Source organism: Phyllostomus hastatus, unplaced genomic scaffold (assembly GCF_019186645.2).
Source record: "Phyllostomus hastatus isolate PE091 unplaced genomic scaffold, TTU_PhHast_1.1 phas_scaffold_28, whole genome shotgun sequence".
Classification (NCBI taxonomy): Eukaryota; Metazoa; Chordata; class Mammalia; order Chiroptera; family Phyllostomidae; genus Phyllostomus; species Phyllostomus hastatus.
Genome location: NW_025334022.1, coordinates 10,079,367 through 10,367,724, shown reverse-complemented (window position 1 = coordinate 10,367,724; position 288,358 = coordinate 10,079,367). Strand labels below are relative to the sequence as shown.

The 288,358-nt window shown below is 36.4% G+C and overlaps 1 protein-coding gene and 1 non-coding gene across 2 annotated transcripts; both read left to right on the top strand.

Moving 5' to 3' along the window:
* The first annotated feature begins 52,404 nt into the window (after positions 1-52,404).
* Positions 52,405-240,885, top strand: NRK (Nik related kinase). Its single transcript, XM_045817461.1, is given in 25 exon segments — positions 52,405-52,472; positions 59,497-59,562; positions 168,234-168,290; positions 169,790-169,861; positions 183,155-183,219; positions 183,814-184,949; positions 188,053-188,055; positions 189,302-189,411; positions 190,789-190,962; positions 190,964-191,003; positions 198,440-198,534; positions 199,554-199,918; positions 202,273-202,454; positions 202,457-202,608; positions 205,477-205,663; positions 215,367-215,455; positions 215,458-215,524; positions 217,599-217,742; positions 220,145-220,295; positions 224,214-224,320; positions 225,891-226,031; positions 226,319-226,470; positions 234,596-234,755; positions 238,236-238,375; positions 240,045-240,885. Coding segments are annotated over 25 exon segments (4,008 nt in total). The 5' UTR covers positions 52,405-52,415; the 3' UTR covers positions 240,141-240,885.
* A 28,229-nt stretch (positions 240,886-269,114) lies between these two features.
* On the top strand, positions 269,115-269,278 carry LOC123805272. The gene has a single exon (XR_006783297.1). It is a non-coding gene; the product is annotated as a U1 spliceosomal RNA (small nuclear RNA).
* Positions 269,279-288,358: the final 19,080 nt, after the last annotated feature.

The following is a 288,358-nucleotide window of genomic DNA, read 5'->3' as shown; positions in this document are numbered from 1 at the left end:
TAAGCCCAAAATGAGATAAAAGCACTACAAAGAAATAAAACTACAGGCCGGTATCACTGATGAACATAAACACTAAAATCCTCAACAAAATATTGGTAAAAAAAATCCAGCAATACATTAAAAATATCATACACCATGATCAAGTGGGATTCATCCCAGGAATGCAAGGTTGGATAGTCTTCCTAAAGCAATAAATGTAACACATCACTAAATGAAAGGAAAGACAAAAACCACATGGTCATATCAACAGTAGTGGAAAAAGCATTTGATAAGGTATATCACCCATTTATGATAAAAACAGTCAGCAAAGTAGGAATAGGGGGAGCATTCCTCAACATAATATAAGCCATATACAAAAAACCTACAGCCAACATCATACTCAATGGGCAAAAACTAAAAGGTTTTTCCTAAGATAAGTAACAAAACAAGGATGTCTGCTTTCACAACTTCTATTCAACATAGTACTGGAAGTCCTCGCAACAGATTAGACAAGAAAAAGGAGTACAAGGTATCCATATTGGAAAGGAGGAAACAAAACAGTTACAGTTTGCAGATGGCATGATAGTCTACATAGAAAACCTTATAGACTCCACCAGAAAACTACTCAACCTAATATGTGAATTTGGCAAAACAGCAGATATGAAGTCAATAATCAGAAATCAAAGGCATTTTTGTACACCAACAGTGAAATATCAGAAACAGAAATCAAGAAAAAAAACTCCCATTTGCTATAGCAACAGGAGAAAAAAATGTACCTAGGAATAAACCTTACCAAGGAGGTAAAACCCTGTACTCAGAAAACTACACAACACTGAAGACAGAAATCAAGGAAGACACAAACAAGTGGAAACATATACCGTGTTCATGGATTAGAAGAATTAACATAATCAAAATGTCCATACTATCCAAAACAATCTATAGATTCAACACAATCCCTATTGAAACAACAATCACATATTTCACAGATATACAACGAACATTTCAAAGATTGATATGGAACCATAAATGTCTCTCATTAGTCATGCCCATTTTGAGAAAGAAGAGCAAATTAGGAGGGATCACAATGCCTGATATCAAACTGTATTACAAAGCCACTGTACTCAAAATGTTTTGGTACTGGCATAAGCAGAGGCACATAGATCAATAGAATGGAATAGATAGCCCAGAAATAAGTCCATGCCTCCATGGTCAATTAATATTCTGCAAAGGGGGTAAGAGAATAAAATGGAGTAAAAATAGCCTCTTCAACAAATGGTGTTGAAAGATCTGGACAGCTATATATAAAAAAAAATGAAACTCAACCACCAGCATATACCATGCATATAAATAAACTCAAGATGGATGAAAGGCTAAAATATAAGTCATGACATCATAAAATTCCTAGAGGACAATCTAGGCAGGAAAATCTCATATATTCCATGCACCAATATTTTTCACAAATATATCCCCTAGAGCAAGGGACATAAAGGGAAAGAAAATGAAGAAATGGAACTTCATAAGAATAGAAAATCTTCTCTACAGGTAATGTAATCAGAAAGTTGAAAAGGGAACCAACTATATGGGAAAATATATTTGCCAATGACACCTCAGAGAAGGGTTTGATCAAATATATATAAAGAACTCACATGACTCCACTCCAGGAAGACAATCCAGTGTGGCAGTCTCATTATAATTATGGCTAAGGAAGGGGTCACAGCCCTCTGACTCCTCACCAGTTAGTGGGAGCCAACTCCTCCTTTAATGAGAGACCATCGGGTTTTGGCTGTTTCCCTCTGTGTTCCCCTCATTTGCTTGTCTGATCCCAGTCCTTAAAGTCCAATGAAGCTGCTGTACCATGCCCAGTGCTGCTCATTACGGCAGTTTTATAGATAACCTGGGATAACCTTGGACATGCTGTGTTTAGTGTGCAGAGCCACTAGTGTTGTTATCCTGGCCAATTTTTTTATTCAAAATAAATAAATAACAGCCCCCAAACTTGGCAAAGAACCTAAACAGATATTTCTCCAAGGAAGATATAAGGGACCCAGAGACATATAAAAGGGTGCTCAGCATTGCTAGCTACCAGAGAGATGCAAATTAAAACCACAATCAGATACAACTACACACTGATCAGAATGGCCATCATAACCAAATCACCAACAAGTGCTGGTGAGGTTGTGGTGAAAAGGGAACCCTAGTACACTGTTGGTAGGAATGCAGACTAGTGAAACCACTGTAGAAAACAGTATGGCTTTTCCTCAAAGAACTAAAAATGGAAATGCATTTTGACCCAGAAATTCCACTGCTGGGATTATACCCTAAGAACACTGAAACATCAATTCAAAAGAACCTATGCACCCCAATGTTCATAGCAGCACAATTTACAATAGCCAAGTGCTGGAAGCAACCTAAGTGCCCATCAGTAAATTAGTTGCTCAAAAAACTATGGTACTTTTACACAATGGAATTCTATGCAGCAGAAAGAAAAATGGAGCTCCTTCCCTTGGAGACAGCATGGATGGATCAGGAGAGCATTATGCTAAGTCAAACAAGCCAGACGATGAAAGACAAATACCATGTGATCTCACTTATAAGTGGAACTTAGGCAACAAAATAAACAAGGAATCAAAATATAACCAGAGACTTTTAAATAAAGAGCAAACTTACAGTAACCAGATGAGAAGGAAGAGAGAGATAATGGGGGGAAATAGAGGAATGGCCATCAAAGAACATGTATAAAGGACGCATGGACAAAGCCAAAGGGTATAGGTATGAATATGGGAGTCAGAGATAGGTGGTACGAAGGGACATGGTTTGGGGAAAATGAGAACAACTGTACTTGAATAACAACAAAAATTAAAAATTAAAAAACTGAAAAGGGGAAAAAAAGAAAAAAGTGAAGGCCCAAACTTCCAGTTATGAAATAAATGTTATAAAGATGTAATGTACAGTATATTGAAAATAGTAAATAATGTCATAATAACTTTTGTGTGGTGACAGGTATTTCCTAGAGTTATTGTGGTGATCACATCATCAGGTTATGCCAAATAATAATTATATTGTACACTTGAAACTAATATATTATGCCAAGTATAATTCATTGAATAATAAAGTTTTTAAAGAAATTTAAAATAAGAACAAATACATAAACTACAACAATGTGGAAACCATGAGACAGGCAATGTTTAATGCAACATAGTGCCATATAAGTAGGATTAGGCCACTTTTGAGAGCTCTTAATTGAGATCAGTAGGCAAAATCATTGGGTTATTCAACCTGGTTTCTCAGTTTGCTCCACATTCTCCAGAAAGAGTCAAGCCATTTGCTCCCTCATTTCTTTCCTATTTTGTGTCATATTCCTTTAATAACCCAGTTTCTTCTAGAGATAATCAGATAAATTCATTTAAGCTAAGGATTTAAAAGTTCAGGATGTTTTACCAACCCCCAGGTATATACATATGTTAGCAGGAGACATCAACAAACACACAAATGAAGCTATAAAATGATACTCTATGGTGGGGATTTCAGGCACTGATGCAGGCTGTCTAGAGAGCCACTAAGGAGCAGGGAGAGATTTCATCACATTTCTACTCACACCATGGAAGCCTACATATTAATCCTACAAATAGCAGAGAAATAGGGCCATTTTTTATTTAATAAGCTATACTATTAAACAAACTCAGTAATATAATAAAGTTAAAAGTGTTGTATTATTCAAGAACTTACAAATTAAATACTAATCAAGATGAGAGAGAGATATCTCCCAATACACATATCTCACGTCCTGACCCAAACAGCACATATAAGTAACATATTATTGGCACTTGTAGAGAAAGGAGGACACGAGTCTGGAATAATGAAATGATGAGTTGGCATCTTCTAGGTCAGATATCAGACCTAAATTCTCTGAACACAGGGGCAATGATGTTTTTGCACTACTTTTGTCAACCTATGCATACTCTAACACTTTCAAATACTCATTTCTCTATCATTTGGCATAGATAACTGAAAAAAATTGTCATGAATTTCTAGTTTTAAAATTTAGAAATAACAATGACAAAATTTCTTCATAAGAGGGCGTGATATTGAATCAAGGGTGAAACAATCAGGGAGACTTGAGAATTAAGGTAACTCCTTTACTCAAGAGAAGCCGAGAATTAACAAAAATGCAACAAATACATAATATCCACTTACATGAAACTGATCCTTAATGACATCTAATACAAAGCTAAGCTTCTCATTACACCTTTCAAGGCCAGCTATCTATCCGAGTGTAAATATGCAGGTATGATGGGGATAGCAGAACCCTTCATTTCCTCTTTGAATTGCTGCCATCACATTGCTAACATCTAAGTGTTCAAATAGTTCATATAGAAAGTAACATTGGCAGCAAAACAAAAACAATGAATGCAATGAATAAAAAGTTTAAAATCTCTAAATTAAAGTTGAAAATTTTAAAAATATAGAATCACAATTTTTCCATCAGAATGCCTGTACAAATATATTCAGATATGAGGGTGATATATATCAAAGATATATTTAGAAAATAATACAAACATATAATTGGTAAGCATTTTCCTTTCACTGCAAGTTATTTCATTCAGATCCTGTAATAATATAAATTTTGCATAATAATGCACTTGGCTCTTTGATGACAATGAAAGTTCATAATATGGATGATAGAAAACAAACATCTCTATGTCAGTGAAACTGCTTTAAATAAACCTGAAAACACTTTTTTGTCCTTTAGAAATCAATGAAATATGGTATTTGAGTTGATGAGCTTGAAGATTTCTTCTTGTGGAAAAGAAGGTTCTTTTAAAACACATTTAAAATATTTAAATATTATTACTTAAAATTTTATTTTAATTTATAAGTTTAATGATATGCTTAACATTTGAAAAATATTCACCAAAAGTAAACAAAAAGTTCTCATTAGTTAGGGTCCTCATTTCACTAAATGAAATTCTATTACAAGTCTAGGATATAGACAAAAGGAAGCCAAATCCTAGTCCTGGAAGGAAATCAATAAAAAGGAATTTCATAGCCAAACGGACTTGTGCAAATATGGTTAAGGATTTCTCCAAATAAAAATTCACTGCATGAGTGTGTATTTGTAAATATAACCAGAAAACATTGCATAACCAGTGTTACTTGAGAAAGAAAGTCATGATTTTATGAAATAGACTGAGCTTGGAGGTTAATCTAGTGAGGAAAACAAGATGTATAATCTCCAAAAAGGAAAATGGGATATGACATTGGTACTTTAATAGGTATTACATTGAATCCATAAATTTCTTTGGGTAGTGTGTGTGTGTGTGTGTGTGTGTGTGTGTGTGTGTGTATGTGTATCCATTTTGGGAAAACTAGAAATATTGCTTGAGTCTTGCTACTTGGCACAATTTAAATGGGTGATATATATTTTTTAGTTCATTTTTTAAAATTGTTGTTCAAGTACAGATTTCTGCCTTTCCCCCTAACACTAAGACAACACGCCAGTCCTCTCCACCTCACTCCCCTGTTTCTACCCCCTTGTTATTGTCCATGTATTCTTTATAATTATTCCTGCAAACCCTCCACCATTTTCCCCTGAAATTCCCTCCCCTTTCCCCTCTGGTCACTGTCAGCCTATTCTCAATTTCAGTGTCTTTGGTTAAATTTTGCTTGCTTAGTGGTTTTGTTGACTAGGTTCCTGTTAAAGGTGAGATCATATGGTATTTATGTTTCACTGCCTGACTTATTTTGCTTAGCATAATGCTTTCCAGATACATCTATGCTGTTGCAAAAGGTAGGAGCTCCTTCTTACTGTCTGCTGCATAGAATTTCATTGTGTAAATGTACCATAGTTTTTGATCCATTCATTTACTGATGGGCACTTGAGTTGCTTCCAGCACCTGGCTATTGTAAAATATGCTCCTATGAACATTGGACTGCATAGGTTCTTTTGGATTGTGTTTTTGGGGTTCTTAGAACATAATTTTAGCAGTGGAATTTCTGGGTCAAAAGGCAGATCCATTTTTAGATTTCTGAGGAAATCCCATACTGTTTTCCATAGTGGTTGCACCAGTGTGCAATCCCGCCAACAGTGCACGAGGTTTCCCTTTTCTCCATCTTTCCAACACTTGTTGTTTGTTGCTTTGTTTATGATGGCCATTCTGACTGGTGTGAGGTGGTATCTCATTGTGGTTTAATTTGCATCTCTCTGATGGCTAGTGATGCTGAGCACCTTTTCATTTGTCTCTGGACCCTCTGTGTGTCCACCTGGGAGAAGTGTCTGTTCAACTCTCTTACCCATTTTTTTAATTGGGTTGCTTGTCTTCTTAGAATGGATTGTGTAAGTTCTTTACATATTTTGAATATTAAACTCTTGTCTGAGGTATCATTGGCAAATATGTTTTCCCATATGGTTGGCTCTCTTTTTATTTTAATGCTGTTTTCTTTAGCCATGCAGAAGCTTTTTATTTTGATGAGATCCCATTTGTATATTCTCTGCTTTATGTCACTTGCTCTAGGAGACATATCAGTGAAAATACTGCTACGTGAAAGATCTGATATTTCCCTGCATATGTTCTCCTCTAGGACTTTAATGGTGTCACGGCTTATATTTAAATCGTTTACCCACCTTGAATTTATTTTTTGTCTATGGTGTAAGTTGGTGCTCAAGTTTCATTTTTTTGCATGTAGCTGTCCAGCTCTCCCAACACCATTTGTTGAAGAGGCTATTCTTATTCCACTTTATGCTGCTGCCTCCTCTGTTGAAAATTAGTTGACCGTAGAGACTAGGGTTTATGTCTGGGCTCTATGTTCTATTCCATTGGCCAATCTGTCTGTTTTTATGCCAGTACCAGGCTGTTTTGATTATGATGGCCTTATAATATAGTTTGGCATCAGGTATTGGGATCCCTCTTTGCTCTTCTTTCTCAAAATTGCAGCAGCCATTTGGGATTCATTATGGTTCCATATAAATTTTTGAAGTGTTTGTTTTATATCTGTGAAATATGCCATTGGTACTTTAATATGGATTGCATTCAATCTACAAATTGCTTTGGATAATATAGACATTTTGATTATGTTAATTCTTCTAATCCATGAACACGGTATATGTTTCCACTTTTTTGTGTCTTCCTTGATTTCTTTCTTCAGTGTTGTGTAGTTTTCTTAGTACAGGTCTTTTACCCCCTTGGCTAGGTTTATTACTAATTATTTTATTTTTCTTGTTGCTATATCAAATGAAATTGTTTCTTTTACTGATTTCTGCTTCTGATGTTTTATTGTTGTTATACAAAAATACCTTTGATTTCTGGATATTGACTTTGTATCCTGCTGTTTTGCCAAATTCATTTATTAGGTCGAGAACTTTTTTGGCAGAGTCCATAGGATTTTCTATGTACACTATCATGTCATCTACAAACAATGACAGTTTTGTTTCCTCCTTTCCAATTTGGATGCATTTTATTTCCTTTTCTTGTCTGATTGCTGTGGCTAAAACTTTCAATACTATGTGGGATAGAAATGGTGAATGTGGAATACCTTGCCTTGTTCCTGATCTTATGGGAAAGATTTTAGTTTTGTCCCACAGAGTATGATGTTGACTATAGGTCTCTCATATGTGGCCTTTAGTATGTTCAGGAATGCTCCTTCTATTCCCACTTTGCTGAGTGTTTTTATCATAAACTGGTGATATACCTTATCAAATGCTTTTTCCACATCTATTTGTATGATCATGTGATTTTTCTCTTTGCTTTTGTTTATGTAATATATTACATTTATTGATTTGCGAATATTGTACTATACTCACATCTCTGGGATAAATCCCACTTGGATATGGTATATGATTTATTTAATGCATTTCTGGATGTGTTTTGCCAATATTTTGTTGAGGATTTTAGAGTCTATGTTCATCAGTGGTCTTGGCCTTAAGTTTTATTTGTTACGTCTTTATCTAGTTTGGGGACTAGGATGATGCTGGCTTCATAAAAAGAGTTTGAGAGTTTTTCATCATTTTCAAATTTTTGGAATAGTCTGTGAAGGATAGGGGTTAGCTCTTCCTTAAATGCTTTGTACAACTCTCCTGTGAAACCATCTGGTCCAGAGCTTTTGTGTGTCAGGAGTTTTTTGATTACTGCTTCAATTTCATCTGCTGTTACTGCTCTTTTTAGGCTTTCTGCTTCTTCTTTATTTTTCTAGAAATTTGTCCATTTCATGTAGGTTTTCAAATTTCTTGGCATATAGCTCTTCATAGTAATTTCTTACATTTCTTTGTATTTCTGTGGTATCTGTTTTAATGTCTCCTCTTTCATTTCTGATTGTGTTTGTTTGGGTCCTCTCTCTTTTTTTCTTGATGAACCTTCCTAAAAGCTTGCCAATTTTGTTTATCTTTTCAAAGAACCAGCCCCTGGCTTTATTGATCCTTAGAATTGTGCTTTTAACCTCTATGTTGTTTCATTTGCTCTGATCTTGTTTATTTCCTTCCTTCTACTTGCTCTGGGGTGTTTTTATTATTTTCCTTTGAGTTCTTGTACTAACTAGCGTGTGGCTGTTTATTTGAAATGTGTCTATATTTGTTAGGTAGGCCTGGATCACTATGAACTTCCCTCTCAGGACTGCCTTTGCTGTATCCCAGAAGTTTTGGGTCATTCTGAGTTTATTTTTGTTTGTTTCCAGAAACTTTTTGATTTCTTCCTTGATGTCATTCCTGACCCATTCATTGTTTAATAGCATGCTATTCATTCTCCATGATTTGAATGTTTGGGTTTTTTTTCCCTTGTGGATGATTTCTAGTTTCAGTCCCTTGTGGTCATAGAAAATGCTTGATATGATTTCAATTTTGTGAATTTGTTGAGGCTTGTTCTATGTCCTATCATGTGGTCTGTCTTTGAAACTGTTCTATGTGCATTTGAAAAGAATGTGTATTTTGCATCTTTTGGATGAAAGGCTTTATATATATCAACTAAGTTCATTTGATCTAGGACATTGTTCAATGACATAATATCTTTGTTGATATTTTGTTTGGAAGATCTATCCATTTTTGACAGTGTCGTGGATATACTGTATGGAATATCCCCTACTATAATTGTGTTGCTGTCAATATCTTTCTTGAAGTCCTCCAAGATTTTCTTTATGTATTTGGGTGGTCCTATGTTGGGTGCATAGATATGTACAATGTTTATGTCTTCTTGATGGATTCTTCCCCTGATTATTGTAAAAGGAACTTCTGGGTCTCCCTTTATGGCCCTTTTTTTTTTGAAGTCTATTTGGTCTAATATGAGTATTGCTACCCCCACTCTTTCTTCCTGTCCATTTGCTTGGAAATTTTGTTCCTAGCCCTTGACTTTCAGTCTCTGTAGGTCTTTTGTCCTGAGGTGGGTCTCTTGTAGGCAGTATATGTGTGGGTCATGCTTTCTTATACATTCAGGTACTGTATGTCTTTTGACTGTAGCCTTTAATCCATTTACATTTAAGGTTATTAATGATAGGTATTTATTCATTGCCATTTTTTCATACCTCTGTTCCTCTCTCTCTCTCTCTCTCTCTCTCTCTCTCTCTCTCTCTCCCTTCCTTTCCTTAAAGCAGTCCCTTTAGAATCTCTTGCAGAGGTGGTTTGTTGAGGGTGTATTCTTTTAGACTTCTTTTGTCTGGGAAACTCCTTATTTGGCCTTTTATCTTGATTGAGAGCCTTGCTGCGTAAAGCAGCCTTGGTTGTAGACCTCTGGTTCTCATTACTTGGAATATTTCTTGCCATTTCCTTCTGTGTTGGAGTGTTTCCATTGAGAAGTCAGCTGTTAGCCTTATTGGGGTGCCCTTGTATGTTACTTCCTGTTTCTCCCTTGCTGCCTTTAAGATTCTGCCTTTGTCTTGAAATTTTGCCATTTTAATTATGATGTGTCTTGAGGTTGGCCTCTTTGGGTTCCTCTTGATTGGGACCCTCTGTGTTTCCTGGATTTATGTGACTTTTTCTCTCATTAAATTAGAGAAGTTTTCCATCATTACTTTTTTCAAACAGGTTTTCTATCCCTTTCTCTTCTTCTTCTCCTTTTGGTATCCCTATTATGCAGATATTATTACATTTCATATTGTCTTGCATTTCTCTTAATCCCTCTTCATTATTTCTGAGCCTCTTTTCTTTTTCTTGCTCTTTCTGTTTCTTTTTTCTACCTCATCCTCCACTTGCTGATCTGATGCTCTGCTTCATCAATCCTGCTTTTGATTCCTTCTACTGTGTTCTTCAGTTCAGAAATTGTATTCCTCATTTCCTACTGGCCCTTGTTTATGGCTTCTTTTTCCTTTATCATGTTGATATAGTTTGCAGCGAGTTCATTGTAGTTCTCCTGTATTTTTTTGTAATTCTCTGTGAGTTCATTGAGCTTCCTGATAACCATTGCTTTGAACTCAATATCTGATAGCTGACTTGCCTCTATTTTATTTAGCACTTTTCTTGAGGCTCCCTCCTTTTCTTTCATTTGGTTATTGTTTCTTTGTCTTCCCATTGTTTGTGAGACTCTTCTTGTTAGCCTCTGTTTCTTAAATTGATCTGTTCTGAATCCCTGGGTTCCTGGTGTAAACTTCTATGATAGAATACCTGTGAGATTCACTGGTGCAGTCTCCTTAATTTCCTGAGCTCGCTGGTCTTGGGCTTTCCTTTATGTTGGCTCTCTGTATGTCTTTGGGTTTTGATTGTTGTTGGGTCTTTGTTTGGTGTGTCTTTCCCTCCAGCTGTTTAACTGAGGGTTGCCCCATCCACCACATCTTGTATTCTGTTGTGCAGGTGTGCACAGGTTGTGTTGAAGCTGATTCTTCTGTGTGTGCAAGGTTTTGAGGTTTCTCTCACTCTTCTTCAGTTGTTTGTTGTGGGTAATTTCTCCACCATTTAGTTGTATTTCCAGATTGGTCTTGGATTGAGGTTAGTATGGCTTCCACTTCCTCCTTTACCTTCCTCTGTTGTTATCTTTGGTGGTTGTTTTGTTGGTTAGTTTCCTCTTCCAGAAGATTTACTAGTGTTCACAGGTCACACTTTGCAAGTTCTCTGGAGTAGCAAAATGAAAGTTGTCTCACTGTCTCACTTGTTGGGATGACCCCTCTTTGGATCTAACTCTGGTCTTCTCACAGCTCCAGGTTTTATTGTCTCATTTGTGGAAAAAGAAAAGAAAAAAAGGAAGGAAGGAATAAAATAGGATAGGAAGGAAGAAGGAACAAGAAAAGAGAAGGAGAGAAAGGAAGAAAGAATTTTTTAAAAAGAAGGGAGAAGTGTTGGGAACTGCCCTTCCTGGTATCAGAAGCTGTAACCCCTGCCAAGGCTAAGGCTGAGGAAACAACCTTGGACCGTAAGCCAGCAAGGAGACAAAAGCTTATCTCCCTGGCAGGAGCACCACTTCTGCTCCTTTTTTGTTTTTAAAATCAATTGTGGTTGTTAAGCCTGTGAAACCTACTATTTGCTGTTTTTGAATGCAATCACAAGAAAACATTTTCCATATACATCGCAAAGCACAAATAAGGATTAAAACAAGGATGCACCCAAGGGCTACCATAACCCAAACTTGTAAATTCTGTCCATCAAACCAGTTTTTAGGGTTCAGCCATTGTAGATTACTGTTGAGAGTCTGGAACACCTTTTGTTCAGTTAGGCATTTGATGTCACTGAGCTGCTGGTGGAGCTCAAGCTGGAGCTGATCAATTTGTCCTTTGAGATTGGTAGAAAATGCGCCCTGCAGGTGATGATGAATATCTGCCCAGGAATGTTGACTGGAATTCCACTTTAAAGGAGTGACTCATGGTTCGAGAAGTCTGGATTGAGGGAGTCCAATGGAGTAAAGGTGGGTTGCAGCCAGGGAAGCCTTGTCTATGATATGGCTTCACCTTCTTTGCCCGCAGCTCCAAAGGTCCTTCTGGAGAGTAGATACAAGTGAGAAGGAATTAAAAAGGAAAGAAAGGAAGGAAGGAAGGAAGACAGAATAAAAAAAGATTGAAGGAAAGAAAGGAAGGAGGAGTTTAAAAATTAAAAATAAAAGAAGAAGGAAGAAGGAAGAAGAAAAAATGAAGTAAGGAAAGAAGGAAGGAAGGAAGGAAGGAAGGAAGGAAGGAAGGAAGGAAGGAAGGAAGGAAGGAAGGAAGGAAGGAAGGAAGGAAGGAAAAGAAAGAATTGGGAAAAAAAGCCTTCTGCTGGCTTTAAACCGGTCAAACCAGTTCTCTTGATCTTCCTGGCTGCATCAAGCTGAAGAGGGATTGGCTTTGCTTTTCTCCCTTCCTGAGCCACACTCTTCACTGTTGTCCAGCTTCCAGCCCAGTTCCTCAGTGCCCTTCCGTGCCAAGCCTAGGCCTTCAGTCTACCAGTTAGTTACACTGTCCTTGAACTACACCAATTAGGGGCAACCCACACACCACCTTCTTGCTCTTTGCTGTCCTAGATGCTAGGGACTCTCAGTGTCCCTTCAGGGTAGTTCAGCCCCACCCCCCACCCTCACTGAGCCAAGTCTTTTCCAGAACTACTGACTCCTGAGCCCTGCAGTTCCCCTCTGTGGGGTGTTTTTGCCTTCCTCCTAGAGAGCCATTTGGCCCTGCAAGGCTCTGGGAACAGGGTCAAGGTGGGAGGTACTCCATCCCTGGTGCTTCGGCAGTGAGTGTGGACCAGCATTTGCAGGGCCTTGGATCAGGTGTGCACCATCCGCATGCTTCAGGCATGGGTGTGGGTGGGCAATGGCTGGGCCATGGATTGGGTGTGCATTGTCCCCAGTGCTTTGGGGGTAGGGGGTAGGGGGCCAGTGGCTGCTGCAGTGAATTCCCCAAACAGCCACTGCGTGCCTCTTTTTTCTCTTTTTCTTTTTGAAAAAGTCCTGCTATTCAAGCCCGCTGGTCCAAATAAGCACCTGGCCTCTCACACAGCCCGGCCTGGCTCTCTCCTATGAATCTTGCAGCAAACCTGTCATGCACCAGGCCTGGAGCCCTAGCCACACTTGTCCTTGTGCTGGTCCCAGGGACCTTATTGTCCTTAAGCACTCTCCTTACCATCCGATTTTTCAATGTCCTCTACAATTTTTGGTATCCAATCTGAATATACGCTGGGATAATGTTGGCTGCTTGCTCTGTTCCTCAGAATATTGGCTAGGTGTTTCACCCATGCACAGGGGGAAGTGGACTCTGCTCCAAGCTATCTTGCCACAATCTTCCTTCTGTATGATATTTTTGAATAAAGCACCAAGGAGTCCCATCTGGCTAAAAGTACTAAGGCAACAGAGGGTAAAATATGATTAACATATTAAGATCCCCCCTTCCAACTTGCCTCATCAGATAGGGAATAGTTTACAGAAGTTAGAAACAGGAAACTTGTGAAATTTCTTTTTGGAAGAATTTGTTTAAATAAACCCAGAAAATTGAGAGAAATAAGAGTTGTTAAAAATACCATCTTTTTTTAAAATTGGGTTGTTTATTTTTTTCTGAGTTTTGTAAGTTCTTTATAAATTTTGGATGTTAACTCTTCATCAAATGTATCAGTGAATGTGTTCTCCCATTTTGTGGGTTGTATTTGACTCTGTTGATGATTTCCTTTGCTGTGCAAAACTTTTTAGTTTGATGTAGTCCCATTTGATTATTTTTCTTTTGTTTCTTTTGCCTGGGGAGATATATCTGATAAAATATTTCAGCAATATGAGCAATATGTGAGATTTTGTTGCTTATGTTTTCTTCTAGGATTTTTATGGTTTTGAGTCTAATATTTAAGTCTGATACATTTTGACATTATTCTTATGTGTGTGTAAAAAAATAGGCAAAGCACCAGAATAGACACTTCTCTCAAAGAGGACATACAGATAGCCAACAGACATATGAAAAGATGCTCAATGTCACTAATCACTGGAGAAAGGCAAATTTAAATCACAATTACATATCATCTCACACCTGTCAGAATGACTATTATCAATACATTAACAAAAAACAAGTGCTGGCAAAGGTCTGGAGAAAGGGCCTTTTGCACTGTTGGTGGGAATGGAGACTGGTGCAGACAGTGTGGAAAGCAGTATGGAGATATCTCTAAAAATTAAAAATGGATCTGCCTTTTAATCCAGTGATCCCACTTCTGGGAATATATCCAAAGGAACCCAAAACACTAATTCTAAAGAACATAAGTACCCTTATGTTCCCTGCACCATTATTTACAATTGCCATGATATAAAAGCAGTATAAGTGTCCATCAATAGATAAGTGGATAAAACAATTATGGAACATTTACACAATGGAATTCTACTCTGCCCTGAAAAAGAAAAATGTTATCCTTTGAGACAGTATAGATGGACCTGGAGAACATTATGCTAAGTGAAATAAGCCTGTCAGAGAAAGACAAATACCATAGATTTCACTCACATGTAGAATCTAATGAACAAGGTGAACTAACAAGCAAAACAGGGATCAACTCAAAGATAGAGAGCATATGGCCTCTAGTGACAGGTGGGGGGGCTTAGGAAGTAGAGGGATTGAGCAAAAATGGGAATTACTCATGGACATGGACATTAGTGTGGTGATTGCTGGAGAGAGAGGTGTAAGAGGGATAAATGGTAATAAGAAGTCTACAATAAAGATTAAATTTAAAAAAAGAAAAAAAATGACCATCTCCTACAGTAAGAGTATTAACTTATATATATTAGGAACATTGTTCTTTCAGAAGATTCAGGAGGAGAAAAAGCTTATGTCTTCTCAATTTACTGATGCAAGACCAATATAATTTAAAATCACCAAATTCATGGCTGTGCCACATAATTCATAATCTAATATGTTATTTTGGGAATTGAGACTATTACATTCACCAGCAAACTGATCATGGCCTAATATAAAAAATCTGTAGGCCCCACAAATAAAGAAAAGTAGATTTTGATACACTTTTGGATTGCACAACTGAGCAATGTGTATTTACCTTCAAAGTTTGCTAACAAATCAGAGGCTAATAATGAGTAATATACAGATTTAAACACCTGCAGATATATGGTAGCAATTCTCTAGAGGAAAAGTCTTTTCTCCAAAAAAAATGTGATTTAGCAATAGGACTAGCTTAGATCATTCATGAATAAAATTAAAAACATCATCTTTTCACTCATTTATTAATAATATAAACTGAGAGACACTGGCTTGAAAGAGCTGTTCTTCATCATTCTAAGTAGTGAACCAAATGAAATAATAATCTTCTGTTACTCCTCACATACTTTCATTTCCCTTTGAAAATATTTTCCAGGATGACAGACACTTCTGACCAATGACCGCTAATAAGATACATGGTCTGAACTTATTTTAAGATAGTGGAAAGTTTTGTACTGAGCCACTCACATACTCTTTTCTTCCCTTCTTGTGATAAAAGTCATATCTACCCCACAGAGTTGACAATGGTTCATGTTGATGTCTACATTTCTGGAACATAGCAAAAACTAAAAGGCCCAAATGCAAACCACACCACAATTTTGATCTTATTAACCTTCCCCTTCCCATATTCATTCAGATAGCAGAGCATATAAAGTATAAAACCAAGCCCACAGGAATCTATATATAACTTTGTAATTTCCCTTGCCAGGCAGTAACTCTGGCCCAAATGCTGGTCTTCAAGGTATAGAATAGCTTGGAGAATCCTCCACATAATTAATCACTAGAGATTGTGGAAGATAAGCCAATGCCATTCTTAAGTAGTTTTCTGGCTTTCCAGGAATTCTTCTGACAAAAAAAAGTTCTTGAAAATATCCCGTTTTACTTCCTCCTGAATCTCCAATAACTCCATGACCTTTAAGCATCCTTTAGATGCTTAGAATAAACTACATTATACAATGACAAAATCATCAGAGTCCATGATCTGATGGGGTCTGTTCATTTTCCAGCTAATCTGGGAAGATTAATGATTCAGTCTTTAAACAAGTGAGCACTTATTATGTGACAGGCACTAAGCTAGGCACTGGTGAGCAAGACTTTCATTTTCATGGATCTTATTACCTCACTATTGAGAAATATAGTTCAAAAGAATAATGTTTAACAGGATCATAAAAATGACATTTCTTGGAATGTACTGCAATGTCTAAGAGCCTTTTAGGAAGGCTGCCTACTGTTGAAATCATTGACAATAGTATAACATTTCAATCAATCTTTTATTCCTTTTTATTGAATTTATTGGAGTGACACTGGTTAACAAAATTATACAGGTTTCAGGTGCACAATTTCACAACACATATCTATACATTGCATCATGTGTTCACCAACTCAATCAAGTCTCCTTCCATCACCATTTATCTTCCCTATACCCTCCTCAGTCTCCGCCCACACCCTCTCCCTGGCAATCACCCTGTTGTCCATATCCATATATTTTTTATCTTTTCTCTTTTTCTCAATACCCCTACCCACTCACCCAGCCCTCCAACCCTTCCTAACAACTGTCAGCCTGCTCTGTATCTATAAGTCTGTCACTATTTTGCTTGCTAATTCATTTTGTTCACTAGACTCCATATATGTGTGAAATCATACTTAAAAGTTACATATTTGTCATTTTTATGAAAGTCATTAATTGTATATATCCCTAATCTGTTGGAGGATAAATATATTATAGTACAAAATGATGGTACCAAGGGCAAACCTTTGGCATGGTATATGAAATAAAGAGCCAGGTTAAAACAAATAAAAGAATCCAGTGAATACGGGTTTGTTCAGTGAATGCCAGAATATTTAAATAAACATTTAGAAAAGGTTTACTCTGCACCAGATAAAATCAGTACATATGTGTTGCTGAATTGACAAATATTCCCCCAAAAAGCCTCAGAAGTATACACAAATGACTGACCCATATTGAGCTATTAAGTAGAAGTAGGGTGGTTGATGAAGTCCTACAATTATATAGTTGGAAGGTTATGTAACCTCTGAAATGCCATAAAATAAGGATTATCAAACTATGGCCCAACAAGCCAAATCTGGGACACCACTAGTTTTTATATGACCCATGAGCTAAGAATAGTTTTTATATTTTTTAATAGTTGAATAATCAAATGAAAAACAATACCTCCTGCCCTGTGAAAATTATGTGGGATTCAATTTCAGTATCTGCAAATAAAGTGTCAATTGAATACAGCCATTCCTATTTGCTTACGTATTGCTTATGTCTACTTTCATGCTACAATAACAGAATGAAATTTGTATTTGAAACAAAGACTGTGTGGTTTACAAAGCCAAAAATATTTACTACATAATTTCATTGAAAAAGTTTGTTGACCTCTTTCACAGACCATAATAGCTTTAAAGTTTCCCAGAATTAGGTTTAAGCACTCACTTTGCTTTATGCAAATTACTTAACCTCTATGAGCTTCAATTTTATTATGCAGAAACTGGAAATATTTAAAGCATCCTCATAGAATTAATATGAAATAATGAATTTAAAACATTTTCACAGTGTCTATTATGATTTAAACATTCAATATGCCAAAGCTATCTCAAATACTCTTATCTGAGCCAAAGACAAAATACTGGGCTGTATGGACAATGAAAGAACTCTAAGTAGCACTTCTGATTTTTTATTGAGATATCTGACCACAAGGCCCTAAGCTACAATCTGGAAAACCATCTAATCTTAGCTACACTTTCTCTTGCCCAAAATTAAGCATTGGTACCTTCTTTTTAGAAGGTGCAAGCTTCCACAATGAGCTCCAAGGAGATACATTACTGTAATGGTAACAATTCTTAGTGATAGGATAATTATCATGCTAGTCTAACCAGGTGCTATGCAAAAATATTGAATCTAAATTTTAATTGGCACATTGGCAGTTTCAGTTGAAACTCTTTTAATCAGTCTGTCAGATGGTTTAAGGTTATCAGACACTAAATAACAAGCTGAAACCAAGAATTCTGCATAGTTAAGTAAAATAAAATGAGTGATGTGCTTCAATATAATAATACTTTGCTATACTTTAACAATTTTCCCAACATTATCTATCCTTCTCATAGGCACATACTCTTGAAAGAAAAAAAATCAACATATTCATGATCTGATTCCACATGTAAGGCACTTAGAAGTTGCCACTCTATCCTAAAAAGAAGTAAAAACCTGAATAAACTGAAAAAAAAAAACAAGTCTTCTTGGATCCGTAAGAGAGGTAAAGACACAAAGAAAATTGCTGCCTCCATAATTGGAAATACAAGAAGGTAAATATAAAAAATTGTAGATTATAAGAAATAAGACTATGATCAGAAACTGCTGTGGGAATCAGGGCCAGGAGAGGTAAAATTGAACTGTAAGTGAGGAATTTTTTGAGGTTCAGAATGGACAAGGCTGAGAGTTACAAACTCCATGTTGCCTTGCTGGTGTGGCAAGGTGGTGTGAACATCTGTCTATGAACTGAAAGGTCATTGTTATGTGGACACTGGCAAGCAGTGTCTGCGGCATTGTGGCTGAGATGAGACAAATTCACATAGACTACCAAGTCCTGTGGAGGAAAATGGACTGCATGGCCACTCTCTCAAGGAGAGAGTGACTTGGAATGCCTCAGCCACTCTCTCAAGAGGAGAGTGTATCAACCCTTGCCTTGACAAGTTTTTATTGGCTTAATTTGCATAGGAATACAGGGCATATATGGAAAGCTCATCAATCATTGTCACCCAGTAATAATCAAATAGATAACATTCAAAGAACTCTGAGGGGCTATTTTGAGTCAGGGCCAAATAGCTAAAGGGCCATAAAACTTTGGGGAAACAAACTCATTTCATGCTTGGACCCTTATCATTTAAATTGAGTGACCAGAGGGGAAAGGGGAGGGAATTTCAGGGGAAAAGGGGAAGGATTTGCAGAACAAGTATAAAGGACACATGGACAATAACAAGGGGGGGGGGTGGAAATGGGAGGGAGGTAGGGAGGGCTGGGAGTGGGCTGGGATGGAGGTAAAATGCAGAAAACTGTCCTTGAAAAACAATTTAAAAATAAATTGAGGGTATTAGCAAAGCAGGTTTCACAGCATTTTATGTATTCTTTCTTAGGCCTGATTACCTAGGGAACCTGCCCTTTCCAGCACAGGGCCACACTCACCTCGAGCATTGTTTCAGCCTTAGCTCAAGCAGGCAAAGTAAGGCAGCGAAGAGATCAGGAGACTTAATTGTAGACAGAATGAGGACTCAGGCTATGTCAAAGCCAAGGAGTGAGGGCCCATCACCCCTTTTCTCCATAGCCCCCCAAGTCCTTCCCTGAGGGCCACTTTGTGACAGTGCCTGTCTTAGGTCATCCCTCCCTTGAGGAATCTTACCTATCATTGGCTAACCGGTCATGCACTGGGGGCCATACAGGGTAAAGTGGGCAGAGGCGGTGCTCCTTCCAGGGGGATAAGCTTCGCCTCCTTAGTGGTTTAGGGTCTCAAGTTCTCTCACTCAGTCTTAGCCATGGGGGATTACAGTTTCTGCAACCAGGTAGGGCAGTTCCCAACATCACTGGTTTGATTTCCAGTCAGGGCACAATGCCTGGGTTGTGGGCCAGGTCCCCATTTGGGGGTGTGCAAGAGGCAACCAGCTGATGTTTCTCTTCCACATCAATGTTTCTCTCCCTCTCTTTCTCCTACCCTCCCTCCTCTCTTTCTAAAAACAAAACTAATAAGTAAAATATTTTTTAAATCTCCAGGTTATGTCAGTCATATGGGGTTATTGTGAAATTTACTCCCAGGATCTTTATTATGTTCTCAGCTTCCAGCCTTGGAAGGGTAAAAGAAACCATTTTGAAATACACCAGGGCTCTCTGTCATTCTTCATAAGGCCCACTATCTTGGGAAACAAGCTAACCAGAGCCTAGCCTTCCAGGATATAATCAGAGCTTAAGTGACCTGGGGGAAGTAAAATCTCCAAATTCAGTCCACTCCAATCATAGTGTATTAACTAAGGAGGGGACCAAGCAAAAAAAATCACATGAAAACCTTAATAGATGCAGAAAACACATTTATCTAAAAAGTCATCACTGTAATTGACAAAATAACTGACAAAATCCAATAGCTATTCATAAAGAAACTCATAGAAAATGAGAAACAGATAAAAACTTCTTCAACTTGGTAAAGAATATCTACAGACAAAATCTACAGATAACCTCATACTCAAAGGTGAGAAACTAGAGGCTTTCCCAATAAGATCAGAAAGAAGTCAAATATGTACCATCTTACTACTACTTTTCAGCATCATACTGGAAGTCCTAATAAAAAAACAGGAAAAGTAAATAAAAATGATACATATTTAGAAGATAAAAAATAAAACTATCTTTATTGACTTCTAGTCAAAAAGCCTTGGCCAGATCCAGTAGGTAAACGCAACTACAGCAAATATTACAACTATAAAACAGTTATCACCCTGAATCATTAGAAAATTGAGCTGCAAGGAATTTAAGAACTCACATTAATTCATACAAGTAGGAGGGTTAGAGACACAGAGACATGAAGGCACAGAACAGGCAGTTCCACACTCACATGTGGTTGATAAAAATTAGGAGGGATATTTCAGGAAGGAGAGATCCCAGCCCCACACCAGGCCCCCAGGCCCAGGGTTCCAGTGCCAGGAAAATAAGTCCCTATAACATCTGACTCTAAAAACCGGTGAAGGTTGGGGAAGTGGAAGACACTGCAGGATTCTCAGGCATCTTCTCTTAAATGGTCCACAAGGACTTAGGACATAAACAAACTCACTCCCTCTGGGTTCCAACACCAGGGCAGCAGCTAGAAGGGCACCAGTGGCATACAGGGAGACACTGAAGTGTCTGGCATCAGGACAAGTGCCAGGGGACAGCTTCTTCCTGGACAAAACTCCAGAAGCCAGGCAACAGTCATTTTCCCTTTTCTGGGCCCTCCCACACACAAAGCCACAGAGTGGCACATCATATCTGATACTCCATTAATGTGGTTCACACAGGTTGCTCCACCCAGGCAGTTACCTAAGGCTCTGCCCTATCCTACTGATTGGTGTGATTTTTTACTTTAGACCATGTACTAAGACAAAAAGTCATATCAGTTCTACCAAATACACAGAAACAAAAACAGGAAGGCTGCAAAAATGGGTAGACAAAGAAATATGACCTAAATGAAAGAACAGAACAAAATTCCTGAAAAAGAACTAAACAAAATGTACATAAGGAATCTATGAGAGGCAGAGTTCAAAACACTGGCTATTAGGTTGCTCAAGAAATACATTGAGTATTTCAACAGCATAAAAAATACCCAATCAGAAATGAAGTTTACACTAAGTGAAACAAGAAAAAAATTACAAGCAAATTTTTATCCACCCTACCCAACAGGAGACTGAAAAAGCCAAGAATCAAATCAGTGATTTGGAACATATGGAAGCAAAACCATTCAATCAGAACAGTGAGAAGAAAAAAAGATCCCTCTCAAAACAAACAAACAAACAAACAAACAAACACACAAGAATAAGCTAAGGAGCCTCTGGGACAATTTTAAATGTAACAAAATTCAAAGCATATGGGTACCAGAAAGAGAAGAGGAAGAACAAAAAAAAATGAACATTTATTTGAAAAAACAATGAAAGGAAACTTCTCTAATTTGGTGAAGGAAATAAATATACAAGTCCAGGAAGCAAAGAGTCTCAAACAAGACGGATACAAAGAGACCATACCAAGACACATCATGATTAAAATGCCAATGGTTAAACATAAGGAGAGAATCTTAAAATCAGCAAGAGAAAAGCAGAGAGTTATCTACAAAGGAGTTCCCATAAGACTGTCAGCTGATTTTTTCAAAGGAAATGTTGCAGGCTAGAAGAGACTGACAAGAAGTATTCAAAGTAATGAAAATCAAGGACCTACAACCTAGATTACTCTATCTAGCAAAGCTATCATTTAGAATTGAAGGGCAGATTAAGTGCTTCCCAGACAAGGTAAAGGAGTAAAGGAGTAAGGTAAAGGAGTTCATCATTACCAAGCCATTATTATATAAATATTAAAGGGATTCATTTAAGAAAAAGAAGATAAAAACTATGAACATTAAAATGACCATAAATTTACAACTATCAACAATTGAATTAAAAAAAAAACAAACTGAGAAAGCACGCAGAACAGAAACAGAATCATAATATGGAGATTATTTGGATGGTTACCAGTTGAGAGGGAAGGAGGAGAATGGGGGAAAAGGTGCAAGGATTAAGAAGTCCAAATTGGTAGGTATGGTATAGGCAGGAGGATGTTAAGATCAGTGCAGGAAATGGAGTACACAAAGAACTGATATACATGATGCATGGACATGAACTAAGGGAGGAGGTGCTGGTGGAAAGGCAGGCAAAAGGAGAACATTAGGACAACTGTAGTAGCATAATCCTTAAAATATATTAAAAGCAAAAAAAAACATTTTATTTGCAGATGACATAATTGTCTACATAGAAAATGTAAAAAATCAACAGAACTTCAGAAACTAATAAACAATTATAACTAGGATGCACAGAAAAAGTTAATATAAAAAGTTAATCAATTTCTATGCACTCACAATGAACAAGTGCAATTTGGAATTTAAAACACAATATCACTTATATGAGGACTCAGAAAAATGAAATATTTAGTTATAAATCTAATAAAATATGTATAAGACCTATATGAGAAAAACTAAATAAATCTCATGAATATGTGTACAATGGAAAAAGAACTAAGTAAGTGGACAGATATTCTACTATCATGGATAGAAAGATCCATATTTTTAAGATGCCTATTCTTCTCAACATCATCTATATGTTCAATGAAATCCCAATGAAAATGCCTGCAAGTTATTTTATGAATATTGGCAAATTAATTCTAAAGTTTATATGCAGAGGCAAAACTCACAATAACCGATACAATATACATAGAGAAGAAAATTTTGAAAGACTGACATTACCAGACATTAACGCTTAGGATAAAACCACAGTAATCAAGGTTTTGAAGATGGCAGTGAGGTAGGTGGGAGCTGAACTCACTTGCTCATACACCCAACTGGGATACCTAGCTGACTTTCTGAAGAACAGAGTGAACAGCCAATGGAATCTCAGCTTACATGATGTTTGGAAGACTAAATTGCGGAGGACGTTGAAAAAACAGACATTAAGGAAACTGTGTTGGGATGGTAAGGTCACTGGGACCTGCACAGGGACCAAGGCTGCTGTGGTCCCTGGCCTGGCACCTGGTGCCAGGGTCGACAGCTTCCATAGGAGCTTTGGAGGAGAGCTGTATCTGCAATTGTAACTCTGCAGGTCCCTCCCCTACCACAGCAGGGAAGGTAGTCCCTCCCCAGGAGAGACCTGAATGATTGAAGTCACTACAGGGAATAAAGATACAGTGGGAGACACACAGAGGCAGTGTTTACCCACTGGGACTGTGGCCACCAGCTAAGACATTGCCAGAGCAATTGGGGAGCCAGGAGATACCTAGAGAAGGGAGAAGAGTTGACCTGTGTTAGACTCTGAACCAGATGGTCTCTGGACTTGTCAGAGAGTTGGGCTGTGTGAAAAGCCAGGCACTTGTTAAGAATGGTGGGCACGAACAAGAGGAATTTACTCAAGACAGGATCTCAGCCACTGTTTAAAGAACTGTCTCGCAGCAGCTGGGCAAGTGAAGAGGCAGTAGGAAGAGCACAATTGCTCCATATTAGAGCACCTCATGGACTAATCAAAGTGTGGCAGCAGGGGCTTAGCAGGGTAGCAGTCCCCAGAGAGACTTAATGTAATAGAGGAACTAAAATTCCCTGAGTGGACTTTGATAATGCATGTGCAGAACCCAGGTCAGCAAAGAAGAAGGAAGTTGAATGTGAGTTGCTCCTAATCACTGTGCCTCACAGGCAGCAAAATGTGCTGGATTAAAGGTGCCAGCCTCGAGTAGATGGATGGTTGGAGCCTGGCAGTGCTCTGAAGGCTGAACTTGGTGGCTGGGCACCTATTGTTACAGAACAGACCTGGGTGGTGATGGTGAACAACATACAATTACTGAAAGGACCCCCCTTTTTCTCCCGGGGTTCCCCCCATACTAGGTTTCCTTTGCCCACCGCCACAGGAAAGACATCTCTCAATGCCAGAGATTGGTGAAAAGGAAAGAAATTATTTATTTAAAAGCTATACAGACTTAAAGTAATGACTTAATGTCTTCATCAAGAATTCTAAAGAACAATACTAAAGTTCTTTAGAATACCCACAAATGCACACAGTCCTTTCTTCACCCCTTTGCCCAGTCCGGGGTACCGTATGTCAGGAAAAGAAGTAGAAGTCCATGATTCAGGCTCCCAGCACCATCAGCTGTGTTGCCCCCATGATCTCCAGTTAATCCAAAGCCATGTGACTCCTCATTGCCCACCAGCAAGAGTCCTTTTGCCCCTTTTCTTCCAGGCAAAGTCTCTCCTGCTTCCTAAGAAATGTGACAAAAGGGAGCACCCCAGAGCTGCATGGTCCTAGCTCTCACCTATGCCGTGGGGTCCCAACTCCTTTAAAGCTTCATGGTCCCAAGCTGGCATGGCTGCCGTACCTGGGTTTAAATCCCATCGCCAATTTTCTCCTACAGCTCCATTTCTGACTCCTCCCACAATCAGTTACACCTGCCAGCATTCATGTATTCTTCCAGCTTTACTGGGTTTCCATAGTAAGTCCAGGTAGGCATGGCCCCATGGCATGGAGGCAATCATCTCCAATCTCTCATGCAGGCACTGTAACTAGCGGGGAGTTGTTTCCCAGTTACATCCTGAGTTGAAGTCACTCCCATCCCCCCTGGCTCAAAGTATGGCCACAGCTACTCAACCTATCTATGAAATCAGTTAAAGGTTTATAGATATGTTAAATGGCCATGCCAGAGGTTAGCTGCAAAGCTGTTGCAATGCCAAACAGCTCTCAATGGCCCTGCTCCACGTGTCTCATCTCCTAGCTTAGACTGGTGAGGGTGAGAGCATCATGTATATATTTTTCTCTAATATTTCCTGAACACCCTGAGCTCTGGACCCCATTACAAATCCCTATTTGGGACCCCCCTATGGCTCTACCCCATTACACTATGAATATTGTAGCCCAGACCTAGCCCCCATCATCGCAAAACCAAAGGAAAGGAAAAAAGAGAAGCCCAGCACCACTCTGCCTGCAGCAATCATGAAGACCAGCAGAACTCACTTAGTGGGTTTAAGGAAAGAGGGAGCTTCCCCCCCACAAGTGTGAGACAATAATACCTGGAGCACTGAAAGGACCAAAGACAGATCCAGTGAGGAATCACAAGACTAATGCCAACAACTGAGAAATTGAGACAAATTTCACTTTGGTATCCTATACAACTTGCATTTTATTGTTTATTTTTATTATTATTATTTTGATATTTTATTTCTTTTATTTCTTACTTTTTATTTCTCTTCTTCCTGTTTAGTTTCTTTGCTTTGCCTGTTTTTTAAAGTTTTTTAAAGATTTTATTCATCCATTTTTAGAGAGGGAAGGGAGGGAGAAAGAGAGAGAGAGAGAAACATCAATGTGCAGTTGCTGGGGGCCATGGCCTGCAACCCAGGCATGTGCCCTGAGTGGGAATCGAACCTGCGGCACTTTGGTTCGCAGCCCGCACTCAATCCACTGAGCTATGCCAGCCAGGTGCTTGTTTGTTTAATTGAATTGTTTGACTGATTTTCCTTGTTCTCTCTTTCATATTGCATTTTAATTTTTCTTCTATCACTTCACTCATATTCCATTAACACACTACTGTCGGTCTTTTACTTTCTATTCTTTTTATTCAGATCATATATTTCTTGTCATATTACTATTATTCTAGTATTATTGTAAATAATTGTTGTTCCATATTATTATAAATACTACACAGCACCCCTCCGAGGTCTTGGCCTATTTCACTATCTTCCTGAGCTTTATTACTGTTGTGATTAACTCTATTCTCATGCACACAACACCTGGTCTCTATCCTTTACTCTCACTATATCTAACTATCTAACCTTTTCAAAAACACTCTGTTTTCTGGATTCAGCTCACATACCTTCTCCCCTCTTATAAGAGTGTTATCTCTTTTTCACCTTTTAGAAAAAGTGGCTAGTTGGATAAAACATCTCGGTAATTGCTATACTTCTCCAAAGGATTTCCTATCTGTTCTCTAATTGTTGGTGCTTTAAATGCCACAGAATACTCTCCCACTGTTTTAATCTATTTTGCTTTTGTCCTGCTACTAATCACAAACAAGGTAAGGTGGGACTTGTGAACACCAGTAAACCTGTGGAAGGAGACAACTGACCAACAAAGGAACCACCAATAGGTAAAACCCAAGTAAAAAAATAAAGCCCACACAAACAAAAGAAAGGGAAACCCTAAAGCATCCGAACAAGGAGATCAAAGAGAACACACCACTGAATCCCACAGAACTCCTACTATAGAAGTTCACCCTACAAAGACAGTTAGCAAAATACAGCATCAGGAAGTTCAGAAACAAACAAAGAGTCACCTACATTAGGAAGAACCTGCAATCAAAAGGAATGTAAGTCTCCCCACAAAAAGAGCTAAATATAATGGATGCAAGCAAACTAACAGATATAGAATTAAAAAAAATGGTTTTAAGGATGTTCAAGGAACTCGCAGACAACTACAAGGAACTGACTGAAAACTATAACAGTATGAAAAAGGAAATAGATACTATAAACAAGAATGAGGAAGAAATGAAGAATACAACTTTTGAAATAAAAAGCACACTAGAAGGAATGACAGTCAGGCTGGATGAAGCAGAGGACCGAATTAGTGAGGTGGAAGACAAGGTAGAAAGAAACACCCAGGTAGATTAGGTGCATGAAAAAAGACTAAAAAATATGAAGATTGCTTAAGAGAATTACAAGACAACATGAAATGTAACAACATTCGAATTATAGAAATAATAGAGGGAATGAAAAGGATCAAGGGATAGAAACCCTGTTTGAAGAAAAAAAATACAGAAAACTTTCCAAACATAGACAGAGGAAAAACCAGGCAAGTTTGGGAAGTACACAGACTCCCAGTCAAGTAGAACCCAAAGAAGTCTACTCTAAGACACATCATAATTAAAATGCTAAGTTTTAAAGACAAAGAGAGAATCTTAAAAGCAGCAAGGAGAAAACTAGAAGTAACGTACAAGGAAGCTCTAAAAGGACTAGCAGTTGATTTCTCAACAGACACAATACAGGCCAGGATAAAATAGCAAAAAAAAAAAAATATTCCCAGTAATGAAAAGCAAAGGCCTGCAATAAAGTCTCCTCTACCCAGCAAGGCTCTCAATTAAAATGTAAGATGAAATAAGGAGCTTCACAGACAAAAGGAGGCTGAAAGAAAACACCTCCACCAAACCAGCACTGCAAGAAATGTTAAACAGACTGCCATAAGAAAAGGAAAAGAGTGAGAGAAAGAAACATAGGCATAAAGGGGGAAAATGGATAAATACTTATCAATAATAACTTCAAAGTCAATGCATTAAATACTCCATCAAAAGACATAAGGTAGCTCAATGGATAAGAAAAAATGACCTGCACATATGCTGCCTACAATAGACCCACCTCAGAACAAAAGGACTACAAAGGCTGAAAGTGAAGGGATGGAAAAACTATTCTAAGCAAATGGACAAGTAAAAACAGCTGCAAGTAGCAATACTTGTATCAATATTTATATCAGATCAAATAGACTTCAAAACAAGATCCATAAAGAGACACTGAAGGACACTTCATAATACTCCAGGGAAGAATTCATCAAGAAAACATGTCAACATATATTCATTCAACATAAGAGCACTGGAAATATAAGGAAAATATTGGAGGACTTCAAGAAAGATATTCAAAATTTTAGTTTTATATGTTGCATATATGAATATTTATATAATTAGGATATACATACACAGTATATGCCTTGGAAAGAACGATTCTTGAGAGCAAGAACCATCTTATATTTACCTTTTTTTTTTTACGGTTCCTTCATAATCACTTTTTTAAATGTATTTTATTGATTATGCTATTACAGTTGTCCCATTTCCCCCCTTCTCTCCCCTCCACCCTGTACCCCCACTCCCACCCACGCCCCCCCTTTAGTTCATGTCCATGTGTCATACTTATGAGTTCTTTAGCTTCTACATTTCCCATACTATTCTTGCCCTCCCCCATATCTATTTTCAACCTACATTCTATGCTACTTATTCTCTATACCTTTTCCCCCTCTCTCCTCCTCCCACCCCCCTGCTGCTAGCCCTCCATGTGCCCTCCATTTCTGTGGTTCTGTTCCTGTTCTACTTGTTTACTTAGTTTCTTTTGGTTTTGCTTTAGGTGTAGTTGTTAATAATTGTGAGTTTGCTGACCTTTTACTATACATGTTTTTTCTGTATCTTTTTTTCTTAGATAAGTCCCTTTAACATTTCATAAAATAAGGGCTTGGTGATGATGAACTCCTTTAACTTGACCTTATCTGAGAAGCACTTTATCTGCCCTTCTGTTCTAAATGAGAGCTTTGCTGGATAGAGCAATCTGGGATGTAGGTCCTTGTCTTTCATGACTTGGAATATTTCTTTCCAGCCACTTCTTGCCTGTAAGGTCTCTTTTGAGAAATCAGCTGACAGTCTGATGGGAACTCCTTTGTAGGTTACTGTCCTCTTATCTCTTGCTGCTTCTAGGATTCTCTCCTTCATTTTTACCTTGGCTAATGTAATTATGATGTGCCTTGGTGTGTTTCTTCTTGGGTCCAACTTCTTTGGGGCTCTCTGAGCTTCTCGGATTTCTTGGAAGACTGTTCCCTTTGCCAGATTGGGGAAGTTTTCTCCTTTATTATTTGTTCAAATATGTGCTCAATCTGTTGCTTTTCTCCTTCCCATTCTGGTACCCCTATAATTTGGATGTTGGAACGTTTAAAGGTGTCCTGATGCTCTTAAGCTTTTCCTCAATTTTTTGAATTCTTATTTCATCATGCTTTCCTGCTTGGTTGATTCTATCTTCCTTCTGGTCCACTGTATTGTTTTGAGACTCAGATTCCTTCCTTTCACTATTGGCTCTCCTCCGCGTATCTTCCTGCATCTCTTTTATGGTAACCTGCATCCTTTCATCTAAATTGCGCCCAAAATCAACCAATTCCGTGAGCTTTCTGATCACCAGTGTTTTGAACTGTGCATCTGATAGATTGGCTATTTCTTGGTCGCTCAAAAGGATGAGTCCTGGGGGACTGATCTGTTCTGTTGGAAACATGTCTTTTGTCTTTCCCTGTCTCTCCTTTTTTTTTTCCCTGATCTGGTCGCTCTTGTTACGGTGGGGGGTGGAGCCTTAGGGGTTCACCGGGGCTGGGCACCCTAGTCGCTAGATTGTGACGTTATACGTGGGGGCGGGGGCGGGAGCGGGAGCAGGAGGGAACAATGGCGGTAGTTCCGTTCTCCTGGGCTCAGACCCTTCTTTGGGATCCTGGGCTGCGAGCTCTGCCCTGGTCCACAATCGCTGCCTCACTGGGTCCGCCAGCCGCAGCTTGCGTACTCAGGGATCACCGCTGCGTTCTTGCGCCCCGATGGCTGTTGCGCCGATTTCGGGCCAAATTTTCCCCGACCTCCGCGTGCCGCCGACCCGTGCCAGCCCCACACCCGCCCGGCTCGTCGTCTCCTACCAGTCTGGATATACAGGTCTACTTCAACTTCTTGGCTGTCCGACTTTCATTCAGATAAATCCTCTATCAGTTCTGAGTGATATTCTGTAAATTATTGTTGTTCTAATCTTGGTTGTGGGAGGAGGTACAGTGCGTCCACCCATTCCTCCATCTTGCCAGACTACCTTTTTAAAAATCACCCCCTGAATCTATCTTATCCCTGGTAACTTATCCTCAATAACTACCTAGAGAGCTCTTTGAAAAAAATAAAATAAAATAAAATGTCATATAGACAACAACACACTTATACTAGGGGATTTTCACACTCCACTGTCAAAAATGAATAGATATTCCAAAAAAAATATCAATAAGGATATTGAAGCATTGAAGAATGCTCTACATCAAAAGGACTTTACAAATATATATAGAACCTTTTATTCCAAAGAAGCAAAATAGACATTTCCCTCAAATGCACATGGAACATTTTCAAAGATAGACCACATGGTAGGACACAAAACAAGCCTCCAGAATTTCAAGAAAATTAGGACTTCCGGCAAGATGGAGGTATAGGTGGACGCACTGTACCTCCACACACAACCAAGATTAGAACAACAATTTAGAGGCAGAATAACACCCAGAACTGACAGAATTTATCTGAATGGAAGTCGGACAGCCAAGAAGTTGAAACAGACCCGTTCATCCAGACCGGTAGGAGGGGCGGAGATAAGCAGCCAGCTTGGGTCGTGGTGCGCAAAGAACAGGGAGAACTGGGTGCATAAGGCATCTGGGAGAGTGTAAGGCATCTGGGGTGTGCAAGATCGTAGCGGGTGGACCCTGAGTACACAAGCGGCAGCTGGCGGACCCAGTGAGGTGGTGATTGTGGACCAGGGCAGAGTGCACAACCCAGGTTCCCAGAGAAGGGACTGAGGTCCCAGGAGAATGGTGCTATAGCCATTGTTCCCTCCCGCCCCTGCCCCCACATACAACGTTACAATCTAGCAACTAGGGTGCCTAGCCCTGGTGAACACGTAAGGCTCCACCCCTCACTGTAACAGGAGCGACCAGACCAAAGAGAGAGAGAGAGAGAGAGAGAGAGAGAGAGAGAGAGAGAGAGATGTCTCAAACAGAAGAACAGATCAATGCCCCAGGACTCATCGTTTTGAGCAACCAAGAGATAGCCAATCTATCAGATGCACAGTTCAAAACACTGGTGATCAGGAAGCTCACAGAATTGGTTGGTTTTGGGTGCAAATTAGATGAAAAAAATGCAGGTTACCATAAAAGAGATGAAGGAAGATGCATGGAGAACCAATAGTGATGGGAAGGAAACTGGGAGTCAAAACAATAGAGTGGACCAGAGGGAAGAAAAAAACAACCAAACAGGAAAGAATGGAGAAATAAGAATTCAAAAAAAAAATGAGGAGAAGCTTAGGAACCTCCAGGACATCTTTAAATGTTCCAACATCCAAATGATAGGGGTACCAAAAGGGGAAGAAGAAAAGCAACAGATTGAACACATATTTGAACAAATAATAAAGGAGAACTTCCCCAATCTGGCAAAGGAAATAGACTTCCAGGAAATCCAGGAAGCTCAGAGAGCCTCAAAGAAGTTGGACCCAAGAAGAAACACAGCAAGGCACATCATAATTACATTAGCCAAGGTGAAAATGAAGGAGAGAATCCTAGAAGCAGCAAGAGATAAGGAGACAGTCACCTACAAAGGAGTTCCCATCAGACTGTCAGCTGATTTCTCAAAAGAGACCTTACAAGCAAAAAGGGGCTGGAAAGAAATATTCCAAGTCATGAAAGGCAAGGACCTATATCCCAGATTACTCTATCCAGCAAAGCTCTCATTTAGAACAGAAGGGCAGATAAAGTGCTTCTCAGATAAGGTCAAGTTAAAGGAGTTCATCATCACCAAGCCCTTATTTTGTGAAATGTTAAAGGGACTTGTCTAAGAAAAAGAAGATGATCAAAATTATGAATAGTAAAATGACAACAAACTTAGAGCTATCAACAACCGAACCTAAAACAAAAACAAAAACAAACTAAGCAAACAAATAGGACAGGGACAGCATTGCAGTAATGGCCATCACATGGAAGGTTATTAGTGGGGAGGTGGACTGGGAGAACTTGGGAAAGGTACAGGAAATTAGAAGCAAAAATTGTAGGTATAAAATAGGTAGGGGGCAGTAATGAATAGTATAGGAAATGGAGAAACCAAAGACCTTATATGTAGTACTCACGGACATAAACTAAGGTGGAGGGGATGCTGATGGGAAGAGGGTGCAGGGCAGAGGGGAATGAAAGGGGAGAAATGGGACAGCTGTAATAGTATAATCAATAAAATATATTTAAAAGAAAAGATTGATACAACAATAACTCAAATATCAATTACAAGTGAGTAAATATTAATAAAGATGGTACAGGAATACAGATATTATAATAAAGGGAAAAATATGAGATAACTAATGGAAAGAAAGATGATTTTGAGAGGGAAGGAGGACAAATAGTAAGAGTGGGGAATAAAAACAAGGAGTAAAAAGAGAAAAATAAAATTTAAAAAATAAGAAAGAGAAGAATGAAGGCAAAATGGAGTAAGAGAAAGGAGAGTAAAATATATTTGAATTAAAATAAAAATAAAATAATAAAAATATATAAAAATAAAATAAAATAATAAAAATAGTGAAATAATAAGAACAAAACTAAAGATAACAATATTAAAAAGCTATGTAGGAGAAAAGAATAACACAAATAATGAAAAAGAATGAGGTAGAACTTGTCTCAGCAGAGTGGAGTGTTTGCCTAATGTCTTCTCCTTCTGGATCTGTCTCTAATAATGGCAGCTGATGTCCCAGTCTAGCTTTAGGAAGCCTTTTTGAGGCTACAAGCAATCTATAGTCTGTGGCTATCTCCTTCAAGCTTGGCTGTCCCTTGCTGTTCTACCCTGATGGCTTTTTACTAGCACAAGGCCCAGGGGTAATTCATCTATCTCACAGCACCATAGTACCACCTCCACCTGCCTCCAGAGGGGGACTCTGGTGTAATCAGGAGGGCAGGATCCTGGATTATTCCCCACATTTGGGAGGTGCTGTTCAATCTTCTGGTAAAATGATGGGTATGTTTCCTCGCCTCTATGCCACACGTCTTTGTCTGTCCCAGATTATTTCCAACGATGTATAGTTTCTGATGAATTAGTTGTTTGTTTCATGTGAAGGGGCGTTCTGTATGAAATGGTCAGTTCTTTCTTCCTTGGTGCTGATGGCTGCTATGTGAGAGCCATGGTTGGGAAGGACCCTGAATAACTCTTGCTGCACCAATTTGTAATCTCTCTGCTCTGCTGTTTTCAGTGGAATAGGGCCAGAGGAAGAGCCAGCATAGCATCTGATAATAATTCATAAAGGGATCCATTGGAAATTCTCTTTCAACACCATGCAACCAGGAGGGTTGTTTTTGAGCCTGGCTTTACTGTTCTGTGGAGTTTGCAATCCTGCACATTGGAGTGGGGCACACCTTCCCCTTTCCAGTGATTTGTACTCCATGGTGTGTGTGCCTTGCCTGGCTACAAAGAATCTCAGGCACTTAGTTCTTATCCATCCAGCTCCTAGTTCAGGTGTTGCAGCTATTTACTGTGTGTATGCTGCCTGAGTCCCCCAGACTCTGTATGTCTTCCCAAGTTGCTCCTGGTTATGGCTGAGGTTCTCTGTGTGGGACTGGATCACCATGCTCTGGGAAGGACAGGAACTAGCTATTAAGCTGCATTTCCTATTCTTTGTTACCTCTTTTGCTGCAGAACCCTAATGCAGGTTATTTCAACATCAACTTATAAAATCTCTTAGCAGACCAAGAAAAGTTTCCTCTGTACTCCTTCACTTCAAAAGTTCACATAAGCTAAGATTCTGTTGGTTGTTCAAGTCACTTGTAAGAAATTCAACGGAAAATCCATGCTAGGGGCACAAGCAAGTGCTCTCAGCTTCCACCTACTCAGCTCCCATCTTCTTCCTCCCTATTTTTTTACCTGTCTTGAACTAGTAAAGTATAATATGCTGAAAATGTTGCATATTTTCTCCCATCTTCAATATTAAAATGGCTATATAAAATTCACCAATGTTGATATGTTTTTCATGCACTCTGATATGACAGTTGTCACAGTACAATCTAACAAAATTGTTTGAATGAAGTTAAAGGCAGCTAAGCAATACTAGAGCCATTTACAGAAAAACAAAAGAACTTTTTGGAAAACCCAATAAACACCATAGAAAACAAGAATACAATATATGAAATGAAGAATACACTACGAGGAATAAACATTAAGTTGAATGAAACAGGGGATTGAATCAGTGATTTGGCACACAAGGTAGCAGAAAACACCCAATCACAGCAGGTTTTTTTAAAATGAGGATAGTTTAAGGAACATTTGGGACAATATGCAGTATAACAATATCCATATCATAGGTGTACCAACAGGAGAGGAGAGAGGGCAAGTAATTCAGAAATTATTTGAAGAAATAATGACCAAAAACTTTCCTATCCTGGTAAAGAAAAAAGACACACAAGTCCAGGAATCACAGAGAATTCCAAACAAGATGAACCCAAAGAGGCCCACACCAAGATACATCATAAATAAAGTAGCAAAGGTTACATGTAAAGAGAGAACCTTAAAAGCAACAAGAGAAAGAAAGATACCTACAAGGTAGCTCCCATAAGACTGTAGCTGTTTCTAAACAGAAATATTTCAGGCCAGAAGAAACTGGCATGAAACATTCATAGTGATGAAAAGCAAGTATACAAAACCAAGACTACTTTAAATTTGAAGGGACAATAAAAAGCTTCCCAGACAAGAACAAGCTAAAGAAGTTTGTTATCATCAAACCAGTATCACAAGAAATGTTAAAGGAACCACTTCAAGAAGAAGAAGGGGAATCAAGAAGGAAGAGGAAGAAGTGTGTGTGTGGGGGGCTCCACCCACAGGGCTCCCCCATCTGCCATGGATGAGAATGAGTCTACCAAGACATGATCTGCTTGGCGGGGAAAGGTGGCCGATCTCTAAAGGAGAAGGGCCAAGAGCCTTCTCCTCAATGGCTTTTATTGGGTTCATTTGCACAAGAATTCAGGTAAAGCTCATTAATCATTGCCAGGAAGTAAGGATCAAACAATAGATAACAAAGAAGTCTAAGGGCCTATTTTGAGTCAGGGTCAGATAGCTAAAGAGTTGTAAAGCCTTGAGGAACAAACTTACTTCTTGCTTGGACCCTTATCATTTCATTGAGAGCTCTCTAAACAAAGCAGGTTTCACAGGATTTTACATGTTCTTTCTTAGGCCTGATCACCCGGGGAACCCGCCCTTTCCAGCACAGGGCTGTACCACCCTCTGTCATTGTTTCAGGCTTAGGTAGAACAAGGGATGTAAGGCAGACAAGAGATTAGGAGATTTTCTCACAGACAATGAGGACTCAGGTTATGTCAAAGCAGAGGGGTGGGGGTCCATCACCCCCTTTTGCTGTAGCCCCTAAAGTCCTTCCTTGGGGGCCTCCCACGTGATTGTGCCTGTCTTAGATTGTTCCCCCCTTGGAGACTCTTACCTGTCACTGGCTAACTGACCAAGCATTGGGGGCCAGGCAGGGTGAAGTAAAAAAAGCAGAAGTGGCACTCCTGCCAGGGAGATAAGCTTTTGTCTCCTTGCTGGCTTACGATCCAAGGTCATTCCCTCAGCCTTAGCCTTGGTTGGGGTTACAGCTTCTGAAACCAGGCAGGGCAGTTCCCAACAGAGGAGGAGTAGAAACAGATGAACAAAATACAAACAGACTCAAAGGTAGAGAACAGACTGACAGCTGTCAAAGGGAGGAGGGTTTCAGGGATTGGTGGAAATGGGGAAGGGATTAAGCAAAGGAAATAAAACTCATAGAAACAGACAATGATATGGTGATTACCAGATGGAAATGGGGATAGGATAGGTAGAAGAGGGTGTAGGAGGGATACATGGTGATGGAAGCAGACTTGACTTGGGGTGGTGAACACACAATACAATATAGGGATAATGTATTATAGAATTCTATATCTGAAGTATATATAATTTTATTAACCAATGTCACCCTGATAAATTCAAAAAAAGAAAAAATGTATCAAAGATAATTTTTTCAATAAATGGTACTGGGATAATTGGACCACCATATGCAAGAATAAATCTAGAAACAAACATGACACCCATCACAAAAACTAACTCAAAATGGGTCAGACCTATATTTAAATTCAAAACTAATAAAACTTCTAGAAAAATACATAGAAGAAAACCTAAAAGACCTTAAGTATGATGATGACTTTTTAGATAGAACCCCAAAGTCACAATGTATGGAAACAATAATAGAAAAGCTAGACTTCATTAAAATTAAGAACTTTTGCTGTATGAAAGACAATGCCAAAAAATTAAGAAGTCACCAAAATGGGAGAAAATGTTTTCAAGAGACACATCTGATTTAAAAAAAAAAAAAGACTTGTTACCAAAATATACAAAGAACTCTTAAAACTCAATAATAAGAAAACAAACAACCCAATTAAAAAATAGATTCAAGATTTTATTGGACATCTCACCAAAGAAGATATACTGATGGATATTAAGTTTATGAAAAGATGGTCCATATCATGTATTATCAGGAAAATGCAAATTAAAACAACTGTAAGATACCACTATACACTCATTAAAATGGCCAAAATCCAGAATAGTGACATGACCAGATGCTGGTGATAGAGTAATAAGAACTCTCACTAATTTCTGGTGGAAATGCAAAATAGTACACACATTTTGAAGAACAGTTTGCTGTTTTCTTACAAAACTAAACCTATTCTTACCACATGATCCACCAATCATGCTCCTTGTTATTTATCCAAAGAGAGTGAAATCCTATGTCCACAGGAAAATCTGCACACAGATGTTTAGCAGTTTAGACAGACATTATTCATAATGTCTAATCCTCAGAAGCAACCAAGACTTATTTCAGTAAGTGAATGGAGAAATAAACTCTGGTATATCCACACAATGGAATATTAATCAGCTCTAAAAATCAATGAGCTATGAAAGCATGAGAAGACATAGAAGGAAATGGAATATATATTATTGAATTAAAAAGCCAATCTGAAAATATTATACACCGTATTATTCCAAATATGTGATACACTGCAAAAAGTACAATTTTTTATACAATAAAATGATTAGTTTTTACCAGCAAGGTTGAGATGAATATTCAGAACACAGAGGACATTTAGGACAGTGAAAATACTCTGTGTGACATGGTAATGATGGATACCTATCATTATACATTTGTCCATACTCGTAGAACTTATATAGCTAAAAATTAACCCTAATGTAATCTATAGACTTCTAACATCATACTCAATGGGCAAGAACTTAAAAATTTTCATCTGAGATCAGGAACAAGACAAGGGTGTCCACTTTCACCATTTCTATTCAACATAGTACTGTAAGTTCTAGCTACAGAGATCAGACAAGAAAAAGAAATAAAGGGCATCTAAATTGCAAAGGAGGAAGTAAAACTGTCATTGTTTGCAGATGACATGATAGTGTACAGAGAAAACCCTATAGACTCCACCCCCAAACTACTCAAACTAATAAGTGAATCTGGAAAAACAGCAAGATACAAAGTCAATATCCAGAAATCAAAGGCATTTTTGTACACCAACAATGAAATATCAGAAACAGAAATCAAGAAAAAAAATCCCATTTGATATACCAACAAGAAAAATAAAATACCTAGGAATAAACCTAACCAAGGAGGTAAAAGACCTTTACTCAGAAAACTACACAACACAGAAGAAATTAAGAAAGACACAAATAAATGGAACTTATACCATGCTCATGAATTGGAAGAATTAACCTCATCAAAATGTACATACTACCCAAGGGAATTCATAGATTCACCCTAATCCCTATGAAAATACCAATGACATGTTTCACAGATATAGAACAAATGTTTAAAAATGTATAAGGAACTATAAATAACCACATATAGCCTCAGTAATTTTGAGAAAGAAAAACAAAGTAGGAAGGATCACAATACCTGATATCAAACTATATTAAAAGGCCACTGTAATCAAAACAGTATGGTACTGGTATAAACACAGACACATAGATAAATGGAACAGAATAGAGAACCCAAAAGTATACTCTTGCCTCTATGGTCAATTAATATTCAACAAAGGGGACAGAAGCATAAAATGGACTAAAAATAGCCTCTTCAACAAAATGGTGTTGGGAGATTTGGACAGCAACATTAAAAAAATGAAACTTGACCACCAACTTACACAAACACAAAAATAAACTTAAGATGGATAAAATGTTTAAATATAACTTGTGGCACCATAAAAGTCCTAGCAGAGAACATAGGCGGGAATATTTCAGATATTCCTCACTGAAATATTTTCACCAATATGTCCCTTAGAGCAAGGGACATAAAGGAAAGAATAAACAGATGGGATTACATCAAATTAAAAAGCTTTTGAATGGCTAAAGAAATCATCAACAAAATGAGAAGGGAAGCAACCCTGTGGGAGAACATATTTGCCAATGATACAGTTGGACAAGGGTTGATCTCTAAAATACATAAAGAACACATAGGACTCCACACCAGGAAGACAAACAGTCTAATTAAAAAATGGACAAAGAACCTGAACAGACACTTCTACAAGGAGGATATAAAGAGGACTCAGAGACATATGAAAGGATGCTCAGCATTCTTAGCCATCAGAGAGATGCAAATTAAAACCACAATGAGATACCACTTCACACCGGCCTGAATGACCATCATAAACAAATCAATAAAAAACAAATGCTGGTTAGGCCGTACGGAAAAGGTAACCCTAGTGCAGTGTGGGTGAGAATGCAGACTGGTGCATACTGTGGAAAACAGTATGGATTTTCCTCAGAAAACTAGAAATGGAACTGCCTTTTAACTGGACAACTCCACTGCTGGGATTATATCCTAAGAACCCTGAAACACCAATTCAAAATATCCTATGCACACATATGTTCATAGCAGTGTGATTTACAATAGCCAAGTGCTGGAAACAGCCTAAATGCCCATCAGTAAATGAATGGATAAAAAAAATTGTGGTACCTTTACACAATGGACTACTACATGGCAGAAAGAAAGAGCTCCTACTCTTTGTGACAGTATGGATGAATCTAGAAAGCCTTATGCTAACTGAAATAAGTCAGACAGTGTAAGACAAATATCATATAATATCACCTATAAGTGGAATCTACTTAACAAAACCAACAAGCAAACAAAATATGACCAGAGACTTTGAAATAAAGAACAAACTGACAGTAACCAGAGGGGTGGAGAGGGAGTGATAATGGAGGAAAATAGGGGAAGGGTTGTCAAGGAATATGTATAAAGGATACATGGACAAAGTCAAAGGGTGTAGGATCAAGGGTGGGAGGCAGGGCTGGGTGGGGCAGAGGTGAATGGCAGAGGGTAAATGGAGATAACTATACTTGAACAATTAAAAAAATAAAAGAATAGCCAGTCTGGATATTGCTGGCCACTTGCAAAGAATTTTACCTTTTTCCAGTTTTGGTCTAATTTGCATTGCTGATAAAGACCATCAAGGACAGTCTACAGCACTTTGTGGTCCTATTTTTTGGCTTGGATTCCAGTATTATTTTGTGGGTCCAGAGGTCACTCCAAGAATGGAAGAATTGTGATGCTCTCCATTGCTTAGGGGAGAACAAGAAGTGGTTCCCCTTTCCCCAGAGTGTGTCACGTCACTCTCAGCATTATTGAGGGGAAGCTGTTCTCCAGGTACAATCATGAGCCTTGATGTCCAGAATTTGGTTTGCTAGTGTGGTAAGACTGCAGACACCAGGCTGAAACCATAATTGAAATAGAAACACTGAATGTGCTTAATAGGGTCTGGAAGAGACTGCACCAAACTAGAGAGAATGCCTCTTCTGAAAGTATATCCACAGAAGTTTAAGTGACTGTGGCTCTATGAGATTAGTGTGTACCCTTAGTGCCAGTGTTTTTCTTAGAGTTGAGGTCATTGTCAGATCAAACAAAGGTTGATTTACTATTGTAGCCTCTGAACTATTCACCTCAAGGGCATTGCTGCAGCATCAAGAAAATGAAAACATAGAAAAGGGAAATTCCATGGTCCAAGGATGTGGCTTTTACTATTCTGCTAGAATATTTGTTGACTTAGAAATGGTCTTTATTGCTTGCCAATATTGCTCGCCACTAATGGAGGGCTGACCTTTCCAAGACATGAAGAAAGAGATGGTCAAGTCAATATTGGGTTGCCAAACCTGGATTCTTAAGAAAGTAGATCCGAACTTTTATTGAGCAATTTTTATGTTTTATTGAGATATAACTAACATGATCTAAATTGTACATATTTACACTGTCTAACTGGATTAGTTTTGAAATACATTAAAACTCATGGTTTCTTTCTCTAAAACAAGATTTTATTTATTTATTTTAAAACAAGGAGAATGGAGAGAGAAGGGAGATAAAGATCAATGTGTGAGAGAAACAACTACTGGTTGCTCCCATATGCCCCAACTAGGGATCTGGCCTGCAACTCAGGCATGTGCCCTGACCAAGAATTGTATCAGCAACCTTTTGGTCTGTGGGATGATTCCCGACCCACTGAGCCACTCCAGTGAGGGGTAAAATATTTCTAAAAAGGAGGTTGTATGGTAATATGTTTAGTATACTCCTATTTTATTTAAAGCATCCTTTGTTATGGGTTTATTTATGTTTGTAAGAGCATGGAGAAATGTGTGGCCATGGAGAAAGGGTAAATATGGTTAAATCATGAGATGTGAGACTGTAAGGGTAAAGATGGGACTATTAGATTTTTCTTCAAACACCTCTACATGTTTTACTGTTACTCTGTTTGTACAATTAAGTTTTGCTACTTTCATAATTTTAATGAAATATGCTTTTTCTTTGGAATTACATTTCCATGGCTACTATAAAGTTGAACATGTTTTCATATATTTATTGGTTACTTGCATATCTTCTGTGAATTGCTCATTCATAACTTTTGCCCATTTTTCCACTTGAGAGTTTCATTTTTCTATCAGTTATTAGGAGTTCCTTTTCTTTTAGTGATCTTAACCATTTTTGTTCATGTGTGTTGCAAAAATTGTTCCAGGCCCATTTAATTCTTTAATGTTTTTTGTTTTTGTGATCAAACCTACCAGTCTTTTCTCATATCTCTTAAAACAGTAAGTTAGAACTATAGGTTTTAATGTCTGTAATATATTAAGTGAAATAAAGCAAGTTGCTGAGTAATATGTTTAGTGTATTCTATCTTCTTATTTTAAAATAAAGAGGAAAATATATTATGTTTGCATATATTTGCATATATTTGTATGAGCAAAGATAAAGGTATAGAAAAAAATTCAGACTTTAAACATTACCTCAGTGGTATGAGATGAAGGGACAGACAATTTTTTACTTCTTCCTGTACAACCCTTTATAATTTTACTTGTGATAGTATGTAGACATGATTATTATAATTGTTAAAAATCCAATAAGTAGAAAAAATCTTAAAGAATACCATCCCTCTGTTTTCCGTTCCTCTTTGGAGGAGAACATATATCATATAAGGCGATCGCCACTCCCACATATTTCTCTTGGAAACATTACAAGAGGAATAATTGATTGAATGTGTTCCATAATTTATGAGTATGGGAGTAGCACAGTGACTCAGACACATTCCCAGAGGTGACACACCACTCAATCCAACACACACACACACTCAATATAACTTTAAAGACTGTTTTTAATGTTTCATCACCACAAAGAGAAAAATAGAAGAGATAGAAGTAGATATTTGTAGATAGTGATGGGACTGTACTTTGCATGGTAACATTTAAGATAAAGGAGGTTAAAGGGAGAGGAAAAGAGTGTTGGCAATGTTTGCATTGCTTGGCACTTGGCCCATATATTAAAATAGCTGGTTATGTCTTTGCATTCTAACCAAGTGTACCATTTGTTCTGTGACTTTATATAAAATGTAATTTCTTGGGTGTGACTAAAGTATAGTATATATCTCTCAGTTGGGAAAAGAATAGCGATATTTTCTGGGTAATTGCCAAAGACCATAAGACATAAAGTAAAAGAATGGTAGTTGCAATGTGTCTCAGAACTGGAAAGGATTTAGAGTCATATTAGTTCATTCTACCTTCTAACCTATGAGTTCTTAGTAAAAATCAAGGGGAGATGACCATCTTGTCTCCCCTTGAAATATTTCCATTTAGAGAGAGTACTGTGATAAAACAGCTAATTCTTTGCAGTTATAATTATTGGGTTGGCCAAAATGTTTCTTCTGGTTTTAAAGTAAAAATAAAGGACACATTTTCCATTTTCATCAATAACTTTATTGAACAACATATTCACTGTTTTGTTCGACTACCTTCTGCCATCTTTCAGGCAACTTCATAATTCCATCTTCCATAAACTTTTTATCTTTTTGAGCAAAAAACCATTTCAAGGAACTAAAATTTTTTCCATTAAGAGAATTTTGTAAAGACCAAAATAAATGAAAATCCAAAGGTGCAATGCCTGGTGAATATGGTAGATGAATCAGAATTTCCCAGTCAAGCTATAACATTTTTTGCCTTGTCATCAAAGAAACATGTGGTCTTGCATTATCCTGATGGAAGATTATGTGTTTTCTGTTGAATAATTCCGGACACTTTTCATCAAGTGATGCTTTCACTTGGTCTAATTGGGAGCAGTACTTGTTGGAATGAATTTTTTGTTTTCCCAAAAGATGCTCATAACAGAGGACTCCCTTCCAATCCCACCATATACACAACATCACCTTCTTCGGATAAAGATCAGCCTTTGGTGTGGCTGGTGGTGTTTCATTTCATTTGCCCCATGATCTCCTCCATTCTACATTATTATAAAGTATCCACTTTTCACCACCTGTCACAATTTGTTTTAAAAACAGAACATTTTTGTTGCATTTAAGTAGAGAATCTCATGCAGAGATATAGTCAGAAAGGTTTTATTTATTTATTTTTTGATTAACCTATGTGGAACCCAAACATCAAAGCGATTAACATAACCAAGTTGGTGCACATGATTTCAACTCTTGATTTGGATATTTTGAGTATGTCAGCTATCTCCTGCATGGTATAACGCTGATGGTTCCCAATTAATGTCTCAAATTGATCACTATCAACTTTAGTTGGTCTATGTGACTTTGGGGCACTGTCCAGTGAGAAATTTCCAGCACAAAACTTCACAAATCACTTTTGACACATTTGATCAGTAACAGCAACTTCTCCATATGCTGCAGAAATCTTCTTTTTGCATTTCAGCTGTATTTTTACCTTTCTTGAAATAGCAAAACCTATATGCCAGAAATGCTGTTTATCTTCATCCATCTTCAATATGAAAATGGCTGCACAAACATTCACTAATTTTAATGAGTTTTTTAATGCATGCCGATATGACAACTGTCATAATACAATCTAAGGAAACTATTTAGAGTGAAATTAAAAACAAGTACATTCTACCAGAGCCATTTCACAGAAAAATCAAATGAACATCTTGGCCTATCCAGTATAAGCACATATTTCTTTAATTGCTATGAGTTTTACCTTTTTGGAATCTCTATCCATTCATCCTTCTTCCTTATAACTTCCCATTAAAAATAAGTGAAGACAGCTACTCCAGCTCCTCAAGTAAGCCTTCCCTTCAAAAGGCTATATATCACTAGTCCTTTGAGCTTTCCAAATGTCATGATTTCTAAATTTTCCACCATGCTACTTTCCCTAGTTTGGCAACAATTTAGTTAATTTAAAATGTAATATTTGAAATAATCACACCTCTTCAGAAATCTTTACCTAACGTAGGGCGCAATTAATAAAACTGTCCTTGATTTCTATATTTTACTGATCTTCCTGGTATCACTGCAATATTAGATTAAAATTGCCTTTTAAAGTTATATTTCTTCTTTTGCTATGGAACTGATTGTTTTTTAAACTTAAGTGCAAAGTTTCACACTTATATTTATAAGATGTCATCTGGTTGGTTTAGTCCTATGATTCCAGGATCTTGCACAGACTAATTCTCTACTTCTGTAGAGAATCACACCACAGACTGGCCCTGCAACTTTAGTGACCTAGCCCATGCCTAGAAGGAATGCAAAAATGCCATAAGCAAAAACAATAGTTGGAATAAAGCAGCCCAAAGCCAGTAAGAACTGGCTTTAATATATACTTATTCTTTGCTTCATTTCAGTTGTGCCCCCCACCCCTCGCTGCCCCGGTCTTCTCTCCCTGCTTCCCTTTCATGACTCCCTGGTCATTCATCATTCTAGCTTCTTGTCAGCTCCAGTCTCAACTCTACTTTAATCTTCTCAGCTTATCTTCTTCATTTCCTCACAAATATATGCCTAACTTATTGTTTTTTTCTTCTATCCTGTCCTGGCCTTGGGACACTTTCCTTGGAACTAACCCTAAAAACTGCCTTATGTTTCAGCCCAATCACTTACCTACCTTTATTTCCTTCTTGTTCTGACCTTAGAGTGCCACACCCAGAAAAAATACTGTCAACCTATATATTAATAATTCTTTCCAAATTGGGTTCACTAACAAAAATTATGTGAATATCTTCCATATTTTCACCTAATCCATTAATAAATAAATTGAACACAGAGTCAAACACAGAAAATCTCTATCATATTCCTTCTAGTTTTTGTCCTTAGGATTCTAGTTTTCTGTCCAAATTTTAACAAACTTGATTTCTTAAATCATATTGAGTTACATTATCTGATACAGTAGCCATTAGCCACATGTGTCTATGTAAACTTAAATTTGCCTTAATTAAAATTAAATAAAATTTAAAATTCAGGTCCTAATTTGTAGCTTACATTTCAAGTATTCAAACTCATGTTTCCTGAGGCTATCATATTAGACAGTGCAGCTATAGAACATTTTTACCACTACAGAAAGTTCTATTAGACAGTACTATTCTCAAGTGCTCAGCAAAACCTTGTACCAATACTGAAAGTTCTCTCCAATTTTCTATTGATTCATTAGTCAACCATTCTGTTCAACTGGTCATGAACATGTCTGTTTGTGCTTTATCCAGTACACTTTTGTCCATCTTGTCTAAGAGGATATTATAAAATCCTTTGCTGAAATTAAAATCTAGTAACTACAGTAGTATCCTGATCTATTTGGTGAACAACTCGTTGGATTAGTTATTTGTTGCTTTGTAATAATGCATCCCAAAATTTAGTGATTTAAAACAGTAATAGTTTCTTCTTTCTCCTGCTTTCTATTCTGTTAAAAATATTTTGTTTATTTATTTTTAAAAAGAAGGAAAGGGAGTGAGAAAGAGAAGGAGAGAAACATGGATTGATTCCCTGACTAAGAATCAAACTGGCAACTTTTCAGCGTGCAGGGTGATGTTCAACCCACTAAGTCACACCAGTCAGGGCCGTCTCATCTTTTCTATGGGTTTTTAATTTGGGAGTGGCTTAGGTCAGGGTCTATCATAAAGTTGTGGTCAGACATTTCCTGTGACTGCTATCATTTTAAGGCTTGAATGAAGCTTGGAAACCCATTTCCTAAGTGGCCCATCACATGATTGGCAAAATGGCCTCCTGTTCCTAGGCCTCAATTCTTCTTCATGAAGGTCTCACCACCGGCTGGCCTGTTTCAGTGTTCTTAAAGCTTGGCCATTGACTTCCCCCAGATTAAGCAATCTGAAAGACCTAGCAAGACACTTCAATGTCGATTGTGACCTAACTTTATGTCATACATTATCACTTCCATCATATTCTATCAACCACAGCAGGATCAGTCCTGATTTCACTGTGGAAGGAGAGCACACAAAATAATGTCATGAATAACAAGATGTTGGTTGATTGCGGGTACCTTGAAGGCTTGATATTACACCATTCAAAATAGAAAATGAACTAGTTTGTCATGGCTCATTATTAGTATATCCTTGCTTGCTCCTTGGAATCATCTCCTAAGAGCCATCTTCATACTATTTTGTGAGAATTCCCTAGAACCAACATGAAGTTTATTGGTCTATAGTTTCTGGAATCTATCTTTTTGTTATGTTTTGAAAATTTGAATTTTTCCTGTTTTCAAACTTGTGGTACTCCTATGTTCCAAAGATCACCATAATCACATTTGCAGGATTGCTTTTTAAAAAAAATTTAACTCTGTCATTTTTATGAACCTGGAAATCTGCCTCTAAGCACAACAGCTGAGTACTCCCTATGAATCAATTTTCTCTCCTCCCTTCTCCTCTCCTCCACCATTGTGTAGGTGTATCACAATAATTTTTGTTGAATTAATGTGCTCCCAGGACAGTCTTGATTCTGTGTGCATGTGTGTGGGTGTGGGTATGTTGCTCTCTACAAAACAGAACCATGAAAAAGAATAATATTTCTTGATATACATATATCAAGAAAATATATATTGTTATAATTTATATTTATAAATTACATATATAAATTAAATATAAATTGCATATATGTATTTATATACAATTTCTGGATCACCAACTAGCTTTTCTATTATTGCTCAGAATAAAATCAAGAGTAGCAGTTTTTTTATTGTTTTTTTTTTATCTTCTAATAAATGGAATCATCAGCATGGAAATTCAAGGACTTATCAGATTATGCTTTTTCTTTTAAGAAAAAATTTAAGAAAATAATTTTAGAATAGTTATATCTATATATTTCACCTGGAAATGGATTATTGATATATGTTGATATATATTGCAAGGTAGCATATATTGTATGGTCCCATTTTTGTTAAAACAATAAAAGAGAACACTAGAAGAAGAAAACAGAATCACGTGTGTATATATATGTGTGTTTTATAAGGTTTATGGTCATGGAGAATGTTGTAGAAAGATATACACCAAACTGTTAACATCCTGAAGGATGGAGTGGTATCAGTGGTATGGGATTGGATCAAGAAGTTACAGATTGTTACATTTTTCTGCATTGTCTGCATTCACCTTTGAATTTTTCAACTGATTACAATGAGTATGTACCAATTTTGTAAATTTTTCTAATATAATAATATATTAAAAATATGTTCTCTATCATTATGACTGCCTTCCTTAGCAGTACTATTGTGACCTGCAGTTAGGAAAAAGTACTGCCCGTATAGTTCCTGTCATCAGTCTGTAGCATACTGCCATAATGATATCACTTGTGTTTCCTCTTCTTTTTTATCCTCAATCAAAATGATACCCATTTTACTTATGTGATGTATTCTTTTCTACATAATAGAAATTTCTTAAATTTCAGTACTATTTTTCCTTCTATGAGTTTTTTCTCTCTTCAAAATATCCATTCTCTAGTTGTGGACTGCTGATCACAACTCATTTTCTCAAGCCTCAGTGATATTTTGGAGATTAAACATACACATATTTCAACTTTACTACATTCTCTATACATTATACATTCATAGTCAAATACAAGTTTTGTTGGATCTGAAGCTTTTATAATTTAGGAAGCCCACTTCAAAAAAGAAATGTAAAGTCGTCAATACAGAATCCTAAGACCACTCCCAGGACCTTAGAAGTACAAGTGGGTTGTCTTGAATTATATGCTTTATTAGCATCAAGATAAATCTATTCCTGTTCGCATTTGTGAGGGATGAAAGAGGGTGGCTACCCTAAAGTAGCTGGGTTGGTAATTCCAAGACTAGGATTGTATGGCTTCCAAAGAATGAAAAGACTGAGACAAAAAGGAAGCCCCATTACTGAAGTTAGAAATGCATTTGATTTTTGTTTTTAATTCCTATGTTTTAGTTCTCTTCATAAAAAGTATCAATTATTATAAAGGACATATAGACAACAACAAGGGAGGTGGAAATGGAGGAAGGAGGTGGGGAGGGCTGGGGTGGTGGTGAGGGGTTGGGGGAAAAGACAGAAAACTGTACTTGAAAAACAATAAAAATTTGTAATAATAGAAAAATAAAAAATAAAAATGGAAATGAAACTATCTTTTTATAGAATAGCATTCCAGGTTTCAGTAGCAACATGAAACCTGTGTTCAACTAAGATCAGATTTCCCAGACCCCATTTTAGAAACAAGCATAGTTTAAATCATGCTGAGCTTAAGAACATTCCATAACAAGTGACAGAAGCTTTGCAAACTATGGTCAGAAGGCACACTTCACGACCTTTAGTTTGAGAAACATAAGGCAGCTTGTTTTGTCCCCAGAAGAGTGGCATGTAAAAAAAAATGAAATAACTGGTGGCTAGAGTTTTGGGGACTATGGTAGAAATCTTACAGTTGCAAAGGTGTCTCCATAAATAATAAAGAAAACCTTAAAAAGGTCCTGTAGCTCATTGGTTCCCAAAGGAAGTTCCTCCCTCAACAAGAACTTCCTGAGTGTCTTTGAGATAAGCTTCCCTAGTCCCTCACAGATGCAATGGGAGATATTGGACCTGGAGTGGTTTCAATCACAAATGTGCAAAAATATATTTTCAATAAGATTGCTATATAACCTTATTTCACTATTCATGCTCAAGAACAAGAATGCAGACAGCAAACTTGCCCTAATAGAAGTTTGCATGAGACTGTACTCATATTTAAACATGAGGTATCAAGGTAGAGGAAAACCAATAAATGAAAGAACTTTTTGTTTGTATAAGTGTTTAATAAATATTTAATGAAGGACTATTGAGATTCATTTGTAAAATGTCTAAAATATATATTGCCAATCATAAATGTGTAAATAAAAAATAAGAAAAAGGAACCTAGCATCTTCTGAATCTATATTTTTCATAGCATACACATGCTCTTACATTATAATTTCTCCATATTATGGTGATTAGTAATTTATACAAGAAATGAATATACAGTTCTTTGTATACAGAGACATGAGTACTGATTTTAGAGTTGATTTTGCAAGAAAAGGTGACTGGATGTACAGAGGGGAGGTGTTATCAAAGACAAATATGTGGAGAGATGCACATTGGACCTCTGGAGGATCAAGCCTGTACCCTTGGCACCATGTCTATAGTAGATCTACTAACTGAGATAACTGGCTGTAGCCTTGCCATTTAACATCTCAGGTCTGCTAAGCACAATCTTTAAAAACACAACATCCTTCAAGTCTTCACTCAATTAAGGTTTGTTCTCAGCCAATAAATAAATAAATAAATAAATAAATAAATAAATAATAAATAAGCCTCTCTGAAAGGAATGGGAATGGATTTTAATTACTTTAAAGCATTGAAAATTGATATTTTTCTTTGGAAGATTTTTCAGCTTGAAATCCATTTTTCCCTGTGAGGTGATCCACTTGGTAATCTCTGCTCAGGCAGGTCACTGCCTACACTTGGGCTATAACTGGGTTCCATTTCTTTTTATAAAGCTCTTGTTATTTCTGTTAACAGGGCTTGAAGGTTGAAAGTGGTAAAAAGGAACTGGATAGCTTAGGGGCCTAGCTAATGTCATTTGATCTCACTTACCCTGAAGCTTTTTGGAATTTGGCTCCTCTTCACACAGTCTCAAAATATTCACTGGGCCTTTAACAGTCATTGACAAGTGGGCTCTAGAGTCAGGCTGCCTGAGTTGGAAGCCAGGCTCCTCCAATTACTTGCTGTGAGGCTTTAGACCAGGTATTTCACCTCTCTGTGCCTCAATTTCCTTGCTTATGAAATGGAGCTAATTAAGGAAGAATTAACCTGGAAGAATTTTTGACAAAATTAAATTAGATAACATACACAAAACACTTAGTCAAGAATATATAGCAAGCCCTCAATAAATTTTAGCTATTAAAAATACCAAGAAACATTACAATGTACTCAAGACTTTAAGAACAAATGGAATGGAAGAGAAAGAGACAGAATAAATATGGGATATAGAGTGTTGGCAGATAAGTTATTTCTGAGTAAAACACAGTCTGACAAGTTCCTATACCCTGGATGGACTACTGCTATTTTTATGCAGTTTGAGGTCATGAAAGAAAGAAAAAAAAAACACTTTGAAAGAGGGGAGGGAAAGTGATGGTTGTGGATGGTAAGGGAAAAGAAATGCTGAAGTTGGAAAATAAGTATCCTATTTCAAGATTTTTTTTTTCTGGATTGAGCCTAATGCTTGGAGACCATCTATTTGCCTTCTGGTCTGCTGTGACCTTCCCCAATTGGGCCACAAAAATTCCCATAATGCCAGTTTACAAAACACATTTTCCATGTTTTCCTTTGCTTCCTTTTTCATTGAAAATAATATGCACTTTTAAAATGTGTAGGTTATCTGTCCAATTCCAGTCAAACACCTAACCTTCCTCTCCACCTCGAAAAGGGTTCCAAATCTGCATCGTGGCTAATCCCTATTGAGTCAGGAAGCTGTTAGCCTCCAAGGAAGCCTCGCAACAAGAGATCCCAATGATATAGCCTGGATTCTTTTGCCTGGTCTGAACTTGTCCCCTTCCATAGGCTGAAACAATCTCTGCAATGTAGTGGAGGAGGGGCACACAGGGCATTTCCTTATACCCTACCTTCAGCAAACCACATTGTCAAAAAAAAAAGTCTTAGCTTAGGAACACTTCTTGCCTTTAGCAAAGATTATCTCAGAATTCCTCTAAATGTTGTATTTCTTGACTCCATGTCTTCATTTCTAAAAATTAGATGTGTTTATAAAAGTATAATTTTCTATTAACTAGCTCACCTGCCCATCTGTAGTTATGAAATGTTATTTTTGAGTAATGCATTTTTCCTTTTTTAAATTATTTTATTGTTGTTCAATTACAGTTGTCTGCATTCCCACCACACTTCTCCCTACCCCAGCTAAACCCACTTCCCTCCCTTGCTTCCACACCGCCTTGGTTTTGTCCATGTGTCATTTATAGTTGTTCCTGAAAGCCCTCCCCCGCCATTATCCTCTCCTTCCTCCCCTCTGGTTACTGTCAGATTGTTATGAAATGTTATTTCACACTTACATTTAGCAAGATACAGAAGAGTTTTAATGCTCATCCAGGAAATCTTACACTGTGTTTTAAAAGGTCAAAATTTGTGCAGTGGAGTTGTCAAGATTTGAATTCTTGGAATATATAGTTTCTGCATTCATATTTGAATTAACATTAAAAATTTGATCTAGAACACTGGAATTTCTTTTCGTGGAGAGGTAGTAGTTGGTTTTCTCCACATCCATTAGGAGAAAATTTTCTTTATTTAGCCAGACCTGGTTCCTCAGACAGGCTGTGGTGATTACAGAGCTCACTGAACCTGAAGTTAAGGAATGTAACGAGGTCAAACTTGGAAGTTAAAAGAGATATGAAATAAACAAAATCCACCAATATATAAAAATAATAATTACAGAAATTAGAAGCGTGGGTCAGAAATGGTGAGCTCCTGGTCGTTGGGAAGAACTAGGCAAATATTACTTGAGAAGGTGAAAATTTCTTAATTGAAAAAGAAAGAAAAAGGAAGTGAACGTCCCACATCAATTTTGACCCTGGAGTGCCGGATAGCGGGTGTGGGAAAGGTCTGTGAGCTGCAGGGAAAGTAAGCGGCTTCGGGCCAATTTTCTAAAGTGCTCTTCGCAGAGTAAGTGTTTAGAATGGGTTTAGTTTTAAGCACAGACTCCCTTTCCCATAAAGTCTTCAAAAGGGTGAATCTCATTTGTCAGATTCTTTTATATCGTGCCTCGGGCACTCCGTGCTTTGTGGGATAATGGAGGCGAAGAGCCTGGGCGCATAGAAAAGTTTTGCGAGGAATGAGCGAATGAATGAAACCCAGCTGGAATGCTGGGGACCAGGAAGGACGCAGGGACTTTCTGTCTGCATTGAGAGCACCGTGAACTGCAAACCTAGGACAGGGGTAGCCGGGACTTGTCTCTTAATTCCCAGCACCTGTAACAGGTGCGGTTCTGACTGAGAGTTCAGGGCCTGGTACCAATTACCTCCGGGCCAGAAGAGATGAGGCCTGATTCAAGGGGACTTCATGGCGGACCTGTTTACGCTGCTGTGTGCGCTGGGCTAGATGCTTTCAAAGCCGAACTGTGGTAGCTCTGCAGCGTATTTGTAGCTCTCTCCCAGGCCGCAGGGGGTCTCGCCTAGGTCTGACCTCCAACCTAGTGGCAAATACTTTCCTGATCTAACTTAATGAATCTTTGCAATAAATGGAGCAATAAAATCAGAGGGATAGAAGACAAAATAGACAACTAGAAAAATCACCAAGGGTTTCGTGGGGAGATGCGGGTGCGGGCTGTTTGAACTGTGGCAGAGCTGTGGGTCCCAGAGTGGGAGAGTTGCGGGTTGGGACTGGTTTTCCGGGGCTGGCAGCTGCCTTGAAAAAGTTTCCTGTGGAACACTGGCCAGCGGGGGCGGGGGGAGTGGGTGCAGTGGTGGAGATGGGAGGGGGCAGTTGGGTGGGGGAGGCCGAGGAGCTGGCTCCCAAATCGTTATAGCCCTTCAGCACCTCTCTCCTCCAGTGCCCCACCCCGGCCCCCAGCCCTCCTCCCTGTTGCAGGGCTGCCCACGACTGTGACGCTGCACCAATCCCCTTCGAGCTGCTCCTGGGGGTGGCCTCCACCTCCTTGCACCGCCCCTCTCCCCACCCTGAAATTTACCTGCTCTGCCCAGGCAGACAATGCGCTTTTGCCAGCGGAGTGCCCTTCTAGCTTCTTGGTCCCTCTAGCTTCTTGGTCTCGGAGACAGAATCTCAGGCCATTCTCTCACCTTAGCCTTGCCTTCCCACATCTCAAACTCTTGCTTCTTCCACTCTTAGCTCTTTTCCCTACAGTTTTTCTTCCTCTATCTCCCACGCCACAAATCCTCGTCCTCCATTCTTCCGCCCCCCACCCCTTCAACTTCTTAAGTGCCCCAACGTCAGACACACGGAGTGTACCTAAATCAGTCTCCCACTCCCATTCAAGTTGAAGCCATGGCGGGACTTCGGGGTTGGAGGGACAAGTCGATCACGGATTTGGGCCACTTGCCGGTGAGTAGAAGAAACTCATGGCCCATAAAGTGCTCTCTTCTTTGGGTTCTGGGCACCCCGGGAGGCTACAGATGTCCAAAAGCTAGACTAGGCTAGAACTTCAACGGAACCGCGGGTTGAGAGCAAGCTTGTGGAAAAGGCACCCCCTGGACTCCCCGGCTGCTGCAAACTGAAGGAAAGGCAAAGGGTCGGGGGAAGGTGGAGGAGGGAGACTAGGTTATGCTTATGCAGGCCCTAAACAGCGGGATATTTTCTAAATGTGGCCGGTTTTGTCCAGTGGCGCTCCTGTACCTGTCCTAGCTGGGCTCCAGGAGAGGCCAGAGAGGGCGATGAAGCATGGCTTCCTCAAAGTAGTCCTCTCCTCTCACCCATACCCCGTCATCGTTTTCTTTTATTTCTCTCTCTTTTCCTTCCTTCCTTCCCTCCTTCCTTCCCTCCCTCCTTCCCTCCCTCCTTCCTTCCTTCCTTCCTCCCTTCCTTCCTCCCTTCCTCCCTTCCTCCCTTCCTCCCTCCCTCCCTTCCTCCCTTCCTCCCTCCCTTCATTCCCTCTTTTATTTTTCTTTTTTTTTTTTTTGCAGCAGAGATGCCTAGCAGAGAGTAATGACCTTTACTTTGTAGGTGGCAGCAGGCTAGAAAATTAAAGCATTGGAGTTTCACTTGTCTGGCTTTCCAAGAACACTTTTCTAAAGCCTTATTCTGCCAGAGCACTGTTGCAGATTTAGTATTGTGGAAGCAAAAAAAACCTCAACCCTACTCAAATAACTTAATTCTGCACACCAATTTAAAAACAAATGTTTCTCTCACTAGCTCACCAGATTTAACCCATTTTCATGGTTTTCATTTGTGGATTCTCCTTTTTCTGAATGCTCAGCTTTCTTCCAAAGTTGTGATTGATGAGCTATTATTGCCATTGTTATTACTAAACTAATTATTTTAGCAGCACCATTTATTCCATTGGCATCTGGTTTCTGGCAGATACTGGATCCAGACCAAATCCCTTTTTTTATATTGGCATTTATTTCACTTGAACCCTCTCTTGAATGCAAAGGGCCCCTGGACACTCTGAAAGGAAATAAGCATGCATGGACTGTAATGATCTTGCTTTGGGAAAAACTAAATATTAATCTTGAGGTTATAGGATTTTTCAAAGATGCAGTGCCTTTATTTTATTCATATCTGGCATTTAAAGATTGTCTTTTTGATGATGACAGATGCCTGTCCCTCAAAAACAAGGCACTATCCAAGCCTCACCTAAATAATTTTACACTAGAATGTTATGGAGCAGGACGACGTAATGCACATGTATAACATTTTAGCAAATTGTTCTTAGCCTTTAAATAAGCATGCTGAATTACAAATATTGGCATTGTGGTTATTGATGAAGCTTCATAAAATAAAGTCACAGAATGTTAAATGATTAAATATTTTTCCATACTGCACATACCTAGTGCATACATGAATATGTAGAACTAAATTGGTAGTTTCCTTTCTGAACAGAATTTTCATATTCTGACTAGACTTGCTCCCAAATAAAAGTGTTAAAACAATGAATGTAATGTTAGCCTCCTCCAATATTATCTGTGTATGATGGGAGAAATAGGAAAAAAGCAAAATAGGGCAAATATGTGAAACCACACATGGGCAAACTGAAACAAACTCTTCTAAACTTGCCTAGAGAGGGGAATGGAAGGACCTCATAGAAATGATAGAGCAGGAATTTGTAAACCCAAGGAAAGAAGAAAATGTTTTATTGTCAAAATGGGGGGAAATGGCCCAGACTAACTTACCAGTCATGGCCCAGGGATGTAAGAACTTGATGAGAGAAGAGAAGATAAGGAGAAAGGCTGCAAACTTTACAGTGTAGTTCAGTGGGATATTAGTTTTCTGGGGGTTATGGTGGTGTGGAGGGGAGAAAGACAAGGTTGGTTTTTAATGTAGGAGTAGGAATAAGACACAAAACCAAGCATTGATGCTTATCCTTATTTTACAGACCTCATGAAAGTCTCATAAAGTCCTTAACTTCTAACAATTTCTTAATTTTTATTGTACAGGAGTAATTTTATATCTCATTGTGAAGGTCTTCATCTTAACAACTTATACTATCCCCTTCCCAAACATCCAGCTCTAACCCTAAGTAATTTAGCAGAAAAGTAAGACCCCCTTTACAATTTTTTAAATGTCACATTTTTAAGGATGTGAATGATTTGCTGCCACTTTGATCACTGGGGTATTATATTTAGTGATTTGGAGTTTCTTTGCATTTGACTTATTTCTTGAGTCTCTAAAGAAGTAGAAGTAAATGAAGAGGTCAAACGACATCTAAGTCAGCTCCTTGGAAGTTTGCATTTTGAGAAAATAGGATTTTTCAAAGGCATTGTGGTTATTGATGAAGCTTCATAAAATAAAGTCACAGAATGTTAAATGATTAAATATTTTTCCATACTGCACATACCTAGTGCATACATGAATATGTAGAACTAAATTGGTAGTTTCCTTTCTGAACAGAATTTTCATATTCTGACTAGACTTGCTCCCAAGTAAAGATGATACAGAAAGCAAAGAAACCTGCATGTGAAGGGAACCCTTTTCATAAGTTTCCTCAAAAGGGAGCTCAGAAATTTGGCATCTGCTAACACCAACTATACAAATTTGGCAACTTTCAGACAATGAGGGGTGATTCGGACCTTAGAGTTTCATGTTGAGAAAAAAAGTCTTGCAGAGTATAGAATAATTATATAGGGGCCTGGTTTAAGATTGATATATTATGTCCTTTGTAGGGCTGGCCAGCTAAATGACAAGAGGACCCAGAACTTTGAGAGAGGTCAGGCTTGCTGTGCAAATTAGGATTTAAAGAAAGTGGTGGATAGGTTTTGGGGGGATTTTTGTTATTGTGTAGGTATTTTTAAAAACCTAAAATAGTAAGCAAGAGTGAAACCTAGGGAAGCAGGAAAGGGGTGAAGGAATTGTATAATTTTTTGCATTATACCCTAAAGTTAGAGACAAAAGAGAGCCAAGTTAATAATCAGAAATGACAAGTCAACTACATTTTTGTTTGTTATTTATTGGGTTGCTGTAATTTTTTCCAGATTAGCTATTGAATAAATATTTCCTGTAGGCAACAAAACAAAAAATACAAAGATTTGTGATTTCTGTTTTCTTTTTGAAAAAAATGCAACAACTTACATCTGTGTGTGTGTGTGTGTGTGTGTGTATTTTTTCCACCTTGCTTGCCAGCAATACCTGGAGTTTTGTGTGTGCACACACACACATGCACACACAATGCCTATATCACTAAATCCTTGTAAGTGGAAAGTATTTATCTCCAAATCTGTCATAATCTTCATTATGATAGTCATCTTTGTCCTCTGTGCCCAGTATGGTAATGACATTCCTCAGGGCTGTGGCCTTGGTATTTGACATAGCCATGTGTAGCCCTAATCTATGTTGGAGTCAGGATGAACAGGCATGGAGGACGCTAGCAACAGAGGTGATCTGAAAGAGCACAGGTTCCAAAACTGTATTTAAATTGGGATGGGAGTAAAAGGCAGAAAACTGTACTTGAACAACAATTAAAATTTAAAAAATAAAATAAAATTAAATTGCATTAGGTTTATGTTTAAATATAAATGCTAGCTCTCCCAGTCTTCCAACACCCAGACCAAATGTGTTTTCCACACTCAGTCATGAGAACATTCCCACTTTACAAAGTCCCTAAACTTAAATTTTTGAAGCAGTTTTACATTCTTGTCCACAAGGATTGAAACATTCAGGATATCCTCCATCACGTATTCTAGAGCATCACATGCATGACAATGTATTTCAATCTATTTTTTCACTCTTTTCTACTTTCTAGAACAGTGAGTTTTGTGTTAATGCACAAAAATAGTGTACAAGAATCATCTGGGGATCTTAGAACTCATCTTCAGAAATTCCAATTTCATAATTCCATGGCAGGGACAGGAATCTGTATTTTAAATAAATTTCCCTAGATGATCCCATGTAGGAAGGGTTTATATAGTCTGCAGTTTGAGAAACACTGGTCTAGAAGAAGAGATTATTTCTCTAAATCTTCAAATTGAATTGTGAAGTCCATTCCTCCAACTATTTCTGAAACTCACTCTGGAACTTACAGCGTAACTGTATCTTCTATTTTCAGGTTCTTTCTCCATAAAGACTTTAATAAAATTGTTATTTTTTTAAATATTTAAAACAAAAGAAGGGAAGCCTCTGCCATTCCTTCTAGGTTGTATACAATCTTTCTTTCCTGTAGCTGTTGGACAACTGGAATGTTTTCCCTAGGTCTGTTTCATTACTACCCTAAATCTGAAATTTATTGCTTCCTATATTGAACATTTAATAGTTCCCTGTTGTTTTTAATTTCTGCCATATTTGGTTGTCAGTCAGCCTCTGCGTCTGAGTCTTTTCCACAATCAGTAAACACTGCCTTCTAGTGGCTCTGTTTCTTCCTGTTACCCTCAACCCTCCCCTTAATAAAATTATCCATCAAGGTGCTTATCCTTTTCCCCTCTTCTTGAATTCAGAAGACAGAAACAAGTCCCCAAAATACTATGTGTCAGGGGGACAACCAGTCTAGGACTTATAAATTGTAGCAGGTAATTTACACACATAGAAAAATACAAAAAAAGTATAAAGTATTTCCCAACATTTTATGTTTCAAAAATATTGTAATTTATTTTGAGAAAAACTTTTACAAATTGGGGTTTCTTTGATTATGAATCCTTTTTTTTTAAACCAAATGGAACACCAAAGTATGGCAAACCACCAAATAATCTCCAAATTGATATAGCAGTCATAGATATAAATATCTTTTCTCTTCTGGTTTTCTTATCTTGGAGTGGCAGACCAGAGGAGAAGACCAAATAATTGTGCAGACCCCCCTGATGTAGACAGACTTTTTAATTTCACAGTGACCAAAAACAGTAGTTCCCTTTTAATGCTTCATTCCTTGGGAGCCCAGAACAAACTTTCTTTGACTATAATTCAGTGTGAAATTTGACAAAAGAAAGTGAGTAATCTTACCATGGTAATTAGCATAGTTCTCCCCCCCACCACAGTTTAACAATAATTTAGTCTTGAAAGATACTAGTGTGAAGATGGGGGATGAAAAACACCTCATAAAACCAATGAAAAATACTCTTAAAACAGATGAAAACTATGCTGAACTGCCTTAAAGAACAAAACATTTTTTTTAACTTTTAAAAAATTAAATGTGAGCATGAGGAGAATTAAAATATTTTGGTTATTTGTGAACAGAACAAATTCTCTATACAACATAAATATGGATAAAATAAGACCATCAAAAATTCCATATGTATTTTATTGTGCTTTTTCTTGGTCTATTTATTTAGTAATTAGATACCTGAATTTGAAATTTATGAGCAAGGTACTTACATCATTGATGGATAGAAAAAGGATTAAAGAAATTTAAGGTGTTTATGTTCAAAGATTCAGAAGATTTAGAAATAAAATTCAGATAATTCAGTAATTCTCTAATGTATTGTATTTTGTTCATCTACAATGCAGTCTTAGCTATAACAAAGAATAATTTACCAAAGGAATTAGTTAGCATATTAGATTATTTTGACAGTTGGCCAGATGCTCTTTCTCCAGAATTAATAATTTCTAATATAAATTCCTCATTGATGTCTTTCAGAGAAATATGCTAAAGTAATAAAATATTCAAATTAAAACTTAGAAACTCCTCTGGCTCTTTTTTTCATGAATTCTTCAGTGAGCTATAAAAACAATGATATGTTTGATACTACTCCCACTATAACAACATATTTTTACTTCTCTTGAATCCTCAAAATGATTATTTTAAGTAACTTTTGAATTTTCACTGGGAGTATATTTTCTGAACTATTTATTTGCAATGATACTGTGCATATTGTGACATTGATTTTGATGATGCATTTTTAGATTTTATTTATATTTAGAGAAAGGGGAAGGGAGGGAGGGAGAGAGCAAGAGAAACGTCAATGTGTGTTTGCCTTTCAAACACCCCCAACTGGGGACTAGGCCACAATCCAGGGATCTATTCTGAATGGGAATTGAACCAGTGACCCCTTGGTTCACAAGCTGACATTCAATCCACTGAGCCACATCAGCCAGTGCAAAATGTGGTTTTTATAATGCACATGAATTTTCTAGAATTTGCCAGCACTGCTACAACTTTGTGTATAAACTTGCACATAATCATACCTAAGTTTTGATAAAATAACAAAATAAGCTGCTAAGCTAAAAGTTTAAGTAGTGATAAAATTTTTCAGAAAAATGTTTTGTGGTGAACAAGAAAGAAATATCCATATTTTAAGGTAAGGAAACAATGTTCAAGTATGAATAGAAGCCTTTGGAATTTACCCATAAATATGTTATACTTTGTGTTCTGTGATACCATATTTAGGCTTAAGACAAAGAAAAGATCAGATAATTTGTGACATGAAAAGATATGCAAAGATTAATTTAAAAACAAACAATACCAATTAGGCCTAGTTTTTTAAGTGATAAACTTTTAGTGCCATAATCTTGCTTTGTTATTCTTATTTAGAGATGATATTATTTCTTGAGAATTATAATTATATGCATAAACTATATGGTTTATAAATCCAATATGTACTCATCATTGCTGTAACCTAAACCTTCTGCCTGTTTGGTTAGCACCCCAAAAATGGATATTAAAAGAATATTTTAATTGCAAGTAAATGAACTTATTTCTATTTTAATATTGTCTCTAATTATGTTATGCATATATCTCAACTACACATAACTATGCATTTTACAGTTTCATGGTAATTAATATGCAACTACTTTTGTTTTTTTTTATTTAAATAAAGGACTACATTTAGTCCAGGGAAATAGTGATATGTCTCTTCTTTTGGTCAATGACACTTAGGTTCTTCCCATTCTAAGGAAGCAGGGCAGATTAGATATATCACTCTAGATAGTTGAATGCTTGCCTATTTTTTTCAAGAAAATTGACAATTTTTGTTCTACATGTTTTCAGGATCCAACTGGAAAATTCTCACTGGATAAAACCATTGGCCTAGGTACTTATGGCAGAATCTATTTGGTAAGTGGAGATAGATTATGCATTAAATTCTCACTTTTCTAATAATAGCAATGACTGCAAGTCAAAACCCTACACTGCAAATCAGATGCCAAAAATACTACATTTAACTTTGAGAGATGAATTACATTAAGATAGCTCAGTGACATCTGTGACAACTATTACAAAAGGAATGGATTGGCAGTCTATAGTGAACCAACCAACTAAATATAGGATGTAAAAATTATTAACAGAGAATTAATAAAATCACCAATAGAAAAGGAAACTAATTCAAATAAGATATACCAAAATAAAAATATCACTTGTTTTATATTATACTTCTATACCACTCTAATTACTCATATTCAACTTTTAAACTGAATGTTGCTAAAAGGAAAGTTTCCATAACATTCTATATCAAACTGTGTACATGAGTGTGCACATGTGTGTGACAGGTTTTGCCAAAGAATCTAACAAAGAAAACCTCTGCATTTATTTAGTGATTATTCATTAAGCACCCAGTATGTGCTAGGCACTGTTTTAGTCTCTGGAGATAAAGTAATGAACAAAACAGATGGTCTCTGTTCTTCTGGGTCTTATGGTACAGAAATATGTGAATGATTAATTGTGATTATGTGTGGGGTGGGTGGGGAAAGCACATATATAAGTAACCACAAAAGTAAACAACCATATATTTGCAATTGTAATACATTCTCTGTAAGAAAATTCCTGGGGATATAAAAGCATACAACAGGAGAACTTATTTTATATTGAAGTATAAGCATGGGCCTCCTTGGGGAAATATTAGGTAAACTGATACCAGGAGACCAAATATGAAATATCTAAGCAAAAACCTAGTATGGAGGATGACTTTGATGCATTCTGGGCAGAGGCAGGGCAGGTTAGAGGCTGGTTTGGAGTTGGGGGTGCTTTAGTGGCCCTATTACCTTAATCCGGTGCCCTTCCCCCATTCTCTAATATGAGGAATAGACATTTTCTCAATCTTGTCTGGTTTCTGTACAAATGCAGTGTTCCTCTTTTCCAGGCCTGCCCCTCAAAAACATATGGCTGTCCTTAGGTTGATCCTTACTGTAGACTGACCACAGACTCTCTATATTAGGGTTGTGTAGAGGTATCCTAAAATAGGTCCCCCAGAAGGGGCTCATTTCCAGTTCAGACAATGGTGCTCTCCTCTTGCCAAGACTTGTACTTTAAGACTACAACTTCCACCCTGGTTGCCGTAGCTCAGTGGATTGACCGCGGGCTGCGAACCAAAGTGTCACAGGTTTGATTCCCAGTCAGGGTATATGCCTGGGTTGCAGGCCATGACTCCAAGCAACCACACATTGATGTTTTTCTCTTTCTCTCTTTCTCCCTCCCTTCCCTCTCTAAAGAATAAATAATTAAAAATCTAAAAACAAAGTTCTTAAAGACTGCAACTTCCTGGAAAGGGTTTCTTTTCTAATTTGTCTATCCAGGTTGGGATGTGGTGATCCTTAAAATTTGTGCAAAGGTGCTTATAGAATGAAATTTGATTAGTAGGGAAAAGAGAATTGTGGAAAGGTCCTAAAAGCAGAAAGAACTTCGCTGAGTATAGGCAACAGAGAAAAGGCCAATATTCATGACTAAGTTTTTTCAAACCATTTTATCCTTCCCTATTAAAGGAACCCGTGAGCTATATACAGTGATGTGATACGGATAGAAAGATATATTTATGTTACCTCAGTTACATTTCAGACTGAATGATTATTTAACATTTGTGTGATCTAGGTGAATTTTTACCATGTTGTGCATAACTACCTATACCTTACACATAGAAATTCCTCTTATTTATGGCACATTTATGATCTCCATGGATCTTTATGTACTGTAATTCCTGGGGGGAGGGTGTTTAAGAGTGTGTGTGTGTATTCTTATTTTTATTCAAAGGTTTGGAACTCTCTACTCCACCATATCTTAACAATAAAAACTTCACTTTATAAAAGGTAAAAGGAAAAAATAACGTGAGGTAGCACAAAAAAGATGGTTTCTCATCATCAGTCATCATCAGAGCTGTGATGCCATAAAAACAAGAAAAATCAAGAGGGTAAAAAGGTGAGTTGTGCATATTTCATTTTTTGAAACTTGGATTTATTGAGGTATACAGCAGGTCCTCAAGTAATGATGTTTTATTAATGGCATTTCCTTATAATGTTGATGAGATGCCATAGGAACTTAACTCTTGTTTGTATCAATTAACCTATGTAAAATTGGTTTCCATTATATGTAATTTCTTCAGAAGTTGAGAACCTATCAAAAAATTAAGTGAGGACTTAACTGCATTTTGCATTCAGTAAAACTGACCACTTTAAGTGTACAATTTTATTACTTTGGAGACAATCAGTCATGTAACTACCACCAGAATGAAGATTTTTCAATATACATCTTAAGTTACACAGTACAAATCTTCAAATAATATTCTACTACTACCATGTATGGTGTGCCAGCTTGTGTACTATGGTTATGGTTGTTAATATGTTTTGCTTTTATGTAAGATATAATACCATAGTACTACTTTGTTTCCTATATGCAACACTACTATTTTTATTTGTTCAACTACCATTTAAAGCAACTAAAAAGAAAATTAAGAACCAAGCTATGTATAACAATTACCTTGGGGAGATGTGTGGTCTGGGGATTGTGGAGAATACTGAATGGAGGTCTCTGAGTGTGAGGACTCAGGAATTTGTACCTAATAAATTCCTCAGATTAGGTAATTTTATTAATACCAATATTATGCCCAGAGATGATCACTTTTAAAATTGTGGAATAGAGTTTATATTCTAACTTATATTATATTGTGTACTTAACATCTCCAGCCTTGGCTGGGGTGGCTCAGTAGACTGAGTGCCGGCTTCTGAACCAAAGGGTCACTGGTTTGATTCCAGGTCAGAGCACATGACTGGGTTTTGACCCCGTCAGGTCCCCAGTAGGGGACAACACATTGATGTTTCTCTCCCTCTCTTTCTCCCTCGCTTCCCCTCTATCTAAAATAAATAAATAAAAATCTTAAAAAACCCCTCCAGGTCAATAAGTATATATTTTATCAATATATTTTTTAAAAAGAAAGAAAAATGTGTTTATAATCATTCGAGCTATTTCTGGAATTTTCATTTCTTTGGGTAGATTCAAGTTTCTACCTAGGTGTGATATTCCTTAAGTCAGAATAACTTTCTGTAATGTTTCTTATAGTGTAGGACTCCTAGTAATGAATTCTCTGCTTTTGCTTGTGTGAAAAGTTCTAATTTCTCCTGAGTTTTGAAAAATATTTACAGTGGATATGGAATTTTGGGTTGACAACTTTTTTCTTTCAGAACTTGAAAGATATCATACTATTGCCTTTCTATGTTTTCTCCTTTGTATTTTTTAAAGTTTTAATTGTTGTTCAAGTACAGTTTTCTGCCTTCTCTCCCAGCCCTCCACACCTCCCTCCTGTTGCCACCCCCCTCTTGTTGTCTATGTATCCTTTTACTTGACCCTGCAAACCCTTCACCCTTTCCCTTAAAATTCCCTCCCCTGTTTTCTCTGGTCACTGTCAGCCTGTTCTCAATTTCAGTGTCTTTGGTTATATTTTGTTTGTTTGTTTGTTTGTTTGTTTGTTTGTTTTGTTGATTAGGTTCTTGTTAAAGGTGAGATCATATGGTATTTGTCTTTCACCGCCTGGCTTATTTTGCTTAGCAAAATGCCCTCCAGTTCCATCCATGCTGTTGGAAAGGGTAGAAGCTTTTTTATTTCTGCTGCACAGAATTCTATTGGGTAAATGTACCATAGTTTTTGATCCACTCATTTACTGATGGCCCCTAGGTTGCTTTCAGTACTTGGCTACTGTAGATTGTGCTGCTATGAACATTAGAGTGCATAGGTTCTTTTGGATTGGTGTTTCAGGGTTTTTAACATATTATCCTAGCAGTGGAATTGTTGGGTAAAAAATGCAGATCCATTTTTAGTTTCCTGAGGAAATTCCATACTGGTTTCCAGAGTGGCTGCACCAGTCTGCAATCCCACCAACAATGCACTAGGTTTCCCTTTTCTCCACAACCTCTCCAACACTTGTTTCTTGCTTTGTTTATGATGGCCATTCTGACTGGTATGAGGTTGCATTTTGTTGTGGTTTTAATTTGCATCTCTCTGATAGCTAGTGATACTGAGCATCTTTTCATGTGTCTCTAGACCCTCTGTGTGTCTGTTCAAGTCCTTTGCTCATTTTTTAATTGGGTTGCTTGTCGTCTTAGAGTGGAGTCGTGTAAGTTCTTTAAATATTTTGGAGATTAAACCATTGTCTGTGGTATCATTGGCAAATATGTTTTCCCACATGGTTGGCTCTCTTTTTACTTTAATACTGTTTCCTTTAGCCATGCAGAAGCTTTTTATCTTGATGAGATCCCATTTGTTTATTCTTTCTTTATGCATCTAGCTTTAGGAAACATATCATGAAAATGCTGCTGCATGAAATATCTAAGATTTCCCTGCCTATGTTTACCTCTAGGACTTTAATGATGTCACAGCTCATATTTAAATCTTTTATCCACCTTGAATTTATTTTTGCATATGGTGTATGTTGGAGATCAAGTTTCACTTTTTTGCACTTAGTTGTCCAGCTCTCTTGGCACTATTTTTTGAAGAAGCTATTTTTACTCCATTTTATGCTGCTGCCGCCTTTGTCAAAAATTAATTGGCTGTAGAGTCTTGGTTTTATTTCTGGGCTCTCTGTTCTGTTCCATTGGTCTGTCTGTCTGTTTTCATGCCAGTACCACACAGTCTTGATTACACTGACCTTGTAATACAGTTTGGTATCAGGTATTGTGATCCCTCCTACTTTGCTCTTCTTTCTCAAAATTGCAGCAGCTATTTGGGCTCATTTACGGTTCCATATAAATTTTTGAACTGTTTGTTCTATATCTGTGAAATATTCCATTGGTACTTTAATAGGGATTGCACTGAATCTATGAATTGCTTTGGGTAGTATGGACATTTTGATGATGTTAATTCTTCTAATCCATGAGCGTGGTACATGCTTCCATTCGTTTGTGTCTTCCTTAATTTCTTTCTTCAGTGTTGCATAGTTTTCTGAGTACAGGTCTTTTACCTCTTTGGTTAGGTTTATTCCTAGGTACTTTATTTTTATTGTTGCTATATCAAATGGGATTTTTTCCTGATTTCTGTTTCTAATGTTTCATTGTTGGTATACAAAAATGCCTTTGATTTCTGGATATTGACTTTGTATCCTGATGTTTTGCCAAATTCATTTATTAGGTCAAGCAGTTTTTTTGTGGAGTCTATAGGATTTTCTATGTACACTATTATATCATCTACAAACAATGACAGTTTTGTTTCCTCCTTTCCAATTGGGATGCCTTCTATTTCCTTTTCTTGTCTGATTGCTGTGGTTAAAACTTCCAATACTATGTTGAATAGAAGTCATGAAAGTGGACAACTGTGTCTTGTTCCTGATCTTAGTGGTAAAGATTTTAGTTTTTGCCCATTGAGTATGACGTTGCCTGTAGGTTTCTCATATATGGCCTTTATTATGTTGAAGAATGCTCCCTTTATTTCCACTTTGCTGAGTGTACCTTATCAAATGCTTTTTCCACATCTATTGGTATGATCATGTGATTTTTGTCTTTGCTTTTGTTTATGTGATGTATTACATTTATTGATTTCCAAATATTGTACCATCCTTGTATCCCTGGGATGAATCCCACTTGTTCGTGGGGTATGATCTTTTTAATGTATTGTTGGATGCATTTTGCCAATATTTTTTGAGGCTTTTAGCGTCTGTATTCATCAGCAATACTGGCCTGAAGTTTTCTTTTTGTTATGTTTTTATGTGGTTTTGGTATTAGGATGATGCTTGCTTCATAAAAAGAGATGGGAGTCTTCCACCATTTTGGATTTTTTAGAATAGTCTGTGAAGGATAGGTGTTAGCTTTTCCTTAAATGTTCTAGAGAATTCTCCTGTGAAACCATTTGGTCCAGGGCTTTTGAGTTTCAGGAATTTTTTGATTACTGCTTCAATTTGGTCTGCTGTTATTGGTCTCTTCAAGCTTTCTACTTCTTCATTGAGTTTTGGAAGGTAATTTTTTTTCTAGAAATTTGTCCATTTCACCTAGGTTTTGAAATTTCTTGATATGCAGTTCTTAATAGTAATTTCTTACAATCCTTTGTATTTCTGTGTTATCAGTTGTAATCTGTCCTTTTTCATTTTTTATTGTGTTTATTTGGGTTCTTTTTTTCTTGATGAGCCTGCTTAAAGGCTTGCTGATTTTGTTTATCTTTTCAAAGAACCAGCTCTTGGCTTAATTGATCCTTAGAATTGTTATTTTAGTCTCTATGTCATTTAATAGTGCTCTGATCTTGACTATTTCCTTCCTTCTACTTGCTCTGGGCTGTCTTTGTTGTTATTCCTCGAGTTCTTGTAGGCACAGGGTTAGGTTGTTTGTTCAAAATGTTTCTGTCTTCGTTAGGTAGACCTGTATTGCTATGAACTTCCCTCTCAGGACTGCCTTTGCCTTGTCCCATAAGTTTTGGATTATTGTGAGTTCATTTTTCTTTGTTTCCAGAATTTTTTTGATATCTTCCTTAATCTCTTTCTTGACTCATTCATTGTTTAATAACGTGCTATTCAATCTCCATGGTTTTGTTTATTTTGGATTTTTTCTTTGGTGTTGGTTTCTAGTTTCAGACCCTTGTGGTCAGAGGAAATGCTTGATATGATTTCAATTTTGTTGAATTTGTTGAGGCTTGTTTTGTGTGCTGTCATGTGGTCTATCTTTGAAACTGTTCCATGTGCATTTAAAAAGAATGTATATTTTGCTTCTTTGGGATGAAAGGCTCTCTCTGTATATCACTTAAGTCCATTTGATCTAGGGCATTGTTCATTGCCAAAATATCTTTCTTGATGTTTTGTTTGGAAGATCTGTTCATTTTTGACAGTCGGGTGCTAAAATCCCCTATTATAATTGTGTTGTTGTCAATTTTTCTTGAAGTCCTCCAAGATATTCTTTATGTATTTGGGTGTTCCTATGTTGGGTACATATATACTTATAATGTTTATGTCTTCTTGGTGGATTCTTCCTTTGATTATTATGAACTGACCTTCTGGGCCTCTTTTTTTTTTTGCTCTTTTTTGAAGTCCATTTTGTTTGATTTGAGTATTGCTACATGGGCTTTATTTTTCCTGTTTGCTTGGAAAATTTGTTTCCAGCTCTTCACTTTCAGTCTGTGAAGTTCTTTTGTCCTGAGGTTCATCTCTTGTAGGCAGCATATGTGTGACTCATGCTTTCTTATCCATTCAGCTATTATATGTCTTTTGATTGTAGCATTTCATCCATAAACATATAAGGTTATTATTGATAGGTACTTATGTATTGCCATTTTTTCAACCCTGTGTTTCTCTCTCTCTCTCTCTCTCTCTCTCTCTCTCTCTCTCTCTCTCTTTCTCTTCCTTCCTTTCTTTAAAGCAGTCCCTTTAGCATCTCTTGTAGAACTGGTTTGGTGGGGGTGTATTCTTTTAGATTTCTTTTATCTGGGAAACTATTTGGCCTTCTATCTTGATTGAGAGCCTTGCTGGATAATGTAGCCTTAGTTGCAGGCTTCTGGTTCTCATTACTTGGAATATTTCTTGCCATTCTTTTCTGGCATGGATGTTTCCATTGAGAAGTCTGATGCTAACCTTATCGGGGCTCCCTTGTGTGTTACTCTTTGTTTTTCTCTTTCTGCCTTTAAGATTCACTGTTTGTCTTGGAATTTTGCCATTTTAATTATGATGTGTCTTGAAGTGGGCCTCTTTGGGTCCCTCTTGATTGGGACTCTCTGTGTTTCCCAGATTTGTGTGACCTTTTTCTGTCATCAAATTAGGAAAGTTTACCATCGTTACTTTTTCAAACAGTTTTCTTACCCCTTGATCTTCTCCTTCTGGTATCCCTGTTATACAGATATTATTATGTTTCATGTTGTCCTGCATTTCCCTTAATCTCTCTTCATTCTTCCTGAGCCTCTTTTGTTTTTCTTGCCCTTCCTAGGTATTTTTTTTCTACCTTGTCCTCCAGCTGTCTGATCTGATCCTCTGCTTCATCGAGCCTGCTTTTAATTCCTTCTACTGTGTTCTTTAGTTCAGATATTGTATTCTTCATTTCCTCTGAGCCCTTGTTCATAGTTTCTATTTCCTTTCTCATGTTGATATAGTTTGCAGTGAGTTCATTGTAGTTTCCCTGTAGTTTCTGGTAATTCTCTGTGAGCTCATTGAGCTTCTTGATAACCATTGCTTTGAACTCAATATCTGATAGTTGACTTGCCTCTATTTCATTTAGCATTCTTTCTGAGTCTTCCTCCTTTTCTTTCATTTGGGGATTGTTTCTTTGTCTTCCCATTGTTTGTGAGACTCTTCTTGTTAGCCTCTGTTTCTTAAATTGATCTTTGCTGATTCCCTGGGTTTATGGTGTGTATGTACTTCTATGGTACAATGCCTGTGAGATTCCATGGTGCAATCTCCTTAATCTCCTGAGCTCGCTAGTCTTGGGTTGTCATTTATGTTGGCTTTCTGTATGTCTTTGGGTTTTGATTGTTGTTGGATATTTCTTTGGCTGTTCCTTCCCTCCAGCTGGTTAATTGAGGATCATTCTGTTCACCATGTCTTGTATTCTGTTGTGCAGGTGTGGACAGGTTGTACTGAAGCTGGTTCTTCTGTGTATATGGGTTTTTGAGGCTTTTCTCTCACTCTTGTTCATTTGTTTATTGTGCGTCATTTCCTCACCATTCATTTGTATTTCCAGATTGGTCTTCGATTGACATTAGTGTGGCTTCCACTCCCTCCTTCACCTTCTGTTGTTATCTGTTGGTGGTTCCCTTGTTGGCAGCTTTCCTCTTCCAGCAGGTGTTCTGGAGTTCACTGCTCCCACCTTGCAAGTTCTCATCTGATTTTTCAATGTCCTCTATAATTTTTGGTCTCCATTCTTCATATATTCTGCAATACCATTGGCAGTTCGCTCTGTTTCTCAGAAGATTGGCCAAGTGTTTCACTCATGTGCAGGGGGAAGTGGACTCTGCTTCCACCTACCTCACCGCCATGTTCTTACTCCTTTGTGTTTTTTTCTGAGTGCCTTTAAGTGTTGCCTCTTTTTATTGAAATAAAGAACAATATGACAGAAACCAGAGAGGAGGGGGGAGAGGGATAATAGGGGGTGTATCAAGGAACATATATGAAGGACACATGGACAAAGCCAAAATGGGTGGGTTCAAGGGTGGGAAGCAAGGGTTGGTTAAGAGGGGGCAGCAGCATGGTGGGTTGAAAATGGAGACAGTTGTACTTGAACAACAATAAAAAAGAGTTGTCTCTTTTTTAACTGTATTTTTATTTTTAATAGTTTATATTTATTGTATTTGTTATATTTTGTTTTTGCTTTTTTTCAATTTAAATATGAAATGTTGTGTGTTTGTGTGTTGTGGAGCATTTATCATCCTTGGGGTTTTCTGAGCTCATTGGATTTGTGATTTCACATATTTTATTATTTGGAAGAAATTACTGACCTTTATCTTTTCAAATATTTCTTATTCCTTATTTTCTTTCTTCTTGTGGAAATGTAATTGTAGATTTGTTAGACCATATGATATTAACTCATAACTCTTGGATATTCTGTTTGTTTTATTTTTTGTTTGTGTGCATATGTTTTTTTCATTTGTTTTCATTCTTTTTTCTCTTTGCATCTCAGTTTGGATCATTTTTTCCCATTATCTTCAGTTTCACTGATTCCTTTCTCAGCTTTTTTGTGCATACTGATGAGGCTGTCAAAGGCATTCTTTAGCTCTTTTACTGGTTTTTATTCCAGTATTTCCACTAATTTCTTATAGTTAACATCTTTGCTGAAATCCAGCAAAGATATATTTGTTCATGCATGTTTTCTATGATTCACTAAAGCCTTTCACATATTAATCATAGTTATGTTAAATTTTCAATTTTATACTTTGAATATCTAATTCATGTACCAGTATATGGCTGGTTATATTGATTACTTTGTCTCTTGAGAGTGGGCTTTTCTCCCTTGCTTTTTGTATCTCAGAGATTGTATGCCAGGCATTGTATGTAGAACAATATGTGTGCCTTGAAATGGCCACTCTTATTCTGTTAGGTCATTAATATCAGAGGTTGAGGCAATCAAGTAATATGAGGTATGTTTCAGTTACATTGTTATGGTTACCTTCAGTTCACCATCAGCTTCAGATCTCTGTTACCTTGTGCTTAGCATGAGGCTTCGTTTGCTGAATGCTTTGTCTCAATATTCCCATTCTACCTTCAGTTTTAGACCTTCCTTATGTGTCTGTGCCTCAGAGATTCTCCACGCTCTTGTGCTTCCAATGGAGGTACACTGCTACTGCTTGTATACTAAGTGCTTGTAATCTAGTGATGTGGGGAAGGGAGGAGTTCTCTGTTTTCCTGATTCAGCTTCAGTGATAGATAGATTCTGTGTCTCTGGCTCATGGGAGTTAGGCTTCATTAGTTATGCTGACCTTCTACTGGTAGGACTCTTCTAAATGGTTTGGTTACAGGACTAATTCCTCCTCCTCCCCCAGAAGTAGAAGATTCATTTTTTTTCACATTTCCCAGAGCTGCAGATCTTCATCTGTACCTTGGAAGGGAGGTAGGGTTTGCTGCTCTTCCCCTATAACTTAAGGCTTTTATTCCTTAGGGGGAAAGGAATTGGACATGGTTGCATGGTTTTCCTACTGCAATGGCTCCTCTCCTCCACCAGGTCATTACTATAAATCCATGAAGAAAGTCCTGCAAGTGTGCATAAATTATTTTTGTATTCATGATTCCAAAGGGTACTGTGCTTTCATGTTAACCCATACTTGGCCTTTAGTAGCTCATGAAAATTTAGCTGAATTGTTTATACCAGGTTCTATGGTTACCCTGTGTTCCCCCCTGCAGCCACAGATGAGCCAGTGCTCATGTTGATCTCTCTTAAAAGGTGCTTGCCTTTTTTCAGATTTCAGGCTGGTTTCTTGTCTTGAGATTTCTTTTTGGGTTCAGAAAAATTAAGATTTTGTAAATTATTCAGCATTTTTGGTTTTGGGGTCGGGATTGCACTCTTTCCAGCTTTCCATATCCTCAGCAGTAGCCAGAAAGTCCATATCAATTCCTTGTAAATAAATCTTCATGAAACTTCTACCATGCTAGGTCCTGTACACATTTATAATTTGTAAATGTATATGTATATATATATTTATTTACTTATTTATATTTATATGTATATCTAGTAGTAGAGAATGTTTTCTAATGTCAGATCTTCAAAGTAGAACCCTCTGTGTTATAGAAGGTAGACAATTATAGGTATTTTATTTGCATCAGATAGATTTTCCTTTCTCACTCTTCGATGTGACCTTTTTAAAAAAATCTATCTGAAGTTAATTTCCTTCTGTAATAAGTTTTGGAATGGTGGGACTATACATCATAATCTTCCTCGAATAACTTTGAGACTGGAGTAAATGCTTTGTACCAATAATCACACATTTGAAAATATATGAAAAACACCAAAAATATAGAAAAAACACCTAAGCTGGTGTAGCTCAGTGGATTGAGTACCTGTCTGTGAACCAAAGGGTCACTGGTTCCATTCCCAGTCAGGGAACATGCCTGGGTTGTGGGTCAGGTCCCCAGTGGGGAGCGTGGGAGAGGCAACCACACATTGAGGTTTTTCTCCATCCCCTCTACTCTCTCTAAAAATAAATAAATAAAATGTTTTAAAAATATAGAAAAATCATAAAAATATTCATTTTTTAGCAGAAAAAGAACATATTACAGTGAGAAAAGGTCTTACATTGGGACCAGGGAGACTGATTCAGTGCTTACTTGGCCATCAATTAGCTATGACCTTAAGCAAGTCACTTAACCTCTGAGTATAAAATTCCTTATGTACAAATGGAGCTAAATGATACCTAATTAGCAATATTTGACAAAATTTAGAAATAATTCATATAAAATGCTTGGCTTCCTTGGTCAGGTAGCTCAGTTGTTTGGAGCATCATACCATACACCAAAAAGGCTGTGGGTTTGATTCCCAGTCAAGGCACATACCTGGGTTGGTGGTTTGATCCCTGGTTGGAATGAGTACAGGAAGTAACCAATCAATGTTTTTCTCTTAAATTAGTTTATGTATATCTCTCCCCATCCTCTCTCTCTGAAATGGATAAATAAATTTTAAAAATGTAATTTAAAAAATGTTTGGCACATAGTAGATATCTTTTAAAGGTAAGTATTGGTGTCATTTTTTACTGTCACTACTTAAAAAATAGCAAAATTTCTAAATAGTACAAGTAAGATAAAGTAAATGACCATATACTCAGTCATTGCTCTGAAAAGTGATGGTTATGAAACTATCTAGCAGCATAGAACTTTGTTTAAGATGTTAAGTATTCCATATTATATGTATACTCTGATAACAGTAATGTTAAAAAATGCACATGAAAAATGATGAATAGTGAGACACTGGGTATAATGTTTATTATATATTTTTCTATTCAAAATTTCTATTGTTTGTAATGTTATATTATTTAGGTTAATAACATATAATATGTATGCATGTATGATAGTACCAAATCCTGTGCAGCAAAATGAAAACATGATCCCAATCAAAATTTGATGTCAGAGTGACTCAGAGAGTCCTTTGCTTTTTCAGTGCTGCCAACCACATCTCTTGCTGGTGTTTGTTTTGTTTAAAGTCTATCCAATATCTTCCAACTTGCTTCCAAGTCTTCATTTTCCAGCAGGTTTCCAGCTGTCTGCTTAGGTCTGTGCACATTGAAATGAAAGCTGAGTTGCACATTCAACATTGTAAACCCTTTTCCTTTCCTTTTTTCTCCATGTAATTGTATACCTAACTTTCTGCCCTCTCCAATCTCCCACCAGTGCAAACCTCATTTCAAATAATTGCTTTTTTTCTCCCACTTGTTTTAGAAGAAAGTACTGCTCTTCTTTTTTCCTCCCAGTAAATGTGTAAACTATAGTTTCCTTTTCACATTTATCGGCTAGTCTCATGCCATAAGAGTTGCTATTTGAATTGGAGGGATATTTAGAATTTGCCCATATGAGGCTCTATTAACAAAAAGAAACTAGGTTGGAACTGATTTATAATGGTACTACTAAAAACTAATTTCCCAAAGAAAGATGTACGCAGAGATAACATGGTTATTTTGTGACACTTTAATAAAGAGACCGAGACCCTTTATTATCAAGACCCAGCACAGTGGGTGACAACGTGAATCTTATACTGACACTCTGCATGTCACTTGATTTTCCTGGGTCCATTTCCTCAACTATAAAATAAATATCTTAGATTAGATAATCTCTAGGGTTTCTTCCAGCTCTTCAGCAATATACCTAGTACAGTGCCTGGAATTCAGTAAAATGTAAACTGTAAACTGTTACTGTTCTTACCATCATCAACATATTAATAACTATCTTATAGCCTCTTCACTTCCTTACAAAATAGAAGTTGATTTCAGCTGCCAGTTTGAGTAGTCTCCATTTCACCGAATATAATTATTTTCATCGTGATTTTTCTATTCTTTCATCTAACATCTGATAGTGAGACTTGATATTTGTCTCAGTAACTAGTATAATATACAATGCAATGCTCTAACTGGGTAACTAGTAAATTTGGAAGTTGAGATGCTTCACTATATGTTACTGTTATCTAACACCGTTTTTAAATATATTTTATTGAATATGCTATTACAATTGTCCCATTTTTTCTCACCTTTATTCCCCTCTGCCATATACCCACCTCCTACCATCATTCCCCCAACTTCATTCATGTCCTTGGGTCATACACATAAGTTCTTGGGCTTCTCCATTTCCCATACTACTCTTAATCTCTCCCTGTATATTTTGTACCTACCATTTATGCTTCTTATTCCCTGTATCTTTCCCCCAATCTCCACCATCCTCCTCCCTGTTGATAACCCTGAATATGATCTCCATTTCAGTGATTTTTGTTCCTGTTCTAGTTGTTTGCTTAGTTTGTTTTTGTTTTTGTTTATTTTCAGGTTCAATTGTTGATAGCTGTGAGCTTGTTGTCATTTTACTGTTCATCATTTTGATCATCTTTTTTTTTTTAACATAAATCCCTTTAACATTTCAAATAATAAGGGCTTGGTGATGATAAACTCCTTTAACTTTACTTTATCTGGGAAGCACTTTATCTGCCTTTCCATTATAAATGATAGCTTCATGGGATAGAGTAATCTTGGCTGTAGGTCCTTGCCTTTCATGACTTTGAATACTTCTTTCCATCCCCTTCCCACCTGTAAGGTTTCTTTTGAGAAATCAGCTAATAGTAAAAGGGGAACTCTTTTGTAATTAACTCTCTTCTCTTTCTGCTTTTAAGATTCTCTGTTTATCTTTAATCCTGGGTAATTTAATTATGATGTGCCACCACAGGTTTTTATGGTCAGAGATTTTGAGGCTTTATTTCCCCATTCTGGAACCCTGGGTTGCCCAGTCTGTCTTCCTTCCCATTTGTTCCTCCCATTTTATCTACACAAAAATGTGGAACTGCCTGGTCTGCCTGCCACCACTTCACTTGGTCTGCCAGCCGCTACCTTGCTGAGAGTTCTCTCCACCTGGCTGCCTGTCTCCAACCCTCCTACAGGTCTGGATGAATGTTTCTTCTTTAACTCCTTGGTTGTCAGCCTTTCATACAGTTCAATTTTCTGGAAGTTCTGAGTATTTTTTGTTTTTAAATTTGTCGTTGTCCTTCTTTTGGTTGTGCCAGGAGGCAAAATGTATCTACCTACACCTTCATCTTGGCCAGACTATTATATAACACCATTTTAAAAGCAGAATACTAGTGGAGTAAGACAATGAACTTAATCTCCAAGGTGAATTAACCAGTTTGCCTTGACCTTAATGAACTTGACTATATCCTTATCCTCAATAACCTATTCCCACATTGCCACTTGCAGGTGTAGAGGTCAAAAACATAAGTTGGAAGAAGTTCAAGGCAACTGTTTAAAATGAAGGAGAATTTAACATGAAATAGAGTAAACCTCTATAATTAGATCTACAGCTTCTTTGTCACATGACCTGACGTCTAGTTGAAACAATGCTAGTGGAAGGAAAAGGCTGGCCCAAACATCTTATTATTTTAAAACTTAAATAAGGGAACGGTGGAGGGAAAATGGAGATAATTGTAGGTGAACAACAATAAAATAATAATAATAATAATAATAATAATACTTCAATGCATACCCAGGGCAAAAGTAAGCAATCATTCTTGAGATATATTAGAGCAATCATCTGTCTCTTGGTAGTCAGCAGATTAAATCAGATGTATGAAGGTGTGACATTGCAATCATGAGAAAATTCCAAATTGCTTGCACTCTGGAAGTTCATCATTAGATATGAAAAATTTTAAGAGAAACACCATCCAAGGCTTCATTCATAAATATAATTTTTAAATAACTGCTGGACACATTGCTTTTATTTGGAAATCTCACCAGACAAGTGAGATTTAGGTTAATTAGTTACATTTTTTAATTTGAAGTTGGTCCAGGGAATAGGACAGAAAGGTATGAAAGGCATGTCCTCAAATTTGTATGTCCTCAAATGACATACAATGTATAGTATTTTAAATTAAGTTTCAGAAACATGGTGCTGACATTTGGGCTGCCTAGCCACTAGACCTATTGGATAGGGTTAGGGTTTGAGTAGTTTTCCTTTTAGGTTGAAATTATACTGTGTATTTGCCTACCAAATGTCTAGGAATGTGAATGCTTTTTTTAAGTAGGAAAGTTTTCTCACATCCTTGCCATTTTGCAGAATAGCTCCATTAAGTCAGCCAACAAATATTGTTTGAGCATCCATAAAGTGCATAGCACTGTAAATTTCTGCAGCCATTGTGCAAAACAGTATGGAATTTCCTCCAAAATATTAAAAATGGAATTGCCTTTTGATCCAGCAATTCCACTGCTGAGAATATACCCTTACAACTGAAACACCAATTCAAAAGAGCTCACATAAACCTATTTTCATAGCAGCACTATTTACAATAGCCAAGATTTAGAAACATTCTAAGTGCCAATTTGTAGATGAGTAGATTAAAAAACTGTGGTACATTTATGCAGTGGAATACTACACAACAGAAAAAATGAAGAAATTCCTACCATTTGTGGGGGCATGGATGGAACTGGAGACTATTATGCTAATTGAAATAAGCCATTCAGTAAAAGACAAACACCATTTAATCTTACTTTTAAGAGGAACCTAATGAACAAAATAAACTAATGAGCAAAATAGAACCAGAGAAATAGAATCATGGAGTAGACTGACTGCTTTAAGAGAGGAGGAGGGAGGAGGGGATTAATATAAAGAAAGTGAAATAATTAGTGAAATAATAATTCTTCATATATGAAGAACCCATGGACACGGGCAACTGTGTGAGGATTGACAATGGAAGTGGGAGGTGGTCTGAGTGGAGAGGGGAGAAGGGAAAAAATAGAACTGTAACAGCATAAACAGTAAAACATTAAAAATGAAAAAAGAAGCCTATAGTTATTTGCAAAAGAAGTAGCAGGAAGTGAAGGTAAATCTGAGTTAAGGCCAAACACTTACTAGGCTGTTGTGCTTTACTAGTATAGTATGGTAAATCCAGAGACCTTCGTTGGTTCTACCTTCTTCCTGTGATACCAGCCTTTTCTGATAATATGCTTCAAAAGTAGGGATCAATCTTTCTTCAGTTATCCCTCAGGCTGCACTATCATAGAAAACATTAAATTTATCCATTAAATTAAAATGTTGCTTTGAATGTTTAAAGTTTTTAAGATAATAACATGTAAATATCAATAGAATGCCCACTTTGTTCCAAGAACTTTGTGGGACACTAGGAGCTAGTTAGAATGATCATAAAACACTTTTTTGAGGAGAGGGGTCATTTTATTGATTTAGTTTAGTAGACATAAGGAAGTATGCTATATCTCCTATGATAGTGGCCTCTACATTTGATGGGTTACAGGAAGGAAAGGGAGACCTCAGGTGAGATTGGGTAAAAGGAGGGAGGAAATGATAGTGTCATTTTTTTCCTGGATGAAAATATTCTAATGAAGTTTCTAACTGACACTCCTGGAACAAGTTTTTATATTAGTGTAAAGTATTGAGGCTTAAAGTCCTTGGAGAAAAGAGAATTTTTCTATCTTGGTCATGACGTCTCTCCAACTATGGAATATAACCAGGCTCTGAGTTATATGCTTGTATTTTTGGGGGGTTATAACAAAACATACTTTTGCCTCCTGATAAATCTTGAGGAAGGAAGAAGCACTAGCTTGATAAGAACAAAAGGTGAAAGTAAAAGTCATATGTGGGATTTGCCCTCTCAAGAGACCCTAATTAAATTTTTTCACAATTACTCTAATATGTTCATAACATTCACAGATATACATGGAGATATATTCAAATTCTATATCTGGTGTGTAGGGGTAATTCAAAATTATGAGCTTATATCTTCAGATAAATAATCCAGTTGATTTTAAACAGTTGTTCTAGGGGAAGTAAAGACAAATTCAGGTTTATGGAGCAGACAAATTTATATTTCTAAACAAAAGCCAAGACTGATAATCTATAATATTGTAATTTTGGTCACTTATATAAAAACTTCCAAATTGTAATTTTAGTTAAATATGAGTATAAATCTTCTGTGTGGAAATAATGCAATTACCTAAAAATAGATACACAAAATTGCAGAATTGATGCTTAGCTTATATACTTAAAACTATTTTTAATATATCAGTATTAGAAACATTTGTAAGGACAAGCTTTTATAAACCATTTTAAAGAGTTGTAGGAGTGGGGAGGAGCAGGGCTAAAAACATTAATGTACTCTTTGTCTAATATATTAAAAATCAAGTTTTATTTTGCATATACATATGCACATATATGTATATATACTATATATACATGCATGTATACTTGTGTACATATACACACATATGTTATTTATAAAATATATACATAAAATACATGTGTATGCATATGTACTAGATATTTATATATATAAAGTATAGTACATATAATATAAATTTTATATATAGATGTATAATTATGGTTGGATTCTCCATGAATTCAGTAAAGGTGGTTGGTGTTTCTTGAGTATCAAGAGTTCTTGCTTTTTCTTTGATTCTCTAGTACTTGACTACTAAAAACTAATTAGCTTGTTTCCTGCCACATTTCATGAAACAGATACTTTGGAAATTAGCATACAGGAAGTTCTTTCTCTTGAAATAAGAATGAGCCCTAACTTGGTTTAGAACTTTCTAACCTACCATATTTTTTGTGTATATGTGTCTAAGGTAGTTTTTTAGGTGATTCCAAATTTGCATTTAGAAATTAATGTACCACTGGAGCTCTCTGAAGCTGCCAAAGGAAAAGTCCAAGCTCTTACACTTTAATGTTGAAGGGGCTACACTAAGGAGTGCTTTTACAAAGAGGCTTATGAGTAAAATTATGCTAAAATAAATAGCAGAGAATTATCAGAATATATAAGCAATTCTTTAACCAACAGGGATATTTTTCCCTGCTCAGCTACACCCAGGTTATAAAAAAATTCCTCCTCTACTAAAGCAAGGAGAGAGAACAATGAGATATAAGTATGTCATCTCAATTGGAAAAATAATGATATGGAAATGGTTTATGTATAATTTGTATTAGAAAAATAAGAAAGCTCCTTTCAGGTATGTCATTTATAGAGAGTCCCTTTATGAATAAGAAAAGTAGGCTGGATTATCCAGGGTCCCCTGAGAAAAAAAAGAGGTTGATTATATTCTAAGCACTGCCAGTAACATTTTGTATAAATCATTAACTCTGAAGAGAAATGAGAGAGAGAGAGAGAGAGGGAGAGGGAGAGGGAGAGAGAGGGAGAGAGAGACTACAATGATTAAAAAGGAAAATTTAAGCATCCTCAGAGAAGAATAGCTTTTATTGTCCTTGAGAAAAAAATTAAATTAAATAAAATTACTTGGTATATAATTTAGGTGTCAGAAAATGGAGAATAAAATATTAGTCGCTTTTGAGATGTTGAGCTCAAGGTCCTAAAAAATAGATAGCATTTACTGGCTGTTTACATTGCACCTAGTGCTTATTTGCATTATATTATATCTTATGTTGGGAACCGCCCTGCCTGGTATCAGAAGCTGTAACCCCCACCAAGGCTAAGGATGAGGGAATGGCCTTGGACCCTAAGCCAGCAAGGAGACAAAAGCTTATCTCCCTGGCAGGAGCACTGCTTCTGCTGCTTCATTCATAACTGATCCCCAATGCTTGGTCGGGTAGCCAATGATGGGTAAGATTCCCCAAGGGGGGATGACCTAAGACAGGTACAGTCATGTGGGAGGTCCCCAAGAAAGGACTTTGGGGGCTACAGCAAAAGGGGGTGATGGACCCTCGCCCCTCGGCTGTGATATAGACTGAGTCCTCATTGTCTGGGAGAAAATCTCCTTATCTCTTGGTTGCCTTAGTTCCCTTGCTCCACCTAAGCCTGAAACAATGACAGAGGGTGGTGCAGCCCTGTGCTAGAAAGGGTGGGTTCCCTGGGTGATCAGGCCTAAGAAAGAATATGTAAAATCCTGTGAAACCTGCTTTGTTTAGAATGCTCTCAGTTGAATGATAAGGGTCCAAAGAAGAAGTAAGTTTGTTCCTCAAAGTTTTATAGCTCTTCAACTCTGACTCAAAATAGGCCCTCAGACTTCCTTGTTATCTATTGTTTGATCCTTCCTAGCAATGAGTAATGAGCTTTACCTGAATTCTTATGCAAATGAAATAAATAAAAAGCCTCTCAGGCGGGGGGAGGACCTGGTTGTCTCTGTGTATGTTTTTCTCGTGTGTTGAGGAGCCATCCACAGCATTCTGCAGTCACTGCCAGCCAGTGATTGCGACAATCTTATAAAAGTATTATGAGGTGGTCACCATTGTTATCAATATCCTCCTATCTCATAAATTAGAAAACTAAAGATCTAAGGAGTTGAGTTACTGAACAAGTTCACAAAGCTACTAAGTTGCAAATTCAGGAATCAAATGAAAAATTTCTTGCCCTTTAGGTCTGTGCTGTTTACTATATTAGAGTCAGTTCAATAAGTAGAAGCCAGAATCAAAAAGCATTCAACTAGACAGCCACTGGAAAAAAAAAGACAAAAACTATCTGCCCAAGTACAAAAGTTTACATGAAACTAGTGAGCTGAGGTCAGGATGAAGATCATTCATGATGTGTTCCTACCGCCTATTTGTTTATGCCAGGCATAAGAAACACAATCTAGCCTGAAAGACTTTTCTGGGTTTTAGTAAAGTTTCAGAAGTAAATGTGGACATTCAGATGAGCTTTATGAGACACTTGAAACTTATGACTAAATTCCTGCTCAGACTCTTGGAAGCCATAGAAGACAGAGAAGTGCTTGTGGTCATTCCTTTACTCTTTTCTAGTGAGCAGAGGCTTGTCTCCAGCTCCAGACTCATTTTGCCTTAGTTATTGCTCCTACTGGGAGCCCCACAAAGGGAGACAACAAAGGATCATTGGAAGTTAGTGTGTCTCAAGGATGAAACAGAACCTCAGCATTTCTTTTGTGGACAATTGGTTTCTGAATGGTGGGGACTGTAAAGCATAAGATAAGAAAATAATTTGTGTCTTTTTAAAAAATATTTTATTTATTTATTTTTAGAGAGAGGGTAATGGAGGTAGAAAGAGAGGGAGAGAAATATCAATGTGTGGTTGCCTCTCATGTGGCCCCATTGGGGACCTGGCCTGCAACCTAGGCATGTGCCCTGACTGGGAATGGAACTGGCAATCCTTTGGTTCTCAGCCCAGCTCAATCCATTGAGCTGTACCAGCCAGGACTATATTTTCTAATAACTGCATTTTTAGGAGCACAGGTGAAAATTTGCATATATATATATATATATATATATAAAATTTATATATACACATACATATTTATATATAATTTATAGATACACACACACACATATATATATATATTTAATTATATAAAGACACATTCACACACTTAAGGTATACTTGTAATTTGTTCACTAACTAAGAATAAATTTTTGCCACAGTCTAGGCTGTATTAAATTATGTGAAGGGGCTAAGTGGTTATAGCTTGGAAAAGTTAGAGGTTGGCAGAGGAAGAGAGTTAAGGAGGTGGATGGAGGTAGGTGTGGCATTGAGATGAGGATAGGAGACGATACATACCAGATGTGCTGCTTAAATAAAATTCTCATTATACTGTCTCATCAGATGGGGATGAAGGTTTCAGCAGAACTTACTGCTTAAGGTTTTCCTGGTAGTTAACTTCCACAGGAATTTTGCAAGCAATCAAGTTCCTACCACCTTGTCACAAAATAAAGTGTTGCAGTGACAATAGAAAACCAGCTAAAAGAATTGGAGTAGATACTTAAGAATTCATTAGTCTTTAAAAGTAGTTCACAAATTTCTTCAGGGACAGGAACTAGGATTTCTTCATTGTGGCTACACTTCCCGAGCACCTGGTAAAGTGCCCTCCACGTAGTAGGTATGAAGTCATCAGAGATATATGGCAATCAAAAATTTTAATGTAGACATGTCAGTATGTTTTCTGTTGCCCACACTCATTTTCTTCTTTTATTATTAGTGTTCCCATTTTACAAGTAGGTATTATGGAAAATTAGTTGTGTCCCAAAAATCTATCATAATCACTTTTGTAATATTTTTGGGATTAGCGGAATAAGTTATACATATGGCTGCTTGGCAAAAATTTTTTATGGTACTAAATAGTGTGCAAAAGTGACCTTTTCCCAAATGATATTTTAGTGGGGTCTCTCTGCAGATGTGCCTTGGTGGAAAAGATTGACTAATGACACCCTGTTAAGCAGATGCTGGAGAAAGGTTGGCCTTTCAAAATTATACGTCCTAAATAACTTCCTACTCTGACAATAAAAAAAGTGGCACTGTGTAGAAATAAATATTTCCAAAGGATGGAACTATTAGTCTCTTTTTTTAAAACTTTCTGTTGAATGAGTCATTTAGGAAACTTGAAAGGGTATATATTTTTTCTCAGTGTACTGTAGTTTGCTGTGGTGTTGTTGGCACTACTGAGTATAAAGATGGTTTCAAGATAGCCTCATATGCCTTCAGGAAGATGTCTAGAACATGAGCAAATGTTTCCTGACTTGGAAGATTGGCAGCTGTTAGGAAGAAAAACACATAAATAAGAACCTGCAAATATTCTTGCTTCTCTTAGCCTTCTATCCACTCTTGCCAGTTGTTGTAAGTGGTTTTTTTAAACTACTTTAAATTGTAGTCAGTTTCAAAAATTTAAATACTCCCAAGTTGTAAAATGTTAAACTCCAAAAGTTGTAAAAATATACATTTTTTCATGTCCTATAGTGTCATAGTTAGATAGACAAATGTGCAATGATTATTGGCACCAATTCAACACCAACAGGAGTCTCAAATCTGGGATGAACTAAGAAGGAAACTTTATTCAGTGCAAACAGTTCAATTAAGATATAGCACAGTTGTGAGAAATGTACAGTATGGCAATAAAAACAGCTTAATAGTGTTACAGCTCAATTATGAAACAGCAGTGCTATGGAACCGCAAGGTTGTGAGACTGCCCTGGGGCAAAATGGCCCTCTCCAGTTTGAAAGCTCTGCTTCATTCTGCTCTTCTTCATTCTGGTCTGTTCCACCTGCTTTGGTCTTGCCCATGCCTCACTCCTTCTCTGCAAGAGTGCTCCTTTCTGCTCTTGTACTAGACTGTTTTGCTCTGCCCCAGCAAGAAGTCTTCTGTGCCTCAGCTCCAGTCAGGGAAAGGCAGTCTTCAGTCCTATTGTGCTCCTAGAGCCAGAGGGGAGCTGACTTTAATATAAAGAGAAATCCCCAACTCTGGTCCCTGATTGGTAAATTCTCATGCAAATAAGGTAAATTCTCATGTAAATTCCCAATCCTTATAGTTTGATTGGTCCAAAAGGCAGTGTCCTGATTGATCAGTGAAAATGTTGATGAGGATATAGCTCTGCAGCTCCAGCTGGATGGGGAAAGCCTCAGTCTTATTCTTTGCAATCCAAGAACTTCTTTATAAGAGTTGGCTCAAATGTCAGGAACACAGAACAGACAAGGAGTTCAGTGTAGGCTTCTCCCTGAACCACAATTTAGTTGAGAGATGCTTGTGTAGAAATAGTTGCTAAACTATATATCACTTTATTTTTTCATTTGAGCCCAATTATCAACCAGTGGCCTTTCTTAGTAGGTATCTTAGTATCTTAATTTTTAGGGTGTGCATATATTATATTCCCAGAGAAAGATATATATATACGTATATAAATATATAAAAAACAAGTGGCCTTGTTTTCTGGTCCCATGTTCTGAAACACTTTCAGTCTGGCACACCATATGTTTATGCTTGATTTATCCCTTTTCACACTTGACCAACATATTATACTAAGAGGTAGTTGCATCATCCCCACAATTACACTAAGGGCAGAAGTAACAGACATGAACAGAAAGGTACAAAGTAGTTTAAGAGAAGTGGAAAACAGAACAGTGATATTTGTAGTATGCAGGTTCTGTATTTACCCCAGCTAGTGCAATGTAAAAATTAGTTTCACAATTTTTTTCACCACCACCACCAACACCACCTCTTACATTTAAAAATACACAGATTGCCCTAGCTGGTGTAGCTCAGTAGATTGAGTGCCAGCCTGTGAACCAGAGGGTCACTGGTTCAATTCCCAGTCAGGGCACATGCCTGGGTTGAGGGCCAGGTCCCTGGTGGGGGGTATGCAAGGGGCAACTACATACTGATGTTTTTCTCCCTCTCCCTCTCCTTCTCCCTCCCTTCCTCTCTCTCTAAAAATAAATAAATAAAATCTTTTAAAAATAAATGCAAATAAAAATATACAGGAATCTTTATTGACTTGTTATTTAATGGACTTTACCAAAATGTTTGTTGGCATCTAGTACTCATAGCCTTACTAAAATGGAAATGGATATTTTGCACTAAATCTGAAATGCTGTTTAGAAGGGACTTCTCAGGTAGATTTTAAAAAGAACTATTATTGTATTTTTTTTCCATTACCATCAGGTAGGTCTTGATGCTTGGACTACAGGGAAGGAGAATAGAGAAGCATAACTCACTGTCAGCCTACCTCCCTGAAGCCCTTCAGATGGATGCTCTGATATGAAGCCAGAACTTTCCAGATTAATCTTCTCCTTCCATTCCCTTCACTTTTTTTGGATCTGGCTGTGGCATGAGTGATAGGTGAGTTGGGTTGGGTGAGGGTTTACGGAAGTCAATTAGAATATGACCAATTGATTTATGCAGGATAATTTGTTTAAAGAAAGAAAGAGCAAAGTAACTATTTGTATGATTACATTAAGGCTGAGTTGTAAAGCCTTCCTTACTTTCTACAAATCAGTAGAATTTGTATTATTTTTTAAACAGATATAGGATCTGCCTCTCTGCAGTAACTGGTAAATATAGTGATATGTCCTCAACTCTTTTATAAATGCTTCTTTTGAGTTCTATTGGTACTCGCATTTCATGTATCATCATGCACTTGGTAGAGAATTACAATGTGGTTTGAATGAGTTACAGTAACAGGTTTAGTACTTGAGAGTGTATCACGGGTCTATATAGAAGTAAAAGTCATTTGAGCCTTTAAGAATACAACTTGCCCTCTATTTGCATTGAAACCAGCAAAATGAAATGTGGACCTAAGTAACTTTGCTTGAATCCAATCAAACGTTTTTATTCTAAGAAGACTATGAGGGCAGGGGCCAGACAATACACATTGCTTCTTTAATATCCCCTGTAGTACCACTGTGCTGATTCAAATTTTATTGGTTCATTCTATATTTTGTGGTTTTCCTTATTCAAATCTTATATTGAAGGTCTCTGATGATCAGGTAGAGAAAAAAAAAACAAGGGATGTAGAAAGGTAACAGAGATTAGTACTAAGTTTGCCAGCTTTGATAAATGAAAATATAGGATGCCCGTTACATTTGAGTTTTCATGAAGAACAATATTTTATTGTTAGTATGTCCTAATAGTATATATTTATACTATGAAATTATGTATTTATTTGAAATTCAAATTTAACTTAGCCTGTCCTTTACTTTATCTGCTAAACTTATCTAGAACCCACTTCACCTGGGTCACAGATTTGCTGCCAAGTAGCCCTGTGTTAAGGAATAAGGAAGAGACATTGTCTCTCCCACCTGCTGTGGTATGGCAGAGAATTCTGGTTCACCTATCTAAAAGCTGCCAAAGGGTGGGGAGGAGGTAATCTTCTTGTTCTAGAATGCCTGCTGCTACTTCCTGCTTTTTCTGACAGCTGTTGAGTGCTGCTTTCAGTGTTCTTTAGCAAAGTTGCTTTTTTGGTAGCTATAGGGGCCACTGAGTCCAAATAAGTAATTCTTTGCCTACTGTGGGACTGAGTAGGAGAAAATAGAGTTTTCCATTTGACATGCAAAGGAGATCATTTTGCCTGCTCAGTCCCGTGGGCTAGAGAAAAGAATCAAGATCACTTGTTTTCCTAACTCCAAAATTGAAGGGCTCTGGGTTAGTGACTTAATTGGTCACTCTCCTGTTTTACTGTGCCTTATATGGGTCCAAGAACCTAGTGTGATTGCAATCAATATCAATCAAGGATGTTTTCTGTTTGTCTGTTCCATACTAGACCTTCTGTTCTTTTGTTTCACAGGCCAGTCTATCACTGGCCTCAATCTAGAGATTGCTCAAAGAAAGATTGTTTGTGTTGTTTAAAGCCCTATTGCATATGATCCATTTATTTTGCAAGTTGTAAGTTAAATCATTCATTTTGCCTATGATACTGGGGCATTAAGGAAGAATATAGAAGTCATGACTGATCTGCTGTGCAAAATAGAGTCAAACTATCAGCAGGACTGTTTTAAGTTGAACCATCATATCATGCTTCTCCTAATTCCCTCAGATGGATCAGAGAATGTACGATATATTCTCTCTTTTGTAGATAATGTTTCCTCAAGGATAACTGATAATTTTCAAAGGTAGCATGTCTCTGTAGATTTTAGAGCATTATGCTAAGTGAAATAACCCAGGTGGTGAAAGACAAATACCATATGATCTCACCTATATGTGAAACCTAATCAATAAAACAAACAAGAAAGCAAAATATAACCAGAGACATTGAAATAAAGACCAAACTGACAATAACAAGAGGGGAGGGGTAGACGGGTAATGGGGGAAAGGAATGGTAGGGTCATCAAAGAATATGTATAAAGGACCCATCTACAAAGCCAAAGGAGGGAAGGATTGAGGGTGGGAGGTGGAGTTGGGTGGGGTGGGCACAAGTGGTGGCAGGAAAATGGAGACAACTATACTTGAATAGCAATATAAAAAAGGAAAATAAAAAAATAACATTCCAAAAGGGGCAGCAATGTACTGGAGGCCTCCAGTTGATGAGGTGTTGTTAATTATGCCCTCCCTGGATGGAGAAATAGAGCATGAAACAATATCAGTATCTCCCAGCTCCTCAGAGAATTTCATTTGCTGGTCCTTCTACTATCACTAATTCTAGTACTCCACGCAAAAGTAGTTTCTAAATAAGAAGTGGGGAAAGCCATGCACCATATTGTATAAATACAAAATGAGTCAGTCTTCAATTCTAGCCAATAACAATTCAAGTTACCACTAAGTGCTTACTAAATACTAGACACTGGTCTATAGATTTTATAGGCATTAACTCATTTGATACTCATAGGAATCCCATGAGGTAGCTTTTACAGATGTTATCATTCTGTATATGAAACTGAGGCATTGAGAAGTTAAATAACTGGTCTGAAGTCATACAGTGAGTGAGTAAGCCAGGTTTGAAACCAGATCTCTCTCGTGTTCCAAGCCCTCAGTTTTAACTATGCTATATAAAACCATAGGAGCATTGTTAAGTACAAAAAGTAACACACACTGCATGATATATAGTTGGATCAGTGATAATCTGGAAGGTGTTTCCATCAACCCCTCAAGGAGTATTTATGATGAAGTTCTAGTTTTTACAACTCTCCCAGTTTCAGTGGCGTTAATGTTTTCTCCAGCCAATCTCAGAGAATCTTTTTGATGATGACAGAAAGAATTTGAGAATTATCTGTTTAGTCAATTGACAAAGCCAGAATGTATGGAACATTTTATGGGGAATATTTGAAGCGACATGAGAAATTAATTGGCCATTTAGGAAGTGCCTATTCTCAATCATAAATATTAAAGAGGGATTCAGTTAAATTTGCTCATTGAGAACTAGCTTTTTTTCTTAAGTATAAATTTTATGTAAAATCTTTCAATAGTATATTGGTGCACATAATAAGTTTTAGAACAAAGTAGAACAGAAATAAGTTAGACATGGTATCAATACTGTGCTATACAATTTCAATAGGGAATGCTCTTCTCTCAAAAACAAACAAGCAAGAAAACAAACAAAAACTTGACAGCAGACATATACTATTTAAAAGGCAAATCTTTTTTTTAAACTTTATGAATATGTCCTTTTTTTAAAAAAATTTATTTATTTATTTTTAGAGAGGGAAGGGAGGGAGAGAGAGAGAGAGAGAGAGAGAGAAACATCAATGTGCGGTTGCTGGGGGTCATGGCCTGCAACCCAGGCATGTACCCTGACTGGGAATTGAACCTGCGACACTTTGGTTCGCAGCCCGAGCTCAATCCACTGAGCTACACCAGCCAGGGCTTAAGGCAAATCTTCTTGATGAGAGCCCTGGTCAAGAAGGTGTCAGTTTATGCTCATAAAATAGAATATAAGTAATCAACTAAAATTTCTTGTAGGGACTCATTTTGATACAAGTTTGTAGTATGCTGCTTCTGTTCTTGTATAATCAACTTTGCCTAGTCTTCTGCCATGCCACAGTGGCAGCATGTGTTTTCGTTTCAGAGATCTGAATTTAACTCCATGAGGTGAGTGACCAGGAGGTGGGCCACTTAACATATCTAAGCTTCAGTTACATGAAAATAATAAAAACAGTAAAACAAGTTTATTACTTTTTTCAGGGGTGGAAAGAAAGAAGAATATGTACTGGGAGGGCAGAAATTTGACTTGATATGGTCTAATGTGCAGGAAAAACATTCCACACCAAAAATATGTCCCACAGATGAACCTGCCACATTCCTTGAAATCCCCATTATTAGAGAATAATATCTGTGGACTTCTTATCAGAAATCACCTGTTAATTGAATAGTATAAATTATGTATTAACCTACTAATTAACACTTTAGCTCAGATGAGATTAGTTCGCACCTTAATTAACCTCAAGGGAAATGAAGCAGAAGGCAAATTACTTTTGATGGCTAAGAAAGAAGGGAGAGGGGAAGGTTTTGTAACATAGGGAATTCTTCCCAAGGAAAGCACAACCAGATGTAGCACCCCTGTAAAAGAAGAGAGTTTTGGGGTGACATGGAAAGCCTCAGTAGAAGGGGACAAAGATGAATGCAAAATATACTTTGACAGAGGTAATCTAATTGCCCTTGTTGGAGGGAGCCTGATTTTGTCACTCTTAGAGGTTCAAGTCTCTCTTGATTAAAATGACTCTCCACTGACCCCAATTTATTTACATGCAAAGCAACAAAAGGAGAAAGCCTGGAGGAATTCATTTCTACCAGGTACACAGTATTAAACAGCTGATTGATTTGGCTTATTCAGTGAAGAGAAAACACACACATATTCAAAGCAACTCTTCATTTGTCAATTCAGGAAAGAAGCTATGTTAGACCAATGGAGAAACAACTTTCTCAGTCTTTTTTTCAAATGCCATTTTATATTTGTTTATCTGAACCTCAGCCACAGATGTGGGCCCTACTAAGTTATCTTGATAGGTAGGAAAATCGACTCTTTGGTGAAAGAAAAAATACTGTCAGAACATTTCAATATGCTGAAAATGCAAACACAGGGATCCAGGCTGATGGTGGAATAGAGGAGAAGGGGGAAATGGCCATCTAGATTTGCATGTTTATAGTTTATTCAAAAATAGTGAAAGTTCTGGTCTTGATTGTCAAAGAAGTTTTGAGAAATTGGTAGTCATGAATTCTACTATGAATTTTATGTCTCTTTCTAGATTTCAATAAAGCCCATCTGCCCAGATGTCCTGAGCTGCAGCATATAGTTAAGGGACTACATTCCTTTAAAAAATGTGGTTTTGATTCATCTTCCCTTGGATCATCTAGTTGCTCTTTGGTCAGATGACTTGAGTCTTGGCCTTTTTATTTTTTTCTTTTGTATATTTGGCTATATAAAAAAGGGATTAAGGAATGTATCATACCTAAGCAGTAGGATTTAAATCAAGTCAAACTTATGAACTCTTTCTTACCATCAACCCCCAAGTTAGAATCTATTTCCCAAAGCAGCACTAATGTTTTCAATTAAGTTTTCCAGCTGAAGTGGCATGAGTAGGAAATACTTTTTTTTTTAATATTTTACTTATTTTTTTAGAGAGGGAAGGGAGGGAGAGAGAGAGAGAGAGAGAGAGAGAGAGAGAGAGAGAGAGAGAGAGAGAAACATCAATGTGGGGTTGCTGGGGGTTATGGCCTGCAACCTAGGAATGTACCCTGGCTGGGAATCGAACCTGGGACACTTTGGTTCCCAGCCCGAGCTCAATCCACTGAGCTATGCCAGCCAGGGCTTTTTGGAAATACTTTCTTAAGGGAAGTCAAAAGCCAGGAAGCCAGGACTGAAGTATTGGCAGATAATATAGTGGAATTAAAATCTAGTCAATATGGATTTGCTGGAAATATGGTCAAGTTTCCTCAAATCCCCAAGGCCTTAACGGTACTGGTAGCAAAAGAAGGTGTTCTGTAGTAATAAAAAAAAAAGATTAAATACCCTATTACACCCTTGTGAACTTCAAATCTATCAACTAAGTAATAAAATTAGTAGTTGTTTTTATTCCTCTGGACTACCTGTTGTTTTTTTTCCCTGTAAAGTTCCATGTCCTGTTGCATTCATCCTGGGAATGACTCATGAGTCTTCGTTTTGTGATTTGTTTTGGAGGGGTTGATTCACAGATTCTACTTTCACGTGGTGATACCTTAGTATGGTGGTTCTCAAAGTTTGGCCTCTGGATCAGCTGCATTCATATCACTCAGGAACTTGTTAGAAGTGCAAATTATTGGTTGCTAACCCAGAACTACTAAGTGAGACACTGAAATTGAAGATAAGAAGCTAAGGAGCACCAGTTATGGGGATAGGCAATCTATGTTTTAACAGATCAGGTAATTTTAATGCATGCAACAAGTTGCAGAGGCTCTGCTTTACTACATTCCTTAGTTATATACCATCCTTGAAGATTCTATTTTGCCCCTTTATTGTACCTACTACATGTCTGCATGTCAGGTATATGCATTTATATAGATTATCTTCTAGATTAAGCTCTTACAGTATGTGTGTATACACACACACATATACATGTGCATATATATGTGCACACACATATATACTCTAAGAACTTAATATGTGTGTGTATCTATGTCTATTTATAGATACACACACATATATTTGAGGAAGTTATTAAAGACTGTTTTAAAATACAAATAAACTATAAACTATGAAACATATCCTTGAGCATCAATAAAAGTGAATCTCTTGACCACTACACTCCCATACAATAAATTCTTACATGTTTAGAAATACATGTAGCCCTGGTTTAAATTATAGAAATAGTTCCTTTTCCTTGCTTTGCACATGTGTCCTGTTAGTGAATTGGAAACCTAAGCAATTTGTTCCTTACATCTTAATACACAATCTATAGCATGTTGAATCTGTCTTCACAAAGTTCTTCCTTGGCAAGTTAATGGTGATAGCTTAATGCCATATGTTGGAATACTGAAATAGCATTTTGCAATAAATTTTCCTGTGACTATGGTTTAGAATTCACTAAATGTTCCTGCAGAACTTTCAGATCTGAAAACCTGGGCAACATTTCTAAGTTAGTGCAGAAGTTGAGGATGGTAATGGAGAGAGCTGTGATTCCCCATCCTGGTAGGATTTACAGAGTGAAATACTTTGAGGTTAATTTGGGAAGTTCAATTGCTCTTCTTCCAAACAGATTATTCTATTTCAGTCAACTTGACCAATGAACTTGATAATAAAAGAGAACTTTGTCAAACCAATTGACTATATTAGCTTTTGATTAACTATATGGCTGGTTATTTTATTAAAGACACATAGTCTCAAGATACAGCCTATGTTTTATATACTCCTATTAAGAAACTGGGAAAACACTAACCCTTTCAAGCCACAGGAATATGATTTTATATTTGGTTAATAGGAATCAGATGAAATGTAATCATTTGAGTCACAGGAAGCACCAAACCTTTTATAAGTTACTATACTTCACCTTCATTTTTTTTTTTAACCTGCACCCAAGTTGACTAAACCCAGGTTCATTATGGTGTGGTACATAACGTTATAATTGCATATGTTAGGTGATAAATGTTCTCTCTCTGAGGTTGGGTTTCAGTATTTGGGAGGAAATCTTCAGTTATATCAGTTCTCTTTATTCTTATTTTAAGTGAATAAAGCCCAGATTGCCTTGGTAAGCTATATAGTTTACTGCAAAAATCATGAACTCAGGAGTCACTCAGACCTGGGTTTTAACCCTAACTCTGCCTACTTTCTGTGTGACCTTAGTCAAATTACTTAACCTATCTGAACTTCAGGTTTCTTCATTAGTAAAATTAAGGATAATACCTCACAGGATACAGTACCTGGTACTTAAGAACTGCTCAGAAAATATTAATTACCCCCTTTCAGGACATAAGAATCTACATTTGAGAATTATAGTTGAGAATATAATCTTAATTAAGAGTCTGAACAGAAAGGAAGAGAAAGTCAAAGAGCCTGAGTCTGGCATCTCTTCATTCTGATTTAATAACAAGGAATAACATTTTTTAATTCAATGCTGGAAATAATGCCAAATGATAAAATAGAAGCATAGAATTCCTAGAGAAGAAATAAAAATAGAATTGGGAGGAGAAGGGGTAATGTATCTTCATAATTTAACTAAGGAAGAATTTAGTGCATATTATAATAAGTACTACAGAGAGAGGTAGAGGGAGATTAGGAAGAAACATATTGAAATTATTCTGACTGAGATTGGGGTGGGGGAATTTCAGTAAGCTTTTCCCCTGTGCCCTCTCACATCCTGGAGCTGGGAGAAACAAGTTTGCATTTGTGTCATGCATAATTAATAGTCTCCTCCAGTGACTATTCCTGAATGATGATCTTTAGCTAACTTTAATAAAAGAATGAAGGAAAATTATTGGCAGTGGAGGTATATAGATTATTCAAGACTTAATTTTTCAAGGCACTAAATTTCTAAAAAACTTTGCTCTGACTCTGACACAAAGAAGATAACATGAAATCTACTACACCATGTAGATTATATTTTTGTGGAAAATAAAATATTTAATTAAGGTATCAAATCATGCCTAACTTTTTTTCATGCCTCACTTTTTAACATCACTCAAATATGCCTAAAATTAAGGAATAACAAATTTAATAAATAAACTAAGAATCATGTGATGAATTGTCACTATAGCTATTAGTTAATCAATAATAGAGTTTTCCTGTTAGCCATTTGATCCATAAAAACAGTTTTACCTAAATTTTAACCACTTTTTCAAGTTTTATGTGTGTCAACCACCCGCAAAAAGAAAAATGAGGTAGTAAAATGTTTGTTGCTTCTATTGATCTATCTTGTAATCATTTTTATTAATTAAAAAGAAAACTTTTTAGAAAGTTTTGAAGCCTTAAATTGACACCTTATGAAAATGCATGCATATCTAAATGTGTTAGATACATTAAAAACTGCTTACAACAATTTGAAAACAAAGACATGTATAAGAAACTTGCTGAGGAAGTGCCTAAGTACCTAACAATTCTCACTAGAATTATTGTAATTAAAAGAATCCCCAATTCTGCGACTGTGTTTATTGTTCAGTTTTGCCACATTATCTTAAATGGTATGTAAAAAGTCTATAATAAAGTAACACTACTCCTCCTGGAATACCATGAAAAATCTCATTTTAGTTCATCATGTCATAGAGTTAGTGCTCATGTACAAAAGATGCTAATCATTTGATATTTGACAACATTTGACTGTCACAGCATCACATTGATATTGACAATGTGCATGATTATTATTTAAGAAACTTCATGGGCCCTGGCTGGTATGGCTCAGTGAATTGAGTGCTGGCCTGTAAACCAAAGGGTCACCTGTTTGATTCCCAGTCTAGGGCACATGCCTGGGTTGTGGGCCAGGTCCCTGGTTGAGGGCATGTAAGAGGCAACCACACACTGATGTTTCTTTCCCAATTTTTCTTCCTCCCTTCCCCTTTCTCTAAAAAGAAATAAATAAAATCTTTTTAAAAAGAATCTTTATAGATGCAATAGCAGTAGAGAAAAGCATCAATATTTATTATTTTTATCAGTCATTCGAGTTTCAGTATAGTAGAAAAAACATATCTGGCTAAGCAGACCAATGTCATAGGACCACTAACTAGTTAGGGGTAGAAATAGGGGACTCGGGAACACTTATAGAAGTAAAACGTCCTGATTTTCACATTACTAAAAATATTTCAAAAATTTATATGGAACCATGAAAGGCCCTGCAAGCAACAGCTATCCTGAGAAAGAATAACAAAGTTGGAGGACTCATGCTACCTAATATCAAACTATACTATAAGGCCATAGTAGTCAAAACAGTGTGGAGCTTGCATAAAAACAGACACAGATCAATGTAATGGAATAGGGACCCCAGATAAACCCATGTCTCTATGGTCAATTAATATTGGTGAAGAGAGGAAGCAAGCATATAAGATGGGCTAAAGATAGTTTATTAAATAAATGGTGTTGGGAAAATTGGACCAACACATTGCAGAAAAATGAAACGACCACATTCTAAAACTACACACAAGAATAAATTCAAAATGGATCAAAGACTTAAATGTTAGACTTGAAACCATAAAAATCATAGAAGGAAACATAGTCAGCAAAATCTCAGACATTGCTTTTAGCAATATTTTATCCAATACATCTCCCCAGGGAAGGGAAACAAAGAAAAATTAAATCAATGGGACTACATCAAACTAATAAGTTTTGTACACAAAAGGAAATCATCAACAAAATTAAAAGACAACTCACAGAATGGGAGAAAATATATGCTGATGCATCTGATAAAGGGATAATATCTAAAATTTATACAGAACTTACAAAACTCAACACCAGAAAAAACCCAATTAAAAAATGGGCAAAGGACCTGAATAGGCAGTTCTCCAAAAAGGACATACAGATGGTCAATAGACATATGAAAAGATGCTCAATGTCACTACCTATCAGAGAAATGCAAATTAAAACCATAATGAGATATCCCACACCTGTCAGAATGGCTATCATCAATAAATCAATAAACAAGTGCTGACAAAAATGTGGAGAAAGAGGAGCCCTTTTCCACTTTTGGAGGGAATGTAGACTAGTGCAGCCAGTGTGGAAAGCAGTCTACAGATACCTCAAAAATTGAAAATGGCCCTGGCTCATGCATCTCAGTGGATTTAGAGTGGGCCTGTGAATGAAAAGGTTGCTGATTTGATTCCCAGTCAGGGCATATGCCTGGGTTGTGGGCCAGGTCCCCAATAGGGGACATGCTGAAGGCAACCACACATTGATGTTTCTCTCCCTCTCTTTCTCCTTCTCTTTCCCTCTCTCTAAAAATAAATAAATAAAACTTAAAAAAAATAAAAATGGCTCTGCCTTGTGACCCAGTGATCCCACTTCTGGGAATATATCAGAAAGAACCCAAAACACTGATCCAAAAGAACATAAGCACCCCTATATTCATTGCAATGTTATTTACAGTCACCAAGATATGGAAGCAGCCTAAGTGTCCATCAGCAGATGAGTGTATGAAACATCTATGGGACATTTACACAATGGAATACTATTTGGAAGTGAAAAAGAAAAAAAATTTTACCCTTTATGACAACATGGATGGGCATGGAGAATATTATGCTAAGTGAAATAAGCCAGTTGGAGAAAGACAAATACCACATATGATTTCACTCATATGTGGAATCTAATGGACAAACTGAACTAACAGGGAAAATTGGGGCAGACTCATAGATGGAGAACAGGATGACAGCTAGTTGGGTGGAGGGATTGAGCAAAATGGAAATAGGACTCATGGACTTGGACAATAGTGTGGTGATTGCAGTGGGGGAAGAGGGCATAAGGGGACTAAATGGCAATGGGAAAAATACAGTAAAGATTAAATAAAAACTAGAATATAAAATTCATTGAACAATGTTAATATGTGTTGTAATATAACCTGATTATGTTTGGGAGACCTGGATTTCAATTTCCAAGCACAATTTGACTTGCACAAAATAGTAAACTTGATAAAATGGTGATTCTGAAATAGAAGTAATAGGAGCTAAGGTGAACCCTATTCTCTTGTTGAACTTACTTTTCATCAACCTATAAAGAGTATCTATAAGTGGAACCTATGAGATAAGATTCTACAGTGATAAATTAGAGGGCGTTTATGTCAATGACTTGCCAGATAATTGTAATAGACTTTATAAGCATAACTTTAGTGACTCAGAGGCCATCAGAAGTTTGGTTAAGGTGAAATGTAGCTGGAACCTAGAATGAAGCAGCAACTGAGGTGTCTGCATGTATCTCAGAAACACACTAGAGTGTGTTCATCAACAGAATTTATGGAAACCATGGAAATTGTATTAAAGGCATCTCCAGTGAGAGAAAACTGCTTAATAGTGTTCATTCAACAGGGACATGCATAAGTAGAATTCTTTATACTGCCTTATTTGATATTTCCACAATCATATGTGTATCAGTGGAGGGTGGAAGGGTGCAGAAAACTTCTGAGGAGACAAATGGGTAGTGGGGGATCCTGTTCCACACAGAAAGCTTTGAAAGAATAAAATTGACTGATGGTAATTTTTAGTCACTTAGTTGACCTTGAACCTCTTAAAGGTGAAGTCCTTGACTTGTTTTTAAACGTGAAGTCCTTGGGTAAATGTTCATGTCTCCTGATACAAGTCATGGATATTTTCTTCCATGTAAACATTTTCTCGTATTCTATGGGTTTTCATTTAATTTTGATGAAGGCTAATTTATCTACATGTTATCTAACTACTCTAAAAAACAGTACCTAATCCAGTGTCATAAAGATTTACTCCTATGTTTCCTTCTAAGATTTTTATTTTTTAAAAGATTGTATTTATTTATTTTCAGACAGTGGGAATGGAAGAGAGAAATAAAGGGAGAGAAACATCAATGTGTGGTTGCCTCTCACACACCCCCTACTGAGGACCTGTGCCCTTACTGGGGATCAAACCAGTGACCCTTTGGATCACAGGCCAGCATTCAGTCCACTGAACCACACCAGCCAGGCCTGAAGAGTTTCATAAGTTTAGCTCTTACATTCAGGTAGCTGGTCTGTTTTGGGTTAATTTTCTATATGGTATAAGAGAGGAGGGTACAACTTCATTATTTTGCAGTTTGTGCCAGTAGAGTTTGTAAAAAAGGATTATTCTTTCTCAATAATTGTCTTAATCATTTTACCATAAACATAAACAGGATACTTTATCTAATTTATTTGCATGTAAGTTTCAAGTTTTTTGACATTTTTAAAATAAATTTTTAATGGAAATAAAACATACTTATAGAATAATATAAAATTTTAAGTGTACATACTGTTGAATTTCACAAAATAAACATGAATATACCCATATGGAAAGGACCTATATCAAGAAATAGGACATTATCAGTACTCAGAGCCTCCTCCTGCCATCTTATAGTCACTCAAGGGCATCCATTATACTGATTTCTAATTGAATATGTTTTGTCTGTTGTATATTATGTAATTGGAGCCATATATAGTAATATGTCTGGTTTCTTTTACTCAATATTGTTTTTGAAATTAATGTTGCATATAACAATAGTTCATTCACATTTTTTACTTCTTTTAACTGTATTTTATTGCTTATGCTATTACAGTTTTCCCATTTCCTCTCCCTTTGTTCCCTCTGCCCTGTGCCCCCCCCCCCCCACTTGCATTGCCCCCTCTTAAGTTCACGTCTATGGGCCATAGATATAAGTTCTTTCACTTCTCCATTTCCTGTACTATTCTTAACCTCCCCCTGTCTATTTTCTACCTACCATTTATGCTACTTATCCCCTATATCTTTTCCCGCATTCTCCCCCTCCCCCACTGACAATCCTCCATGTGATCTCCATTTCTGTGATTCTATTCCTGTTCTAGTTGTTTGATTATTACTTCTTTTTTAGGTTTGGTTATTGATAGTTGTGGGTTTGTTGTCATTTTAATGTTCATATTTTTCTTTTTTTCTTAAATAACTCCCTTTAACATTTCATATAATAAGTGCTTGGTGATGATGAACTCCTTTAGCTTGACCTTATCTGGGAAGGACTTTATCTGCCCTTCCATTCTAAATGATAGCTTTGCTGGATAGAGTAATATTGGATGTAGGTCCTTGCCTTTCATGACTTTGAATACTTCTTTTCAGCCACTTCTTGCTTATAAGGTCTCTTTTGAGAAATCAGTCAACAGTCTTATGGGAACTCCTTTGTAGGTAACTGTCTTCTTTTGTCTTGCTGCTTTTAAGATTCTCTCCTTATCTTTAATGTTGGCTAATGTAATTATGATGTGCCTTGGTGTGTGCTTCCTTGCATCCAACTTCTTTGGAACACTATGAGCCTCCTGGACTTCCTGGAAACCTATTTCCTTTGCCAGATTGGGGAAATTCTCCTTCACTATTTTTTCAAATAAGTTTTCAGTTACTTGCTCTTCCTCTTCTCCTTCTAGCACCCCTATGATCCAGATGTTGGAATGTTTAAAGCTGTCCTGGAGGTTCATAAGCCTCTCCACATTTTTTTGAATTATTGTTTCTGTATTCTGTTATGGTTGAATGTTTATTTCTTCTTTTTGTTCCAAACCCTTGATATGAATCCTTGTTTCCTTCCCTTCACTGTTGGTTCCCTGTACATTTTCCTTTATTTCACTTTTCATAGCCTTCATTTTTTCCCTCTATTTTGCAACCATACTCAGCCAATTCTGTGAGCATCCTGATTACCAGTGTTTTGAACTATGCATCTGATAGTTTGCCTATCTCTTCATCAGTTAGTTCTATTTTTGGAGTTTTGATCTGGTCTTTGATTTGAGCCATATTTCTTTGTCACAGCACACTTGTTATGTTGTAAGGACCAGAGCCTTAGGTATTTGCCAGGGCTCACTTTGCTGTCGTGGCACTGTATGTGTGTGTGTGTGGGGGGGGTTTGCTAGAGGAAACAATGCCAACTGCTCGTCTCTCACCCAGCTTTCAGTCACTTCCCCTGCTACCCACAAGCAAATTGGGCCTTTCTGATGCTGATTTCAGGTGGGTGGTTTTGTGTACATTCTAGGACCTGATGGGTCTCTCCAATGAACTCTCCTGTGATGTTGGGAGTTTCTCCCACTGCCACAACCCTTGCAGGTTTTTTTTTTTTTAGTCAGAGGTTTTGAGGCTTTATTTCCCTATATTGGAACCCTGGATTGCTCAGTCTGTCTCGCCCCCCAAGTTGTTCCTCCAGGTTCATCTGAATGCAAATGTGGGACTGCCCAGTCTATCAGACACCACCTCACCTGGTCCCCCAGTCCTCTCTGCCTTGCTGCCCATGTCCACCCCTCCTGTAGGTCTGGATGAATGTTTTTTCTTTAACTCATTGGTTGTTGGACTTCAATACAGTTCAATTTTCTGGCAGTTCTGGTTGATTTTTTGTGTGTGTGTTTAAAATTGTTGTTGTCCTTCATTTGGTTGTGTGAAGTGGCAAAGTGTGTCTACTTGTGCCTCCATCTTGGCTGGAATTTCTAATTATCAAGTATTTTTATGATGTCTGCCATGGCTTTGATTTAGATATTGCAGCTTCACACAAAAATAAGACAGTAAGTGGTAAGATACAAACTGGGATTACTTGCTGTAAAATAGTCATTGAAAAAATTTGTCATCAAGAAACCAATATTGACTGGTTTCTAACTTTTAACATAATTATACTTGGGTCCTTGTTACAGTAAATTATTCTCCACTGTAGTTTAACCTCAACTGGGAAATGGATTACCCAACAGCTAGTTCTGAATAAGGTAATATATTAATGTCATCATTGACTGCCTTCTATTAAATGCAAGAAGAATTTCATGCTGGTTAGCTACTTAAATTGAAAAGGGAAAAAAGAAAAACTAGCCATATAATTATCCTATACAAATTAAAATTAAATATAGTCATAATACATGTAAAATTAGAATAAAAGGAAAGTTGTCACTCATCTCCAAAATGAAGAAGAAATACTTTTCTAGTCTCTATATGGCTTTTATTCTCATAATTTTGCTTTGGATGAGATTAGCCAGATATTTGTTTTAAAGAATAGCAATGAGTGACAGAATACTTTGGTACTCTGATATAAATCATTTGATATACAAACTATACAGAGAAAAACTTGGTTTTAAAAATGGGTATATTTTTGGCTTTAGCTTTCCTAAATCAATATTTACAATGGATACAATTAGTGGCAGATGTTAAAACCAAGGTGGAGGATCTTGTGCTTATTGTACTCTTAATGCATCCCAGCAAATTAATTTAAATTTGTTTTGAGTGAGCAATATATTTATGTTAGAGAGGTCCTGCATAGTCCTTAGCAAGTTCACACTGTAACTGACCTTAAATCTTCCAAATGATGAATGGCTGGTTTGAAATTAGGATTTCTGTCATTTAAAAGTTAGAAAGTAGATGGAGAGATTAATGGTATATTCCATTTATTCTGTAGGATAGGCCAGGGGTAAACAAAATCAATATTTTGTAAATGGTGTCAAGGAAAAATATTTATATGATTTTTGTGAAACTTTATCCCAGGCTTTGGTACCACACTGATTGCATTTCTTGAAAGGCAAAGGCAAGAAGGAAAGTCACTATGAAACACTAAGGATGATTCTAAGGAGATACTGAAGTCACAAAACCTAAGAAGGAAGTTGTGTATTGAATACAATTACTATCAGAATAGACAGTTTCGTTCCAACACCATATATTTAGATTGGCTGAACTTCACAGTTTCAGATTAGTTATACATGCCACACACACACACACAGAATTTTTCAGAGTGTATGAAAAGTAACTCATTCCCATATGTTACCATTCTGATTGTCAAAGAATTCATGTTGATGTTTAGTCAGAATCTTTCCTGCTTTAATGAAAGGCTATTTCCTTTTTATAAGTTTCTGTAGTCATAGCAACATTCATAACCTGCTGTATATTTGAAGGCAATCTTTCGGGTTACCATTGAATTTTCTCTTCTCTCAGTTTAAGGACCCTAATATAGCCAAACTTTTCTAGAAAGATTAATTTACCATCACCTCAATTATTTCTGTTATTCTTTGTAAAATAATATTTTCTATTCATTTTTTATTTTTCTAATGTTATTTTAACTGTTGTTCAAGTACAATTTTCTTTTACTCCCATCCCAGCACACTCACCCAGCCCTCCCCACCTCCCTCCCATTTCTGCCTGCCCCTAGTTTTTATCCATGTGTCCTTTATACTTGTTCCTGTAAACCAATATTTTTCTCTTTAAATAATAATAATGTTCAAATTAAGTACAGTCTTTTCAGGAGAGTCTGTACTTTGTGTACTTTTTCAGATGAAAGATGGAGCCTAACAAACTCAAAGTTCTATCTAGGAAGCTTCCATTTCTCACCTTGACATTTCTGAAACTGTTTCTTCTCACATGTGTGGTCACATCTCAAAACTATATAAGCAAAGTTTATGCAAAAGCATTGTTCAAATGATTTTGTTTTTGGAATCAATTTTGTCATTAACCCAGGAGAACAACTTATTTAATGAAATTGAGTCATTTTTTTGAAAAGGACCATCTTCCAAGTTTTTCTTTATCCATGGTCATTGAGTGTCATATGTAACATTACAAAGTTTTAATTTGGATGGAGACATAAATATTAGATTTAAAATATTCGTTTCTCTCTTGCTATAACTTTATTTGGAATGTATACTATAAGGTTATGCTGGGTTTAATTTATACATCTGAAGGGACAGAGAATAGAGTTACAAAGACCTATAGAGAGGATCTTGTAGTACGTGATGCTGCTTAATTTCAAACATATAAATGTAACACAGATAAGAAACAGATATCCAATCTATAATGTTATGTAGTATACCTAGTTACCTCATAAGCGTAGAGGAAATCTTTAAACATCTATGAGCTACTGTCCAGTTGACTGGCCAATTATGAGAATTGCTCACCTTATTCATTAGAAGAATCCCCCCTATTATTTGAGGGAAATTTCTAAACCCTTTAAAATGAAAAGGAATAAAATAAGAATTATTGGAAAAATTCTGAAACCATCAAATATACCAAGGAGAGAGAAATTAGGTCGTTATAAAATTGACATTTATTTTTAGTGGCAAATATCTATCAAGCTGTTCAAAGTTTAATGAATATGTAACTATTAAGCACTCACATGTGTATACATACATATATACATACATACATATGGTTCATAATACTTGAATAAACTTACTGATGTGATTTGGTAGTTAAACTTGTTAGGGTAGAAAAATTAGTTTACATTTGGCTTTCCATATGGCAATACTTAGGCCAGAGTAAATTTGGGAGAATAAAACTAGACATTTAGGGTGTCTGAATTTGGCTAAGAAACTAGTAAACTTCACAAATGCTAGGCAAAATGGACCAGTAAGATGAATTGCCTTGGTTGCACACTTTGCCCATTCTCTGTGAAGAGTTAGTGTTCCTCCTCCTCCTCTTCCTTCCTCTTCCCTCTCATCTCCCTTTCTCCCCCTCCTCTGGAGAGCATATGTGTACATGTGTATATATATATGTGCTTTATACGTATATATGTGCATATGTATATATAAGTATGAATATATGTATAATTTTCTTGCTGAAATGAAAACCCTGCAATATGTTTTAGCAACTGTTAATGCGTGCAACTAACATTTAAATGCACACAAATGGTGAAAGCTGCTGAGGTATTATTAATCTAAATATTGTAATTTGGACCTGAAAGGAATTGGATTTTGCATATTAATAATATAATTGGAATACAGAAACATGTAAACTATCATTGACACCTTTCTTTGTAAGCTTCTAGCTCTATTTCTGTATCTGTTGAAGACTTATTTCAGTAAAAACTTATCACTGATCTTATAACTTTGTAGACATTGTTATGGAAAGATAATCTTTTCCCCATTTATATTCTGCCAACACAGCCATTTGATGGTCAATTCAATAAAAAAAAAGCAGTTTAGTCAGTTATTTTGTTTTCAAAGTTTGGGCCAAGGAACACTTATTGTCCTGGGGAGTACTCTAAGTGGCATAGCTCTGAAAAAAAATGTTTAAGTCAGGTACTTGAAATAAAACAAACAAAAAACAGTAAGCAATAAAAGTCAACAATATTTTATGATAGGTTTAATTTGTTATGAAGTCCCATATCAATATTTTTTCTTGGCATTAACATATTTTATTACTGATAAAAGAAGCCTATTGAATCATGATGAAATTAAAAATCTATTGGTTAAGTACTGAAATAATAGAACTTCTATGCATATGCACATAAAAACATACCCTATATGTAACTGATAGAATTACAAGGACATATTGATACATCCATAATCACAGTAGGAGAATTTGACACCTGTCCCCAAATTTTACAGACAAACTTGACAAAAATTAATAACATTCAATTAGCAAGCTTATTTTCTTAGAAATATGTAGAATTATGCAATCAAATATTAGAGAATTAACATTCTTTCCCAGCACATAATAAACATTTTGAAGAAATTGAAAATTTGAAAAGATTTGAAAAGATTACTGTTTTTTGTTTATAAACATTTTAAAAAATGTTTATAAGCTGGGCTATAAAAACATCTTAAATACTAAAGAATCCATATCCTGTGGAAATTCTCTCTGACTAAAACTCAATACAATTTAGAAAGCAAAAACAAAATTCTGACAAAAATATTCATGTATTTAGAAATTGAATACATGGCTATGTAAATAATCCATAGAAAAATGGATATTTAATATACAACCAAACACATTTACTTAATTATATATTTGTCCAATCCAATAATACTTTAGATTAAATAGGATGAGAGCTTTTTGAACTTCCTATGCATATCAAATAATAGTAGTAAACCCATAGCGTAACAATTCCTAAATACTTGTTGGTTGATTGGAAAAGAGTGTTGCTATGCAAATTAATATACTAGACACTCATAACACAATAATTTAATTTATTTAGGTTAACAATTTTTTCAAGTCATTTGGGCACTAGATTTTCTATCACACTTCCCAGCATGCATTTAAACAGGCCTTCACTTAATTTTTGTAGAAAGAATATGTATCTTGATGAGTTTATTGAAAAATCATTCTTTTTTTAAGATTTTATTTATTTATTTTTAGAGAGAAAAGGGAGGGAGATAGAGCGAGAGAGAGAAACATCAATGTGCAGTTGCTGGGGGTCATGGCCTGCAATCCAGGCATGTGCCCTGGGGATCGAACCTGCGACACTTTGGTTCGCAGCCCGCGCTCAATCCACTGAGCTATGCCAGCCAGGGAAAAATCATTCTTACCTAATCATTAAAGTATATTCCCTAAGGCTGCCTATTAGAACTTGAAGTAATTCAGGTTGGCCTTCCTGAAAATTCTGCTAAAGTAATGAAGAATAATATAGTTGTTTAATCTTTTTGAAAGGCAAAGTGATGCTCAAAGTGACATCTTATAGATGCTCACTTGCCCAAGTTAGGCATGGTTGAAATGTCTTCTCTGGACTCCATACTCTGATCTTAAGCCAGGTGTGGATATATGGTTTTTGAAAGGTCCTATAATTAGCCAAGCTGAGCTTTCAAGGCTATAGATGAGCCAGTTAAAAGAAGTGGCCTAATTAAAAATTAGACCTCAGTCCCTGATTTATACATGGCTACCCTGATAATAATGCTCATTTAGCATATTTATACTAGTTAATAAGTCTCAGCATTGTCAGAGAAACACTTAACTGGTTAAGGTAATATTTAAGCAGTGCATTTGTACCTGAATTTGAATTCACTCAAATTTTTATACATGAAACTCTTTCTTCCATTGTAAGTTGAAATTAAAGCATTAACTCAATCATCCTATTATACCAGTTCTGTTCCTTATATCCTTGAAATATTAGCAGTTTGATTCATTGGATTTAACCATGGGTCCCTCCTGAAGCTTGTGATTTTAATAGTAATATGTGGTATTGCAACCAAAATGAGACCATATAGAAACTTTGACCTAAAAATATAGCTATTAGTAATGAATTTAAATATATACCAGAAATTTGAAAATAGTCAAATACATATAACCTCACTGATATGGAGGAATGCTGTCCGGAGTTGTGAAAGGTTTTCAATAATTCTAATATTTTCAAGGACCTTGTAACTTCATTTACTCCCTTCTTATCAAAACTGCCACATGATCTTCTGCATTATGATAGTTTGTGTATCTTTATTACTGTATTTGAAGTTCCTTAAAAGGAACTGTAACTAATTTTTATAATGTATTGCCTGGCTTATATCATATAGGTAAGATTTAATCAATACTTCTTTTTTGCCATTTTTTATTTTAATTGTTGTTCAAGTACAGTTTTCTGCCTTTTACTCCCATCCCAGCCCAGCTCCCCCCAAGCTCTCCCCACCTCCCTCCCATTTCCACCCCACCTTGTTTTTGTCCATGTGTCCTTTATACTTGTTCCCGCAAACCATTCCCCTTTTCCCCTGAAATTCCTACCCCTCTGGTCACTGTCAGCCTGTTCTCTATTTCAGTGTCTTTGATTATATTTTGCTTGTTTGTTTTGTTGATTAGGTTCTTGTTAAAGGTTAGATCATATGGTATTTGTCGTTCACCACCTGACTTATTTCGCTTAGCATAATGCTTTCCAGTTCCATCCATGCTGACACAAAGGGTAACTCACACGACTCCGCTCGAAGAAGACAAGCAATCCAGTTAAAAAATGGGTAAATGACTTGAACAGACACTTCTCCAAGGAAGACATACAGAGCACCCAGAGACACATGAAAACATGCTCAGTATCACCAGCTATCAGAGAGACGCAAATTAAAACCACAATGAGATGCCACTTCACCCCAGTCAGAATGGCCATCATAAACAAAGCAACAAACAACAAGTGTTGGAGAGGTTGTGGAGAAAAGGGAACCCTAGTGCACTGTTGGTGGGATTGCAGACTGGTACAACCACTATGGAAAACAGTATGGAATTTTCTCAGAAAACTAAAAATGGATCTGCCTTTGACCCAGCAATTCCACTGCTAGGATTATAGCCTAAGATTTAATCAATACTTCTTAAATGTGAAAGGTTATGTGAAGGAGTAAAAAGATCATTAGAACAGGAAGGGAGTCTTGAACTTAATTGTAGCTATACTACTAATCCAGGACACCAGTGGTAGAAAATACAGCAGAAAAAAAGAGGCAAAAATATTCTTTAAAAACTCAGTAAAGAGGGTAAACTAGGTTTTGCTCCCATGACCCTTTAGAACCCTATTGTTAGTTTCTTCCAAGTCTAAGAATTGCCATTGCTAGACACACACTGCTCTCTACTAACACTCCACCCAGAGAGACATATTTTACTGAAAATAACCAAGTATTTGATATAAATGTATGTTTGCAGCCTTATTATTGCCTCTTTTTTTTTTTTGTCTTTATTGCCTTGCTAGATTTGACTGGTCTCAGTGACTCCTCTTTTGGATAACCTTAACTATGATCTTTCTATACTTAGATTTTATTTGCTCAGCATTTCTAGGTGGTTATATTCCACTGTCCTTTCTCCCATCCACCTTTGTCTGCCACACAACTGTAAGGAGTACACTTAGGGGTTTAACTTTCAGTGTTTTAGTTTGTTTCACACTTCAAATTTTATTTCTGTAGGCTTCATTTAAATAACTAGTTGTTGGCAAATCCAGCAATATAGTAACCAAAACGTGCTGAAATTCGTAAAGCCTAGTTAATCCCTGAGAGTTAAAAATGTCTTTCAAAAAGCAGACAGCTCTAGTTAAAAAGTACATGTAGTATTTTGGTGGGAATGGATATCATACACAAGACCTTATCAGTACATTAGTAAGGGAATGTTATTAGCTAATGCTTTCACTTTGAAAAGACCAGTGCAGAATCCTAAAGGAATAGGGTCACAGAGTGGAGAGTTAAGGGAGTAAATATCTTGGGCACAGAGCATTACCCACAAAGGTCAATTTGAGGTCATTTTAAAGAGAAGTACCTTTAAGTCAATTTAGGGCCTAGAATAAGGACTCCAGGTAGTTAGTAGTAAATTTCCACATTGATATTGATGAAAGATGCTCTTTATTCACTCATCTGTGCTTTAAAATATCGACCAGACCCTGAGGGCTGTTGGTGGATTTTGACATATCTTCAATGGAAACCTGTTTTTTTCTCCTTATCTCCTCCATCAATGTTTTCTACTCCCTGTCTTCTCTCACTTTCCCCACTACTTATTTTACCCATTTCATCCTTTCTTTTTAATTTTTCTCATTTCCCTAAATCTTAGTATTCATTCCACTCAAAAGTAGGTGCTCTAAAAGTACCTTTGAGAACTGCTAATCACTGATGTAGGTTGTGGAGACAATTCAGTTTATAATGACTTTTTCCCTGCCACCTTAGTTTCTTGGTAAAAGCTATTGTGTTTCTACTTCAGTGGACAGAACTGAGGGAGTTAAAAATCCTGTTTTGATTGGGTAGATTTTTGAGGCAAAGCTGCTTCTCTTGGTTGAGTCCCCATCTTTACCCATCACCCATCTATCTTAGTGTTTTTCTTTCAACTGGTTGTACTGTTTGCTAGAACTGGAAACACTTCAACTTACATCTGTCTGAGAGCATTTGGAAAGTATTTTGCATGAGTGTTAACTGATTCATGCACTGTATAAAGAAAGCAATCTGTGTTAAAACATTGTGACATTGCAATGAAGCATTATCTGTTGTATGCTGAAACCTGTTAGCTTATAGAGGGTTTGATTGTATGTCCTGGCCCATAACCTCACCTAGTACTCCATGGTCAAGCCCAGACAAACCTTAAAGAAAAAATGGGTATACTGTCTGTGACCATGGGGAACTGAGAGGGAAAAATTCCTGTTATAAAAATGACCCTTGGTAGCTGAGTTCCCTTTTATTTTTGTAGTGTATGACCTTTCAGAAGGAAATAAAATAATATCACATGGAGAACTAAATCATCATTTCTCACTTGATTATGATTTCACTACATTGTATAGACAAAGGTGGTTGGAAGTATTTTCAGAATGTTTGATATAGTGTGGCCCTTAGTCTCAAAGAGTTCCTATATAGTTTCCTCACCATAAGCACAACTATAGACTGTGACTTTAAACTTGAATTTGTGAATAGCATTGAAGGTTTTATGTTGTCAGCCATTTGTAGCATCAACTCTCAGTGGCTTTGTCCTTTTGTTTCTGTAGAAGAGTGTATGCTTGTCACATGGCAGTGCATTAAGGCCTTCCCCTAGTTACTTACTAGTAGCTATTTATTTATTTCTAGCAAGTGGTGTATGTATCTGACAACCAAGATAATTGAACTTTATTGTCCATTTTGTGCAATTCACTGTTTGAATGTTGTACTGCAACAGAGAGTGACTGCATTTTCAAATGATGTTATGGCTTATTTTCATATATTTTCCTTACAGGAATACTAACAAGGGTAATAAAACTGAGTTGAAGCTGCTGTAGAAGCACACATAACTGCCTCAAATTACAGGGAATTTTCTAAGCTACAAAGCCGCTGAAACCACAAAGGCTCTCTTCCAATTCCTTTCACAATTCTAATAAGCAGGACTATGACAGTTCCAGCTTTTTGGATGAGAAAAATATTATTCTGTTGGATTATGGCCGTGGTTCAGTAGTTTTTTAATTACAAAATTTTTGCTTCAATAAATATTATTTGGTCCTAGTTATCCAAGATTTGGGTAATTTGGGAGTTTGCTAAAAAATAAAGAAGAGGAGGAACTTGGAACTCTCACCATCTCGTGTACTCATAGTTGTTAGTGTTGTCACAAGGGGTTATAAACAACAGAAATTTAGGGAAGAAACTTTGGCAGTAGTAGCCATAGTTTAGCTGAAACATAGATAAGAATTAGGTAATGTTAGTTCACAAACCAAATGTGTACCAGTTTGGCAAGGGCCTTGGTGCTTCTATTACTTTTGTAGACTCATGCCTTCTGATTTTGACTAGGTCATATCTTCTCCCCAGGGGTTCTAACTGAAGAGAATTGTGAGGAACTTTGAATAGCTTCACAGTAGAACCACAAAGATGGTTTTAAGGTAAAAAATGACATTAATCTATGGACAAATAATGGCCTTTGAGTTCTTGTAGTATTGTGTTGCATTGTAGCATTTGACAGGTTTTCTCAGGAAACCCCAGTGTATCATGGGGCACATGGGACTTTGCTCTCTCTCTAAATCCTTACCCACATAACTTGGCATGATAAGTACCCTTGCTCTTTCCATCACAGATAGAGGCACACCTTTGCCCATGCATCTATCTCCTCCCCTAATTTATAGACTCACGTGGAAATTGACTTGGTTTAGTCCAGAACATATTTACTAAATGCTGGTGATGTGTCAGGCATTGTGCTATATTCTAAAGATATACATAGAGGAAATTTGTCTTTAGGTAGCTGCTAGTCTAAAAGCTAAGATGGATAGGTGAATAGACTAGGTAAAAAGAATTTATGAAATCTCAGGAAAATGAAGTCCCAGCTTAAAATGTAAGTTCCATTTATGTTGCTGAAACAACGCGAATGAAAATTTACTCTCATAATATATTTATAAAGATAGAATATTTCTTCATAGTGACCTGAAAGTAACAAATGTGACATGAACAATATTTGTAATAATAAAGTCCACCAGAAATATCTTTGTTACTGTTGTTGAAGGAAGTGTAGCTTCCTGTTCCTCTTCCCTAAGCTTCAACATTTTCCCTGAAAGTTGCAGCAACTTGATCATAGAAATCTTCAATCCTAACATGTCAACATTAAAATAGTATTTATTGAACCCCAGGCTCCATATGAACAAAACCAGAAATATCTGCTTCTGTTTACTTTGAATTCACTTAAAAGGAGAAATTTATACCCAAAATTAATTTTCCAACTTTGATACATTTGGCTGAAAGAGATGTTACAATCAATACCACAGAAATACAAAAAGAATCATAAGAGATTACTATAAAAAGTATACACTATCAAATTGGTCAACCTAGAAGAAATATGTAAATTTCTAGAAACATACAATCTACCAAGACTAAATCATAGTAAAATAGAAAATCTGAACAGGCTCATTACTACTGAAAAAATTAAATCAATAATAAAAAATTTCCTGACAAACAAATGTTCAAGACCAGACAGCTTCACTGGTGAATTCCACCAAACATTTAAATATAAGTTAATATAAAACCTTCTAAACCTTTTCCAAGAAATAGGAGAGAACTTTTCTAGACTCATATTATGAGGCCAACAATATTAGCCTGATACCAAAAAGAGAAAATGATATCACAGGAAAAGAAAATTAGAGGCCAATATCCCTGATCGATATATATACAAACTTCCTCAAGAAAATATTAGCAAACAAATAAACAAAATATTAAATGGATCATTAATCAAGACCAAGTGGAATATATTCCATGGTGATTAGGATTCAAGGATGATTCAATACCTATAAATTAATAATTGTTGTATACCACATTAATGAAATGAAGGCTAAAGACCATGTGATCATCTCAATACATGCAGAAAAAATTATTTGACCAAAGTCTATATCCACTTATGATTATAAAAAATTCAGCAAAGTGAGGGTATAGGGAACATATTTCAACATAATGAAGGCCACATATCACAAACTCAAAGCTAACATCATATTCAGTGGTGAAAGCTGAAAGATTTTTCTCTAAAATCAGGAACATGGTAAGGATGACAACTCTTACCACTTTTATTCAACATAGTATTGGAAGTCCTAGCCAGAGCAGTTAGGCAATAAAAAGAAATGAAAGACATCCACACTGAAGAGGAAGAAGGAAACCATCACTATTTGCAGATAACATAATACTAGATATAGAAAATATTAAAGAAACAATTAAAAACCTATTAAATATACTAAAAAATTTCAGTAAAGTCGCAGAATACAAAACTGATGTACAAATCTCTTTCATGTTTCTATACTCTAACATTAAACTATTAGAAAAATAAATGAAGACAATAATTCCATTTATAATTGCATCAAAAATAATGAAATACCTAGGAATAAATTAAACCAAGGAGGTGAAAGACCTATACACTGTAAACCATAAGATACTAAAGAAAAAAAATGAAAACAAAAATAAATGGTAAGTTACTCCATGCTCATAGAAGAAAAATATTATTAAGGTGTCTACACTACCCAAATTAATATATTGCAATGCAATCACTATTAAAATTCTAATGGCATATTTCACAGATATATTAGAACATACAATTCTAAAATTTGTATGGAGCTGTAAAAGACCATGAATAGCCAAAGCTATATTGAGAGAGAACAAAGCTTGGAATATCACGCTCCCTGATTTCAAACTATATTACAAAGCTGTAATAGTTAAAACATACACATAGGTCAATTTAAACACTAGAAAGCCCAGAAATAAACCGATGCATGTATGGTCCATTAATTTACAACAAAAGGACCAAGAATATACAATGAGAAAAGGGCATTTCTTTAATAAATGGTATTGGAAATATTGGACAGTCACATGCCAAAAAATTAAAATGGACTATTATCTTACATCATATACAAAAATTAACTTGAAGGGGATTAAGAACCTGAATGTAAGACCTAAAACAATAAAACTCCCAGAAGAAAACATAGACAATAAACTACTTGAGATTTTCCTTGGTGATGATCATTTGAATCTGTTACCAAAAATAAAGGCAACAGAATTAGTAATAAACGACTGGGACTACATCAAAATAAAAATCTTTTTAACACCAAATAAAACCCAAATAAAAATGCAACCTACTGAATGGGAGAAAGTATTTGAAATCATGTATCTGATAAGGGGCTGAATACAAAATATATAGAGAACAAATAGAACTAAAGAGTAAAAAATTGATTAAAATGGGGAGATGTGTAAGTAGATATGCTTTGCTTCCTTGCACAAAAAAAGATGGATAAAAACCTTTAAAAAATAAAAAACAACCAGAACTGCAAGAAAATCAAACTGTATACAAGTCTGACAACCAAGGAGTTAAAGGAACATTCACCAGACTGGTAGGAGAGATGGAGATGGGGTGACAGCTGGTGGACCTGGGCAGGTGTGGTGACAGCTGATGGGCTGGGATATCACACATTCACATGCGCATAAGCCAGAAGGAACAACTGGGCACTGAGACAGACCATGAAACCCAGGGTTCCAGTGTAGGAAACTAAAGCCTCAAAACCTGTGGCTGTGAAAACCTGTGGAGGTTGCAGCAGCAAGAGAAATTCCCAGTCTCACAGGAGAGTCTGCTATGGGGCTTATAGGATCCTAGAATGTACAGAAATCCACCCACTTGGGAATCAGAACCTGAAAAGGCACAACCCACTTGTGGGAAGCAGGGAAGTGACTGAAAGCAGGGTGAGAACCAAGCAAGTGGCATAGTTCCCTCTCTGACCCCTCTTCCACAAAGCAGTGAAGTGGGTTTCCCCACCCTGGAAACCCCTAAGGCTCCACCCCTTACAATGTAACAGGTGCACCAAGACAAAGAAATATGGCCCAAATGAAAGACCAGATCATGTTCTTTTACAATATTTCCCCTTTCATTCCCTCATTATGCCCATCCCTGCTCCCTTCTGGTTGCTATCAGTTTGTTCTTAATTTCAATGTCTCTGGTTATATTTTGTTTGCTTGTTTGTTTTGATTAGGTTCTACTTACAGGTGAGATAATATGGTGTTTGTCTTCCAACACCTGGCTTATTTCACTTAGCATAATACTCTCCAGTTCCATCCACATTGTTGTCAAGGGTAGGAGCTCCTTTTTTTTTTCATACATAGTATTCAATTGAGAAAATGTACCATAGTTTTTGATCCATTCATTTACTGATGGGCACTTAGGTTGCTTCCAGCACTTGGCTATTGTAAATTGTGCTGCTATGAACACTGGGGTGCATAGGTTCTTTTGAACTGGTGTTTTGGGATTTTTGTGACCCATGGACAAAGCCAAAGAAAGGAAGAATTGAGGGCAGAAGGTTAGGGTTGGTGGGATGGAGGAGTGGTGGAGGGAAAATTGAGACAACTGTATGTGAACAACAATAAAAAATGAAAAAAAAAAAACAAGCACACAAACACACAAATGATTTTTAAAACACCCAAGGCAGGACTTCTCTTTAAAAGTAAGCTTTTGGGATATTAGGGTAGGGGTAGTTATTTGTTCTGTGTAATAGGAAAAGCCCTTTATTAAAGCAATACTTAAAAAATAAAGAAAGAACAGATAAAAACTCTAGAAAAATAACTAGGCCACAAGGATATAGCCAACCTATCAGATGCAGAGTTCAAATCACTGGTAATCAGGATGCTCATAGAAATGATGTAATGCAGTCGCCAAATAAAGGAAGAAGTGAAGGCTATGCAAAGTGAAATAAAGAAAAATGTAGCCCTGGCTGGCATAGCTCAGTGGATTGAGCTCGGGCTGTGAACCAAAGTGTCCCAGGTTCGATTCCCAGTCAGGGTACATGCCTGGGTTGCAGGCCATGACCCCAGCAACCACACATTGATGTTTCTCTCTCTCTCTCTATCTCCCTCCCTTCCCTCTCTAAAAATAAATAAATAAAATCTTAAAGAAAAATGTACAGGGAACAAAGAGTGAAGGGATGGAAACCAGTATTCAAATCATTGATTTGGAACAGAAGAAAGAAGTTAACATGCAATGAGAACATAATGAAGAAAAAGAATTTTTAAAAATGAGGAGAGGCTTAGGAACCTCTGGGACAACTTTAATCATTCCAACATCCAACTTATAGGGGTGCAAGAAGGACAAGAGGAAAAGCAAGAAATGGAAAACTTATTTCAACAAATAATGAAGGAAAACTCCAATCTGGTGAAGGAACGAGATATTGCAAGTCCAGGAAGCTCAGATGCTCCCAAAGAAGTTGGATCTAAGGAGAAGCACACTAAGACACATCATAATTAAATTACCCAAGATTAAAGATAAGAAGAGAATCTTAAAAGCAGGAAGAGAAAAGAAGAGAGTTAACTACAAAGGAGTTTCCCTGTTACTATCAGCTGATTTTCAAAAGAAACCTTACATGCGGGAAGGGGAGGGAAAGAAGTATTGAAGTCATGAAAGGCAAGAACCTACATCTAAGATTATTCTATCCAGAAAAGATATCATTTAGAATGAAAAGGCAGATAAAACGCTTCCTAGAAAAGGTCAAGTTAAAGGAGTGCATCATCACCAAGCCCTTTTTACATGAAATGTTAAAGGGACTTATCTAAGAAAAAGATAAAAACTATTAACAGTACAAGGAGAACAAACGTACAACTATCAACAACTGAACCAAAAACAAAAACAAGCTATGCAAAAAACTAGAACAGGTACAGAATCTCAGATATAGAGATCACGTGGGGGGTTATCACCAGGGAGGTGTGGGGAAAGAATGGAGAAAAGGTACAGGGAATAAGAAGCATAATTAGTAGGCACAAAATAGGCAAGGGAGAGGTTAAGAATAGTATAGGAAGTGAAGAAGCCAAATAACTTATATGTGTAACCCATAGGCATGAACTAGGAGGGATTGGGAGGAATGCTGTTGGAAGGAGGGTGCAGGGTGGAGTGGGGATAAAGAGGAGAAAAAATGGGACAACTGTAATAGCATAATCAATAAAATATACTGAAAATATTTCAATATAAAAGAAATGGGGAAATCTGAGTAGACATTTTCACAAAGTACGCAGGCAGATGGATTGCATATATATGAAAAGCTACTCTACATCATTAAACCCCAGGGAAATTTCCATTTAAAACCACAATGACAGTAACCAGAAGGAAGCGGGTAGAAGGATAATGGGGGGAAATAGGGGAGGGTCCATCAAGGAACATATATAAATGACACATGGACAAAGCCAAAAGTGGTAAGTTTGAGATCAGGAGGTGGGGATGGGTGGGGTGGGGCAAAGGTTGGGTGAAAATAGACAACTGTATTTGAATAACAATGAAAAACAAAATGATGTATCATGTCATACCTGTTGTAATAGCTATTATCAAAAAGGCAAGAAATAACAAGTGTTGGTGAGGATGCTTTTTTATTTTATATTCTGAATTATTTTTATTTTTATATTTTATTGTTTTTTAATACGGTTGTCTGCATATTACTGCCACCACTTTATCCCGCCCCATCCACAACCATCTCCCACCCTCCATCTTTCCCCACTTTGGCTATGTCCATGGACCCTTTATACATGTTCCTTGATGACCCTTTCCCTTCTTTCCACCATCACCTGCTTCTCCCCTCTCCTCTGGTAACTGAGTTCTTTATTGCAATGTCTCTGGTTATATTTGGCTTGTTTTTTTGTTTTGTTCATTAGGTTCCACCTATAGGTGAGATAAAATGTTATTTGTCCTTCACCCTCTTTTTTATTTCACTTTGCATAATGTTCTCCAGTTCCATCCATACTGTCATAAAGGGTAGGAGCTCCTTCTTTCTTTCTACTGCGTAGTATTCTATTTGTGAATGTATCACAGCTTTTTGATCTGCTTATTTACTGATGGGCACCTAGTTTGCTTCCAGAACTTGACTATAATAAATTGTGCTGCTATGAACATTGGGGTGCATAGGTTCTTTTGAAATAGTGTTTTGGGATTCTTAGGGTATAATGCCAGCAGTGGAATTGCTGGGTGAAAAGGCAATTCCATTTCTAGTGTTTTGAGGAAATTCCATACTACTTTCCACAGTGGCTGCACCAGTTTGCATGCCCACCAACAATGTACTAGGTTTCCCTTTACTGCACAAACTCACCAGCACCTATTATTTGTTGAGTTGTTTATGACAACCATACTGACCAGTGTGAAGTGGTATTTCATTGTGTTGTTAATTTGCATCTCTCTGGTGGCTAGTGATGATGAGCACCCTTTCATATGTCACTGGGAACTTTGTATGTCCTCCTTGTAGAAGGGTCTGTTTAGGTCCTTTACCCATTTGTTAAACGATTTTATTTATTTACTTTTAGAGAGGGGGGAGAGGAGGAGAAAGAGAGGGAGAGAAGCATCAATGTGTCTAGAGCCCCCTACTGCAGACCTGATCCACAACCCAGGCATGTGCCCTGAGAGCACATCAAACCATGTTGGCCTATTTTTTAATTGGATTATTTGTCTTCCTGTTCTGGAGTCAAGTGAGTTCTTTATATATTTCAGAGATCAAACCCTTGTCTGAGATATCATTGACAAATATAATTTCCCATACAGTTACTTCCCTTTTCATTTTGCTAATGTTTTCTTTAGCAGTGCAGAAGCTTTTTATTTTGATAAAGTTACATTTGCTTATACTTTCCTTTATGTCCCTTGTTCTAGGGGACATATCAGTGAAAATATTGCTGCATGGAGTATCTGAGATTTTCCTCCCTATGTTCTCCTCTACAACTTTTACGGTATCATGACTTATACTTAAGTCTTTTACCCATCTTGAGTTTGTATTTGTGTATGGTGTTAAGTTGTTGGTTGAGTTTTTTGTTTGTTTGCTTGTTTGTTTGTTTGTTTTTGCATGAAGCTGTCCAGATCTCCCAACACCATTTGTTAAAGAGGCTATTTTTACTCTATGCTTATGCCCCCTTTGTTGTATATTATTTGACCATATAGATGTGGGCCTTTTTCTGGGCTCTATATTCTATTCCATTGATCTATGTGCCTGTTCTGATGCTACTAACAGGCTGTTTTGATTACAGGGACCTTGTAATACAGTTTGATATCAGGTAGTGTGATCCCTCCTAGTTTGTTCTTCTTTCTCAGATTTGCTTAGGCTGTTTAGGGTTGATTTTGGTTCCATATAAATTTTTGAAATGTTTTATATCTGTGATATATACCATTGGTATTTTAATAGGGATTGGACTGAGTCTATAAATTACTTTGGATAGTATGGACATTTTGATGATGTTAATTATTCCAATCCATGAACACGGTTTATGCTTCTATGTATTTGTGTCCTCCTTAATTGATTTTTCAGTTTTGTGTAAATTTTGAATACAGGTTTTTTACCCCTTGATAAGGTTATTCCTACATACTTTATTTGTTTGTTGCTATAGAAAATGGGATTTTTCCTGATTTCTAATTTGGATATTTTGCTGTTGGTGTATAAAAGTGCCTTCAATTTCTGAATATTGATTCAGTATACCAATGTTCTGCCAAATTCACTTGCTAAGTTGAGTAGTATTTTGATGGAGTCCATAGGATTTTCTCTGTACACTATCATGTCATCTTCTAACTGTGACAGTATTGTTTCCTGTTTTCCAATTTGGATGCCTTTTATATATTTTTCTTGTCTGATTGCTATGAAAAGGATTTTCAATACTATGTTAAATAGAAGTGGTGAAAGTGGACATCCTTGTCTTGTTCCTGATCTTAGTGGGAAAGATTTTAGTTTTTGTCCATTGAGTATGATATTGACTATAGGTCTCTCATATATGTCCTTTATTATGATGAGGTATGCTCCTTGTATTCCCAATTTGCTGAGTGTTTTTATCATAAATGTGTGCTGTACCTTATGAAGTAATTTTTCCACATCTATTGATATTATCATGTGGTTGGATTTTCCTTTTGTTTATGTGATATATTATGTTTACTGATTTGTGAATATTGTACCATAATTGTATCCTGGGATGAATCCCACTTGATCATGGTGTATGATCTTTTTGATGTATTGTTGGGTGTGATTTGACAAAACTTTGTTGAAAATTTTAGCATCTACGTTCATCATTGATATTGTCCTCTAATTTTTTTTGTTTCTTATGTGTTTGTCTCTTTTGGGAATTAGGATGATACTGTCCCAGTGAAAAGAGTTTGGGAATAATCCCTCTTCTTGGAATTTTTTTTTTGGAATAGTCTGAGAAGGATAGGGGTTAGGTGTTCCATAAATGTTATGTAAAATTCTCCTGTGAAACCATCTGGTCCAGTGCTTTTATGTTATGGGAGCTTTTTGATTACTGATTCCATTTTGTCAGCTGTTATTGGTCTGTTCAGGCTTTTTGCATTTTCTTCACTCAGCTTTGGAAGATTATATTTTCTAGAAATTTGCCCATTTCACATAGGTTTTCAAATTTCTTGGCATGTAGTTCTTCATGGTAATTTCTTACAATCCTTTATATCAGTTGTAATCTCTCCTCTTTCATTTCTGATTGTGTTTGTGTCCTCTATATTTTTCTTGATGAGTCTCCTTAAAGGCTTGTTGATTTTGTTTATCATTTCAAAGAACCAGCTCCTGGATTTATTGACCTTAGAATTGTTCTTATAGTCTCTATGTTGTTTAATTCTGCTCTGATCTTGCTTATTTCATTCCTTCCACTGTCTCTGGGCTTTGTTTCTTGTTGGTCCTCCAGTTCTTATAGATGTAGGGTTAAATTGTTTATTTGAAATGTTTCTATCTTTTGTAGTTAGGCCTGTAACAATTATGAACTTCCCTCTTAGGAATGCTTTTGCTGTGTTCCATAAGGTTTGGGCTTTTGTGAGTTCATTTTCATTTATTTCCAAAACCTTTTTTTATTTACTCTTTGATCTCATTCTTAACCCATTCTTTGTTTAATAGCATGGCCAGTCAATCTCCATGAGTTTGAATATTTTTGAGTTTTTTTCCATGAGATTGGTTTGTAGTTTCAGGCCCTTGTGGTCTGAGATGATGCTTGTTATGATTTCAATTTTCTTGAGTTTGTCGAGTCTTGTTCTTTATTTTATAGTGGTGTGTCCTCAAAAATGTTCCATGTGCATTTGAAAAGAATGTGCATTTTGCTTCTTTGCAATGAAAGGTCCAATACATATTAGTTAAGTCCATTTGATCTAGGGCATTGTTCAATCCCTCAATATCCTTGTTGATATTTTGTTTGGAAGTTCTGTCCATTTTTGACAATGGGATGTTAAAATCCCATACTTTAAGTGTGTTGCTGTCTGTGTCTTTCTTAAAGCCCTCTGAGATATTCCTTATACATTTGGGTGCTCCTATGTTGGGTGCCTATATGTTTACAATGTTTATGTTGTCTTGATGCATTGATCACTTGATTATTATGAAGTGTCCTTCTGTGCCTCTTTTTATAGCCTCTGTTTTGAATTCTATTTTGACAGATATAAGTATTGCAACCACAACCTTTTCTTCCTGTTTGTTTGCTTGGAGCATTTTTTTTCCCAGCCCTTCACTTTGAGTCTGTTAAGTCTTTTGTTCTGAGGAGGGTCTCTTGTAGGCAGTATATGTGCAGGTCATGTTTGCTTATCCATTCAACCAACCTATGTGTTTTGATTAGAATATGTAATCCATTTACATTAAAGGTTATTATTGATAGGTATTATTGACTTATTCATTGTCATTTTACTCCCTTTGTATCTTTGTTCTTTTCTCTCTCACTGTTTTTCTTCCTCTTCTTAAAGCAGTCCCCGTAGCATATCTTGCAATGATCCTTATGTGTAGGTGTATTCTTTTAGCCTTCTGTTCTCCAGGAAGCTCCTTATTTCACCTTCCATTTTACATGAGCCTTCGGGATAGAGTGGTCTTGGTTGCAGGCTTTCACTTTACATTACTTGGAATATTGCTCCCCAATCCCTTCAGGCTTGTAATTTTTCTTTTGAGAAGTCAGCTCCTAGACTTATTGGGGCTTCTTTGTATGTTACTTCCTATTTTTCCCTTTGATGCCTTTGAGATTCTCTCCTTGTCTTTGAATTTTACCATTTTCATTATGATGTGTCTTGCAGTGGGCCTCTTTGTGTTCCTCTTGATTGGGAACCTCTCTGCTTCATGGACATGTGTGGCTTTTTCTCTCATAAAATTAAGGAAGTGTTTCATCATTACTTTTTTAAACAGATTTTCTAATCTTTGCTCCTCTTCTCCTTGTGGTATCCCCATTAAATGAATATTATTCAGTTTCATGTTGCCCTGCATTTCCCTGTAACCCCCCTTCATTCTTCTTTTCATTCTTGTTTTCCTTATCTTGCTCTCTTGGGCAGTTTTTTTTTCTACTTAGTCCTCCAGCTCACTGATTCAATACTCTGCTTCATCAAAACTGCTTTTGTTTCCTTCTACTGTATTCTTTAATTCAGAAATTGTATTCTTCTTTCCCTTTTGGCCCTTGTTGGTAGTTTCTATGTCCTTTTTATGCTGGATATAGTTTGGAGTAAGTTCTTTGTAGTTTCCCTGTAGTTTTGGGAAACTCACACTGAGCTCATTCAGCCTCATTATAACCATTGTTTTGAACTCAGTATCTTATGGTTGACTTGCCTCTGTTTCATTTAGCATTCTTTCTGAGGATTCCTCCTTTCTTTTTGACTGTGGGTTTGTTTTTTGTTTTTTTGTTTTTTTTTTTTGTCTTCCCATTATTTGTGGTACTCTTCTTGTTTGCTTCTGCTTCTTAAATTGTTTTTTGTTGTTGTTGTTTTTTTTGGTTTTTGTTTTTACTTACTGACTGTGGTATGAACTTCTATAGTGGGAGGTCTTGTGAGATTCAGTGGTTCAGTATCCTTGATCACTTTACCTTGATGTTCTTTAGATGTCCTTTATGCATTTTATGCTGGTTTTCTGGATGTAATTGGGTTTTGATTGTTGTTGGATCATTCTTTTGTGGGTCCTTCTTTGCTGCTGGTTGACTGAGGGTCACTCCACCCACCATTTCTTGTGTGCTGTTGTACAGGTCCTGCCTGAACCAAAGCACAGAGCTCAAGAAACAAACCCACACCCCCAAATATAACTCCTTCCCCACAATCCCACTCTCAACAACTAATGAACCAGTTTTAATGAAGGTATAAAGAAGTTAAGACTATTATAAGAAAGGAGAATGAATATGAGATGACCAACTGAAAACATATGATTTTGAGAGGGTAGAGAGAGGAGTACTAATAAGAGATTGGAGTTGGAGCAATGGAAAGAGAGATGGTAAAATTTACCTCATGATTAAAAATGGAAAGGAGAATATTGAATAGGGTATGAGAAAGGAAGTGTATTGTATTAGGTTTGAACAGAAATTAAAATAGTGTAAAATACAATAAAGTGAGAGAGAGAAAGAAAAAAGAAAGAAAAATAACAAATAATGAATAAAATATAGGAGCCAACTTGAAGAGAATGATCCACCACAGTACTATCAACAACAAATGAGCTAAAATTAATATAGTTGATATGGGATTAAAGGGGAAAAAGAAACAAAAATAAGTCTCAGAAATGTTTAGAAGAATGGGAAGTGAATTTGAAATAATAGAGGTAGAGGGAATAATAACAGTGAGGAACAAAAACTAGGCTAAGAATGGGAAAATTATAATTTGGGATGTAAGGAAAAAGATAAAAAGGAGAATAAAAAAATAAAAAGGTAGGATGAAAGAAATAGAAGAAAGACAAAAAAGAAAACCACAGGCTAAAATGGCAAAATCAAAATTTGAGATGAAAAAAAAAAGAGTAGGAGAGTGGACCAGTCAAATCTGATATTTGAAATACAGAATTCGTGAAGCTCTAGAGTTAAAATTGAAAAAACAATGCAACAAAAACTATCTTACCCACAGCCAACTAGCAAAGGTGGTTCAAGGTAGAGAGAGAATGGAGATATTTTAAAAGCAGGGAAAAAGGATGTGAGAAGATCCTTGACAAGAAAATTTGTTTTGTGTGTCTGGACAGGGGAGAAACAGTAAGACTGCAGAATTGAAACAAGTTGTAGCAAGAGACAAAACAAAATTTGAAATGAAAATAATGTGAAGAAAGAGGAGGATAAAATAGGCTAAGAAGAGGGAGGGTCAAAAAAGGAATTGAAATACACTACAGTATAAAATCTAGTGACTTACTATGTGCAGATTTGCTGGACAGGAAATTAATGTTAAAAAGCTATGCAGGAAAGAAAATATCACACATCATGAAGAAGACCACAGTGGCTTTCATCTCGGTAGCCTCTTGTATTTTTACCATTGATTTTTGTTTTTTGTCTTTCTGAATCTGCCTCTGGTAATGTCAGATGTTGATCCTGTCTGACTGTAGGCAGCCTGTTCTGTACTTCCAGGGATCTGTTGAACCTGGATGTTTCCTTTAATTTTTAATCTGGTCACTCAGCATTCAGCTGTCAGATTTAAGCATCATAGGGTGGGGCCAAATCCCTCCTAGGGTCAAGGTTATTGTTTCTCCTCAGGCTTCTGCCACTGGGAGAGGAGTGGTCTGCCAGAGCAGGTTAGTTGCTACATATGGGGGTTGGCTCAGCACTGGATCCCTGCAGCTGAAATCTCAGTTCTCTCCCAATGTCTCAGTCCCCAGTCTCTACTCAAGTCACTGTAGTCCACTCTGCCCACTCCCTCTGCTAGGTATCTACTCTCCCTGGTTCTCTCCTTTTGGTTGTTAATTTGGTCAGTCTGCCCTCAGCAGTCAGGCTTAAGCACCACAGGACCGAGGCAGAGACCCTCCCTGGATGGGGGCTATTGTTTCCCCTTAGGCTACTGCTATTTGGAGGGGAGTGGTCTGCCTGAGCACAATTCCATTTGTGAGAGGTCTGAGCTCCAGGATCCCAGCATCTACTTTCTCTCCCAAAAGCTTCTGTCCCCAGTCTCTCCTCAGGTATCACCAGCCCAGTCTGTTCCCATCATTGCCAGAGCCCAGGGTAAGTGGCTACAAATTAAAATTTGTGTGTTGGCCCTTTAAACAGCTCTTGAGTCTTCAACCTTTGTCTCTGCAACCTTGCTGCTTTTAGCTGCTTGTTATCTGCATACTTTTTGGGCTCTGGTGCTCTAAGCTGGGAATCCTACCTTAGGGTTTAGACTCCATTCTTCTAAGGGGTATCTAACTGGCCACTTAATTATCACTCCAGTACTGCTGCCTTTGGGCACCCAGCCAGACCTCTCAAGCTTCTACCACACTTCTTACCAGACAGATTGTGCTGAAGCTTGTTCTTCTGTCTGTCTGAACTTATATGGCTTCTGACTATTGCTCAGTGTTTTTGTTTTGGGTGGTTTCTCCACAACTGAGTTGTAATTCCAGATTACAACTATGGCCCTGGGAGAAAGTCAGTATGACTTCCATTCACTCATCCACCATCTTCCCCCACTGGTGTATGATCTTTCAAATGCATTGCTGAACTTGGTTTGCTAATATTTTTTTGAGGATTTTTGCATCTATGTTCATCAGCAATATTGTCCTGTGGTTTCCTTTCTTTGTTGTGTATTTATCTTCTTTGGATATTAGGATGATACTGGCCTCATAAAAAGTGTTTGGGAGTCGTCCCTTTTTTTGGATTTTTTGGAGTAGTTTGAGAAGGATTGGGGTTAGCTTTTCTTTAAATGTTTTCTAAAATTCTACTGTAAAATTGTAAAGCCCAGGGCTTGTGAGTGTTGGAACTTCTTTGATTACTGCTTTAATTTCACTAGCTGTTATTGGTCTATTCAGGCTTCCTACTTCTTCATTCAGTTTTGAAAGGTTACATGTGTCTACAAATTTGTCCATTTCATCCAGGTTTTCAAATTTCTTGGCAGATAATTTTTCATAGTAATTTCTTACAATCCTTTATATTTCTGTTATATCAGTTGTAATTTCTCTTTCATTTCTGATTTTGTTTATTTTGGTCTTCTCTCTTTTTTATTGATGAGCCTGGATAAGGGTCATCAATACAAGGAACAAGCTCCTGTATTTATTGATACTTTGGATTGTTAGTTTAGTCTCTATGTCATTTACTTCTGTTTTGATCTTGATTATTCCCTTCCTTCTACTTACTCTGGGCTTTGTTGTTGTCCCTACAGGACTTGTCGATGTACAGTTAGGTTCTTGATTTGAAATGTTTCTGTCTTTTTAAAATAGGTTTTTATTGCTAGGTACTTCCCTCTCAGTGCTGTCTCTGCTATATTCCATAGGTTTTGGAATGTTGTGTGTTAATTTTCATTTGTTTCCAGAAACTTTTTTATTTCTTCCTTCATATCATTATTAACCCATTCATTGTATAATAGTGTGGTATTCAATCTCCACAAATTTGAGTGCTTTTGAGTTTCTTTACTGAGGTTGGTTTCCAGTTTCAGTACCTTGTTGTCTGGGAAAATGCTGATAAGATTTAAATTTTCTTGAATCTGTTGAGGCTTGTTTTGTGTCTTATCATGTGGTCTATCTTTGAAAATGTTCCATGTGCATTTGAAAAGAATGTGTATTTTGCTTTTTTTGCAATGAAAGGTCTATGTATACCTGTTACGTCCATTTAACCTAGGGCATTGTTCAATGTCACAATACCCTTGTTGGTATTTTGTTTGGGAGATCTGTCCATTTTTGACAGTGGGGTGTTAAAATCCCCTACTATAATTGTGTTGGTGTATATATCTTTCTTGAAGTCCTCCAAGATTTTCTTTATATATTTGGGTGCTCCTATGTTGGATGCATACATGTTTACAATGTTTATGTCTTCTCAGTGGATTCTTCCCTGGTATTATGAAGTGCCCTTCTGTGTCTCTTTTTATGGACTTTGTTTTGAAGTCTATTTGTCTGATGTAAGTATTGTTACCCCAGGGATTTTTTCCTGTCCATTTGTTTGGAATATTTTTTTCCAATCCTTCACTTGCAGTCTGTGTAGGTCTTTTTTCCTGAGGTGAGTCTCTTTTAGGCAGCATATATGTGGCTCATTTTTTTATCCATTCAGCTACCTTATATCTTTTAAGTGGAGCATTTATTCCTTTAACATTTATTATTAAGAATAGGTTCTTATTTATTGCCATTTTTCCCTTTGTACCTTTATTCCTCTCTCTCACTCTTTTTCTTCCTCTTCTTAAAGCAGTACCTTTAGCATGCATTTTAGTACTGGTTTTATAGTTGTGTATTCTTTTAACCCTCTTTTGTCTGGGAAAACCCGTAATTTGCATTGCATTTTAAATGATATCTTTGCTGGGTTAAACAGTCTTAGTTGCAAGCCTTTGTTTTTCATTACTTGGAATATTTCTTGCAATTTCCTTCTGGCTTGTAGTGTTTCTGTTGAGAAGTCAGCTGCTAGATTTATCAGATCTCCCTCGTATGCAGCTATTGGTTTCTCTTTGCTTTGAAGATTCTCTCATGGTCTTAAAATTTGGCACTTTTAATTATGATGTGTCTTAGAGTAGTCTTCTTTGAGTTCATCTTGACTGGGACCTTCTGTGCTTCCTGAACTTGCATGGCTTTTTCCCATTCCCACTTAAGGAAGTTTTCTGTCATTTTTCAAACAGATTTTCTGTCCCTTGCTCTTTTTCATCTCCTTCTGGTATCCCTGTGATTCAAATGATGTTACATTTCTTGTTGTCTTGCAGTTTCCTTAAGCTCTCCATGTACTTTTGGGGTCTTTTTTTATGTTACTGCTCTACCTGGGTGTTTCTCTCTAACTTGTCTTCCAGCTCACTAATTTGGTCTTCTGCTTCATCCAGCTTGCTTGTAATTCCTTCTAGTGTGTTATTCATTTCAGAAATTGTATTCTTCATTTCTTCTGGTTCTTGTTTATAGTTTCTATTTCCTTTTTCATATTGTTGTAATTCCCACTCAGTTCCCTGAAGTTGTCTGTGAATTCCTTGAGCTTCCTTATAACCATTTTTTCAAATTCTATGTCAGATAGATTGCTTGCCCCAAACTCATTTAGCTCTTTTTGTGGGTTCTTCCATTTCTTTTGATCGGGGGTTCTTTCTTCATCTCCCCGTTTTCATTGGCAGGCTCTTCTTGGTTATTTCTGAGAACTAGGATGATCTGCTTTGTCAGCTATTTTTATAGGGTGGTCTTCTGTGGTAGGATTTCTGTGTGACTTGGTTGTGTTTTCTCTGTTATCTTTTCTGGATAGTCTACGGGTGTCCTTTCTTTCTTTTGTGTTGACTCTCTTGTTGTATTTGGGCTTTACTTGCTGGTGGCTTCTATGTTGATGTGTTATTCCCTCTATCGAGATTACTGGTCATCACACTTCCAACCTTGTCTTGTATGCTGTTGTATAGGTGTTGGTTAACAAACAGTATTACCAAACAACTGAACCTATGCCAGCAAATAGGATTGCCCTACTGCATCAGCAAACTCAGCTACACTTGAGCAATATTGATAAATGTGAAGAGACATTAGGATATTAAAAGACACGACAAAGGGAATATGTGATGATCAAAAGTGGGTAAATTTATTGAGCAGTAAGAGGGAGGAGAATTTGTCAGAGTGGGGATAGAACTGGGGAGAATATAGGGAGAGAACAAAATTTTAAATGTAAATAAAACATGTAAGGGCGATACAAACAATGGGGTAAGAAAAAGGAAAAGCATTATGTGAGGTCTGAGTTGCAATAAAAAGGTATTGGACTATCAGGATCAAAATTAGAGAAAAACCACAGTAGGATAATAGCAAAAGCAGCTGAAAGAAGTTTGATAAAGTTAGAACTGAATAAAAAATATTGTACTGAAGCAAAATTTGAATATGAAATTTCTATTTTAAAGTAAATGATTTTAAGAGGATGGGGAAAGCAAATTAATAAGAGTAAGGAGTAAAGCCCCGATTGAGGGAGGTGGAAATGAAACAAATAAAAATAATAAAAAAATGAAATAAGATCCCTCCCTTCACTGATCAGTGGCAAGAAGGCAAAATGGAGTAAGAAGGGGAAGAGTTTTCAATGAGGTTTAAAAAACCAAGGAATAGTGAACAACTATGAATTCCATTGTAGCAATACAGCAATAAATGTGATTTTTGGCCTAAGTAGCCACTCTTTATATAGGGAGGAAAAGAATTAAGACTTTTATCAGAGGGGGAGAAGAATGTGTGCTGACTTAAGAAAGAAACACTGACATGAGGTTAGATGGAGCAGCAATAGTGAGAGTAAGGGATAGGAAGTCAGTGTAGTGTGAGAGCAAATAAGTATACCATACAGTAATAAAGCTCAGGAAGATGCAGAAATGGATTAAGACTGGGGAGGTGTGTTGTGTGGTATTTGGAATAATGATATGATAAAAATATATAATATGAATAAAAAGAATAAAAAGTAAAAGACCAAGAGTAGTGAGTTATTTGGAATATGAGTGAAGTGAAAGAAGAAAAGATACAATATGACAGGGAAAAAAACAAGCCACAACAAAACAATCAGAAAAAAATGAACAAATAATAATAACCTATAAAAACAAAAATAAGAGAAAGTGAAATAAGCCAGGCAGTGAAGAAAAATACCATATGATCTCACCTATAAGTGGAACTTAATCAACCAAATAAACAAGCAAGCAAAATATAACCAGAGACATTAAAATTACGAAAAAACTGACAGTAACCAGAGGGGAGGTGGGTTAGGCTATGAAAAGTGAAATAAAGGAAATCATACAAGGAACCAACAGTGAAGGGAAGGAAACCAGGACTCAAATCAATGATTTGGAGCAGAAGGAAAAAAGAAACATTCAACCAGAACAGAGTGAGAAAACAAGAAGTCAAAAAAATGAGATTTTCAAATTTCTTGGCATATAGTTCTTCATAGTAATTTCTTATAATCCTTTGTATTTCTGTGGTATCAGTTATAATCTCTCCTCTTTAATTCCTGATTGTGTTTATTAGGGTCCTGTCTCTTTTTTTCTTGATGAGCCTGCTTCAAGGCTTGTCAATTTTGCTTACCTTTTCAAAGAACCAGCTCCTGGATTCATTGATCCTTAGAATTGTGCTTTTAATCTCTGTCATTTAATTCTGCTCTGATCTTGGTTATTTCCTTCCTTCTACTTGCTCTGGGCTGTCTTTGCTGTTGTCCCTTGAGTTCTTATAAGCGTAGGGTTAGATTGTTTGCTTGAAATGTTTCTGTCTGTTTTTGGTAGGCTTGTATCACTATGAACTTCCCTCTCAAGACTGCCTTTGCTGTGTCCTAAAAGTTTTTGGTTGTTGTGAGTTCACTTCTCCAAGGAGGACATACAAAGGATCCAGAGACACATGAAAACATGCTCAGTATCACTAGCTATCAGAGAGATACAAATTAAAACCACAATGTGATACCACTTCACACCAGTCAGAATGGCCATCATAAACAAAGCAACAAACAACAAGTGTTGGAGAGGTTGTGGAGAAAAGTGAATCCTAGTGCACTGTTGGTGGGATTGCAGACTGGTGCAAGCACTATGGAAAACAATATGGAATTTTCTCAGAAAACTAAAAATGGATCTTCCTTTTGACCCAGCAATTCCACTGCTAGGATTATATCCTAAGAACCCTGAAACACCAATCCAAAAGAACCTATGCACCCCAATGTTCATAGCATCTCAGTTTACAATAGCCAAGTGTTGGAAGCAACCTTGGTGCCCATCAGTAAATGAATGGATCAAAAAATCTATGGTATGTTTACATAATGGAATTCTATGCAGCAAGAAGAAAGAAGGAGCTCCTACCCTTTGTGACAGCATGGATGGAACTGGAAAGCATTATGCTAAATAATTATGCTAAATATGCTAAAATAGATTGTTATGTGAAATAAGTCAAGTGGCAAAAGACAAATACCATATGATCTCAACTTTAACAGGTACCTAATCAACAAAATAAACAAACAAGCAAAATATAACCAAAGATACCAAAATAGAGAACAGGCTGACAGTGACCAGAGGGGAGAGGGGAGGGATTTCCAGGGCAAAAGGGGAAGGGTTTACAGGAACAAGTATAAAAGACACATAGACAAAAACTATGGGGGTGTGGGAATGGGAAGGAGGTGGGGAGGGCTTGGGGGTTGGGCTGAGATGGGAGTAAAAGACAGAAAAGTGTACTTGAACAATAAAATAAAATATAAAAAATAAAATAAATAATAAAAAAATAGGGGAGGCTTAGGAATCTGCAGGGCAACTTTAGATGTTCCAACATCCGGATCATAGGGGTGCTAGAAGGAGAAGAGGAAGAGCAAGTAACTGAAAACTTATTTGAAAAAATAATGAAGGAGAATTTCCCCAATCTGGCAAAGGTAATACACTTCCAGGAAGTTGAAGAAGCTGAGAGAGTCCCAAAGAAGTTGGCTCCAAGGAAGCACACACCAAAGCACATTATAATTATGTTTCCCAAGATTAAGATAAGGGGAGAATCTTAAAAACTGCAAAAGGAGAGACTTATCTGCAAATGAGTTCCCATTAGACTATGAACTGATTTCTTAAAGGAAATTTTACAGGCAAGAAGGGTCTGGAAAAATGCATTCAAGGTCATGAAAGGCAAGGACCTATATCCAAGATTACTCTGTCCAGCAAAGCTATCATTTAGCATGAAATGGCAGATAAAGTGGTTCCCAGATAAGGTCAAGCTAAAGGAATTCATCATTATCAAGACCTTATAATATGAAATGTTGAAGGGACTTATCTAAGAAAAAGAAAAAAAATATGAACAGTAAAATGACAAGAAACTCACAACTGTTAACAACCAAACCTAAAAACAAAACCAAACTAAGCAAACTAGAACAGGATCAAAATCACAGAAATGGTGATCACATAGAGGGTTATTATCAGGGGAGTGGGTGGGGGACAGAGGGGGAAAATGTACAGGGAAACAGTAGCATAAATGGCAGATAGAAAATAGATGGGGAGTTTAAGAATAGTATGGAAAATATGAAAGTGAAAATACTTATATGTATGACCCATGGGCATGAACTAAATGGGGGTAATGTGGTGGGAGGGGGTGTGGAGAGAAGAAGACAATAAAAGGGAGAAATGAGACAACTTTAGTGGCATAATCAATAAAATATATTTTTATGGTTTTATTATTATTTCTTAAATTATTTCATTGCTGTTCAATTACAGTTGTCTGCATTTCCCCACCACCACTACCCCCTACTCCAGCCAAACCCACCCCTCTGCCTTGCTTCCACCCTCCCCCTTGGTTTTGTCTATGTGTCCTTTAAAGTAGTTCCTGAAAACCCTCCCCCTCCCCCGCAAAAAAAAACACATTTTGAAGCAAATCTTTAGTTGAAGTCTGTACAATTCCTTAAGGGAGTTCCCCAAACAGGCTACATCTTTTACTTTGGCAGTCTTTACAAATAAGTAATTCTTCCTGATGGATAAAGTGTGAGGTGGATGTTGATTAACATGTTCCCTTATATTCCTCCAATGCTAGCCACCCACCACTACTACCAGTCTGTGCTAAGTTCTCTCCAATCTCAGCCATACCTCCAAATCCTTACTGCTCCAAATCCATTTGTCTGTTTGTTGTTATTGAGCTTGTTGGGCCATCAAGACTAAAAAGGAAGCAATTAAAATACTTCCAAATAACCATTTATTCCCTTCCCCTGACTTGGGGAGGTGAACACACAATACAGTGTACAGATGATGTATTGTGGAATTGTGCACCTGAAACCCATATAACTTTGTTAACCAGTGTAACCTCAATAAATTCAATAAAAAGGAAAACTGATAGTAAAAAATAAAATGAAATACTTCTGAATAAGAGACAAACAACCATTACTTTCCATCTCAAGCACTAGTTTAAGAAAGGACCTGCTTGGAGTCAGGGATATAGACTTTCTAACCTTAGAAATCTCATACACAATGTTCTTGTTTTTCTGCGTAGACAGGATGCTGACAAGAACTATTCTGTTAGCCATATTGTCTCATCCTCCCACATCTCAGTATAAAGTACACATGGAAGCTTTTTATGGCTACAGTCTTGGTAGCCTTGAAGCATCTCGTGAATTCTTTTCTAGGAGAAAGCTGGAACTTAAATGAATGAGAAGAACAAAACTGTGAATGGAAAGCAGTGTTACCAAATAGAGATGTGTGCAGTCTGTGCCTTGTGGCCTCCTCCACCACAAAAAAAAAAATTGAAAAGGAAGAAAGAATGCCCTGGGTATTGTGTGGTTCAGGTTTGCCAACAGAAGGCAAAGCAAACAAATAGAAGGACTAAGTAGAAACTGCTGAATAGTTAGCAGTCTTTCCAAAACAGTTTTCTTTTAAAAAATATTTTGTATTTATTCCCACGCAGAGAGGAAGGCAGGGAGAAAGCGAGGGAGATAAATGTCAACGTGTGGTTGCCTCTCATGCTCCCCCCACTGGAGATCTGGTCTGCAACCCAGGCATGTGCCCGGACTGGGACTCAAACCAATGACCCCTTGGCTCTCAAGCTGGCACCTAGTTCACTGAGCCAAACCACTTAAGGCCATAGCAGTTTTCTTATATGCAGGATTAAAAATAACATTTTAACCTAATCAAAATTACAAGGCCATCAAGGACTGTCTTGTATTCTTTCCAGGGAAAAACATTGCAATTAACTGCCATAGAATGATGGATTTTTTCCAACACAGCAGTCACAACTGCTATTTTAAATCATTTGGTATGGTTTAAAATGTGTAATCCCCCAGAAATTGATCATCACTGCAATTCAGTGCTAGTGTTTTAGTGCCTTCATCAACCTGTGCTTTGCTTCAGGCCATGACTGAACAAAGGCCAGTCATAAAGAATTAAACACTTGATGGCTACTTTCTCAATGATCACTCTGTCATCATTTAAGCAAGATATGATTTAAAACATTTTTACCAACAGTGCACTAGGATTTCCTTTTCTCCACAACCTCTCCAACACTTGTTGCTTCTTGCTTTGTTTATGATGGCCATTCTGACTGGTGTGAGGTGGCATCTCATTGTGGTTTTAATATTCATCGCTCTGATAGCTAGTGATACTGAGCATCTTTTCATGTGTCTCTGGATCCTCTGTATGTCCTCCTTGGAGAAGTGTCTCTTTAAGTCCTTTGCCTGTTTTTTAATTGGGCTGCTTGTCTTCTTAGAGTGGAGTCATGTGAGTTCTTTATATATTTTGGAGATTAAACCCTTGTCTGAGGTATCATTGGCTGGTATAACCACTATGGAAAACAGTATGGAATTTTTTCAGAAAACTGAAAATGGATCTACATTTTGACCAGCAATTCCACTGCTAGGATTATATCCTAAGAATCCTGAAATACCAATCCAAAAGAATCTGTGCACCCCAGTGTTCACAGCAGCACAATTTACAATAGTCAAGTGCTGGAGGCAACCTAGGTGCCCATCAGTAAATGAATGGACCAAAAAACTATGGTATATTTATGCAATGGATTTCTATGCAGCAGAAAGAAAGAAGGAGCTCCTACCCTTTGTGACAGCATGGATGGAACTGGAAAGCATTATGCTAAATAATTATGCTAAATATGCTAAAATGGCTTATTATGTGAAATAAGCCAGGTGGCAAAAGACAAATACTATATGGTCTCACCTTTAGCAGGAACCTAAGCAACAAAACAAACAAACAAGCAAAATATAACCAAGGACACTGAAATAGAGAACAGGCTGACAGTGACCAGAGGTGGGAGGGGAGGGAATTTCAGGGCAAAAGGGGAAGGGTTTATAGGAACAAGTATAAAGGACACATGGACAATAACAAGTGGAAGGTGGAAACTGGAGGAAGGAAGGGAGGGGCTGGGGGGTGGGCTGGGATGAGGGTAAAGGGCAGAAAACTGTACTTGAACACAATTAAAATAAAAATAAATAAATAAAACATTTTTACCCGGAAATTTCTAGCATGATACAAATAGATGTACTATTTTTCTCTTCATGTTTAAAAAATTTTTGTTGTTCAAGTACAGTTTTCTGCCTTTCCCCCAACTTCTCCTCCTTCCCCACCTATCCCCATCTCCCTCCCCTGATTCCACCCCACCTTGCTTTTGTCCATACGTCCTTTTTAGTTGTTCCTGAAAACCCTTTACCCTTATCCCCTCCATTATCCTCTCTGGCTATTGTCTGTTTGTTCTTAATTTCAATGTCTCTTGTATTTTGCTTGCTTGTTTGTTTTGTTGATTAGGTTCCACTTAAAGGTGAGATCATATGGTATTTGTCTCTCATCACCTGGCTTATTTCACTTAGCATAGTGCTCTGCTGTTCCATCCATGCTGTCACAAAGGGTAGGAGCTCCTTCTTTCTTTCTGCTTCACAGTATTCCGTTGTGTAAATGTACCATAGTTTTTCGATCCATTCATTTACTGATGGGCACTTAGGTTGCCTCGGGCACTTGGCTCTTGTAAACTGAGATGCTATGAACATTAGGGTGCATAGGTTCATTTGGATTGGTGTTTCAGGATTCTTAGGATATAATCCTAGCAGTGGAGTTTCCAGGTCAAAAGGCAGATCCATTTTTATTTTTCTAAGGAAATTCCATACTGTTTTCCATAGTGGTTGTACCAGTCTGCATTCCCACCACCAGTGCACTAGGATTCACTTTTCTCCACAACCTCTCCAACACTTGTTGTTTGTTGCTTTGTTTATGATGGCCATTCTGACTGGTGTGAAGTGGTATCTCATTGTGGTTTTAATTTGCATCTCTCTGATGGTTAGCAATGCTGAGCATCTTTTCAAATGTCTCTGGATTGTTTGTATGTCCTCCTTGGAGAAGTATCTGTTCTTTTGATCACCAAATTATACCATACACAAAAGTAAATTTAAGGTGGATAGAAGACTTTAATACAAGTCATGACATCATAAAACATAGGCAGGAAAATCTTAGATATTCCACACAGCAATATTTTCACTGATATGTTCCTTAGAGCAAGGGTCATAAAGGAAAAAAATAAACAAATGGGATCTTACCAAAATAAAAAGCTTCTGCATGGCTAAAGAAAACAGCATTAAAATTAAAAGGGAATCAACTGTATAGAAAAACATTTGCCAATGATACCTCAAACTCTTGCATTCTTCCTTTTCATTCTCATTTCTCTTTATGGCCACTCCCAATGCTTTTTTTTCTTTAGTAGCTATGTCTTCACATTTAGCATTATTTCATACCCTTTTCTCATAATTTATACTGGATCCACCTAGCCCTTCAGAATCTGTTCCAGTTCTATGCTATCTTCATGGTCCAATTGACAATCTACCTCTTCTAGGAAACCTTCCTAGTTATTTGTTTCATTATTCACTCAACTAGTGTCCATTAAGGGTCTTATGTATCAGCTATTGTGGTAGGCAATAGTTATACCAAATGAAACAAACTTATTACCAAGGAATTTTCATGTTTCACTTGACTTTATTGATGGGGTGGCTAAATCCTTGATATAACTATGTGTTTGAAAACTGAACTTTATTGCCGTAATATATTTTCCAGCATAATTTTCTGTAGGTAATTAATTTACCCAGTGTACATTGCTTATCATTGTCAATGTGGTTATTATAAAGGATTTGAGGTTACTAAATCCACTTAGCTTTCATCTGTTCCCTGCTCTAACATCAGTCCTGTCATTACTCTCCCCTCCACATCTGTCTCTATCTCCTTGATTTGCTAACAAACATTGTAATTAATAACTGTTATAGCCACTTATCTCCCTTTGAGCAAGCCCAAAGGCCGATAAGAGACTTATACATTAAAATGGTAATAGTGAGATGCTGTGTGCTAAAAGGAAGTATGGTGGACTGGTTGGTCATTTAGAAGTTGGCAAGTTTAAGTCCCAAGTGACCCAGATACTGACAATTTGTGATTTTCTTCTACAGTTACTAGATAGTTAGATTCTGGATCTCCAATGTACAAATTGACTTTGCTTCCCTATATATGAGATACTCCCCCAAATTCAAAGTAACCTTTAACGTGGTTTTAGCTTTCCAAAGTATTTGAGGAGTTTGGTATTTAATGAAAACTAGTACAAGGTCATTTGTAAACTAGAGACTTATTTTATGGCCGGCTCTTCAATTTTTTGGGTACATTTATATCAAGGTTTTCCTGCATTGATTTTTATTTAAAGCAGGCACATGCATTTCTCAATAATGTTTTTAAAAAATATATGACAAGTATCCTAATTTAAAGAACATGTCACATTTTCTGTTTATAATATAGATTTTGAATGCTAATATTCAGTTTGGAGCCATTGAACAGCAACTGCACAGTAATAAACTCTGTGCTGTATTTTTTTTTTTTTTACCCTAGGGGAAGCATAATAAATAATGCCACTTATTTATTATCTAAATTAATTCTTTAAGAAGATAAATGCTTGCCAAATTGAAATGAACACCAGAAATTTATTTTATTTCCTGGGTAATTTCAAATGGTCCTGGAAAAAAAATACACATTTGTCCCAATTACTATATTTTAGAGTATAATCAAGGAAAATAGTTTTGAGAGCATAAATTAGCCACAGAAGTTTTTTAGGAATTTATGACTCTCACATGGTATTATAGAGTCATTCTCTTCAACCCTTTAAAGTATATTTAGACTATATTTGGGACCAAGGAATTCATGTCGTTAATTGGCATTTGCATGTGGTTCTGTTTTCTAATTGTTTAGGACATATCCATCTTATAGACCTATACATTTCTCCAAAAATTTTTCACTTGGTACATTTTGTCTTTTCACCTCTCTGTTCCCTTCCATTTTTGTTTATTCCCTTCAAATTTTGAGAAGCCCTTCTCCCATTCACATTTACCTTGCTTTCCATTCCAGGCACCTGCTACCTTCATGATGGCTGAGGAACAACCTCTCTTGGAACGCCTCAAACTTGAGCCCTTTCCTTCCTTGTGGTAGTTACCATCCTGCAGTATCCACCTCGGCTGCGGATGTTCATCGAAACATGCTAAAAACATACACAAAGACAACCAAGTCCTGTGGGGGAATAGGAACATAAGGGCCACTCCTCACGTGGGAAGTGCCTAGGCCACCCTCCCTGGTGGGGAGAGCGCCCTGTTCCCCCTCCAGAGAGGCTTTTCATTGGTTTCATTTGCATAGGGATTCAGGTAAAAGCTCATTAAACATTGCCGAGAAGTAAGGATCAAACAATAGATAGGAAGTCTGAGGGCCTGTTTTGAGTCCGGATCAAAGAGCTGTAAAACTTTAAAGAACAACCTTACTTCTTCCTTGGACCTTTATCATTTAACTTAGAGCATTCTAAACAAAGCAGGTTTCACATATTCTTTCTTAGGCCCGATCACTCAGGGAACCTGCCCTTGTCAGCGCAGAGATGCACCACCCTGTCATTGTTTCAGGCTTAGGTGGAGTAAGGGAAGTAAGGCAGCCAAGGGATAAGATTTTCTCCAAGACGATGAGGACTCAGGCTATATCACAGCTGAGTAGTGAGGGTCCATCACCTCCTTTTGCTGTAGCCCCCAAAGTCCTTTCTTAGGGGCCTCCCATGTTATCGTGCCTATCTTAGATCTTTCCCCCCTGGGGGAATCTTACCCGTCATTGGCTAACCGACCAAGCTTTGGGGTTCAGCTATGAATGAAACAGCAGAAGCAGTGCTCCTGCCAGGGAGATAAGCTTTATCTCCTTTCTGGTTTATGGTCCAAGGCCACTCCCTCAGCCTTAGCCTTGGCGGGGATTACAGCTTCTGATACCAGGCAGGGCAGTTCCCAACACTTCCTCGCCTTGGTTTCCATCAACACTTAACTATCTGTTGCTATTCTTGCAGTTATCTAACTGATCATCTAACTCATGCTAAAGTTTTAATGATAAATAATAACTAATATGTCTTTCTGGTAACATTTCAATAATCAGGGACTTTAATGACTATAAAATTGAGGTTATAGTGGATGATTTTTATATTTTGTAGCAGTTTGTGAGGTAGAGGGAGGAATTTTTGGAGTAGTTGACCTTCTGTTACCCTTAAAATCATATCATATGTGCTGCATCTAGTAATAATTAAACTTAAATAAGTTGAATTAGCTTGGTATTATGACAAAGAATTGCTTGAGGTGAAGATTGGGTTATTTGATTCTGAATGTCAATAGGCTTGAGTTTAGAATCAAGAATAGCTACAAAGTATTGTTACTACAGATCACCTTCTGGTACTCAAATATGAAAGGCCCTATGAATTTCTGCAAAATATTTAAGCAGAAGTTTCTTGTCTTATGATAGGAATGAGAGCTAGGAAAATTTTATTCTCCTTGCTCTGTGAAGCTTAGAATTAAAAGGTCATTCTTTGTACACAGTTTATTTAAGGGAATGTTGTTAAATCTAGTGCAGCTATTGGCTTCTGTTTGTTAGTGGTATTATTTATGGTAGAAAAATCATACAAAATCCCCCACATTTATATTTTAAGGATTTTATTGTGATTTTCATGTATAATATTCACATGAAAGGCCAATGGGAATTGTGAAGTTATTTAACACTCACTATAGAATACAAAACCAAACTCTGTTCTTAGCAGCTTTCTCTATGTGTGTTTCCAACAAATGGAATTTTAAATTAGTTTGTTATAAAGCATACATTGTAATTTTAAAAAGGCACATTCTAGAAATTGAATTTGCTGCTCCTGGTTCAAGATCTCATTAGCAAGACAATGCTTTTTTAATTTTTATTTTTGGTTTGGCTGTTTTCTTTAAGTATATTTTATTGATAATGCTATTATAGTTGTCCCATTATTTTCTCCCCTTTCTCTCCCTTTGCCCTGCACACCCCTCCCTCTAGCATTCTCCCAACTTAGTTCATGTCCATGGGTCATACACATAACTTCTTTGGCTTTGCCATTTCCTATACTATTCTCCTTAACTTCCTCCTCTCTATTTTATGCCTATCAATTATGCTTCTTATTCCCTGTACATTCCCCCTATTCTCCCCTGCCCCCTTCCCCACTGATAACCCTCCATGTGGTCTCTATTTCTGTGATTATGTTCCTGTCTAGTTCTTTGCTTAGTTTGTTTTTGTTTTTTGTTTTTTATGTTCAGTTGTTGGTAGTTGTGAGTTTGTTGTCATTTTACTATTCATAGTTTTGAACTTCATTTTCTTACATAATTCCCTTTAACATTTCATATAATAAGGGCTTGATGATGATAAACTCCTTTAACTTGACCTTATCTGAGAAGAACTTTATTTGTCCCTCCATTCTAAATGATAGCTTTGCTGGATAGAGTAATCTCTGATGTAGGACCTTGTCTTTCATGACTAGCTAAGATCATAAAACAGCTTCTATATAGTCAGTGAACCACACGATGGCACCATTGAACAATTAGTTTATCTCAAGATGACTTCTAAGTTTCCTAGATAAATGGTCAAAAGTTGTGTTACCCCTTTTCAAAGGCAATAAAAATCCATTCTAATGAATAGACTATGAAAGGAAAAATAGTAAATTTACAGTGACAAACCTGACAGACATCACTTAAATGAAGTAATCAAGTTTAATATCACCAGTGATCAGTCATTATCATTCTATGTATCCCTGACATTATATGATGAGAAGAGCACTTCAACTCTATGGTGTTCTTTCCCCAAACCTATAAACTCAGTCTAATGAGTTATAAACTCTAATCATGAGAAAATATCAGACAAACCCAAAGTAAGGGATATTGTACAAAATATCCTTTTTGATAGTTGTGATAAGGATAGGGATAAAAAATATCCCTTTCGTGATTAGTACTTTTGAAAAGTGTCAAGGTCATGGAAAATCAGGAAAGAAGATTGAGGAACTGTCACAGACTGGAAATGCCTCAGGAGATATGAGAGTTAAGTGGACTGTGGGAACCCAGTTTGGGTCCTACAAAAAAGAAATTAGTGGAAAAATGGGAAATCCAAATAAAGTAAAAAATGTAGTTAAGAGTATTGTGTATGTTACTTGCCACTGAATGGTTTCTGACTCCTCATGAATCTATGAATGAGGGATTTCCATAATGTCCTATCCTCAACAGCCTTGTTGAGATCATGTAAACTCATGAATATGACTTCTTTTATGGAGTCAATTGATATCAAATTTGCTCTTATTCTTTTCCTGCAGCATTTTTCCAAGCATTATTTTCTTTTCCAAAGAACTCAGCCTTGTCATGATGTGTCTCAAATAGGACAACATCAGTTTTGTCATTTTTGCATTCAGTGATATTTCAGGCTTAATTTGCTCTAGGACCCACTTATACTTCTGTCTGGGGGTTTAGGGTATCCATAGAGCTCTCCTCCAACACCATGTTTCAAATGAATCATGTTTCCCCTCCTAGCCTTCTTTACTTTTAACTTTTGCATCCCTATTATTAATGTTATAGGGAATACAAAAGGTTAATTATCTTAGCTTTGGTCTCTAATGGTACATCTTCTCTCTTAGTAATTTTTCCTAATGTTTTACTTGCTACTTTTCCAATTCTCAGTTTTCCGTTGATTTTGTGTATAGTAACAGTATTGGATCCATGTTAATTTCTTAGTTTTGGTAATGGTGCCATGATAATTTACTCTGTACTAGCTTCAAAACAATTCTCTAAGCCTAAAATTATTTCAAAATAAAAAAAATAATTTCAAGATTCATAAAGAGCTCTCTGAAATAGTAGGTTAACAAACAGCAATTTTCCAATTATCTATTATCTGGATATACTAGATTTCTATGACAGCTTACATAATGATTACGTATATTAACCCATACATGGTTCCAAGATTTGAGGTTTATTTCCAATGTAAATAAAAGATCATGTTTTTTAAACCCCACATTAGGGTTCTTTATTTGACAAAATAATTTTGTGAACATTTCAAGTGAGCAAATAAATAACAGACAATGAGGGTAGTACTGAGGTGATTTTTTGTGTTCCATGGCGATTGGTGACACTATTTAAAGACATTCAGTTATCTCACTAATGTGTGTCCATTTCTGACACATGGCCCCATTTACCAACAATGGCTTGCTCAATAGAATTTAAGTAACCTTAAATGTATGGGATTAAATGCTATCAGTTAAATCAGTGAGGGAAAATTGAGAACTGTTGCCACTCTTTTTTTTTTAAGATTTTATTTATTTATTTTTAGGGAGGGAAGGGTGGGAGAGAGAGAGATAGAGATAGAGATAGAGAGAGAGAGAGATAGAGAGAGAGAGAGAGAGAGAGAGAGAGAGAGAGAGAAAGAGAGAAACATCAATGTGCGGTTGCTGGGGGTTATGGCCTGCAACCCAGGAATGTACCCTGGCTGGGAATTGAACCTGGGACACTTTGGTTCCCAGCCCGCGCTCAATCCACTGAGCTATGCCAGCCAGGGCTGTTGCCACTCTTATGTAGCATGTAACACTGGTCATAATGGTAGTGTTTTCTTTCTTTTTGAACTTCTGTTATCACTGATCAGTTAGCTTTATTTTGATGAGAATACTTGTAGGTATCATCTAAAAACCGTACTCATATACTTCAAAGCATATGCTTTATAAAAAAAGATTTGACAACAAACAAGTAATATAGTTAGGGAATACTTTCCAGAAATCAAGGAATCTTTGTAATGTGGATATTTACTCATTTGATAGTTTAACCAAGCTGTTAACAGTACTATCCAGACACACTAACCCTTATTTGATCATTCTATAAGTTTAAAAAATGTTGTTATCTTTCACATGAGAGCTGTGAGTAGTGACAGTTCTTTGCTTTGAATGCCCTTATATTACTTTCCTACATCTGTGGTAACAAATCCACAAATTAGATGGTTTATAATAATAGAAATTTATTTCCTCATATTTCTTCAGGTTACAAGTTTGCAGAGCCATTCTCCTTATAATGTTCTAAGAAAGACTCCTTCCTTCCTTCTGCCTAGTTTCTAGTGCTTGACAACAATCCTTAGCATTCTTTGGCTTATAGGTCCACTGCTCTAATTTCTTCCAGTCTTCACATGGCCATCTTCCTTTTGTGTGAATGTCTATGTCTCTGTGTCCAAATCTCCAAACTTTTTATCTTATAAATATATCAGTAATTGGCCATTGTAATCCAGCATGACCTCTTTTAACTTGATTACCTCTCTCTGCAGGCTCTGTTTTCAAGCTCACCTTGTAAGATTATGGGAGGAACTGAATTTTGAAGAGACATTGCTTAAACCAGTAGAGCCCAAGAATGAAATATTCTGCTAGAGAACTAACATATTAGGCATTGTTTAACAGGAAGCCTTACTTACATCAACACCAAAATTATTTTTTTCTATAACTACAGCTTGAAATATTTTAAAAGTTTCCATCACAAAATAAGAACTATGATTCCAAAACTCTATATATTTTTTAAATATTTTATTTATTTATTTTTAGAGAGGGAAGGGAGGGCGATAGAGAGAGAGAGAGAGAGAGAGAGAGAGAGAGAGAGAGAGAGAGAAACATCGATGTGCGGTTGCTGGGGTTTATGGCCTGCAACCCAGGAATGTACCCTGGCTGGGAATCGAACCTGGGACACTTTGGTTCCCAGCCCGCACTCAATCCACTGAGCTACGCCAGCCAGGTCAAAACTCTATATTTTATTTTGAAAATTATAAATCTGTAACTTATAGTTGCATTTAGGTGAGATTAACTTCTTAAAACTTATGATGTTTTTAATGAGAAACAATCTTTCAGGACTTTGTCCTTTCATAAATATGTGTTTCATTATGACTGAGGGGATACTAAATGGATTAGAGACCATTAAATTAATTATGTTATACTCAAACTGTGATCATTATGGAGAAACTTATTTAGTGTATGACAAGAGATACAGTTAAAAGATATGTCTTCACATACTCAGATGAAAAAAAGGTTCAGTAGAATATCTCCTTCTCCCCATCTCCAATCTGAAATTTTATTTTATCTAGATACTTTGGTACCATAAAAATATAGATTTAATATACAAAAACAGCAATGCCTTCAAATGGCCAATTATGCCCAGTATTTAATATAAACATAAAAACCAAAACTCAGACTGGGGTCAATATATAAGAGTAGGAAGATCCTGAGCTTACCTCCTCTCACAGACAAATCAAAACTATAGATAGCTATGTACACCACTATTTCTGAGAATGACCTGAAGACTAGCAGAAAAGATTTTCTACAACTAAGGATAGAAAGAAAAACCACATTGAGAAGGGTTGGAGGGACAGAGATGTGGTCTAGTCAAGACCAAACCCCTACAGCAGCAACCCATAAGTGGGAGTGTTATCACAATTCCTGAAGAGTGAAAGGTCTGAACCACACATCAGGAGCCCCAGCCTGGGGGATCTGCATTGGGAAGAGAATCCCCATAACATCTGATTTGAAATCTAGTAGGGCTTATGTACAAGAGCCAAAAGTCTGTAGGAAACCAAGACTCCAGTCTTAAAGTAGCACACAAAATCGTTCTGTCTCAGTCCCAGTGATGAAGCAGCATTTGAAAAGTATCTGAATCACTCATGAAGGAAATTCATTGATTAAGTTTGGGAGATACACTGACTAAGTTTAGAGGGGCATGAATCTGATGGAACTATCTCCAAGGACAAAAGTGCTAGCATATGCCATTTTCTTTTTTTAACTGTTCTTCTCCTTAGTTCATTCAGTATTGGCAGGCACCATTTTTGAGACTTTCTGTTATACTTTCTATTTATCTTTGTCCAACATTAACATTTCCCTGAGGACCAACCCCACCTAAAAAACCCTCCCTAACTGATGCTGATCCTGTACCACCACACCTGGAAACAGGGCTCAGCCTTCACTGGCACCCCTCCATAGCAGCCCCAACTCCACTATGTCCACTGGATTGCCTCAGCCAACACTGGCACCCTTCCAAGCATCCTTTGCTCTGCTGGTCCAGCTCCCACAACCAGTATGCCTGCAGGAGTCAAGACAAAGCCTCACAGACATCAGAGCCAAGGATAGCCCAACACACCAGTATGCCAACAACAATCATAGCTTGACCCCCCAGATAGGTGGGCAGGAGACCAACCCTGTCCACCAATGCAGATGCAGTAGTCTTGGAGCCTCACAGTCTGAGTAGCCTCACAGTTACTCAGCTTGGAATTTAACACCATCCACAAGACCATACATGAGGCAACTATAGCCCAACCACAACAAGAAGTTGAACACAAATGGTCATCCTAGATTACTTGGCTTTAATGACCTGAAGGAACTGCGCCACTATTTTAAGACTGGGAGCTGTAGCTGGTATAACTGAAATATAGAAACACACAGACAGAATTTGATAAAATAAGAAGACAAATAAATATGCTTCTAATGAAAGTACAAGACAAAAGCAAACAAACAAAAACAAAAAATAACTCTAAATGAAATGGTGATAAACAGCCTATGAGAGAGATTTCAATGTAATGGTATAAAGATGCTCACCAAATGTGGGAGAAGAAAGGCTGAACATGGTAACAACTTCAACAAAGATTTACAGAATACTTTTAAGACTCAAAAATGAAGATTATAATAACTGAAGTGAAAAAACACACACTAGGAAGAATCAATACCAGATTAGATGATTCTTGAGAGTAGATATGAGATCTGGAATACAGAGTAGCAGAAATCACCTACCATAATTGAAACAGGAAAAAAACAAAAAGAATTTCTTGTTTTTAGTGTTTCTTTTTTCCTTTTTAAAATATATTTTACTGACTATGCTATTACACTTGTCCCAATTTTCCCCATTCTCTCCCTTCTACCTGGTACACCTCATGCCCTCCAGTAATCAGTCCCCCTTATTCCATGCTCATAGGAAATGCATATAAGTTCCTTGGATACTCCATTTCTTATACTGTTCTTAACAGTTCCCTGTCTATTTTCTATCTACCAATTTGTACTGCTTAATCCCTGTACTGTTCCCCAATTATCCCTTCCCCCTCCAAATTGATAACCTTCCAAATGATCTCCATATCTATGGTTTTGTTTCTGTTCTGTTTGCTTAGTTTGTTTTTGAGATTCAATTGACAATAGTTGTGAATTTGTTGAGATTATAATGTTCATAGTTTTCTTCATTTTATATTTCTTAAATAAGTCCCTTTAACATTTCATATAATAATGGCTTGGTGATGATGAACTCCTTTAGCTTTACCTTGTCTAGGAAGCCCTTTATCTGCCCTTTCATTTTGAATTATAGCTTTGCTGGATAGTGTAAACTAGATTGTACATCCTTGCCTTTCATCACTTAGAATGCATGTCAGTGCCTTTAGCCTGGGAAGTTTTTGTTTATTATTTTTTAGAAAGCATCTGACTATCTGATTTTATCATACTGCATTTAAGATTCTCTCTTTATCTTTAACCTTTGGCATTTTAATTATGATGTGTCTTGATGTGGTCCTCTTTGGGTCCATCTTGTTTGTGACTCTCTGTGCTTCCTGGACTTGTATGTCTATTTCCTTCACCAAATTAGGGAAGTCTTTTTCATTATTTTTTTCAAATGAGTTTTCAATTTCTTGCTCTTCCTCTTCTCCTTCTGGAACACATATTATTCAAATGTTGATATGTTTGAAGTTGTCCCAGAGGTTTTCTACTATATCTTCATTTTTTGGATTCTTTTTGCTTCTTACTGTTTGGATTGAATATCGTTTTTCTTCCTCATGTTCCAAATCATTGATTTGTTTCTCATCTTCATCCATTCCACTGTTGATTTCCTATAAATTTTTCTTTATTTCACTTACTATAACTTTCATTTATATCTAGTTCTTATGGATGCTGTTGAAGTATCCAATGAGTTCCTTGTGCATCCTAATAACCAATGTTTTTAACTCTGCATCTCATAGCTTGTTTCTATTCAGTTTATTTAGTTCCCTTTTTTTTGAGTTTTGATCTCTTCTTTCATTTGAGCCATATTTCTTTGTCTCCTCATTTTGGCAGTCACCCTGTGTTTGTTACTATTTATTAGGTAGGGCTTCTTTGACTTCCTGTTTTAGTAGCTTATTGTAGAAAAGGGCATTCATAAGTTGGATGGGACAGAACCTTAGGTAATTGCCAGGGTGGGACAACCTATGTGACACAGGTTGATGGAATCTTAGATATGGTGTTGCCTTTCTGTGACACTGTGGTGGGGGGCTCAGAAAGGGACAATGGCATCTGCCTAGCCTCCGAAATTTTGTCTGGGAGAAAACTGTACCTTTGCACTCTCTCTGAGGCTAGACACTTCAGTTTCTCCCTGTATGACACTGGTGCCCTTCCAGCTGCTGACCCAGTGATGGAACCCAGAGGGAGTGAGTCTGTGTAAGTCCTGAGTCTGTTGTAGGCCCTTAAGAGGAGGTGCCTTAGAGTCCTGCAGTTTCTTTTGACACTTAATCCCCACTGTGTTTTACAGCCTAGAGTTATGGGGACTTGTCTTTCTGGCACTGTAACACTGGGGTGAGTGGTGTGGTGTGTGGTTGGGATCCCTCACTCCTGAGATGTTCCTCCAGAATTTTATCCACCACATATGGGTGTGGGACTGCCCATTCTGTGTTTCTACATGTCCACCTCTCCTACCCATATGGATGGATGTGATTTATTTAATTCCTTGGTTGTTGAACTTCCATATAGCTCAATTTTCTGATGATTCTGGATGATAGTTGTTTTGTACATTAGTTTTAGTTTTGCTGCAGTTGTGTGAGTAGTAGAACCAGGAAGCGAACCATGTTTACCTACACCTCCATCATGTGATTTTCTTAGGCCCTTGGATGTGCACCCCATCTGGCCTTGGTGGCTTTTCCCTTTTCTTCATCAGAAACCAAGGGTAAAGCTGATGTCAGTGTCCCACATGCATGTAGGTCACTGCAAGATATAAATATACTTTATATTGCTTATATACTTTTATTTATATACTTTAATTGCAGGGTTGCATGTGGCTGGAGTAGAAGTTGATGTGCATGGATACATAATGGGCAGACTGCTATATGCTAGTTGGTTGAGGGAAAGGAACAAAAAGAATTTCTAAAAATGATGACAGTTTAAGGGACATCTCATAAAACATCAAGCATGCTAACATTTGCATTGTAAGGTTTCCAGAAAGAGAAGAGACAGAAAGAGACAGAAAGCTTATTTGAAGAAATAATGGCTGAAAATTTTCTTAACCTGGTAAAAGGAATTGTTATCAAAGCCCAGGAATCACAGAGTCAGAGTCAACGAGACAGAGATCAACAACAAGGAACCTAATAATTAAAATGTAAAAAAAATTAAAGATAAAAACAATTTGTAACATAGAAGGGACCCTATAAATCTATAAGCTTATTTTTCAGTAGAAAGTTTGCAGGCCATCAGGTAGTGGCACAGTATATTCAAAGAAATGAAAGGGAAAAACCTATAATCAAGAATACTCTACTCAACAAAGTTATTATTCATAATTGAAGGAGAGATAGAGTTTCCCAAATAAAGCTAAGGTAGTTTACCACCACTAAACCTGAATTAAAAAAAAATACATACAGTGAATTTTAAATATTTTATTTGTTTTTTTAATATATTTTTAATGTTGATGAAGGGGAAGGTAAAGTGAATTTTTAAGTATATTTTATTGATTATGTTTTTACAGTTGTCCTAATTTGTCCATCATAGCCATGCTCCCCCTTGCCCCCCCTTTCACTCCAGCAATCCTCCCCTTTCATTCATTTCTATGTGTCATGCATATAAGTTATTTGGCTTCTCCAATTCTTATACTATTCTTAACATCCCCTTGTCTATTTTGAACCTACCAATTATGCTTCTTTTTCCCTGTACCTTTTCCACCATTTTTCTCCTTCCCCTTCCCAGATGATAACCCTCTAAATGATCTCCATACCTATGATTCCATTCCTGTTCTGCTTGGTGTTTGTTTGTTTGTTTGTTTTAGATTCAGTTGTTGATAGTTACAAATTTGTTGCTTTTTTAATGTTTATAGTTTTGATCTTCCTTTTGTTAAATAAGTCCTTTTAACATTTCATATAATAATGGCTTGGTGATGATGAACTCCTTTAGCTTTACCTAGTCTGGGAAACGCTTTATCTGTCCTTCCATTCTAAATGGTAGCTTTGCTGGATAGAGTAATCCAGGTTGTAGGTCCTTGCTTTTCATCACTTTGAGTGCTTCCTGCCAGTCTCTTCTTGCTGCAAAGTTTCTTTTGAGAAATCAATAGATAGTGTTACAGGTACTACTTTGTAGGAAATCCTCTGCCTTTTTACTACTGCTTTTCAGATTCTTTATGTTTATCCTTTGGCATTTTGATTATGATGTGTCTTGGTGTAGTCCTCTTTGGGTCAAACTTGTTTGGGACTCTCTGCTTCCTGACTTTTATGTATATTTTCTTCACCAAATTAGGGAAGTTTTCTTTCATTATTTTTTCAAATACATTTTCAGGTTTTTGCTCTTCCTCTTCTCCTTCTTGCATCTCTATAATTCAGATGTTGACACATTTGGAGATGTCCCATAGTCTTCTTATACTCTTCTCATTTTTTTTTTTTGGATTGTTCTTGCTTCTGTTCTGGTTGAATGTTTATTTCTTCCTTATCTTACAAATTGTTGATTTGAATCTCAGCTTGTTTTCCTTAACTGTTGGTTCCCTGTAGAGTTTTCTTTATTTCACTTATTGTGTCCTTTATTCCTTCCTCTATTTGTTGCTGTACTCAATGAGTTCTTTGAGCATCCTGGTCACCAGCGTTTTGAACTCTGCCTCTGATAGGTTGGTTATCTCTGTTTTGTTTAGTTCTTTTTCTGGGGTTTAATTCTGTTCTTTCATTTGGTCCATATTTCTTTGCTTCCTGAATATGGCCACTTCCCTGAGTTTGTTTCAGTGTGTTATGTAGAGCTGCTTTGACTCCCTGTATAAGTGGACTGTAAATTATGTGGGGTGGAGACTTACATAATTGCCAGGGTGAGGCAATCTGCTTCACCTTTTTGTGGCTGTGTGTAGGGGGAGGAATTGGAAAGGGGACAGTGCTGCTGCCAAGATTATGGAGAGTTGCCTGGAACTTGCCCTATTTCCAGTCACTTCACCCACACCTCCTATGCAACTGGAGCCCTTCCAGCTGTTCCCCTCATGTTGAATCCCAGAGTGGGTGGGTTTGTGCACATTTTAACACTGTGAAGTCACTTTAAGCTGAGTTTCCTAAACATGTGCCAGTATATTCTGCTCTCCCAACCCCCACTGGTTTTTATAACCAGAAGTTATGTGGATTTATCTTCCCAGCACTGGAACCCTGGGCTATGCAGTCTGGCCTGGAGATGGGATTGCTTTCTCCCAAGGTATCCCTCCTAATTTTTATCTACCACATGTGAATGTGGGGCCTCCTGTGCCAGTACCACTGCCACCACAACCTCTCCTCATCACACTGTATCTGCTCACCTCTCTGCCTTTTCTATACATCTCTGCCCCTACTGCCCCTCTGGATGAATGTGGCCTCTTTGAATCCTTTGTTTTTCTTAAAGATTTTATTTACTTATTTATAGAGAGAGAGGAAGGGATGGAGAGAGGGGCAGAAACATCAATGTGTGGTTGCCTCTTGCACACCCCCAACAGGGGACCTGGCTCGAAACCCAGGTATGTGCCCTGACTGGAACTGAACCAGTGACCCTTTGGTTTTTAGGACAGCACTCAATCCACTGAGCCACGCTAGGCAGGGCTAAGTCCTTTGTTGTCAGACTTCCATTCAGTTCAATTTTTGACAGTTCTGGGTGTCATTTGTTTGGACATGTAGTAGTAATTTTTTTATGTGTGGTTGCATGAAGAGGTAAAGCCTGTCTACCTATGCCTCCATCTTGACTGGAAGTCAAAGGGAAAATTTTAAAAACAGAATAGAAAAGGCGATAAACTAGAAATAAAAAAACTACAAAAATCTTATTGGTAAAGGCCATGAAAGAGTAAACTTAGTGGATCAACCACTTATATACTAGTATGAATGTTTTTTTTAAAAAGGTAGTAAAACTCTATGTCTTCAATAATTGATAAATGTATACAAAACCATATTTAAAAGTTGTAAAATATGATGTCAAAACCAGGAAATGTGGGAGAGGGTGTAAGAGGGTAGTGATTTTCATATATCCTTAAAGCTAAGCATCCACATGAACTTAAGATATACTTCTATATATATACAATGTTATATATGAATTTTATGGCAACAATAAATGGAGAACCTCTACAAGCTAAACAAGGTGGGGAGGGAGAGAGAGAGAGAGAGAGAGAGAGAGAGAGAGATAATACCAAACACAGTGCTAAAGATATTTATCCCAATCACAAGGAAACATAGCAGGAGAAAAAAGGAACAGATAACTACAAAATAACTAAAGTAATAACAAAATGACAATAAACACATACCTAAAAATAATTACCTTATTTATTTACTTTTTATTGTTCAAGTGCAGTTGTGTCCACTTTCACCACACCATGCTACCCCACCCCACCCTTCCCCACCTCCCAACTTTGAACCTACCCCCTTTGGCTTTGTCCATGTGTTCTATACACATGTTCTTTGAGGGCCATTCCCCTATTGTCCTCTATTATCCCTCTACCCCCTCACCTCTGGTTACAGTCACTTTGATCTTTCTTTCAATATCTTTAGTTCCATTTTGCTTGCTTGTTTTTTTGTTGAGTTGGTTCCACTTAAAGATGAGATCATATGGTATTTCTCTTTCACCGCCTAACTTATTTTACTTAGCATAATGCTTTCCAGTTCCATCCATGCTATTGTAAAGGGTAGGAGCTCCTTCTTTCTTTACACTGCATAGCATTTCATTGTGTAAATGTACCATAGTTGTTTTGATCCGCTCATTTGCTATTGGGTACTTAGGATGTTTTTGTAAAAAAGCACTTGGCTATTGTAAACTGCGTTGCTATGAACATTGGGGTACATAGGTTCTTTTGAGTTGGTATTTCATGATCCTTAGGGTATAATCCTAATAGTGGTATTGCTGAGTCAAAAAGCAGTGTCTTTTAGTTTTCTAAGGAAATTTCGCACTGTTTTCCAAAGTGGCTGTACCAGTCTGCATTCCCAAACAACAGTGCACTAGGATTCCCTTTTCTCCACAACCTCTCCAAAACTTGTTTGTTGATTTGTTTATGATGGCCATTCTGACTGGTGTGAAATGGTATCTCATTGTGGTTTTATTTGCATATCTCTGATGGCTAGTGATGCTGAACATCTTTTCAAATGTCTCTGAGCCCATTGTATGTCCTGCATGGATAACTGTCTGTTCAAGTCCTTTGCCTATTTTTTAATTAGGTCATTTGTCTTCCTGAAATGGAGTCATGTGAGTTCTTCATATGTTTTGGAGATCAAACCCTTGTCCAAGTTATCATTTGCAAATATATTTTCCCATACAGTTGGTTCTATTCATTTTTTTTGCTGTTTTCTTTAGCCATGTAGAAGTTTTTTTCTTTGATGAGATCTCATTTGTTTATTCTTTCTTTTATGTCTCTTGCTCTAGGGGACATATTGGTGAAGATATTGCTGCATGGGATATCTGAGATTTTCCTGCTTATGTTCTCCTCTAGGACTTTTAGTGTAATGACTTATATTTAAGTTTTTGTATATACCTTGAATTTTGGGGGGTGTATAGTGTAAGTTGGTGATCCATTTTCATTTTTTGGCATGTGGCTGTTGAGGTCTCCCAACACCATTGTTGGAGAGGATATTTTTACTCTACTTTATAGTTCTTCCACATTTTTCAAATATTAATTTACCATAGAGACTTGAGTTTATTTCTGGGCTCTCTAATCTGATCCATTGATCTCTGTGTCTATTCTTATGCCAATACCAAATTGTCTTGATTCCAGTGGCCTTGTAATACAGTTTGATATCAGGTATTGTGACCCCCCTATTTTGTTGTTCTTTCTCAAAATTGCTGCAGTTATTTGGGGTCATTTATGGTCCCATATAAGTTTTTGAAATGTGTGTTCTCTGTCTGTAAAATATGTCATTGGTATTTTACTATGGATTCTGTTGAATCTCTAAATTGCTGTGGGTAATATAGACATTTTGATGATGTTGATTCTTCCAATCCATGAACACAGTACATGCTTCCATTTATTTGTGTCTTCCTTAATTTCTTTCTTCAGTGCTGTGTAGTTTTCTGAGTACGAGTCTTTCACCTCCTTGGTAAGGTTTATTCCTAGGTACTTTATTTTTCTTGTTGCTAGAGCAAATGGGATATTGTTCCTGATTTTTAATTCTGATCTTTTGCTGTTTGTGTATAAAAACGCCTATGATTTTTTAATATTCACTGTGTATCCTGCTGTTTTGCCAAATTCATTTATTAGGTCAAGTAGTTTTTTGATAGAGTCTATAGGGTTTTCTATATACACTATCATATCTTCAGGAAACTGCCAATTTTACTACCTCATTTCCAATTTTGGTGCCTTTTATTTCTCTTTATTGTCTGATTGCTGTGACTAGGACATCCAATATCATCTTCAATAGAAGTGGTGAAAGTGGACATCCTTGTCTTGTTCCTTCTCTTACTGGGAAAGCTTTGAGGGTTTTCCCATTGTGTATGGTGTTGGCTGCAGGTTCCTCTTATATGGCCTTTACCATGTTGAAGAACGCTGCCTCTACTCCCACTTTGATGAGTGTTTTTATCATAAATGGGTGCTGTACCTTATCAAATGCTTTTTATGCATCTGTTGATATAATCATGTGATTTTTGTTTTTCCTTTTGTTTATGGGATTATTACCTTTATTGATTTGCCAGCGTTGTGCCATCTTTGCATCCCAGGGATGAATCCCAATTGATCATGGTGTATAATTTTTTTTAATGTATTGCTGAATGCAGTTTGCCAATATTTAGCTGAGGATTTTAGCATCTATGCTCATCAACAATATTGATGTGTAGTTTTCTTTCTTTGTTGTGTCTTTATCTTTTTTGGGAATTAGAATGATGCTGGCTTCATAAAAAGGGTTTGGGAGTCTTCCCTCTTCTTGGAGTTTTTGGAATAATCTGATAATGGTAGGGATTAACTCTTCCTTAAAGTATTTATAAAATTCTCCTGTGAAACCATTTGGTCCAGGGTTTTTGTTGGACAGGATTTTATTTAATTACTGCTTTGATTTCAACAGCTATTATTGTTCTCTTCTGGCTTTTTTCATCTTCTTGTTTCAGTTATGCAAGATTACATTTTTCTAGAAATTTGTCCATTTTATCCTGTTTTTCAATATTTGGGCACATAGTTGTTCATAGTAACTTCTTACAATCTTTTTCATTTCTGTGGTTTCAGTTGTAATTTCCCCTCTTCATTTCTGATTTCATTCATCTTGGTTTTCTCTCTTTTTTTCTTAATGAGTCCACTTAAAAGCTTGTTGATTATGTTTATCTTTTCAAAGAACAAGCTCCTGGATTTATTGATCCTTTGGATTGTTTTAGTCTCTATGTCATTTCATTCTACTCTGATCTTGGTTGTTTCCTTACTTCTCCTCTCTCTGGACTTTGTTGTTGTTCCTACAGTTTCCATATATGTAGTGTTAGCTTGTTTGTTTTAAATATTCCTATCTTTTTTAGGTTGACCTGTACAACTATGACCTTCCCTCTCAGGAAATGCCTTCTCTGTGTCCCATAGGTTTTGGGTTGTTGTTTATATTTTCATTTATCTCCAGAATTTTTAAAAATTTATTCCTTGATGTCATTACTAACCCATTCATTGCTTAACAGCATGCTATTCAATCTCAATGAGTTTGAGTGTGTTTGAGTTTTTTCCTTGAAGTTGGTTTCTAGTTTCAGTCCCTTGTGGTCTGAGGAAATGCATGATATACTTTCAATTTTCTTGACTTTGTTTAGGCTTGTTTTATGTCCTATTATGTGGTCTCTCTTTGAAAGTGGCCCATGTGCATTTGAAAAGAATGTGCATTTTGCTTATTCAGGAGGAAAGGTTCTATATACATCAGGTAAGTCCATTTGATCCAATGTGTCATTCAATGGCACAATATCCTTGTTGATGTTTTGTTTGGAAAATCTATCCATTTTTAACAGTGGAGTGTTAAAATCCTCTACTACAACTGTATTGCTGTGTATATGTTTCTTGAAGTCCTCCAAGATCGCCCTTCTGTACTTGGGTGCTCCTGTGTTGGATGAATATATATGTTTACAATAGTATGTCCTCTTGATGGATTCTTCCCTTGAGTATTATGAAGTGTCCTTCAGTGTCTCTTTTTATGGCCTTTATTTTGAAGTCTATTTTGTCTGATATAAGTATTGCTACTCCAGCTTTTTTTCCATGTCCGTTTGCTTGTGTTGGTCTGTGTAGATCTTCACTTGGAGCCTGTGTAGGTCTTTTGTTCTGAGGTGGGTCTCTTGCAGGCAGCATATGTGTATGTCATGTTTTCTTAGCCATTCAGCTACTTTGTGTCTTTTGCTTGGAGCATTTAATCCTTTAATGTTTAAGGTTATTATTGAGAGGTATTTATTCATTGCCATGTTTCCCCTTTGCACCTGTGTTCCTCTCTCACTATTTTCCTTCCTTTTCTTATAGCAGTCCCTATAGCATATCATGCAGTACTGGTTTGGTGGAGGTATATTCTTTCAGCCTTCCTTATTCTTGGAAACTCCTTATTTCACTTTCCACCAATCTCACTTTAATTGAGAGCCTTGCTGGGTAGAGTAGTCTTGGTTGCAGGCTTTTGCATTTCATTACTTGGACTATTTCTCACAGGTTCCTCTGGCTTGTAGTTGTTCCTGTTAAGTCATCTGTTAGTTGTATTGGAGCTCCCTTGAATGTTACTTCTTGTCTCTCTCTTGCTGCTTTTAAGACTCTCTTGTTTTCGTTAAAACTTGGCATTTTAACTTGTATATTTTTGGGTATGCCTCTTTGGATTCTTCTTGATTGGGACCCTCTGTACTTCCTGAATTTGCTTACCTTTTCTCCCTCCTGATTCAGGATGTTTTCTGTCATTTTTTTTTTCAAATAGGGTTTATATCCCTTACTCCTTTTCTTTTCCTTGTGGTGTTTTTACGATCTGAATATTCTTGCTATTCATATTGTTTTGCAGTTCCCTCAAACTATCTTCTTATTTCTTGAGTCTTTTTTTCTGCAGGTGCTCTCCTTGGGTGTTTCTTTCTACCTTGTCTTCTAGCTCACTGATTCAGTCCTCTGTTCCATCTAGCCTGCTTGCAATTCCTTCTATGGTGTTTTTTCATTTCATAAATTGTATTCTTCATTTCTTACCCATACTCGTTTATAATTTCTTCTTCTTTTTTCATACTTCTGTAGTTCTCACTCATTTCCTTGCACTTGTTTGTAAGTTCCTTGAGCATTCTTATAACCATCTTTTATTTTTTAATTATTGTTAATGTACAGTTTTCTGCCTTCTCCCCCATCCCTCCCCACCACCCGAGCCCTCCCCACCTCCCTCCCATTTCCACACCCCTTGTTATTGTCCGTGTATCCTTTATACTTGTTTCTGCAAACCCTTCACCCTTTTGCCCTGAAATACCCTCCCCTCTCCCCTCTGAATACTGTCAGCTTGTTCTCAATATCCATAGTACCCAAAACAATTTACAGATTCAATGCAATATCTTTCAAAGTACCAATAGCATATTTCACAGACATAGAACAAACACTTCAAAAATTATACGGAATCATAAGCAACCCCAAATAGCTACTACAATGTTGAGAAAGAAGAGCAAAGGAGGAGGGATCACAGTACCTGATACCAAACTGCATCAAGGCCACTGGAATCAAATCATCCTGGTACTGACATAAAAACAGATAGAGCAATGGAACAAACCAGAGAACCCCAAAATAAACCCAAGACACTATGGTCAATTAATTTTCGACAAAAGGGGGAGCAGCCCAAAATGGAATAAAAATAGTCTCTTTAACAAGTGGTGTTGGGAGAGACCTTATAACCATTCTTTTGTATTCTATATCTGATAGTTTGCTTGCTTCAATTTTATTTAACTCTTTTAGTGGGGAATCTTCCATTCCTTTTGGTTTCAGTTTCTTCTTTGTCTCTCCATTTTAGGTGACTCTTTTTGTTTGTTTTTGTGATTCTTGATGTTCTGCTTTGCCAACTGTGTTTGTAGGGTGAATTTCTATGGTAAGAATTCTATGGGATTCACTGTTGTGGTCTCTATGATCTCCTTGTCTGGATGCTCTAAGTTTGCCCTTTCTTCTGTTTGTGTGGGCTCTCTTGTTGTACTTGGGTTTTTACCTTGGTGGTTCCTTTGTTGATGGGTTTTCTCCTCTAACAATTATACTGTTAGATGTTCATAGCTCCCACCTAATCTTGTATGTGATCAGTGGCAGGTGGTAGGTAAAATGGATTAAGACATTGGGAGGGTAGTCTATGGGATTTAAAGTACCAACAAGTAGAGAAGAAATAGGAGATCCTTTTGATAAGTATAGTGTTAACCATGATATTTGACCCAACTAGCCACTTTTTATAAAAGGTGAAAAAGAGATAAAACTGTTGCTATAGGGGAGAAGGATTGTGAGCTGAATCCAGAAAACAGAGCACTTGTGCAAGGTTAGATGAAGAGATATAATGAGTGTAAAGGATAGAAACCAGATGTGCTGTACAAGAGAATAGAGTTAACCACTACAGTAATAAAGGTCAGGAAGATAGTGAAATGGGCTAAGACCAAGGAGGGGTTTTGTGTAGTATTTACAATAATATGGAACAACAATTATTTGTAATAATACCGGAACAACAGTAGTATGACAAGAAATGTATGATCTGAATAAAAGGAGTAGAAAGTAAAAGGCCAAGAGTAGTGTGTTTATGGGTTATGAATAAAGTGAAAGAAGGAATATTAAAGTGCAATATGAAAGGGAAAACAAGGGAAACTAATCAAACAGTGCAATCAAACAAACAAACAAAATGAGCAAATAGAAAGAAGATACATAAAATATAATACTCAAAGAAATATACCTCGTGTACCCAATGGGGGCACCTAACTAATCTTCTAAAGAATAAACAGACAATGCATTCCAACCTTTCATGAAGTTTGGAGGCCAAAAAGTGTAGAGGACATTGAAAAACAGATAGTAAGGAGATTGCATTGGGACATTAAGGTCCCTGGGGCCTGTGTGGAGAGCAAAACCGCTGTAGTCCCCAGTCTGGCACTTGGCATTGGGGTTCATGGTTGCCACAGGAGCTTTGGCAGAGAACCAGATCAGCAATTGTAACTCCAGAGCTTCCTCCCCTACCAGAGCAGGGAAGGCAATCCTACGGCAGGAGAGACCTGGATACTTGAATGGGTGGAAGAAAGATGCAGAGGGAGATGCAAAGTGGCCTTGTTCCTCCACTGGGACTGTGGTCACCAGCTAGGACATTACCAGAGAAATTAGGGAGGTGAGTGAAGCCTGGAGAAGGGAGAAGATTTGGGCCATGATGGACCCTGACCAAGACAGTCTCTGGACTGGTTAGAGTTGCGCTATGTGAAAAGCCAGGTGCTTGTTAAGAACAGCGGGTGCAAACAAGGGGAATTTACTCAAAATAAAAAAGGCTCTCAGCTACTGTTTAAGGAGCTCTCATAGCAGCTGGGCCAGTGAAGAAGGAGGGGGAAGGGCGCAACTTGCTCCAAATCAGGGCAACTCACATCAGGAACACCATGGTGGATTAAAGGAGCTGACCATGTGGAGGCCATGTGAAGGAGAGTGGAGGCCAAGCAGCTCTCTGAAGGCCTGGGCTGGAGACTGGGAACCTGTGAGTATTGCAGTAAGATCTAGCCCCCATCCTCACAAAGTTACAGGAAAGAAAAAAAAGTGATGTCCAGGACTCCTTTGCCTGTAGCATCCATGAGGACCTGCAGAACTTGCTCAGTGGGTTTAAAGTAACCAGGACGCATTTTTTCCTTTTTCCTTTCCCAAGTGTGAGACAATAAGACCTGGAGCTGGGAAAGGACCAAATACAGATCCAAGAGAGATCACAAGGCTAACACCAACAACTGAGAAACTGAGACAAATTTCCCTTTGCTACCCCATAGAACTTGCATTTTATTGTTTATTTTTATTATTACTTTTTTGATATTTTATTTATTTTATTTGAATATTATATTTTATCTTCTTTTGATTTACTCTATTCATTTTGTTTATTTGATTGATTCCACTGTTTGATTGGTTTTCCTTGTTTTCTCTTTCATATTGTATTTTAATTTTTCTTCTTTCACTTTACTCATAACCCATAAACACACTACTCTTGGCCTTTTACTTTCTACTCCTTTTATTTAGATCATACATTCTTGTCATACTACTGTTGTTCCAGTATTATTACAAATAATTGTTGTTTCATATTATTGCAAATACTACACAGAAACCCCTCCCTGGTCTTAGCCCATTTCACTATCTTCTTGACCTTTATTACTGTAATGGTTCACTCTGTTCTCTTGTACACTACACCTAGTTTCTATCCTTTACACTCACTATATCTGTTCATCTAACCTTGCACAAGTGCTCTGTTTTCTGGATTCAGCTCACAATCCTCCTCCCCTCTAACGAGAGTCTTATCTCTCTTTTGCCTGTTATAAAAAGTGGCTAGTTCGGTGAACTACCGCATTTAATGCTATACTTATCCAAATAATCTCCTATCTTTTCTCTACTTGTTGGTATTTTAAATCCCATAGACTACTCTCCCACTGCCTTAATCCATTTTACCTACCACCTGCCACTGATCACATACAAGATTAGGTGGGAGCTATGAACATCAGTATACCTGTTAGAGGAGAAAACCCATCAACAAAGGAACCACCAAGGTAAAAACCCAAGAACAACAAGAGAGCCCACGCAAACAGAAGAAAGGGTAAACCCAGAGCATCCAGACAAGGAGATCAAAGAGACCACACCACTGAATCCCATATAATTCTTACCATAGAAGTTCACCCTACAAAGACAGCTAGCAAAATAGAACAACAGGAAGTACAGGAACAAACAGAGTCCCCTAAAATGAGGAGTCAAAAAAGAACCTGCCATCAAAAAGAATGGAAGACTCCCTAATCAAAGAGCTAAATGAAGTGGAGGTAAGCAAACTATCAGATATAATATTCAAAAGAATGGTTATAAAGATGCTTAACAAGTCACAGACAACTACAAGGAACTAAGTGAGAACTACAACAGTATGAAAAAAGAAATAGAAACTATAATAAAAATGAATGAAAGAAAAATAAAATCTCAAAAAAAACCCACCCTACAAGGAGTTATAAGCAGGCTGGATGAATCAGAGGACTGAATTGGTGAGATGGAAGACAAAGTAGACAGAAAAACACTAATACAGCAGCTACACACACACACACACACAAAAAAAGGTCTCAAAACATATTAAAATAGCTTAAGGGAACTGCAAAACAGCATGAAAAGGAAGAACATTTGAATGATAAGAATAAGAATTTTCTTCTTGTGAGGAGAAGAAAAAGAGAAAGGGACACAACCACTTTTTTTTTAATTTTTTTTTTGTTTTTCTTTGTATTTTTAAATTTTATTTTAATCATTGTTCAAGTACAGTTTTCTCCCTTTTACTCCCATTCCAGCCCACCCGACCCTCCTCACTTACCTCCCATTACCACCCTCCCCCTAGCTTTTGTCCATGTGTCCTTTAACATTGTTCCTGTAAACCCTTCCCATTCTCCCCTGAAATTCCCTCTTCTCTCCCCTGTGGTCACTGTCAGTCTGTCCTCTATTTCTGTGTCTTTGGTTATATTTTGCTTGTTTCTTTGTTTTATTGTTTAGGTTCCTGTTAAAGGTGAGATCATATGGTATTTGTCTTTCATTGCCTGGTTTGATTCGCTTAGCATAATGCTTTCCAGCTCCATCCATGCTGTTGCAAAGGCTAGGAGCTCCTTCTTTCTTTCTGCTGCATAGAATTCCATTGTGTAAATGTACCATAGTTTTTTTGATCCATTCATTTACTGATGGGCATCTAGGTTGCTTCCAGCACCTAGCTATTGTAAATTGTGCTGTTATGAACATCGGGGTGCAAAGGTTCTTTTATATTGGTGCTTTACCATTCTTAGGATACAGTCCCAGCAGTGGAATTGCAGGGTCAAAAGGCAGATCCATTTTCAGTTTTCTGAGGAAGTTCCATACTGCTTTCCATAGTGGTTGTACCAGTCTGTAGTCCCACAAACAGTGCACTAGGGACCCCTTTTCTCCACAACCTCTCCAACACTTGTTGTTTGTTGCTTTGTTTATCATGGCCATTGTGACTGGTGTGAAGTGGTATCTCATTGTGGTTTTAATTGGCATTTCTCTGATAGCTAGCGATATTGAACATTGTTTCATGTGTCTTTGGATTTCTGTATGTCCTCCTTGGAGAAGTGCCTGTTCAAGTCCTTGGCCCATTTTTTAATTGGGTTCCTTGTCTTCTTAGAGTGGAGTTGTGTAAGTTCTTTATATGTTTTGGAGATTAAACCCTTGTCTGAGGTATCATTGGCAAATATGTTTTCCCATACAGTTGGTTCTCTTTTAATTTTGATACTGTTTTTTTTTTTTAGCTGTGCAAAAGCTTTTAATTTTGATGAGGTCCCATTTGTTTATTCTTTCTTTTATGTCTCTGGCTCTAGGAGACATGTCAGTAAAAAAGTTTCTGCGTGAAATATCTGAGATTTTCCTGCCTACGTTCTCTTCTAGGACTTTAATGGTGTCACGGTTTATATTTAAGTCTTTTATCCACCTTGAATTTATTTTTGTATAAGGTGTAAGTTGGTGCTCAAGTTTCATTTTTTTGCACGTGACTGTCCAGTTCTCCCAACACCATTTGTTGAAGAGGCTATTTTTATTCCATTTTATGTTGCTGCTTCCTTTGTAAAATATTAATTGACCATAGAGACTTGGGTTTATTTCTGGGCTCCCTGTTGTGTTCCATTGGTCCATGTGCCTGTTTTTATACCAGTACCAGGCTGTTATGACTACAGTGGCCTTGTAGTATAGTTTACTGTCAGGTATTCTGATCCTTCCTACTTTACTCTTCTTTCTCAAAATTGCAGCAGCTATTCAGGGTTGTTTATGGTTCCATATTAATTTTTGAAGTGTTTGTTCTATGTCTGTGAAGTAAGCCTTTGGTACTTTAATAGGTATTGCATTGAATGTGTAAATTGCTTTTGGTAGTATGGACATTTTGATGATATTAATTCTTCCAATCCATGAACACAGTACATGTTTCCATTTGTTTGTGTCTTCCTTGATTTATTTCCTGAGTGTTATGTAGTTTTCTGAATACAGGTCTTTTACCTCTTTGGTTAAGTTTATTCCTAGGTATTGTATTTTATTTTATTTTTTTGGGAATTTCAAATGGGATTTTTTCCTTGATCTCTGCTTCTGCTGTTTCATTATTGGTGTACAGAAATGCCTTTGATTTTTGGATATTGACTTTGTATCCCGCTGTTTTGCCAAATTCATTTATTAGGTCAATCAATTTTTTGGTGGAGTCTATAGGATTTTCTATGTACACTCTCATGTCATCTGCAAACAGTGACAGTTTTGTTCTCTCCTTTCCAATTTGGATGCCTTTTATTTCTTTTTCTTTTCTGATCGCTGTGGGTAAAACTTCCAGTATTATATTGAATAGAAGTGGTGAAAGTGGACAGCCTTGTCTTGTTCCTGATCTTAGTGGAAAAAGATTTTAATTTTTACCCATTGAGTATGATGTTGGCTGTAGGTCTCTCATATATAGCCTTTATTATGTTGAGGAATGCTCCCTGTATTCCCATTTTACTGAGTGTTTTTATCATAAATGTGTGCTGTACCTTATCAAATGCTTTTCCCTCATCTGTTGATATGATCACGTGGTTTTTGTCTTTGCTTTTGTTTACATAATGTATTCCATTTACTGATATGCGAATATTGTACCATCTTTGCATCCCTGGAATGAATCCCACTTGGTCATGGTGTATGACCTTTTGAATGTACTGTTGGATGCGGTTTGCCAATATTTTGTTGAGGATTTTAGCATCAATGTTCATCAGTGATATTGGCCTGAAATTTTCTTTCTTTGTTGTGTCTTTATCTGGTTTTGGAATTAGGATGATATTGGCCTCATAAAATGAGTTTGGGAGTCTTCCATCTTTTTGGATTTTTTGGAATAGTCTGTGAAGGATAAGGGTTAGTTCTTCCTTAAATGCTTTGTAAAATTCTCCTGTGAAACTATCTGGTCCAGGGCTTTTGTGTGTTGGGAGTTTTTTGATTACTGCTTCAATTTCTTTTGCTGTTATTGGTTTGTTCAGGCTTTCTGCTTCTTTTTCATTGAGTTTTGGAACATTATATTTTTCTAGAAATTTGTCCATTTCCTCTAGGTTTTCAAATTTTTTGTCATACAGTTCTTTGTAGTAATTCTTTACAATCCTTTGTATTTCTGTGGTATCTGTTACAATCTCTCTTCTTTCATTTCTGATTGTGTTTATTTGGGTTTTCTCTCTTTTTTTCTTGATGAGTCTGCTTAAAGGCTTGTTGATTTTGTTTATCTTTTCAAAGAACTAGCTCTTGGATTCATTGATCCTTAGAATTTTGCTTTTAGTCTCTATGTCATTTAATTCTGCTCTGATCTTGGTTATTTCCTTCTTCTGCTTGCTCTGGGCTGTCTTTGTTGTTGTTCCTCAAGTTCTTGTAGACGTACGGTTAGGTTGCTTGTTTGGAATGTTTCTAACTTTTTTAGGTGTGCCTGTATCACTATGAACTTCCCTCTCTTGACTGCCTTGGCTGGGACACAACCACTTTTTGAAAAAATAATGACAGAAAACTTTGTGACACTGGAGAGAGAAAAACCATGCAAGTTTGGTTAGCAGAGAGACTCCCAATCAAGATCAACCCAAAGAGGCCATACCCAAGACATATAATAATTAAAATGCCAAGTTTTAAAGAAAAGTGAGAATTTTAAAAGCACCAAGGGAGAAAGAAGAAGTAATATACAAAGGAGATCCGATAAAACCGGCAGCTGATTTCTCAGTAGAAACACTCCAATCCAGGAGAGAATGGCAAGAGAAATTACAAGTAAAGAAACACCAAGACCTGCAACAAAGGTTAGTCTACCCAATGAGGCTCTCAATGAAAATGGAAGGCAAAATAAGGATTTTCTCAGACACATAGAGGCTGGATGTAAACATATCCACCAAACCAGCCTACAAGATATGCTAAAGGTACTATTATTACAAGAGAAAGGAAAAGAGTTAAAGAGAGAGGAACAGAGGTACAAAGAGGGAAAAATTGATAAATACCTATAAATAATAACCATAAGTGTTAATGGATTAAATGTTTCAATCAAAAGACACAAAGTAGCTGAAGGGGTAAGAAAAATGACCCCCAACAGGCTGCCTACAAGAGGTCCACCTCAGAACAAAAGACCATCACAGACTGAAAGTGTAGAGATAGAAAAAATATTCCATGCATATGGACAGGAAAGAAAACCCAGGTAGCAAAGCTCATATCAGACTAAATAGACCTCAAAACAATGGCCATAAAAAGAGATGCAGATGAACACTTAATAATACTCAAGGGAAGAATCCATAAAGAATACATAAGCATTGTAAATATATATGCACCAATCATAGGAGCACCCAGATACATAAGGAAAATCTTGGAGGGCTTCAAGAAATATATTGACAGCAACACAATTATAGTAGAGAATTTCAACACACATTGTCAAAAATGGATAGATTTTCCAAACAAAATATGAACAAGGAGATTGCAGCATGGAATAGCACATTAAATCAAATGGACTTAGCTGATATATATAGAACCTTTCATCCCAAAGAATCAAAATACACATTTTTTCAAGTGCACATGGAATATTTTCAAAGATAGACCACATGAAGGACACAAAACAAACCTCAAGAAATTCAACAAATTTGAAATCTTATCAAGCTTTTTCTCTGACCACAAGGGACTGAAACTAGAAACAAACCTCAAGGAAAAAACCAAACCAAAAAAAAAAAAACACTCGAACTCATGGAGATTGAGTAGCATGCTATTAAACATCAAATGGGTCAAGAATGAGATTATGTAAGATATCAAAAAGTTTCAGGAAACCAATGAAAATTAAGTCACAGCAATTTAAAACTTAAGGGACACAGCAAAGGCAGTCCCGAGAGGGAAGTTCATAGAGATAAAGGCCTACCTAAAAAATATAGGACCAATTCAAATAAACAACCTAACCGTACATGCACACGAACTGGAGGAACAACAGCAAAGCTGGCCCAGGGCAAGTAGAAGGAAGGATTTAATCAAGATCAGAGTAGAAGTAAATGACAAAAAGACTAAAAGAACAATTCTAAGGATTAATAAATCAGGAGCTGGTTCTCTAAAAGGATAAACAAAATTGAAAAGCTTTTTTGCAGATTCATCAAGAAAGAAAGAGAGGACCAAAATAAACACAACCACAAATGACAAAGGTGAGATTACAACTGGTACCACAGAAATACAAAGAATTGTAAGTAATTGCTATGAAGGACTATATACCATGAAATTTTAAAACCTGTGTGAAGTGTACAAATTTCTACAAAAATGTAATCTTCCAAAACTGAATGAAGAAGCAGAAAAACTGAACAGACCTGTAACAGCTGGCGAAATCAAAGCAGTAAACAAAAAGTGCCTGGCACCCAACACCCTGGACTGGACAGTTTCACAGGACACTTTTAAATATATTTAAGGAAGAGCTAGCCCCTATCCTTCACAGGCTATTCCAATAAATCCAAGAAGAAAGAAGTCTCCCAAGCTCTTTTTATGAAGCCACCAACGTCCTTATCCCAAAAACAGGTAAAGACACAACAAAGAAAATTACAGACCAATATCATTGATGAACATATACGCTAAAATCCTCAACAAAATACTGGTAAACCACATCTAGCAATGTATTAAAAAAACCATACACCATGATCAAGTGGGATTCATCCCAGGCGTGCAAGGATGGTACAATATTCACAAATCAATAAACATAATACAGCACATAAACAAAAGAAAAGACAAAAATGTCATAATCATATCAATAGATGTGGAAAATGCATTTGTTAAGGTACAGCACCCATTTATGATAAAAACACTCAGGAAAGTGGGCATACAGGTAACATTCCTCAACATAATACAGGCCCATACTAGAGAGGTACAGCCAACATTATACTCAATAGGCAATAACTAAAAACTTCCCCAATAAGATCATGAACAACACAAAGATGTCCACTTTTACCACTTCTATTTAACATAGTATTGGAAGTCCTAGCCACAGCAACCAGACAAGAAAAAAAAAAAAGATATCCAAATTGCAAAGGAGGAAGCAAAAGTGTCATTGTTACAGATGACATAATAGTATGCATAGAAAATCCTTTAGAATCCACCAAAGAACTACTCAACCTAATAAGTGAACTTGGTGAAACAGCAGGATACAAAGTCAAAATCCAGAAATCAAACGCATTTTTTGTATACCAACAATGAAATACCAGAAACAGAAATCAGGGAACAAATCCCATTTGATATAGCAACAAGAAAAATAAAGTACCTAAGAATGAACCTAACCAAGGAGGTAAAAGACCTGTAATAAGTAAACTACACAACATTGAAGAAAGAAATTAAGGAAGACACAAACAAATGAAAACATACCAAGCTCATGGATGGGAAGAATTAACATCATTAAAATGTCCATACTACCCAAAGCAACTTATAGATTCAACACAATCCTTATTAAAGTACCAATGACATATTTCACAGATATAGAATACACACTTCAAAAATTTATATGGAACCATAAGTGACCTTGAATATCTGAAGCAATTTTGTGAAAGAAGAACAAACTACAGGGGATTACAATAAGTAATATCAAACTGCATTACAAGTCCACTGTAATAAAAAAAGTATGGTACTGGCATAAGAACAGACACACATGCAAATGGAAGAGATTAGAGAGCCCAGAAATAAACAAAAGTATCTACGGTCAATTGATATTTGAGAAAAGGGACAGAAGCATAAAATGGAGTAAAAATAGTATCTTCAATAAATGGTGTTGGGAGATCTAGACATCTACATCCAAAGAAACAAAATGAGATCACCAACTTATACACAAAAACAAATTCAAGGAGATAAAATGCTCTAATATAAGTTGTGACATTATAAAAGTCTTAGAGGAGAACATAGGCAGGAAAATCTCAGATATTCTATGCAGTTATATTTTCACTGATATGTCCCCTAGAGAAAGGAGCATAAAGAAAAAAAGGGGATCTCATCAAAATAAAAACTCCTGCATGGCTAAAGAAAACAGCATTAAAATGAAAAGAAACCAACTGTATGGGAAAACGTATTTGCCAATGGTACCTCAGACAAGGGTTTGATCTCCAAAATATATAAAGAACTCACATGACTCCACTCTAGGAAGACAAGCAACCCAATTAAAAATGGACAATGGACTTGAACAGATGCTTCTCTAAGGAGGACATACACAAGGTCCAGAGACTTATGAAAGGATACTCATTGTTACTAGCCATCAGAGAAATGCAAATTCAAACCACAATGAGTTACCACTTCACACCAGTTAGAATGGCCATCATAAGCAAATCAACAAACAAGTGTTAGAGAGGATGTGGAGAAAATGGAACTTTAGTGCACTGTTGGTGGGGATGCAGACTTGGTACAGCTACTATGGAAAACAGTATGGAATTTTCTCAAAAAACTAAAAATGGAACTGCCTTTAGACTCAGCAATTCCACTAACTGGATTACACCCTAAGAACCCTAAAATATCAATTCAAAATAACCTATGCACCCCAATGTTCATAGCAACACAATTTACAATAGCCAAGTGTCAGAAGTAATGTAAGTGCCTATCAGTAAATGAATGAATCAAAAAACTGTGGTACATTTACATGGTGGAATACTACACAGTGTAAAGATTGAAAGAGCTTGTGCCCTTTGCAACAGCATGGATGGGACTGCATAGCATTATGCTAAGTGAAATAAGCCAGGTGGTGATTGACAAATACCATATGATGTCACATATAAATGGAACCTAATTAACAAAACAAACAAGCAAGCAAAATACAACCTTTGAAATTAAGAAAATACGTACAGTAGCCAAAGGATATGTCAGAGGATAATGGCAGGAAAAGGGGGAAGTGTTTTCAGGAAGGTGTAGGAACACCAAAGAGCAGTAGGATCAAGCGTGTGGAATGGGGATGTATGGGTGAGGGAATGTTGGTGGTAAAATGGAGACAACTGTAATTGAACAACAATTAAATGAAATACACACACACACACACACAATATTCCAAAAGTCATAGCACACCAGAAAGGCACTTCTAAGGGGGAAGTAACATCAACACAAGCCTACCCTAAGAAACAAGAAAAGCTCCAAAACATCCCATAACCTTATATCTAAAGTACTAGGGAAAAAGAACAATGTATAAAGGAAGTAGAAAGAAGTAAATATTAAGTGCTAGAGTGAAAACAAATTAAACAGAGACTAAAACATAGTAAAACAGATCTGTGAAACTATGAGCTGGTCCATTGAAAAGATAAACAAAGTGATAGACCTGTAGACATATACAATCTCACAAGACTGAACTAGGAAGAAACAGAAAATATAAACAGTCTGATTATCAGTAAAGAAATTGAATCACTAATCAAAAACCTCCAACAGACAAAAGTTCAGGACCATACATGTTAACTGGTAAGTTCTTCCAAACATTTAATGAAGAATAAATACTTATCCTTCTAAACTCTTCCAAAAAATTAAAGAGGAAGGAATGTTTTCAAAAATATCCTATATTGCCTCTAATATCCTGATACCAAAACCAGACAAAGATACTACAAAAAAATTACAGTCCAATATCTCTGGTGAACATAGATGCAATAATTCACAACAAAATATTAGCAAACTGAATTCAAGAAGCATACATGAAAATGATCTTCAACTGTATCAAGCAGGATTTAATTCATGGATATCAGGATGGTTCATTATCCACAAATCAGTCACCATGATTCACCACATTAACAAACAAATAATAAAAAGTATATAAATTTTGAATATCTCAATCAATGCAGAAAGCAGCATCTGATATCATATAACTTCCATATATGATGAAAACTCTCAACGAAGTGGGTATAGAGGGAACACCCCACAACATAACAAAGGCCATATATGACAAACCCACAGCTAACATTACACTCAATGGTGAGAAACTGAAAACTTTTCCTCTGAGATAAGGAAGAAGACCAGGACGCCCATTCTCATTACTTTTATTCAACGTCATATTAGAAATTCTAGCCTCAGCAATTAGAAAAGAAACAGAAATAAAAAACATCCAAACTGGAAAGGGAGAAGTAAAACTGTGGCTATTTTCAGATGACATGATAAAATATATAGAAAACCTCAAAGACTCCTTGGAAAACTATTAACAACCAGTAAAAAAGTTTAGTAAAGTTGCAGGATGCAAAGTGAATATACAGAAATCACTTGTGTCTTTTTAAATTGATACCAAACTCTCAGAAAGATAAATTAAGAAAACAGTTTTATTTACAATTACATGAAAATAATAAAGTACATAGCCTTGGCTGGTGTGGCTCAGTGGATTGAGCACTAGTATGTGAACCAAAGTGTTGCTGGTTTGATTTCCAGTCAGGGCACATGCCTCAGTTGCGGGCCAGGTCCCCAGTGTGAGGGCACATGAGAGGCAACCACAAATTGATGTTTCTCTCCCTCTCTTTCTCCCTCTTTTACCCTCTGTCTAAAATAAATCAATACTATCTTTTAAAAAATAATAAAGTACATAGAATTCAATTTAACCAAAGAGGTAAAAGATATATTCTGGTAACTCTAACACTTTGATGAAAGAAATTGAAGATTACACAAATAAATGGAATGATATACTATGCTTATGGATCAGAAGGATTAACATAATTAAAATGTTAATACCACTCAAAGCAATATACAGATTGAATGTAGTACTTATCAAAATAGCAGTGATACTTTTCACAGAACTAAAATAATTAATCATAAAATTTGTATGTAGCACAAAACACCCCAAATAGCCAAAGCAAACACGAGAAAAAAGAACAGAGCTGAAATGACCAATTAATCTACAATAAAATTCTACAATAAAATAGGCCAGAAAACACAATGGAGATAAAACAGTCTGTTCAAGAAATGGTGTTGGGAAAACTGGGCAGCTATATGCAAGAACAATTAAATAAACTACTTTCTTACCCCACATACAAAAATAAACTCAAAATGGGTTAAAGACCTAAATGTGAGACCTGATACCATAACATTCCTAGAAGAAAACACAGGTATTAAACTCTTTAACATCAGCCTTAGAAATACTTTTTGAATATGACTCCTCAGGCAAGTACAACAAAAGCCAAAATTATCAAATAAGACTACATGTAACTAAAAGTATTTTGCACAGCAAAGAAAAACATCAACAATGTGAAGTTGCAATCTACTGAATGAAAGAATATAGTTGCAAATTGTATATCCAATCAGGGGTTGATATTCAAAATATATAAAGAATATTTTTAAAAATGGCATTTAAAAAAACCCAAATAACACGATGGAAAAAAATGTGCAGGGTATCTGAATAGAGATTTGTTTTTCAAAGGAGACATACAGTTGGCCAATGGACACATGAAAAGATGCTCAACATCACTAATCTTTAGGTAAATGCAAATCAACATGGCAATGAGATATCACTTCATTGTCAAAATGGCTATTATCAAGACAACAAATAAGAAGTGATAGAATGTGGAAAGAAGAGAATTTGTGAACACTGTTGATGGGATTGTTAATTGGTGCAGCCACTACAGAAATAAGTTTGGTGGTTCCTCAAAAACTAAAGTCAAAATTAAGTAGAAGAAAGGAAATAATAAAGTAAACTCTTCAAAGTAAACTTCCATTGAACTTCTGGGTATTTATATGAAGAAAACAAACTAAGTAGAAAAGATACATATACCTCTATGTTTATGGCAGCATTATTTATAATATCCAAGATATGGATATGGAAGTAACCTAATATTCCATCGATAGATGAATGGATAAAGATGTGGCATATACATATATATGGACTTTTTGGCCAACCCCATATATATATATATATATATATATATATATATATATATATATATATATGGTTGTGTGTATGTATGTATATACCTACACACACACACACACAAACATAAATAAATAAATGTGTATATATATATAAAATAGTATATTACTCAGCCATGAGAAAGAATGGAATCTTACCATTTGTAACAACATGGATATCTGTTCTGTAAAGGGTATTATGCTAGTAAAATAAGTCCAACACAGAAAGACAATACTATATGATTTCACTTATATGTGGAATCTAATGAACCAAATACACCAGGGAACACAAGAGAAACAGGCTGATAGATACAGAGAACGAACTGATGGTTGGCAGTGTAGAGGGTGTTTGGAAGACTGGGTGAAAAAGATGAAGGAGATTAAGACATAAAAAATTCCAATTATAAAATAAATAAGTTATTGTGATGTAATGTACAATATAGAGAATGTAATTGGTAATATTATAATAAATTTGTGTGGTATCACATGGTGAATAAACTTATCATGGTGATCACTTCATAAAATATATAAATGAAAATTTGCTATGTTGTACACCTGAACTAATATTGATATAATATTAAATGTCAACAATGCTGTAATGAAAAGAAAAAAAGCAAGCCTATTTCACAAATTTGCATTATTTTTGTGTGAAATAGTTGGTATTTCTTTCAAATGTTCATAATTCAATATTTTTGTTTTGTATAAACTACCTTACATTTACTCTGTATATAATCTTTTATATTTCATGATAGGCTATAGTGTTTGACCTTATTTAATTTTAATATTTTTCACTTCACTGCTTGATTGCTTGATTATATAGCCACAATTTGATGTTTATCACTATAATGTGTTTCAGGGACTTCATGAAAAGACTGGTGTATTTACAGCTGTTAAGGTGATGAATGCTTGTAAGGTAATATTATATTCTGTTTGCATTTTATTCCCTTAATGGAATATGGTCTAAGGATAAATAGCTCAGAAAATATTGTCTTGTTCTTTAAGCATTAGTATGTATAATTATTATGTTTCTCTGGACTTAATATATTTATCATTTAATATTTTTCTACCCACTAGTATATTATCTTTATTATTGATTTATTATGCCTACCGATAAAATACTTTATTTTGGTATTCTATAGGAATGAAGGAATCATCTGCATATATATCTATTTCTAGTTGATTATTTGTTTCCAGGGATTGCAAAGAGGAATCTTCATGTGTTCCATCATATTCTTTTCCCTCTCCAACTATTCCTTTTGTGAGTTGATGCCATTAGATTTCCAATAACAGGTAAAAGGAAAGAACTTGTCACAGATAGGCATTTTTCTTGCATTTTCTGACAGATACACAAGAGAGACAGTTTAATTGGCACTGTTTCTGCAAACATTCATAAAGTTGTGTCAAGGTTTATAACATATCGTAATAGAATTTGGTAACCACTGATTTCCATCCTATTCTTCAGCATGAGTGCCTCACTTTCTCAGTATAATATTAGCATGAACATAGTAAAGGTCACAAACTTTTCACTTCATTATACTTTAAAGGAAAATTCTCAAATATTATGTTTGAAAAGATAAATATATTCACTGAATGGTTGTCAATACCATAAACTGTTGTTTTACAATTTGTGCACAGAGTGAATTGCTGAAACTATTTAAATAATTGCATGACTTGTTTTGCCAGTAAATGTCAAAAGTTGCAAACCAATGTGAGTTTCAAGGGATTTTGAAATTTTGTGTATTTATTTTGTCCTACAAATTATGACTTTCCAATAATCAGCCAAGTGCTATTTGGGTGTGACCCACTAAAATAATCATTTCCTTATATGAACTTGAGAAAACTTGACCCACTTTTAATTTACTTTTTAAATGCTCTAACTTTTGAAATATTTAAAAATCATATTCAACCCAGAAAGTCAATTACCTTGTTTCATAAGAGAAAATAACATTTTGTTAACATCAAATTGTAATTTTCTCATTAAAGTGAGAGTTAAATCTGTTTTTAAGAATTTGGTGCCAAGTTTCTGCATATGTAAGAATATAATTTTTAAAAAGATTTTATTTATTGATTTTTTGATAGGACAAGGGATGGAAAAAGAGAGGGAGAGAAATCAACGTGTAGTTGCCTCTCGTGTGCCCCCCACATTGGGGACCTGGCCCATAACCCAGACATGTACCCCAACCAGGAATCAAACTGGCAGCCCCTCGGTTCACAATCTGGTGCTCAATACAGTGAGCCACACCAGTCAGGGCAAGAATATAATTTTTAAATGAAAACTACTAGCAAAGATTGAGAGAGGAATAATATTATGTTATTTTTCCATTTAGTACTAAAGACAGCACAAATAATAAAGAATAAATCATTTTCAGAATGTACTTGTGACTCTAATTATATATTGCTCTTGGTTTGCAGACACCTTTACCTGAAGTAGGAAGACAAGTGAAAGTAAATAAATATCAGAAGTCTGTTGGATGGAGATACAGTGTGAGTAATGAAAATCCTCTTTAGCCTCCAAGTAGTCTTCCCTTTTCTTCTTTTTCTTCAAGAAGCTTCTGTTTTGTTTTATTTTTAAATTTATTTCATTGTATTTTTCATTACCATTTAGTCCCCTTATACTCCACTTCCCCCAGCAATCACCACTCTGTTGTCCATGTAAATGAACCTTGTTTCCTTTCTACTCAATCCCTCCACCCCCTAACCTCTCCTCACCTCCTTAGCTGTCATCCTGCTCTCTATCTATGAGTCTACCTCTATTTTGCTTCCTAGTTCAGGTTTTTTTTTTTTCATTATATTCCACATATGAGTGAAATGATATGGTATCTGTCTTTCTCTGACTGTTTTTTTTTTCACTTAGCATAATGTTCTCCAGGTCCATCCATACTGTCACAAAGGGTAAAATATACATTTTTTTTTACCACTGAGTAGTATTCCATTGTGTAAATGTCCCATAGTTGTTTTATCTACTCTTCTACTGATGGATACTTGGGCTACTTCCATATCTTGGTGATTGTAAATAATGTTGCAATGAACATAGGGGTGCTTATGTTCTTTAGAATTAGTGTGTTGAGGCCTTTTTGATATATTACCAGAAGTGGGATTACTGGGTCACAAGGAAGGTCCATTTTTAACTCTTTGAGGTATTTACATATTTCTTTCCACAGTGGCTGCACCAATCTGCTTTCCCACCAATAGTGTAAGAGGGTTCATTTTTCTTCACATCCTAATCAGCACTTATTTGTTAATTATTGATCATATCTATTCTGACCAGTGTGAGATGATATTTCATTTTGATTTTAATTTGCATTTCTCTGATGATTAGTGACACTGATCATCTTTTCATATGTCTATTAGCCATTTGTATGTCCTTTTTGGAGAAGTGTCTATACAAGTCTTTGCCCATTTTTTTATTGGGTTGTTTGTTTATTTGTTTGGTGTTGAGTTTTGTAAGTTCTGTATAACTTTCGTATATTAACTCCTTATCAAATGTATTGGCAAATATGTTCTCCCATTTTATGAGTTGTCTTTTATATTTTATTGATGTTTTCCTTTCCTGTGCAAATCTGTTTAGTTTTATGTAGTCTCTTGTATTTATTTTTTGTTTCTGTTGCTTAAGAAGATATATCTGATAAAATATTGCTTCTAGCCATGTCCTAGATTTTGCTGCCTATGTTTTCATTTTTCTTTAAGTTTTTTAATTGTTGTTAAAGTACAGTTGTCTGCATTTCCCCCCAACACTCACCTCCACCCCAGCCATCCCCACCTCCCACCCTTGATCCTAACCCCCTTTCATTTCTTCCATGTGTCCTTTATAGATATACTATGTTTTCTTCTAGTATTTTTATGTTTTCAGTTCTAATATTTAAGGCTTTGATCCATTTTGAATCTACTCTTGTGGGAAGTGTAAGAAGGTGGTCTAGTTTTATTTTTTGTGCACATATCTGTCCGCATTCTCTAACAGCATTTATTGAATAAACTCTCTTTAGCCAATTGTGTGTGTTTGCTTCCTCTGTTAAATATTAATTAATTATAAAGATGTGGGTTTATTTCTGGGCTCTCTATTTTGTTCCATTAATTGTACCATGAAGTTTTGATTATTATGGCTTTATAGTATAGTTTGATATTAAGTAGTGTGATTCCTCCAACTTTATTCTTCTTTCTCACTGTTGCTGTGTGGGGTCTTTTGTGGTTCTATATACATTTTTGAAATATTTGTTCTAGTATTGTGAAATACATAATTGAAATCCTGACAGGAATTGCATTGAATTCTTGTTATCCATGAACACAGTATGTGCTTCCATCCATTTATATCTTCTTCAATTTCTGTGTTTAGTGTCTTATAATTTTCTGAGTCCAGGTCTTGTACATCCTTGGTTTTGTTTATTCCTAGGTGCTTTATTCTTTCTGAAGCAATTGTAAATGGCATCAATTTCTCCATTTCCCTTTCTGTTAGTTCATTATTAGCATATAGAAATGTGACTGATTTCTGGATCACAAGGCCGATCCATGCTGCTTTGTATCCTGCTGCTTTGCTGAATTCATTTATTAGTTCTAGTAGTTTCTTGATGTAATCTTTGGGGTTCTCTATGCATAGTATCATGTCACCTGTGAATAAAGACAGTTTTACTACTTCTTTGTCAATTTGGATGTCTTTTATTTCTTCTTGTCTGATTGCTGTAGCTAGGATTTTCAGTACTATTTTGAATGAGAGGTGGAAGCGGACATTGCTGTCTTATTTCCAAGCTTAAGGGGAACATTTGTAGTTTTTGTCCATTGGGTACATTGCTGTCAGTGGGTTTGTCATATATGGCTTTTATTATGTTTAAGTATGCTCCTTCTAATCCCACTTTGCTGAGAGTTTTTCTCATAATTTCTCGTACTGTATATTATCAAATGATTTTTCTGCATCTATTTAGATGGTCATGTATTTTTTATCCTTCATTTTGTTTACATGGTGAATCACATTTATTGATTTGCAAATGATGTATCAACCTTCCCTTCCCAGATTAAATCACACTTGTTCATGCTGTATAATCTTTTTGATGCATTGCTATATTGTTTGCTAATATTTTGTTGAGGATTTTAGTGTTTATGTTCATTAGAGATATTGGTCTATAATTTTATTTCTTTTTAAAAGATTTTATTTATTTATTTTTCAGAGAGAGGGGAAAGGAAGGAGAAAGAGGGAGAGAAACATCAATGTGTGGTTGCCCCTTGTACTATCCCAATTGGGGACCTGGCCTGCAACAGAGGCATGTGCCCTGACTTGGAGTTGAACCAGTGACCTTTTGGGTCACAGGCCCGCACTCAATCCACTGAGCTACACCAGCTAGGGCTATAATTTTATTTCTTTGCAGCATCTGTATATGTTTTTTTTTTTTAATTAGGATAATGCTGATTTTGTGAAAGGCCAGAGTTTGGGAACATTCCCTTCTCTTGAATTTTTGAAGTAATTTGAGAAGGAGAGGTGTTAGTTCTTCTCATAAAGTTTGGTAATATTCACCTGTGAAGCCATCTGGTCCAGGGCTTTGTTTGTTGGGAGTTTGTTTTTTTAAAAAATAAAATAAACAATGAAACAAGAGGATATAACTATAGTAAACATTTACATACTCAACATAGCAGCACCTGAATATGTGAAGCAAAACTTGACTGACATAAAGGGAGAGATCAACAGAAATACAGTCATAGTCAAGGACTTTAACACCCCATTGACTTCAGTGAATAGATCTTGCAGACAGAAAATCAACAAGGAGACAGTTGTCTTAAATGATACACTAGATCAAATAGATTTAACTAATTTCTTCAAAGCACCACAAAGCAGCAAAATATACATACTTTTCAAGTTCACATGGAATGTTTTCTAGGATAGATACATGTTAGGACATGAAACAAGTCTTAACAAATTTAAGAAGATTGAAATCATACCAAGCATCTTCTCTGACCACAATGCTATGAAACTAGAAATCAATCATAAGAAGAACACCAAAAAACATGCAAAGTCATGGAAGCTAAGTAAAATGTTATTGAACAATGAATGAATGGGTCAACAACAAGCTCAAGGAAGAAATCAAAAGATACTTTGAAACAAATACAAATGAGGACACAACAATCCAAAATCTGTGGGACACTGGGAAAGCAATCCTAACAGGGAAATTCATAACATTAGAAGCCTCTCAGAAAAGAAAACTCTAATAAATAAGAAGGAAAAACTCTAGAAGGAAAAACTCTAATAAATAATGTAAATTTAACTTAAAGGAACATGAAAAAGAAAACAAACAAAGCCCAAAGTGAATGGAATAAGGAAGTAATAAAGATCAGAGTACAAATAAGCAAAATAGAGTCTAGAGAAACATTACAAACAATCAATGAATACAAGAGCTGGTTCTTTGAAAAGATGAACAAGATTGGCAAACCTTTAACCAGACTCATGAAGAAAAGAAGAGAAAGGGTCCAAGTAAATAAAATCATAAATGAAAGAGCAGAAGTAACATTTGACACCAAATAAATACAAAGAATTTTATGAAAATATTACCAATAACTATACACCAACAGACCAACAAGGACTTCCAAGATAGAGGAATAGGTAGACACACTGTGCCTCCTCACACAATCAAAAGAAGGACAATGACAAATTAAAAACAAACAACAACCAGAACTGACAGAAAATCGAATTGTATGAGAGTCGGACAACCAAGAAGTTAAAGAAGAAACATTCATCCAGACCAGTAGGAGGGGCAGAGGCTGGCAGCTGGATAGAGAGGACTCATAGTAAGGCAGTGGCTGGAGGACTGGGACTATCAAGGCAGTGGCTGGAAGACCCAGTGAGGAAGTAGCTGGCTGGCCAGGCAGTCCCACATTCACATACAGGTAAACTGGGAAGAACAACTGGGAAGCAAGATAGGCCACAGTGCGCAACCCAGGGTTCCAGCACAGTGAGATAAAGCCTCAAAGCTTATGACTGAAAACACCTGTGGAGGGTGAGGTGGCAGCATGAGAAACGCCAAGCCTTACAAGAGAGTTCATTGGAGAGACCCACAGGGTCTTAGAACATACACAAAACCATCCTCCCAGGAATCATCACCAGAAGGACCCAATTTGCTTGTGGGTAGCCAGGGAAGTGACTGCAAACAGGCAAAGAGTGGAGCAAGGGGAATTGTTCCCTCTCAGACCCCTCCCTCACATACAGCATCACAGAGCAGCAATGTAGATTACCCCACCCTGATGAACAGTTGAAGCTCCGCCCCTTACCACATAACAGGAATGCTAAGACAAAAAAAAATGGCCCAAATGAAAGAACAGATCAAAGCTTCAGAAAAAAAAATACAACTCAGCAATGAAGAGATAACCAACCTATCAGATGCACAGTTCAAAACACTGGTAATCAGGATGCTCACAGAATTGATTGAATATGGTCACAAATTAGAGGAGAAAATGAAGGCTATGCTAATTGAAATAAATCAAAATGTACAGGGAACCAATAGTGACAGAAGGAAACCAGAACTCAAATCAATGGTGTGGACCAGAAGGAAGAAAGAAACACTCAACTGGAACAGAATGAAGAAACAAGAATTCAAAAACATGAGGAGAGGTTTATGAACCTCCAGGACATCTTTAAACATTCCAACATCTGAATCATAGGGCTCCCTGAAGGAGAAGGGGAAGACCAAGAAATCAAAAACTTATTTGAACAAATAATGAAGAAAAACTTCTCCAGTCTGGCAAAGGAAATGGACTTTCAGGAAGTCCAGGAAGCTCAGAGCATCCCAAAGAAGTTGAACCCAAAGAGGAACATGTCAAGGCATATCATTAATTACGTTACCCAAGATTAAAGATAAGGAGAATATCTTGAAAGTGAAAAGGAGAGAGAAAAGGAGGCAGTTACCTACAAAGGAGTGCCCATAAGATTGTCAGCTGATTTCTCAAAAGAAACCTTGCAGTTAAGAAGGGGCTGGAAAGAAGTATTGGAAGTCATGGAAGGCAAGGATCTACATCCAAGATCTATCCAGCAAAGCTCTCATTTAGAATGGAAGGGCAGACAAAGTGCTTCCCAGATAAGATCAAGTTAAAGGAGTTCATTATCACCAAACTCTTAGTATATGAAATGTTAAAGGGGCTTATCTAAGAAAAAGAAGATAAAAATATGAACAGTAAAATGACAACAAACTCACAGTTATTAATAACCAAACCTAAACAAAAATAAACTAAGCAAACAACTAGAACAGGAGCAGAATCACAGAAATGGAGATGACATGGAAGTTTATCAACAGGGGAGTGGGAGGTGGAGAGAGCAGGGAAAGGTACAGAGAATAGGTATCATAAATGGTAAGTATAGAATAGGTGGAGGTTAAGAATAGTATAAGAAGTATAGAAACCAAAAACCTTATTTGTATGATCCATAGACATGAAGTAATGGGGGGAATGTGGGTGGGAGGGGGTGTGCAGGGTGGAGGGGAATAAAGGGGGGGGATCAGACAACTGTAATAGCATATTCAATAAAATATATTTTTAAAAAGTAACTATACAGCAACAAACTGAACAACATGGACAAAAGTGTTAAATACCTAGGAACATACAATCTTCCAAAACGAAATCAGGAAGAATCAGATAATCTGAATAGACAGAATACACCTTCCCTTAAGTTTTTAGCTTTAAACTAGTCCTTTTGTGTTTTATTATCTTTAGAAGGCCACCAATGAAATGTTTTGACTGGCTTTTCTCCCATTACGATTCTAAGAAACATTGCAATTGTATGTGAGCCATTAAGAACTATGCTTTTTTATTACAAGAAAAATAGTGGACAGAAAACCAACGGGCTACCCAGATTAGACATCTTCAGATATCTGGCACAGTACTTAAAAACATGAAGGGCTATGAAGATGCTTTCTACCTGGATCTTTTTAACTGCCTTACAAAGCAGTTTCTATGACTCCAATAATTTACTGCTTGTAGAATAAGATCAGACAAAGAAAAGTCTTGTTTAGTAGACATTGTTGATTTAGATGTTAGTGACCTATTGAAGAATTCTATGGGCCAAAATCAGAATCCTTCCTCTTATCTATACATGTTTTTCTTACTTTTTCCCCTGTAGTCAAGTATCTGGTATTCAAATATTTTCAGCATTGTGTCTTAATAAATATGCTCTTGAGCACATTAAAATAACCTTTCCTGTTAACACAGACACATGAACAAAACCTTTCTAGTTATATTAGGAAGGTAGATAAATAACTTCATGATTCATCTAGTAAGTAGTAGATTCCTGTTTTATGTATAATGTATCTCAAAACACAAATCATATTCAAACAAAAAAGATAGTACTGATTACTAAATGCTTTGGTAGATTAAGAAGAGGCAAAAGGTAAGGTATGAAAAATCTAATTGTTTGAACAATTCTGGTTTTAACAAACATTTTTGTCAATTAACACCTTTAAAGACCTTATCCCAAACCTCTCCAGTATTCTCTCCACAGGGAGAAATATTTTGATTATAGAATTGGGTGAAATTACAAAGAAAATTTGACATTCTTGAACTACCTTTTCTTGACAGAAACCAAGATTTTCTGTCCACTCTGGGATAAACTGTCCCTGAGCCAGTAAATGCTACAGCATCATCCTACTGGGATATGTAGGAGTTTTAAATAAGCCACTTGACCTGATGGGTATACAGTTTCTATGTGTTTCTCAAAAGTTCAACTTCTTGTTAACTTCTTGTGTAAAAGGTCAACTTCTTGTGTTTCTCAAAAGTTCAACTTCTAATTGAGAGTGGCAAACACACTAATACTTTTCAAACATATCTGATCTTGGTTAATTAGTTTTGAGGAAATTTACATGTATGTGGAAAACCCACTCTTAAAAGTTTTTCTTATTAGGAACTTTAAATTCTCTGATTACATATTTTAGAAAGAAAAATAACTGCCAGCTGGTCAGCCAGTTAACCTCTTTATGTTATCTTTAATACTTTGGGATATGAAGTTTTTGAGTTGTACACACATCCATCTCCTCCAGTCAGAGGATTATGGAAATAACAATAATGTAGAATTCAGAAACAAGTTTAAATATCAAGTCTACCATTAAATAACCAAGAACTACTTGAGAAAAAATGGTAGTACCTGTCTAAGCCTCAGATTCCTCATAGATCAAATAACGTGAGAATACAAGGTTTTTCCAGAAGGTATCCAGCCATGTACTAGGAAAGATAGAGATATTTATTGAAGATACAAGAAACATTGTACATAAAGCAATGGAACCTCAGTCCCTTTCAAAGTAGGCACCTTGGGACCTCACATAGTTCTCTCAATTGCCATTAGCTTCCCTGTCATATATCCCCGAATCTCACCAAAGGTCTGAAATCTCTTCCTTTCAAAGATGATTGTAAAAATTTTACTTTTTTATTTTGAGAGAGGGGAAGGGAAGGAGAGAGGGAGAGAAAAATCAACGTGTGGTTGCCTCTCACACAACCCCTACTGGGGACCTGGCTCACACCCCAGGCATGTGCCCTGACTGGGAATCAAACCAGCTACCCTTTGTTTTGCAGGACAGCACCTAGGCCACTGAGCCACACCAGCCAGGGCTCAAAGGTGATTTTAGTTTGGGGAAACACCAGAAGTCACAAGGTACCAAACTGGGCTGACTGTAGGGGTCTGAATCACCTGGATGATTTGATATTTAACCAAAAAGCTCTGCATGAGATGTGAAGTATGAGGAGATACACTGTTGTGATGAAGTTGCCAATCACAAGTTTACCATAGCTGCATCATCTGAATAGATTCTGAGAAGGAATGTTCAAGCTTAAGGCAAAATTTGAGGCACATTATTCTACTTGGCCAGTCATTTTGAGTGTGACAGCCACACAGTACACACACTCATTCAACAGCGTCTACCACCCCCACTGAATAGTACAGTGAAGTTGTCATTGATCACACATGTCCATTCCAGTTCACTCTCCTTGGCTGCCAGGTTACATCATGTCAGGTAAACTATTCTTATTATATTAACAATGGCATTACTTTTTCTGGACAGACTTTGTTTATGGCCTACCTGTATACACAGTTTTACTACCTGTAAAAATTAGTGAGAATGTAATTACATAGCTACCTATGGGATTTCTAACTGAGATAAGAAAGGAAGCTTCTTAATATCAAACTGTAACAGGGTGCAGCCAAGAGGGGAGCCCCAAATAGGGATTTGTAATGGGATCCAGAAGAGCTTGGAGATAATTGGCTCCACACCACAGAGTACACCTGCCCAGAATGCTGGCAGCTGTAGCCAATTGTGGGAGGAGCCGGAAATGGGGCTGCAAAAGAAGATTGGTGCTGGGATTTAAACCCAGCGAGGCAACCATTTGGCGTCTCTATTTGGGATCAGACATCTCTATTTTGGGACCATGTCTCTCTTTTTGGGACCGCGTCTCTCTTTTTGGGGACCGGGTTTCTCTTTTGGGGACCATGCATCTGTTTAGGACTACGTGGCTTTGGTGTCTTGGTTGGGACCATAAGGCTTGGGTGAGAGTCAGGACCATGAGGCTTTGGAAATGTTCCCTTTTGCCACGTGTTGGGTGCTGGGAGGACTGTGCATTTGTGGGGAACTTTAGTTTGTGTTATTTCAAATAAATAATAAATTCCTTTCCTTTTCACTGATCTCTGGTATTAAGAGACATCTTTCCTCTGGCGGCAGACATAACGAATCTGGGGGGTTCCTTTCGGGTAATAGTATATTGCCTTTGAGCACCCCCCCCTTGTTGCTCTGTAACAAAACTACCAAAACATCAGAGGACTCAGTCTGGCCCTTGTTTCTCCTTAACCTGTTCTTTGTGTACTTATCTGCACACAATAATATCATTCCTATTAAGGCAACCTTGTTGCCTTACTAGGAACTGAGAGTGCCCATGCACATAGAGAATTGCTGCTTCCTGCGGTTTATTTTTATGTGATAGCAGATGCTGTTTCCATTTCAAAGGAGAGCCACAACATAAGGGAAGCAGGAAGTTTGAGGGTCTTACATGGCAAAAATGAAAGCCACAGGATTGAATTTTAGCTTTGTAGAAAACAGGTAGAAGGAATTAGAACATAACTTACTAGGGGATGGGATGAGACTAAAACCTGAATTTCTTTATGATTCTCATGCTCTAAGTTGATTGCTTTATTCATTCATACCTTTGTCATACAATTAATGCAAAGAGAAAACTGCTATTAGGGCTTCCAGCTCTAGAAATCTGGTTCCACCACATCCCTCTAAAGACAAATAGGTGTCTACATTCATTCCCTAGTAGTTGAATGTTTGTTGGTAAATCCACTAGAAAATCCTAGGGAAATGCTAAAGAATGTTCTGTAGCTGCCAGCTATTTCTCCAAGATGTCAAACTTTTTTCTCTTTACAAAATGTGTTATGAATACTTGGGTACACTAAAAAACCTAGTTTTTGCCTTATATTTATTCATAACTTTTAAAACTCCAGCCACAGTTATACTAAATGTAAAAAGGGTTGCAAAGGGTTCATCTATACTGTTGCAAATAGTAGTCATTGCCCATCTTAGAGAATAAGTTAAGGAAGAAAAACAACTGACTAAATATATTCAGTCCCCTGTTCATTTCAGAAAAAAAAAGATAAAATGTTATTTTCCTCTAACTCCACTAGTCAACGTAATTGAAGGAACTTCTGTGGAGAACTAAAGATAGAGGTTACCCATTAATTGCTTTTCATGCAAATTTGCACTTTTTTAATTCATTGATGCAACAAAAATGTGGTATCTTTTCCCACTGGATTTAAGAACAGGAGATTAACTGAATCTTTCATTTAAAAGTTTTCTTTATTTTACATACCATTAATGCATTTTACATAGTAAAATCAGATTATTCCTGAAGATGTTATACAAATTGAAATTTTATGCAAATAGTAAGAAAGCTTTTAAAATTACCATCAAATGAAAGTTAGAGATAATAAAGATTCAAAAGACCCTGGTGGCGATCCATTTGTCAAGTTCAGGATCACTTCCTGAGTCATTTCATATCAGCCTCAACTTTTACAAAAATCTTCATTGTATTTTTTCTATTATTCTTTAGTCTCCTTGTACTCCCTGCCTCCCGTAATCACCACACTGTTGGGTGACGTGGACTCTGGCCCACAGTGTCTGCAGCGTTATGGCTGAGACTAGACAAATTCACGTGGACTACCAAGTCCTGTGGAGGAAAAGGGATGGCATGGCCACTCTCTCAAGGGGAGAGCACTACAAAAAGCCTTGGCCACACTCTCAAGAGGAGAGTGCATTGACCTTTTCCTTGACAAGCTTTTATTATTGGTTTTAATTTGCATAGGAATACAGGGCATATATGGAAAGCTCATCAATCATTGTCAGGCAGTAATGATCAAATAGATAACATTCAAAGAACTCTGAGGGCCTAGTTTGAATCAAGGTCAAATAGTTAAAGGGCCATAAAACTTTGAGAAACAAACTCATTTTATGCTTGGACACTTATCATTTAAATTGAGGGTATTAGCAAAGCAGGTTTTACAGGATTTTATGCATTCATTCTTAGGCCTGATTGCCCCGGGGAACCCGCCCTTTCCAGGACAGGGCCACACCCACCTCCAGCATTGTTTCAGGCTTAGATTGAGCAGGGGAAGTAAGGCAGCCAAGAGATTAGGAGACTTCTTGCAGACAGAATGAGGACTCAGGCTATGTCAAAGTGAAGGGGCAAGGGTCCATCACCCCCTTTCTTTATAGCCACCCAAGTCCTTCCCTGAGGGCCCCTTTGTGACCTTGTCTGTCTTAGGTCATCCCTCCCTGGAGGAATCTTACCCATCATTGTCTAACCAGTCATCTGATCGGGGCCAAACAGGGTGAAGTAAAAGGGGGCAGAAGTGGCACACCTGCCAGGGAGATAAGCTTTGTCTCCTTAGTTGCTTATGGTCCCAAGGTCTCTCACTCAGCCTTAGCCATGTGGGTGGGGGGTGGGCAGCGGTTACAGCTTCTGAAACCAAGCACAGTGGTTCCCAACACTCATGTTTTTCAGGAAAACATATTTTGTTTAGTAGAATTAGATTGAAAGTAAAAATTCTGAGGCCCTTAGTACTTACTTTTTCTAGTAATGTGCCATGTGCACTTAATTTATTATCTTTGGCCAGTTACAGCTGGCAAAGGTTCACATTTACAAAGACCTCAAAAGCTTCAGGAAGAATGTTATGATGTACTAATTTTATTTTTAAAAAACTTGGGGTGGGGGACTGGCTGAAAGATGGCAAAGGAATTGACCAAACAAATTTATGCATGGCCCATGGACACAGGCAATGATATGGGGATTGACTGAAGAAGAAGAGAGGGTGCGGCTGGGTGGAGGTGGGAAAGGGGAAAAAAGCAGGCACAACTGTAATAGCAGAAACAATTTTAAAAAACTCCTAACTAAATAAATAAAGTAAACAGAAATATAAAATCTATATCTTACTGTTCTTTTTTGTGACATTTGAATTAACTCCAATGAGATAAATGGCTTTGCAATTAACTGCTTATTTATTTTTAATCATTTTATTGCTATTCTATTACAATTGCCATAATTTTCCCCCTTTGCCCTCCTCTGCCCATCTCACTGGCCACTCTCACAGTTTATTGACTTTTAACTTTTAAGTCCGTACACCATACAGAGTTTGTTTTATATACTAATCTCCAGCTGCAGGATGTAACTAAAGGAACTAATTCATACGAATAAAAGTAAGCTCATATATGTTAATGCCAAAAATGGCAGGATGTATTTTCATCAAATCTAGAAGAAACTATTTAGTAAGTTTTACCTTATAGGGTGTATGGTATATTCCACATTTAATTTGGGGCACCATAGACAAAGTTGAGAGTGGGAATAGGGTGGAAAAGGGAGAACTCAAATATAGCAGACATTCTCAGATCAGCTACAGGATTGGCTACAGTGGAATGTGTTCCATCTGCATGACTATACATATCATTTTTTTTTGAGTGAGAACCAGCATAAATTAATTTATTTAGTCATGATGGAGAATTCACTGGATGGGCATCACAAAAGCCGGACAGTCTCAAACAGGTATAGAAAGACCTCATATATACTTATTTGCTAACTTCCAGAGTTCTAAGTTTTCTTGATTGTTACCTACAGGAAAAGTCAAATTCATATGAAGATTACATGGAAGATGCAAATATAGTTGCCCTAAACACTTCAATATAGGATTTTTTAAATTTTTTTTTGTTTGTGTCTATATTTCAGTAGAGCTCAGCTGATGAGAAAAAAGCTGAACTTTTCTGTGCATTAAGTGTGAAACCCACAATTTAGATTTTTAAACTTCTCATTGAAAGGACCAAATATCCTTATCCTGATTTTCAAAATTCCTCTTTACTTGAACAACAATAAAAAAGTCCTTAATGCTGACAAAAAATAATAAATAAAAGAATCAAAGATATATGTAACTCCAACTATAAAATCTCACATCTGAAGTACATACTGATAGCATGCTTACCAACCATCTAGAGTTTTTCTTGTCCCTTTCTCCTTGTGCCTTTCTCAATCCTTTCTCTTTAGAATTGTAGCAATCAGATTAAGTTTTCTTTCTTATGATCAGAGAAATTAGTCTGTATGGAATAGCTGAACTGTGCTGCAACAGTGAACCTAAGAACTTGAATATTGTCTATATCACCAATCAGGTGTGATTTGAAGGGTTACCTCCTTGTTCTTTTAAATTCCCTCAACATCCTGGGCAATAAAGAGTGAAAACTGGATAAACTGGATTACATCAATCTCTGCTAATTGTTATGCATTTTTTTTTCATAAAAACGAATACCTCTGATCTTTGAAAGAGAAGCTATTAAGGAGCAGTACACCATGAGAAGATTCAGGTGTGTTGGGCAAATTACATATAGAATTTTTTGTTAACAATTTGCTGTAAGAGAGTTAATTTCTATTCTGTTGCATTTGAATCAGAATAATTTAATCTTTTTTCCTACAACAATAACAGATCTCTATTTTCAAGAGATATTTGAGAGGAAATGTTGAAGAAAAATTTTGACTACTATCAAAAGATTCTTTAATTTCTCCAATAGAATGACCAACTAGATTATCAGACTATTAATATTGAGTATATTAGTAATACAAATAATATTTTAGACATTATAATAATGATTCAAGAAATATTTATTAAAATATCTTTAGTGCAAAAAATACTCATTTTTAAAAGATTTTATTTATTTAATTTTTAGAGAGGGAAGGGAGGGAGAAAGAGAGAGAAACATCAATGTGCGGTTGCTGGGGGTCATGGCCTGCAACCAGGCATGTACTCTGACTGGGAATCGAACCTGCGACACTTTGGTTCGCAGCCCGCACTCAATCCACTGAGCTACGCCAGCCAAGGGCTAGAAAATACTCATTTTTTAAAATAAAAGCATTTCCCCCGAATTCTAATATATAGCAAACATTTGAATATTTATTTCTAGAGGACCTAGTTGTACTCATGAGCTTCTGAGACTCCCAAGCAGCAATAGATGCAGACCACTTAGAGCACTGCATGGAGAGCCCTCTCAGCCAATGTGGTTACCTGATCAAGAAGAGCCATGGGTCCAAGCACTAGAGCATCTACAGGGAGCAACCATGATGTTCAAGCCACTACAGGGTCAGGACAATGTACTTAGGTCCCTGGAGGGGCAAGCCCAGGCAAATCAGTAACTACAAGGGGCAGCTCAATTGTTCATGCCACTACAAGCTAAGGTTAAGGCTAAACCATCTAGGCCCCTACAGAGGAAGATTAAAGCACCTCCACGACTACAGAGGGCAGCCTGGATGTTCATGCCACTACATGCTCAGGTTAAAGCATCTAGGCCTCTACAGCTACAGGTCCAGGTACCCAAAGAACAGCAAGGTCAGGTCCAGCCTCAAGCACTAGAAGAACCCCAGGATCTGGACCAGGTACCAGAGGGATTTCAAAGGGAAGATCAGCTACATGAACAACAACAAAGGAAAGGCCAAACCCATGAACAACAGCAGGGGCAGAACCAGGTGCCCAAACATCCAGCAGTACAGGAACAGGCCACTGAGCCCACACAGGCAAAGACTGAAGCAGAGGAACCAGACTCATTACAAGTATATGCCCAGCTACTGTTGCCTCTACTGTCACAGAACCACCACGTGCTGTTGCAACTACATTTGGATACTTGGGTTCTCATTCCATTAGAGGGGCAAACCAAAGAGTCACTTCCAGCACAGGTGTGGGCACTAGAACCCCCACAGGCATTTGGCTCAGTTCAAGTACTGATAGAGGGACTATCAAGAAACTTATTTCAAGCACCAAACTCACATAACCCCAAGCCACTTGGTCCACTGCAAACACTGTTGGAAAATCTGTCATCAAACATGTTTTACTCTCAACCAGAACAGGCACAAAATAAAAAATCAAAGGTTTCTAGTCTAAGGAAGGCATTGGCAAAAAGACTATCACCAAAGAGGTTCTTGGCAAAATTATCACAGAGACCTGCAGAGTTTGAGCTCTCATATTTAGAAGCCTACAGGCAAAGGTGCCAACACAAATGGGAGGATATCTTTAATCAACATGAGGAAGAACTGAGACAAGTTGCAAGTGTAAGAGTTGTTGATATTTTTACTGAGTAAAATATGCAGAGAAAATATGTTTTACCTCTGTAAAATCAAATGAAAAAAATGTTCTTTGTGTCCCAGAGAAGATTAGCTAAATAAATCCTGAAATTTCCAGATAATTGTGATTTAATTTAAGAAAGAAAAATGTGGTTGAATGATCCAGCTAATTACTTAGTATCTCTTTTGAGACATAACTATAATTATTAGTTTTCTACCTATTATTGTTATTATTATTCCCTTAACAAATAAAGGGATCTCATATACATATTTAAAATTACTAGTTGGATCTTTAAAATTTACTTTAAAAGGTCAAACTTTACAATATCTATGTAATTTTATCAACCTATGTCACTCAAGTAAATTCGATTATTTTTTAAAAACGTTCCAACTTATTAAAAATAACTACAAAAACAAATTTAACTGTATTCCTCTAAGTTAGTTTATTTGCTCTTTCTTTCCATAGAATGCTGAACTGTACCATTTAAGTGAACTGCACTAATTTATGTGCTTCAGGGCGTATAAGTCAAACTTAAAATGAGAAGGAAAACCAGTTTCCAAAACATTTTGTATATAGTTATCTTGTGTATGTCTTGTCTCACTGATTTTCCAAACATTTTATACAATTAATAACTAAAGTGGCTGCATAGAACATGCCACATTATAAATTTATCTTTGGACTCTTTCAAAATATGTGATGCAATATATTAATCTTTTTATCTTATTTTGGAATAGTCAATAAAACTTTGTTCCTTCAAAATTCTCTAATATAAGAAGATATAATTTGGACAGAGTGGAAGAATTCAATGTGGCAAATTTGATCTGATAACAAAGGATTTGTGGGCTTCATAAGCTAATTAATGAGGTCAAGAAAATTAGGAGAGCATTTGTTTTCTAATAGTATAAAGTATTCATTTACATAAAAGGAATCATTGTGATGATCTTGAATTAAACCCTAGTATCAACATCCATTTGTCTAATAATAATTAATGTAGTAATCAAAAATGAACCTTGTCTGAAAGTCTGGATATGGGAGTCTTTTGGTTTGTGTCTACTGAGCCAATAAAAAAAATGTTACTTCCCTGATATTATTTAATGTGAAAAAATTTAAAAGCAAGAGAAGAAAAGCCCAAAAACGGAAATGGGTGTCTGATTTTCCAAAGATGTGAGATAGGGAGGAAATGAAACCAGATAAAGACAAGGAAATATGAGTCTAGATTGGTGATATTAGCCTGAAGTAATAACTATTCTCAATGAGCTGTAGTAACGAGTGGATCTAATGGATTTTGCATTTGTGAAAAGACTTTGGGGCATTCCTGCAGAACTCTCAGTAGTATGCACATATTTATTGTCATTTGATATTTTTTAAATCTTTTTTTAAACTTTTAAAAAGATTTTATTTATTTATTTTTAGAGAGGTAAGGGAAGGAGAAAGAGAGAGAGAGAGAGAGAAACATCAATGTGCAGTTGCTGGGGGCCTTGGCCTGCAACCCAAACATGTGCCCTGACTGGGAATCGAACCTGTGATGCTTTGGTTCCCAGCCCATGCTCAATCCACTGAGTTACGCCAGCCAGGGGTCATTTGATATTTTAAACATATATGTGAGAAGCCACTCTAAAATGAAATAAAAAGTTAGTAAGTAAAGGAAAAGTAAATTATTGATACTATAGTCAAAGTCATAAGTCTTTTGAAATACATGAAAAGTTATTAGCCCACAGAGATATATGTGAGTGCCTCAACTCACCAGAAGCAAAGAAAACACATTTCTATTACTTTCTTTAAGTAGAAGAAATAATATTGACTGCCTTAAATGGGAAACAAACTGGGGGAAAAACATTTTTTATTGTTCAATTACAATTGTCTGCATTTTCCCCACATTACTCTCCCCTGCCCTACCCACCCACCATTTCCACTTCCAGTCCCCTCCCCCATTGACTTTGTCCATGGGTCCTTTACATATGTTCCTTGACTTGACCCTTCCCCTTCTTTTCCCTGTTATACTACTTGCCCCTCCCATTTGATCACTGTCAGTTTGTACTTTATTTCCATGTCTCTGGTTATATTATACTCACTTGCTGTTTTGTTGATTAGGTTCCACTTTTAGGTGAGATCATATGGTATTTATCTTTCACCTCCTGCCTTATTTCACTTAGGATAATGCTTATTCATGCTGTAGCAAAGAGTAGGAGCTCCTTTCTTTCTGCTGCATAGCATTCCATTGTGTAACTGTACCACAGTTTTTTGATTCATTCATTTACTGATGGGCATTTAGATTGTTTCCAACACTTGGCTCTTATAAATTGTGCTATGAACATTAGAGTGAGTAGTTTCTTTTGGATTGGTGTTTCAGGGTTCTTAGGATTTAATCCTAGCAATAGAATTGCTGGTTCAAAAGGCAATTCCATTTTTAGTTTTTTGAGGAAATTCCATACTGTTTTCCATAGTGGCTGCACCAAATGGCATTCCCAGCAACATTGTATTAAGGTTCCCTTTTCCCTACTATCTCCAGCACTTGTTTTTTGTTGATTTGTTTATAATGGCCATTCTGACTGGTGTGAAGTGGTATCTCATTATGGTTTTAACTTCCATCCCTTTCATGGCTAGTAAATGCTGATCATTTTTTCATATCTCTTTGTGCGCTCTGCATGTCCTCCTTGGATAAGTGTCTGTTCAGGTCCTTTGCCTATTTCTTAATTGGGTTGTTTGTCTTCCTGATGTGGAGTAATATGATTTCTTGATATATTTTGGAGATCAAACCCTTGTCTGAGGTAGCATTTGCAAATATATTTTCTCATATGGTTGGTTCCCTTTTCATTTTGCTTATGTTTCTTTAGCCATGCAGAAGAAACCTTTTACTTTGATGTAGTCTCATTTGTTTATTCTTTCTTTTATATATCTTGCTCTAGGTGAAATATCAGTGAAAATATTGGTGGGTGGAATATCTGAAATTTTCATGAAACTTTTGAAATCTCTCCCAGGGATCAATTAGGGAGACATTTTTACACTGCTGTGTTTCAGGTCTTCCATTGCAAAAGAGGACAAACTTTGTCTGCAGTTATAACTCTTGTTATAATGCATACTTAACAAGATAGTTTGGTGTTATAAGTTAAGGTTTAGATGAGATATTCTATTTTTACATTTTGGGGGTTGACATTGGTTAATAAGATACAGGCTTTATGTGTACATTTCTTTTATTTTTTTGTTTTTCAGTTACAGTTGTTCCCATTTCTCCCATTGCTCTCCCCTGCCCTGCCCATCCCTCTCTCCCACATTCAATCTTCCACCTGTTGTCTTTGTCCATGGGGCCTTTATACATGTTCCTTGACTTGACCCTTCCCCTTTTCTCCTCCACTATCCCCCACCCACCTCCCTTCTGGTCATCAGTAAATGGTGGATGAAAAAACTATGGTACATTTACACAATGGAATACTATGCAGCAGAAAGAAAGAAGGAGCTCCTACCCTTTGTGAGAGCATGGATGGAACTGGAGAGCATTATGCTAAGTGAAATAAGGCAGGAGGTGAAAGATACATACCATATGATCTCACCTATAAGTTAACCTAATCAATAAAACAAATAGAACCAGAGACATGAAAATAAAGAACAATCTGACAGCCATGTTTACATTTCTATGATACAAGATCTGTGTTCTGCATCGTGTGCCCACCACCTATAGTCAACCCATCTTTTGTCACCATATGTTTGACCTTCTTTACCCCTTATTATCCCTATGCCTTCCCCTCTGGTAACAATCATGCTGCTGTTTGTGTCTGTGAGTTTCTGGTTTATATCCCACATATGAGTGAAATCATATGATTCTTAACTTTTCCTGACTGACTTATTTCATTTAGCATAATATTCTCAAGAACCATCCATGTTGTCACAAATGGCAGTATTTTCTCTTTTCTTATGATTGAGTAGTATTCCATAGTATATATGTACTACATCTTCCTTATCCAGTCTTCTGTCATATGACACTTCGGTTGCCCCCATGTCTTGGCCATTGTGAATAATGCCGCAGGGAATATAGTGGTGCATATATCTTTGCAAATCCAGAGATTCTTAATCTGGCTGTAATAGTTGAGCTGTAAGTGGTCAATGATTCTTCTGAAAATATGTGCAGACATGTATGTCTATATACAGTTTAATGGAAAATCTGTAGCACTCCTCAGGTTCTGAAAGAGATCCAGAGTAAAAACTATTGAAAAGTACTGCTCTAAATCAATTTTAATACTTAAAAATTATTCATTTATATCATGCATCAGCATGATGGGGTTGCTCCTATCATTTGCATTTTAACAACAATTAAGATATTTATTCTCATTTTGTTTCAAAAGGCAAAGAAAATGAATCATCAGAAAATGATGAAGTATTTAATTTGATTCAGTCTGAACTCCAAATAGAACCATTTGTCCAACCATATCTCCCAAATCCTAAAGGAAATGAGGTAACTTTCTTAAAATTAGTTTTGGTGACATTAATAAGTGCTTGTAACAGTGGTTATTAAACTTTTTGGTCTCAGGATCTCTTTATACTCTTAAACATTGAAGAACCCCTAAAGACTGTTATTCACTTGATTTGTGTGACATCTAATATTTAATGTACTAGAAATTGAAACCCCCAAAATGAAATATTTAATTCATTTAAAAGACTAAAACTGGTGTTCACAACCTTTATGGTTCTCTAATGCCAGCACCTCCTCCAGCTTGCTGAGCTCCAGCTGAAGGAGAAGGATTGTAAGTAAAAAGGTCTCTATACCATGATTGGTACAAAGCAGACTACCCACAAATTGGTCTTTTACCAGTGGTAAAACACCAAGGAAGCAACTGGCTACCAATAGTGCGCCCTCTACTGGGCGTGTGAGGAAACCTCATTGTTACAAGCCTGGTACTGTGGCAATTTGTGAAATTAGACATTATCAGAAGTTCACTTGAATGGATAAAAAAACTACGGTACATCTACACAATGGAATTCTTCACAGCAGAAAGAAGGATGGAGCTCCTACTCTTTGCAACAGCATGGATACAACTGGAGAGCATTATGCTAAGTGAAATTAACCAGGCGGTGAAAGACAAATACCATATGATCTCACCATTAACAGGAACCTAATCAACAAAACAAACAAGCAAGCAAATTATAGCCAAAGACATTGAAATTGAGAACAGGCTGACAGTGATCAGAAGGGAGACAGGAAGTAATAATGGGGGGAAAGGGTGAAGGGTTTACAGGAACAATTATAAAGGACATATGGACTAAAACAAGGGGGGTGGAAGTGGGGGAGGGAGGTGGGGAGGCCTGGGGTTGGGGGAAAGGATGGGGGAAAAGGCAGAAAACTGTACTTGAACAACAATAAAAAAATTCCAAGAAGAAAAAGAAGTTCACTGAACTTCTGATCCACAAACTTCCCTTCCAATGTCTGGTGCAAGAAATTGCCCAGGACTTCAAAATAGATCTGCACTTCCAGAAAATAGCTATTGGTGCTTTGCAGAAGGCAAGTGAAGCCTATCTGGTTGGCCTTTTTGAAGGCACCAACCTGTGTGCTATCCATGCCAAATGTGTAACAATTATACCAAAAGACACCCAGCTAGCAAGCCATATATGTGCAGAATGTGCTTAAAAATCCACTATGATGGGAAACATTTCATTCCTTAAAAAAAAAACTCTCTTTTTTCTGTTTTTGGTCGTTCTTAACGTTAGATATGTTTTTCCATGGGGTAAAAAGGTACCTGAATATGTGATTTCAAGTGTAAAATAGGAGACATAAACCAGGTATTGGCAGTTTTTCCATTTTCATTTGTGTATGAAATTTTTAATATAAATGTAGGAACATAAAGCATTAATGCAAGTCAAGATATTTCAGGGAAAAGGGTTGAAGCATGCTGAGTTGTACATTCCCTTTATGAATGTTAGCACATGGCACATACTTTTCTGCCTTTTCATTAGTGTTCTTCAGTGGTCTTTTTTGGAACAAGATGAGAAGCCCCTTGACACCAGACAAAAGAAGTTTGCAAAATCCTCAAAATTGCCCAGCAGCATCAGGTGATTCAAAGCACAGTCAAAACAACAGAGTTGATTAGTGCTAATTTATATGCATAAGTCAAGAAAGAATTTCAATAAAAATTAACTAAAAATATCAGGGAGGCCAAGTAGGATTAAGACCAGGAGGCCATTGGATTTGGCAATTGGGTAGTCACTGGTATCCTCTGAAAATGGAAATTAATATTTCTAAAGTTTGTTTTTTCAGTTGAGGAGTAGCTGGGAATGTCTAGGAAGGTGGGGTGTGCCAATTTTAATTATATAATATGTGTGAAAAATATAGTAAAGGAACTTAGGAGAGTCCTCTCCAATAGGCTTAAATTTATGAGCTACCTTAGTTTCAGACTATAAGACGCACTTTTTTTCCCCCACATTTTTTGCTTCAAAAATTTTCCCCTATTTTCCTCCTCTAAAACCTAGGTGCATCTTGGGTCTACACCATAAGACACACCTAGGTTTTAATGGAGGAAAATAGGGGAAATTTTTGAAGCAAAGATTGTGGTAAAAATATGTCTTACAGTCCAAAAATATGGTATATTTAGTATATAGAAATACTAGAGAAAATAGTTGTGAGCATATGTTTTATTTATTAGTTTGTTATTTCAACTCCTGAAGGAAAAGATATCTAGTACCTCATTAACATTTCTAAATTTACAAATTGATGTGTTTACTCAAAATACATAAATTAATCAATAAAATCATTGAAAATAACATAAAAAATCGGGATATGACATTCAAACCAGTGTTTTATTTTATCATGTGCTTTTGGGAGGCTAAATTCATTACAGATCTTTGAAATATGGGGAAATGCAGGCAAGAGTTGTGCCTTGGGTCATAAAATCTGGCACTATCTACTTTGAAGCATTCCAAGTAATTTAAGCAAGGACAACATATCCGAGTCCCCAAAACACCTGTAAAAATGTAGCATACACATAGTTGTTACTGTTTAATTTTTTTTTACATTCTTTTATTTTACATTGTTCAAGAACAGTTGTCTGCCTTTCCCCCCTCCCTTCCTTCACCCCAGCCATCCCTTCTGACCTCCCCTGATTGCACAATGATTGGTTTAGTCCATGTGTCCTTTATATTTGTTGCTTAAAACACTTCACCCTTTTCCACCCATTATCCACTCCCATCTCCTCTCTGGTTATGTTTACTCTTAATTTCAATGTCTCTGGTTGTATTTTGCTTCCTTGTTTGTTTTGTTGATTAGGTTCCACTTAAATGTGAGAACATATGGTATTTCTCTTTCTCTGCCTTGCTTATTTCACTTGGCATTATGCTCTCCAGTTCCATCCATGCTCTCTCAAAGGGTAGGAGCTCCTTCTTTCTTTCTGCTGCATGGTATTCCATTGTGTAACTGTAAGACAGTTTTTTGATCCATTCATTTACTGATGGACACTTAGGATGCTTCTAGCACTTGGCTCTTGTACGTCGTGCTGCTATGAACATTAGGGTGCATAATTTGCTTTGGATTGGTGTTTCAGGATTATTAGGATATAATCCTAGCAATGGAACTGTTGGGTCAAAAAGCAGTTTCACTTTTAGTTTTTTGAGAAAATTCCATACTGTTTTTGATAATGGCTGCTCCAGCCTGCAATCCCAAGTGCACTAGGGAATCCCTTTTCTCCACATTCTCTCCAACACTTTTTGTTTTGTTTATGATGACCATTGTGACTGGTGTGAAGTGGTATGTTATTGCAGATTTAATTTGCATCACTCTGATGGCTAATGAGGCTGAGCATCTTTTCATATGTCTCTGGACCCCTTGTATGTCCTTCTCTTTTGTTAAGTGTCTGTTCAGGTCATTTGACTATTTTTTAATTAGTTTTTTGTTTGTTTGTTTGTTTGTTTGTCTTCCCAGACTGGAGTTCTATATAGTTTTTGGAGATCAAGTCCATGTGTGAGGTATCGTTGGCAAATATGTTTTCCCAAATGAGTTGGTTCTCATTTCATTTTTATGCTCTTTTCTTTAGCCATGCAGAAGCTTTCTATTTTGATGAGATCCCATTTGTTTATTCTTTCCTTTATGTCCCTTGCTCTAGGGGACATATCAGCGAAAATATTGCTAGTTTGAATGTCTGAGATTTCCTTGCCTATGCTCTCCTGAAGGACTTTTATGGTGTCAAGACTTATATTTAAGTCTTTTATCCACCTTGAATTTATTTTTTGTGTATGGTGTAACCTTGTGATCAAGCTTCACTTTTTTGCATGTAGCTGTCCAGCTCTCCCAAAACCATTCATTGAAGGGGCTATTTTTACTCTACTTTATGCTGCTTCCCTCTTTGCTAAATATTAATTGATCATAGAGACTTGGGTTTATTTCTGGGCTCTCTATTCTGTTCCATTGCTCTATGTGTCTATTCTAATGCCAGTACCAGGCTTTAAGATTACACTGGTCTTGTAATACAGTTTGATATCATGTATTGTGATCCCTCCTACTTTGTTCTTTTTTCTCAAAATTGCTGCAGATATTCAGGGTCATTTATGGTTCCATGTAAATTTTTGAAGTGTTTGTTATATGTCTTTGAAATATGCCCTTGGTACTTTAATAGGTATTGCATGGAATCTATAAATTACTTTCAGTAGTATGGACATTTTAATGATGTTAATTCTTCCAAACCATGAACAAGGTATATGCTTTCATTTGCCGGTGTCTTCCTTAATTTCTTTCTTCAGTGTTGTGTAGTTTTCTGAGTACAAATCTTTTACCTCCTTGGTTAGGTTTATTTTAGGTACTTTATTTTTTATGTTGCTATATCAAGTGGATTTTTTTTCCTGATTTCTGTTTCTGATATTTCATTGTTGGTATACAAACATGCCTTCAATTTCAGAGTATTGATTTTGCATCCTGCTGTGTTGCCAAATTCATTTATTAGGTTGAGAAGTTTTTTGGTGGAGTCTATTGGATTTTGTATGTACACTATCATGTCATCTACAAACAATAACTGTTTTGTTTCCATTTTGGATGCCTTTTATTTCTTTTTCTTGTTTGATTGCTATGGCTAGGACTTCCAATACTATGTTGAATAGAAATGGTGAAAGTGGACAACCTTGTCTTGTTCCTGATCTTAGTGGGAAAGATTTTAGTTTTTGCCCATTGAGTATGATGTTGGCTGTAGGTCTCTCATATATGAAGAATTCGTTTGAAGAATTCTCCTTCTATTAGTTTGAAGAATTCTCCTTCTATTCCTAATTTGCTGAGTGTTTTTTTATCATAAATGGGTGCTGTACCTTATTAAATGATTTTTCCACATTTATTGATATGATCATGTAATTTTCTCTTTCTTTTTGTTTTTGTGATGTATTACTTTTATTGATCTGCAGATATTGTACTGTACTTGCATCTGTGGGATGAATCCCAATGAATCATGTTGTATGATCTTTTTAATGTATTGCTCAATGCGGTGTGCCAATATTTTGTTGAGGATTTTGGTGCCTATGTTCATTAGCAATATTGGCCATATATTTTCTTTCTTTGTTATGTCTTTATCTGGTTTTGGGATTAGGATGATGCTGGATTCATAAAAAGAGTTTGGGAATCTTCTGTCTTGGATTTTTTGGAATAGTCTGTGAAGGATAAGGTTATTTCTTTCTTAAATGCTTTATAGAATTCTCCTGTGAAACCATCCAGTCCAGTGCTTTTGTATGTTGGGAGTTTTTAATTACTACTTCAATTTCTTCAGCTGTTATTTCTCTATTCAGGCATTCTGCTTCTTCTTCATTCAGTTTTAGATTGTATTTTTCTATTAATTTGTCCATTTCACCTGGGATTTCAAATTTCTTGGCATATAGTTTTTCATGTAATTTCTTACAGTCCTTCGTATTTCTGTGGCATCAGTTGTAATCTCACCTATTCATTTCTGATTGTGTTTATTTGGGTCCTTTCTCTTTTTTTCTTGATGAGTCTGCTTAAAGGCTTGTTGATTTTGTTTATCTTTTCACAGAAACAGCTCCTGGATCTATTGATCTTAGAATTGTGCTTTTAGTCTCTATGTTGTTTAATTCTGCTCTGATCTTGTTTATTTCCATCTTTCTACTTTCTCTGGGCTGTCTTTGTTGTTGTTCCTTCAGTTCTTGTACATGTAGGGTTAGGTTGTTCATTCCTAATGTTTCTATCTTTTTTAGGTAGGCCTATATCTCTATGACCTTCCCTCTCAGGACTGACTTTGCTGTGTCCCATAAGTTTTGGGTAGTTGTGAGTTCGTTTTCATTCATTTCTATAACCCTCTGGATTTACTCTTTGATTTGCTTCTATTCATTGTTTAATAGCATGCTATTTAATCTTCATGAATTTGAGTGTTTTTGAGTTTTTTTTCCTTGAGGTTGGTTTGTAGATTCAGTACCTTGTGGTCAGAGAAACTGCTTGGTATGATTTCAATTTTATTGAATTTGTCGTGCCTTATTTAGTGTCTTATCATATGGTCTATCTTTGAAAATACTCCTTGTGCATTTGTACAGTCTATGTACTTTGCTGCTTTGGGATATATATATATATATATATATATATATATATATATATATATATATATATAGAGAGAGAGAGAGAGAGAGAGAGAGAAGAGAACTTGTCTCCAAGTTCTCCAAGATTTTCCTCATGTATTTGCATGCTCCTATGTTGGGTGCATATATGTTTATAGTGTTTATGCCTTATCGATGGATTCTTTCCTTGAGTATGAAGTTTCCTTCTGGGTCTCTTTTTATGGCCCTTGTTTTGAAGTCTATTTTATCTGGTATGAGTCTTACTCCCCAGCTTTTCTTTCCTCTCCATTTGCTTTGAGCATTGTCTTCCAACCCTTCACTTTCAGTCTGCATAAGTCTTTTGTTGAGGTGGATCTCTTGTAGGCAGCATATGTGCAGGTCATGTTTTCTTATCCACTCAGCTACCCTATGTGTCTTGATTGGATCACTTAATTCATTAACATTTAAAGTTGTTATTGATAGGCACTTATTCATTTTCTCCCTTTTTACCTGTATTCTCTCTCTTTCACTCTTTTTCTTCTCTTTCTTAAAGCAGTCCCTTAGCATTTTTTGTGATGCTGGTTTGGTGGAGGTGTGTTCTTTCAGCCTTCTTTTCTGGGAAACTCCTTATTTGGCCTTCCATTTCAATTGAGAGCCTTGTTAGGTAAAGTAGTCTTGGTTGCAGTCCTTTGTTTCTTATTATTTGGAATATTTCATATCATTCCCTTCTGAATTGTAGTGTTTCTGTTCAGAAATCAGCTGCTAGCCTTATCGGAGCTCCCTTGTATGCTACTTCTTGTTTTATCCCATGTTGCTTTTAATATTTTCTCTTTATCTTTAAAATTTGGCATTTCAATTATAGTATGTCTTGGAGTAGGCTTCTTTGTGTTCTTCTTGATTGGGACCCTCTTTGCTTCCTAAACTTGTGTGGCTTTTCCTTTCTCCTGATTCTGGATGTTTTCTGTCATTATTTTTTCAAACAGGGTTTCTCTCCTTTGCTCCTTTTCTTCTCCTTGTGGTCCTGTGGTTCAAATGTTGTTGCATTTAATGTTGTCTTTCAGTTCCCTTAAGCTGTCTTCATATGTTTTATTATATTTTTGTGCAGCTGGTCTGCCTGGGTATTTTCTTTCTGCCTTGTATTTCAGCTCACTAATCCAGCCCTCTGCTTCATTCAGCCTGTTGGTAATTCCTTCTAGTATATTTTTTACTTCAGATATTGTATTTCTTTGTTTCTTCCTAGTTCTTGTTTATAATTTCTATGTCCTTTTTCAGACTGTTGTATTTCTCCCCCAATTCCTTATTGTTATCAGTGAGTTCCAAGAGCATCTTTATAACCATTCTTTTGAATTCTTTATCTGATAGTTTGCTTGACTCCATTTCATTTAGCTCTTTTTCTGGAATTCCTTTAGACCATCTGTTTTTTTTCTTTGTCTCCCCATTTTAGGTGACTCATTTTGTTTGTTTCTGTGATTCCCAAATGCTCTGCTTTGCCAGCTGTCTTTATAGGATGAACTTGTGTGGTAGGAGTTCTGTGGGACTTTTTCTCTCCTTATCTAGATTCTGTATGGTTGCCCTTTCTTCCATTTGTGTTGGATCTGTCATTGCACTTGGGCTTTGCCTGTTGGTGGCTCCATTATTGGTGTGTTTTCCCCTCAGAGCAGGTATGCTGGTATTCACAAGTTCAACATTGTCTTGTATGCTGTTCAAGATAAATTTCTTTGAGCTCTTGATGTTCACTTTCTGACTTCTTTCTTAATCTCAGCATACAGATTTTAATAAATTGTTAATAATTAAATGGATATATAGGCATAAAATCAGATTTCACACCTGAACTTAAAACCCATATTCTTTTTAGGAGGCTCAGACAATGACAGAATTATTTTAAATAGTATTGTCCCCTTGTGCAGAAATATTATCTTGTGAGAAATAAGATAAAACTGTGTGAGGAGTAACTTTAGGATTTTTTTCTGCAGAATCTTTATGTTTTACTTAGGGCAATTTCAGTAATACTGGGAAAACAACTAAAATTTTAAGGTTTATTTATATCACTTCGTTTTAAATAAAGTAATTCTGGATGAATCTCAAAGCAGTCTGAACAGTGGCTTGAGGAAGAAATGGATGGATCACATCTGTATGGATTATAGCTTAACTTCTATTCAGCTCTGAAATTATTTTATTGTGTGGGCTACATAGGCCATTTCAAGTTCCCATGAGACTGTATAGTTCATCATTCTGGAAAGAAGAGCACCTTACTATAAATTTGCCTCAAAATCTCAAACTCTTACCCAAACTTCCTATTTAGCCTAATAACACAGCAAGAGACTTGAAAGAAAATTATTTCCTGCAGAAATTTTATCAGAGGAAGGTGGACAGAGAGAGAGAGAGAGAGAGAGAGAGAAGAGAAGAGAAGAGGAGAGATAGATGAGAGATATGAGAGAGAAACACCAATTGGTTGCCTCCAATATTCTCCCCTGATCAGGGATCAAACTCTGCAAGCTCAAGCTAGGTATGTATCCTGACTAGCAATCAAACATGTGAACTTTTGATATATGGGACTACACTCCAACAAATTGAGCCACCTGGCTAGCACTGGTTTCTTTGTCTAGTGGTTAGTATGAGAGGACAGTGGTACCTCCTAGCACCTCCTATTCTTAATACATTTAACTATCTGTCTACCAGTCTTACTGTATATCTTCTCATAGAAGAAGTACTTCTTACAGATAGAAGTATTTAACAAGTGTTCTCCTAATATTGAAAACTGAATAGGCATGTAATTCTACAGACAGTACAAACCTTGAGCCTGTCACTGTCACTGAAAACAGAACTTAGAATCTTGGCTCCATGAGAATTAATCATGTGATATTTCCTGAATGGAGTCTAAATTTAAAAAAAATCAAGAGATAGCAATGGTACACTATAAATATGAAGGCAATGGCTAGGAACACAATTATTACTTATGTCTTTTTGACATTCCACAGAATCTTCCAAGGAAGAAAGTCCAGTAATTGGGACAAGATACCAGTCATCGTCTCCTAATTCTACAATTGATCAGAAGTTGCTGGTTGATGTCCATGTAGGTTTCCATCTTAACTCTTAATACATTTATATACCTTTTTCACTTTTAATTTTTTTAACTTGCATATTTTTATCTTTACTTGAGGGAAAGGTTAAAGTGCTTAGTTTTTAAGTTAGTTTTTCAGAGGCAGATTTCCATTGCTATGTGATTATGCACAAGATGAAATCTAAAAATTAAATTTGTAATGGAAAAACATTTAATTGGTCATAAAATATTTTATTTTCACATTCTAGTATCAGAACATATTCAATAGATAATTATAAAAACTATTTTTAGAAGCTAATTTCAAACTAAGGAATAGTGGCTAGATGCTCAATTTTTGTCTCATATCATTTCTTGGATGATTAGGCAATGTGCAAAAATAAAAAAAATATTGAAAATAAAATTACCTTTGATTGCATAAATAAAAAATCCTACAATTCTTTGTGTAGTACACTTTTTGATCATTCCATTTCACTTTTATTATTATTCCTACACTACCACACACACACACATTCTTTTCAGGTTTGTTCAGAGGTTGTTTATATGACACATAACATATTTAAAGATGAATTTGAATTAATATGCTTAAATGTATTTGAGTTGCTTTAAGACAACCTATGTTGTATAAAACTAGAGCTGGGAAATTAACATAAATTTTAAGAGATATGTATTAATTCCAATGCCAGAGTATAAAACAAAAGGGAAAGGGGACTCTTTCTTCTACAGAGCATCAGCTCATCTGTTCTATTCTCCAACACTGAAACAAAATATCTGTTACTCAGAAGACAAGTAGGGGTAATAAAAAAAGTGAGTAAAAATTTCCCTGTGTGATCAAGGAAGGTCATTAATGATCACAGCCTAAGGTTTGGGTTTTAGCATGTTATGGTCACAAAAAATGTTGTCTTTATGTATTGAGTAAATACCTTCATATCAAATGAAAATATATTTTAAAACATTGTCAGTTTGGAAACATTCCAATCTAGAATGAAATGAAAAGGAACTAGAGACTACATTAATCTTTCTTGTGCACAAAGATTCCAGATGGATTTAAAGTAGGAAAAATATCATGCCCCATTTACATGGCAAATGAATGGATAGGCTATAATGTACTCTCTGAAATCTTCTGGAATGATTGGTTGACTCCTGCACCTTTCATTCAGCCACCTGAAGAAGATGATGAGTGTGTTGAACTCTGTGATGCTGGTACTGATACTGATGGTGATGATTATGATTCAAATGATATATTTGAAGATACCTATGACCATGGCAATGGCAGTGATGCTGTAGATAACAGGGTTGGGCAGACTAACGATGCCAGTGAAAACCATGGTGATGGTAATAATGATGAAGTTGTTGATGACAAAGATAATAAGCATGATCGTACTTTTAATTGGCAAAGGTAGACTTTTCTGGATTATTTGTACTATGCTTTGTAATTTTAAAATTATTTGCAACTTTGGTATACTTTCAAAATTTATTACTAAGAGGAGGAAGGAATTGTACTTGCGTATTGGTAAATGGTTGATTTTCTTTTTTTAAGATTTTATTTATTTATTTTTAGAAAGGGAAGGGAGGGAGAAAGAGAGAGAGAGAAACATCAATGTGTGGTTGCTGGGGGCTGTGGCCTGCAACCCAGGCATGTGCCCTGACTGGGAATTGAACCTGTGATGCTTTGGTTCCCAGCCCACGCTCAATCCACTGAGCTATGCCAGCCAGGGCTGATTTTGAATGACATATTTTTAATTACATTAATGAAAAATCTTAATTTTGTATTTTTTGTTATATGTTTCTTAGTATTCAAATACTTATGTTCTTTTATAAATTACTTTATTGTTGTTCAATTACAGTTGTCTGCATTTTCCCTCCACCCCTCCCTCCCACCTGGGCCAAACCCATCTCCTTCCCTTGCTTCCATCCTCCCCCTTGGTTTTGTCCCTGTATCCTTTATAGTAGTTCCTGAAAACCTTTCACCCCATTGTCCCCTCCCCTCTGGTTATTGTTAGATTATTCTTAATTTCAATGTGTCTGGTTATATTTTGTTTGCATTTTTCTTTTTTTGATTAGGTTCTTTAGAACTGGAATTTTTTGCATGTTTCTCTGAACAGTATGCTATTGAATCATGCTACCCTATAAACCTGAAAAATGGGGTGACAAATTTAGTATTATACTATTTAATAGCTATAAGATGAAGCTCTAGTATTTGCAAGCAAAATATATAACTTTTTATAATTATTTAAAACTTGGCTTTCACTTGATATTTTTAGGCTGCAACTTACATGGCATTGTTTTTTGAATTTTGATGACTGCTGTAACTAAATTCAGTGCATATTCAATTTTATATTTTTATAAAATAGCCGCCCAAAGTAATAATATTTAGTGAAATAATATTTTAGGCATGCCACCAGTTGTTTACTGTGTATATATAGTTCCTTGTTCCTGATCTAAACAGCTAGTGTGTCCTAATTTACATATGCTCATAATTTGTATTCAAACTGCTCTCAGAGATTAGTTACTATAACATATTTTTACACTTTTGCAAAAATAATTAACAATGAGAGAATTGTTTTTTAAAATATTGAAATCATAAATTGTTTTGTTACAATTTAAATGTTATTGGGGGATATACAGGGTCTGGCACAAATAACACTTCCATTTTATTACAAAATCTTTTATTACAAAATCATAAACATGATTCTGTAACAACAATGTCACACTCAAGTACATCATACAGCATTTCGGTGAAATATTCAAATTAAAGCTAAAAATTAGTACACCCATATTATTACCCTACAAACCACATTCAGGCAGGCATTATTTCTGCTGGACTCTGTATATGACAGAACAGACATTTTTTTTCTTTTTTGCCAACTCAAAAATTCTACCAGGAATTCCACTGCCAAATAAATTTGCTTTTAGAATTGTAGTAGCTACATGTTTCTGATGTCAAATGCAAAAGATCACTAAATGAAATATTTTGTTAAGCTTGATATTCTTAGTAACTAATTAAACCACTATCTTAAGAAATGAGATCTATAGTACTTAACTTCCTGGTGGTAGTAGAATGATCAATGGGATTCTGTATCAAAGCAGTCAGTACACATATTAGCATATATTGACATTATCAAGGCATATATTAACATTAGCATAAATTGGATATATTGCCAGAAAAATCATTTAAATATGTTGTGGTTGAGCCAAGAATATGGGCTTGAAGTTGCTAATGCATGAAATAGTCTATTATTCAAGAAAAAAATACAAATTCTTCTAGCCCTGGCCAGGTAGGTCAGTTAGTTAGAGCATTGCCCTGATGTGCCAAGGTTGCATATTTGATCCCCAATCACAGCACATCCAAGAATCAACCAATGAATGCATAAATAAGTGGAACAATCAATCAGCATTTTCTCTCTTTTTCCCCCTTCCTCTCTCTAAAAATTTATAAATCAATAAATAAAATTTAAAAAATACATATTCATGTATGTGACCAACCTAATACATGTCTCTAATAAAGAATTAAGGTTCTCTTCCATCTGCCATCTAAATGCAGCCATGGATGGTGGGTGTGGTGTTAATTTAGTATTTAAGATTTAAATGACATAGAGGAATTTTCCTTTATAATACCAGTAATATTCACATAGAGGAAAAATGTGCCTAGAGATAGCACATATGTATAAGATATAAGCTAATTATGTTTAGTTTGATTTCAGATGTGTTAGGTCATTTTTCACCCAATCATTAATTGGATTTTTTCATCAGGTCAAGCTATGGTCAGAGTGGAAACTGGAAGAACAGTGGTAGAGATGGAGGTGATGCAGGAGAAGAAACTTGCAGCACCTATGGAAGCCAGAGAACTAGTAGAAACCATGTAGAATTTGCAGCAAGTGAGAACAATGCAGCTTTTTGAGATCATAAAGGAGATATAGCCAGTATAGGAAGCAGGGGAAGGGCATGGAGGGCAATAGAGGTAAAGGGGTCAATGAAACCAATGAAGAGAGTGAAGCTCTTGAACTCAATAAAGGAGAAAATTGCTCAAAGAAAGATTGTCCAGGATTGGAGAGAATAGCATTGTAAGACTTTGAACATCAATGGGAGGTAATATACCATTTGACGAGGAAAATGAATTCTTCTCCTTGTGAATGTGTTTCTTCAAGTGATATGTCATATTTTCAGCCATTCCACATATATTTTAAACCTCTATGCCAAAGCCTTAAGCATTTTTCATTATAGCTACTGTAGGTGGATCTTTGATTCTTCTAATTTAGATGTTTCCTATTTACTTCTGGGGACAAAAATATTGTCTTTGTTTGCCTTTGTTACTCATATTACATGTATAGAATAATGCCTTTTAACATAAATGTTTTTCTAGGAGGTTCTTGTTTTGGTAAAAAATATATAACAATTTTTTCCATTTTAACCATTTTAACTATAGGATTGAGTGGAATTAAGTACATTCACAATGTTGCACAACCATTACTACTAATAATTTTTAAAACTCTTTTATCATCCTAAAAAAGTAGACAAGTCTCTATTGTCCTTCCCCTTAATCTCATGTAACCTTTAGTTTTTGTCTAGGTACCTTATACAAGTGGAATCATATAATATTTTTTCTTTTTCTGTCTGGCTTATTTCACTTAGCATAATATTTTCAAGGTTCATTCATGTTTTAGCTTGATTCAGAATTTCTTTACATTTTAAAGCTAAATAATATCTCACAGTATGAACACTTCACATTTTGTTTATTCATTCATTTGTACATGGACACTTGTTTTAGGCTTTTTGAAATCAGGAATAACACCATTGTAAAAATTAGTATATATCTATCTGTTGTTGTAGTCCCTGTTTTCAATTCTTTGGATTGTATACCTAGAATAGAATTGCTAGATGCATAACAATTAGAGTGTAATTGCTACATTCTATTTTATTTTTTTGTGAGGAAATGTTAGCAATTACAATTATAACCTAAGTAACAAACTGTGTTTACATAATGGTTTGCCATTTACAGAATGTTTACTGACTTTATAAATAAGTTTTAAAATATTCAGATAGCTTTACAGATGCTACACAAATGGGAATTATCACAGAGATTTTCTACAACACGTAATATTTTAACTAATTCTTTTAAAAAGATTTTATTTATCTATTTTTAGAGAGAGGGTAAGGGATAGAGAAAGAGAGGAAGAGAAATATCAGTGTGTGGTTGCCTCTCATGCACCCCCTACTGGGGACCTTGCCCGCAACCCAGTCATGTGCCCTGACTGGGAATTGAACCAGTGACCCTTTGGTTCTCAGACCATCATTCAGTCCACTGAACCGCACCAACCAGGGCTGAACTAATTCTTAATAAATGGAAAATACTTGGATATCTACAAACACAGGTGAGATTCCAGAGAGAGGAATTATCATGCCAATTTAATTTCCTAGCATACTGTCCTATCACACAAATTGGCTTAGAAGATACAATGGTCGTTCATGAATTAGTCCTCTAGTGCAAGGAGTTAACTTTGCCTCTCAGGTTACCCCTTATCTCTTTTCTAGTCATCCTTCATTATCCAACTCACATAACATCTTTGACTTCCCAAGACAGAATTACACACCCCTTCCTTTGTGCTTGCAAGAGTTTTGCCCATTGTTTTATTTTAGTGCTTATGACATTGTAGTTTGGTTATTTGTTTACTTGCTCTTCAGTCACACTAGACTGTGAACTTTGAAAGTGCAGGAACTATGTTTAATCCATGCTTGATTGCTTTTCTTCACTCACTCACCCAATCCCATAGCCCATCCTAGGGCTTGGTCTATGATAGACATACAATAATTATGGAAGAAACAATGAAGGAGGAAAACAAAGATAAAAGGCAGGAAGAAAATTCTGTTGATGGATTCCAATGGGAAAGCATTATCAGTGTGAATGTAGCTATATTTGTCTCCTTGTCTGTCTACCTACCTACCTGTCTTAATCAAAGACATTTAAACAGGATGCCCCAACATGGTTTTTGTAGTAGCTCTGGGTATCTCCAGTTATCTCAAAGAATTTTTTTTTTCAATTTATGGAGTGAATGGGTCTTACTTTCATTTTAATTAAAAAAGGACATGTTGCCCTAAAACACTTTTGTGGTTGGAAAGGTCATAAAAATTAGTCTTTGAAAAGATAGCATAACTCTCTGAAGGCCAAGAATCCCTGTTTGGGCATCAAGAAATGCTGATCAACAGACAGTCTTACCAAAAAGAGTTGGTAGGTTTTTCCACAAGATATAGCATCCCACATAAAATCTGTCACATCTTGTGTCTTTTATCCCGGAGTTTCTTCTCTGTAAGTTAATGGAATCCAGCTACATTTTCAGTGATGCATGATCACACTTCTGAGTTTGTGTTGGTTGATTTTCCACCATTAGCTTTGCAATTTCACAAAGTGTAACTGATATCCCTACACAGTGCTTTTAATTTTTTTCAAGTTGTTTTTGGGCATAGCATAGCTGAATGTGTAAGCTTTGGAATCAAATGAACTTTGACTTCAAACCCTGGTCTCCTTACTTATCTCTATGACCTTGAATACATTCTTTAACTCTTTGCTAAGCTTTAGTTCCTTTATAAGTAAAATGGAGATAATTTTTTGGGTTGGAGACTTTCTTTTTGGGTTGTTGTAAGGACCCACAATGATATGTAAATAAGATATCTGTCAGAGTACTTGGTACATAGTAAAAATTCCACAAATGTAAGGTCTCCAACTTTTATAGCTAGGGACTTCAAGCTCCTTGAATTTCTCCTCTGACATCAATTATCTCAACATAGATTATGTCTCTCTTTTCACAGCATTGTGTTTATCTGGTAAATGTGGACTTTATAAGGGGTATAATTATAGATGTTAATGAATATTGCATTATATCTTTCAAATGACTGATGCATATTAATGTCTCACTCTGTTGAGCTCCTTAATAAAGTCAAAATTACTTTTTCATCTTTTAGGAGTCAGTTGGTAGTAGTGAGGCCTCAAGCGCCATTTCCTCAGATACTGCACCCACAGTACCTGATGATGAAAATGACAATATGGACATATTGGGAGCATCAACAGAATCATGTTTTTCTGCCATCCAGTCATCATTTTCCAATCTTTCTGGGAGGGCTGCAAATGCTGAGTTTGCTAGTGCCATCTGTAAGTGTGTTTAATATACTTTCCAAATGCTTCAGTCTGTTCACATATTAAATAAAGTCTTTGACCACTGATTCATGATCTGAAAATAATCAAATCAGTCTGATATTCACTTGATACAAATGCAGATGGGTGAAAACTTTAAATGTCTACTATTCACTGAGTCTTCATGGCACATAAATTTCAACTAAAATTGAGAAATTGAGTCCCTTATGTGGATTTTTCTCAAATCTCATCATGATAACTTGAAATACATATATATGCAGAAATATATTTTTTTATTTATTGTGATTCAAGTACACTTGTCTCCATTTCCCACCACCACTCTCCCCCACCCCAGGCATCCCCACATCTCATTCTCAATCCTAACCTCCTTTGACTTTGTCCATGTGTCCTTTACATATGTTCCTTGATGACCATTCCCTCAATTACCCCAGTTATCCACTCCCACCTGCCCCCTGGTTACTATCAGTTTCTTTTTTATTTAATGTCACTGGTTATATTTTGCTTGCTTCTTTGTTTTGTTGCTTATGTTCCACTTACAGGTGAGATCATATATTGGTCTTTCACCACGTGTCTTATTTCACTTAGCATAATTTTTTCCAGTACCATCCATGCTGTAGCAACAGGTAGGAGCTCCTTCTTTCTTTCTGCTGTATAGTATTCCACTGTGTAAATGTACCATAGTTTTTGATCCACTCATTTCCTGATGGGCACTTAGGTTGCTTCCACTCTGGACTATTGTAAATTGTGCTGCTTGAACATTGGGGTGCATAGGTTCTTCTGAATTGACATTTCAGTGTTCTTAGGATATAATCCTAGAATTGGAATTGCTGGGTCAAAAGGCAGTTCCATTTTTAGTGTTTGGAGGAAATTCCATACTGTTTTCTACAGTGGATACCCTTGTCTGTATTCCCACCAACAGTGTACAAGTGTTTCCTTTTCTCCACAACCTCACCAGCACTTGTTATTTGTTGATTTGGTTATGATGCCAATTCTGAGTGGTATGAAGTGCTATTTCATTGTCATTTTAATTTGCATCTCTGATGGCTAATGATGCTGAACATTCTTTAAAACGTCTCTGGGCCTTCTGTATGTCCTCTTTGGAGAAGTATCTATTTAGTTCCTTTGTCCTTTTCTTAATTTGGTTGTTTGTCTTTCTGGAGTGGAGTTGTGTGATATATATATATTTGATTATATATATATATCAAACTCTTGAATGAGGTAACATTTCCAAATACATTTTCCTATATGGATGGTTCCCTTTACATTTTGCTGATGTTTTCTTTGTCATACAGAAGCTTTTTATTTTGATGAAGTCTCATTTGTTTTTTTTTTCTTTTCTTTATGTCCCTTGCTCTAGGGGACATATCAGTGAAAATATTGCTGTGTGGAATGTATGAGATTTGCCTGCCTATGCTCTCTTCTAGTACTTTTATGGTATCAGGGTTTATATTAAAGTCTTTTATCCATCTTTAGTTTACTTTTGTGTATGGCATAAGTTAGTAGTCTCATTTCATTTTTTCCCTCTAACTGTCCAGATTTCCCAACACCATTTGTTGAAGAGGCTATTTTTACTCTATTTTAGGCTGCTCCACCTTTGCCAAATATTAATTGACCATAGAGACTTGCGTTTATTTCTGGGCTCGTTATTCTGTTCCATTGCTCTATGTGTCTATTCTTATGCCAGTACCAGGCTTTAAGATTACAGTGGACTTATAATACATTTTAAAATCATGTTTTGTGATCCTGCCTGCCTTATTCTTCTTTCTCAAAATTGCTGCAGCTGTTTGGGGTCATTTATGGTCTATATACACTTTTGAAGTGTTTGTTATATGTCTTTGAAATATGCCCTTGGTACTTTAATAGGTATTGCATGGAATCTATAAATTACTTTCAGTAGTATGGACATTTTGATGATGTTAATTCTTCCAATCCAGGAACAGGATATATGCTTCCATTTGTTGGTGTCTTCCTTAATTTCTTTCTTCAGTGTTGTGTAGTTTTCTGAGTACAGGTCTTTTACCTCCTTGGTTAGGTTTATTCTTAGGTACTTTATTTTTCATGTTGCTATATCAAATGGATTTTTTTGCCCTGATTTCTGTTTCTGACATTTCATTATCAGTTTACAAAATTGCTTTCAATTTCAGAGTATTGATTTTGTATCCTGCTGTGTTGCCAAATTATTTTATTAGGTTGAGAAGTTTTTTGGTGGAGTCTATTGGATTTTCTATGTACACTTATCATGTCATCTACAAACAATAACTGTTTTGTTTCCTCTTTTCCACTTTGGATGCCTTTTATTTCTTTTTCTTGTCTGATTGCTGTGGCTAGGACTCCCAATACTATGTTGAATAGCAGTGGTGACAGCACACATCCTTATCTTGCTCCTCATATTAATGGGAAAGATTTTAGTTTTTGCCCATTGGGTGTGATGTTGGCTATAGGTTTTTCATATATGGCTTATTGTGTTGAGTTACGCTCATTCTACTCCCTCTTTGCTTAGTGTTTTTATTATAAATGGGTCTGTACCTTATCAAATTCTTTTGCCACATTTATTGATATGGTCATGCGAGTTTTGTTTTTGGTTTTGTTTATGTGATGTATTACATTTATTGATTTGTGAATATTGTACTGTCCTTGCATCGATGGGATGAGTCCCAGGGAATCATGGTGTATGATCTTTTTAATCTATTGCTCGATGTGGTGTGCCAATATTTTGTTGAGGATTTTGACACCTATGTTCATGAGCAATATTGTCTTTATATTTTCTTTCTTTGTTGTGTCTTTATCTGCTTTTGGTATTAGGGTGATGCTGGATTCATAAAAAGAGTTTGGGAGTCTTCTGCCTTGGATTTTTCAGAATAATCTGTGAGGGATAGGGGTTAGCTCTTCCTTTAATGCTTTGTAGAATTCTCTTGTGAAACTGTCTGCTCCAGGGCTATGGTGTGTGTGTATTTTTTTTTTTTGATTATTGCTTCAATTATGGGTCTGTTCAGGCATTCTGCTAATTCTTCATCGAGTTTTGGAAGATTGTATTTTTCTAGAAATTTGTCCATTTTACCCAGGTTTTAAAATTTCTTGGCATATAATACTTTGTAGTAATTTCTTAGGATTTTTGTATTTCTGTGGAGCAGAGGAGTTGTAATCTGTCCTATTTCATTTTTGTTTGTGTTTATTTGGGTCCTCTCTTTTTTTTTCTTGATGGTTCTCCTTAAAAGCTTGTTGATTTTGTTTATCTTTTCACAGAAACAGCTCCTAGATCTATTGATCTTTGGAATTGTGCTTTTAGTCTATATGTTATTTAATTCTGCTCTGATATTTGTTATTTCCTTCTTTCTACTTCATCTGGGCTGTCTTTGTTGTTTTCTTTGAGTTCTTATAGGTGTCGGGTTTGGTTGCTTGTTTCACAATTTTTTTTGTTTGTTTGTTTTTTTAGGTAGGCCTGCATCACTATGAACTTCCCTCTCAGGACTGCCTTTGCTGTGTCCCATAAGTTTTGGGTTGTTGTGAGTTCATTTTCATTTGTTTCCAGAAACCTTTTGATTTCATCCCTAATTTCATTCTTGTCCTATTCATTGTTTAATAGCATGCTATTCAATCTCCATGATTTTGACTGTTTTTGAGTTTTTTTCCTTGAGGTTGGTTTCTAATTTCAGTCCCTTGTGGTCAGAGAAACTGCTTGATATGATTTCAATTTTCTTGAACTTGTTGAGGCTTTTTTTATGTCCTATGATGTGGTCTATCTTTGAAAATGTTCCATGTGCATTAGAAAAGAATGTGTGTTTTGCTTCTTTGGGATGAAAAACACTATATATATCAGTTAAGTTCATTTCATCTAGGACAATGTTCAGTGCTGCAATATCTTTGTTGATTTTTTTTGGAAGATCTATCCATTTTTGACAGTGGGGTTTTGAAATCCCCTACTACAATTGTGTTGCTGTCAATATTTTTCTTGAAGTCCTCCAAGATTTCCTTTATGTATTTGGATGCTCCTATGTTGAGTGCACATATATTTACAATGTTTTTATATTCTTGATGGATTATTCCCTTGAGTATTATGAAGTGACCTTCTGGGTCTCTTTTTATGGTCATTTTTTTTTTGAGATCTATTTTGTCTGATATGAGTATTGCTACCCCAGCTTTTTTTTCCTGACCATTTGTTTGGAAATTTTGTTTCTAGCCCTTCACTTTCTGGCTATGTAGGTCTTTTGTCCTGAGGTGGATCTCTTGTAAGCACCATATGTGTGCTTCATGCTTTCTTATCCATTCAGCTGTTTTATGTCTTTGATTGGAGCATTTCATCTGTTTACATTTTAGGTTATTATTGATAGGTACTCATTCATCACCATTTTTCATACCTGTGTTCCTCTTTCTCTCAATTTTTCCCTTCCCTTTCTTAAAACAGTCCCTTTAGCATCTCTTGTATAGCTGGTTTGGTGGGTGTTCATTCTTTTAAACTTCTTTTGTCTGGAAAGCTCTGTATTTGACCTTCTATCTTGATTGAGAGCCTTTCTGGGTAAAGTAGCTTTGGTGGCAGGCCCTTGGTTCTCATTACTTTAAATATTTCTTGCCATTCTCTTTTGGTTTGCAATGCTTCCATTGAGAAGTCAGCTGCTAGCCTTATTGGGCTCCCTTGTATGTTACTTCCTATTTCTCTTTTGTTGCCTTTAACATTCTATCTATGTCTTGGGATTTTGCCATTTTAACTATGGTTTGTCTTGAAGTGAGGCTTTTGGGTCCCTCTTGATTGGGACTCTCAGTGTTTCCTGAATTTGTGACTTTTTTTTCTCATCAAATTAGGGAAGTTTTCCATCATTACTTTTTCAAACAGGCTTTCTATCCCTTGGTCTTTTTCTTCTCCTTCTGGTATTCCTATTATGCTGATATTATTATGTTTCATCTTGTCCTGCATTTCCCTTAATACCTTTTCATTCTTTCTGAGCCTCTTTTCCTTTTTTTGCTCCTTCTCAGTGTTTGATCCCCCGCTTCATCCAGCCTGCTTCTAATTCCTTCTAATGTGTGTATGTGTGTGTGTGTGTTTTCTGGGATTTTATTGTTCCTTTCTTTCTGGTTTTTGTTTATAGGTTTTATTTCCTTTTTCTTGCTGATGTAGTTCTCACTTAGTTCCTTGTAGTTGTCTTTGAATTCCTTTAGCATCCTTACAGCCATTATTTTGAATTCTATATCTTATAGTTTGCTTACCTTCATCCCCTTTAGTGCTTTTAGTAGGGAGTCTTCCATTCCTTTTAATTGCATGTTCTTTTGCTGCCTCCCCATTTTAGGTGACTTTTTTTGTTTGTTCCTGTGCTTCCTGGTGTTTTGCTTTGATTGCTGTCTTTGTTGGGTGAACTTTTATGTTAGGAATTTTATGAGGTTCAGTGATGTGGCCTCTTTGATCTCCTCATCTGGATGCTCTTGGTTTGCCCTTTCTTGTGTTTGTGTGGGTTCTGTTGGTGTACTTGGTTTCTACCTTTGGTGGTTCCTTTGCTGGTGGTTTTTCTCCTCCAGCAGGTATACTGATGTTTGCAGCTCCCACCTATTCTTGTATGTGATCAGTGACAGGAGGTAGGCAATATGGATTAAAACAGTGGGAAAGTATTTTATGGGATTTAAAATACCAGCAAGTAGAGAAGAGATAGGGGATTCTTTGGATAAGTATAATATTAACTCTGATATTTCCCCCAACTAGCCACTTTTTATAAAAGGTGAACAAGAGATAAGACTCTTGTTAGAGGGGAGGATGATTGTGAGCTGAATCCAGGAAACACAGCACTTGTGCAAGTTTAGATGATGAGATATAGGGAGAGTAAAGGATAAAAAGCAGACATAGTGTGAGAAAGAGTAGAGTTAACCACAATAATAATAATGGTCAGGATTGAAGTGAAGTGGGCTTGGATCAGAAAGGGTTGCTGTGTAGTATGTACAGTTGTATGGTGCAAAAATTATTTATAATAGAACTGAAACAACAATAATGTGATGTGAAATATATGACTTGCATAACCAAAAATGAAAGTACCCAATCAAGAGTTGTGTGTTATTGGAACATGAGTGAAGTGGAAGAGGGAAAATTAAAATACAATAAAGAGAGAATAAGGGAAACAAGTCAAACAATGCAATTAAACAGAGAATTAAAATGAGGAAAATTAAACATAAGGAAGAGAAATAAAAATACTAGTAAAATAAAAGTGGGAAAAATAATGAAAAGATAATAATAATACACACAAACAAGAAAATACCAGCTCTATGGGATAGCAAAGTGATATTTGTCTCAGTTTCTCAGTTTTTGGGGGGTTAGCCTTGTGTTTCCCCTTTTGATCTGTCTCTGGACCCTTCATAATTCCATGTCTTATTGTCTCACTTTGTGGAAGAAAAAAAAAAGGAAACAAAAACAAAAAGAGAGAGTATCCAAAAAGAAAATAATAATAATAAACCCCCTGCTGACTTTAAACTTGTTCAGCGAGTTCTGCTCGTCTTCTTAGATGCCATAGAAAATGGGGAGCTGGGCTTTGCTTTTCTCCCTTCCTGTGGTTTTGAGAGTTTGGGGACCAGATATGGTTTGCAATTTCCTGGCCTCCACCAGCCCAAGTCATGCATGAGCTGCCAGGCTTAAAGTAGCCACTGAGTCTCCCCTGGTGTCCATCATGTATCAATCTCAGGTGCGGAGCCCAGGACAAGCAGGGCGTGTGCGTTTCTGCTCAGCTACAAAGTCTCTGGGTGCACGCAGCTGAATCTCCTTCAGGGTGCACCAGCCACTGCTGAGAGTTCCTTACAAAACAGCTGCCTGCAGTTCATAACAAGTGTATGGCTTTTCACACAGCCCAAGTTTTCAGCCACTCCAGAGACTACCTGAGTCAGGGTCCAACATGGCCCAACTCTTCCCTTCTCCCAGTGTTTCCTGGCACCCCAATTTCTCTGGTGCTGGCATTCATAGTCACAGTGGATTTGTTCTGCCTCTGTGTATCTCCCACTTTGTCTCTATCCCCCCCGCCCCACTCAGCGACTTCCAGCATTCAGGTCCCTCCTTGTGCCATGCCATGCTGCCCTACCTCCTCTAGTAGAGGAAGTAGCTGGTGATCTAACTCACCTCCCTGTATCCTGCGGCAGGCACCAGAGTAGGGGCCACAGCCACCTTGGTCCCAGCACAATCCCCTCACTGTCTGTTTTTCAATGTCCTCTGCAATTTTTTGCCTCCAAACTTAATATAAGCTGGTATTCTGTTGGCTGTTCACTGTGTTCCTCAGATCATCTAGGTGTTTCAGCAGGGTGCAGGGAGAACTGGGCTCCACTCCCACCTACCTCACTGCCATCTTCCTAGCTAGACCAAACAGGTTTTCTATCCCTTGCTCCTCTACTCTCCTCTGGTATAGTAGTATATGGATATTATTAAGTTTCATGTTTCCTGCATTTACCTTAACCCCTGATCATTCATTTTGAGTCATTTTTCCTTTTCCTGCTCTTTCTGAGAGTTTTTTTCTACCTTGTCCTTAAGCTTGCTGATATGATCCTCTGCTTCATCTAGCCTGCATTTGATTCCTTCTACTGTGTTCTTCAATTCAGAAATTGTATTCTTCATTTCCTTATGGCTCTTGTTGATAGTTTCTATATCCTTTTTAATGCTGGTATAATTTGCAGTAAGTTCCTTATAGCTTCACTGTAGTTTTTGGTAATTCTCACTGAGGTCATTGAGCTTTCTTATAACCATGGCTGTCAACTCAATATCAGGTAGTTGACTTGCCTCTTTTTCATTTAGCATTCTTTCTGAGGATTACTCTTTTCCTTTTGTTTGGGGGTTGTTTCTTTGTCTTCCCATTATTTGTGAGACTCTTCTTATTTGCCTCTGCTCCTTGAATTGATCTGTTTTAACCCCCTGATTTTGTGGTATGAACTTCTATAGTAGGAAATCTGTGAGATTCAGTGGTGCAGTCTCCTTGACCTCATGAACTTGATGCTCTTGTGATTGCCTTTATGCCTATTATGTTGGCTCTCTAGATGTAATTGTTGTTTGATTGTTATTAGGTCATTCTTTTGTGGGTCCTTCCTTTAGCTGGTTGACTGTGAGTTACTCTGCCTACCACCTCTTTATGCTGTCTTTCAGGTTCCACCAGAAGAAAACCACAAAGCCCAGGGAACAAATCCACATCCACAACCATACTCCCCTTGCAATCCCATTAACAACAGTAAATGTACCTCAATTGTTAAAGGTGTAAAGAGATTAAGACTATTATAAGAAAAGAGAGAAATAAACTGTAGTATAAAATCTAGTGTCTTAATATGCACAAACTTGATGGACAAGAAATGAATGTTAAAAAGCTATGCAAGAAAGAAAATATCACTTATGTAGCAGACTGTAGTGAATTTCATCTCAGTAGCCTCTCGTATTTACCACTGTTTTCTTTTTCTGGATCCACATCTGGTGATGTCAGATGTTGACCCCATCTGACCTTAAGCAGCCTACTCTGAGACTGCCAGGGATCTATTGCCTTTGGTTGTCTCGTTCAGTTGTTAATCTAGTCACCCATGCAATGAGGCTTAAGCCCCATAGGGCAGGGCAGATCCCTCCTGGTGTTGGGGCTGTTGTTTTTCCTCAAGTTGCTGCTGCTCAGAAGGGAGTGGTCTGCCTGAGCAGGAAGACTGCTACCATATGGGTGATGACTCAGCACCAAGACCTAGGGGCTACTCTCTCAGTTCTCACCCAAAGCCTCAGTCCCCAGTCTCTCCTCAAGTGTCTGAAGTCCACTCTGCCCTGCTTTGCCAAGGATCTACTGTCTCTGGCTGTCTCCTTCAGTTGCTAATCTAGTCACTCTTCACTCAGCAGTCAGCCTTAGCACCACAGAACCAGGAAAGGGTCTTTCCTGGGGTGGGGACTATTTTTTTCCCTCAGGCAGCTGCCACTAGTAGGTGAATGGTATGCCTGAACAGGATGCCTGCTGAAGTATGGAGGATGACTCAGTAACAGGATTTCAGCAGCTACTGCCTCAGTTCTCTCCCAAAAGCTTCCATCCCCAGTCTCTCCTCAGGCATCTACAGCCCACTCTGTGCCTACCTTTGTCAGAGTCCTGGGTAAGTGGCTGCAAATGAAAATTTGTGCATTGGCCTTTTAAAAGGCTCTTGCATCTCCAGCCATCCATCTCTGGCAGAGAGCAATCCTGTTGCTTTTCACTACTGGTTGGTGTCTGTGTACTTTTTGGGTGCTGGTGCTCTAGGCTGGGGATCAAAGCTAAGGGTTTAGACCCCACACTTGTCAGGCGAATCCAATTGGCCCCTTAATTATCCTTCTGGTGCTGCTTCCTGTGGACATCCAGCCAGCCCTCTTGAGTCTCCAGTGCACTGCTTACCAGACAGTTAGTGCTAAAGCTGATTCTGCTGTCTTCCAAGGTTATAAGGCTTCTCTCTCACTATTGTTCAGTTATTTGTTCTGGTTGATTTCTCTGCAATTTAGTTATAATTCCAGATTGGTCCTGGGAGGAAGTTAGTGTGGCTTCCATTTACTCCTCCACCATCTTCCATCTCACTCAGAGATATATTTTAACTGTCATGATTTGTGTTATCTCCTTGTTTAGGGGTCACAGCAATGATACCTCCATTAAGTTATAAAATTCAATAAAGATGAAGAAACTTTCCTAGGTCTCATTTGTGGAAACACTCAAGCACGTATGGTGTATACACACGTAATTTCTCTCAATATCTTCCTTTTATTTCACAGTATATGCTGGGTTAGTGGAAGTATCTGAGAAATCACCTAAGAAACCATCTGAAGTCCATGTTAAGCCACTATATGTCTCTCCTGCATGTAAAAAAAGACACTAATCCACATGTATGAAAAGGAATTCACTTCTGAGATGTTCTGTGATTCTTTGTGGGGTGAGTTTGGTTTCTTGAAACTGAGCTGTTCTTCCTTTGGCTATTATATTTTATTTATACAACAAAGCTATAAAAAGTCATAGGTATAAAATCTTTGTTTGCTATTACCAAATTATTAACAAGCACATAAAATATGTTTATAGTAGTTAATTTGCTTTTCTCTAATATGTTTTTACTGAATGTACTTTCATATTTGAATTGGTGCCCCTCCACTCTTTATTCTATTTTCTTTCGAACCTGAATTAACTGGCCTAAAATCTAAAGTTGAACTAGGTTATGAGTTTTTTCTTTTTAATTTGAGCTTAGTTTTTTTTTAACTTAAGGAGCTGTGGAGCATATCATATCTAAAGATATTATAAGAAAGATTTCTGCGGGTTCTTGTTTTAAAATAACCTTGAGGATTTGTTGAAAAATTTCCTTCTGTGCCTTTGATAGACTTTTTTCAGTCCTTTGTTCCAGGAGAATGAATTATAACCATACTGGTAGTGCTGAGACAATATTTTATATCAAGCCAGTCTGTATCATAAATGAAACAGAATAAATGAGGACAAAGGGGGAGAAATCCAAAGTAAATGTCAATCTCCAATTTGCAATTTCATAGATTTTACAGAATATTTGATTGAACAAAGGACAGTATAAGCAGTATACTAGACACTATATTTATATGGATTGAACAATTTAGGGAAAGACATGTCATCCTCGAAGTTTTGCTAATGTAATGTGTCAGATTACAAGAAAGCCAAGTTTACTTCATTATCATTTCAGTCAGGGAACCACCCCATTTATGTCTAGTGACTCATTTTTATAATTTGTGAAAAAATATTTTGAAAAATAAAAGATAACAGTCAAAATTGACTGCACTTCTTTCTCTCTCTCAGATTCCTTTGTGGGAGGAAAATGCAGTTTCTAAATCTGCCACTGGCCTTGGCATTACTTAGAGAAGTGGTAAAGGGCAGAGTGTAAACTTTAAGGCAAAGGCCCTTGCCTTTACTCATATCTTTGGAGCACAAATATTCTCCAAGTAGAAGGAAGACATTGAAGTACTGTCTCTCTCTTACATTATTTTGCTGATGTCCTCCTGTGTCTTAGGATATGGGGAAAAACTCCTACAGTGGTTTGAAATATATTCTGACTTTAGTTCAATCTTCTGTTTTATTCCTGTCATTCTGGTCTTTTAAATCAGATAATCTATATGAGTGGCTACAGCCAACAGACAAATAACAGAGTATAGGAAAATAAATACATAAAGGTGGGAATTAATTTCAAAGGCATTTAGAAATGTAAGTTTTTTAAATATATGCATGAATACAGAATCATTCAACTTTAAATCACTTTACATGAAACTATTTTAAAAACATTAAAACCCTTAGTTACAGTTAGGAATGAAAATCAACTAAATTGAAGTATTTGTAAGTACTAGACGTCCTCAGTGTTTAATGGTAACTTTCAAAAGGGTTGATTAATTTTTATAAAAATTTTTATAAAGTTTGATATGCAACTAAAGGGTGCTATTATATATATGTATGTATATATATAGTTGTATATGTATATATATAACTATATATATATGTGTGTATATATATATAGTTGCATATGTAAGATGGCACACTAGATACCAGCCAGTAGAATGTTGCCAGAAGGTATTATCTTCTATATTTCTATGTATTTCAATGCAATTTATTCTTTTGCTAGAGATGCTTTTGTTACACAGAATGAGTCTAACAGCCTAAAATCACCTTTACATAAATGAGAACACTGGCATAACAAAAATACTAATATAAAGTCTACTATAAAAATGTAATCTGGACCTGAATGGTGTAGCTCAGTGGGTTGGGTGTCACTAAGAAACCAAAAGGTTGCCTGTTTGATTCCCAGTCAGGGAAAATGGCTAGGTTGCGGGCCAGGTCCCCAGTAGGGGCCATGTGAGAGGCAACCAACTGATGTATCTCTTGCACATCAATGTTTCTCTCCCACTCTTTCTACCTCCTTTCTCCTCTCTCCAAAAATAAATAAATAAAATATATTAAAAATGCAGTCTGAGCTAATATAGAACTTTTTTTATATATACAAATAGGAGTGAATTTGCTGTTGGGAACCCGATCTAATCTGTATCTAATGGACAGAAAGGGAAAGGCAGATATTACAAAACTTATAAAGCAAAGACCATTCCACCAGATTCAAGTTGTAGAGCCACTCAATTTGTTGATTACCATCTCTGGTTTGTTTAATAACTAAAATTAGCAGAGTAATTATAGAGATTAATTAGGTTGCAAACTGGGCTAAAGACTTTCTCAGGAGAAAGTGGTCATAAGAAAACACTTTAAATATCACACTTAATTGGAACGCCAGACTCACAATTAGTATTTTCTTACCTACTTACAATTTAAACTAATTTCTGACTTTCCTTTGGTATCTAGATATTTGATTGTAACACATCTAATGTAGGTTAATGATAAGAAAAAACCATGTCATCTGCACTTTTTTTATTAAATTATTTTTATTGCTATTCTATTACAGTTGTCCCAAGTTTACCCACCTTGCCCTCCTCTGCCCATTCCACCCCTGGCTCTCTCAGTCAATTCCCACACTGTTGTCCATGTCTGTGGGCTATTGATACATGTTTTTTGTTAAGTCCCTCCCCTTCCTTTGAACCATTATTCACCCTCTCCCCTCCCCTCTGGCCACTGTCAGTCTGTTCCCTGTTTCCATGCCTCTGGTTCTATTTTGTTCATTAGTTTATTTGTTAATTAGATTCTTCTTATAGATGAGATCATATTATATTTGTCTTTCACCAATCGTTCAGGTCTTTTCTGAGTAACCACCCATTACTTCACAACTCACAATTTTATCCACCCATGCATACATGACCACATTAACATCCACTGTATACCTTTCTAGTGATGTGTTCAAAGCAACAAAGAATTAAGTAAATAGATAAAATGAGACTGTGTTATCATAAGGCTCTATGGATAAGGTTAGTAACAAGAATGGATCTCCTAAGTCCTCTCCAATCTTCCCATGTAGTAGTTGAATTTCTTAGCTTTAGTTAGTCTGAGCCTGAAACTTTGAATATCAGAGAGTAAGTAAATGGATATTAGTAATGATTGTGATTACTAAATACTAAGGAAAGCACTAGCATCAAAGCTGACTATAGGCCAAAGATGGCAGACAAAAGGTTAGAAAAAAAATTTAACATTGTTTTGGTGTAGAATGTTATGATGCTAATCACAGCTACTTATATATATTTACATATCTCTCATCTATATGTAATAACCATATTGCACATTAATTCATGATTATGTCTATCCCTAAATATGATTGGCTGGCTTTACCTTAAGTTTTTGTAAGAAAAGTAAATCTATAGATATGCTAAAGCTTCACAATTTTTATAATGTTTTACAGCCATCCATTTATAGTTGCTTGAGGTACATAGAAGGAATGTTTAGTTTTGAAAATATCTGGGTGGCTAGATAACAGAATTCTTTACTTTTTATGCAGTATCTTCTAGCCCAATTGTGCCATTTTTGATGTTCGTGTTTCTCTCACATGTGGATGATTTTTTTATCAAACAGTACTGAGAACATCAGTGTACAAAAATGCTTAAGTGAATTTAGCACACATTTATTTTACCATTTAAGAATGGAATAGCAATAAGCATAGACGTCTGAATTCTAGCTGCTTTTAAAAGTATAATGTAAAAATATATTTAAGGTTTATTGTAAAAGTAAGAATCATGTTATTGGGCCTAGAAATATTATACTCGTAAATCCTAAAATAAAAATAAAGTCACTATATATAAAAATAAATGTGTAATTTTAATGACTGAATTTTCCTGAAGGAAGTGTAAAAATTTGATGTGATTTGCAATCAGAAAACTAACATTGAAGGTAAATTAGACTGAGAAAAAATAATAAAACCATTCAACTATTTTATAAGTATGCTGAAATGAAAGAGCACAGAGACATCCATCCCACTGTCCCTAAATGACTTACAGTCAATACATTAGAAATCCCTCTCATATATATACAATACCAGGGACAGCTTCTGGTTTCTGAATCCTAGAAGGGTCATGAATTAGACAAGAGCCGAGGTACAAATGAATGGATGTTAATTCTTTTGCCTACACAGTGAGAGTCTTAACCTGTCCCAAAGAAATATTTTACATTCAATTTAGATAGGAACATAGGTAGCTGATGGACACTTTGGCTATCTTTTGGAAATTAGAAACTTTGTTATATTTCCAAACTCTGAAGGGAAGACTGCTGCAGTATAGTTTTTTTAATGTTCTCTCTTTTTAAAGATTTTATTTGTTTATTTTTAGAGAGGGATGAGAGGGAGAAAGAGAGAGAGAGAAACATCAATGTGCGGTTGCTAGGGGTCATGGCCTGCAACCCAGGCATGTACCCTGACTGGGAATCTAACCTGCAACACTTTGGTCCACAGCCCATGCTCAATCCACTGAGCTACGCCAGCCAGGGCTGCAGTGCAGTTTTTTTAAAAGTGCTTTTTTCTTTAATGAAACCATTTAGTTACAAAAGCAAAATGCCTTTATTTTTTTGTTTTTCTAATATGTAAAAAAAAATGAATTGAAACACTGTATCTTTTTTTTCTATGTATCAGGCCATAAAAACACATTTCAGATATATCATTTGACCTGACTGAGGAATAAGATTTTGAATGATGATCCAGAAAGTAAAAGAAAAGAGGAAAAACTAAAGACAGAGGGAGCCTGAAAAGCCATTGATAAGTTAGCAGGCTGTGAACACTTCAGTGATTGTAAGTTCCATTTCATATTTACTATAGGTATACAAACTTTGCTTCCCTTTACTTGGTAAAATACATTGTTATGAAATACAGAGAAAGGAAAAATGTTGCAACTTCATATAAAAAACTGAGTGAATTTCACCATGACACATTCCAGGTCTTTTATGCCATAATTATTGCTGTTAGTAGAAAATATTGAATGCCTGAAATAACTATTGAAATTAAATTTGGTTTTCTTTCTCATCTTTCTTCCCTTCACAGTTACTTTAATTAGTTTACATAAACTGATATCATTTTCCTGTCTCTATATAACTTCAACTATATAATAACATGGAAGGGGATTTATATGACATGTACTTTCCTTGAAACAGCAATAAAATAAAATCCCATAATACTTCCTTTTATTTTTAATTAGCAAATATCCCTTAATACTGATCAGTTAACCTCACAATGAGCCAAAATGAAAATTATCCTATGTCTGCTGGCTCTTGCTCCCACTGTTGAAATTCATTAATATAATTGCCAAGTACTTCCTGTCTGATTAGAGTGTTTTCATATTCCCTGCCTCCTCACAACCATCCACTGTGAAATGGAATAACAACTCCAGGTGCTTAGAATCCTGCTCTCATCTGTCATTAATTTGGAAGCAATGTTATCCCATTCTGTCCTGTTTCTGAAACAAATCTCTACTCTCAGCCTTCATTTCACAGGATTACAGTTCATCCTGGCTCGGTGGCTCAGTTGTTTGGACCATCATCCCATACATCCACAGGTTGCAGGTTCAATCCCTGGTCAGACCACATACTTAGGTTTGGTCTCCATTTGGGGCACATGCAGGAGGAAACTGATTAATGTTTTTCTCTCATATTGATGCCTCTCTCTCTCTTTCTCTCTCTCTCATCTCTCTTTGTGTGTGTGTGTGTGTGTGTGTGTGTGTGTGTCTCCCTTCCTTCCTCACTGCCTTCCTCTTTCTAAAAAAATCAAATATACCTTTGGGTAAGTATTAAAATCTTTTTTAAAAGTATATATTACATTGTTTTTAGTATGTTTATAGAGTTATGTAACCATCACGATGATCTCATTTTCATCACCCCCCCCCAAAAAAAATCTTAGCCATTAATCATCATTCCACATGCAATTCCTCTTGCATTTACATTGTTTTCCTCACAGTCCTGGATAATGTCAACTACTGGCCTTTGGCACCAATTCAATGCCAGCAGAAATCCCCAACTTGGGATGCAGTTAAGAAGGAAACTTTATTCAATGCAAACAGCTCAATTGTGGTACAGCATGGTTAGCACAGTTTTGGTACAGATCAATAATGATACAGTTCAATTATGAAGCAACGCAGCTGTGAAACAACATGGCTATAAGGAGACCCCTGGGGCAAGGCAGCCCTGAGGCAATGTAGCTCTTGGGCTAGGTTCCTCTCAGGCTAAACAGCTGTGCTCTGCTGTGGTCTGATCCAATTGTTATGGTCTGGTCTTTTGTATTTTAGATCCAGCTGGGTAAATGCAGTCTTTAGTCTTTAATGGGAAGGGAAAGTGTACTCTTCAAGGGAAAGGGAAGCTAACTTACATAGACAGAAGTTCCCACACCTGGTTCCTGATTTGTCCATACTCATGCAAATTAAGACTCAAAATCCTAGCAGTTTGAGTGGTCCAAAAGACACTCTACTGAGTGCTCAAATGGAGCCATTCTATTTGATTAGTGGAAATGCTGATAGGGATATAGCTACATGGCTCCAAGTAGATAGGAAAAGCTTCAGTCTTATTGGTTGAAATACAATTCCAGGGACTCCTTTATAAGGACTAGTTCAGATGTCAGGAACACAGGGTAGGCAGGCAGTTCAGTGTAGGCTTGTCTGTGAGGTGCAGTTTGTGTGAGAGGCCTTTGTTTAGAAATACCTGCTAGGTTCTGTTTTTCAATTTGAACCCAGTTAGCCATCAGGAACCTTTCTTGGTAGGTATCTCTATTTATCAGGTATACATTAACCACCGATCTACCTTCTTTTCCTACAAATTTGTCTCTTCTGGATAATTTATTTAAATGAAATAATATATTACGTGGTCTTTTTGTTGAAAGACTTCCATTACTTATATTTTCAAAGTTAATCTATTCTGTAGCCTATGCAACATCTATCAGTACTTCCTTTTATATTTTTAAACAGTATTGCACATTATAGACATATAACCATCTTTTTTCTATTTTTTTATATAGCCATTGTTTATACATTTGCACTTTCCACTTTTTGACTATTTCAAATAATTCTGGTATAAACATTTTTGTACTTGTTTTTATACATAGGAATGCATGTTTTCCTTTTCTCTTGGATAATACTTCCAGACAATTTTTCAAAATGGCTGTAACATTTTATATTGCCATTAAGTATGAAGGTTGCATTTTCTTTTCATCGTTGTAAACACTTGCAGTCTGTCTTTTGATTCTGTTATTCATGTGTGTGTAATGTTGCATCATTGTAGTTTTGATTTGTGTTTCCCTGATAACCAATATTATTGAGCATCATTTGTAGTGTTTTAAGAGTTTTCTTGTCATTTTTATATCTTCCTAGGGTTGATTGTCTTTTTGTTGTTGAGTTGTAAGCAATCTTTTTATATTCTGTATACTAGACCTTTATCAGGTATATGACTTGCAAAGATTTCTTCCCATTGAATAGGTTGTCTTTTTCTTGACTTTATTGATAGTGTCCTTTAATGCACAAAAGTTTCAATTTTGATGAAATTCAACTTACTTATTTTTTTTTCTTTTGTTGCTTATGTCATGGGTGTCAAGAAGATTTTTTTCTTATATTTACTTCTAAGAGCTTTATGATTTTACCTCTTACAGTTAGGTCTTTGATTGATTTATTAGTTCATTTTTATATACAGGATGGGGCAAAAGTAGGTTTATAGTTGTGAGACACAGAATTTATTGTTCTATTATTATTTCTTAGTTATTGCACTATTTTTCATACAAACAACTCTTAACCTACTTTTTCCCCACCTTCTATGGTGTAAGATAAGGGATCTAACTTTATTATTTTGTATGTAAATATTCAGTTTTCTCAGTACCATTTATTGAAAAGACTATACCTTTCCTATTGAATGGTCTTGACATTATTAACCCTAGATGTCTGGGTTTATTTGTAGATTCCCAGTAACAGTCCATTAATCTATACACCTATTTTTATGTCAGTACTACACTGTTTTGATTAATGTAGTTTGTAGTAAGTTTTGAAATTGTGAAGGATGAGTTCTCAAACTTTGTTTTTCTTTTACAACATTGTTTTGGTTATGTGGGGCCTCTTCTAATTCTCTCTGAATTTTAGAACTAGTGTCTCATTTCTGCATAAAAGGTCATTGGTATTTCAAGAGAGATTGCATTAAATCTGTAGATCACTTTGGATATCATTGCCCTTTTAACAATGCTAAGTCTACCCATCCATGACCAATATTCTGTTCTTTGAAGTGTATAATTTAGAGTGCTCTGAAGGACAATTGTTATACTCCATTAAATTACACAATAATTTTGTCGACTTTTGGGGAAGCATCAAATAGTATCAAAATAACTTTTCTAAAAACATATAATCTGTGCTCTTACATTATCGTTTTGACATTTTCAGTAATAAATAAAGCCCTGGCTGGTGTGGCTCAGTGGATTGAGCACCACCCTGTGAACCAAAGGGTCACTGGTTTGATTCCAAATCAGGGCACATGCCTGAGTTGTGGGCCAGGCCCCCAGTAAGGGGTGAGCAAAAGGCAACCACAGATTGATGTTTCTCTCCCTGTCTCCTCCCTCCCTTTCCCTCTGTCTAAAAATAAATAAATAGACTGTTAAAATAATAATAATAATAATAATAATAAATACAAATACTTGAGTGTTCTTGTAAACTCTGTGGCATTGTTACTTCTTTATATTTTATCATTGTATTCCAACATGCAGAAACAACATATATCACGATTGTTCTGAAATCATCAATTCACCTTTATGTATGGGCACCAAAGACCTTTGGTGAAAGCATTGCTATTAAAGTGAGTGGTCTACTTTTCTTTTTAATATTTTTTTTGAAAAATTGTATGTAGAAAAATGTTTTAAATTATAGTAGCAGAAATGTATACCATTTTCTACAGTTAATTTGAATATAAAATGTCAATCATTATCATCTAATGATTTTTAGACAATTAACAAGCACTACAACAAGGGAAAGTGTGAGGGAAATCCCTGACCCTTTTATAGAGGTCCTCCCCACTAGCTCCTCACTTCCAATTCCTGTAGTCCACATGAAGATTTTTTCTCTAGAGCCCTAACATAGGCTTTGAGTGTCACCTCAGTGACTTGACGATGAGAAAGTCCCTGTTCAATCTTAGTGGGGGCTGTAGAGCAAAGAGAAGGTAAAGAAAGGTAGAGCAATGATATAGAATGGAATCCAATGGCAGAGGGATGAAGGAGCAGAAAGGCTTTAATTATCAGGGCTACAATAGATGGGGGTGTGTAGTTGGGTCTGTATTACTTCCAAGCTGAAATGCTAAGTACATTTCTCTCTAGAACTATTTCAAGGAATGGTGATTAGGCTCATTTGCATTACCAGTATTATTTCTATCTTCATATTGTTTAACTGAACTTCTGTGGATTAGCATCTTAAGGTAAGTATTTGGTGACCCAAACAGTTAAGTTGCTGATGAGTTTTTATCTACATTAAAACTTGAGACTCTTTTTACCTATATTGTCTTTTTCTAATGCTCTAGAATTCTACATAAATCAGATCATTTTATATGTATTCCTTAGTAATGAGAACTTATTAATGAACTAACAGCATTATACAGATTCTTAATCTAGGGTGTACATTAGAATCATCTGGAGCATTTGTTAAATGTTTAGGTCTCAGACCCAACTCCACAACAATTATTACATGTAGAGTGTGTCCAAGGAATCTATATACTTAGCAAATGTTCTAGGTAATTTTGAACAAGATGGTCCATTTACAAATTTTTTATAATGCTGATAAAAACATATCATGACAGACTTCAGCAAGATATGTATGAAATACTTTTGTATCTTAGGTCAGGATCTCTTTGCATGGTATCTTTTGTAGACCAAAACATCACATATACACAATAAAGATAAGCTAATTTTTAAAACTGGCCTTCAATGTCTATTTGCACAATAAATATATTCTTTTATCAATAACATAGAATACTATAGAAACAATTCAGGCCTTCCCTAACAAAAATCATATCCCTGATCTGATCTCCTTAAACTGGAGCTTATGTTAGCTGTTAGTATTTCGATGTGGATTTGTTTTTGAGTTTCTGCTGATTGGCCAGAGCTTCTTGTTATGGAGCTGAAAAGCAAAGAAGGTAAATACCATCAGTCTGTGTAGCCTGATACACAGTTCCTGGTCCAAGTCTTCACTCCAGTTCTTGAATCCCACCTTATGACTATAGTATAGTGAATCCTGTGATGCCCAGTCCTCCACTGTCACCTGAACTTGGTAATGAACAGGCTTGGCTCTTTGTTTCCTTTAACTAGAAGCTATAGGAACCTAGAGTGCATCCAGTCTGTGGTAGGTTAACATGTATGGACTTTTTCATTCCATACATACTATGCATTGATCACTCAGCAGACTCCAAAGGAGACTACATGTCCTATGAAGCCTATATATGAGTACTGGCAAAAATATAGGCAACTGATCCAAAGAACCATTTTAAGAGACCACATGAGCTCCTTAACTTGCTGAAGCTCAAGGCAAGGAATTGAAAGACAGCAAACAGACTGCAGAGTCATATAAGGCTCTTATGATTATTAGATATTTGGCCTTCAAAGGGAAACTCAATATTTAAGACCTAAATATAATTATGTTCTTATTGTAGTACCAGAGCTAATAAAAGTTGCAATACATAGGTTGCCAAATACATTATGTAATTTGTGACAATCACCTGGGTTTTATAAACTTGTTAAGCAAAGGGCAGGGGAATTTTTGCCTTAGAATTTCATTGTTGGCCTTTTGTCCATATTTGGTTTTATATCTACAAGTATGTCCAACACTTGATCATAAACCAATGACAGTTGATTCGGCTATTGGTTCTGAAGAAAGACTAAAAGTTTTCTTCAGCTCAACAGATGGATACCACATCATTGATGAATAAGCTGAGGTTATGTCTGATATGATCCTGCCAAATAATGTAAGATCCCTGGAAATTATTGTTTATCACAATTTGAGTTTTCACAACAGTCAAAATTGTTCATTGAAAATATATATTTATTGCCCCGGCTGGTGTGGCTCAGTGCATTGAGTGCCAGCCTGTGAACCAAAGGGTCACCAGTTCGATTCCCAGTCAAGGACACATACCTGTGTTGCAAACCAGGTTCCTTGGCTGGGGATACACAACAGGCAACCACACATTGATGTTTCCCTCCCTTTCTCCCTCCCTTCTCCTTTCTCTAAAAATAAATAAATAAAGTATTTTAAAAATATATATTTGTCAATATCTATCTTGGAACTGAGACCTAAAAGGTAAGTGTGGAGTGCCAGAAAGTACTAATGGAAAAACAAAAGTTACTGATGGTTTCATACTCCAGACAACTGAGTCTATTCTGCAGACAAATAGTGTTTATCTGGTACAATGTTTTGTTTGTTTGTTTGTTTTTAAATAAATAGATTTTATACTTAAAAATCATGACTTATGTTGATAAAACAAAAGATCTGACAGCATCAGGCCCACATTACTATCTAACCACTATCAACTGGAACTGATTTGTGCCTGCTTCATTTTAGATGTGGTATGTGCTATATAGTCTTCATCCATTCATCTTCATATATTTACAAAAACTGGCACTGTAAGCATATGAGTTTGCATCCTTTATTTTAGTCTTTCTATATCTCCTAATGTATCAATAAATTCTTTAAAAATACAGCACCAGTATTGCAGCATTATATATATATATATATATATATATATATATATATAGATAGATAGATAGATAGATAGATAGATAGATACACACACACACACACACATATTCACATATATCACTTCTTTACCCATATTGTAGTACTTTAAATGTGATATATAGAATATTACCATAAAATGTTCTATAATAGTATCAATTATAGTGAGATATGCAGATCAAAGATTTAGCATTTAAAAAGTTAATTCACCTCAACACTTAAATAATTATAAAGAAAATATAACATGTAAGAAATGGGTAGTTATAAAAATACTGTACACATCCTTTTTATAAATTTCTGGAACACAATATAATATCCCTCCCACACACAACATACAAAATATAATTCTTCTGTGTCTCAACATTGTTGGTGGCAATGATATTTATTCTAATGAAAATTATATATAAAAGGAAGGGCTGTGCTAAATAAAATAGAGGCAAGTAAAGTCTTACATATTCAGTTTAAAACAATGATAATAAGGAAGCTCAATGAGCTCAGTGAGAATTACCAAAAAGTACAATGAAGCTACAAGGAACGTAATGAGAACTACATCAGCATGGAAAGTGACATAGAAACTATAAAAAAGAGTAGGAGGAAATGAAGAATACAATTTATGAATGAAGAACAGCAGAAGGAATCAAAAGCAAGCTAGATGAAACAGGATTAAGTCAGTGAGCTGAAGAAGGGTAAGGAAGACAAAAATTACCAGTAATATATAGAAAAGGAAAACAGACTCAAAAGGAACAGAAAGTGGTTAAGGGTAATGTAAGACAACATGAAATTAAATAATATCTGCATAATAAGTATACCAGAAAGAGAAGAAGAGGAGCAAGAGATGGAAAACCTGTGTGAAAAAAATGATAGAAAACTGCCCTGATTTTACAAAAGAAAAAGTCACACAAATTCAAAGACAAAGAGAGAATCTTAAAGACAGCAAGGCAGAACCAGGAAGTAACATAAAAGGGAGCTCTGATAAGGCTAGCAACTGACTTCTAAATAGAAACACAACAAGCAAGAAGGGAATGGCAAGAAATATTCCAAGTAATGAAAAACAAAGGCCTGCAGCCAAGACTACCCTATTCAGAAAAGCTCTCATTTAAAAATGAAGGCAAAATAAGGAGTTTCCCAAAGAAAGCTAGAAGAATACACCTTCACCAAACCAGCATTGCAACATGTGCTAAAGGGACTGCTTTATGAAGATCAAGAAAAAGAATGAGAGAGAGAGAGAAGAACAGAGGCACAAAGGAGAAAATATGGCAATGAATAACTATCGACCAATAATGACCTTAGCTGTAAATGGATTAAAAACTCCAATCTTAAGACATAGGGTAGTTGAATGGATAAGAAAATATGACCTGCACATATGCTGCCTACAAAAGACCCACCTCAGAACAAAAGACCTACACAGACTGAAAGCAAAGGGTTGGAAAAAATATTAAAAGCAAATTGACGAAAAAAACAGACCCGGGTAGCAATATTTATATAAGACAAAATAGACTTCAAATCAAAGGTTATAAAAAGAGACACAGACACTTCATAAAAATCAAGAAGACATAAAAATTGTAAACATATAGGCACCCAATATAGGAGCACCCAAATATAAAAGGAAAATCTTGCAGGACTTCAATAAAGATATAGAAACAACACACTAATACTAGAGGATTTTAACACCTCACTGTAAAACATGGATGGAACTTCCAAACAAAATATCAATGAGGATATAGTGGCAATGGACAACACACTAGATCAAATGGACTTAAGTGGTATATGTAAAACCTTTCATCCCAAAGAAGCAAACTACACATTCTTTTCAAGTGCACATAGAATATTTTCAAAGATAGACCACAAGACATGCCTCAATAAATTCAAGAAAATTTAAATCATGTCAAGCACTTTGTCAGAGCACAGGGGCTTGAAACTAGAAACTTGCATCAAGGAAAAAATTCAAAAATATTCAAATTAATGGAGATTGAATAGCAAGCTATTAAACAATAAATTTGTTAGTAATGAGATCAAGGAAGGAATCAGAGTGTTTCCGGAAACAAATGAAAATGAACTCACAATATTCCAAAGCTTATGGGGAATAGTGAAGGCAGTCCTGGGATTCATAGTGATACAGGCCTACCTGAAAAAGATAGAAACATTTCAAATGAATAATCTAACCCTACACCTACAAGAACTTGAGGAACAACAAAGACAGCCCAGAGCAAGTAGAAACAAGGAAATAACAAAGATCAGAGCAGAATTAAATGACATAGAGATTAGAAGCACAATTCTAAGGATCAATAAATACAGGAGCTGTTTCTTTGAAAAGATAAACAAAACTGACAAGCCTTTAAGCTTGTCAGACTCATAAAGAAAAAAAGGGTGAGGACCTGAATAAACATAATCAGAAATGAAAGAGGAGAGATTACAACTGATACCACAGAAATACAAAGGATTGCAAGAAGTTACTATGAAGAACTGTATGACAAGAAATTTTAAAAGCTAGGTGAAATGGACAAATTTCCAGAAAAATATAATCTTCCAAAACTGAATGAAGCAGAAGGAGAAAGCCTAAACAGACCATAACAGATGATGAAATTGAAGCAGTACCCAAAAAGCTTCCAACACACCAAAGCCCTGATTCAGACAGTTTCACAAGATAATTTTACAAAGCAGTTAAGGAAGAGCTAACCCCCATCCTTCACAGATTATTCAAAAAAATTCAAGAAGAGGGAAGACTCCCAAATTCTTTGTATGAGTCCAGCATCATCCTAATTCCAAAACCAGAAAAAAACATAACAAAGAAGGAAAACTTAAGGCCAATATCACTGATGAACAAAGATGCTAAAATGCTCAATAAAATATTGACAAATCATACCCAGCAATACATTAAAAAATCATACACCATGATCAGTGGGATTCATCCCATGGACATAAGGATGGTGCAATATTCACACATCAATAAACATGATAGATCACATAAACAAAAAGAAAGACAAAAATCACATGATCATATCAATAGATGCAGAAAAATTATTTGATATAGTACAGCACCCATTTATGATGAAAACACTCAGCAAAGTGTGAATAGAGGGAGCATTCTTCAACATAATAAGGATCATGTACAAGACACCCACAGCCAACATCATACTCAATAGGCAAAAACTTAGAGCTTTCCCACTAAGATCAGGAACAAGACAAGGATGTCTGCTTTCACCACCGCTATTCAACATAATATTGGAAGACTTAGCCACACCAATCAGACAAGAAAAAATAAAAGACATCCAAATTGGAAAGGAGGAAGCAAAACTATCATTTTTTGCAGATGACATGATAGTGTACATAGAAAATCCTCTGGAATGCACCAAAAAACTACTAAACCTAATAAGTGAATTTAGCAAAACAGTGAGATCCAAAGTCAATATTCAGAAATCAAAGACATTTTTGTACACCAACAATGAAATATCAGAAACAGAAATCAGAAAAAAAAATCTCATTTGGTATAGCAACAAGAAAAACAAGGTACCTAGGAATAAACTTAACAAGGAGGTAAAGACCTGTACTCAGAAAACTATACATCACTGAAGAAAGAAATTAAAGAAGACACAAACCAATGGAAGCAGGTACCATGCTCATGGATTGGAAGAATTAACTTCATCAAAATGCCCATACTACTCAAAGCAATTTATAGATACAACACAATCCCTATTAATGTACCAATGCCATATTTCACAGATATAGAACAAACACTTCAGAAATTTATATGAAACCATAAATGAACCCAAATAGCTCCAGCAATTTTGAGAAAGGAGAGTAAAGTAGGAGGGATAACAATACCTGATATCAAACTGTATTTCAAGGTCACTGTAATCACAACAGCCTGGTACTGGCATAAAAACAGGCACATGGACCAATGGAACAGAACAGAGATCCCAGAGATAAACCCCAGTCTCTACATTCAATTAATATTTGACAAAGGAGGCAACAACATAAAATGGAGTAAAAATAGCCTCTTCAATAAATGGTGTTGGGAGATCTGGACAGTTCCATACAAAAAAAAAATGAAACTCAATTACCAACTTACACCATACACAATAATAAATTCAAGGTGGATAAAAAGACTTAAATATAAACCATGACAACATAAAAGTCCTAGAGGAGAATATTGACAGGAAAATATCAGACATTCCACTCAGCAATATTTTCACCAATATGTCCTTAGAGCAAGTGACATAAAGAATAAACAAATGGAACCTCATCAAATTAAAAAGCTTCTGCATGACTAAAGAAAACAGCATTAAAATGAAAAGGGAACCAACTATATGGGAAAACAAATTTGCCAATGATATCTTAGAAAAGGGTTTTATCTCCACAATATATAAAGAAATCATATGACTCCTCTCCAGGAATACAAACTACCCAATTAAAAAATGGACAAAAGACTTGAACAGACACTTCTCCAAGGAGGATATGCAAAGGGCCAAGAGACATGAAAATATGATCAGCATCACTTGCCATCAGAGATGCACATTAAAACCACAATGAGATACTATTTCACACAGGTCATAATGTCCTTCATAAATCAACAAGTGTTGGAGAGGATGTGGAGAAAAGGGAACCCTAGTGCATTATTGGTTGGAATGCATACTGGTACAGCCACTGTGGAAAATACTATGGAATTTCCTCAGAAAACTAAAAGTGGATCTGCCTTTTGACTGGGCAATTCCACTGCTGGGATTATATCCTAAGAACCCTGAAACAACAATCCAAAAGAACCTGTGCACCCCAATATTCATAGCATCTCAGTTTACAATAGCTAAGTGTTGGAAGCAACCTAGGTGCCCATCAGTAAATGAATGGATCAAAAAATATGGTACATTTACACAATGAAGTACTGTGCAGCAGAAAGAAAGAATGAGCTCCTGCCCTTTCTGACAGCATGGATGGAACTGGAGAGCATTATGCTAAGTGAAATAAGCCAAGCACTGAGCCAAGCATGTGATCTCGCCTTTAAGTTTAACTAATCAACAAAACAAACAAGCAAGCAAAATATAACCAGAGGCATTGGAATTTAGAACAATCTGACAGTAACCAGAGGGATAATGGGGGAAGGGGGGAAAGGTTTCTAGAAACAACAATAAAGGACACAAGGGCAAAACCATGGCAGGTGGAAGCAAGGGAAGGAGTTGGGGGTGGCTGGTGTGGGAAGAGTGGTGTGGGGTAAGTGCAGTCAACTGTAATTGAATAACAACAAAATAATTTTAAATAAAGAACAAAGTGACTAACCAGATAACAGGAGAAAGCAGGGGAAAAGTGGTCAAGGAACATGTATAAAAGACGCACAGACAAAGTTAAAGTGGGTAGGATCGAGAGTGGGAAGTAGGGATAGGTGGGGCTCAGGCAGATGTGAGGGGAAAATGGAGACAACTGTACTTGAACAGCAACAATAAAAAAGAAAAAAATCCTACCATTTATTGTGAAACTCTTTTAATTTAACTAAAAGTAGGTTTGCAATACAGTATTATTGGGAAAGCCTCAAGAGTTGTAAATCTTTAATTTCAATTTTCAAAATCTTGCAGTAATGCATAATTCTTGATGATTTGGGGTTCTTTCTGCATGCAAGAAATCCTTCTTTTTTTAAAAGATTTTATTTATTTATTTTTTAGAGAGGGAAGGGAGGGAGATAGAGAAAGAGAGAGAAACATCAATGTGCAGTTGCTGGGGTTCATGGCCTGCAACCCAGGCATATACCCTGACTGGGAATCGAACCTGCGACACTTTGGTTCGCAGCCCGCACTCAATCCACTGAGCTATGCCAGCCAGGGCTTAACAAATCCTTCTTGACTGTAATTTCTACCATTTGTTTCAAAACAGAAGTATGATTATGGTAATGAAGCTAAATAGTATATTTTTCACATTCCATTTTCCATTTTCTGTTTTGATGAAACAACATAATAAATTACCTAACTTTGAAAAAAAAATAGGCGTTCAGGGAGATTAAAACGTATTTGTGAGTGAAGTATTAGGCAAGGAGAATCATTTAATTTTTCAGCAATAAAGTAATTATTGTGGAAGCAAGGAGAAAAGATGAATTTTTAAAAATTTCTAACCTAGTTAACAGACCTGAAGTATGTTTAAAAATAGTATTTTCAGTTAAATACCCTAGTGTCTTGACCTACAAAGTGAGAAAATAATCTAATATAAGGGACAGTCTTTTCTGAAGTGGCATGTACTAAAAATATCTTTTTCAAGAGTGGTAGATTACAAAAGCTGTAATGCTACAAGGAATCATGTGTACTAAAGAATATCTGGCTACTTCAGGAACTACATGAGAAGCAAGAGAGCTAACCTCTCAGGCTGTCTGGATATATAGTAGTCCATCTTTATCTTTAAAAGATTTTTTGAGGCAACCTTCTTTCCTGCAATTCCTTTTTCTCTCTTCCTTCATCTTTTTTTCTGATTAAATTGCTCATGCAAGTGCCCAGAGAACGCATAAAAATTGCTTTTCGCCTCTGGATTCCCATTTTAGTTTTAAGGATTGTTGTTGCTGACACATGGCCTCAAGCACTTGGCCTGAGTATGCTGGATTTGGCAAGTATAGTTTCTACTCTTTCACCCTGTAACTTGCTAATTTGGAGACATGATAGAAGATTGCAATTGTTCATTTCTCAGGGAAATACTGCAACATGACAATATCTGTAGTTTAAGCAAATTCTGTTGCATAGTTTTATGCATCATGCAATTTAGAAATTCTTAGATATTTCTTAGTATTTGATATTATGTCACCTAATATATCTCTGAATTTGTATAGTGAAGGTATTTTAATATTTTATAAATTGGATTAAAAATCTTACATTTTGTGAAGGGAGGATTATATTTCAAGCACTGAAGAATAGTATAGTTTCCTCTTGTAAACATATTAAGCTCAAGTTATTTTTAAGTTAATTTTCTATTTCTGATTTGAATGAATTGGCAAATAATCAGTGATTGTACATTTGTTACTTGACTCACATATTCATTACTGAAGTATTTATTATTATGTTGAAATCCAACTCTGTAACAAGTAATGATTCTTCTCATTATACATAATAGTTTGTGAAATTTTTGTGAATTTCTGTGTGTTGGAGATATATCTCTACTCTTTTCAAAGATTTCTCCAAAATATAAAGAATATTAAGTAGTGTTGACTTTGTGACATAGGAAACCTCCTTTTTAAATGTTGGATAGCATGTTGTTTAATATTGAGATAAAACTTTTGTTATTCCCTGCACTTTGAATCCCCTTTTGGTTTTTATTGATAAACCAATCTGCATCAATTAAAGTAGTAGTGATTAAATTTTGAACATATAAATCCTTATGAAACATAATTCCAGCCTATGAAAATCATTATACCACAGAATATCATCATTTTACCTCATTCCTTGGGAGTTGGCATGATGCTCACCTTCAATGTTGAAGCCCTTTCTATGAAAGCAAATGAACACCTCTTCAAGAACATCCTTGAAGTGTGGAAAGACATACCATCTTCAGCAGGTATGTATAAAAATTTTCCTTTTTCACATGATCCCATAAAAACTTCCATTTCCTGAAACAACATGTTCTCAAAGCATATAGGGTTAATTTGTGATACTGCAAAGTTGTTTGCCTAGTTATGGGGTATGTGTTTATTGTATACTAAATGAATCCTTGTGGCCACCACAGAGAGACTGATTTTGGCTTACTTGTTCATTTACAATAATCACATAATTAAAATAAGAAATGAATTCCTTTTTGTAATACTGTATAATTTTATTTTAACTCCCTTTGCTTGAAGATTTTACACAGATATTAAAAATGCTTCATTCTGTCACATTGATTTTGAGGTTTAACTTTTTCTTAGAAGAATGACAGTCATAAAATAAGAGCAAAAGGTTTCTATTTCATACAGCCATTAGAGTTCTGTTTAGTGAGTAGTAGTCTTGTGAAGAATTAAATACAAGCTTAATATATGACATATTGGTTGTCACTAAGATTTTATCATCCTTCATTTACAAAAGTGATAAATATGACTGACTACAGTGCCTATTAGGTACCACCCACATAGCAAAATAAAGAACATTGCCTTTTCATCCTCACCTTCCTTACTAATGCAGGACTGAAGATCTGGGAAGTTTGAATAACTTGAGATTCTTGTATATATCTCTGAGATTTGGTGACTATAGAGGTGATTCTAGATCAAGAACAGAATGCATATGAACAGTAAAAACTGAGAGAGAGTAGAATGGTTTTATGGAAGATAAATATTCCTGGAAGGAGAAGGAGTTTAATAAAGCAAATGAAGAAAGAATGAAAAGAGAAAGGGAGAGTAAGATAGTTTTTCAATAGAGAAACCAGAAGCTTCTGAAACCTCTATTAAAGGCTTAAATGTGATCCTCATGGGGATATAAGGACAAGTTTAAAAGAACTGCTTTTAAGTGGACATTTTTTTCCATTATGGGACTTTGCATTGCAACTGTAGAATCCTTTAATTTTACATACATAGTGTTAAGGATTGAACTGAAAACGTACTCTAATTTACCTCAAACAAGTAAGAGCTCACAGAGGATTTAAAACCATTTTAAGTGACTGAAGGTAAATGCTTACAATATAAGTAATAGATCTGGGACAAAAAATGGAAAATAATGAATCTAGATCTAACCATTGTAGTGGTATCTTTTGCTCAATTTATTAATCAGAAATTATCATAAGAAAATTCAGTTTAAATGCAAAACTGAACACACCCCTAGAAAAACAAAGCCACTAGACTATCATAGGAATCCAAGAGATCTTAAAATGGCATCTGGTATATCTCTTGTCTTTAGGACAATGCATCTTATTTATTTGTTTATCTATCTATCTATCTATATATCATCTATTTATTTATTTATTTTATAGAGGGGAGGAAGGAGAAAGAGAGGGAGGGAAACATTGATGTGTGAGAGAAACATCAATAGGTTGCCTCTCGCATGCCCCCAACTGGGGACCTAGCCTGCAACCCAGGCATGTGCCTTAACTGGGAATCAAACTGACATTCCAGACTTTAGGCCTGTGCACAACTTCTGACTTAAAACAGAAAAGATACTTTAGTTGTTAGAATCTGAAAACCATCTTTTTATATATAAAATGAATTATAGCACCATGAGAACTTGATATTTTGTTTTGTGTATTAAGGGTGTTTCGAGAGTATACTAAAGACTACAGTATAACAATGATATTAGGGAAATCTATTACTTTTTTCCTGTATAAAAAAAACTTGTTTGTTATTAAAACTAACCTAGATCCAGAGTTCCCCAATCTTTTACATTTTCTTGAAATATATTAATGTGTTCAATAAAAAGATCATTTATCTAGATGTTCAAAATATATATACAAGCTTAACAATCACAGCAAATACCACAAAGCATTCCCACCCAAATCATTTGATTCCACCTCATAAAAAGGCTAGCTCAGTAGCTAGGTTAAGTTACAGGTTAGTGTGTTTCAAAATTAAGTTGGAAATTATGTAATGCCATATGAACTGTGTATTTGACCCAACAAGTAACCTGTGCATTAAGTTTAGAAATGTTTGCTCTTTGTGGTTCTTGACAAAAATTCAATTTTAATGACATATTCACATAGATGAAAAATTCAAATCCAGAGAGACTAAATCTAATACTTGTCCCCATCACTCAGACTATGGATTCATTTTACTTCCCTTATAATTGGAGTGATTTTAATTCTAATCCTAAATTAGACTTATAAAATCTTCTTTTAAGAGATAATTGTCTCAATAAAATGATTGTAATTGAATTATAATTTTACATTGATTTCATTTGCAGGAATATTTTGAATTGTAATATAGAAGGGAGCAATAAATAAATTCTTGTCAAGCTTTAGTTGAGGGATTCAAAATGGCTCACACTGCCTATGAAAATTAACTTTCATAAAAGTTTAATAATTTTTCATGACTCTTTCAATGAATATTTAATATACACATATATAGGCCAGATACATTTTGGTTTAAATGCATGTATCCTAGAACCTTTGAGAAAGACAAGAAAAAAGTTTAAATGATATTGTAATCATATCAATGCTGAGTTTATTGCCTTCATAATAGAAAAAAAGTAATGAATTGAATTCTAATTTTAGTCATGTCATGGGGGTGAAGGTGCCTTGTTTTAGTGATTTTTAGACTACTTTAACTTGACTCAAAATTTTGATATTATTTTAAGTACAGGATTGTATTTATTTATGGAAGTTTGCTTCCCTATAAAGTACATAAAGAATATCAATTTGGAAGTTAAACATTTAACAATAACACTGCCTCCTGTGTCAAAAATACCTTACAAAAACAGCTAACTATATGGATATTTATATAATGAGGTTTTCTGCTTTAAAGCAATTGTCATAATTTTTACTGTCACCAAGTAATATAAAACAGGGTATGAAAGTTGAAGAATTATAAAAATTTCCTGAGCAAGAGAAAGTGTTAACAGCAAAAAATCAGCTCTAGATTTCTTCATAACATAATAATTCACTGAATTGCATTAGAGTTGCTAAAGTCATTATTTGAGCAAGTCATTTTTTAATAGTTTTAATTTTTAAAAGTTAGTCTGTTTTCAATGTATGTTACTTGAACACAATTACAAACCCTTTTGGAATGCTATAACTCAACTAGACTGTAAAATAAAGGATGACTGTGGGTAAATTTGACTTTCTACCAACAGGGTAGAATTTACCCTTAGCTTTTTTCTGTAATATTGGAGAATATGAATGCCAAAATTAATTGATATCTGATTATTTAGTGTTAATCACAATGCTGAGAACAAATAGCTGGTTTTAACACCACTGCTGACCAGCAAAATGGCCAAATGACTGAATATAGAAAAAGGAAAGATATGTGTTTTCTAGAACTGTAAAAGTCAGCTTCTTAATAAAATGATGACTGTGGTTACAATTCTCTATCACTGATAGAAATATGTTGTGTTTTTCTGATTTTTATTTTTTTTAACTTAGCTTATGCATGTACACAGAGAACCACAGGATGGGGCCAAAAGGCCATTGAAGTCCACTCTTTGCAATCAAGGCTCCTGGAAAATGAATTGAAGCACAGGTCAAGTAAGAAGCTGAGATTTCTATGTACTCGAGGTGACAAGGTATAACTCACATCCTCCAGTTAGAAAAAATAAAGCAAACAATGAAAATTAAGTGAAGAAATGTATATCCTTTTCCTTCTGACCATAAATATATTTATGCTACATTTCCCAAATTAGCATACTATTGATTAAAAAAACTATTTTGCATTTGGCAGTAGAAACACTGACTTGGTAAATGATGAGATTTGATTTCCAAAAGAAACAATTTTCAAAAAAGTTAAAAATTCTAATTATGTCCTAAGTAAAGCTTTGTCATTATTTTGTTTGGTGCAAAATCCTTTATTGTCTTTAACACATAATTCTTTTCTTGTGGATATTAACATATTTTGAAACAGAATGCTTGATTAAATCTGCCTTTTACATTTTTCAACGTAATCCAGTAATAGAAGGAAAATACTTATGTTTGCTGAACACCTAGTTATGTACTAGAGTTTGTACTAACTACTTTTACAGCTACATTTAATCTTTACACATGGATATAATTATGTCCATTTTACAGGAAGAAAAATAAAATCAAGATACAGCAATTATTTGTATAATGTGATCAGTTTCAACAGCCAATTCAAAATAGTTTAGATGGAAAAATGCATTGAATAAAATCATTACTGTCCTACATATTATCAGAAATAATGAGAAAAAATAATCTCAATAGGACTAGGAAATGATCACATTTAGAAGAGATTGCAGATGATTCTACTTTATAGCAAAACAACAATGATAAAGTACTATGCATCAAGAAAAGGTACTAGTTTGCAATATAAAGGGATATAATGGCAAGAACAGGTGTTTGAAGTCAAATAGACCTAAGATACAGTCCTGGCTCTGCCTCCTGACTACATGTAAGAACCTGGAATTTTGATTAATTTTGGGAGCCTTAGTTTGTTCATCTTCAGAATGATAAATTAATAATTAGTATTGGAACAATTTTGAAAATTAGTGATAATATATAATATATACATAGTGAGCATCTCACAGATTGCCTAGCACATTAAATGTGTTAAGTCAAAGTTAGCTGGTGTTATGATCATCAACATCATTGTTGTCACAAAATCTTCTAAGATTATCCATTGTGGATAGTCAAGGACTTAATACTAACAAAAAGCCTCATGTTCTGTTCTAATTATCTTTATGGCACAGAACATATTTGCACAACATGTTTCTCTCTAAATGAATCAGTTTAGCTCATAATATCATTTTACTATGTCAATGTGTTGCACTGATAGAGAAAATTAAAATTGCACCAAGTAGAAAATGTCATAAACACCAAGAACAATGGTGAACAACATCAAAATAACTTAATTATTTCTTTATATTATAAAAAGGAAAACTAAGTTGATTAAAAGTAGATTTTTTTAAGCAAAGAACAATTGTTAACCCAAACTAAAAAAAAACTTTAGCAGATAAATGCCACCTATGATAACCCAATTTTATTTAAATCATGTGAAATGTCATTATATAGAATTTGGTAAAAGGTTGTTTTAATATATAATTTAAATATATATTATCTTAAAATTTATTTTTAATTTGAGAAAATCCTACTCTGAAAAACAGTATGCCTAAATATTTTAATTGTTTGATGCAGATACATTTAAATTACAGTTGTATATATAAACTATCAGTTTACAATATACTAAACATTTACTGATGGCATCTTTCTTTCTTTTTAAAGCTGTTCTTTACTTCTATCCTGCATAATTGCCACAGCCGGGTTTACTTTATGACCCTTGGAAAATTTGAAGAGCCACAAAGCAATTATGGTATTTAAAAGGTTCCAATGATTTATTACAACATTTACAAATATCATAAACATGCAATTTGCATCTTAAAATTTATGAGGTTAAATGAGCATGCAATTGTATTATTAGGGAAAAATTAAATCAGACAGACACCTTTAATGTACCACAGAATAGTTCTAATGAGAAATGGAGCTTAATGTGTAAAATGAACTACAGCAAGCTCTATGTACTCCAGTGGTGTACAATGTCTTTTGCACAAATTTTGTAATTTTTGTTACTGTGAGTTCAAACATTTTTCTTTGGATGGTTTAGACAGTATCTGTGTTCAGATTTTTATAACACAGAGTAAAGAAATCTGTATTGAGTTAGATTTCAGGCAACTTTGAAAAGAATTGCCCCTGAATGAGGTTTTTAAAAAAAAAATAAATGTAACAACAAACTATACAGTAATTTTCAAAGTCATATAAAGGACTAAAGATTATATTATAAGATGCAAATAATAAGGACTATGATATAAACCAGACTAAGGACTACATGACTGGAGAAAACTACAGTGGTAAAGGGGGAAAAACCATCAATTTTCTCATTGCTCCATGACAGTTAAGCACACAGTTAGAAACCAAATGGATTCTTTTCACCACAAGCTAAGCTGGTTTTCTCCCTATAAGAAGAAAGAAAATCACCCTGGCTGGCATAGCTCAGTGGATTGAGCACAGGCTGCGAACCAAAGTGTCACAGGTTCAATTCCCAGTCAGGGTACATGCCAGGGTTGCAGGCCATGACCCCCAGCAACCACACATTGTTTTTTTCTCTCTCTCTCTTTCTCCTCCCGTCCCTCTCTAAAAATAAATAAATAAAATCTTAAAAAAAAAAGAAAGAAAACCTCAGATGCTTTATTTTCCCCAGGACTCCCAAAGATGGGAAATCACTTGTAAATCCACCAAATCATACACTTCCAAGCCTGAATACAGGACTGAATTCCTATACACATGTACTGTAGAATTAGTTTGTTGTTGCTGATGTTGTTTGAATAGTTTAATGTAGACACCAAATTCTACCCCCAAGAACAGGTTGGTTGATTTATCAAAATTCTTATCTGGCCAACAGTGTGACTATCAGACAACATTGAATAATTTCCCAACCCCAGATTAAACTATAAAAATTTTCCCTTCAGTTATTAAAAGTGTAATAACAAAATTTTTAAGTACTAAATTTTCTTTTTTTATATTTCTATTTCTGTAAAATTGAAAATTAATCTAATAGTGATAAGTCCACATGTAGAAATTTAATGTTATAGGTAAAAAATGAAAATAAAGAAAAAATACAACTTTGATCAAATACCTAAGCCCACAAATATAAAGTACTGAAAATTGTGCTAGTTTATCATCACTATATGTTATACACTCCATACATAGGTGGTTTTTCATCACCTATGGTAGCTGCTACTTGGTGAAAAGCGTAATTTCTGCATACCAATCCTCAAAGCATAGTTAGTTCTCTGGGACAATAGAGAGGCAACAGAACTACCACAAAGTATACCTCAGTGTGATTCCTCTAGTCTACTTCTAATATCTGAAGACAGTGCTAGTGGGATCATAATTTTCAAACTACCTTGTTTACCAAAATATATAAACTGCTGACTATTTGTGATTTCATGATAGCACATTATTTTCTTGGCACTTTATTGCCAGGAATAATGATTTGGATTTTCACAACAACTTATATCAAAAGTTCAGTATCTCAATAATGAAAATTTAGGAGAACCTGAATCCATAAATTTTTTAAAAATTAAATGTGATTCAAATTTCTGTTATTGTGACACAACAATGTGATCCTAAAGCTGGCTTATTCATGAGTGTCTATGACTTTTTAAATGCAGTAGTTTAAAGAGAAAACAATTTAAGGTCAGTTTATTTCCTTCATTATTATACATTTGTACACCAAAATAGCCATGAGAAACTTTGTGCAAGTACTTCATCACTGAGCAAAAGGAGCTTGGTATGTTTGAATTTCAGAAAATTTTCTCATTTAAGTTACATGTAGAACAAGGTCTTTTAAGAATTCATTTTTCTTCATAATATTTACTCAAAGTTAATTTTCAAAAATAATTTTTATTTTAAAATCATATTTTAAGGCAGTAAGAGAGTAAACTATTTTAGAAAGTCAACTCCCATTGTGCTCTGTGGTTGTTATTCTAATAAACATAGGCAATGGTGAGCTGCATATACAGAGATGTCCCAAAATAAATAAGCCAGAGAGATTGTATAATGTGTAATGTAGCTTTAAAGATAAGGTGTTAGTGAAGAAAGCACGGCAGGCATATATTAAGAAGAAACATTGAAATGTTGGGTAGCCAAATAGAACTAAAAATATTTAAAGAGGTTAATATGTAATAAATACTTTCAATTTGCATGTTAATCTATTTGGACTTTTTGTATCCTTTGCCTGCTAAAACAAGAAAGTGCAGGGACAATTAAATTTCATAGTCAGTGGACAGTAATAGAAAAAAACACTTGTGAACTCTGGCTCATCACAGAAGTGGATTCCTGGCAAGCCAATTCCCTAGCCCTATTATTTGAAGCACGAAAGTTGTGGTAGGTTGAGCAGTATTGGGAGAGAGTACTGTTTTTAGTGTACTTTAGTTGTTGTTTTTTTTATCAAAACCCTTACCAAAATAAAAGGCATTGGAAATATTTGAAAACTAGAAAAGTGAAGTTATGGGTGATTAGGTATGTTGAAGTAAGGTAAGGCTCTCAAAGGAAGCAATAAGAAGGATAATGATTTAGATAGTAAAATAGACAAAGTAGTAATCACACATATGCACACACCCACACTCACACATACCATACACACAAACCAGAATACATAAATCTTAATATTTTCAATGGTACCAATAATCACACATATGCACACACCCACACTCACACATACCATACACACACACCATTAGTATACATAAATCTTAATATTTTCAATGGTACCAATTTATAGTTAAATTAATCACTAATTATTTTCTCCCAGGACTTATTTAATTAAGACAGTATCCATAAAACTAGGAATAATGCCTTATGCATTCAATGGGATCTTATAGATATTCCTTAGTTCCTTTAGAAATGTACTTATTTAAATTGATTTGTATTCAATCTATATTCTAACTTTAAAATGTATTGAAATCATCTTTGAGAATAAGTTCCATATTAAAGTCTTCAATGAACCATTGTTCAACCTCTAAAAATAAAAATATTAAATCATGATTAATGTCATTATTGAAATATACTTATCTAATGCTTCAGAGTTAAGACTCATTCAAAGAATAATCATATTTTTAAAGTGCATAATAATGCACTGAGTGGAAGATGTTAGGGGTTCTGCCCATTGTTCCATTAAAAATTTTGGTCAAGTAGTGGGATATTTATCTTGCTAAAATCTTTCTGGGTATAGTGGTGGAATTAGAAACTGGTTAATTTTGCCCTGGCTGGCATAGCTCAGTGGATTGAGCATGGGCTGCGAACCAAAGTGTCGCAGGTTCGATTCCCAGTCAGGGTACATGCCTGGGTTGCAGGCTATGGCCCCCAGCAACTGCACATTGATGTTTCTCTCTCTCTCTCTTTCTCCCTCCCTTCCCTCTCTAAAAATAAAAAAAATAAAAAATTAAAAATAGAAACTGGTTAATTTTCCTCTAAATGCATGGAACTATACACAAACACACACACTCCTACAGTGTGGGTAAAACCCAAGCATGTTTTAGTGCTGACTTCCTTTCCATCCCACTGCAGTGTTCTGAATTCCAGTGAAGAGAGACCTTCTCTAAAGGGAAGACTTGTCTGATGAGAGCAGTATAAATTTATAGTTTCTTAGCATTTAAGAAAGTGTTTAATGAAGGTTGATGGTGGGAAATAGGAAGTGGAGAAATCCTGGCAGTTTGTCCAAGATGTTGAGCCCTTAAACTAGGACCAGAGAAGAATAGTACTACTCTTACAAGGTCACAGAAACATTCAAGGCACTGTAGCATTAATATCTATTATCTTGGAACATTCTGGAGAGGTGTTCATCAAGCTTTGCTGGCAGGTCCACCAGGGTATGGTCCCAATTTCTCAAGTGTGGCCAGGCATTCAGACCTGAACAGATTGGTTACTCAGACATGACAGGATTGTCAGTGCAATGAGAGAATAAATTCAGTGTGCTTTATTACAATCAAATTGACTCATCTGCTTAATATATAAGGTCCACAGGCTTTTAACTATTTTAAAGGACAATGTTATGAGTCAAGGAGCAAAAATATCATCACAGATTTATATTAGAATAGGCAGGGTGATGCTCCAAGGTTGAGAGAGGACATTATCCTAGGGATCCTTTACCAAAACTTGGGAATGGGGTAGGTCATTAATAAAAGTCTCTATTAGTAACTTTATCACTCTCAAAGGGACTAATGGGTTTACAAATGCCAATACTGCAAGCCTATTACTGAATCTTTTTCCTACACTGTGATTAACAATATAATAGCCCTTTTTTAAAAAAAATATTGGACCTTTAGCCCTTACTTAAGGATTATCAGGTTCCTGTAGATAATAAAGTTATTGAGCATAGCTGCTCTTTAATTACAAAAATTGAATGGAGGCAGCTAATGAATTAAAGGCCAAAGATGTTTCAGTAAACAAGACTCTCTGTCATGTCTTACATTGATCACAATCATGACAATTAATTAAATAAGAATAGTCGCTGAGGGAGTAAAATTGATTTTATATGGATTTATATTTTTCAGAAGCTATTCCATTGCCTACTCTGTAGATGAGTAAAAGTTCTGGTTCAGGGTTAACTTGTTTTTATAGCTTTGATACCCAGTATGTCGAAGTGCCTCATTTCTTGCTTAACATACAACAAAGGCTCAAGAAATACATGAGTTGAAAGGGAGAATTAGGTCTTTTTTACTTTGATTATCCTCATTGCTATTTTATTAACAGAAGCTTAGAAATTAAAATTCCAAAATCCATTAGAGCCATCAAGGTACCATGTGTGTTCTGATGACTAAAAGGTAATGACCTACTTAGGGTAATTTCAAATGATTTTATACTACAGATATGAAATTAAAGATAAGTCAAAATATTCCTTTAACACATTTTTGGGGGGGGGGATGGAGACAACTGTACTTGAATAACAATAAAAATGTGAAAAAATAAAGATAAGTCAAAATAAAATGAAAATAATGTACTTTAAAGCTTTTTCTTACCTTTAACCACAACACATAAAGGACCACTGTACCTCTTTAAAAATTACTCAAAGATCATAAATAATGACAAACATTGTTAATAAGTTGAAGACAGCACAAAAGCCAGTGTACTCGATGTTTTGTACAAACATTGGGTTCAAATGTGATCTTTTTCACAAGATTGACTATTTTATAACATCCTGAAACATATTTAATGGTCATCAAAGATTGTCAATATGTACTTTTTGATCCCCAAATTTAAATTATGTTCCCATAAATAGATATATTTAATTCCAGGTATTCCCTGTAGGTACTTTGTAGCAGATAAAAAAGTGTTTCTGTCTTCCAGGTGAATAGGTAGCCATTAAAATGCTTGCCAAATGAGACCATCTTTCCAAAACTGTAAAAGCATGCATGCAACACCATTAACTTGCATCTCACAAGTTGAGAGAGTCAAATGAATATAATGAAGTTCAGAACAAAATGGTCTACATAAAAATTAATATCTTCTCCCTACAAGTAAAATTAATATTATATGTCAGGCTGGAGAAACAGGTTCTTTACTTGACAGTGCAAAAAGCATTTATAAATTTTACTCAACAAACCTTAATGTGGAGGAAGCAAGATGGTGGAGGGGTGAGTGGAAGCCACACTAACCTCCTCCTAGGACAAATCTGGAATTACAACTAAGTTTTGGAGAAATCACCCAGAACAAACAACTGAACAGTAGCGAGAGAGAAGCCTTACAACCTTGGACAGAAGAATCAGCTTCAGCACTAACTGACTGGTAAGCAGTGCAGTGGGGACTCTAGAGGCTGGCTGGGAGCCCACAGGTGACACTCTTGGACAGATAATTAAGCAACTGATTGGATCCCACTGAGAAGTGTGGGGTCTAAACCCTAAGCTGCAATCCTCAACAGAGCATCAAAGCCCAAAAAGTATGCAAATAACAACCAGTGGGGAAAAGCAGCAGGACTGCTCTCTGCCAGAGACAGATGGCTAGAGATGCAAAGAGCCTTTTAAAAGGCCAATGCACAATTCAAAGATGGTGGCAACATATGTGGGAACAGAGTCCACTTCCCTCTCCACACGGGTGGAACACCTAGCCAATCTGAGGAACAGAGGGAACAGCAAACAGTATTCCAGGATATATAAGGTTGGAGGCCAAAACTGTAGAGGACATTGAAAAATCAGATGGTAAGGAGATTGCTTTGGGACAATAAGGTCCCTGGGAACAGCACGGGGACCAGGGCAGCTGCAGCCCCAGGCCTGGCACACACCTGGTCTGCTGCAGGATTCTTGGTAGAGAGCCAGGGCAACGGGTCTCTCCCCTGCCAAACAGGGAGGTTCAAGCAGCATCAAGATGGACCTGTATTCTTGCAGTTGCTGGGGGGAATAAGGATGAAGTGGCAAACTCACAGGACAGGTGTGCAACAGCAGAGACTGTGGATGCCAGCTGGGAAGAATTGAGCCATAACAAACCCTGACCTGGATAGTCCCTGGTCTGGATGGAGATTTGGGCTGTGTGAGAGGCCACATGCTTGTTAGGAGCAGCAGGCTTGAACAGGAGGAATTTTTCAAAAAGAAGAAAAAGAGGCACTCAGTGGCTGTTTAGGGAATTCTCCAGTAGCAGATGCTGTGCCTCCGCCAGTTGCACCCATGCATCCACCATAGCCTCTGCAGCTTCGGCTGTGGGCCCAACTCTACAGCCAGGACCATGCCTGTGTCCTTAACTGACCCCTGGCCTCAGTGGCAGGGGGCACCCAAACATGCCCATGATCCCAGTGGTGCACCACCAACGCAGCTTCCCACACCAACCCCCATGGTTGACACTGCAGCAGCGGAGGCTGGTGTGCCAACACCCCTGACTGGTAATTGTGTCCCCACTGCAGCAGTGGAGGTTGAGTGCTCATGCCCACAGCCCCAAGGGAAAATTGCTCCTTACCCCACCACCCAGAGGCACCACACACCTGATCCCAGGGCCCTGGCAGCAGCAGTAGAGGGCACAAAGCCCTGGGGACAGTGCATGCCTGAACCCTCAGCCCCACAGCAGTGATCCCTTCACAGCAGCAGAGTTCTCCTGCTCACTCTGGAAGCTCAGGGGTGAGCATGTGCCTGACTCTGAGGCCCAGAGGCACCTAGCGCCAACTACACCACGCTGGCCACAGCAGCAGAGGAAGCTCACACCCACCTGTGGGGCCAAGTGGCTCACTAAGAGGAAGGTGGAGATTCCTCCTCTCCACAGAGGAGAGCAGTAGAACTCAGGGAGTCAGCAATCCCCAGAAAGACTGAACGCAGTGGGGGAGCCAAACTACCTTGAAGAGACTCTGACAGTCCCTAGCATCTAGGACAGCAAAGAGCGAGAAGGTGGTGTGTGTTGCCCTTAATTGGTGCACCTCAAGGACAGCACAACAGGTGGACTGAATGCATAGGCCAGGTGCAGAAGGGCACTGGGGGCCCGGCAGTGAACTGAGAAACTGGGCTGAAGGCTGCACAACTGCAGAGTGCTGCTCAGACCTGGCCCCCATCCCTGCAAAACCACAGAAAAGGGAAAAAGCTAAACCAATCTCCCCTAAGTATGTTGCAGCCAAGGAGACCAGCAGAACTGATTTAGCCAGTTTAAAGCCACCAAGAGTCTTTTTTTCTCCTTCTTCCTTCCTTTTTTTTTTAAACTTCCACAAGTGAGACAATAAAACCTGGAGCTGTGAAAGGACCAGAGTTAGACCTAAAGAAGGGACATCCCAACAAAGGAGACAATGAGACAAATTTCACTTTGCTATTCCAGAGAAATTGCAAGTCATTGTGCATTTCTATTATTATTATTGTTCTTATTATTATTAATTATTATCATTATCATTATCATTATTTTTACTTCTTTTATTCTATTAGTAGTTCTTTATTTCTGTTTTTTTCTATTTAGTCTTCTTTGCTTGGTTTGTTAAATTTCATTGTTTGACTGGTTTTCCTTGTTCTCTCTTTCATAGTGTATTTCTAATTTTCCTTCTTTCACTTCCCTTGTGTTCCAACACCACACTACTCTAGATCGTGTACTTCCTGTTCTTGTTATTCTTATCACATAGAGTCTGTCATATGATTGTTGCTCCATTACTATTGTAAATAATTGCTATTCCATACAATTGTAAATTCTGTACAGCACGCCTCCAGAATCTTAGCTCACTTCACTGTTTCCTGAACTTTATTACTAATGTGGTCATCTCCACTCTCTTGCAAACTACACCTATTTTCTATCCTTGACACTCACATCATCTCATAATCTGACCTCCTGCAAGGTCACTGCTTTCTATATTCAACTCACAATCTGTCCCCCTTTACAATAGTTTTACCTTTTTTAACCCTTTCTAAACATGGCTAGTTGGATGAAATATCACAGTTAACACAATACATATCCCAGAGTCTCCTATGTTCTCTACAGGTTGGTCCTTAAATAACATAGAATACACTCCCACAGTTGTAAAACATTTTGCTTTTCCCCTCCAACTGATCACATAAAAGAGTAGGTGAGAGCTGTGAACACCAGCATAACTGCTGGAAGAGAGAACCCACCAAAAAAGGAACCACCAACAAATAATACAGAAGAAGGTGAAGGAGTTACTGGAAGCCATACTAACCTCCACCCAGGACCAAACTGGAAATACAATTAAATGGTGGAGAACTTACCCAAAGCAAACAACTGAACAAGAATGAGAAAGAAGCCTCAAAATATCATATAGAAAGAAGAACCAGCTTCAACAAAACCTGTACATACCTGCACAACACAATATAAGACATGGTGGATTGAGTGACCCTCAGTTAACCAGCTGGAGGAAAGGAACCATCAAAGAAAGACCCAACAACAATCAAAACCCAAAGACATACAGAGAGCAAGCATAAATGACAGCTGAAGACCAGTGAGCTCAGGAGATCAAGGAGACTGCACTACTTAATCTCACAGGTCTTCTACCACAAGAATTCACAATATAAATGCAAGGAGTCAGAACAGATCAATTTAAGAAGCAAAGGCTAACAAAAAGAGTCTCACAAACAATGCAACAACAAAGAAACAATCCCCAAAAGAAATGAAAGAAGGAAGCCTCAGAAAGAATGCTGAATGAAATAGAGGCAACTCAACTATCAGATACTGAGTTCAAAGCAATGGATATAAGGAAGCTCATTGAGCTCACAGAGAATTACCAAAAACTTCAGGGAAACTACAATGAACTCACTGTAAACTATACCAACATGAAAAGGGGAATAGAAACTATCAACAAAGGTCAAGAGGAAATGAAGAGTACAATTTCTGAATTGAAGAACAGAGTAGAAGAAGTCAAAGCATGCTAGATGAAGCAGAGAATTGATTCAGTGAACTGGAGGACAAGGTAGAAAAAAACACCCAGAAATAGCAAGAAAAGGAAAAGAGACTGAAAGAGAAGGCAGAAATGGTAAGGGAACTGGAGGACAACATGAAACATAATAATATCTGTATAACAGGGATACCAGAAGGAGAAGAAGAAAAGCAATGAATAGAAAACCTGTTTGAAAAAGTAATGATGGAAAACTTCCCTAATTTGATGAAAGAAAAAGTCACAAATCCAGGAAACACAAGGAGTCCCAATCAAGAGGAACTGAAAGAGACCCACTTTAAGGCACTACAAAATTAAAATTGCAAAATTCGAAGATAAAGAGGGAATCTTGAAGGCAGCAAGGGAAAAACAGGAAGTAACCTAGAAGGAAGCACAAATAAGTCTAGCAGCTGACTGCTCAAAGGAAACGCTCCAAGCCAGAAGAGAATGACAAAAAATATTCCAAGGAATGAAAACCAAAGGCCTGCAACCAAGACTACTCTATCCAGCAAGTCTCTTAATTACAATGGAAGATGAAGTAAGGAGTTTCCCAGACTAAAGAAGCCTCAAAGAATACACTTCCTACAAACTAGCCCAGCCTGAGATGCTAAAGAGTCTGCTTTAAGAATAGGAAGAAAAACACACAGAGAGAAACACAGGTACGAAAACATGGCAATGAATGAGTACCTATCAATAATAACCTCAAACATATATGGCTTAAATGTTCCAATCAAAAGACATAGAATAACTGAATGAATAAAAAATCATAACCCACATGTATGCTTCCTACAAGAGACCCATCTCAGAACAAAAGACATACACAGATTGAAAGTGGAGGGCTGGAAACAAATATTCCAAGCAAATGGACAGGAAAAAAAAGGCTGGAGTAGCAATACTCATATCAGACAAAATAGATTTCAAAAAATAGGCACAATAAAGAGACCTAGAAGGTCACTTCATAATACTCAAGGTATGAATCCATCAAGAATACATAAACATTATAAATATATAGGCACCCAACATAGGAGCACTCAAATACATAGAGAAAATCTTGGAGGACTTCAAGAAAGCTATTAACAGCAGCACAATTATAGTCGGGGATTTCAACACCCTGCTGTCAAAAATGGATAGATCTTCCAAGCAAAATATCAACAAAGATATTGTGGCATTGAACAATGGCCTAGATGAAATGGACTTGACTGATATATATGGAGCCCTTCATCCCAAAGAAGCTACATACACATTCTTTTCAAATGCACATGGAACATTTTCAAAGACAGACCACACGATAGGACGCAAAACAAGCCTCAACAAAATTGAAATCATATCAAGCTCTTTCTCTGACTGCAAGAGAGTGAAACTAGAAACAAACCTCAAGAAGAGAACCACAAAAACTGAAATGCATGGAGATTGAATAGCATGCTATTAAACAATGAATGGGTGAAGAATGAGATTAAGGAAGAAATCAAAACCTTTCTGGAAATGAAAATAAAATTACAGCTATCCAAACCTCATGGGACACAGAGAAGGCAGGCCTGAGAGGAAAGTTCATAACAATATAGGCCTATCTAAAAAAGACAGAAACATTTCAAATAAACAACCTAGTCTTACACCTACAAGAACTCAAGGAACAACAACAAAGACAGCCCAGAGCAAGTAGAAAGATAGAAATAAAGAAGATCAGAGCATAATTAAATAACATAGAGACTAAAAGCACAATTCCAAGGATAAATAACCCAGGAGCTGGTTCTTTGAAAAGATTAACATAATCCACAGCCTGTAGACTCATCAAGAAAAAAAGAGAGAGGACCAAATGAACACAATCAGAGATAAAAGAGAAGACATTACAACTGATACCATAGAAATACAAATGATTGTATGAAATTACCATGAAGAACTATATGCCAATAAATTTTAAAACCTAAGCGAAATGGACAAATTCCTAGAAAAAATATAATCTTCCAAAACTGAATGAAGCAGAAGCAGAAAGAATGAACAGATGAATAACACCTGATCTAATTGAAACTAATAAAAAAAACTCCTGACACACAAAAGCCCTGGATCAGACAGTGTTAAAGGAGAATTTTACAAAATATTTAAGGCTGAGCTAACCTCTATCCTTCACAGATTATTCCAAAAAATCCCAGAAGATGGATTAATCCCAAAACATTTTATGAAGCCAGCATAATACTAATCCCCAAACCACACAAAAACATAATAAATAAAGAAAACATCAGGGCAATATCTCTGATGAACAAAGATGCTAAAATCTTCAACAAAATATTGGTAAACCACATCCAGCAATATGTTAAAAAGATCAAACTCCATAATCAAGTGGGAATCATCACAGGGATGAAAAGATGGTACAATATTCAAAAATCAGTAAATGTAATGCATCACACACACAAAAAAGGAAAGGGAAAAATTGCAGGATCATATTAATAGATTTGGAAAAAGCATTTGAAAATGTACAGCACCCATTTATAATAAAAACACTCAGCAAAGTGGGAATAGGGGGAGCATTCCTCAATATAATAAAGACCATATATGAGAGACCTACAGCCAACATCATACTCAATGAACAAAAACTTAGGGTTTTCCCACTAAGATCATGAACAAGACAAGGACACCCACTTTCACCTTCATATTCAACATAGTATTGGAAGTCCTAGCCACAGAGATAAGAAAAGAAAAAGAAATAAAAGGCATCCAAGTTTGAAAGGAGGAAGAAAAACAGTCATTGTTTGCAGATGGCATGATAGAAGATAAGAGATAAACAACAATATGGGAGATCATATTTGCAAATGATACCTTGAAAAAGAGTTTGATTTCCAAAATATATAAAGAACTCACACGACTCCCCTCCAGGAAGACAAAAACCCAAATAAAAAATGGACAAAAGTCTTGAACAGACACTTTTCCAAGGAAGACATACAGAGGGCCCAAAGACATGTGAAAAGATGCTCAGCATCACTAGCCATCAGAGAGATGCAAATTAAAACTAAATTAATGAGATACCACTTCACACAGGTCAGAATGGCTATCATAAACAAAGCAACAAACAAGTGTTGGAAAGGATGTGGAGAAAAGGGAACCCTAGGGCACTGTTGGTGGGAATGCAGACTGGTGCAACCACTGTGGAAAACAGTATGAAATGTCCTCAGAAGACGAAAAATGGAGCTGCATTTTGACCCAGCAATTCTACTGCTGAGATTATATCCTAATAATCCTAAAACACCAATCCAAAAGAACCTGAGCACCCCAATGTTCATAGCAGCACAATTTACAATAGCCAAGTGCTGGAAGCAACCTAAGTTCCCATCAGCGAATGAGTGGATCAAAAATATGGTACATTTACACAATGGAATACTACTCAGAAGAGAGAAAGGAGACCCTACCCTTTGTGACAGCACGCATGGAACTGGAGAGCATTATGCTAAGTGAAATAAGCCAGGCCGTGAGGGACAAATACCATATGGTCTCACCTTTAAGTGTAACCTAATCAACAAAAGAAAAAAGCAAGGAAAGTATAACCAGAGACATTGAAATTAAGAACAATATGAACTTGTCCAGAGGAGAGGTGGGATGGGATACTGTGGGGGAAGGGTTTTCTGGAGCAAGTATAAAGGACACATGGAGAAAACCAAGGGTGGGAAGCAAGGGAGGGTTTGGGAGGGTTGTCTGGGTTTGGAGGGAGTTGTGGGGGTAAATGAAGACAATTGTAATTGAACAACATTTAAATAATTAAAAAATAAATACAAATAAATAAATGAAAAACCAACACACACATTTTCATTTGTAGCCATGTACCAGGGGCTCTGCCAAATGCTGGGGACAGAGTGGGCTGGAGACACCTGAGGAGTCACTGGTGATGGAAGCTTTGGAGAAAGAACTGTGAGAGTAGCTTCTGGGATCCTGGTGCTGAGTCAACCCCCATACTGTGGCATGTGTCCTGCTCAGGCAGACCACTCCCTTATGAGCAGCAGCAGCCTGAGGTGAAACAACAGTCACAACACCAGGAGGGATTCTAACCTGCCCTATGGAACTTAAGCTTCATTGCTGAGTTCAGAGTGATAAGATTAATATTTGAAGGAGACAGCCACAGATAGTAGATCCCTGGAAGCCTTGGGGCAGGATGCCTAAGGCTGGATAGGGTAAACATCTGACATCACCGGAGGCAGATCCAGAAAGAAAACAAAACAGTGGTAGATACTAGAGGCTACCAAAATGAAATCCACTGTGGTCTTCTCCATGATTTGTAATATTTTCTTTCCTGCATAGCTTTTTAACATTCATTTCTTGTCCAGGAAGTTCAAGGAGATGAACACTCTATAACTTGAGAATAAATTCAGTGAGAACAAATTAAGACCACAATTAGTAAGCCTGTCACTTACATATTTAAAAATACAAATTAAATGTTATCAAAGAAATGAACATTTCGAAAACAAGGCACTATTATTGCTTTGATGAAGTCCAGAAATTTCTAACCATCTCTCATTACCTTCTCTACATTCGCTTCCCCTGTACTCTCATCCTTTCCTTTATGCCATGTTGCAGCTTCCAAAGACCTGTCTCTTTTAGATTATTGTCTCTCCTTTCTCTTTGTTAATCCTCACCTTTGAATCTCTTGCTACCAAACTATTTTACCCACTGCCCATCCTTGTTGCAGTAATGTATAAACCCCCCACATTATTCCCCTTTATTTAAAATCTTAGTACTGGTTGGCTGTCATTTCCTTCAATAATACTTCTAATTCTTGGTAAAGGTATTCTCTACTTAGATGATTCTATCAATATTCTCTTTGATCATTGTTTCTAGGACTTTCAATACTATATTGAATAGAAGTGGTTAAAGTGGACATTCTTGACTTGTTCCTTCCTGACCTTAATGGTAAAGTTTTTAGTTATTGTCTGATTCAGATGTTGGCTATAGGTTTTTCATATATGGCCTTTATTATATTGAGGTATGTTCCCTCTACTCCCACTTTTCAGAGTGTTTTTATCCTAATGGGTACTGTACCTTATCAAATGCATTTTCTGCATCTATTGCTATGATCATGTGATTTTTGTCTTTCCTTTTGTTTATGTATTACAGTTATTGATGTACAAATATTGTACTTTGCTTGCATCCTTGGGATGAATCCCACTTGATCATGGTGTATGATGTTTTTAATGTATTTCTGGATGTGGTTTGCCAATATTGTGTTGAGGATTTTAGTATCTATTTTCATTAGTGATATTGGCATTTGGTTTTCTTTCTTTGTGATATATTTATCTGGTTTTGGATTTAGTATAATAATGACCTCACAAAAAGTATATGGGAGTCTTCATGAGGAATTTTGTGGAATAGTTTGAAAAGAGTCAGGGTGAGCTCTTCACTAAATGTTTGGTAAAATTCTTCTTTCAATCCATCCATCCCAGGGCTTTCTGGTGCCTGGAGTTTTTTTATTAGTGCTTTAATTTTATTAGCTGATATCAATCTATTCAGGCTTTCTACTTCTTGACTCAATTTTGAAGGATTTCTAGAAATTTGTTCACTTCACCTGGGTTTTCAAATTTCATGGTACATATTAATTCATAGTAATTTCTCCTGTTTCATTTCTGTTTTTATTTGGGTCTTCTAACTTTTTTCTTCATGAGTCATGGTAAAGGCTTGTTGATATTTTTTTTTATATTTTCAGAGAATCAGTTCCTGGATTTATTGATCCTTTAGATTGTTCTTTTAGGCTCTATGTCATTTAATTCTGCTCTGATCTTAATTATTCTACTCATCCTGGGGGTTTTTGATGTTGTTCATCTAGCTTTTGAAGATGTAAGGTTATGCTCTATATTTGAAATTTTTCAATCTTTTATAGGTAGGCCTATATTGTTATGAACATCCCTCTCAGGACTGCCTTCACAGTATCCTATAGATTTGGGGTTGTTATGCATTCATTTTAATTTTCTTCCAGAAACTTTTCAATTTCTTCCTTGATCTCATTGTTTACTCATTCATAGTTTAATAAAATGTTATTCAGTCCCTATGTATTTGAATGTTTTTGAGTTTTTTCCTTGATGCTGTTTTCCAGTTTCAAGCCATTGTAGCCTAAGAAAATTTTTGATGTGGTTTTAATTTTCTTGAATTTGTTGAGGCTTGTTTTGTGTCCTATTGTGTGGTCTATCTTTTAAAATATTCCATGGTATTTCAAAAGAATGTATATTTTGCTTCTTTGGGGTGAAATGTTCTGTATATATCAGTTTAGCCCATTTGATCTAATATGTTGTTCAGTGCCACAATGTCCTTGATGATTCTTTGTTTGGAAGATCTGTCCAGTTTTGAAAGAGGGTTGTTAAAATTCCCTACTATAAGTGTGTTGTTGTCTATTTCTTTCTTTAAGTCCTACAGGATTTTCCTTATATACTTTCGTGCTCTTATGTTGGATGCATAAATGTTTACAGTGTTTGTACCTTCCTGGAGTGTTTTTTTTTTAACTTATGAAATGAACTTCTTTGTCTCTTTTTGTGGCCTATAATTTGAAATATGTTTTGTCTGATATGAGTATTGCTATCCTGGCTTTCTTTTCCTGTCCACTTGCTTGGAATATTTTTTCCCAACCATTCACTTTTAATGTGTGTAAGTCTTTTGTTTTGAGGTGGGTCTCTTGTAAGCAGCATATGTGTGAATTATGTTTTCTTATACATTCAGCTAACCTATGTCTTTTGATTGGGGTGTTTAATCCATTTTCATTTAAGGTTATTATTTTTTAAAGATTTTATTTATTTATTTTTATAGGGGAAATGAGAGAGAAAGAGAGGGAGAGAAGCATCAATATGTGGTTTCCTCTCACATGCATCCTGCTGGGGAACTGGCCCACAACCCAGTCATGTGCCCTGACTAGGAATCAAACTGGAAACCCTTTTGCTTGCAGACAGGCACTCGATCCACTGAGCCACACCATCCTGGGCTCACTTTCTACTTTAAATGACAACTTTGCTGGGTGAAGTGGTCTTGGTTGCAGGCCTTTGCTTTTCATTACTTGGAATATTTCTTTCCATTCCCTTCTGACTTGTAGTGTTTCTGTTGAAAAATCAGTTGTTAGCCTTATCAGAGTTCCTTTGTATATTACTACCTGTTTCTGCATTCCTACTTTTAAGATTCTCTTTTTGTCTTTAAAATTTGGCATTTTAATTATATTGTCTTGGAGTAGTCCTCTTTGGATGCATGTTGATTGGGACCCTCTGTGCTTCCTGAACTTAAATGGTTTTACCCTCACCAAGTTAGGGAAGTTTTCTGTCATTATTTTTCCAAAGACGTTTTGTATACCCATTCCTTTTCTTCTCCTCCTGATATTCCTATGAAGTGAATGTTGTTAGTTTTCATGTTGTCTTGATGTTCCTTTAAGCTGTACTTACTCTTTTTTGAGTCTCTTTTCTTTTTGTTGCTCTGCTTGTGTATTTCTTTCTACCTTGTCTCCCAGCTTTCTGCTTCATCCAGCCTGCTTATGTTTCTTTCTAGTTTATTTTAATTTCAGATATTGTATTCTTCATTTTTCCTGGTCTTTGTTCACATTTTCTGTTTCCTTTTTCATACTGCAGTAGTTGCCACTCAGTTCCTTGTGGTTGTCTGTGATATCCTTGAGCATCCTTACAACCATTTTTTTAAAATTCTATGTCTGATAGTTTGCTTTCCTCCATTTCATTTAGCTCCTTTTTGGGAGATTCCTCCAATCCATTTGATTGGGGTTTGCCCCTCCCCCATTTTAGGTGACTATTTTTGTTTGATTCTGCATCTCCAATTGCTCTGTTTTATCTGCCTGTCTTTGTGGGATAGACTTCTGTGGTAGGAGTTCTGTGGAACTCAGTGGTGTAGAGCCTTTGATCTCCTTGTCTGGATGCTCTAGGGTTGCACTTTATTCAATTTGTGTGGTTTCTCTTGTTGTACTGGGGCTTTGCTTGTTGGTGGCTCATTCAATGAGGCCCCCCCCCCGCCAGCTTGCTGGCTGGTAGTCACAATTCCTGCCATGTCTTGTATGCTGGCACTCAGTCATTTTCTTTCTGAGAGTGGATAGGGCCTGAAGTGTCAGAGACAGGCAGGGCTGTTTTTCCTGTTTGGAAATACTGTTACTAACCAACTGTGGCATTTAAGGGCACCCAGATCTGTGGAGAACTCTCAGTTTAAGTTTTATGGAAGCAGCTTCCCTTGATCCTGGCACTCGGAGTGTGTGGGATTGCCACTTGGTGCTGAAAAGAGTCTGAAAATGTCCACAGCTTTCCTCCACTGGACTTTCTTTTTTACTTAGTACAGTCACTTATTTCTATAAACTTCATTCTTAAAACTATGTTTAGAGCACCCCATAGGTTTTGGTGTGTTGTTTTGCCATTTTCATTTATTTAGAAATATTTTTCTGTTTCCCCTTTGATTTCTCTTTGGCCCACTGGATATACAGGAGTCTGCTCTTTAATTTCCACATATGTGTAGTTTTTTCCCAGTTTCTTATCTTTGATTTTAGTTTTATACCATTCTGGTGAGGAATGATGTTTAGTACATTCCAGTCTTATTAAATTTCCTAACACTGGTTTTATGACCTATCAAGTGATATATCCTGGAGAATGTTTCATGCATGCTTGATAAAAGTGTATATTCTGCTTCTGTTTGTAGACTGTCCTGTATACAGTTATGTGTCACTCAACAAGGGGATGCATTCTGAGACATGTATAATTAAATAATTTCATTGTTTTGTGAACATGAGTAAAATTACACAAATCTAGGTAACAGAATTTACTACTCACTTAGTGCACATGGTACCAGAGGTGTCTAGCTTGCAGCCCATGGGCCACTTGTGGCCCAGGATGTCTATGAATGTGGCCCAACACAAAATTGTAAATTTTCTTAAAACATTATGAGTTTTTTTTGTTATTATATGTCACAATGTATTTAATGTGTGGCCCAGGACAACTCTTCTTCTTCCAGTGTGACCCAGAGGTGTCAAAAGGTTGGATACCCCTGGATAGTCAATTTTACTGTGCTACGAACTTGAAAGGCTTCTTATTGTAATGAATACTGTAGGCAAAATGGTACTAAACATATCTAAACATAGAAAAGTATAGTGAATTATGATATAAAAGGTAAAAAATGGTACATCTGTGTAGGACACTGACCATGAATACAGCTTGCAAGACTAGAAGTTGCTTAGGGTGAGTCAGTGAGTAAGAGGTAAATGAATGTGAAGTCCTAGGACATTATTTCACAGTACAGTAGTCTTTATAAACACTATGATTATGCTAAAATAAATTTGTTAAAAATAGTTTTCTTCTGCCAGTATTAAATTAAACTTAGCTTACTTTAACATTTTTACTTTATGAAATGTTTATTTTTAACTTTCCAAATCTTTTGTAATAAAATTTAGCTTAAAATGAACCTCACACAGATGTACAAAAAGACTTTCTTTCTTTATATCTTTATTCTTTTTATTCCCTTATTCTATAAGTTTGTTTCTATTTTTAAAATGGTTTATTTTATTTTCTACTTTTTAAACATTTTTATTGAAAACTAAGACACAAACATGTACACTAGCTAGCCTAGGCTTACAAAGGATCAGGATAATCAATCTCACTTTCTTCCATCTCTACATCTTTTCCCATCAGAAGGTCTTCAGGAACAAAGGCATGCATAGAGCTGTCATGTGTGATAGCAATGCTTTCTTTTAGAATAACTTCTGAAGCACCTGCCCGAAGCTCTACTTGAAAAAGTGTCATTCTTTTCAGAAATATGTCCATGGTGGTTTGCTTCTTTTTTAAAAATCATAGATTGGCTTGTAAGCAGATAATGCACTATGAACATCCCTATCAATTAATGAAGACCTTTTGATGTTGAGGTACATGATTTCAAAAATTTTAAGGAACTTGCTGCAGTTTGAAAATCTTTCTGCTACATCTTGCACTATGAATTTTCTTGGGAGTTCTTCATTTTTGTCTGCAGTTTCTTTTTTCCTTGGCTCTTCTTTAACTATGCATTCCTGCTCCAGTTCCAACAACCCTTTGTTAGTCAGTTCCTCAGGAAGCATCTCAGGAGCTTCTAAATGTCATCCTCATCCACACTTTAGTTAAAGCTATTAGCCAATTCAACTACCAACTTATTCACTTTGCAATCTCCACAATGTTGTCAAATCCCTTGAAGTTATGGACACTATTTTTAAAGATTGATTGATTGATTGATTGATTGATTGATTGATTGATTGACAGAGAGGAAGGGAGGGAGAAAGAGAAGGAGAGAAACATCAATGTGTGGTTGTGTCTCACATTTTCCCCTCTGGGGACCTGGCCCACAACCCAGGTGTGTGCCCTGACTGGGAATCGAACCAGTGATTCTCTGATTCATAGGTAGGCACTCAATACACTGACCTACACAGGAGCTATGGACAATATTCTTAACTGTCTTCTTCAAGATGCTATTCATGCAGTTTCTGGTGACATGACACCAGGCCAGCAAAGCTCTTGATGTACTTACAGATGATGTAATCCTTCCAGAACTGCATCATTGTCTTCTCAGTGTTTTTCTCAGTTGCAGTGAAAACTTGGACAAGGATCTCTCTCAGATTGCAGACCTTTCAAACTGCTATAACTCTTTGATCCATTTGTTATATCAAAAATGGTGTTTGGAGAGCAAAACATCACTTTCATAATGGGATAAAGAAGACCAATTTAAAAAAAAGATGCACAGGAGAATTATCAACAATAAACAAAATCTTGAAAAGTGTATTATCCAAAAATACTTCTCCATTTTGCTGGTGTAGAAATTCAAGAGGGCATTGTGGAAGAGGTACTGTCATCCATGTCTTCTTATTGTACCTGTAGTACACTACTAGTGTGTTTTTATTTATGTGGTTGACAGTCCAGTGATTCTCACTGTGCTAGATCACAGAGGGTTTTAATTTGTAGCCTGCAAAATTTCCCCTATGCAAGACTGTTATCCTGTCTTAAAAAGCTTTGGCACTGACTTGGCCTTTATGGATTAAAGTCTTTTGGGGCATCCATTTCCAGAATAAGAAGCTTTCATCCATATTGAATATTTGTCCTGGCAAGTAATTTTTCTCCACAATCTGCTTACCTAATGTTTCCAAAGTTCTTCAGCTTCCTTCATGTCACCACTTGCAAGCCCACCACTCACTTTTACATTATGTAATGAATAATGATTCTTGAGTTGTTTAAACCACACAGATAGTAAATTCAACATTTTTGTTGGGTTCAGCCTTCTCTTTCAACATCACAAAATTGTTGCTTTGTCTGTGATCATCATGGTGTTGAAAGGGATACATTTCTGTCTTTGGTCTTCAATCTATGCCATTAGAAGTTTCTCTGTGCAGCAGAAAGAAAGAAGGAGCTCCTACCATTTGCAACAGCATGGATGCAACTGGAAAGCATTATGCTAAGTGAAATAAGCCAGGCGGTGAAAGACAAATAACCATATGATCTCACCTTTAACAGGAACCTAAACAACAAAACCAACAAGCAAAATATAACCAAAGACACTGAAATAGAGAACAGCCTGACAGTGTTCAGAAGGGAGAGGAGAGAAAATTTCAGGGGAATTTCAGGGGAAAAGGGGAAGGGTTTACAGGAACAAGTATAAAGGATACATGGATAAAAAACTAGGGGCAGGTGGGAATGGGAGGGAGGAGTGGAGGGCTGTGTGGGTGGGCTGGGATGGGAGTAAAATATAGAAAATTGTACTGCAACAACAATTAAAATATAATTTAAAAAAGAAAATGAAAAAAAGAAGTTTCTCCATGTCTGATTATATATAATCTTTGTTAGTTTCATTGTCTTCAGTGAAGCAAATCCTTTAACAGATTCCATAACTTTGTTCTTTTTCTTCCAGATTATTTGTTTACAGGTCAGTCACTCAATTTGACCTCTTATTGGCAACATTGTCAATTAATAGCATAATCACAAATCTGGGTATACATTTATATTTACTACTTTGTATTTTCAATTTTTTATTTTATTAAGTAAAAATTTATTAAAAGTGGTATGTCACTTTAGTTTTTAAATTATATTTCATTGATTATGCTATTACAGTTTTCCCAATTTTTCCCCTTTATCCCCCTCTACTTTGCACCCCAAAACCCTCCAGCATCCTTCCCTTAGTTCATGTCCATGTGTTGTACATATAAGTTCTTTGAGTTCTCTGTTTCCTATATAATATTTTACCTCTCCCCATCTATTTAATGCATACCAATTATGCTTCTTTTTCTCTGTACCTTTTCCCCCTATTCTTCCCCTCCCCATTGAAAACCCTCCATGTGATGTTCATTTCTCTGATTCTGTTCCTGTTCTAGTTGTTTACTTAGTTTTTGTTTTCATTGTTTTTCTTTTATTTTTCAGGTTCATTTGTTGACAGTTGTGAGTTTGTTGTCATTTTACTGTTCATTTTTTATCTTCCTTTTCTTAGATGAGTCTCTTTAACGTTTCGTATAATAAAGGATTGGTGATGATTAACTCCTTTGCCTTGACCTTATGTCGGAAGTATTTTATCTGCCCTTCCATTCTAAATGATAGCGTTGCTGGATAGAGTAATCTTGGATGTAGGTCCTTGCCTTTCATGACTTCACATACTTCTTTCCAGCCCCTTCTTGCCTGTAAGGTTCCTTTTGAGAAATCAGCTGATAGCTTTATGGGCACTCCTTTTGTAGGTAACTCTTTCTTTTATTCTTGCTGCTTTTAAGATTCTCTTCTTATCTTTAATTTTGGGTAACTTAATGATGATGTGCCTTGGTGTGTTCCTCTTTGGCTCCAACTTCTTTGGGACTCTCTGGGTTTCCTGGACTTCCTGAAAGTGTATTTCCTTTGCCAGATTGGGGAACTTTTCCTTCATTATTTGTTCAAATAAGTTTTCAATTTCTTGCTGTTGTTCTTCTCCTTTTGGCACCCCTATAATTTGGATATTGGAATGTTTCAGGTTGTCCCAGAGATTCCTCAGCCTCTCTTCATTTTTTTTTTTTTTTTGGATTCTTGTTTCTTCCTTCTGATATGGTTGGATGTTTACTTTTTCCTTTTGTTCCAAATCATTGCTTCGAGTCCTGGTTTCCTTCCTGTCACTGTTGGTTCCCTGAATACTTCGTTTTATTTCATTTTGTGTATCTTTCATTTGGTCTTTCATTTTTCAACCAAGCTCAATCAGTTCTGTGAGCATTTTGATTACCAGGACTTTAAATTCTCCATCAGATAGGTTGCTATATCTGCTTTGTTTAGCTCTCTTTCTGAAGTTTTGCACTGTTCTTTCATTTTGGTCCTGTTTCTTTTCTTGGGGACCCTGATAAGTTATAAGGGAGTGGGACCTTCGGTATTCACCCAGACAGGGCAAACCTTCTTGCTGTACTGTGGCACTGCCTGTGGGGGAAAGGCCAGAGAAGGAACAATGCAGCTCACCTGCTCTTCTCTAGCTCACTTTTCAAAAAACTCTCGTGTGAGACTGGGAGTTTCTCCCGCTGTGGCAGACACCATAGTCCACAACCACCTGAGTCTCAGTTTCCCCTTAAGTCAACCCCTCCCACACAAACTGCCACCATGATACAGGCAGCCCTGCCCCCATGGTCTGCTGCATAGCCATGGTTTCTCTCTGCTCACTACCTTACCCGTCTGGTTGTTTTCTTTGACTGTTTCTTCATTTCCGTGGTTGTCAGAGTTCCATTCAGTTTGATTTTCTGGCACTTCTGGTTGTTTATTAATTTTAAATTGGTTGTTTCTTTTTCTCCTTTTAGTTGTGTGAGGAAGTGAAGGGTTTCTACCTACACCTCCATCTTGGCTGGAACTCTCTGTATTTTCATTTTTTTAATGCTACTAATTACTGCCCATTCATTTTTGCATTGAGAACTTTTTACGGCATTTCTTGTAATTCATGTCTTGTGGTGATGAATTCCTTTAGCTTTTGTTGAGAAACATCTTTACTTCTAGTTTTTCAAGAATAATTTTGCAAGATAGAATATTGTGGGTTGGTAATTTTTTTCTTTCACAACTTTTAATATATTATCTCATTCTGTCTCACCTGTAAGATTTCTTTTCAGAAAACCACTTATAGCCTAACAGAGGTTCCTTTGTAAGTTACAACATTTCTTTTACTTACTGAATTTAGAATGATCTCTTTGATATTTTTTACTATTTTTAAAAAATTACTTTAGTTCAATTACAGTTGTCTGCATTACCCCCCACCACTACCCCCCCCCCAGCCAATCCCACCTCCCTCTCTTGCTTGCACCTTCCCCCTTGGTTTTGCTCACGTGTCCTTTATAGTAATTACTGAAAACCTTTCCCCCAATTGTCCCCTCCCTCCTCCCCTCTGGTTATTGTTAGATTTTTCTTAATTTCAATGTCTCTGAGTATATTTTGTTTGCTTTTTCTTTTGTTGATTATGTTCCAGTTAAAGGTGAGATCATATGGTATTTGTCCCTCACGGCCTGGCTTATTTCACTTAGCATAATGCTCTATTGTTCAAATACAGTTGTCTCCATTTTCCCCCCACCTCCCCCCACCCCAGGCATCCCCAACTCCCACCCTCAACCCTATCCCCTTCGGATTTATCCATGTGTACTTTATACATATTCCTTGATGACTCTTCCCCTCCCCCCCCCCCATAATCCCCCTCTCCCCACCCATCTGGTTACTGTCAGTTTGCTCTTTATTTCAATGTATCTGGTTATATTTTGCTTGCTTGTTTGTTTTGTTGACTAGGTTCCAGTTAAAGGTAGGATCATATGGTACTTATTTATCACTGCTTGGTTTATTTCACTTAACAAAATACTCTCCAGACCCGTCCATCCTGTTACAAAGGGTAGGGGCTCCTTCTTTCTCTCTGCTGCATAGTATTCCATTGTGTAAATGCACCACAGTTTTTAATCCATTCATTTACCGATGGGCACTGAGGTTGCTTCCAAGACTTGGTTATAGTACATTGTGCTGCTATGAACATTATCTTTGATTTTAGAGAGTTTTATTATAATGTGACTTGGATAAGATTGTTTGGATTAAAATATGGAGCATTCTATTAGCTTTATGATGTTGTATGTCTAAATCTCTCTTCAGTTTTGGAAAAAATTAACCATTATATATTTAAATAAAATTTCTAACCCTTTTTTCTCTTTTTGCTTTCATCACTCCCATGGTTTGGTTATTAGGGTATCTTCTGATAGTCTCACAGATCACATAGGCTTTTTTTACGCATTTTTTTTTTTGTTCTCCTCTGGCTGGGTTATTTCAAAGTTCTTATCCTTTATCTCACTGATTTTTTTACATCTCTCTTATCTATTCTGCTGTTCATATTTTCTTTTGCACTTTAAAATTTCATTTAATGAATTCTGCAGCTCAAGGATATCTATTTGGTCATTCTCTAGCATTTCTATCATTCTATTAATTTCCCACTTTGATCACGCATAATTTTTTTTATTTCATTGAATTGTCTTTTTTGTATTATTTGTAACTCATTGAGTTTCCATAAAACATCCATTTTTCTTTTTGGGCATAAATCACCAATCTCCATATATTTGCATTTGGTTACTATAAGATTATTGCAATTTCTTGGTGATGTTATGTTTCCTCGACTTTTTATGTTTCTTGGAGCTTTGTGTTGTTGTTTTCACATTTGATGTATCAGCCACCTCTTCCAATATTTACTAACTATATTCAGGGTAGAAATATCTTTTATTATAAAAGACCTTTCATTTATAATAAAACATTTAGGTCTCTCAGGCCTTGTGTGGATATACCTTCTCCATGCTCCTTGTTCCCTCTTACAGCAAAACTCTTAGCTTGTATGTCTTCTCTCAGTCCTATAATACAGCAAGCCAGCTGATGATCCCCTCTTTTTTGTTTTCATTAAGTTGGCACTACAGGTTGAGTTTGTACTTTCTTGATTGCCTGCAGACCCTGGCTTGCATTTTATGCATGTTCCCTAGTCTACTTTTTCACCAACACAGAAAGCCAGCTGCAGAGTTGGGGGAGTGATGCAGACACTGGCCCGCAGTGTCTGTGATGTTGTGGATGAGAAGAGGCAAATTCACACAAACCACTGAAGTCCTGTGGAGGAAAATGGATGGCACAGCCACTCTCTCAAAGGGAGAGTGCTCCAACCCTTGCCTTGACAAGCTTTTATTGGGTTCAGTTTTCACAGGAATGCAGGGTGTATACATAAAGCTCATCAATCATTGTCAGGCAGAAATGATTATACTATAGATAACATTCAAAGAACTCTGAGGGCTTATTCTGAGTCATGGTCAGATAGTTAAAGGGCCATAAAACTTTGGGGAACAAACTCACTTCATGCTTGGACCCTTACCATTTAAATTGAGGGTATTAGCAAAGCATGTTTCACAGGATTGTATGCATTCTTTCTTAGGCCTTATTGCCCTAGAGAACCTGTCCTTTCCAGCACAGGGCCACACTCACCTCTGGCATTGTTTCAGGCTTAAGGCATTGTTTCAGGCTTAAGTCAGCAGGGGGATTAAGGCAGCCAAAAGATTAAGAGACTTCTTGCAGACAGAATGAGGACTCAGGCTATGCCAAAGCCATGGGGTGAGGGTCCATCACCCCCTTTTTCTATAGCCCTCCAAGTCCTTCCCTGAGGTCCCATTTGTGACCATGCTTGTCTTAGGTCATCTCTCCTTTGAGGAATCTTACCCATCATTGGCTAACCAGCCATTGGCCCAGGGCCAAGCAGTGTGAAGTGAAAGGGGGAAGAGGTGGTGACCCTATAAGGAAGATAGCTTATGGTCCCAAGGTCTTTTTACTCATTCTTAGCCATGAAGAATTACAGTTTCTGAAATCAGGGAGGGTGGTTCCAAACAGGGAAAGTGTGGGTTTGGTATGCGGTTCAATGGGGGTACCTGTGGGCCAGTGGGTAGGATCTGTGAGTGAGATTTTCTTGCAACATGAGAGCAGACTTCCTGATAGAGACTAAAATGCAGTTGGCATGAACTGTGTCCCTTTAATGCCCTCCAGGAATTTTATATGACGCTCCCCTAATATTTTTCCCTCTCCCCAGACATGTAGCTCTCAAGTTAATACTCTGGATCCTGGAAGAGATAAATGAGACTCTGGCAATATTACATACATCTGGGGAAGCCAGGTAACCACTCTCCCTTTTCTGCCCATGGAATAAATCATGAGTTAATTCATTTAGCCCTAAGCTATGCTTCCTTGGGGAGGGTTGATATTGTCAAAGTCAATTTTTTTCTTACCAATTCCAATATACCCAAACTCATTTATACACACACACACACACACACACACACACACACACACATTTTGGAGCAAATAGAATCTATATACATTCTATTTATATTCTGTATAGATATATATATATACTTGCTCCAAAGGAGGGCTAAATTTCTCTTGTAGAAATCTGAGACTTCCCTCAAGTCTATCATCTGCAGCTGTCTGCCCAAGTTAGTGATTTCCAGGTGCTCCCAAACCATAGCCAAGAGGTATTAGAACTGGTATACAGTCTTCAGTAATTTCCACCACTATTACCAAGGTCTGTCTACATATTACCCAAAATATAAGTGGGTAAGATTTTTCCCAAATCTCTTGCCTTACAGAGCTGGATTCCACATATCCCCAAGAGTCACTTTTGTTTATTGGTACATTTCTATTTTTTGTTGTTGAAGGAGGGGGGGTACAAATACAAGGCATGTGTTATGCTACTGTGATGCTGATTTCCACATGATTCCAACATTTGATTCATCTTACTATCACTATCTGGTTAATATCTTTCCTTATTCAAGTTGTATTGTTTCTGGTTTTTAGTGTGACAGATCTATATTGTTTCTTACAGATTTTATTTATTATGTTAGGGATTTGAAGAGGCTGTCACTTTTCCTAGTTTCAGTGCACAAGCCCTGGCCTACTTTTTTTCTGCAGGTACAATGACAGTTTACTTATTTTCAGAGGCTTTGCAATATTATTTTGGTCTGCTTGATTTATTTGGTGTTGCTGTAGCTCCCATTATTACCTACTGGTGGTGCAGATGTTTCTTTAGGCTTGGGGGCCTGGTGTCTGGAGTTAGGGAGAAGAGTCTCAGGCCATGAGGGCAAAGAAAGTTTCTTAACAGTGAGGTTTTTGAAGCACTCTTCCCTCTGTCTGTGGATGATGGAGAATAGTTCTCTGACTGGGCACTTGTTGTAGGAACCCATCTACTGATGCCCTAATGTCTCTGGGTAGGGAAAGAGTTTCATGCCAGTAGAGACAAGAAACCTTTCAATGTTGGGCTGAACTTTGTGATGGAATCCCTCTTGCTTCTTGTTGGTGTTACTAGGATACGCCAGCATCTTCCAGTGTGGGAACTGAGTTGCCAGCCCAGTAGGAAAAGCAAGTGCCTCCCTTGGTCCCTTATTGCTCTTGAGTCTCCTGAAAAATCTTTTTTCTCTGGTTATGTTGGGGTTGCCTGATGTTGTCAGAGGAACTATTGTTATATCCAGGAGAGAAATGACTCTATCTAGGCTGGCTACATTCTGTTACTCAGTTGGGAACTGGAAAACTGAAGACACCTTGCCTCTGTGTTATCTTTCCAGTCTTGAGAGTCACAAAGCACCTTGTCTTTCCCTTACCACCGTTCAAAGTTTTATTTTTGTTTCCACATGCTTTATAAATTCAGTGTTTGTAGTTAGTTGTACCTGGTGGGAAGCAGCAGAGAGAAATGAGGCTGCTCTGTTTTGTACCTAGAACCTACAGTGACTATATAATACATCCATATATTTTTATTACCTTTTTTCCTCTCTGACTCACTATAGCAACTCTCTAACTCCTGTTTTCTGTGACCATCTTTGAAAAAAAGTATCTGAACCCAAGGCTTTGTATCAAGTTTTGCTTTCACTGGAAGCCATACACAAACCCAATAAGCTAAAATAAGTTAAAGATGGAAAAATATAATCATCAAAAGAAATACAAATAATTTATAAACATATTAAATATATTTGGTCTGCACATAATGAAAGAAATAAGAATGAAAACACAAACACCATATTCTATATGTCAGGTTGCAGAGGTTAAAGATTTTGATATTATGTCCCTTGTATGTGCTACCATTGCAATCTTTGCAAGGCAATTTAACAATAGCCCTCAGAACACACATTTCTGTTGATTTAGCGGTTATATTTCTAGAAATATATATACCACATATATACTCACATATGTACACAAGTATATGCAACAAGGATGTTTATTGAAGGATTGATTGTATTAAATCACTGAATTTTCATCAGTAAGCTATTGGCTTAAAAAAGTAAGGTAAATCCCCATCAAATACCCTATCAAAATATAAAGCATATTTATACTATCTAGTATATTACATAACTTTAACATTAATAGATATTCCATGTGGGAAAAGAAGAATAGTATTTGAGTAAGTGAAATATTTATTTTTCACTCTATATTTTTGTACTCTTAGAATTTTTATTCACGTTCACATATTTTTTTATTTCTAAATAAATCATACTTACCTGGCAGGGGAGACACCATGATCACGAAGGTGGTTTTCTCAGGGCGAAGTGTATCCATTGCACTACAGATGTGCTGACACCTGCAATTCCCCCAAATGTGGGAAACTCAACTGCATAATTTGTGGTAGTGGGAGTCTGTGTTCATGCTTTTCCCGGAGAAAAAAAGAAAAAAATTCACCAAATAAGTAATGAATGTGTATTCCTTAATTGTAATGGAAATTAATCTTTTATTTAATTTCAACTATTGTTTTTGTTTCAGAGCCAAAAAGTATTTTCACTCTGAGCTTATGCATAGGAAAAAAGACAGCCCTGGATGGTGTGGCTCAGTGGATTGAATACCAGCCTGCAAAACAAAGTTTCCCTGGTTCGGCTCCCAGTCAGGGAACAAGCCTGGGTTGCAAGCCAGGTCCCCATTTGGGGGTGTGTGAGAGGCAACTACACATTGATGTTTCTTTCCCTCTCTTTCTCCCTCCCTTCCCCCTCTCTAAAAACAAATAAATAAAATCTTTTTTAAAAAACCACACACACACACACCCCAAAATGTTAAAAGTAATTATGCATATAGAGATAAGACTATACATCATTTTATTTATTCCATATAATTTTGGGATTGTTTGCAAAGTACACACATAATTTTAATAATAGAATATTTAAATTATTTAAATAATATTGTCTAAATAAATAGAGCATTACTTTATTTTAAAAAACTTATTCCCTCAAAAATACATATTTTAATAATCTCTGTATGGCATGTCTGGGTGTCACCATCTTCCTCACTGCAAAGCTACTTTATCCCATTACTAGTGTCTTTTTTCCCTTGACTCCTCTTCTTTGGTCTAATTGCTGCTTTTGGAGAAGAATCAGGAAGTACAAAGGAGAAAAGGAGTCCCTCCACCTGTATACTTGAGCTTCAGCCTCTAATGCAATTCCTGTCAAGGGGAGGGGGTTAATTTTTCTTTTGTTGAAGATTTTATTTATTTATTTGTAGAGGGGAAGAGAAAGAGAAAGAGAGGGTGAGAAACATTAATGTGTGGTTCCCTCTCACTCACCCTTCATTGGGGACTTGGCCCACAACTGAAGCATGTACCCTTGCTGGGAATCAAACCAGCAACTCTTTGGTTTGCAGACTGGCACTGAATCCACTGAGCCACACTAACCAGGGTTGATTTTTCCCTGAGATTAGATGAAACTACAACTCTTTAATATTTGGATTATAATTCTGCTGTACTTAATTATTTTAAATGAGTGTTGTAATAAAATCAGAAGATAGAAACAGTGTCTATTTCCTACTAGATTTAGGAAGAAAATTACTCCTAAACTTGCTTTTCCTAGGAGGTATACTAGCCACTAAGTGGAGCTATAGGCTCAAGAATGACAAATATGAAGCATGCAACCAAGTATTTTATGAAAATAGATATAAGAATGTTCTTGGAGTCCTCCAAGAATGACAAAAATTCAGGCTATTTTCCACCAAAAATTCCACTCCCTTGCTCAAAATGAATATTATAGAAGCTGTGATGTTAAATGACTGGGTGAAGTCATTTAAAAGGCCTAGGGGTGGGATATATAACTGATATTCAGTTTCATTATTTACTTTAGAGCAGATTATTTAAACAATTGCAATCTTATAAAATTTATAACAATTTCAGAATTATAGAATGTCTTTTTACTTAAAATTTTAATTTCCTACATTCATTTGTCATTACACTATAAATTGTTATTACTGGCTTACATAATTTTACACACCAGGAGACTAGAAAGGAAAAAATGCCTTAAGGTCATGTCAAATTTAATACAATTTTTATTAAGTATTTCACATTCTGAAGTAATAACTTTGTCATTTATTTTTTCAGTATTTTATTATTTGAGTAGGGGTTCATAACTGGGGCAATTTCCTCCTAAGAAGATATTTGACACTGTCTGGAAACAATTTTCATTATCATAAAAGAATGAGGTGGATGCTACTAATGAGTAGTATTCAGAGACCAAGGATACTAAGGATGAAGTACTTTATACTTTCACTAATGTATCCCCATTACCTCTCATAATCCTTGATACAACAATACAAAGAAAGAACAGGAGAGGGAGGGAGGGAGGGGGGAGGGGAGGAGTACGGGAGGAAGAAAAACATAAGTTAATTGCCTAATTTTACCTGATTTAAAACTCAGCTCTCCTGACTTTAGTATCCTTCCAGAAAGCCATACTATCTCTTTGAAAATTAATACACAATGCTACAACAATTTTGAAACTATTCTTTGAGCAGCTTCCATATGGATATATGGGTAAGTTTTTATGTGACTAATCATGTGTGAGTATATATAATAGTAAAATAATAATAAAAGCTTCTTTAATTAACTTACTATGTGTCAAATAGTGTGCTTAATTAATTCATACAAACAGTTGTTATTAAAATTACAGTAACCCCTAAAGTTGGTGTTATTTCTGAGTCACAGATGGAAAATTACAGTTCAAAGAGGTGAAAAACAGGTTTAAATCTAAGGTCTGATGAGTCAAGTTTATGGTTTTTTTCTATTTTTAATATTATTTAAGTTTTAGAGCAGTTTTGGGTTCACAACAAAATTAAGCAGAATGAAATCCATGTTGTTATCATGATTTTACCTCATACCACCTCTCCCATAAAGGCTACCACTAATACACAAGCATGCATGTACACATATATGCACAGATATTGATTGTACTACACATATATGCAACTGAAAGTTAGCTTAATTGAGAAGGGTGGTGGCAGAGACTACTCTTAACATCTATTCTTCTCAAGTCTGACACACGCTCTTAGATTCAATGAACCAAGTATCAGTATTTTTAGCTAGAAATGTAGCTGTCAAGAATATAGAATAATTTCCAATCCTCCCTACTTGTGACATGGGATTAAGTTATTGCCAATGAGATAGAAGTAGAAATGTTATGTGATAGCTTCCAATAATTGTCTTTATAAAAGTACTGAAGTTTGGACTTTGTCCTTTTTCTTCAATCTTTCTTCTGTTCTGCTGCTTGGAATGCAGTTAATACTTTAGACTTAATAATGTGGGCCACTCTCAGCAAAGTAAACTATTGGAGATTAAGTCTTTGAGAATTTCATTGATCAGAGCTGCCATATTACACCTGAAATGTGAAATTCCAGACTTTTTCATGAAAGAAATATATTTTTTAATTATTTAAATAACTGCATTTTTTATTCCTGGCAGCAGATCCTAATTCTAATTATCATAAGGATAAAATATTTTTTCAAAGGAAGAGTTAAAAGCCAGGAATGCAGTTAGGCTTCAACCATACTGATTTTAGCAAAAAACTGCTTTCCCTGACAGGGCCACCCAGTCTTTAAATCTATATTGTAGTTTTCCCAATGATATTTTCCTAGATTCAGCTGAAAAAGCAATTCAGGGATTATTTTTTCTTTCATAGAGCCAGAATACAATCTTCCTGATAAAAAAGCATCCCCAGTTCATGAAACTAAGCCTGCTTTCACTTTGTCATATAAATTCTTTCCTAGACACATCTGAAAGATAGGTGGAGGAGACTGAGACTGTGTTGACTAGACCTCGGCAGTGCCATCCTTGACAAAGGCCCTTATTAAAGGCAATTCATCTCCTAGGAAAGAACTTGAATTTACATACTAAAGGTTTATGAGATCTGCATAGAGGCACATCTGATAAACAGTATGGGGAAAGCATGATAGAAGAGACTGCAAGGATTTGCAAGTAAATCCAATATGGGAGAATATAGAATCTAGCAACATGTGTCAACCATATAACAGACTGAAGTTAGAGAACAGTTATTTATTAGAACAGTATGTGGCATTCCAAAAACATTAAAGCATACTCAATCCAAAAGTATTGAACCCACTTTGATTGACCCCACTCCCAAGAAGTACCATTGTATCTTAGAAGAAAAAGATAACTAAACATAAAAATAAATGTTTTATAGCACAAAGTTTCCTTGTGTATTTACTGTTAGGACTTTCTAAACCAGTGCAAAGATACAAGAAAAAGTAATTTCCTTCCAGTTCCAAGAAGCTTAAGACAGAGGGATAATTATAATAAATTATTATATTGAAAACACACTGTGATGGTACAGATACTGACTCAGGAAAGCTTTAAGTTGTGTTATGAGGTTACAAAGATCACCAGTAGTATTTGAACAGACAAGAGATCAGTGAAAGTGGACATTGTACAAGTTTTTCCCATATGGTGGCAGCAACAACTAGCACTTATAGACGGAGAGTGTCAATCAGCAATAGCAATCACCCGAGTCTGTGCAGTGGCTCTAAAATAACAATGGTGACAATGGATGAATTGAGGATGTGACACATGTTGAAGTTAAGAACAGCCTTGAAAACAGTCCAGGTGAAGAAGCATGGTTCAACATTCACGAACTTTTCCTTAGTACCTAATATTTGTGAGGCTCTTTTCTAGATGCTGGTGACATAGCAGTGAACAAAGAGAAAAAATATTTTTCCTTGTGGAGCTTATTTTCTAGAAGAATGAGACACCAAATTAAAAAAATGAGTAAGTAAATTATAGAGAATTTTTAGAAGAGTAACTGTTATTTAAAAAAAATAAAACAAGCTAAAGGGGAGGAGTAATAGAATAGTTGGTTGAAATTTTAAATAAGGTAGTCAGGGTATATCTCTTTAAGTTAATATTTGAGCAAATATTTGAAAAAGGTGAGGGAGAAAGCTGTGTGTCTGTTTCAACAAAGAGCATTACAGAAAGAGGAAATAGCAAGTGGAAAGACATGGAGATGGGAACATGCCTGGTATGCTCAAGGAGCAAGGAAGTCAGAGTTGTTATAGTTGATTAAGATGATGACAAGGAAAAAAGGAAGTCATGGAGTTAAGGTCTTGTAAACCATTTGAATTTCAGATTTTATTTGGAGAGAATGTCATTATGTAGAAGAAATGTATGAGTGGACTTAGGTATTAACATACATTTTACACTATTTCCTCCAATGGTAACTCTTTGTGGTAGTATACAGTATCACAACCAGAATGCTGACATAGATACAGTCAAAATACAGAACAGTTCTATCAACACAAAGATTCATTCTACTGTTCTTTTATAGCCACAATTATCTCCTACCTTTTCTTCCACTAACCTAGGTATCACTGTGGTGAGGAAAGTATTCTGTATCTTGACCATATCAGTGTTAATACTCTGATTTGTCTATGATTTTAAAACTGTGGGAAACTTGGTAAAGGGTACATGAAATCTCTCTATATTATTACAACTGTATGTGAATCTATAATGACCTAAAAACACACTGCTTTATTATTAGTTTTTAAATATATTTTATTGATTATACTATTACAGTTGTCCCATTTCCCCCTTTTACTCCGCTCCACCCTGTATACCCTCTCCTATCTACATTCCCCCCTTTAATTCATGTCCATGTGTCATACTTACAAGTTCTTTAGCTTCTACATTCCCCATACTATTCTTGCCCTCCCCCTGTCTATTTTCTACCTACCATCTATGCTCCTTATTCTCTGTACCTTTTCCCCCTCTCTCCTCCTTCCATTCCCCTGTTGATAAACCTCCATGTGATCTCCATTTCTGTGGTTCTGTTCCTGTTCTAGTTGTTTGCTTACTTTGTTTTTGTTTTAGGTGTGGTTGTTAATAATTGTGAGTTTGCTGTCATTTTATTGTACATGTTTTTATCTTCTTTTACTTAGATAAGTTCCTTTAACATTTCATAAAATAAGGGCTTGGTGATGATAAACTCCTTTAACTTGACCTTATATGAGAAGCACTTTATCTGCCCTTGCATTCTAAATGAAAGCTTTACTGGATAGAGCAATCTGGGATGTAGGTCCTTGCCTTTCATGACTTGGAATACTTCTTTCCAGCCCCTGCTTGCCTGCAAGGTCTCCCTTGAGAAATCAGCTGACAATCTGATGTGAACTGCTTTGTAGGTAACTGTCTCCTTATCTCTCGCTGCTTCTAGGATTCTCTCCTTCATTTTAATCTTGGGTAATGTAATTATGATGTGTCTTGGTGTGTTTGTCCTCGGACCCAACTTCTTTGGGACTCTCTGAGCTTCCTGGACTTCCTGGAAGTCCGTTTCCTTTGCCAGATTGGGGAAGTTCTCCTTTATTATTTGTTCAAATAACTTTTCCAGTTGTTGCTCTTCCTCTTCTCCTTCTGGAACCCCTATAATCAGATGTTGGAATGTTTAAAGATGCCTTGGAGGTTCCTAAGCCTCTCCTTATTTTTTGAATTCTTGTTTCTCATTCTTTTCTGTTTGGTTGTTTCTTTCTTCCTTCTGGTCCACTCCATTGATTTGAGTCCCAGTTTCCTTCCCATCACTATTGTTTCCCTGTACATTTTCCTTTATTTCACTTAGTGTAGTCTTCATTTTTTCATCTAACTTTTGACTAAATTCAACCAATTCTGTGAGCATCCTGATCACCAGTGCTTTGAGTTGTGCATATGATAGGTTAGCTATCTTTTCATCATTTATTAGTTGTATTATTTCTGGAGCCTCGATCTGTTCTTACTTTTGGGCCATCTTTTTGTTTTGATGCACCTGTTACATAGTGATGGGCAGAGTCTTATGTGTTTACCAGGGTGGATCAACCCTGTGGCTGGGTTGTGATGCTGTTTGTGGGGCAGGAGTCAGAGAGGGAATAATGGCACTTTCTCTGCTCTCTGCAGGATTTCAGTCTCTTGCAGTGCTTCCCCCAAGCAAACTGGGCCCTTCTGGTGCTGATTTCCATGTGGGTGGGCTTGTGTACATTCTAGGTTCCTGTGGGTCTCTCCAACAAACTCTCCTGTGAGGCTGGGAGTATCTCCCAGCACCTCAACCCTCACAGGTGTTTTCAATTGGTGTTTTGAGGCTTTATTTCCCCATGCTGGGGCCCTGGATTGCGTGGTCTGTCTCACTCCCCTGTTTTCACTTGGTTTATCTGTGCATGAACATGGGATCCCCGGTCCACCAGCTGCCTTGTGCACTGCACCCCTCCACAATCCCCCACCTCGCTGGGCCTGCCCACTGTCACCCTGTGCGGGAGTCTGCCAGCTGCCACCTGCGTGCCCAGGGTCCACCCACTGCCATCTTGCATGCCCGGGATCTATCAGCTTCTGCCTTGCACACCCAGGGTCTGCCAGTCACCATTTTTTTTGGCCAAGACCCCTCTCTGCCCAGAGCCCAATTCCACCCCTCTTACCAGTCTGGATGAATGTGTCTATTTTAACTCCTTTGTTGTCAGACTTCCATACAGTTCAATTTTCTGTCATTACTGGCTTTTTTTTTTTGTTTCTAAATTTTTGTTGTCCTTATTTTGGTTGTGCGAGGAGGCACAATGTATCTACCTACACCTCCATCTTAGCCAGAAGTCCAAAAACACACTACTTTAAAAGTCTATTCATCTCATTTAAATGGATCTATTTATTTTACAAAAATTATATCTCAGCAAAATAAATTTTTAAAAAACATTTTAGTTTTTTAAATTTTATTGAATTTATAAGGGTGACATTGGTTAAAGGAATTATATAGGTTTCAAGTGTACAACCTATAATACATCATCTGTACATTGTATTGTGTGTTTATTATCCAAAGTCAAGCTTATTTCTGTCACTACTTATCTTTCTTTACCTTCTTCTACCTACCCTATCCCACTTTCCTCTAGTAAACAGCATACTATTGTCTGTACTTACGAGTTTTCTTCTAAATCCCATCATTTTTTCACCAAGCCCCTCAAACCTGCTCCACTCTGAAAGCTGTCAGTTTTCTGCATTTATATTTGTTTCTGTTCTGTTTATTTATTTTGTTCATTATATTCTACATATAATTTAAATCATATGTTATTTGTATTCCTCTGTCTTATTTCACTTAATACCTTCTAGGCACATCCATGCTTTTATAAATATTAAGATTTTGTTATTTTTTTGCCAGGTAATATTCCACTGCATATATGTACAAAGGATTTTTCATCCACTCATCTGTTGAGGGGTACTTGGGTTACTTCAATAGCTTGGCTAATGTAAATAATGCTGCAAAGAACATAGGGGTACATGTTCAGGGATCATATGTATAAGTTCTTGGCTACTCCATTTCTTACACTGTACTTTACATTCTAATGGCTATTCTGTAACTATCTATTTATGCTTCTTAATCCACTCACCTTTTTATTCATTCCCCTAAACCTCATTTCCATCTGGCAGCCATCAAAACTCATTGATTAGTGATGTTGAGCGTTTTTTCATTGTCTATTGACCCTCTATATATCCTCATTGGAGAAGTGTCTGCTAAGGTCCTTTACACATTTTAAAAAATATTTTATTTTATTTTTAGATAGAGGGAAGGGAGGGAGAAAGAGAGGGGGAGAAATATCAGTGTGAGGTTGCCACTTGCATGCCCCTTACTGGGGACCTGGCATGCAAACCAGGCCTGTGCCCAGACTGAGAATTGAACCAGAGACCTTTGGTTTGGAGGCCAGCACTCAATCCACAGAGTCACACCAGCCAGGGTTCCTTTGTCCACTTATAATTGGATTGTATATTTTCTTGGTGTTCAGCTGTATGAGTTATAGTACATTTTGGGTATTAATCCTTTATCAAATGTATCATTGGAGAATATGATCTCCCACTCAGTGTGTTGTCTTTTCATTCTGATGATGGTTTCCTGTGCTTTGCAAAAAACCTTTTAGTTTGATATAGTGCCATGTGTTTATTTCTTCTTTTATTTCCCTTTCCTAAGGGGGTATATCAGTTAAATATTACTAAGAGAAATATCTGTGATTTTACTGCCTATGTTTTCTTCTAGGATTTTTATGGTTTCATGTCTTATATTTAAATCTTCAATTGACTTTAAAATTATTCTTCTATATGGTGTGAAAATGTGGTCTAGTGCAATTTTTTTGTATGTATTTGTCTACTTTTTCCAACACCACTTATTGAATTCACTGTCTTTACCCTATTATATGTTCTTGCATTATTTGTCAAATATTAATTAACCATCTAGATATGGATTTATTTCTGGGAATTCTATTCCAGTGATTATATATATATATAAACATATATATATATATATAAATTTTTATGACAGTACTGTGCTATTTTGATTACTATGGTTGTGTAATATAGTCTGATATCAGATAGCATAATTTCTCCCATTTTTCTCTTCTTCCTAAAGACTTCTGTGACTATTCAGGCTCTTTTTTAGTTTTATATATATTTTTAGATTATTTGTTCTTGTTCTGTGAAATAGATCATTGATATTTGGATACGAATTGTGCTGAATCTATAGATTACTTTGTGTAATATGAAAATGTTAATGATGTTAAGTCTTCCTACCCATGAGCATGGTATATGCTTCTATGTATTTGTATATTCTTCAGTTTATTTCTTCAGTGTCTTATAACTTTCCTAGTACAAGTCTTTTATCTCCTTGTTTAAATTTATTCCTAGAAACTTTGTGTTTTGATGAAATTATATATGGGATTGTTTTCTTAATGTTCCTGTCAGATAGTTCATTATCGCTGTATAAAAGTGAAACTAATTTTTGAGTAATTATTTTGTATTCTGCTACTTTACTGAATTTATTTATCATTTCTAGAAATGTTTGATGGTACATTTAGGGTTCTGTGCATACTGTATGTACTGTGTCATCTGAAAATAATTGCTTTTTTACTTCTTCCTTTCCAATTTGGAGGCTTTTTATTTCTTCTTTTTGTCTGATTGTTGTGCCTAGGAATTCCAGAACTATATTGAATAAGAGATGTGAAAGCAGACATCCCTGTTTTGTTTATGATCTTAAAGGCAATTCTTGCATACTTGTATATTTTGCCATTTTAGTTTGATGTTGGCTGTGGTATTATCATGTATGGCACAGGTGACAAACACAAGGCCTGTGGACTGAATCCATCCCTCTACACTGTTTTATCCATCCTGGCACCTTGTTTCTAACCAGCATCAGTGCTGAGCTCTCAGTTAACTGTTAAGGAGTAGTTACATTTATACAGTCCTAAAATTACATTTGGCCCTTTGAAGGCAACCTCAAGGCTGATGTGGCCCCCAGTGAAAATGAGGTTGACACCCATGATACACGGCCTTTATTACATTGAGGTATGTTTCCTGTATTCCCACTTTGTTGAGCATTTTTATTTTAAATGTGTGTTAGATTTTATCAAATGTTTTTTTTTATTTTTTAATATTTTATTTATATATTTTTAGAGATAGAAGAAGGGAGGGAGAAAGAGGGTGAGAAACATCAATGTATGGTTGCCTCTCATGCACCCCCTACTAGGGATCTGGCTTGAAACCCAGGCCTGTGCCCTGACTAGAAATCAAACCAGCAACCCTTTGGTTCACAGGCTGACACTCAATCCACTAAGCCACCCAAGCCAGGGCCTCAAATGTTTTCTCTGAATCTCTTGATTTTATCATGGGGTTTTTATCCTTCATTTTGTTTATATGGTTTACAATATTTATTGATTTGTGCTTATTGTGTCAACCTTGCACCCCAGGAATAAAATCCATTTGATGATGGTATATGGATTTAAATGTATTGGTAAGTTATATTTGCTAATATTTTGAAAAGTGTTTGCATATATGTTCATCAGGGATATATTTTCTTACAATTTTCTTTTTTGTAGTGTCTTTGTCTGATTTTGGAATTAGGGCAATGCTGGCCTCATAAAATGAAATTGGGATTGTTTCCTCCTTTTTAATTTTTTGGATTGCTTTAAGAAGGACAGGTGGGAGTTCCAACCCAGATGGAGGCATAGGTAGAAATCCTCTGCTTCCTTGCACAACCAAAAGAAGGACATTTTAAAAAAATAAACAAGTAGAACTGCCAGAATAGCAAATTGCATGGAACTTCAATAATGAAGAAGTTAAAGAAACATTCATCCAGACTTGTAGCAGGTGGCAGACACGGGCACCTAGGCAGGCAGAGAGGACCCACCATAAGGCAGCAGACCACTCGGATTGTGAGAGGCTGGCTCACTGGGAAACTAAAGACTCAAAACCACTACCAGTAAAATACTGTGGGTGTTGTGAAGACAGAAGAAACTCCCAGTCTTACCGGAGAGTTATTTGGAAAGTGGGGCTACAGTGGAGTGACCAAGCGGTATTGTTCCCTCTCAGGCCCTTCCCCCACAGGTAGTGCCAAAATGCAGCCAAGAGAGTTGCCCTGCCCTGGTGAAAATTCTTAAGGCTCAATCCCCTTATGACTTAATAGGTTTGCCAAGACAAAGAAATATGGCCCAGATGAAAGAACAGATCAAAACTCCAGAAAAAGACCTAAGCAATGAGGAGATAGAGAACTTATCTGATGCAAAGTTCAAAACACTGGTAATCAGGTTGCTCACAGAATTGATTGAGCTTGGTCACAAAATGAAGGAAAAAATGAGGGCTACACAATGTGAAATAAAGCAAAATGTACAGGAAACCAACAGTGAAGAGAAGGAAACCATGACTCACATCAACTATTTGGAATAAAAGAAGAAATAACTATCCAACCAGAACAGAATGAAAAAAACAAGAATTCAGAAAAAATGAGAAGAAGCTTCACAACCTCTGGAAAAACTTTAAATGCTTCAACATCCAAATCTGCCAGAAAAAGAGGAGGAAGAGCAAGAAATTGAAAACTTATTTGAGCAAATAATGAAGAACTCCCCCAATCTAGTGAACAAAAGAGACTTCCAGGAAGTCTATGAAGCCCAGAGAGTCTGAAAGAAATTGAACCCAAAGAGGAACATACCAAGGTACATCATCATTAAGTTACCCAACATTAAAGATAAGGAAAGAATCTTAAAAGCAGAAAGAAGAAAGGAGACAGTTACCTACAAAGGAGTGCCCATAAGACTATCACCTGATTTCTCAAAAGAAATCTTACAATCAACAAGGGGCTGGAAAGAAGTATTCAAAGTCCTGAATGGCAAGGACTTACACCCAAATTACTCTATCCAGCAAAGCTATCATTTAGAATGAGAGGGAAGATAAAATGCTTCTCAACTAAGTTAAATTAAAGGTGTTCATGATCACCGAGCCCTTATATGAAATGCTAAAAGGAATTATCTAAGAAATAGAAGAAGATCAAAAATTATGAACAATAAAATGACAACAAACTCATAACTATCAGTGACTGAACCTAAAAAATAAAGGCAAAAACTAAGCAAACAACTGGAACAGGAACAGAATCACAGAAGTGGAGATCACATGGAGAGCTGTCAATGGTGTGGGGGGAGGTAGAGGGAATAAAAAGCAAAATTGGTAGGCATAAAATAGGGGGAGATTAAGAATCAGATGGAAATACAGAAGCCAAGAGAAATTATATGTACAACCCATGGGCATGAATGCTATAGGGTGGGGGTGCTGCCAGGTGGAGGGAGGTAAAAGGGAGAAAAATTGGGACAAGTGTAATAGCATAATCAATAAAATATAGTTTAAAAAAGAAGGATGATGCTATTCTTATTTAATTGTTTGGTAAAAATTCATCTATGAATCAATCAGGTCAAAAACTTTAGTTTGTTGGGAAGTATTTTTTCTACTGCTGCTTCAGTTTCATTGGTTGTATTCAATCTCTTCAGAATGTTTTACTTCTTGATTTAGATTTTAAGTGGTATGTTTCTAAAAATGTGAACTTTTCTTACAGAATTCCCAATTTGTTAATAATATGTACTTATAATCCTTGATATTTCTGTAGTGTCAGTTGTTATTTCTCTTTTAATTCTAACTTTATTTATTTGGGCATTTTCTTTTTTCTTGATAAGCCTGGCTGATGGCTTATCAATCGTGTTTATTTTTTTAAAGGAAACTGCATTTGTTTCTTTTAACTTTTGTATTGTCCTTTTAGGCTCTATTTAGTTTATTTTCACTCTTATCTTTATGATTTCCTTCCTTCTACTCACTTTGGGCTTTGTTTGTTATTCATTTTCTAGTTACTTTAGGTGTATGTTAGATTTTTTAAAAAAATTATTTATTGTTGTTCAATTACAGTTGTCTGCATTTATTTCCCACCACTCCCCTCTCATCCCAGCCAAACTGTCCTCCACCCCTTGCTTCCACTCCCCAGCTTGGTTTTGTCTGCTTGCCCTTTATAGTAGTTCTTGAAAACCCTTCCCCCTATTATCCCATCCCACCTCCCTTCTGATTACTGTCAGATTGTTCTTTATTTAAATGACTCTGATTATATTTTACTTGCTTGCTTCTTTTGGTGATTAGGTTACACTTATAGATGAGATCAAATGGTATTTATCTTTCATCAACTGGCTAATTTTACTTACCATAATGCTCTCCAGTTCCATCCATGCTGTTGCAAAGAGGAGGAACTCCCTTTCTGCTTCATAGCATTCAATTGTGTAAAAGTACCATAGTTTTTTGATCCATTATTTTACTGATGGGCTCTTAGGTTGCTTCCAGCACTTGGCTATTGTAAATTGTACTGCTACAAACATTGGGGACCATAGGTTCTTTTGGATTGGTGTTTCAGAGTTCTTAGGATATAATCCAAGCAGAGAAATTGCTGAATCAAAAGGCAGTCCCATTTTTAGCTTTCTGAGGAAATTCCACATTGTTTTCCACAGTAGCTATACCAGTCTGCATTCCCACCAGCAGTGCACTAAGGTCTTCTTTTCTCCACATCCTCTTCAACACTGGTTTGTTGATTTGTTTATAATGGCCATCCTGACAGGTGTGAAGTGGTATCTCATTGTGGTTTAAATTTGCATCTCTCTGATGGCTAGTGATGCTCAGAATTCCTCCATATGTCTCTGGGCCCTCTGGAAGTCCTCCCTGGAGAAGTGTTGATTCAAGTCCTTTGCCCATTTTTTAACTGGTTTTTTTGTCTTCCTTGAGTGGAATTGTGTGAGTTCTTGATATGTTTTGGAGATCAAACCCTTGTCTGAAGTATCATCAGCAAATACATTTTCCCATATAGTTCGTTCTGCTTTCATTTTAAAGCTGTTTCCTTTAGCCATGCAGAAACTTCTTAGTTTTGTGAGGCCCCATTTGTTTACTTTTTCCTTTATGTCCCTTGCTTTAGGGGATTTATCAGTGAAGATATCACTGCGTGGAATGTCTGATATTTTCCTGCCGATGTTTTCCTCTAGGACTTTTATGTTGCCACTGCTTATATTTAAGTCTTTTATCAACCTTGAATTTATTTTTGTGTATGTTGTAATTTGGTAATTGAGTTTCATTTCTTTGCATGTAATTGTCCAGCTCTTTCAGCACCATTTATTGAAGAGGTTATTTTTACACCATTTTTGCTGCTGTCTTCTTTGTCAAATGTTGGGAACCACCCTGCCTGGTTTCAGAAGCTGTAACCCCCACCAAGACAAAGGCTGAGGGAGCATCCTTGGACAGTAAGCCACCAAGGAGACAAAAGCTTATCTCCCTGGCATAAACACTGCTTCTGTTCCTTTTACTTCATCCATAACTGGCCTCCAATGCTTGGTCAGTTAGCCAATGATGGGTAAGATTCCCCAAGGGGGAAACAATGTAAGCCAGGCACGATCACATGGGAGGCCCCCAAAGAAGGACTTTGGGGGCTACAACAAAAGGGGGTGATGGACCCTAGCCCCTTGGCTTTGACAAAGTCTGAGTCCTCATTCTGTTTGTAAGAAGTCTCCTAATCCCTTGGCTGCCTTACTTCCCTTGCTCCACCTAAGCCTGAAACAATGACAAAGGGTGGTGCAGCCCTGTGCTGGAAAGGGTGGGTTCCCCAGGCAATCAGGCCTAAGAAACAATATGTAAAATCCTGTAAAACTTGCTTTGTTTAGAGTGCTCTCAATTAAATGATAAGAATCCAAACAAGAAGTTTGTTCCTCAGACTTTTACAGCTCTTCAGTTATCTGACCCTGACTCAAAATAGGCCCTCAGAGTTTTTTGTTATCTATTGTTTAATCCTTACTGTCTGACAATGATTAATGAGCTTTATCTGTATTCCTGTGCAAATGAACCCAATAAAAGCCCATTGAGGAACAGGCTCCTGGCTCTTCTCCTTTGAGGGATCGGCTACCTTTCCTCCCCAAGCATATCATGTCTTGGTGGATTTATTGTCATCCATGGCAGCCGGGGGGGCCCTGCAGGTGGAGCCCCACCAGTCAAATATTAATTAACCATAGAGACTTGGGTTTATTCCTGGGCTCTCTATTCTGTTCCATTGGTCTATGTGTCTATTCTTATGCCAGTACCAGGCTGTTGTGATTACAGTGACCTTGAAATACAGTTTGACATCAGGTATTGTGGTCCATCATACTTTGTTCTTCTTTCTCAAAATTGCCACAGCTATTTGGGGTCATTTATGGTTTCATATAAATTTCTGAAATGTTTGTTCTATACCTGTAAAATATGTCATTGGTACTTTAATAGAGGTTGCATTGAATGTATGAATTGCTTTGGGTAGTATGGACATTTTGATGATGTTAATTCTTCCAATCCATGAGCATGGCACATCCTTCCATTTGTTTGTGTCTTCCTTAATTTCTTTCTTCAGTGTTGTGTAGTTTTCTGAGTACAGGTCTTTTATTTCCTTGGTTAGGTTTATTCCTAGGTACTTTATTTTTCCTGTTGCTATATCAGTTGTGATTTTTTTCTAGGTTTCTGTTTCTGATATTTCATCATTGGTGTACAAAAATGCCTTTCATTTCTTAAGATAGAGTTTGGATCCTGCTGTTTTGCCAAATTCACTTATTAGGTTGAGTAGTGTTTTTGGTGGAGTCTATAGGATTTTCTATGTACACTATTATGTCATATGCAAACAATGAGAGTTTGGCTTTCTCCTTTTTAATTTGGATGCTTTTCATTTTTTTTTCTTTTCTGATTGCAGTGGTTAAGCCTTCCAATACTATGTTGAATGGAAGCAGTGAAAGCAGACAAGCTTGTTTTGTTCTTATCTTAGTGGGAAAGCTCTAAGATTTTGCCCATTGAGTATGATGTTGGCTGTAGATCTCTTGTATATGACTTTTATTATATTGAAGAATGCCCCCTCTATTCCTACATTGCTAAGTGTTTTATTGTAAATGGGTGTTGTACCTTATCAAATGCTTTTTCCACATTTATTTATATGATCATGTGATTTTTGTCTTTCCTTTTGTTTATGTGATATATTGCATTTGTTGATTTGCAAATATTGTACTATTCTTGCATCCCTGGGATAAATACCACTTGTTCATGGTGTATGATCTTTTTAACATATTGCTGGATGTGGTTTGCCAATATTTTGTTGAGGATTTTAACATCTATGTTCATGAGAGGTATTGGCCTGTAGTTTTCTTTCTTTGTTTTTTCTTTATCTGGTTTTGGGATTAAGATGATGCTGGCTTCATAGAAAGAGTTTGGGAGACTTCCATCTTCGTGGATTTTTTTGAATAATCTGTTAAGTATAGGAGTTAGCTCTTCCTTAAATGCTTTGTAGAATTCCCCTGTGAAGCTGTCTTGTCCAGAGTATTTTTGTGCTGGGAGTTTTTTTTATTACTTCTTAAATTTTTTCAGGTGTTATTGGACTGTTCAGACTTTCTGCTTCTCCTTCATTCAATTTTGGAAGATTACATTTTTTTGGGAAATTTGTCCTTTTCACCTAGGTTTTCAAATTTCTTGGCTTATAGTTCTTCACAGTAATTTCTTACAATCCTTTGCATTTCTGTGGTATCATTTGCAATCTCTCCTCTTTCATTTCTGATTGTGGTTATTTGGGTCCTCTCTCTTTTTTTCTTAATGAACCTTCCTAAAGGCTTGTCAATTTTTTTTTATCTTTTCAAAGAACCAGCTCCTGAATTTATTGATCTTTCAAATTGTGCTTTTAGTCTCTATGTCATTTAATTCTGCTCTGATTTTGGTTATTTCCTTCCTTCTACTTGCTCTGGGCTGTCTTTTTTGTTCTTCCTCCAGTTCATGTAGCTGTGGGGTTAAGTTGTTTATTTCAAATGTTTCAATCTTTCTTAGGTAGGTCTGTATTGCTATGAACTTCCCCCCTCAGACTGCCTTTGCTGTGTTCATAAGATTTAGATAGTTGTGATTTTATTTTTGTTTCCAGAATCTTTTTGATTTCTTCCTTAATCTAATTCTTGACACATTCATTGTTTAATAGCATGCCATTCAATCTCTGTGTGTTTGAGTGTTTTTGAGGGTTTTTTAAATTTTTTTTGAGGTTGCTTTCTACTTCCATTCCCTTCTGGTCAGAGAAACTGCTTGGTATGATTTCAATTTTCTTGAATTTGTTGAGTCTTGTCTTGTGTCATTTCATGTCATCTATCTTTGAAAATGTTCTGTGTGCATTTGAAAAGAATGTGTATTTTGCCTCTTTGGGATGAAAGGTTATCTAGATAGATAGATAGATAGATAGAGATAGATGATAGATAGATAGATAGATAGACAGATATCAGTTTAATTCATTTGATCCAATGTGCGGTTCCATGCTGCAATATCCTTGTTGATATTTTGTTTGAAAAAACTATCCATTTTTGACAGTGGGGTGCTAAAATCCCTTTCTATAAGTGTGTTGATGTCTAGATTCTTCTTGAAGTCCTCCAAGATTTTCTTTATGTATTTGGGTGCTCCTATGTTGGGTTCATATATATTTACAATGTTTATGTCTTCTTGATGGATCCTTTCCTTTAGTATTATGAAGTGAACTTCTGGGTCTCTTTTATGGCTCTTTTTTTTTTTGAAACCTATTTTGTCTGGTATGACTATTGCTACCCTGGTTCTTTTTCCCTGTGTAATTACTTGGAATATTTGTTTCCTGCCTTTCACTTTCAGTCTATGTAGGTCTTTTTTTCTGAGGTTGGTCTCTTGTAGTCAGCATCCATATGGGTAATGATTTCTTATCCATTCAACAAATCTATGTCTTGTGATTGGAGCATTTAATCCATTTACATTTGAGGTTATTGTTGATAGGCACTTATTCATTGCTATTTTTTTGGTACCTGTGTTCCTCTCTTTCTCACACTTTTTTTTTCCTTAAAGCAGACCCTTTAGCATCTTTTGCAGTGCTGGTTTGGAGGAGTTATATTCTTTGAGGAGTCTTTTGTCTGGAAATTCATTTCACCTTCCATTTTAATTGAGAGTCTTTCTGGATAGTGTATTCTTGGTTGGTGCCCTTTGCTTTCCGTTACTTGTAATATTTCTTGCCATTACCATCTGGCTTGGATCATTTCCATTGAGAAGTTAGCTTGTGGTCTTGTCAGGGCTCCCTTGTATGTTACTTCCTGTTTATTTCTTGCTACCTTTAAGATTCTCTCTTTGTCTTGGACTTTTGCCATTTTAGTTATGATGTGTCTTATAGTGGGCCTCTTTGGGTTCCTCTCAGTTGGGACTCTCTGTGTTTCCTGGATTTGTGTGACTTTTTCTCTCAACAAATTAGGGAAGTTTCCCATCATTATTTTTTAACAGGTTTTCTATTCATTGCTCTTCTGCTCCTTCTGGTATTCCTGTTACATGGATATTATTACCTTTTCTGTAGTCCTACAGTTCCATTACCATCTCTTCCTTCTTTCTGAGCCTCTTTTCCTTTTCTTGCTTTTTCTGTTTTTTTTTCTACCTTATCCTCCACCTTGCTGACTTGATCCTCTGCTTCATCTAGCCTGCTTTTCATTCCTTCTACTATGTTCTTCAGTTCAGAAATTGTATTCTTTATTTCCTCTGTCCCTTGTTGATAATTTCTATTTATTTTTTCATGCTGATATAGTTTCCAATGAGTTCATTGTAGTTTCCCTGTAGTTTTTGGTAATTCTCTGTAAATTCATTGAGTTTCCTGATAACCATTGCTTTTAACTCAGTATCTGATAGTTGACTTGCCTCTATTTCATTTAGCATTCTTTCTGAGGCTTCCTTCTTTCTTTTCTTTTGGGGATTATTATTTTTTTTTTTGCTGTCACATTGTTTGTGAGACTCTTTTTGTTAACCTTTGCTTCTTAAATTGATCTGTTCTGACTCCTTGGGTTTATATTGTGACTTTCTGTGGTAGAAGACCTGTGAGATTCAGTATTGCAGTCTCCTTGATCTCCTGTGCTTGCTGGTTTTGGGCTGTCATTTATATTGGCTCTCTGTATGTGTTTGGGTTTTGAATGTTGTTGGATCTTTCTTTTGTCAGTCCTTCCTTCCAGCTGGTTAACTGAAGGTCACTCCATCCACCACCTCTTGTATTCTGTTGTTCAGGTGTGGACAGGTTGGGTTGTAGCTCGTTCTTCTTTTTTGTATGAGATTTTGAGGCCTCTTTCTCACTATTGTTCAGTTGTTTGCTTTGGATAATTTCTCCACTATTTACTTG